The sequence below is a fragment of the Pelophylax lessonae genome, assembly GCF_965119305.1.
Source record: "Pelophylax lessonae genome assembly, chromosome: 9".
Classification (NCBI taxonomy): Eukaryota; Metazoa; Chordata; class Amphibia; order Anura; family Ranidae; genus Pelophylax; species Pelophylax lessonae.
In genome coordinates, this window is record NC_138776.1 from 15,634,146 (window position 1) to 15,922,503 (window position 288,358).

General features: G+C 46.5%; 1 protein-coding gene across 2 annotated transcripts; it reads left to right on the top strand.

Moving 5' to 3' along the window:
* The first annotated feature begins 13,168 nt into the window (after positions 1–13,168).
* HOGA1 (4-hydroxy-2-oxoglutarate aldolase 1) lies at positions 13,169–190,298 on the top strand. 2 transcript variants are annotated; one of them, XM_082267993.1, is made up of 7 exons: positions 13,169–13,389; positions 38,097–38,225; positions 40,798–40,925; positions 49,174–49,308; positions 70,140–70,236; positions 147,848–147,981; positions 190,050–190,293. In XM_082267993.1, the coding sequence occupies exons 1-7, from the start codon at positions 13,212–13,214 to the stop codon at positions 190,197–190,199; spliced, it is 951 nt and encodes a 316-aa protein (XP_082124119.1). In that variant the 5' UTR covers positions 13,169–13,211; the 3' UTR covers positions 190,200–190,293. The 2 variants fall into 2 exon arrangements, with proteins under 2 accessions (XP_082124119.1, XP_082124120.1); XM_082267994.1 differs by lacking the exon at positions 147,848–147,981 and having other exon boundaries at positions 190,050–190,298.
* The last annotated feature ends 98,060 nt before the right edge of the window (positions 190,299–288,358 follow it).

Here is a 288,358-nt window from a genome sequence, read left to right on the forward strand (position 1 = left end):
ACCCTCACATTACCCTAAGCAAAGTATACTGATGGTACACACCTTGGCCCCATCATTGCCCCCGTTGCCCTAAGCACAGCCTAACAATAGTGCCTTCCTTGGCTCCTCTATTGCCCCCAAGCACAGCCAAACAATGGTTCCCCCCTTGGCCCAACCATTGCCCTAAGCACAGCTCAACAATGGTTCACCCTTGGCTCCTCCATTGCCCTAGGCATAGACCAACAATGATGACCCCCCCCTCCCTCTCCCAGGCTCCTTGATTTTTTACAGCACAGCACAACAATGCTTATCCCTTGCCCCTTCCATTGCCTCAGGCACAATCCCAGCAATCGTAATCCATTTGGACCCTCAAATTTCGGTAAGCACAGTCTAATGATGGTACACATCTTGGCCCCATCATTGCCCCCATTGCCCTAAGCACAACCTAACAATAGTGCCTTCCTTGGCTCCTCTTTTGCCCCCAAGCACAGCCAAACAATGGTTCCCCCCTTGGCTCCCCCATTGCCCTAAGCATAGATCAATAATGATGCCCCCCCCCCCCCAGGCTCCTTGATTTTCCTAAGCACAGCACAACAATGCTTATCCCTTGGCCCTTCCTTTGCCCCAGGCACAATCCCAGCAATTGTAATCCCTTCGGACCCTCAAATTTTCCTAAGCACAGTCTAATGATGGTACTCACCTTGGCCCCATCATTGCCATAAGTACAGTCCAACAACAGTTCCCCTCCTGGCCCCTCTATTGCCTTAAGCACAGACCAACAATAGTCCCCCCCCCGCCCTTTCCTCTTCATTGCCCTAAGCACAGCCTAACAATGGTTCTCCCTTGGCCCCTTCATTGTCCTCTATAGACCAACAATGGTGCCCCCCTTGGCCCCTTAATTTCCCTAAGCACAGCACAAACATGGTTCTCCCTTGGCCCCTTTATTGCTCTAAGCACACACAAACAATTGCGCCCCTCTTAGCCCCTTCATTGCCCTAAGCACAGACAAATAATGGTGCCCCTCTGTTGTCATAAGCACAGCCTAACAATAGTGCCTTCCTTGGCTCCTTCATTGCCCCAAGCACAGCCAAACAATGGTTCCCCCCTTGGCCCATCGATTGCCCCAAGCACAGCTCAACAATGGTTCTCCCTTGGCTCCTCTATTGCCCTAAGCATAGACCAACAATGATGCCCCCCCCCCCCCCAGGCCCCTAGATTTTCCTAAGCACAGCACAACAATGCTTCTCCCTTGGCCGCTCTATTGCCCCAGGCACATCCTCCTGGCCCCTCTATTGCCTTAAGCACAGATCAACAATGGTGCCCTCCTTTACCCCGCCATTGTCCATTGGCCAAGCACAGCTTAATGGTGGTTCTCGCTTGGCCCCTTCATTGCCCTATGTATAGACCAACAATGGTGCCCCCCTTGGCCCCTTAATTTCCCTAAGCACAGCACAAAAATGGTTCTCCCTTGGCCCCTCCATTGCCCTAAGCACAGACAAATAATGGTGCATTCTTAGCCTCTCCATTGCCCTAAGCACAGCCTAACAATAGTGCCTTCCTTGGGTCTTCCATTGCCCCAAGCACAGCCCAACAATGGTACACCCTTCTTTGCCCCTCCATTGCCCTAAGCACAGTCAAACAATGGTGCCCACCTAACCCCTTCATTGAAGAAAGAAAATGGCCTCTGCCCCCACCTATAACTGGCCTTCATAGCAAAGAACACATGGAAGGGCAACGCACATGAAACAAAAAAAGATAAAATTCCCAGTTCAATTTGCCAACCAGTCTGCTTACCAACCAAATTGTCCTGTCTAACAGTTTGCGTCAATACAGGGGTTTAGTTAGCACACATTTGCAAACGCATGTGAAAGCTGCAGGGCCACGTCAAGGCTCCCTGTTACCTGCAGTCCTAACTCTAATGAATTTTAAAGAGTCTCCACAGTGGGAGCACATGCAAGCTAATGGATAGATAGGGGGCAGGTGAGCCTGGAGGTGGCCCATCCCTCCTGAAAGGTAATTGGGGGCATAATGGAAGCCCAGCTGATAGTATTACAGCAAAGGCACCCAGTATGTCCACTCACCAGTACACATATACAACAAAGAAAATGGCCTCTGCCCCCACCTATAACTGGCCTTCATAGCAAAGAAGGCCAGTTATAGGTGGGGGCAGAGGCCATTTTCTTTGTTGTATATGTGTACTGGTGAGTGGACATACTGGGTGCCTTTGCTGTAATACTATCAGCTGGGCTTCCATTATGCCCCCAATTACCTTTCAGGAGGGATGGGCCACCTCCAGGCTCACCTGCCCCCTATCTATCCATTAGCTTGCATGTGCTCCCACTGTGGAGACTCTTTAAAATTCATTAGAGTTAGGACTGCAGGTAACAGGGAGCCTTGACGTGGCCCTGCAGCTTTCACATGCGTTTGCAAATGTGTGCTAACTAAACCCCTGTATTGACGCAAACTGTTAGACAGGACAATTTGGTTGGTAAGCAGACTGGTTGGCAAATTGAACTGGGAATTTTATCTTTTTTTGTTTCATAACCCCTTCATTGCCCTAAGCACTGCCAAACAATGGTTCCCTCTTGGCTCATCTATGCCCTAAACACAGCCCAATAATGGTCCCCCCAGACCCTCAACTGTTGTAAGCACAGCCCAACAATGGTGGTCCAGTTGGCCCTTTCAGTGCTCTAAACAAAGCCCAACAATGGTTCCCCCATTGGCCCCTCAATTGCCCTAAGCACAGCTCAACAATGGGCATCCTTGGCCTCTTCATTCCTCAATTGAAAAGAAATTAAGACTCAGTAAGTGCAGAGGGATGAAAGGAGTGTGTGGAGCTGTAATGTACCAAGTGAGAGAAGACCTTATGACGTAAAATGTAAAAAAAACAGGGGTGGCAGCAGTTTGATCAGTTGGTAAATTTAGATCAGTAGATGGGAGGGTGGGACCAGTTTGCTCAGGACAAAATAGAAAAGTGCACTTTATTAAAGGGCATGATAGCTACGAGAAAAATCCATGTGGTACCCTCTCCCCTTGGTACCCTTAGGCACCTGCTTGTTTCCACCCACCGCTTATCCCTGAAAGTTTTTGTACAGTCTCAACAATCCAATGATTTATTCTGCTACGTTTCGATAAACAGAATACAGTGCCCTGAAAAAGTATTCACACTCCTTGAAATTTTCCACATTTTGTCATGTTACAACCAAAAACGTAAATGTATTTTTTGGGATTTTATGTGATAGACCGACACAAAGTGGTACATAATTGTGAAGTGGAAGGAAAATGATAAACGGTTTTCATCATTTTTTTTGCAAATAAATCTGTAAAAAGTGTGGCTGCATTTGTATTCACCCCCCCCCCCCCGAGTTAATACTTTGAAGAACCCCCCTTCCCTGCAATTACAGCTGCAAGTCTTTTTGGGGATGTCTCTACCAGCTTTGCACATCTAGAGAGGACATTTTTGCCCATTCTCCATTGAAAAATATCTCAAGCTCTGTCAGATTGGATGGAGAGCGTCTGTGAACAGCAATTTTCAAGTCTTGCCACAGATTCTCAATTTGATTTAGGTCTCGACTTTGACTGGGCCATTCTAACACATGAATATGCTTTGATGTAAACCATTCCATTGTAGCTCTGGCTGGATGTTTCGGGTCGTTGTCCTGCTGGAAGAAGAACCTCTGCCCCATTCTCAAGTCTTTTGCAGACTCTAACAGGTTTTCTTTTAAGATTGCCCTGTATTTGGCTCCATTCTTCTTCCCATCAACTCTGACCAGCTTTCCTGTCTCTGCTGAAGAAAAGCATCCCCACAACATGATGCTGCCACCACCATGTTTCACGGTGGGGATGGTGTGTTCAGGGTGATGTGCAGTGTTAGTTTTCTGCACACATAGCATTTTGCTTTTAGACCAAAAAGTTCAATTTTGGTCTCATCTGAGCAGAGCTCCTTCTTCCACAGGTTTGCTGTGTCCCCCACATGGCTTCTCCTAAACTGCAAACAGGACTTCTTATGGCTTTCTTTCACCAATGGCTTTCTTCTTCTCACTCTTCCATAAAGGGCAGATTTGTGGAGCGCACGACTAATAGTTGTCCTGTGGACAGATTCTCCCACCTGAGCTGTGGATCTCTGCAGCTCCTCCAGTTACTGTACCATGGACCTCTTGGCTGCTTCTCAGAATAATGCTCTCCTTGCCCGGCCTGATGGGCAGCCATGTCTGTTTGCAGTTGTTGCATACTCTTTCCATTTTCCGATGATTGATTGAACAGCGCTCCGTGAGATGTTTAAACCTTGGGATATTTTTTTATAACCTAACCCTTCTTTAAACGTCTTCACAACTTTATCCCTGACCTGTCTGGTGTGTTCCTTGGCCTTCATGATGCCGTTTGTTCACTAAGGTTCTCTAACAAACCTCTGAGGGCTTCACAGAACAGCTGTATTTATACTGAGATCACATTACACACAGGTGGACTCTATTTACTAATTAGGTGACTTCTGAAGGCAATTTGTTCTACTAAATTTTAGTTAGGGGTAAAGAGGGCTGAATACAAATGCACACCCCACTTTTCACGGATTTATTTGTAAAAAAAAATTTCTAACAATTTATCATTTTCCTCCCTCTTCACAATTATGTGCCACTTTGTGTCGGTCTATCACATAAAAATCCCAATAAAAAATATTTAAGTTTTTGGTTGTAACATGGAAACGGACATATGTGGACTCTCATGGTACCATATAGGGCAGGGGTCTTCAAACTATGGCCCCCCAGTTGTTCAGGAACTACAATTCTCATCATGCCTAGTCATGTCTGGACATGTCAGAGTTTTACAATGCCTCATGGGATGTGTAGTTCCGCAACAGCTGGAGGGCCGTAGTTTGAGGACCCCTGATTATAGAAGCTTAACAAAGTTTTGGTTGTAACAATGTGGACAATTTCAAGGGATATGAATACTTTTTCAAGGCGCTGTAGATTTTTCCCTTCTTCTTATGTCTTCTATAGGAGCTTTTTGAAGCTATCGGTTTGTTTTCTGGTTCAACTTACATAGTTACATAGTACATAGCATGGGCATCCGCAGGTAGGGGCAAGGGGGGGGGGGGCAAATGCCCCCCCTTGGAATCTCAACTTCCCCTTTTAAGTGGTTGTTAAGCCACTTTATACCATCCTGTCTGTTCTGTTTAATAATAATGTGTGCCTGTGTGTCTGTGTTTTAAAAAAATAAGCTGTTCTTTACCAGTATTCAGAGGGCCGAGTGCCGCTCACGTGACCCGTTGGCTCTCTCCTCTCTCCGGCTGACAGCTGCGGGCAGGGCCAAGGATTCCTCACTGATGTCAGTGGGGAGGGGGGGGAGGAGGAGGGGAAGAGGAGAGGAGGAGAGAGGGGGCGGGTCACGTGAGCGGCGAGTGACACTCTATACTTGTAAAGAATGGCTTATTTTTATAAAAAACAGATACACAGGATTATTAAACAGACTGTAGACAGGACATGAAACTTTAAATGAAACTACAGCAGCAGGAGAGTAGGGGAGGTGGGCACTGACACAGGAGCAGACAGGCAGGGAGGGGGGGAGAGAGGATAGAGGAGGACAGGAGGGCTGCGGATGATGGAGGCACGTAAACTGACCACGGTGTCAGGGCTCAGCAGCCATGGTATACCGTGGTCAGTTTACAGAGGGGAGGACATAGCCAGGCAGGATCAGCCAGGTATTTTAGGTGATAGAAGGGGCCAAATTACACAGCAAAGCACTGTACTGTATAACATGCTTTAAGGGAATATACTCAAAATAAGTATAATGACTAAGCCCCTCCCCTTCATGACATTGTTGAAAAGGGGTGGAGCATGGGTGACCTTAAAATTATGCCCCCCCCCCTGAAAAAAGTCCTGCAGACGCCCATGGTACATAGTTAGTGAGGTTGAAAACCTCACTAACTATGTACTATGTAACTATGTAACTTATCTTTTTTTCTGTAGTACTGTTTGGTTGATACGAGCAGCACCTGCGCCTGGCCCCTTCTTCTGGCTGTAATAAATGAGTCTTATTACATTTTCTACTTGGGTCATCTCTTTACATTCCTGCTCCTCTGTTTTTTAATTTGTCGGATAGAAAAGGCTAATTGGATCTGAACTGTTTATTCATCCCGACCCGCAGCTGAGATCGGCAGTGTGATACCTCTATGATCATTAATACCGATCAACAGCTCCTAATATGACTTGCATTAGTAGAGGATTCGTCGATGACGTACAATGTTTGTGCTCACCTAGCACTCCTTCGGGAAACCTCTCCACCTGACCTCCCGCCCAGCTGGCTGTATCTGCGGTACGCAGGTCTCCAGCAGCTGCTATTTTGTATGGGTTTGCATTAAAAGTATTTTTACTGTTCAGATGTTGTTTCTGTCTGTACCGGTTTATTCTCAGTTATCCTGCTCACAATTTTCGAAAAACTGGAAGGTAACATATCTGGGCAGACATTATCTTAACCACTTAAGCCCCGGAAGATTTGACCCCCTTCCTGACCAGGGCCTATTTTGCGATTCTTGCGTGACTTTAACGGACAATTGCGCAGTCGTGCGACGCTGTACCTAAACAAATTTGATGTCCTTTTTTTCCCACAAACAGAGCTTTCTTTTGGTGGTATTTGATCACCTGTGCGATTTTTTGATCATGCGCTATAAACAAAAAAAGAGCGTCAATTTTGCAAAAATAACAATATTTTTCACATTTTTTTATATGAAATTTCCCCCCCAAAAAAATGTAAAAATCTAAATTTTTTAACATTTTCGGCCAATTTGTTTTATGCTACATATGTTTGGTAAAAAAAAATCACAATAGGCGTATTTTGTTTGGTTTGCGCAAAAGTTATTGCGTTTACTAACAAAGGGAAAGATTTTTGTCATTTTTGTTGCTTTTTTTTTTTAACGCGTAATGGCGGCGATCTGCGATTTTTTTTGCGGGACTGCGACATTGCGGCGGACAGATCGGACCCTTGACTGACATTTTTGACACTTTTGGGGTTACAGTGACATTTCTACAGTAATCAGTGCTATACATATGCACTGTTACTGTAAAAATGACACTGGCGGTGAAGGAGTAAACTTTATTGGAGAGGGAGGGGTTAAGTGTGTCCCTAGGGGCGTGATTCTAACTGTGATTGGCTGTGGCTTGAGGTGTAAGAACAATGATCAATGGTCCTACATTGCAGAACCGTATGATCTCCATTCTTACACAGGGAAGAATGACAGGCGGCTTTGTTCACATTAGCCGCCTGCCTTTCTCCCAGTGTAACGGACGATCACGAGTGACCGGCGGACATCGGGTCCGCCGGTCACACGCGGGGGGGGGGGGTCTGTGACCGCGCGGGAGCGCGCCTCCGGCGGCGCGCGCTCGCTCCCTAGAGCCTTTACAGGCTAGTGACGTAGTCCTACGTCGCTTTGCCTGTGAGGGGCTGACTGCCGACGTAAATAGTCGTGCGGCGGTCGGCAAGTGGTTAAAGCGGAACTCCTAAATAGACAGATGACAATGATGTACTTACTTGCCGAAGAATTTGTGTTCTGTCCATCCAGTCCTGAGATTTACACAGCACAGCCCTTGTGCTTAAAGCATGGCAGTGGTGCAGTCTGGCTCTTGTCACAGTCGGTTATGGACACCATGGCTGGGATCAGGCCGGGTAGAGTTGTTTTTTACGGTGTTTACAGTCCGCATTCCTCTTCTGCACTTCCTCTCCCACATGATGGCTCATCAGAGCGCTCTGCCAGGGTTGAGGAAGGCGTTGTAGGATTGTGAAGGCCAGAGCCAAAAAACTCTACCCTGCCTGGTCCCAGTCCTCCTCTTGTCACAGCCAACCTACCATTATTGACATTGATCGCTTATTCTCTGCATTTTCCTGGCTTCCTATTGGTTGTCAGTGTGGTGAATAGATAACAATAGATCAATGACTCTCCAAACTTTCCTTGGCTGTGTGAGAGAGGTGGAGGAGTTACAACGTATCAATCGTTTGCTACACACTTTCCTGGCTTCCTATTGGCTGTTGGTGAGGAGTTATAATGTATCAATGACCCCTCCCCCTTTCTTATCTCCCTGTTGGTTATCAGTCAGATGGATGAGTTACAATGTATCAATGGCTCTCCACACATTTTCCTGGACTCCTATTGGCTAGTGGTGAGGTGGAGGAGTTGTATCAATGATATATAGGGGCACTGTAATGTAAAGGGGCACTGTAATGGGGGGGCTTTGATTGCTAGGGGCACTGTAATGGGGGGGGCTGTGATTGCTAGGGACACTGTAATGGGAGGGGGGGCTGTGATTGCTAGGGGCACTGTAATGTAAAGGGGCACTGTAATGTAAAGGGGCACTGTAATGAGGGGGGCTGTGATTACTAGGGGCACTGTAATGTAAAGGGGCACTGTAATGGGGGGGGCTGTGATTTCTAGGGGCACTGTGATGGTGGAGGGGCCTGTGATTGCTAGGGGCACTGTAATGTAAAGGGGCACTAGAATGGGGGGGGGGGGCTGTGATTGCTAGGGGCACTGTAATGTAAAGGGGCACTGTAATGGGGGGGGAGGCTGTGATTGCTAGGGGCACTGTGATGGAGGAGGGGCCTGTGATTGCAAGGGGCACTGTAATGTAAAAGTGTCCCCTTTACAGTGCAGTCCCCATAGATCACAGAGCCCCTTTTCATTGCAGTGCAGAGGACCGAATTCGGGAATATCCCATCACCAACCACCCCCATGAATGCAAGCCCCCCCCCCCCCCCCCGTCCTTGGAAAAATTGGCTTTTCTGTCCAAAATGGTTGGGCCTATTTTTCATCCCAGTCCAGGCCTGATCCAATCAGTGTCTTCCAGTACCAATCCGGGCCCGGCTGAGGACTGCCCCACGCAGATATACTGCGGCAGGGCGGCCCTCCTGCGTGAAATCACGTACCTGTATGTGATTTAGTGCAGTGGGTCTGGGGCGCGCGCACGCACCGCAGGCGACCCGACCCCCGCTATGATTGGACACAGCGGAAGCCAATCAGCAGGTGCCCCTCGATCGTTCTCAGGGGAGGCAGAATGGTGGTCTGCCTGTATACTGAACAATTGGTGGGTACCGGTGGACATCGGGTCTGCAGTACGTGCCACCGGGCTCCGGCAGTGTGTGATGACGTATATGTATACGTGATTCGGCGCACAGATGCCACCCTGTAGCAGTAAAAGTGGTTATAAACCCTTCTATCTGCCCAGTGAAGGGACCGGCCTCAGGTGATACACAGAGACAAAATCCTCCTACATAAGTTGTACCTGTTTATCTGTAGCTATCTTTCCCCTACAGCCATTCAAAGTGCAGAATTTATACAGCTTGTTTGAGCTGTCAGAAAGCAGGGGGCGGGGAGCTGAAGTTACACATTTCAGAGTTCAGTGAGTACCAATTGGAGGGAAGGGACACCCCCTTCACACAGCACACAAAACAGCTGAGGCTATCAATCACAAGCTGTGTGCTGGAGCTCCCTCCCCTGTCACCTTTTTATCTTTGGTGTCAGGAAAACTGTGGCCTGTAGCAGATGAAGGAGGCAGCAGACAGAAATGACACTTAGTGCTCTGGATTGAGACAAGTACACACTATAGAGGGATAGACTTTGTTCAGATTTCATGTCTGAGGTTTACAACCACTTTAAAGGGCCGATGCGTGGTGTTGCAATGCATCCATATGATATAAAGCCAGACTCCCCTCCCCCCATCCTTTTCCCTAGAGTCTTGTCTCTGTGACCTTCATTTCCAAGTCTCCGTCCAGCCTGTACCAGCCGTGTGTCTCAGCCGATGACCCCCAACCTGCTCCACCCATCCTCATCCTCCCCAGTCCAGCCCCTCACATCCTCACCCCCCCAGTCTGGCTTCTCCCATTCCCATCCCCCCCAGTCTGGCTCCTTCAATCTTCATCCTCCCTGGTTCAAATCCTCCCATCCTCATCCTCTCCAGACCGGCTCCTCCCATCCTCACCCTCCACAGTCCAGATCCTCCCATCCTCATCAGTTCGGCTCCTCCCATGCTCATCCTCCCCAGTTTGGCCCCTCCCATCCTCATCCTCCCTAGTTCAGCTCCTCCCATCCTCCCCAGCCAGGCTTCTCCCATTCTCATCCTCCCCAGATCGGCTCCTCTCATCCTCATCCTTATCCTCATCAGTCCGGCTCCTCCCATCCTGATCCTCCCCAGTTCGGCTCCTCCCATCCTCGTCTTCCCCAGCCAGACTCCTCCCATCCTCATCCTTCCCAGTCCAGCTCCTCCCATCCTCATCCTCCCTAGCCAGGCTCCTCCTATCCTCATCCTCCCCAGCCAGGCTCCTCCCATCCTCATCCTCCCCAGCCAGGCTTCTCCCATCCTCATTCCCCTGTCCGAATCCTCCCATTCTCATCCTCCCCAGACCGACTCCTATCATCCTCATCCTCATCAGTCCGATTCCTCCCATCCTGATCCTCCCCAGTCCAGCTCCTCTCATCCTCATCCTCCCCAGTCAGGCTCCTCCCATCCTCATCCTCCTATTCTCATCCTCCCCAGATGGGCTCCTCTCATCCTCATCCTCCCCAGTCCGGCTCCTCCCCAGTTTGGCTCCTCCCATCCTCATCCTTCCCAGCCAGACTCCTCCCATCATCATCCTCCCCAGTCTGGCTCCTCCCATTCTCATCCTCCCCAGATCGGCTCCTCTCATCCTCATCCTTATCCTCATCAGTCCGGCTCCTCCCATCCTGATCCTCCCCAGTTCGGCTCCTCCCATCCTCGTCTTCCCCAGCCAGACTCCTCCCATCCTCATCCTTCCCAGTCCGGCTCCTCCCATCCTCATCCTCCCTAGCCAGGCTCCTCCTATCCTCATCCTCCCCAGTCCGGCTCCTCCCATGCTCATCCTCCCCAGTCTGGCTCCTCCCATGCTCATCCTCATCAGTCCAATTCCTCCCATCCTGATCCTCCCCAGTTCGGCTCCTCCCATCCTTGTCCTCCCCAGCCAGACTCCTCCCATCCTCATCCTTCCCAGTCCGGCTCCTCCCATCCTCATCCTCCCTAGCCAGGCTCCTCCTATCCTCATCCTCCCCAGTCCGGCTCCTCCCATGCTCATCCTCCCCAGTCTGGCTCCTCCCATGCTCATCCTCATCAGTCCAATTCCTCCCATCCTGATCCTCCCCAGTTCGGCTCCTCCCATCCTTGTCCTCCCCAGCCAGACTCCTCCCATCCTCATCCTTCCCAGTCCGGCTCCTCCCATCCTCATCCTCCCTAGCCAGGCTCCTCCCATCCTCATCCTCCCCAGTCCAGCTCCTCTCATCCTCATCCTCCCCAGTCAGGCTCCTCCCATCCTCATCCTCCAATTCTCATCCTCCCCAGATGGGCTCCTCTCATCCTCATCCTCCCCAGTCCGGCTCCTCCCCAGTTTGGCTCCTCCCATCCTCATCCTTCCCAGCCAGACTCCTCCCATCGTCATCCTCCCCAGTCTGGCTCCTCCCATCCTCATCCTCCCTAGCCAGGTTCCTCCCATCCTCCCCAGTGCAGATCCTCCCATCCTCATCCTCCTCAGTCTGGCTCTTCCCATCCTCCCCTGTCTGGCTCCTCCCATCCTCCTCCTCCCCAGTCCAGCTCCTCCTATCCTCATTCTCCCCAGTCTGGCTCTTCCCATCCTCCCCAGTCCGGCTCCTCCCATGCTCATCCTCCCCAGTCCGGCTCCTCCCATGCTCATCCTCCCCAGTCCGGCTCCTCTCATGCTCATCCTCCCCAGTCTGGCTCCTCCCATCCTCATCCTCCCCAGCCAGGCTCCTCCCATCCTCATCCTCCCCAGCCAGGCTTCTCCCATCCTCATTCCCCTGTCCGAATCCTCCCATCCTCATCCTCCCCAGACCGACTCCTATCATCCTCATCCTCATCAGTCCGATTCCTCCCATCCTGATCCTCCCCAGTTCGGCTCCTCCCATCCTTGTCCTCCCCAGCCAGACTCCTCCCATCCTCATCCTTCCCAGTCTGGCTCCTCCCATCCTCATCCTCCCTAGCCAGGCTCCTCCCATCCTCATCCTCCCCAGTCCAGCTCCTCTCATCCTCATCCTCCCCAGTCAGGCTCCTCCCATCCTCATCCTCCTATTCTCATCCTCCCCAGATGGGCTCCTCTCATCCTCATCCTCCCCAGTCCGGCTCCTCCCCAGTTTGGCTCCTCCCATCCTCATCCTTCCCAGCCAGACTCCTCCCATCCTCATCCTCCCCAGTCTGGCTCCTCCCATCCTCATCCTCCCTAGCCAGGCTCCTCCCATCCTCCCCAGTGCAGATCCTCCCATCCTCATCCTCCTCAGTCTGGCTCTTCCCATCCTCCCCTGTCTGGCTCCTCCCATCCTCCTCCTCCCCAGTCCAGCTCCTCCCATCCTCATTCTCCCCAGTCTGGCTCTTCCCATCCTCCCCAGTCCGGCTCCTCCCATCCTCCTCAGTCCAGCTCCTCCCATCCTCATCCTCCCCAGTCCGGCTCCTCCCATGCTCATCCTCCCCAGTCTGGTTCCTTCAATCCTCATCCTCCCTGGTCTGGATCCTCCCATCCTCATCCTCCTCAGTCCAGCTCCTCCCATGGTCATCCTCCCCAGTCCTCCTCTGGTCACAGCCAATTTACCATTATTGACATTGATCGCTCATTCTCCGCACTTTCCTGGCTTCCTATTGGTTGTCAGGGAGGTGAATAGATTACAATAGATCAATGACTCTCCAAACTTTCCCTGGTTCTGTGAGAGGTGGAGGAGTTACAATGTATCAATAGTTTGCCACACACTCTCCTGGCTTCCTATTGGCTGTTGGTGAGAAGGAGTTATAATGTATCAATGACCCCTCAGCCTTTCTTATCTCCCTATTGGTTATCAGTAAGGTGGATGGGTTACAATGTATCAATGGCTCTCCACACATTTTCCTGGCCTCCTATTGGCTAGTGGTGAGGCGGAGGAGTTGTATCAATGATATTCCACAAACTCTGGTTTCTGATTGGCTGTCGGTGAGATGGAGGTGCAACAATGTATCAATGATTATCTGCACACTTTCCTGGCTTCCTATTGGCTTTGGAGTTACAATGTATCAATAATTTATTCTCACACACACTTTCCTGGCTTTCTATTGGCTGAGGAGTTACAATGTAGTAATAATTTACCCCCACACACTTTCCTGGCCTCCTATTGGCTGGTGGTGAGGTGGATGGGTGATAGTCGTGTCCTGAGATCAATAATTAACCCCTCCGTCCCCGGACACCTCACACCGGTCACCACCATGCTGCTCCGAGCTCTCCTCCCCCGCTGTGTCCGCTCCTATGTCACCGCAATCCGGCCTGTACCGGACATCTCCGGGATCTTCCCGCCCATCTCCACCCCCTTCACTGACCGGGAACGGGTGGACTATGAGCGGCTTACCGACAACCTCCGGAAATTCTCCGCCACCCCCCTCCGAGGTACCGACACTGAGCATGCGCACTACCGACTCACCGACTGCACGCTGCACTTCACCCCTATATACAGGACACTATATACTTCTATCTATATATAGGACACTATATACTCCTCTATCTATACACAGGACACTATATACTCCTATCTATATACTGTATACAGGACCTATACACTCCTCTCTGTATACAGGACCTATACACTCCTCTCTATATACAGGACACTATATACACTCCTCTCTATATACAGGACACTATATACTCCTATCTATATACAGGACACTATATACTCTCCTCTCTATATACAGGACACTATATACACTCCTCTCTATATACAGGACACTATATACACTCCTCTCTATATAAAGGACACTATATACACTCCTCTCTATATACAGGACACTATATACTCCTATCTATATACAGGACACTATATACTCTCCTATCTATATACAGGACACTATATACTCCTATCTATATACAGGACACTATATACTCTCCTCTCTATATACAGGACACTATATACTCCTATCTATATACAGGAGACTATATACTCTTCTATCTATATACAGGACACTATATACTCCTATCTATATAAAGGACACTATATACTCCTATCTATATACTGGGCACTATATACTTCTATCTATATACAGGACACTATATACTCTCCTCTCTATATACAGGACACTATATACTCTCCTCTCTATATACAGGACACTATATACTCTCCTCTCTATATACAGGACACTATATACTCCTATCTATATACAGGACACTATATACTCTCCTATCTATATACAGGACACTATATACTCTTCTATCTATATACAGGACACTATATACTCTCCTCTCTATATACAGGACACTATATACTCTTCTATCTATATACAGGACACTATATACTCTCCTCTCTATATACAGGACACTATATACTCTTCTATCTATATACAGGACACTATATACTCTCCTCTCTATATACAGGACACTATATACTCTCCTCTCTATATACAGCACACTATATACTCTCCTATCTATATACAGGACAATATATACTCCTATCTATATACAGGACACTATATACTCTCCTATCTATATACAGGACACTATATACTCCTCTCTATATACAGGACACTATATACTCTCCTCTCTATATACAGGACACTATATACTCCTATCTATATACAGGACACTATATTCTCTCCTATCTATATACAGGACACTATATACTCCTCTCTATATACAGGACACTATATACTCCTATCTATATACAGGACACTATATACTCTCCTCTCTATATACAGGACACTATATACTCCTATCTATATACAGGACACTATATACTCTCCTCTCTATATACAGGACACTATATACTCTCCTCTCTATATACAGGGCACTATATACTCTCCTCTCTATATACAGGACACTATATACTCCTCTCTATATACAGGACACTATATACTCATCTCTATATACAGGACACTATATACTCTCCTATCTATATACAGGACACTATATACTCCTCTCTATATACAGAACACTATATACTCTCCTATCTATATACAGGACACTATATACTCCTCTCTATATACAGGACACTATATACTCTACTATCTATATACAGGACACTGTATACTCTCCTCTCTATATACAGGACACCATATACTCCTATCTATATACAGGACACTATATACTCTCCTATCTATATACAGGACACTATATACTCCTCTCTATATACAGGACACTATATACTCTACTATCTATATACAGGACACTGTATACTCTCCTCTCTATATACAGGACACCATATACTCCTATCTATATACAGGACACTATATACTCCTATCTATATACAGGACACTATATACTCCTCTCTATATACAGGACACTATATACTCTCCTATCTATATACAGGACACTATATACTCCTCTCTATATACAGGACACTATATACTCTACTATCTATATACAGGACACTGTATACTCTCCTCTCTATATACAGGACACCATATACTCCTATCTATATACAGGACACTACATACTCTCCTCTCTGTATACAGGACACTATATACTCTACTATCTATATACAGGATACTGTATACTCTCCTCTCTATATAAAGGACACTATATACTCTCCTCTCTGTATACAGGACACTATATACTCTCCTCTCTATATACAGGACACTATATACTCTCCTCTCTATATACAGGATACTGTATATTCTCCTCTCTATATAAAGGACACTATATACTCTCCTCTCTGTATACAGGACACTATATACTCCTATCTATATACAGGACACTATATACTCTCCTATCTATATACAGGACACTATATACTATCTATATACAGGACACTATATACTCCTATCTATATACAGGACACTATATACTCCTCTCTATATACAGGACACTATATACTCTCCTCTCTATATACAGGACACTATATACTCTCATCTATCTATATACAGGGCACTATATACTCTACTATCTATATACTGTATACAGGACACTATATACTCTCATCTCTATACAGGACACTATATACTCTCCTCTCTATATACAGGACACTATATACTCTCCTCTCTATATACAGGACACTATATACTCTTATCTATATACAGGACACTATATACTCCTCTATCTGTATACAGGACACTATATACTCCTATCTATATACAGGACACTATATACTCCTCTATCTATATACAGGACACAATATACTCCTCTATCTATATATAGGACACTATATACTCTCCTCTCTATATACAGGACACTATATACTCCTATCTATATACAGGACACTATATACTCTCCTCTCTATATACAGGACACTATATACTCTCCTCTCTGTATACAGGACACTATATACTCCTCTCTATATACAGGACACTATATACACTCTCCTCTCTGTATACAGGACACTATCTACTCCTATCTATATACAGGACACTATATACTCTCCTATCTATATACAGGACACTATATACTCTCCTCTCTATATACAGGACACTATATGCTCTCCTCTCTGTATACAGGACACTATATACTCCTATCTATATACCGGACACTATATACTCTCCTATCTATATACAGGACACTATATACTCCTCTCTATATACTGTATACAGGACACTATATACTCCTCTCTATAAACTGTATATATTGCACTATATACTCTCATCTTTATATACTGTATACAGGACACTATACACTCCTCTCTATATATACTGTATACAGGACACTATACACTCCTCTCTCTATATACTGTATACAGGACACTATATACTACTCTCTCTATACTGTATACAGGACACTATATACTCTCCTATCTATATACTGTATACAGGACCCTATACACTCCTCTCTATATACTATATACAGGACACTATATACTCCTCTCTATGTACTGTATACAGGACACTATAAACTCCTCTCAATATACTGTATATATTACACTATATATTCCTCTCTATATACTGTATACAGGACACTATATACTCCTCTCTATTTACTGTATACATTGCACTAGATGCTCCTCTCTATATACTGTATACAGGACATTATATACTCCTCTCTGTATACTGTATATATGACACTATATACTCCTCTCTCTATATACTGTATACAGGACACTATATACCCTCTCTATATATGGTATACATGGCACTATATGCTCCTCTCTATATACTGTATACAGGAAACTATATACTCCTCTCTATATATACTGTATACAGGACACTATATACTCCTCTCTATATACTGTATACATTGAACGATATACTCCTCTCTATATATACTGTATACAGGACACTATATACTCCTCTCTATATATACTGTATACAGGACACTATATACTCCTCTCTATATATACTGTATACAGGACACTATATACTCCTCTCTATAAACTGAATATATTACAATATACACTCCTCTCTATATTCTGCATACAGGACACTATATACTCCTCTCTATATACGGTATACATTGCACTATATGCTTCTCTTTATATACTGTATACAGGACACTATATACTTCTCTCTATATACTGTATATATTACACTATATACTCCTCTCTATTTACTGTATACAGGGCACTATATACTCCTCTCTATATATACTGTATACAGGACACTATATACTCTTATGTATACACCGGACACACTACACCCCTATATATATATATATATATATATTGCATCTTACAGGACACTATATACCCCCCTCTCTCTCTATAATTATTATATGTTTTTGTTTTTTTGTCTTAAACTGACCAAAAATTCCTCAAGCAGGATTGTTTACACCCCAATGAAAGCACAGCGGACCCGTGTGAAGACATAGATAGAATCTAAAGGGATGCATTTTTCTTCAGCTTTTCTTCTGCTTCAAAATCTGCTCAGTGTGACGCAGCTTAAGAGTGCTTTTCTTTCTAACTTTTATTTTATAAATTAGATATCAGGAAGTGATTGTTGGTCAGTATAGAGGCCTGTCTTCCCTGCCCCCCCCCATATTCAGTGAGGGGAAAAAGTATTGGATCCCCCTGCTGATTTTGTACATCTGCCCACTGACAAAGAAATAATCAGTCTATAATTTTATTGGTCAGTTTATTTTATCAGCAAGAGACAGAATAACAACAAAAATATCCAGAAAAACGAATTTCAGAAAAGTTATAAATTGATTTGCATTTTAACCACTTGCCGACCGCCGCCCGACTATATACGGCGGCGGTCAGCCCCTCCCAGGCAAAGTGACGTACCGGTACGTCACTAGCCTGGGAGCGAATAGGGGGCGAGCGAGTGCCGCCGGAGGCGCGCTCCCGCCCGTAACCGAAGAACCCGAAGTACTCGTGTCACTCTCCCCTGTGTAAAAGCACAGATCACTGGGTCCTGCTATGTAGGACCGTAGATCTGTGCTGTTACACACACACAGCCACATCCAATGACAGTAAGAAACACACCCCTAGGGACACACTTAACCCCTCCCTTTCCAATAAAGTTAACCCTTTCCCTCCCAGTGTCATTTTTACAGTAACAGTGCATATTTATAGCACTGATTACTGTAGAAATGTCACTGGTACCCCCAAAAGTGTTAAAAATGTCAGTCAAGGGTCCGATCTGTCCGCCCCAATGTCGCAGTCCCGCAAAAAAAATCCCAGATCGCCGCCATTACGCGTTAAAAAAAAACAACAAAAATGACAAAAATCTTTCCCTTAGTTAGTAAATGCAATAACTTTTGCGCAAACCAATCAAAATACGCTTATTGCGATTTTTTTTACCAAACATATATATCAGAAAACAAATTTGCCAAAAATGTAAAAAAAATTTGATTTTTACATTTCTTTTTGGGGGAATTTCATATAAAAAAATGTGAAAAATATTGTTATTTTTGCAAAATTGTCACTCTTTTTTTGTTTATAGCGCATGATCAAAAAATCGCACAGGTGATCAAATACCACCAAAAGAAATCTCTGTTTGTAGGAAAAAAAGGACATCAAATTCGTTTGGGTACAGCATCGCACGACCGCGCAATTGTCCGTTAAAGTCACGCAGTGCCGAATCGCAAAATACCCCCTGGTCAGGAAGGGGGGTAAAATCTTCCGGGGCTTAAGTGGTTAATGAGTGAAATAAGTATGTGACCCCCTTATCACCCTCTCACCAAGCTGCTTAGCGATGGTCTTGTAGCCCATTCCAGCCTTGTGTAGGTCTACAATCTTGTCCCCAACATCCTTAGAAAGCTCTTTGGTCTTGGCCATGGTGGAGAGATTGGAATCTGATTGGTTGATTGCTTCTCTGGACAGATGTTTTTTATTCCGGTGAAAACAAAAGAACAAAAAGGAAAATGGCCCAAGGGACTTTAAAGAAAGAAACTGCAGACCACAGGGTATATATAAATACAAAAGAATTTTATTAATCCAATACAGTCATATTAACATACATTAAAAGCACAAACATCATTATGAAAAATTCAAACAGGTGCAATAATAAAATAATGGAGCAACCGAAAAGACTCAGGTACTGCGATATGTGTGCTGAAATCCTCTACGCGTTTCGTGATAAATACTCGCTTCATCAGGAGGTGCACAGGAACAAATCTATAGATAACAAATGTATTAATACAAAGAGGGAAAAAAAAGCTTAATTCTGGATTTACATCAGGAAGGAAGATATCTCTGATTATCCTAGGTGTGAGTTGAACTTTAAACAGATCCCGACTTCAAGTCATATAGAGTGTAAATAGCTGGAATGCCGGAGAAGGAGAGCCATAGGTCACTTCATTTCCCTCCCAGGAGTTGAGGAGGGGAGAGGGAAACCTTCGGACTCCACTTAGCAAGTAGAAAATAGTCCTCACTACAGAGCAGTGGAAATTGTTATCACTCCTGGAGATAAAAGTGAATATATGTGACATACAGTATCTCATAAAAGTAAGTACACCCCTCACATTTTTGCAAATATTTTATTCTATCTTTTCATGAAACAGCACTGAAGAAATTACACTTTGCTACAATGTAAAGTAGTGAGTGTACAGCTTGTATGAGAGCCGGTTCACACAGGCGCGACCCGACTTGCGGGGGCGACCTGTGAATTCGCGGTGTGCAGCTCGCACCGTGACCTCGGAGCGGCCGGCACGGACTTCATATCATTGAAGTCAATGCAGGTCTCTCCCTGTCGCCCCAAAGAAGCTCAGGACCCTTTTTCTAAGTCGGAGCGACTTGTGTCGCTCCTATTAGAACGGGGCCTGTGTTACTCTATGGCAGGCGACCCACGGCGACTTGTCAGGCGACCAGGTCGCCTGACAAGTCGCCCCAGTGTGAACGGGGTCTAACAGTGTAAATTTGCTGTCCCCTCAAAATAACTCAACACACAGCCATTAATGTCTAAACCGCTGGCAACAAAAGTGAGTACACCCCTAAGTGACAATGTCCAAATTGGGCCAAATTGGCCATTTTCGCTCCCCGGTGTCATGTGACTCATTAGTGTTACAAGGTCTCAGGTGTGAATGGGGAGCAGGTGTGTTAAATTTGGTGTTATCGCTCTCACTCTCTCATACTGGTCACTGGAAGTTCAACATGGCACCTCATGGCAAAGAACTCTCTGAGGATCTAAAATAAAGAATTGTTGCTCTACATAAAGATGGCCTAGGCTATAGGAAGACTGCCAAGACCGTGAAACTGAGCTGCAGCACGGTGGCCAAGAGCGTACAGCAGTTTAACAGGACAGGTTCCACTCAGAACAGGCCTCACCATGGTTGACCAAAGAAGTTGAGTTCACGTGCTCAGCGTCATATCCAGAGGTTGTCTTTGGGAAATAGACATATGAGTGCTGCCAGCATTGCTGCAGAGGTTGAAGGGGTGGGGGGTCAGCCTGTCAGTGCTCAGACCATACGCCGCACACTGCATCAAATTGGTCTGCATGGCTGTCATCCCAGAAGGAAGCCTCTTCTAAAGATGATGCACAAGAAAGCCCACAAACGGTTTGCTGAAGACAAGCAGACTAAGGACATGGATTACTGGAACCATCTCCTGTGGTCTGATGAGACCAAGATAAACTTATTTGGTTCAGATGTGTCAAGCGTGTGTGGCGGCAACCAGGTGAGGAGTAGAAAGACAAGTGTGTCTTACCTACAGTCAAGAATGGTGCTGGGAGTGTAATGGTCTAGAGCTACATGAGTGCTGCCGTCACTGGGGAGCTACAGTTCATTGAGGGAACCATGAATGCCAACATGTACTGTGACATACTGAAGCAGAGCATGATCCCCTCCCTTTGGAGACTGGGCCACAGGGCAGTATTCCAACATAACGACCCCAAACACACCTCCAAGACGACCACTGCCTTGCTAAAGAAGCTGAGGGTAAAGGTGATGGACTGGCCAAGCATGTCTCCAGACCTAAACCCTGTTGAGCATCTGTGGGGCATCCTCAAATGGAAGGTGGAGGAGCGCAAGGTCTCTAACATCCACCAGCTCCGTGATGTCGTCATGGAGGAGTGGAAGAGGACTCCAGTGACAACCTGTGAAGCTCTGGTGAACTCCATGCCCAAGAGGGTTAAGGCAGTGCTGGAAAATAATGGTGGCCACACAAAATATTGACACTTTGGGCCCAGTTTGGACATTTTCCCTTAGGGGTGTACTCACTTTTGTTGCCAGCGGTTTAGACATTAATGGCTGTGTGTTGAGTTATTTTGAGGGGACAGCAAATTTACACTGTTATACAAGCTGTACACTCACTACTTTACATTGTAGCAAAGTGTCATTTCTTCAGTGTTGTCACATGAAAAGATAGAATAAAATATTTACAAAAATGTGCGGGGTGTACTTACTTTAGTGAGATCCTGTATATGTGACATATGGGGAGGTGACTGAATAAGTATATGACCATTAGCAAAATAGGGAAAAGTAAGTGCAACCAGAAAGTAAGAAATCCCGTGCAATGTGAAGCAGTGAGGAAGGAAAGTCCAAGAAGGGGTGCGATGGTGAACTAGTAAGCCAAAGGGCTATATGAGTAAAAAAGAAAGTAACAAGCTGAGATTTGGAGCACTCCCTTTAACCACTTCAGCTCCTTAAGGTTTTACCCCCTTAATGACCAGGCCATTTTTTTGTGATTCAGCACTGCGTTATTTTAACTGACGATTGCGCGGTCTTGCGACGCTGTACCCAAATAAAATTGAAGTCCCTTTTTTCCCACAAACAGAGCTTTCTTTTGGCGGTATTTGATCACCTGTGCGATTTTTATTTTTTGCGCTATAAACAAAAAAAGAGCGACAATTTTGAAAAAACACCAATTTTTTTTACTTTCTGCTATAAAACATTCCCAATAAAAAAAAATCAATTTTTTTTTATCAGTTTAGGCCAATTTGTATTCTGCTACATATTTTTGGTAAACAAAAAATCCCAAAAAGCGTATATTAACTTCTTCCCGACCGCCTGCCGCAGGTATACTGCGGCAGGCTGGCCCTCCTGCCCGCCTGCTGCTAAGGGGCTACCACGCCGGCGGCGGGACTCTGATGCACCGGGCCGGCGGCTCCGATTACTGCCGGCCACCCGCGATCGCTCGCCGCTGAAAGAGACCGGTCAGCTGTCGTAAACACAGCTGACCGTTCTTCTCTCTGGAATGACCACAGAGCGCCTGTGATCCTTCTATATAGGAACACAGGTCTCTATGATCATTTCAAAAGCCACGCCCCCCCACAGTTAGAAACACTCCCTTAGGCTTACATTTAACCCCTGGATCACCCACTGTGTTAACCCCTTCCCTGCAAGTGTCATTATTACAGTAACAGTGCATATTTTTAGCACTGATTACTGTAGTAATGTCACTGGTCCCCCCAAAAGTGTCAAAAATATCAGTTAGGGGTCCGATCTGTCTGCCGCAATGTTGCAGTCCCGCTAAAAATCGCAGATTACTAGTAAAAAAAAAACAAAAAAAAGCAACAAAAATGACATAAATCTTTCCCGTAGTTAGTAGAGGTGATAACTTTTGCGCAAACCAATCAAAATACGCTCATTGCGATTTTAATTTTTTTTTATTTTTATCAAAAATATGTAGCAGAATACAAATTGGCCTAAAATGTTAAAAAAAAATGATTTTTACATTTTTTTTTTTTGGGAATGTTATATAGCAGAATGTGTAAAATATTGTTTTTTTTTTTCAGAACTGTCGCTTTTTTTTTGTTTATAGCGCAAAAAATAAAAATCACACAGGTGATCAAATACCACCAAGAGAAAGCTCTATGTGTGAAGAAAAAAGGACATCAATTTTATTTGGGTACAGCGTTGCAAAACTGCGCAGTTGTCAGTTAAAGTAACACAGTGCCGAATCGCGAAAAATGGCCTGGTCATTAAGGGGGCAAATCCTTCCTGTCCGTAAGTGTTTAATTGGTTTGCACAAAAGTTATAGCGTTTACAAACTACGGGATAGGTTTATGGACTTTTTTTTTTTATTAGTAATGGCGGCGATCAGCGATTATTATCCGGACTGCGACATTGCGGCGGGCAGATCTGACACTAAGTGACACTTTTTGAGGACCAGTGACACCAATACATTGAGCAGTGCTAAAAAAAATATGCACTGTCACTGTACTAATGACATTACTTTCTGCTATAAAACATTTCCAATAAAAAAAAAAAAAAAAAAAGTTAAAAAAATCGAATTTCTTTATCAATTTAGGCCAAAGTGTATTCTGGTACGTTTTTGGTAAAAAAAAAAAAAAAACCCAATAAGCGTACATTGATTGGTTTACGCAAAAGTTTTAGGGTCTACAAACTAAAGTGTGTGTGTGTGTATATATATATATATATATATATATATATATATAATATAAATTATTATTATTATTATCCTTATTTTTATTTTATTTTTTTTACTAGTAATGGCGGCGATCATCGACTTATAGCGGGACTGCGATATCGCGGTGGACAGATCTGACACTAATGCCTCGTTTCCACTGAGCGGATCGGTTCGGGTCGGTTCAGTATGGTACGCTAATTTGAGTGTTTCCATTATGAAAGTGGCCCATACAACCGAACCAAACCGCACCATTCCTGGTCCTGCTTCAGATGTAGGGCCATAGGAAATGGTACGGTACGGTTAGGGCGGAGCTACTGGCGTCACACGATAGAGTCCACTGATTGGCGGACAGGAAACCTTCAGTGCTGGTTCACACTGCCGCTACCACTAAAGTAGCGTCGCTTCCAGCGCGACTTTGACGCGATTTTGACGCGACTTTGGCGCGACTTTGACGCGACTTTGGCGCGACTTAGCGCGACTTTGACGCGACCTAATCGCGAGGCAACTTTTTATTTGGCCAATCACAATCTGATGTCTTGTGACCTAATTTCCTTTTCCTGTGTTTTTTTTTTTACATATTTCCTTTTTCCCATGTGTGCAGTGTTGTGTGTCTCACATAGCTTTGTTTGTCTGTCCAGAAACATAAAAAAAAAAAAAGAGCTTTTTTCCTATAATTTTTAAGAAGCACATGCCTCCAAAGACACCCAAAAAATGCCCGTAAAATGTCTGCAAGAAAAAAAGCCAGCCGCAGAGAAGCCGTATTCCTGAAAATATAGTAAAAATGCTGTTTTTTAGGGGTTCTGGACATGCTACAGAGCTGAAAATTGACAGGTACACTTTTTAGACCCCCCAGACACTAAATAAAAAAAATGACATGCCTGCCTAAAAAAATGCCCGCTAAATGCCTGCAAGAAAAAAAGACAGCTGGTAAGACACTACAAAAAATTATAAGAAAAATGATTTTTTTTAGGGGTTCTGGACATGCTACATAGCTGAAACTTGACAGGGACACTTTTTTGACCCCCCAGACACTAAATCCAGAAAATGACATGCCTGCCTAAAAAAATGCCCGCTAAATGCCTGCAAGAAAAAAAGCCAGCCGCAGAGAAGCCGTATTCCTGAAAATATAGTAAAAATGCTGTTTTTTAGGGGTTCTGGACATGCTACAGAGCTGAAAATTGACAGGTACACTTTTTAGACCCCCCAGACACTAAATAAAAAAAATGACATGCCTGCCTAAAAAAATGCCCGCTAAATGCCTGCAAGAAAAAAAGACAGCTGGTAAGACACTACAAAAAATTAAAAGAAAAATGATTTTTTTTAGGGGTTCTGGACATGCTACATAGCTGAAACTTGACAGGGACACTTTTTTGACCCCCCAGACACTAAATCCAGAAAATGACATGCCTGCCTAAAAAAATGCCCGCTAAATGCCTGCAAGAAAAAAAGCCAGCCGCAGAGAAGCCGTATTCCTGAAAATATAGTAAAAATGCTGTTTTTTAGGGGTTCTGGACATGCTACAGAGCTGAAACTTGACAGGGACACTTTGTAGACCCCCCAGAAACGAAATCCAAAAAATGACATGCCTGCCTAAAAAAATGACCGCTGATGAATGCCTGCAAGTATAAAAGACAGCTGGTAAAGACACTACAAAAAATTAAAAGAAAAATGTTTTTTTTTTAGGGGTTCTGGACATGCTACAGAGCTGAAACTTGACAGGGACACTTTTTAGACCCCCCAGAAACGAAATCCAAAAAATGACATGCCTGCCTAAAAAAATGCCCGCTAAATGCCTGCAAGAAAAAAAGCCAGCCGCAGAGAAGCCGTATTCCTGAAAATATAGTAAAAATGCTGTTTTTTAGGGGTTCTGGACATGCTACAGAGCTGAAACTTGACAGGGACACTTTGTAGACCCCCCAGAAACGAAATCCAAAAAATGACATGCCTGCCTAAAAAAATGACCGCTGATGAATGCCTGCAAGTATAAAAGACAGCTGGTAAAGACACTACAAAAAATTAAAAGAAAAATGTTTTTTTTTTAGGGGTTCTGGACATGCTACAGAGCTGAAACTTGACAGGGACACTTTTTAGACCCCCCAGAAACGAAATCCAAAAAATGACATGCCTGCCTGAAAAAATGACCGCTAATGCCTGCAAGAAAATTATGCTCTTTTCTTGTTCACTGCCATTTTTTAGCAAAGTCGGATGACAAGTCGGATTACAGGTCGCTTCAATTAAGATAAGGAGGCGACTCCCATTGAAGTATATGGGACAGGTCGGATCACTGGTCGCCTGAAAGTAGTACAGGACCCTTTTCTGAAGTCGGAGCGACCTTAATAGCGGCAATTAAGACGGCACTGATTCATTTACATTGGTTTGGTCATGTCAAGCGACCTGGGGCGACCTGGGGCGACACAAGTCGCCTCGTGAGTCGCCCTAGTGTGAATGGGGGCTTAATGCTCACGTCAAATGAAAGAGCAAAACAAACACCTCATTTGGTGTAAACACTGCATGGTCCCCGGTGGCCCGACTTGCAGTGGAAATGCTCACCTGAATAGACCGGACCATTCTAACCCTTCCAAACTGTACCGACCCGAACCGTTCCGCTCAGTGGAAACGAGGCATAAGTGACACTTTTTGGGGACCAGTGACACCAATACAGTGATCAGTGCTAACAATTTGCACTGTCACTGGATTGGATAAAACATACCCAATAAAAAAATCGAATTTCTTCATCAATTTAGGCCAAGGTGTATTCTGCTACATATTTATGGTAAAAAAAAAATCACAGTAAGTATATGTTGATTGGTCTACGTGAATGTTATAGAGTCTATAAACTATGGTATATATTTATGGATGTTTTATATATATATATATATAATTATTATTATTATTATTCAGGATTTATATAGCGCCAGCAGTTTACGCAGCGCTTTATAATATAACAGGGAAACAATACAGTAAAATACAAGAGGATTAAGAGGGCCCTGCTCAGGAGAGCTTACAATCTAATGGGGGTGTATATATATATATATATATATATATATATATATATATATATATACAGGGCTTTTTTTCTCAGAGAATAGGTGCAGGAACTCCTCCCTTCTGAGTCACTCCTTGACTCCGTCCCCTACCCACCCCCGAGCACTGTTCCTTGGTTTCACCTCCTACCCACCTCCCAGTACCACCCCTTTTAGAGAATTAACGATAATAAGAAAGGCAATATAATAGATCTAGAAACAATGGACACCCCAGCAACAATAGATCCACCCCTGCAACAATGGACTTCCAACATCAAGCATCAATAGACTCTCCAGCAGCCAGCAGCATTAGACCCCTCCATCTAAAGTAGATCCCTCCCAGCAATGATTGATTCCCTGCAACATGATACCCCACCAGCAACAACAGACTTCCCCAGCAACAATAGACCATCTGCACAAATAGATCCCCTCCAGCAGCAAATAGATCCCCTCCAGCAACAAATAGATCCCCTCCAGCAACTCTAGATTTCCCAGTAGCCAGCATCAATAGACCCTCCAGCAGCCAGCAACAAAAATCCCTCCCTCAACAATAAATCCCTCCCAGCAACAACTGACCCACCAGCAACAAAGACCCACCCCAGCAACAATAAATCCCCATGAGCAACAGAAGACCTCCCCAGAAACAATAGACCCCCATGCTCTGCAATAATAGCAGCAATAGATTTCCTATTAGCCAGCATCAATAGACCCTCCAGCACCCCTTGCCATTACATACATTCAGTTCTGGAGGTGAGGTGCCGGAACTGTGTTCCCCTGCGTTCCCGCTGAAAAAAAGCCCTGTATATATATATATATATTAGTAATGGCGGTGATCAGCAATCTAGCCCCCGTCCAAAATATGCACTGTTACTGTATAAATGACACTGGCAGGGAAGGGGTTAACACTGGGGGTGATCAAAGGGGTTAAATGCGTTCCATATATGTGCTTTCTAACTGTGTGGGGGGATGGGTTGGACAGAGGCACAGAGAGATCGGGGATTCAGCTTAGCTTAGATCTTTCCCTGCCTCTCTGACAGAAGAGCCGTCTTGCTTTGTTTACATTCCAGATGGCTCTCCTGTCAGTTTCCCTGAAGATTGCGGGAGGCCGGCTGTGATTGAGCCCGCTCCTCCCGCGGTCTGGCTCCCTCTGTGTGATCACAGCATGAGCGCGGCTCCGGCGACGTGTGTGCACCGCCGAAACCGCGTGCACATAATCACGTAGATCTACGTGATTGTGTGTCGCCCTACCGCAGCAAATCTGCATGGGGCGGTCGGCAAGTGGTTAACCACAAGTACAGCAATGAAAGCACCGAGAGAGAGATATTTTTTTTTTTATACAGGTAACAAGCTGAGATTCGGAGCACTCCCTTTAAGAGAGTCCTCCTAATCTCAGCTTGTTACCTGTATAGAAGACACCTGGGAGGCAGAAATCTTGCTGATTGATTGGGGATCAAATACTTATTTCACTCATTTAAAATGCAAATCAATTTATAACATTTTTTGAAACGTGTTTCTCTAGATATTTTTGTTTATCTTCTGTCTCTCACTGGTAAACTAAACCGACCAATAAAATTATAGACTGATCATTTCTTTGTCAGTGGGCAAAAATACAAAATCAGCAGGGGATCAAATACTTTCTCTGTTCTCTGGGCAGTGAACTATTCGCAGTATCTGCAGACTATTACACCTGGAAGTCAGCGGCTAATTGCGATCTGTCTGGGTGAGTTTCATGTATCGATGGCCGGCCGCTCTGCCGTCTCCTCTGTTTCACCTCCGATGACGGTAATGACACGGGGAATTAGCAGGCCGGTATTATCACATTATCACTGTGCACCGATATCATTCAGATTCCCTCTCATTGCCAGATATCAGATGACTCTTCTCATCTCTGTCATCACCTCTCTTAGTAAATACGCTCAATGTTCAGACTTCCTATGGTGGGGGATGTAGTGTCCTCCTACCCACTTGACCTCCGGAAGATGACTAGGCCATTTTTTACGATTCGACACTGTGATACTTAACCACTTTAAGGACTGTGCCTATTTCTGACACTTGTTGTTTTACAAGCTAAAATATATATATTTTTTTAAGTTTTTTTTTGCTAGAAAACTATTTAGAACCCCCAAACATTATATATATATATATATATATATATATATATATATATATATATATATATATATATATATATATATATATATATATATATATATATATATATATATATATATATATAATTTATTTATATATAATTTTTTTTAGCAGAGACCCTAGAGAATAAAATGGAGATCGTTGCAATATTTTTTATCACACCATATTTGCGCAGCAATCTTCCAAATGCAATTTTTTTGGGGGAAAAAAAAATTTTTGAATAAAAAAAAAAGATACCCGTAAATTTAGTCCAATTTTTTTCTATAATGTGATAGACGCTGTTACGCCGAGTAAATAGATACCCAACATGTCATGCTTCAAAATTGCGCACGCTTGTGGAATGGTAACAAACATTGGTACTTAAAAATCCCCATAGGCGACATTTTAACCACTTTACCACTGGAGGATTTTGCTGTCTTACGTCCAGGCCACTTTTTGCGATTTGGCGCTGTGCGACTTTAACTGACAATTGCGCAGTCGTGCGACGCCGTACCAAAACAAAATTTACGTCCTTTTTTCCCACAAACAGAGCTTTCTTTTGGTGGTATTTGATCACCTGTGCGATTTTTACTTTTTGCGCTATAAACAAAAAAAGAGCGACAATTTTGAAAAAAATAACAATATTTTTCAAATTTTTTTTATATGAAATTCCTCCGAAAAAATATGTAAAAATCAAATTTTTTTAAAATTTTTGGCCAATTTGTTTTCTGCTTTTGGTAAAAAAAAAATCACAATAAGCGTATTTTGATTGGTTTGCGCAAAAGTTATTGCGTTTACTAACTAAGGGAAAGATTTTTGTCATTTTTGGTGTTTTTTTTTACGAGTAATGGCGGCGATCTGCGTTTTTTTTTTTTTGCGGGACTGCGACATTGCGGCGGACAGATCGGACCCTTGACTGACATTTTTGACACTTTTGGGGGTACCAGTGACATTACTGCAGTAATCAGTGCTATAAATATGCACTGTTACTGTAAAAATGACACTGGCAGGGAAGGGGTTAATTTTATTGGAGAGGGAGGGGTTAATGTATGCCTGGTGCCGCAGTAGAGGCACAGTAAGCGGTCGTTAAGTGGTTAAAATTTTTTACAGGTTACCAGTTTAGAGTTACAGAGGAGGTCATGTGCTAGAATTATTGCTCTCGCTCTAATGATCGCGGTAATACCTCACATGTGTGATTTGAACACCGTTTACATATGTGGGCGGGACTTACGTATGCGTTCGCTTCTGCGCGCGAGCTAACGGGGACGGGGCGCTTTAATTTTATTTTTCCTATTTATTTTATTTATTATTTCTATTTTTACACAGTTGTTAACCACTTGCCTTCTGTGCACTTAAACCCCCTTCCCATCCAGGCCAATTTTCAGCTTTCAGCGCTGTCACACTTTGAATGACAATTGCGCGGTCATGCTACACTGTACCCATATGAAATTTTTATCATTTTTTTCACACAAATAGAGCTTTCTTTTGGTGGTATGTAATCACCTCTGCGATTTTTATTTTTTACAAAAAAAAAAGAATAAAGACAGAAAATTTTGAAAAAAAAAAAAAGTTTTTCTTATTTTCTGCGAGTAAATTTTGAAAATAAATGTTTCTCCTTCACTGATGTGCGCTGATGAGGCGGCACTGATGGGCACTGATAGGCGGCACTGATGGGCACTGATGAGGTGGCACTTATGGGCACTGATGAGGTGGCACTTATGGGCACTGATGAGGAGGTACTAATATGCCGCACTGATGAGCACTGATTGGCGGCACTGAGAGGCGGCACTGATAGGCGGCACTGAGAGGTGGCACTGCTGGGCACTGACAGGTGGCACTGCTGGGCACTGACAGGTGGCACTGCTGGGCACTGAGAGGCGGCACTGAGAGGCGGCACTGACGGGCGGCACTGATGGGCACTGATGGGCACTGGCGGATGGCACTGGACACTGACGGGTGGCACTGATGAGCGGCACTGATGGGCAGCACCATCAGTGCCCACACTCAGTCCCCATAGTGCTGCCAGTCAGTGCTCATCAGTGCCTAGATGAGCAGGCACTGATGGGCACTGACTAGCAGCACTATGGGCACTGATTGTGGGCATTGATGGGGGGCACTGATGGCGGGCACTGTGGGCACTGTTGGGGGCAATTTGTGTATGTATTTTTACCTTTAGTAATCAGGGCACTGGTGATCAGTGCCCTGATTACATGTCTCTGTGTCCCCGGCGCTGTGAGGCTCCCCCTCCTTCCTCACACTGCAGGCTCCGTGTGAGGAAGGAGCGCCGGCGATGAGAGATGATCTCATATGTTTACATATGAGATCATCGCTCATTGGACGGCCCGATCACGTGGTGAATGGCCGCTGTGATTGGCCATTCACCACGATCTGTGATCGGCCGTGTCCAAGGGACACGGCCGACACAGATTTTCCCCGCGGCGCGCTCGCGGGAGCGCGCTGGGGGCGTGTCACTGGGAGGCCGTTTAAAAACGGCCTCCCGAAAATTCAAGTTTCGCGCTGCAGCCGTACATAGGCTGTAGCGCGGATGGGGGGTGGTTAAAAAAAAAAAAACAACTTTTGATAATTTTTATTCCTATTACAAGGAATGTAACCTTCCCTTGTAATAGAAATAAGCAGGACAGGTCCTCTTTATTGTGAGATCTGGGGTCAAAAACACCTCAGACCTCACATCTACACTAAAAAAAGCAAAAAAAAAAAAAAATTGGCTCTTTAAACCGGTTTGCCATCGCTCCGGTCCTCCAAGACCATAGTTGAGTGAGGGCCATCTTGCCCTCACTCGACTTCCTGTCTGTGAGGAGTGGGGACCGGATTGTTTTTTTTTCTTTTTTTTTTTGCGCTATAAACAAAAAAGAGCGAAAATTCCGGGAAAAAAAAAATATATATTTTTCACGTTCTGCTATATAACATTCCCAAGAAAAAAAAATCTAAAAATCTAAATTTTTTTGGCCAATTTGTATTCGGCTACATATTTTTGGTAAAAAAAAAAAATTTGCAATAAGCGTATTTTGATTGATTTGCGCAAAAGTTGTTGCGTCTACAAACTAGGGGAAAGATTTATGTCATTTTTATTTTTATTTAACCACTTAAGCCCCGGAAGATTTTACCCCCATTCCGACCAGGGGGTTATTTGCGATTTTTTTTACTGCGTGAATTTAACGGACAATTGCGCGGTCGTGCGACGCTGTACCTAAACGAATTTGAAGTCTTTTTTTTTCCACAAACAGAGCTTTCTTTTGGTGGTATTTGATCACCTGTGCGATTTTTACTTTTTGCGCTATAAACAAAAAAAGAGCGTAAATTTTGCAAAAATAACAATATTTTTCACATTTTTTTATATGAAATTCCCCCCAAAAAAATGTAAAAATCAAAATTTTTTAACATTTTTGGCCAATTTGTTTTCTGTTACATATGTTTGGTAAAAAAAATCGCAAAAAGTGTATTTTGATTGGTTTGCGCAAAAGTTATTGCGTTTACTAACAAAGGGAAAGATTATTGTCATTTTTGGTGTTTTTTTTTTTTTTTACGCGTAATGGCGGCGATCTGCGTTTTTTTTTTTTTGCGGTACTGCGACATTGCAGCGGACAGATCGGACCCTTGACTGACATTTTTGACACTTTTGGGGGTACCAGTGACATTACTACAGTAATGAGTGCTATACATATGCACTGTTACTGTAAAAATGACACTGGCAGGGAAGGGGTTAACTTTATTGGGGAGGGAGGGGTTAAGTATGTCCCTAGGGGCGTGCTTTCTACTGTGATTGGCTGTGGCTTGAGGTGTAGGAACAGTGATCAACGGTCCTACATAGTAGAACCGTATGATCACCATTCCTACACAGGGGAGAATGACAGGCGGCTTGTTTACATCAGCCGCCTGACTTTCTCCCTCTGTACCGACGATCGGCGAGTGACCGGCGGACATCGGGTCCGCCGGTCACACGCACTAACTTCCCTGTGAACGAGCCGCGGCTATTGGCTCACAAGGAAGTGACAGGCAAGTGACGTACCGATACGTCACTCTGCCTGGCCGGGGCTGACCGCCGCAGTGTATAGTCGTGCAGCGGTCGGCAACCGGTTAAGATTTTTTACTAGTAATGGCGGCGATCTGCGATTTTTAGCGGGACTGCAACATTGCGGCGGAGAGATCGGACCCCTAACTGACATTTTTGACACTTTTGGGGGGACCAGTGACATTACTACAGTAATCAGTGCTAAAAAATATGCACTGTTACTGTAATAATGACAAGGGGTTAAATGTGAGCCTAGGGGCTGTTTTCTAACTGTATGGGGGATTGGCTTTTGAAATGATCATAGAGACCTCTGACCCTATATAGAAGGATCACAGGCACTCCGTGATTATTTCAGAGAGAAGAACGGTCAGATGTGTTTACAACAGCCAACCATTCTTCTCTCCTAGCGGGGAACGATCGCAGGTGTCATACGGCAATCGTGGCCTCTGTTCTGTGGATCGGCATCCCCGCTGCTATGTGGGGGCGGAAGTGGCGTGCGCTCGCCCCCCAGCACCTCTCCTGCGAACTGACATACCCATACGTCGATCCGCGCCGCTGAGCCAGCCTGCCGCAATATATATGCGGCGGGCAGCCGGCAAGCGGTTAAAAGGTGCCTGGACTGAAAAAAAAGTTGAGAAACCCTGATCTAGAAGAATTCCGGTTGAGACCGGCTGCTCCAGATCTTCTAGTATTGGTATCTGACCGTGCAAAGATCATGTTTATGATCAAGCTACATAGTTACATAGTTATATTGTTACATAGTTACATAGTTACATAGTTATATAGTTACATAGTTACATAGTTACATAGTTATATAGTTACATAGTTACATAGTTACATAGTTACATAGTTATATAGTTACATAGTTACATAGTTACATAGTTACATAGTTACATAGTTACATAGTTACATAGTTATATAGTTACATAGTTACATAGTTACATAGTTACATAGTTACATAGTTATATAGTTACATAGTTACATAGTTACATAGTTACATAGTTACATAGTTACATAGTTACATAGTTAGTCTGGTTAAAAAAAGACACAAAGTCCATCCAGCTCAACTAATAAAAAGATGCAAACTAACTAACTGAAGCTAACTTGCTTTAGTGAGGCTGATCACAAATACCAGAAAGCACCCCCAAAAGTAGGGGGGGTCTTCAGACAAGTTCAACTCTACAAGAAAAGAAAGAAACAGAAGAAGTGTTACGCCAAAGGTCCAAGAGCCAACTTTTGAATTAAGTTCAAGTTTTGAATTAACCAACTTTTCAAAAGTGGAAGTTCTGCTTTAAAGACTCCTCACCCCCTTACATGCCACATTTGGCCTGTCATTCTTTTTTTTGGGGGGGGGGAGCGGGTACCTATTTTTGGCAGGCATCTGTTCCCACTTCTGCGCGGAGCACCCAAGTGGAAGTTCTCCTCTCCCTCTCTGCAATCATCTGGGACACAACACAGATCCCAGAACATTGCCCGGCCATTGAGGAGGAACAGCGTGACTCGCGCATGCGCAGTACGCACCCGGCTATGGAGCTGCAAGCTGTCACAGCCGGGTGCCCAAACTTGTAATGCCAGGGAGAGGCGGGGGAAGAGAACCAAGGGTTCGGGCAGCCACGTCGCTGGATTGTGGGACAGGTGAGTGTATGTTTATTAAAAGTAGATACACCTTTTTGTAGCTGCTGACTAGGGATAGACCGATGTGTTTTTTTCAGGGCCGATACCGATATTTTGTTCACAGCGTATTGGCCGATATGGGCCGATATTTTGTACATTTAAAGTTTTGAAAAATAACGACAATTTTTGTCACAAATCTGGTACTGAACATGTTAATTTTTGTTTAATGCTTAATGGCTTGCTGGCACTCTGTTGTGGGTGGCTGACTGGCTGGCACCCTATAGTGGGTGGCTGGCACCCTGTGGTAGGTGGGTGGCTGGCACAGGGCCTGTGGGCGGCTGGCTGGTAGAGGGCCTGTGGGTTACTGGCTGTCTGGCACCCTGTGGTGGTGGATGGCTGGCTGGCTGGCACCCTGTGGTGAGTGGGTGGCTGGCACAGGGGCTGTGGGCGGCTGGCTGGTACAGGGCCTGTGGGCGGCTAGCTGGTACAGTGCCTGTGGGTGGCTGGCTGTCTGGCACCCTGCCTGTGGGTGGCTGGCTGTCTGGCACCCTGCCTGTGGGTGGGTGGCTGGCTGTCTGGCACCCTGGGGTGGATGGCTGGCTGGCTGGCACCCTGTGTTGGGTGGGTGGCTGGCTGGTACAGTGCCTGTGGCTGGCTTGTACAGGGCGTGTGGGTGGCTGGCTGTCTGGCACCCTGTGGTGGGTGGCTGGCTGTCTGGCACCCTGTGGTGGGTGGGCGGGTGGGTGGCTGGCTGGCACCCTGTGGTGGGTGGGTGGCTGTCACAGGGGCTGTGGGTGGCTGGCTGGTACAGGGCCTGTGGGTGGCTGGCTGGCTGGTACAGTGCCTGTGGCTGGCAGGTACAGGGGCTGTGGGTGGCTGGCTGACTGGCTGGTACAGGGCCTGTGGATGTGGGTGGCTGGCTGGCACCCGGCTGCTGTGGGTGGGTGTACGGCTGTGATACACTCCCGCGAGACTAGTCCTGACTCCAGACGAGGCTGTCCAAGGCGAGGGAGGCGGCAGAAGAAGAAGGCAGAATGATGTCACAAAAATATCGGCAATATCGGCCAGTTCCGGGGCCGATACCGATATATCAGGGAAAGTGCATATCGGCCTTGCCGATAATCGGTCTATCCCTATTGCTGACTTTTTTAATCTACACAAAAACTACTGCAACTCCGCTTTAATGATCAGTAGAAAGGAAGTTCGCCCACGTTTCGGGGTATTCAGACACTTCATCAGGGCTCTTGTGTTGTATAATGTGGATGGGCTTGATTGAAAAGCCAGATTCTGCTACTTGAAGTGTGCAGTTTATTGAGGCATGATGCAACAAATACCAAAAGTTAAAGCGTAACTCCACTTTTGTTAAGAAAAAACATTCCCCTCTGGGTGATCTCTGTACATTGCAGGGATTATAACAAACTTTGTTGCAGATTCCTACCTTTTGTTATTCTTAAGAAATCACTATTGGCTCCTCTGTGCCCCTATGCCAAGTTAGGCTAATGGGAGTGGTTTCATAGTTATCAATCAGCTGCTGCACCTGCAGGGCTCTAAATAGGAAAATTGCAGGCTCTGCATCCCTTTAGATTGGGATTATCTCACCAAAAATTACATTTTTGTTGCAGGGGATGCCAAAAGTCTGACTTGTGTCTTAGTGCAGACTTCTGGGAAAATCAGTGAGCCAATCACACAAGCAGGAAATTACATTTCTGGTTGGGGGTCTGTATACCAACTGTGTACACAGCGCCTCCAGGGGGCCATATTGCATTTTACAGAAAATTACAGAGCTACCGATTGAAAAGGAAAGGTAATTTTTAATAACATTCAATTACAATATGACTTGTGTCGCAATTGTATATACTATATTCTTCTTTTTTTATTCACAATTTTTTCCCCCATGAAAGTGGAGTTACCCTTTAAATTTGGGGCTTACAGTACAATACTTTTTTTTTTTGGTTTATCAACCAGTGTCCATCAACTCAATAACAGGATTACTTTGATTTTGGATGGGTTAAATACTAGGGATCGACCGATTATCGGCAAAGCCGATATATCGAGGGCCGATCTGCGCTTTCCCCAATATATCAGGATCGGCCCCTGAGGTTACCGATATTGCCGATATTTCGGGAAAGTACTTGTACTGGAATGATTCCTGCAGCCAGAGGCATCACCCCGGTACCGGCGTCCATAGCCGGCGGTCGGCTGTCTTGTAATGACAACAGATAGCTGAGAAGCAACTCGGCTGTCATTACAAGGAGCGGGAGGGGACGTCCCCCTCCCGCCCCCTTCCGCGGCTTGCCCGGGTCTCCCGTCCCACAAGGAGACCCGGGCAACCAGCCTGCACGGCTGCCGAAGACTTGGCTCTGATCGGGTCTCCATTAAGCCTCGGAAGATTTTACCCCCTTCCTGACCAGGGGGTTTTTTGCGATTTTTTTTACTGCGTGACTTTAACGGACAATTGCGCGGTCGTGCGACACTGTACCTAAACTAATTTCACGTCCTTTTTTTCCCACAAACAGAGCTTTCTTTTGGTGGTATTTGATCACCTGTGCGATTTTTTGATCATGCGCTATAAACAAAAAAAGAGCGTAAATTTTGCAAAAATAACAATATTTTTCACTTTTTTTTATATGAAATTCCCCCCCAAAAAAAATGTAAAAATCAAAATTTTTTAACATTTTCGGCCAATTTGTTTTATGCTACCTATGTTTGGTAAAAAAAATCGCAAAAAGCGTATTTTGATTGGTTTGCGCAAAAGTTATCGCATTTACTAACAAAGGGAAAGATTTTTGTCATTTTCTGTGTTTTTTTTTTTAACGAGTAATGGCGGCGATCTGCGTTTTTTTTTTTTGCGGTACTGCGACATTGCGGCGAACAGATCGGACCCTTGACTGACATTTTTGACACTTTTGGGGGTAGTGACATTACTACAGTAATCAGTGCTATACATATGCACTGTTACTGCAAAAATGACACTTGCAGGGAAGGGGTTAACTGTATTGGAGAGGGAGGGGTTAAGTGTGTCTTAGGGGCGTGCTTTCTACTGTTATGGGACATGTCTCCTATTGTAAAAACAGAGATCAACGGTCCTACATAGTAGAACCGTCTGATCTCCATTTTTACACAGGGGAGAATGACAGGCGGCTTGTTTACATAAGCCACTCCGCCTTTCTCCCGCTGTATCGACGATCGTAGTGTGACGGGCGGACATTGGGTCCGCCGGTCACACGCCCACACTCCTCTGTGAACGAGCCGAGGCGGGCGCTATTGGCTCAAAACCCGGTGACAGGCGAGCGACGTAGATCTACGTCACTCTGCTTGGCCGGGGCTGACTGCCGCAGTAAATATACTGTGCGCAGTCGGCAAGTGGTTAAAAACGCGGAAGTGATGTCATGACATCACTTCCGGGTACTTTTGGGGTCTTTTAGAGCCCCAGATCCCTTCATAATAGTACCTGTCAAGTAAAAAAAAATAAAAATGTTTTAAATGTACGAAAATATCGGCTCCTACCTATATGCATTGGCCAAAATATCGGTATCGGCAACGAAAAACCGATATCGGTCAATCACTAAAAAGTACATTTTATATAGTAGGGATCATGGTATTAACAATGTATCCTGTTTTTTTTTTTTTATAGGTATTGTCGTTCAAGGCTCCAATGGGGAATATGCTTACCTGAGCCGAGAGGAGAGACTGGAGGTGGTGCGGAAAGTGCGGGAGGTGGTACCCAAAGAGAAGCTTCTTATTGCCGGATCGGGATGTGAATGTATGGCAATTTGTAGGCAGAAACTGCACACCTCGGCACCTAACTTTATTTATCAGGATGTTCAGACAAAAAATCAGATTCTTATCTAAAGAAACTTTAAGGCTGGGATCACACTATTGCAAATTGGATGTGGGTTTTCCCCGCATCCAATTCGCATGACAGGAGAATGTGCCTGGCTCACAATGGAGCCGATTCACACAGCTCTGTGTCAGCTGTGGAGCGGCGTGCAGAAAAGTCCTGTGCATCTTCTCCTCTGGTCCACTTCAGGTCCAAATTCAGTCAAAAATTCGGACCTGAAACTCGGCATGGGGATGCACCAGATACCCTGTGGCCTGTGATGTGAAAGGGTAAAAGACTGAGGACTCTGATGTGAAAGGGGAGAAGACCGAGGACTCTGTTGTGAAAGGGTAGAAGACTGAGGACTCTGATGTGAAAGGGTAGAAGACTGAGGACTCTGATGTAAAAGGGGAGAAGACTGAGAACTCTGATGTAAAAGGGGGGAGACTGAGGACTCCGATGTGAAAGGGTAGAAGACTGAGGACACTGATGTGAAAGGGTAGAAGACTGAGGACTCTGATGTGAAAGGGTAGAAGACTGAGGACTCTGATGTAAAAGGGGAGAAGACTGAGAACTCTGATGTAAAAGGGGGGAAGACTGAGGACTCTGATGTGAAAGTGTGGAAGACTAAGGACTCTGATGTGAAAAGCTGGAAGACTGAGGACTCTGATGTGAAAGGGTAGAAGCCTGAGGACTCTGATGTGAAAGGGTAAAATACTGAGGACTCTGATGTGAAAGGGTAAAATACTGAGGACTCTGATGTTGACTAAGTTTGGCAGAACACTCTGACCTAAAAAGGGAGGGGGGAGGGCTTAGCACTCTGATGTTAAATGTGGGGAATGGGAATTCTGATGTAGAAAGAGGGGGGTGGGGGGACTGAGAACTCCGAAATTAAAGTGGGACTGAGGACTTTGATGAGAAAGGGTGAAAGAATGAGGATTCTGATGTGAAAGGGGGGGGGGTTGTTACTATTATTATCATTATTCTTATTATTATACGGGATTTATATATTGAGGTTGAGGACTCTGATGTTGAAGGAGTGGGGCAGAGCAATCCTCTGTGAAAAAGGAGGGACTGAGGACTCTAATGTGGAAAGAAGGGGGGCTGAGGACTCTAATGTGGAAAGAAGGGGGGCTGAGGACTCTAATGTGGAAAGAAGGGGGGCTGAGGACTCTAATATGAAAAAGAAGGGGGACTGAGGACTCTAATGTGAAAAGAAGGGGGATTGAGGACTCTAATGTGGAAAGAAGGGGGACTGAGGACTCTAATGTGGTAAGAAGGGGGGCTGAGGACTCTAATGTGGAAAGGAGGGAGAACTGAGGACTCTAATGTGGAAAGAAGGGGGAACTGAGGACTCTAATGTGGAAAGAAGGGCCAACTGAGGACTCCAATGTGGAAAGAAGGGGGGCTGAGGACTCTAATGTGGAAAGAAGGGGGACTGAGGACTCTAATGTGGAAAGAAGGGGGGCTGAGGACTCTAATGTGGAAAGGAGGGAGACTAAGGACTCTAATGTGTAAAAAAGGGGGACTGAGGACTCTAATGTGGAAAGAAGGGGGAACTGAGGACTCTAATGTGAAAAGAAGGGGGGCTGAGGACTCTAATGTGGAAAGAAGGGGGAACTGAGGACTCTAATGTGGAAAGAAGGGGGAACTGAGGACTCTAATGTAGAAAGAAAGGGGGAACTGAGGACTCTAATGTGGAAAGAATGGGGACTGAGGACTCTAATGTGTAAAAAAGGGGGGCTGAGGACTCTAATGTGGAAAGAAGGGGGACTGAGGACTCTAATGTGGAAAGAAGGGGGACTGAGGACTCTAATGTGGAAAGTAGGGGGACTGAGGACTCTAATGTGGAAAGAAGGGGGACTGAGGACTCTAATGTGGAAAGAAGGGGGACTGAGGACTCTAATGTGGAAAGAAAGGGGACTGAGGACTCTAATGTGGAAAGAAGGGGAACTGAAGACTCGAATGTGGAAAGTAGGGGGGCTGAGGACTTGAATGGGGAAAGTAGGGGGGTTGAGGACTCTAATGTGGAAAGAAGGGGGGGTGAGGACTCTAATGTGGAAAGAAGGTGGACTGAGGACTCTAATGTGGTAAGAAGGGGGGCTGAGGACTCTAATGTGGAAAGAAGGGGGACTGAGGACTCTAATGTGGAAAGAAGGTGGACTGAGGACTCTAATGTGGTAAGAAGGGGGACTGAGGACTCTAATGTGGTAAGAAGGGGGACTGAGGACTCTAATGTGGAAAGAAGGAGGACTGAGGACTCTAATGTGGAAAGAAGGGGGACTGAGGACTCTGATGTGGAAAGAAAGGGGACTGAGGACTCTGAAATGAAGGGTTTGGAGACTAAGGACTCTATGGGGGGAGGGTCTCTGATGTTAAAGAGGGGGCTTCTAATGTGGTGGGGAGGCACCTCTTTTATAATGGGATTACATGATTTTACCAATGCTTTGGGAATGTATGGACCTGTATGAGAGGATTCCCTTATTATTAGATTGTATGCTCTTGTGGTCCCCAGCTACACAAGCCACGGTGGAGATGACTCTGGAGATGGCGGAGGCGGGAGCGGAGGCGGTCCTTGTGGTGACTCCGTGTTATTATAAAGGCAGAATGAACAGCTCGGCTCTGGTCCATCATTACACCAAGGTAATCCTACAGAATGTCCTCCAAGCCAAGAAATAATCCAACCAATGAAATCCAAGGAAGCCAACATATGGACTATGGAGCCCCTGAGGTTCTGTGCTCTCTAGGCACACTGACCGAGTTGCCCTGGTCACTAATTGCGACCAGAAGCCAACAGAGCGAGCTCCAGAGGTGTAACTATCGGGGGCGCAGGGGTGGCAATGGCGGCCCACCTTCAGGCACCCTTGTCATATTTTATTCTACACCTGGATAGGAGGGGGGACAAGTGGCATATAGAGGAACCAATGCCCTCCATTTTCCTCCTGCAGCAGCTAAAAGCCTGCTTATCCTCCTCCTCCCTCCCCTGCCTGCATTCAGCAGCTGCAGAAGGAAAATGGAAGGCATTGGTTCCTCTAAATGCCGCCCCTCCTATCCAACTTACTTATTTCCTGCTGCTCCTGAGCCCCTGTGTTCTCCCCCCGCAGCGCTGTCGCCTTCCCCCTTCCCTCTCCTGGCTGCTGCAGGAGATGGAGAGTGGGGGAAGGGGCCAGTAAATATGTATATACTGGCCCTTTCCTTTTCTGAATGGACACAGTGAGTGATCGGTACCTATCGCTCCTGTGCCCATTTATAACTGAAGCATTTGGTTTGTGAATGAACAGGAAACCTTTGTACAGAGCTCTTCCTGTCCATTCATTCTTTGCAGCTCAGGCTGCGGAGATGGAGAGTGAGGGCTGTGTCCTCAATCTCCTTTCTCTGTCTCAAAGGTGAAATATCAGCGGTCTGCTTAGATCCCTGATATTTCATCAAAGCCTCCCAACGGGGCTCATAAAAAACTGTAAAAAAAAGTATAATTGTAAAAAAATAAAATAATAAAATTCAATAGTAAAAAAAAATAATTAAAAAAACAATAAAAATTACAAAAAGCAAAAACTATTGCCCTATTGACACCATCCACTGCTCTACTGACACCACCCACTGCCCTACTGACACCATCCACTGCCCTACTGACACCATCCACTGCCCTACTGACACCATCCTCTGACCTACTGACACCATCCACTGCCCTACTGACACCATCCACTGCTCTACTTACACCATCCACTGCCCTACTGACACCATCCACTGCCCTACTGACACCTTCCACTGCGCTTCTGACACCATCCACTGCCCTACTGACACCATCCACTGCCCTACTGACACCATCCACTGCCCTACTGACACCGTCCACTGCTTTACTGACACCATCCACTGCCCTACTGACACCGTCAAATGCCCTACTGACACCATCCACTGCCCTACTGACACCGTCCACTGCCCTACTGACACCGTCCACTGCTCTACTGACACCGTCCACTGCCTTATTAACCCTATCCACTGCTCTACTGACACCGTCCACTGCCTTATTAACCCCATCCACTGCTCTACTGACACCATCCACTGCTCTACTGACACCATCCACTGCCCTACTGACACCGTCCACTGCCCTACTGACACCGTCCTCTGCTTTACTGACACCACCCACTGCCCTACTGACACCGTCCACTGCCCTACTGACACCGTCCACTGCTCTACTGACACCGTCCACTGCTCTACTGACACCGTCCACTGCCTTATTAACCCCATCCACTGCTCTACTGACACCGTCCACTGCCTTATTAACCCCATCCACTGCTCTACTGACACCATCCACTGCTCTACTGACACCGTCCACTGCTCTACTGACACCGTCCACTGCCTTATGAACCCCATCCACTGCTCTACTGACACCATCCACTGCTCTACTGACACCATCCACTGCTCTACTGACACCATCCACTGCTCTACTGACACTGTCCTCTGCTCTACTGACACCGTCCACTGCCTTATTAACCCCATCCACTGCCCTACTGACTCCATCCACTGCCCTACTAACCCTGTCCACTGCATTGCTGACCCCATCCACTGCCCTACTGACACCATCCACTGCCTTATTAACCCCATCCACTGCCCTACTGACCCCATCCACTGCCTTATTAACCCCAATCCACTGCCCTACTGACCCCATCCACTGCATTACTGACCCCGTTCATTGCCCTGTTAACCCCATCCACTGCCTTACTGACCCCATCCACTGCCCTACTGACCACATCCATTGCCCCGTTGACCCCATCCACTGCCCTACTGACCAAGTCCACTGCATTGCTTAACCCGTCCACGGCATTGCTGACCCTGTCCACTGCCATGTTGACCCCATCCACTGCCCTACTGACCCCATCCACTGCTCTACTGACCAAGTCCACTGCATTGCTTAACCCATTCACTGCCCTACTGACCCCATCCACTGCCTTGTTAACGCCATCCACTGCCTTACTGACCCCATCCACTGCCCTACTGACCACATCCATTGCCCTGTTGACCCCATCCACTGCCCTACTGACCAAGTCCACTGCATTGCTTAACCCGTCCACTGCATTGCTGACCCTGCCCACTGCCCCGTTGACCCCATCCACTGCCCTACTGATTATATTCACTGCCTTACTGACCCTGTCCACTGCCCTACTGACCAGGTCCACTGCATTGCTTACCCCATCCACTGCCCTGTTGACCCTATCCACTGCCCTACTGACCCCATCCACTGCCCTACTGACCAAGTCCACTGCATTGCTTAACCCATCCACTGCCCTACTGACCCTGTCCACTGCCACACTGACACCATCCACTGCTTTACTGACTGACATAATTTACAGGCCTACTGACACCAGTGGTGGAACTACCAGGGTTACAAAGGTTGCACTTGGGACCAGGCCCTGGCATTCTGTTACAGTGGGGGGGGGGGGGGGGGCAAGACGGCAGAAAGGGAGCTCGCTGCAGAACACGTTAAAGAGTTTAGCTGGGGTATCGCAATAAAGGGCCCTGAGATCAGAGGTAAGGCCTTCATGGTTTCTTGCACCGAGGCCCTGAAGTTTCGCCTCTGATGGCCTCCCAATCACGTGACCAACGTGACAGTCTATCACAGTGATCATGTGATCAGCAATCTGCCTCTGCTTCTACCTAAGGAGTGCAAACTCCTTATCCTCGTGGGTCTGCAAATCAAAGTTTTCTGTCACCATAACCAGGCAACCAGCATTTTTAGAAGAGAGCTTGGCAATGGCAGCTTTCACATTTTGCTCAATAGAATAAATAAAAACTCTATTAATTAGGCTACACAGGTAATTAATAAAAAAGAGACCCTGTGCTATTCATCCATTTCCCTTGAAATAAAAACTGCAGCATGCTGAATTCATAAAATAGAAACAAAAAGGAAAGGAAGTGCGATGTAACGTCCACAAGGACGCACCGTTTTTGTAACCCCTTGGCGCCGAGCGTAGGCAAATATGCAGCCCCACTGGATTGGGCTTTTTTTCCGTGGGGCAGCATAGTTGCCTCGCTCCCTTTGTGCTGGGGAGGTGCCACACTTCCGATTCCAGGTCACCTGATGGCTGTGATAGCCTCTGATTGGCTCACTGGGAGGCCAGCCCCCATGTTTTCTCTCTGTGAATGGAGAAGAGAGATACATTGTATCTCTCTCTGTCCTTGCAGAGAGAGAAAAAAGTGTATATAAAAAAAATAATAATAATAATTAAAAAAGGTTTGATCTAGGTCAGTGCCTGGGTTATTGTTTGGGTCAAGGTCAGGTTCAAAGGTCAGGGTCAGTATTTTTTTTGGACAGGATTTTATTTTTTCGTCAGTGTGTTTTAGGTACGATAAAAAAAAGCAAAATCTTGTCTTTGGTGGTAGGGTATGGTAATAACAAGAAATATATACAAAGAGAAATATAAAAGCAAAGGGTAGTGCGCTATTCAGATGTGTGATGAAGCTAAAATAATAATATGATAAAACAAGAAGTGTAATAGATAAAAAACAATATTATAAATCTTTACTATATATATATATATATATATATATATATATATATATATATATATATATATATATATATATAAAATACATCTATATATAGATAGATAGATAGAGATATGTATATATATAGATAGGTGTGTGTATGTATGTATGTATATATATATATATATATATATATACATACATACATATCTACCTATCTATCTCTATCTGTATACATCTATCTATCTCTATCTATATACATCTATCTATATGTATATGTATATATATATATATATATATATATATATATATATATAAATAACAAGCATGTAAAAACCAAATGCTGAATAAATATAAAGCACAAATATATATAAAAAAATCTTCCCAATTGCAGTGAATTTCTAAGCGTGCAAAACGATGCCAAAAAAGTGCAAAAAAAAATGAATTGAAAAAAGTAAGTCCAAAAATAAAAAATATATATAATATTGAAAGTCCAAAAAGGAGAGTTCAAGAAAAAAGTCTGTGAAAAGTTCATCCACTCATCGATTGAATAATCTGGTGCACTCACCATCTCACATTCGATGAGTGGGTGAACTTTTCACAGACTTTTTGCTTGAACTTTCCTTTTTGCACTTTCAATATTATATATATTTTTTATTTTTGGACTTACTTTTTTCAATTCATTTTTTTGCACTCTTTAGCATCGTTTTGCAAGTTTAGAAATTCACTGCAATTGGGAAGATTTTTTTATATATTTGTGCTTTATATTTATTCAGCAGTTGATTTTTACTTGCTTGTTATTTATATATACAGTGGGTACGGAAAGTATTCAGACCCCCTTAAATTTTTCACTCTTTGTTATATTGCAGCCATTTGCTAAAATCATTTAAGTTCATTCTTCTTCCTCATGAATGTACACATAGCACCCCATACTGACAGAAAAACACAGAATTGTTGACATTGTTGCAGATTTATTAAAAAAGAAAAACTGAAATATCACATGGTCCTAAGTATTCAGACCCTTTGCTCAGTATTTAGTAGAAGCCCCCTTTTGATCTAATACAGCCAGGAGTCTTTTTGGGAAAGATGCAACAAGTCTTTCACACCTGGGTTTGGGGATCCTCTGCCATTCCTCCTTGCAGATCCTCTCCAGTTCTGTCAGGTTGGATGGTAAACGTTGGTGGACAGCCATTTTTAGGTCTCTCCAGAGATGCTCAATTGGGTTTAAGTCAGGGCTCTGGCTGGGCCATTCAAGAACAGTCACGGAGTTGTTGTGAAGCCACTCCTTCGTTATTTTAGCTGTGTGCTTAGGGTCATTGTCTTGTTGGAAGGTAAATTATCGGCCCAGTCTGAGGTCCAGAGCACTCTGGAGAAGGTTTTTGTCCAGGATATCCCTGTACTTGGCCGCATTCATCTTTCCCTCGATTGCAACCAGTCGTCCTGTCCCTGCAGCTGAAAAACACCCCCACAGCATGATGCTGCCACCACCATGCTTCACTGTTGGGACTGTATTGGACAGGTGATGAGCAGTGCCTGGTTTTCTCCACACATATCGCTTAGAATTAAGGCCAAAAAGTTATATTTTGGTCTCATCAGACCAGAGAATCTTATTTCTCACCATCTTGGAGTCCTTCAGGTGTTTTTTAGCAAACTCCATGCGGGCTTTCATGTGTCTTACACTGAGGAGAGGCTTCCGTCGGGCCACTCTGCCATAAAGCCCCGACTGGTGGAGGGCTGCAGTGATGGTTGACTTTCTACAACTTTCTCCCATCTCCTGACTGCATCTCTGGAGCTCAGCCACAGTGATCTTTGGGTTCTTCTTTACCTCTCTCACCAAGGCTCTTCTTCCCCGATAGCTCAGTTTCGCCGGACTGCCAGCTCTAGGAAGGGTTCTGGTCGTCCCAAACGTCTTCCATTTGAGGATTATGGAGGCCACTGTGCTCTTAGGAACCTTAAGTGCAGCAGAAATCTTTTTGTAACCTTGGCCAGATCTGTGCCTTGCCGCAATTCTGTCTCTGAGCTCTTCAGGCAGTTCCTTTGACCTCATGATTCTCATTTGCTCTGACATGCATTGTGATCTGGAAGGTCTTATATAGACAGGTGTGTGGCCTTCCTAATCAAGTCCAATCAGTATAATCAAACACAGCTGGACTCAAATGAAGGTGTAGAACCATCTCAAGGATGATCAGAAGAAATGGAAAGCACCTGAGTTAAATATATGAGTGTCACAGCAAAGGGTCTGAATACTTAGGACCATGTGATATTTCAGTTTTTCTTTTTTAATAAATCTGCAACAATATCAACAATTCTGTGTTTTTCTGTCAGTATGGGGTGCTATGTGTACATTCATGAGGAAGAAGAATGAACTTAAATGATTTTAGCAAATGGCTGCAATATAACAGAGTGAAAAATTTAAGGGGGTCTGAATACTTTCCGTACCCACTGTATATATAGAGGGTTTATTATATTGTTTTTAATCTATTACACTTCTTGGTTTATCATATTATTATTTGAGCTTCATCACACAGCTGAATAGCGCACTACCCTTTGCTTTTATATTTCTCTTTGCAAGCTCTTGAGTACTTGTGTTGGTGAGTGCTGCAGTTCATTTATAGGTGTGGATAGTAGCCATCCCAGCAGCGCACCTGTTCTCACACTTTAATATACAGTAAAACCTTGGATTGCGAGCATAATTCGTTCTGGAAACATGCTTGTAATCCAAAGCACTCTTATATCAAAGCAAATCTTCCCATAAGAAATAATGGAAACTCAGACGATTCGTTCCACAAGTCCTTCGGTTTATAGTCTATGTACAAAGATTATAGCAATGTGATAGGTTGTGTAACCATAAAATGTCCATCCACAATATGCAGCCTTCCCAAGGGGATTAGCAAAATCTAGCAGAGCTACAGAATATAAGAGAGATGAGAGGCGCCTCTAAGTGTAGCAATATTGTTACATTTAATGAAGGTTCAACATTTAGCAACTCACATGATTGATGATTAAAACAGGCACATCTAAGTATGCAGGCATCCGGGGTAAAGCTGTCCACATAGACCATTTTCTGAACCACCGGCTCTCACCACTGTCAGTCTGCAATCCTGACCGAGAAGAATAGCCTGCAGTAGAGTGATCTGAAAATAAGGCTTTGAATCACTCGTGGAGTGCAGCGGGGGAGGGATGATGAAGATGGCGGTTAGGAGGACGGTCTATGTGGACAGCTTTACCCCAGATGCCTGCATACTTAGGTGTGCCTGTTTTAATCATCAACCATGTGAGTTGCTAAATATTGAACCTTCATTAAATGTAACCATATTGCTACACTTTAGAGGCTCTTCTCTTCTTTTTTATACATGACGCTACTTGTATATCAAGACATCGCTTGTATATCAAGTCAAAATTTATTCAAAAAATTTGCTTGTCTTGCAAAGCGCTCTCAAACCAAGTTACTCTCAAACAAAGGTTTTACTGTATACAGCTGCATTAAACAATTTTTTTTTTTTTTACTATTTTGGGCAAGTTTTCCTTTGATAGTAAAAAAAAAAAATAATCAGAAGATATTTATCATCGAATGAAAGCCCAATTTGTCCTGAAAAAAATGCGGTATAATCCACCTGGATGCACAAAGTAGTTGTGATGATATGTACGGTTTTACTAACATGTCAAAGTTGCAAAATTGTGCTTAGGCATTCACATTTGTTTTACCCTTAGGTGGGAAGGGGTTAGCCACTTCAGCCCCGGAAGAAATGACCAGGCCATTTTTTGCAATTCGGCACTGCGTAAATGTAACTGACAATTGCGCGGTTGTGCAACGCTCTACCCTAATATAATTGTTGTCCTTTTTTTTTTTTCCCACAAATACAGCTTTTTTTTTTTGTGGTATTTGATCACCTGTGCGATTTTTATTTTTTGCGCTATAAATAAAAAAAAGAGCAACAATTTTGAAAAAAAAAAAAAACAATATATTTACATTCTGCTATATTCCCAATACACTTATTGTGATTTTTTTTTTTTTTTTTTTACCAAAAATATGTGGCAGAATACAAATTGGCCTAAAATGATGAAAAAATTAGATTTTTTTCATTTTTTTTATTGGGAATGTTATATAGCAGGAAGTAAAAAATATGTTTTTTTTTTTTCAGAATTGTCGGTATTTTTTTGTTTATAGCGCAAAAAATTTAAATCGCAGAGGTGATCAAATACCACCAAAAGAAAGCTCTGTTTGTAGGAAAAAAAGGATGTCAATTTTTTTTGGGTACAGCGTCGCACAACCGCCATGTTGCAAAAAATGACCTGGTAATTAAGGGGGGTAAAACCTTCTGGGGCTGAAGTGGTTAAAGGAAAAAAAAAAAGGGGGAATTGCAGTAAAGGCTGTCTGTGTTCCTGCTGACACATTGTCATCCTCCAGGTTGCTGATGCTTCCCCAGTCCCCGTCATCTTGTACAGCGTGCCTGCCAATACTGGGTTGGACATACCTGTGGATGCCGTCGTTACTTTGGCGCAGCACCCAAACATCATAGGGATCAAGGACAGCGGAGGAGACGTAAGTCCCTGATTTCACAACCTTACACTTAGTTCTGCTTTCAAGCATTCATGTAAAGAGAAAAGTGGCCACTTTGTAACAGGTTCTCTTTATAGCCGATATGCAATACATGTAACAAGCGAGCGCTATGCGGCAGGAGCCGTGAGCACAAAAAAGGTGAATATACTGTATACCTTCTAAACAAGTGCAGTGCTAATATGCAAATTACATATCAGAAATGGCAAAATAATAATGACAAAATAATAGTGATAAGGATAAATGTGCTCATAAAACAAAAACAAATTTAGAAAATGAAAAATGAATGAATGTCCAATCCTCTATAGCAGGGTTGGCAAACTCCATTTCAGCATTACGGTTGTCCTCAAAGGGCCGGTTGTATTTGTAAGACTATATAAATGTATATAATGTATATAAATGTATATAATGTATATAATGTGTATATAAATGTTTATAATGTATATAATGTATATTAATGTATATAAATGTATCCCAGGCTTTTTTTTCTTAGAATAGGTGCAGGAAATCAACCACACCCCCCCTCTAACAGCATCAATGGGTGGGTGTGGCCAAATTGCAGTACTAGTGGGAGGGTCTTAAAGGAGCAATAAATACTAGAAATGCGTAACATAGTTACATAGTTAGTCGGGTTGAAAAAAGACACAAGTCCATCTGGTTCAACCAAAAAAAAAAAACAGTATTGAAAACCCAACCATACAATCTGTATACACAATCCTTTACCCACAGTTGATCCAGAGGAAGGCAAAAAAAACCCCCCAGCAAAGCATGATCCAATTTGCTACAGAAAAAAAATCTGATCCCCGAGAGGCAATCGGATATTCCCTGGATCAACTTTACCTAAAAAAAATGTTAGTACCCATTTATATTATGTACACCTAGGAAAGAATCCAGGCCTTTTTTAAAACAATTTGCGTTATGTGCAGGGTTCCGGGGTGCGCTATGTACAGAGTGCAGGTTTCCGGGGTGCGCTATGTACAGAGTGCAGTGTTCAGGGGTATGCTATGTACAGAGTGCAGGATTCCGGGGTGTGCCATGCACAGAGTGCAGGGTTCCGGGGTGTGCCATGCACAGAGTGCAGGGTTCCGGGGTGTGCCATGCACAGAGTGCAGGGTTCCGGGGTGTGCCATGCACAGAGTGCAGGGTTCCGGTGTGCGCTATGTACAGAGTGCAGTGTTCAGGGGTATGCTATGTACAGAGTGCAGGGTTCCGGGGTATGCTATGCACAGAGTGCAGGGTTCCGGTGTGCGCTATGTACAGAGTGCAGGGTTCAGGGGTATGCTATGTACAGAGTGCAGGTTTCCGGGGTATGCTATGCACAGAGTGCAGGGTTCCGGGGTGTGCCATGCACAGAGTGCAGGGTTCCGGGGTGTGCCATGCACAGAGTGCAGGGTTCCGGGGTGTGCCATGCACAGAGTGCAGGGTTCCGGTGTGCGCTATGTACAGAGTGCAGGGTTCAGGGGTATGCTATGTACAGAGTGCAGCATTCAGGGGTGCGCTATGTACAGAGTGCAGGGTTCCGGGGTGCACCATGCACAGAGTGCAGGGTTCCGGAGTGCACTATGTATAGAGTGCAGGGTTCCGGGGTGCGCTATGTACAGAGTGCAGGGTTCAGGGGTACGCTATGTACAGAGTGCAGGGTTCAGGGGTGCGCTATGTACAGAGTGCAGGGTTTAAGGGGTTCGCTAAGTACAGAGCGCAGGGTTCAGGGGTGCGCTATTTACAGAGTGCAGGGTTTAAGTGGTGCGCTATGTACAGAGTGCAGGGTTCAGGGGTGCGCTATGTACAGAGTGCAGAGTTCAGGGGTGCGCTATGTACAGAGTGCAGGGTTCAGGGGTGCGTTATGTACAGAGTGCAGGGTTCAGCGGTGCACTATGTACAGAGTGCAGGGTTCAGCGGTGCACTATGTACAGAGTGCAGGGTTCAGCGGTGCACTATGTACAGAGTGCAGGGTTCAGCGGTGCGCTATGTACAGAGTGCAGGGTTCAGTGGGTGTGTTATGTACAGAGTGCAGGGTTCTGGCTTTAAAAAACCCAAAAAACTCCCTGGGTGTGCGGGCCACATGAAATGGCCTGGCGGGCCGGATTCGGCCTGCGGGCCTTGTGTTTGACACATGTGCTCTAGAGCAGTGGTCCTCAACTCCGGTCCTCAGGGCCCACTAACAGGCCAGATTTTAAGTATTACCTTAGGGAGATGCAGACTGGAGTACTGCAATCACTGAGCAGCAAATTATATCACCTGGAATGTATTTCAGTTATCTTGAAAACCTGGCCTGTTAGTGGGCCCTGAGGACCAGGGTTGAGGACCACTGCTATAGAGTATTCCGTGATCCAAAGTGAAGAATAAACTGATATATAGGTGTCAATCCACACACCAAAAATGCAGCATAAACAAGAAGTTAAAAAAAAAAACGGTGAATCCGCCTCCAGTGACGAATGCAATAGGTGACAGCGCTCCTCCTCCAGCATTTATATGCGTTCACCAGATATCCTAAGAACATAGACCTTGATTACAATCCCATCAGGGACTGGAAAACCCTTCTGTGGTGCAGGGACGTCCTCTCAATCATGGAGTAGTGGATGTACTAAATAAATGCTCATCAAGTAGAGCCAAAAATCGCTTGTATAGTGTAGCATTTATTAAAAATTGAGGTAAAAAACAAGTACATGTTACAGCAAAAATGGCCAATAACTCGCATCAGAAAGGCCGCCGTTCCACAGCAGGGATGCGGCATTCGGACGCCAGCGCGTAGGCCTCCGCCCGATACGTTTCGTGTCAAGACACGTTGTCACAGGGTTCCTTTTCCCAACTCAGTGATTCTGTTTTTGCATTTATTTTTTTTTTTTTCTGACATGTTGGTGTTATATCTTTCACTTGGATGTTTTAAGCTGCACTGAGTAAATACAGCTGGATAAAACAGAATCTGTGCCTGTCTTCATTTCAGGCTGCAAAAACAACAAAATGTGATTATTTTAAAGGGGGGTGATGCTTTTTTTATACCTACTGTATATACAATATACCATACTTTGTAGATGCTTTAAATTTTGCACAGACCAATATAAACTTATTAGGATTTTTTGTACCAAAGACATGTAGGAGAATACGTTTATGAAGAAATTGGGTTTTATTGGATATATTTTATAACCGAAAGTAAAAAATATCGGGGTTTTTTTTTTCAAAATGTTTGGTCTTTTTTCACTTATATACTGAAAAAAAAAAAAAAAAAAAAAAAACAGTGGTGATCAAATACCACCTAAAGAAAGCTCTATTTGTGTGAAAAATGTATTCAAACTTCAGTTGGGTACAGCGTTGCATGACCGCGCAATCGCCAGTTAACCACTTTCAGACCGGAGGATTTGGTTGCTCAAAGACCAGGCCCTATTTTGTGATTTGGCACTGCATGAATTTAATGGACAATTGCGCGGACGTGTGACGCTGTACCCAAATTAAATTGACGTCCTTTTTTTCCCCACAAACAGAGCTTTCTTTTGGTGGTATTTGATCACCTGTGCGATTTTTACTTTTTGCGCTATAAACAAAAAAAGAGTGAAAATTTTGAAAAAATAACAATATTTTTCCTATTTTTTTTTATATGAAATTCCCCCCCCCCCCAAAAAAAATGTAAAAATCAACATTTTTTAACATTTTAGGCCAATTTGTTTTCTGCTACATATTTTGATTGGTTTGCGCAAAAGTTATTGCGTTTACTAACTACAGGAAAGATTTATGTCATTTTTATTGTTTTTTTTTGTTTTTAACTAGTAATGGCGGCGATCTGCAATTTTTTTTTGCGGGACTGCGACATTGCGGCGGACAGATCGGACCCCTGACTGACATTTTTGACACTTTTGGGGGTACCAGTGACATTACTACAGTAATCAGTGCTAAAAATATGCACTGTTACTGTAAAAATGACACTGGCGGGGAAGGGGTTAACTTTATTAGTGATCAAGGGGTTAAGTGTGTCCCTAGGGGTGTGTTTCTAACTGTAAAGGGGCGTGGCTTGTGATGTAACCACAGAGATATACGATCCTACATAGCAGGATTGTATAGTCTCTGCAGTTACACCAGGGAGAATGACAGGCGGTTGTGTTTACATCAGCCGTCTGCCTTTCTCCCTCTCCAGCGGGAGATCGCGAGTGGCCGGCGGACATCGGAGCCGCCGGTCACTCGTGCGGGGATGTCAGGGAACGAGCGGGGGCGGTAGTGCGCCTCTGGCGGTGCGCGCTCGCCCCCTATTGGCTCGTGGGCGAGTGACGTACCGGTTCGTCACTTTGCCCAGGAGGGGCTGACCGTATTTACTTGCGGTGGTCGGCAAGTAGTTAAAGTAACGCAGTGCCGAATCGCGAAAAATGGCCTGGTCATGAAGGGGATAAAACCTTCCAGGGCTGAAGTGGATAATATTAATCCTTCCTTCCCACTTTTGATTGAAGGTATCATGACTTTATGGCACAGCAATGAAACTATAAAGGTAAAGGATCTTGTAAAAAATTATTTTAGGCAAACTTTACAACCGTCGCTAAAGACGAGCGAGTGCTCTAAATTCCTGATCCTAAGTTTCTTTTTAACAAGGTGTCAGGTAAATAAAAGCTCTTCCACTCCATTCATAAAAATAAAAACCCATTGGACTTATCCCTGGGATCTTTTATGAAGTCGGCCGTGAAGGTTTAGTGTGAAGTTTATGAGATAGAAATTCTTCCCGGTCTATAAACAGAAAAGCATTAAATGACAACCTGAGCTTAAATAGAACGTACTCCTCAGGTTTAGAACCTATTAACACGCTCTTTAAAAAAGCCTTTGGCGTGCCCCCGTCCTACACGGCACAGGAGAACCTCTAGTAAAGAACAAAGAGAACTTGATGTCTGCTAAGCCATCCATATACACTATATTACCAAAAGTATTGGGACGCCTGCCTTTACACGCACATGACCTTTAATGGCATCCTAGTCTTAGCCCGTAGGATCCAATATTGAGTTGGCCCACCCTTTGAAGCTATAACAGCTTCAACTCTTCTGGGAAGGCTGTCCACAAGGTTTAGGAGTGTGTCTATGGGAATGTTTGACCAAGCGCATTTGTGAGGTCAGGCACTGATGTTGGACAAATAGGCCTGGATCGCAGTCTCCGCTCTAATTCATCCTTAAGATGTTCTATCAGGTTGAAGTTGGTCAAGTTCCTCCACCCCAAACTCACTCATCCATGTCTTTATGGACCTTGCTTTGTGCACTGGTGTGCAGTCATGTTGGAACAGGAAGGGGCCATCCCCAAACTCTTCCCACAAAGTTGGGAGCATGAAATTGTCCAGAATGTCTTGGTATACAGAGGCCTTGAGGCCCCGTTCACACTGGGGCGACGCTACTTGCCGGGGCGACCTCATAGGTCGCGGCGCGCTGCTCGCACCGCGACCTCGGAGCGGCCGGCACGGACTTCATAACATTGAAGTCTATGCAGGTCGCTCCGGGTCGCCCCAAAGAAGCTCCGGACCCCTTTTTCTAAGTCGGAGCGACTTGTGTCGCTCCTATTAGAACGGGTCAGCAGCTTCTCTATGGAAGGCGACCTACGGCGACCTGTCAGGCGACCAGGTATTGATTTCAATACTTCTACTCCGATATTTTTTTTTTGTGCTGCATAGTTACTCGTTACAATTATAAAAATTACCACTGCCAGAACAGTAGATGGCAGGTTTCATGAAGCTCAAAACATGTGTATTATCAGCGCATACGAAAATAAAAGCTACTGTATGTATAAATAAAAGCTGCATTTGAAATAATAAAAAACAATATGATGTTCAAACTTTTGACTTCTTTCTTTAATTACTACATAACACAGTACTTGTAATTTTACTTTCAGTACTTGAGTAGCAATTTTTTTTTCAAAACTACTGGTACTTTTACTTTCAGTACTTGCGTAGCAAAATTTTTAAAGAAAACTACTTGCAATACTTAAGTACAAAAAATGTTGAATACTTTAGTACTTCTACTCAAGTCACTTTTTGATCGAGCACTTCCACTTCTACTCAAGTCACTTTTTGATCGAGCACTTGTACTTTTACTCAAGTATGGGTTTCGAGTACTTTATACAACTCTGCCCGGATCGCAGTCTCCGCTCTAATTCGTCCTTAAGGTGTTCTATCAGGTTGAAGTCGGTCAAGTTCCTCCACCCCAAACTCGCTCATCCATGTCTTTATGGACCTTGCTTTGTGCTCTGGTGAGCAGTCATGTTGGAACAAGAAAGGGCTATCCCCAAACTGTTCCCACAAAATTGGGAGCATGAAATTGTCCAAAATGTCTTGGTATGCTGACGCCTTAACAGTTTCCTTCACTGGAACTAAGGGACCAAGCCCAACCCCTGAAAAACAGGGTTCAATATTGAGTTGTCCCACCCTTTGCAGCTATAACAGCTTCAACTCTTCTGGGAAGGCTGTCCCCAAGGTTTAGGAGTGTGTCTATGGGAATGTTTGACCATTCTTCCAGAAACGCATTTGTAGGGTCAGGCACTGATGTTGAACAAGAATGCCTGGCTAGCAGTCTCCGCTCTAATTCATCCCAAAGATGTTCTATCAGTTTGAGGTCGGTGAAGTTCCTCCACCCCAAACTCGCTCATCCATGTCTTTATCAACCTTGCTTTGTGCACTGGTCCAAATCATTTGGTGGAGGGGGGATTATTGTGCCGGGTTGATTTTCAGGGGTTGGCCTTGGCCCCTTAATTCCAGTGAAGGGAACTCTTAAGGTGTCAGCATACCAAGATGTTTTAGACAATTTCATGCTCCCAACTTTGTGGGAAGAGTTTGGGGATGGTCCCTTCCTGTTCCAACATGACTGTGCACCCAGTGCACAAAGCAAGGTCCCTAAAGACATGGATGAGCGACTTTGGGGTGGGGGAACTTGACTGGCCTGAACAGCGTCCTGACCTCAACCAGCCAGGCATTCTTGTTCAAAATCAGTGCCTGACCCTACAAATGCACTTCTGGAAGAATGGTCAAACATTCCCATAGACACACTCCTTGTGGACAGCCTTCCCAGAAGAGTTGAAGCTGTTATAGCTGCAAAGGGTGGGCCAACTCAATATTGAATTCTATGGACTAAGCCTGGGATGCTATTAAAGTTAATGTGCGTGTAAAGGCAGGTGTCCCAATACTTTTGACAATATAGTGTATTTAGTGCACTCGTTGACTTCTCTCAGTTCTTCTTTGTTCTAATGAAGAATGTCATTACAAGCTGGTTAACTTGTGTTACAATACTGTAGTTTGTATTGAGTTTTTCCCAATACAAAGAACGAAAATGATATACCCTTGAATTGTGAAGTGACTACATTCTGCAGAAAATACATTATATTCATGAGACATGTAACACAACTGGATGGAGGGATGTCTTTTTTCAACCTCACTAACTATGTAACAATTGGGGTCATAGGATTGTGGTTGTTTCAATGATTGTACTGTGTAACCGTACTTCAATGCAAGATGGTGAAGTTCTTGGATGGGACATCATAGTTATATATAGTCACGTACCTGGTAGTGCCTGAGTGACAGGAATGACCTCTCTTACACATTTGGCTCAGGGCCCCTGTCAGAGCAAACAAGTGGCATGGGAGCATGGAGTGGCATGAATGCCTGATAGCTCCTGTTCACAGGTGGGATAGGTAGATCGTCTGGATGACAGTAGAGTCAGGCCGAACAGTGGGCAGTAGTTGGTGAAGACAGGCTGGGCAGCAAGCAGATGGTCAGCAGAGACTGGTTGGTTAGCGGGCAGATGGTCAGTGGAGACTTGGTCAGTGGGTAGATGGTCAGAAGGCAATCAGTCAGCAAAGACTGGTTGGTCAACAGACAGAAGATTAGCAGAAAGTGGGTGGCCAGCAGGCAGACGGTCAGCAGAGACTGATTGGTCAGCCTGCAGATGATCTGCGGAAACTGGTTGGTCAGCAGGCAGACAGTCAGTGGAGACTGGTTGTTCGCCAGGCAAACGGTCAATGGAAATTGGTTGGTCACAAGGCAGATGGTCAGCGGAGACTTGTTGGTCATCGTGGCCGACAGTCAGCAGAAACTGGTTGGTAAGCAGGCAGAAGGCCAATTGAGATTGGTTGGTCATCGGGCAGACGGTCACTGGAGACTGGTCTGTCACTGGCAGATGGCCAGTGGAGACTGGTTGGTCACTGGTAGATGGCCAGCGGAGACTGGTGTGTCACTGGTAGCTGGCCAGCGGAGACTGGTTGGTCACTGGTAGATGGCCAGCGGAGAATGGTTGGTCACTGGTAGATGGCCAGCGGAGACTGGTTGGTCACTGGTAGATGGCCAGCGGAGACTGGTTGGTCACTGGTAGATGGCCAGCGGAGACTGGTTGGTCACTGGCAGATGCACTCGCATGGGGGGGAGCATCCCTGCCGGGCCTGTTTGTGCTGTTAATCTTCTGTTTCAATACATTGTGCTATGCAAATTGGGACTCTGAGTGCTCACTGCCTACCACACCACACTGCACCTACCCAACGCGCTGCTCTCATCAATGCCTCGTTTCCACTGAGCGGAACGGTTCGGGTCGGTACAGTTTGGGAGGGTTAGAATGGTCCGGTCTATTCAGGTGAGCGTTTCCACTGCAAGTCGGGCCACCAGGGACCATGCAGTGTTTACACCAAATGAGGTGTTTGCTTTGCTCTTTCATTTGACGTGAGCATTGAAGTTTTCCTGTCCGCCAATCAGTGGAATCTATCGTGTGACGCCAGTAGCTCCGCCCTAACCGTACCGTACCATTTCCTATGGCCCTACATCTGAAGCAGGACCAGGAATGGTGCGGTTTGGTTCGGTTGTATGGGCCACTTTCATAATGGAAACACCCAAAATAGCGTACCGTACCGATCCGAACCGATCCGCTCAGTGGAAACGAGGCACAAGTGTCCTACACATGCACTGATGTCTTCCAAGGAGTGCAAAATGGACATCTTCAGTGTATCCCATGTGTCATTAATTTCCATGGCAGATGTTGAAGCATGCACAAGACAGCTGGGGAGAAAGAGTGGAACGTTCTTAAGATGTGGAGCCATTATTGCAACTTATATGGACAGCTATAGATATAGGAAATGTTCTCCTTTACCAAAGAAGGATCCCTTTTGAAAGTCTTAAATGAATAACAATGTGATGTGGATATAATAATTATCTCACAGCCTGTCTGTACATATTAGCTCACTTAACTCTGATGTTAGCTTTCTGATCACCCTAGAATTTGTTCCAGGCAGAGAGTCAGCAGCTTGACATTTTCAGCCATGGCATGGATCCAAAGCACACTCCACCGCACCCAGACGGCTCCAAGCCTCGTCTCATTAGAGGGATGTAGGACAATAATATGCAGCACTGGTGCTAATATTCAGACTATTACATTTATAATGCACATTAACCTACATTTCTATGGGACTTTACCAAGTTCAGTGATGCATCACCAATGACCCTCTACAATCATATAGACCAATGGTCTCCAAACTGCAGCCTGGGAGCCAGATGTTGGGGCACTATTTCATCTACTGATACCAAAAATGGGGCATAATTTCCCCCTCACCTAACATCAGTGAACCGGCACAGATCTTCCCAATGACACCCACGACAGGCCTCAATTCCTCCCAATGACACCAACAATTGGGCCCAATGACACCAATGATGGGGCATGAATCCTCCCAGTTACACCAACCATGGGACACATGTATGTATGCTCACCACGCAAGACTCCATTGCTGAAGAAAAAGCATGTTGAAACTCCTTTAAAGTTTGTTGCACAACATTTAGACAAGCCTGTAAAATACTGGGAGAATAATGTTTGCCCACTTACAAAGAAATGAAGGGTCTATAATTTTTTTCATAGGTGTATTTTAAATGACAGGGACAGCATATCAACCAAAATTTACAAAAACACATAATACAAATGTTATAAATTGAGTTGCAGTTCAGTGAGTAAAATAAGTATTTGATCCTCCAGCAAAGCATGACTAATGCCTCGTACACACGTGCAGATTGTCGGCCGAAAAGATTCGGCCGACGACCGATCGGCCGATTGTAGGCTTGTTAGTATGATGCTTCCGACAGCCGACAGCGCACTTTCGGCCGAACAGAATCTGTCGTGCAAGCATTAAAATTTTTGTATGCCGACACCAGAACGGCCGATTGTTCGCCAGTCAGTACAGATTTCGGCCGACAGACAGCAGATTTGCAAGACTGGGCATGCTCAGAAAAGAAAAAACACAGGGAAAGTTAACCATCACATGACATCACTTCTGCAGTCGGCTGTTGTTGGCCGACAATATTCGAGTGCAGTTTTTTGCAGTTTTCAACAGACACGACAGACCTTGGACAAAAGACGGCCGATCGTTCGGCCGACAATCTGCACGTGTGTACGAGGCATTAGTACTTGGTGGAGAAACCCTTGTTGGCAAGCACAGAGGTCAGACGTTTCTTGTATTTGGTTACCAAGTTTGCACACATCTCGGGAGGAATTTTGGTCCACTCTTCTTTACAGATCTTCTCTAAATCCTTACGTTTATTTGGCTGTCGCTTGGCAATTCGAAGTTTCAGCTCCCGCCATAAATTTTTTATAGGATTAAGGTCTGGAGACTGGCTAATTAGTTATGACTAAACGAATCTAATTTCGTGAAACGCGTCAACTATGTTTGTCCCCTGTCTCTGATTTTTTGTCTTCATCCTTTTTGGAATTTTTCAATAAACGGATTTTAATCTTGTTCACTTTCAAATTGGAGTGTGGTTACCTCATTTTCATTTACTCTGGAGACTGGCTAGCCCACTCCATGACCTTAATGTGCTTCTTTTTGAGCCACTCCTTTGTTGCCTTGATAGTATGTTTTGGGTCATTGTCATGCTGGAAGACCCATCCACAACCTATCTTCAGTGTTCTGGCTGAGGGAAGAAGGTTCTCATCCAAGATTTTATAATACATGGCCCCGTCCATTGGCCCCTCAATGCGGCAAAGTCGGTCTGTACCTTTAGCAGAGAAACAGCCCCAAAGCATCATGTTTCCACTTTCGTGCTTGACTGTAGGGATGGTGTTCTTAGGGTTGTAGTGGTGTGCCCCTTTATCCAGATGCAGGTGCAAGTCCCTTTAACTCGATTCCCCACAATCCTCTGGGCTCCCAGCATTCCCTGAGTTCCAGGACATGCCCAGGGAGTATAAATGCCAGCTCCTCCCAGCTTCCTGTGCTCAGAGAGATCCTGCCTGATGGGACAGCAATGACTGGGCAAGTGAGCTGTCCCCAGGTGCTGGGTCCTCATTCGATCAGTCTGGTGTGTGGGCCACCAGCAGTGAGCACAAGAGCACGCAGCATCTATCCAAGCCCCAGTCACTGGAGAGGACTCTGTTACAGTCCATGTGGAGAAGTTGTCCAAGCTGTCGGTTGGTCCTATCTACGGCCCCCAGAGCCTCCTGACCAAAGTTAGCATCAGCAGTGCCTGTGTGAAGTCTGTGCCAGCTGGAAATCCCCTCAGCTCACAGTCTGCTAAATGAACGATCAATCTCTGGGAACACGTGAGAATCTTCAGATCTTTATCCTATCTGTAAACTGAACTCAGAACACTCTGCTGCCATCTAGTGGCCATTACTAGAACTGCAATAGAATTGTTTTCACGTGTTTTATGAATGTTTCTCCCTTCCCAATATTGCTGTTTTGTACTGCAAACCCCTGTTCACATGATCTCCTGTGTAATCTACGTTCCACATTGTTAAGTAAAGTAGAAATTGCACATCACCACTGGTCTGATCATTTGGCTGATACCGTTACATAACACTTGGCGTCACGAACAGGATCAGCCATGTCAGTCAGTGGTGAGGGAAGCAGCACTGAGGGTGTCAAACAGTCTGCCATAGCTTCCCTATTGCTGGCAGGATTGCTACCACAACAACTGCCTAAGTACACAGGGCCAGATCAGGACTTGGATGATTGGATTAGGAGGTTGCGGGGCTTGATCCGGTCATATGGGGTCCCACCCGCACAGCAGGCAGACCTGGCTATTAATGCCCTTCAAGGGGAAGCAAGAAAGTTAATTCTACACCTTCCAGCAGAGGACCAGGATTCCCTAGACAAGATAATCAGCCGCTTGGAAGCAGTGTACACCCAACCGGTTGCATTAGGGGATCTTAGGGCTCGCTTTATCAGTAGAAGGCAGAGAGTGGGAGAATCCATTCTGCAGTACGCTCTGGAACTGCAGGATATAGCAGCCGAGAGCCGACACAATGAGAGGAGGCGAGCAGGACGTGCTGGCTGGAGTGACACAGACGGGTGGCTGAAGGATCAGTTTTTGGATGGGCTTCTGTCTGACAAAGTCAGGGAAAAGCTACAAGAAAAGGACATAAGTAACCCAAACTTAAAATTCCACGAAATTTTAGAAGCAGCCATCCTGTATTCAGAGCCCAGATGTGCCAGTGCGGACGTTTTTATGGCCAGCACAGGGGATAAACCATGTAAACCGCCACAAACAGAACAAATAGCTCCATGGGAGGTGGCCATCCACAAGCTGACAGAAGGAATAGCCCAGCTCCAGACAGAACTTGCCACGCTGAGGCATGAGCAAGAAAATCCAAGGGGGCCAAGGGAGAACATCCCTTCATGGAGAAACCGATCACTGCCCCGCCGGCGACCAAGAAGGGAGAGGTCACCCTCCCCATGTTGGGGCTGTCAACAAAAGGGACATTGCTTGAGGGACTGTCCTGATCAAATACCAAGGGGGCCATTAAACCCAGAGCTCCCCACCGCTAGGAGTCAAGCAGTGGGGCCGTCCAGCAAAATGACTCCCCAGTCACACACGGAGGACGTGGGGGTCGATTGCCCTGTGGTACATGGGTACTTCGATGGCCAAGAGATCGAGTGTCTCTTCGACACTGGCTCCCAAGTCACTATTCTACCAGAACCTCTGTTCCAGCGATACTTCCCAAAGAAGAAAATGAGCCGGGATACCCCATGGTCCTCACTGACAGCTGCCAACGAACTTCCTATAGAAGTGGTTGGGATTACCTGGATGAAGGTAAAACTGTGGGGACAGGACCTTGGCCAAAAAGGTGTGGTGGTTACACGTGTTTCTGGAAAAGGACAGCCGCAGGTGATATTGGGCATGAATATCATCCAGGGGCTGAAGCCCGAGCTGTTGAAACAATGTCCTACCCACCTGGGACCACCTAAAGAAGTTAGAAATCTGCTTCTTACCTTGGCAGCACTAAAGGACAAACACGTGGCCAATGCCCTATCACGGTACCCTTCAGTACAACCACAGCAAGATGTGGATGAAGAGGCTGAAGAAGAAGAAATTCCACCCCTAATGAGGGCTAGACCTAAGAGTCAACCACGGGTGGACCTCATCCATGTATTGGAAGAGTATAACTGGGTGGAAATACAGAAGAATGATCCTGTGATTGCCCCAGTAAGAGAGGCGATGCAGTTACGGCGGTGGCCCAGTAGAGGAGAAAGATCGCGACTGCTGCCAGAGACACAAAAACTGTTGGGTGAATGGTCACGTTTCCTCTTGAGAGATGGCATATTGTATCGCAGAATAATGTTCCCCCATGACTCTTCGGTAACCTGGCAGGTCGTTCTGTCACGGGCCAGAGCTAGACAAGTGGCAGAAAGAATCCATGTGGAAGGAGGACATTGGGGTGTCCACAAGACATTCGCCTGGTTCAAAAGGCAAGCCATGTGTGTGGGGCTGTTCCAGTTGATCAATCAGATATCTCAGCACTGCGCGGTATGTTCCGTGACAAAAGGGGCTGAGGCCCAGGTGCCTCCCATGACGTGGAACACGTCTGCCCCATTGGAAGTACTGACAGTTGATTTTCTCACCCTTGACATGTCAGAAGATGGACATCGCTATGTCCTTGTTATGGTGGATCACTTTACTAAGTTTGCAGTAACCGTGCCAACTCATGACCAGACTGCAAAGACTGCAGCCCAAGCAGTGTGGAAGCACTTCTGTCTCCCTTATGGCTGCCCTCAGAAGATACATTCAGACCAAGGGCCCTGCTTTGAAAGTGAGTTCTTCCAGGAATGGTGTCGCTCCTTAGGTGTCAAAAAGACGCATATGACCCCATACCACCCACAGGGTAATGGAGCATGTGAGAGGTTTAATCGTACCCTGATACAACTTTTGAGAGGACTGGCCCATGAGAAACAAACCAGATGGACCCATTACTTGGCTGAAGTGGTTTGGAAGTATAACCATACTGTGCACTCATCGACCGGTCGCTCTCCTTACCATGTAATGTTCGGCCGTACTCTTGGGGGACCCACAGATCTATGGGGTGTTGTCCCCACTGAATAACTGGAGTATACTCCAGCATCCTGGATTCAAGAGTGGAGGCGACACCTGTCAGAAGTCCAACAGTTCGTAAAGGATCGAACCTGGGTGGGACAAGAAGAGTCAGGGACGGAGGTCTATGACCCGAAACCTGGAGACAGGGTCCTGACCTGGCGCAAAGGTGCACATCAGCAGGGTAAGCAAACAACTCCATGGGAGGAAGTGCCTGGAGTTGTGTTACAGCAACCCATCCCAGGAGTGCCAGTCTATGACATCAAGAAGGAAAGTACTCAAGACAGGCCGAAATGGCTACACCGCAGGCTCCTTAAACCTTTTAGAAGCCACAGGGAGATTCCTGGGAGTTCAACTAGAGAGCCAGAAGAACAGAGTTCAGAGCCACCAGTAGCAGCCCCAAGAGAGAATCAGTGTTGGCTACTCCCTGTTCCCCCACTGCTAAATTCAAGTCTCTCAGGAGAGATTACGGGTACAGACGATGCCGTACAGCCCAATGATTGCCCAGCTCAGGTTACTACTCCTGCTGTGGAGCCCTCTGACCCCCTGTCTACTGAGAAGCCTGAAAGTGAGGATGCACCTTTGCCTGCTCCTGGAGAAGAGCCTGAACCTCAACCCTTGAGATGTTCTCAGAGGCACAACTTTGGGAAACCACCTGAACGCTTTGCACAAGAGGACTTTGTATGGTCTGTGAACTTGCCTGGGATCGCAAGTTCAAGTGGGGCGGAGTGTAGTGGTGTGCCCCTTTATCCAGATGCAGGTGCAAGTCCCTTTTAACTCGATTCCCCACAATCCTCTGGGCTCCCAGCATCCCCTGAGTTCCAGGACACGCCCAGGGAGTATAAATGCCAGCTCCGCCCAGCTTCCTGTGCTCAGAGAGATCCAGCCTGATGGGACAGCAGTGACTGGGCAAGTGAGCTGTCCCCAGGTGCTGGGTCCTCCATTTGATCGGTCTGGTGTGTGGGCCACCAGCAGTGAGCACAAGAGCACGCAGCATCTATCCAAGCCCCAGTCACTGGAGAGGACTCTGTTACAGTCCATGTGGAGAAGTTGTCCAAGCAGTCGGTTGGTCCTATCTACAGCCCCCAGAGCCTCCTGACCAAAGTCAGCATCAGCAGTGCCTGTGTGAAGTCTGTGCCAGCTGGAAATCCCCTCAGCTCACAGTCTGCTAAATGAACGATCAATCTCTGGGAACACGTGAGAATCTTCAGATCTTTATCCTATCTGTAAACTGAACTCAGAACACTCTGCTGCCATCTAGTGGCCATTACTAGAACTGCAATAGAATTGTTTTCACATGTTTTATGAATGTTTCTCCCTTCCCAATATTGCTGTTTTGTACTGCAAACCCCTGTTCACATGATCTCCTGTGTAATCTACGTTCCACATTGTTAAGTAAAGTAGAAATTGCACATCACCACTGGTCTGATCATTTGGCTGATACCGTTACATAACACTGTCATTGTCAGCATTTCTTCCTCCTAACATTGTGAGTCCCCCTCTTTAAGAAGACACATGTACAGTCATGCCAATGAACATCTAAATGATTCAGAGAATGATTGGGAGAAAGTGCTGTAGTCAGATGAGAACAAAATTGAGCTCTTTGGCATTAACTCGGCTCGCTGTGTTTGGAGGAAGAAAAATGCTGACCATGACCCTACGACTACCATCCCATTTCTTCCTCCAAACATGGTAAGTTGAGTTAATGCCAAAGAGCTCAATTTTGGTCTCATTGAACCACAGCACTTTCTCCAAATCCTTCTCTGAATCATTTAGATGTTCATTGGCATTACTGTGCATGTGACTTCTTGAGGAGGGGACTTGCTGTGTTTGTAGGAAAAAAAATGCTGACTATGACCCTAAGAACACCATCCCTACAGTCAAACACGGAGGTGGAAACATGATTCTTTGCGGCTGTTTCTCTGTTAAAGGTACAGGCCGACTTTGTCGCATTGAGGGGGCCAATGGATGTATTGTAAAATCTTGGATGAGAACCTTCTTCCCTCAGCCAGAACACTGAAGATGGGTCGTGGATGAGTCTTCCAGCATGACAATGACCCAAAACATACTGCCAGAAAGATCTGTAAAAAAAAGTGGACCAAAATCCCTGCCTAGTCAGTAGTAAGGACCTTGTTCCTTGCTGGGATCTTTGGTCCTGGCATGGGAGTACTTTTTTTATGTAGTTTATTTTTAGCTAGTCTTTTTTTCTCCGGAACGTTTTTCCTGTGAGATCTTCAAGCAGTTATGCCGTGCTGGGCGCCAGACTGGACCCCCCATCCAGTGGTCACCCCAGTCTGGCCATCGAGCGCGTGCAGGCCTTAGCTCCACGCTTGGTCGGCCTCAACATAGTCCCAGTGGACGGGGACTGGCCCCGCGAGTTAAACGTCTCGCCAGGACGCACACGACAGGGCCTAGGCTTATGTCGCAGCATTCCTATTTGGCCGACAGCCCCCCTACTCCGGTGGTGTGGGGTCCTGTCAGGAGATGGTGCCCGTGTTCCCTGTATGGTGAGTAAACTTCCCCCCCCCTTCCCTGGCAGATTTTGGGGTGGACGCAGGCCCTCTCTGGGATGGTCGGACCCTCACACTCCTGGGTGTCCCTCTATCCTGTTGTGACCCCCCCCCCCCCTCCTTGCCAATCTCCCAGTCTCCAGACTTAACAAGGCTACCGTGATTCTGGTGGAAGATTCCCCATCCTTTAAGGACCCAGAGGATAGGAAGGTAGAGGCTGTGGCCTGCAACATGTACGCTATTTTGGGGACTGCGCTACGGCCTGCCTTTGCTTCGGCCCTTGTCACCCAAATGGTGACTGAATGGGCGAAGTTGCTACGCCGTGACGTGGAGGGCCAGCCTATCCCCCCTGAATTTGGGGCAGGCGCTGCAGTATGCTTGCGAAGCTGCGCTGGACATTGCTTCCCTTTTGGGTTGTCTGTCGTTTTCGGTGGTGGTCATGGGGCGTATGCTCTAGCTGAAGTGTTGGTCTGCGGATCAGGCTTCTAAGAAGGCCTTGACGGATTTTGGACCTAAAGGCGCTGAATGTGTTTGTGCTTGCTTAAAAGTTCAAGATGGAAACTATTTGCACTGTGGTGGCCTCCCTACATCAGGGAGACTTCCTGGCCTCAATAGACATCAAGGATGCCTACCTTCACATTCCAATCTGTGCTGCTCACCAACGTTTTCTCCATTTTGCCGTGGGAGAAGATCACTATCAGTTTGTGGCGTTACCCTTTGGTCTCGCCTCCGCTCCTCGGGTCTTCACAAAGGTGTTGGCCCCGGTCCTGGCACTGTTGCGACAGCGGGGGATACCGGTCCTGGGCTACCTGAATGATCTGATTCTGCCAGGGTGTTTCTTCCTCCGGAAAAACTCCAGAAGATCCAGTCAGCGGTTTGTTTGTTGATGTCCCAACGACCGGTCGTCCCTTTGGACCTGCATGAGAGTACTGGGACTGATGGTGTCCTCCTTCGAGGCGGTCCCCTTTGCTCAGTTCCACACGAGGGTTCTTCAAAGAGAAATTCTTCTCAAGTGGAACAAACACCTGAATTCTCTGGATTCTCGGATTCGGTTAAGCCACAGGACCAGAGAGTCCCTGGTCTGGTGGCTTCGGTCCCCGATGCTTCAGTCGGGGAAATCCTTTCTCCCTATATACTGGACAGTTGTCACCACGGATGCGAGTCTGTCCGGGTGAGGGGGAGTCCTCAATCGGGACTCGGCTCAGGGAGTCTGGTCTCGATTGCCGATCAATGTCTTGGAGCTGAGAGCGATCTGGCTTTGCCTGACGCACTGGACCGACCGCCTGGAGGATTGTCCCGTGCGCATTCAATCGGACAATGCCACGGCCGTGGCTTACGTCAATCACCAAGGGGGCACCAAGAGTGTCCTTGCGGCCCTCGAAGTGGAGGACTTTCTACGTTGGGCGGAGCGCCATGTTTCCGGCTCTCTCCGCAGTCCACATTCTGGGAGTGGAAAATTGGCAGGTGGATTACCTCAGCGGCCAGGTCTTGGAGGCAGGGGAGTGGTCCCTTCATCCGGAGGTGTTTCAACAGTTATGCCTTTGCTGGGGCACTCCGGACGTGGATCTGTTGGCATCTCGAATCAACAGGAAGGTACGGAGGTTTGTGGCTCACTCTCGGGACCCTCTGGCAGATGCCGCAGACGCGCTGGTGGCCCCCTGGGGCCAGTACCGGCTGATATATGCCTTTCCTCCTCTCAATTTGCTGCCAAGACTTCTTCGCAGGATCGAGGCAGAAGGGATTCCGGTCATTCTTGTGGCTCCGGACTGGCCTCGTCATGCCTGGTAAGCCGACCTGGTCAGACTTGTGGCAGACGTCCCATTGAGACTTCCTCTCAGGGTGGATCTGCTGTCTCAGGGGCCAATCTTCCATCCTGCTTTACTGTCACTGGCTTTGACGGCTTGGCTGTTGAAAGCTTGGGGCTGAAGGACAGGAGTTTATCTGCTTCAGTGATTCCCACTCTGCTAAAAGCGAGGAAGGTGACTTCCAGGAAGATTTATCATCATACGTGGAAGTCGTACATTGCGTGGTGTGAGTCCCTTGGGACCCACCCTCGCACCTATTCGGTGGCTCAGATCTTGGCTTTCCTTCAACGGGGAGTTGATCAAAAGTTGGCCTTGAGTACTATCAAGGGTCAGGTCTTGGCCTTGGCTATTTTCTTCCAGAGGCCATTGGCCGTCCATTCCCTGGTGAGTAGTTTCATCCAGGGGTTGCAACACTTGGTACGACCTCCACTACCACAATGGGATCTTAATTTGGTGCTGTCGGTTCTCCAGAGGCCTCCCTTTGAGAATATTTGGGAGGTCCCCCTGCTTACCTTGTCTCAGAAGGTGGCCTTCTTGGTGGCTATCACCTCTGCGCGCAGGGTGTCGGTACTGGCGGAGCTGTCCTGTCATTCTCCCTATCTGGTGGTTCACAGGGACAAGGTGGTACTTCAGCCGGATCCGTCCTTCCCGTTTCCAGTTTTCACTTAAATGAAGACATCGTGTTACCTTTCTTATGTCCTAAGCCAAAACCAACAAAGGAATTTGCCCTGCATACCCTTGATGTTGCGCTCAAGGTGTATTGGGCATCTACTGAGTCTTTTCGCAAGTCTGACCCGCTCTGTGTGCTCACGGATGGCCCATAGAAGGGGCTCCCTGTGTCTACTGCAACTATTTCCAGATGGATCAGACAGACCGTGGTGCAGGCTTATTCCATTAGGGGTCAGGTTCCACCCTTCCCTGTCAAGATGCACTCTACTCGGGCGCTTTGTGCTTCCTGGGCTTTTCGTCATCAGGCGTCTGTGCTTCAGTTGTGCAAGGCGGCAACCTGGTCGTCTGTTCACACCTTTACCAAATGTTATAAGGTTGAGGGGATGGCATCAGCGGATGCCTCCTTTGGCCGCAAGATTTTGCAGGCTGCGGTTTAGGGGGCCTCCTGGCCTTCCTTGAGGGTGTTTTTTCTGTTTATTTTCAGGTGGACCTCATCTGGTTGTTCTGAGGTGTCCTGTGTTGCCTGGTTGGCCATGTTGGCCTTGGGGACTGTTTTCTCTTTGTTCTGCTGTTCCCACCCCTCATTTTGGTACTGCTTTGGGATGTCCCTACTGATATGCATCAGAGGACTGCGTCCGTCAATGAACGATAGAGAAAACTGGATTTTTGACTTACCGTAAAATCCTTTTCTCTTAGGTTCATTGACGGACGCAGTACCCGCCCCTCTAATTTTTTGAGTGGGTTGGTGTGTTTTTTCTCTGACACTGCTTTGATACAAAACTGACATCCTATGCAGGAAGATAGAGGGTATACCCCCCATAGGCGTAGCCAGAAATTCTTTCTGCCTAGTGTCCTACTCCTCCTGTAGGGGGCGATATTACCCTACTGATATGCATCAGAGGACTGCGTCCGTCAATGAACCTAAGTCAAAAAATCCAGTTTTACGGTAAGTCAAAAATCCAGTTTTTCCTCACTGTATGGATTGCATGGGTTGTTACCGACTTGTGGTGAAAAGTTCACGTCAATTGCACCTTTAGAAATATATTTAATGAGAAAAATGGTGACGTGTTCAATACTTATTTTACCCACTGTATATATTATATAATATTTAAGAGCAAAGATATATTAACAAAGACCAGGGAAAAACCTTTTAAATAGATTGATTTCATATGAATATAATTTATTGGTAGTCTTGCAATGAGGAAGTTTTTGGTATAATAAAGTTTAAATATTGAGCAAATATATTTTAATGATGGGACGTAAGTTTCTTTGCAAATAATCATAGTTTAAAAAAATAAACCAAAGGAAGGAAAAATAGAAAAAAAAAATGTAATAAAATACATTTATAAAAGAAAAGGAGAGAGGCATCATAACCTTATGATTACAGAATGTGTTAAATAGAAATGAATCAAGGTTAAGGGTATTATTATATAATATCAATGACGTCCAGATTTCAAGGAATTTTGGGTGCAATGAAAATCTTTGCATTCTATAGGCTCCTCTGAGGGGATTGTGAGTTTTACTTTAAATATTTATAATTTCTTTTAATTTTAGGTCACACGTATAGGCCTTATAATCCACAAAACCCGTCACCTTGGCTTCCAAGTGCTGTCTGGATCTGCAGGCTTTTTGCTGGCCGGGTATTCAGTAGGTGAGTAAATTAAAGTAATATTAAAACTTTTTTTTTACATTTTCCTGCAGCAGACCTAAATTAGCTGCTGACTTTTCTTTCTTTGAAAACTTTGCCTTCCTTCTATTTTCAATGCCCCCTCTTTTCTCTTGTCGGGTGTCACCTTGCCCTAGCATGGTCCAATGGTGACACATCTGTGTGCACAAGAAGAAAGTGTATTGGGTGGTGGGGATTTTAAGGGCACCATATCAAAATAAACTCTTTAACCACTTCAATACCGGGCCCTTTCACCCCCTTCCTGCCCAGGCCAATTTTCAGCTTTCAGCACTGTCATGCTTTGAATGACGATTGCGCGGTCATGCTACACTGTACCCATATGACATTTTTATAATTTCTTTCATACAAATAGAGATTTCTTTTGGTGGTATTTAATCACCACTGGGGATTTTTATTTCTTACAAAAAAAAAAGAAAAAAGACAGAAAATTAAAACAAAAAAACGTTTTTATTATTTTCTGTCAGTAAATTTTGAAAATAAGTAATTTTTCTCCTTCATTGATGTGCATTGATAGGCTGCACTGATGAGGTGGCACTTATGGGCACTGATGAGATGGCACTTATGGGCACTGATGAGGTGGTACTAATATGCCACACTGATAGGTGGCACTGATAGGCGGCACTGATGAGCACTGATAGGCGGCACTGATGGGCACTGAAAGGCGGCACTGAGGTGGCACTGATGGACAGCACTGATGGGCACCGATGGGCAGCACTGATGGGCAGCACAGATGAGCATGCACTGATGGGCACTGACTGGCATTACTATGGGCACTGATGGGCACTGTTTTTTTACATTACTGTAATCAGGGCACTGATGATCAGTGCCCTGATTACCTGTCCTAGACTCTCCTTTGTCTTTTCTTTGTCAGATTGTGCTTGATTAGCTGCATTATCAGCTTCTGTGGCCAAGCAATGAGCGTTGTGAACCTGGAAGTGCAAGCGCAATGCATGTCATCTCCGGTGTTATTATTAGCAGGAGAGATTGGGAGGTGGGGTGGGGTGCACCTCCAGCTCTCACTGTAGAAGCCATTTACCTTGGTTGTGGACTCCCCAGAAGAACGGGAGAGCCTTGGAACCTTCACGGGCACTGCTGGGGTTTTGGAGTGCATATTCAGAGCCCTATTAATGTGATTGGGTGGTTCTAGATCACGTTTATCTGAAAGCCCTTTGTCGGGTCTAAAAAGCCACACTGCAGCTGTGATCTTGCTTTAACTCCTTGTATACCCAGCCACTTATAAACATACCATGGTAGACAAGAGGTTAAAGTCAGAGAATGGAGTTGATTAGTCTTAATGAGCCATTTTTATGTTTACAACTGCAGACTCATCCCAAAGAGTATAGTGGCGATAGGCTTCCCATAGAAGGGTAGATAGACCCCCTGTGCTAAAATTAGTGTTTGGACTTAAGGAAGCTGACTTGGAAGTTTGGCGTTTGGGAAGCTGATTTGGAAGTTTGGACTTTGGAAAGATGACTTGGAAGTGTGACCTTTGGGAAGCTGGCTTGGAAGTTTGGACTTTGGAAAGCTGACTTGGAAGTGTGGACGTTGGAAAGCTGACTTGGAAGTGTGGACATTGGGAAGCTGACTTGGAAGTTTAGACTTTGAGAATCTGACTTGGAAGTTTGGACTTTGGGAAGATGACTCGGAAGTGTGACCTTTGGGAAGATGACTTGGAAGTTTGGACTTTGGGAAGATGACTTGGAAGTTTGGACTTTGGGAAGTTGACTTGGAAGTTTGGACTTTGGGAAGATGACTCGGAAGTGTGACCTTTGGGAAGATGACTTGGAAGTTTGGACTTTGGGAAGCTGACTTGGAAGTGTGACTTTTGGGAAGATGACTTGGAAGTTTGTACTTTGGAAAGCTGACTTGGAAGTGTGGACGTTGGAAAGCTGACTTGGAAGTGTGGACGTTGGAAAGCTGACTTGGAAGTGTGGACATTGGGAAGCTGACTTGGAAGTTTAGACTTTGAGAATCTGACTTGGAAGTTTGGACTTTGGGAAGATGACTCGGAAGTGTGACCTTTGGGAAGATGACTTGGAAGTTTGGACTTTGGGAAGATGACTTGGAAGTTTGGACTTTGGGAAGCTGACTTGGAAGTGTGACCTTTGGGAAGATGACTTGGAAGTTTGTACTTTGGAAAGCTGACTTGGAAGTGTGGACGTTGGAAAGCTGACTTGGAAGTGTGGACGTTGGGAAACTGACTTGGAAGTTTGGAGTTTGGGAACCTGACTTGGAATGTTGGACTTTGGGAAGATGACTTGGAAGTTTGGACTTTGGGAAGATGACTTGGAAGTGTGGACTTTGGGAAGATGACTTGGAAGTGTGGACTTTGGGAAGCTGACTTGGAAGTTTGGACTTTGCGAAACTGACTTGAAAGTTTGGACTATAGGAAGATGACTTGGAATATCTCCAACCTCAGAAGTACTCATTATTATGGTCTAGGGGGCTCATACATGGTGACATTCAATATCCTTGCCCTATTAAGGCTGTTTTTTGTCTGTAGGTGGTCTAGCCTTTTTATTGATTTATTCTTATTGTTGCAGACATTAGTCATTAAACATCTTTTTATTACCTAAAATGTTACAATTGATGTTCTTCATATTTTTGTGTAATTTTAAGAAATAAAAGGCTTGTATATAGCCAGTATTAGTTTCTACTCTTTCGATATTGTGAACAACTTAAAAAACTTCAAAGATGTCAATGAACCTTGGTAATTGATTTATTCTCCTGTGGGAACAAATCTATGTACATCAGCTGCTCATTTCCTGTACATGACACCATATGGTGGTTTTCTCACAGGGGATCATCTCTTTATTTCTATTAGTCACACAGTGACTTGGCACAACTAAATTTACGTAAACTGTTTCTGTATCTCAGGTCAGAGGTTTAGTTGCAAACTTTTCCAAATAAATGTGAAGCTGCGCTGCACTGCCGAGTCACCTCTGCAATGTGTGGTCCCTAATTCAAAACTATCTGAATTCCCTGAATCCCTCATACCAGTATTTCTCATTTTCACATGGAGGGACCCCTGCTAATAGCTACAGTATAACTTACAGTATACCCCTTATATGGGGGATCTGTGAGAGAAGGGCTTTATTACATTGGTGATCAGTTAGAAGAATGCTCCTTACATTGGTGATCAGTGGGAAGAATGCTCCTTACATTGGTGGCCAGTGGGAAGAATGCTCCTTACATTGGTGGCCAGTGGGAAGAATGCTCATTGCATTGGTGATCATTGGGAAGAATGCTCCTTACATTGGTGGTCAGTGGGAAGAATGCTCCTTACATTGATGGTCAGTGGGAAGAATTCTTCTTACATTGGTGGTCAGTGGGAAAATGCTCCTTACATTGGTGGTCAGTGGGAAAATGCTCCTTACATTGGTGGTCAGTGGGAAGAATGTCCCTTACATCGGTGGTCAGTGGAAAAATGCTCCTTACATTGGTGGTCAGTGGGAAGAATGTCTCTTACATTGATGGTCAGTGGGAAGAATTCTTCTTACATTGGTGGTCAGTGGGAAAATGCTCCTTACATTGGTGGTCAGTGGGAAGAATGTCCCTTACATCGGTGGTCAGTGGAAAAATGCTCCTTACATTGAAGGTCAGTGGGAAGAATGCTCCTTACATTGGTGATCAATGGGAAGAATGCTCCTTACATTGGTGGTCAGTGGGAAAATGCTCCTTACATTGGTGGTCAGTGAGAAGAATGCTCCTTACATTGGTGGTCAGTAGGAAAATGCTCCTTACATTGGTGGTCAGTGGGAAAATGCTCCTTACATTGTTGGTCAGTGGGAAGAATGCTCCTTACATTGGTGGTCAGTGAGAAGAATGCTCCTTACATTGGTGGTCAGTAGGAAAATGCTCCTTACATTGGTGGTCAGTAGGAAAATGCTCCTTACATTGGTGGTCAGTGAGAAGAATGCTCCTTACATTGGTGGTCAGTGGGAAGAATGTCTCTTACATTGATGGTCAGTGGGAAGAATTCTTCTTACATTGGTGGTCAGTGGGAAAATGCTCCTTACATTGAAGGTCAGTGGGAAGAATGCTCCTTACATTGGTGATCAATGGGAAGAATGCTCCTTACATTGGTGATCAGTGGGAAGAATGCTCCTTACATTGGTGGTCAGTGAGAAGAATGCTCCTTACATTGGTGGTCAGTGGTAATGTATAAATTGTAAGCAGGCTGGTTTACACATGTGGATTCCTTTTGAGAGGGTGTTTAACAAGCACCCGGGAGGTGATCTCTTTTAACCCACTAAGCCCTCACCACTGCGCCGCAACCACATGCACAGCACACAGCTGCAGGGCAGTTGCGGCACGGCCTCATTTACTTAAATGGGTCACATTCAGCAGCAGTACTGCTCATCAAATGGAACGGGTTCGAATTTTTGTTTGTACAACACTGCCTTTGCAGCCTAGGGGGGGGGGGGGGGGCGAAAGGGAAAAAAAAATCTTATCCCAACCACCTTGTTTGCAGACCACAAGTGTTCACTAGCCTTAGAGTCAGTTTTATTGGAGTGCTCTAGGTCCAACTAAAAAAAATCCCAAAATGTATTTCTTTTCAATGATTTTTATTGAAAGTTTTCACAAAAATAGTGCAAAATATACACACATAATAAAAAATCAGTGCATAATAAACGTAAACAGTGGTATAACCATAGCAAACATTAGGTAATACTTCTATAAAAGGTCGAAACTATAACGTGGCAAGGGCTAGCACCTCAAAACACAATAAACAGGAGCCTCAAGGTATCTAGAGGGACCTTCACCGAGGGTAAACAGGGCCAACCACCCCGAGCATTTAATCACACTGTGCGTACTACACAGGATAAGTGGCTAGATCGTGATCCCACAGAACTTTGCCCCAGCCTGGGCTGGGGACATGGGGTACTAAGCCCTTAGAATACAGTACCACTGTTAACCCCATATCGTAAACTGAGACAAATCTTAGAAAGAGAGAAAGAGAAAGGACAATAGAGCCACAAGAAAAGAAGAGAAAAGGGAAAAGAGAAAAGAGGAAAGATTTGTAAGATTGGACCCGACCCCGCCCCCGCACCCCACCCCCAGACCTTCCCGAGTCCATCAGGCACCCCCAGTGAGGTAGTTAATCCATGATCCCCATACCTTGTCAAACACACGCAATTTGTCCTCCAGTTGAGCCGTCAGGCGCTCATTAACCATAATCCAATTCAGTTTGTGCCTAAGCAGCTCAAATGGTATCGTAGGAGACTTCCAGGATCTCGCTATTGTTATTTTTGCTGCAGTAAATATGAACGTTATGAGCCGCCTCTGCGCTCTATTGGCTGTATCCACCTTTTTGCCCAATAGTGCCTGCTGAGGGGACTTGAGTAGGTTTATTTGCGTGAGGGTGTAGATGAAATTGTACACTCTAATCCAAAAGCGTCGGGCCTTCGGGCATTGCCACCAAACATGAAACATCGTACCCTCTCGGCCACACCCCCGGAAACACCGCGAGGATGCTCCTGGCACAAAGGATGCTATCCTGACTGGTACCATGTACCAGCGCAGGAGCACTTTGTAGTTGGCCTCGATGATTGAAGTGTTAAGTAGAGACCTGGAAGCCTCTCGAGCCATGTCGTGCCAGTCCGCCAACTCCACAACCTCCCCGACATCCGCCTCCCATTGTTCCATGTATGGAAGTTTCAGGGGCGAGTCCATAAGCATATTATAAATCATGGAAATATACCCCCGTAATTTATCGTATTTGCGGCACAAAAATTCCATGGAGGTCATGGTAGTCAGATCGGACAGGCGAGACAGGGATCGCAGGTAATGATCAATCTGTGCATACCTATAATACTCAGTGTCAGGCAGGGCATGTTTTTCTATCAGCTGCTGACGTTTGAGGATACCCCTATGATCACAAAAGTCCGCTATGCGAAGCAGCCCCTTGTTCGTCCACCACTGAAAAGATCTGGGGGAGAGACCCGGAGGGAACCCGCTGTTGTTAAGAATAGTGGCCAATGGGGTATGTGGGGACCTAAAGCCATGCGTTCTGGTCAAACGATCCCAAATGGCCATAGAATGAGACAAGGCTGGGCACAGGATGGGGGGACGATCCCTAGGTGATAACCACATTGCATGGGAGACTGCCAGGCCCGGAACCGAGCTAGCCTCCAATTCCATCCAGGGCATCCGGGCCCCCTCAGAGTGGAATCTCACCAACTGGGATAACTGTGCAGCATAATAATAGTTCAGCAGATCCGGTACCCCCAGACCACCCCTGACTTTAGGGGTGTACAGCGTCCTCTTGTTTACCCTAGGCCTCTTGTTCCCCCAGATAAAGGAAAGGACGTGACCCTGAAACTTGAGCAGGTCAGACCGCCTTAGCGCGACTGGCAGAGTGCGGAACAGATATAACACCCTCGGAAGGACATTCATCTTGATGGAGTATAGTCTGCCAAACCACGAAGGGGGCTGAATCAACCATTTATCCATGTCACCCTTCAGGCGTGTAAACAGAGGAGGATAATTCTTTGTGTAGAGTGTAGACAAGGATGGGGTTAAATTAATGCCTAAGTAGGGCATAGAGTCCGTGCACCATGCAAATTTGAAAGATTTCCTAAGTGTGTCCACAGTGCGACCCTCCAGGGAGATGTTTAGTGCCTGGGATTTCGTTTGGCTTACATGCAATCCTGATACAAGCGCAAACGCATCCAATAGCGCAAATAAGTTGGGTAAAGTCGTGACGGGCGAGGAGACAATGGCTAAAATATCGTCCGCAAAAAGGGCGCACTTGTGTTCGACGCCCCCGCACACCACCCCCCGCACGTCCGGTGAAGCACGAATTTTAATGGCTAAAGGTTCCAGTGCTAGGACAAAAAGGAGAGGGGACAAGGGGCAGCCCTGTCGGGTACCTCTACAGATAGGTATAGAGTCCGAGGAGAAGCCCTTCAGCCTAAGAACCGCCCTGGGTGTACTATATAGGGTCCGCAGCAACGTGAGAAAGGGAGCGCCGAATCCAAATCTGGTCAACACGTCGAAAAGGTATTCCCACGACAGGGAGTCAAAAGCTTTATGAATATCTAGGGAGAGGAGCATGCCTCTACGATTACCCCCTCCGTCCCAATCTGATTGAATAGCCGTGATGATGTCTACAACCCGTCTAGTCTGATCCGAAGTCTGTCGACCAGGGACAAACCCAGCTTGATCGGGATGTATATATTGAGCCAAAAAGGAGCCAAGCCTAGTGGCCATAATTTTCGCCAAAATTTTTAAATCAGAGTTAATCAATGAGATCGGACGATAATTGTCGCATATGCTATGATCCTTGTCCGGTTTGGGCAAGACATGAATATAAGCCGTGTTCTCATGGGGCGGGAGGGATACCCCATTGCGTAGAGCATTAAAAAAGGCGCAAAGATGCGGCGTCAGAACTTCCTGAAATTTGCGATAATACACCCCGGAATATCCGTCCGGCCCGGGGGCCTTGGAGGGATGTAATCCCTTGATCGCCTGGAGAACCTCCGCCTCTGTAATCCGACCGTTCATAAGGTCGACATGAGACTGCGTCAGCATGGGCAGTCGCAGGTCGGCAAAAAAAGAATCGGCCAAACCCCAGTTATACGACGGTGGTGCCCTGTAGAGTTTAGTGTAAAACCTAGTAAATTCGGATGCGATCAGGGTTGGATTGCGAGAGAGCGCCCCCGTCCGCAGCCGCAATCTAGGCAGGGCCGCTGAGAAGGGGGGAGGGGCCAGCCTCCTAGCCAACAGAGTGGTAGGTTTGTCACCCATAGTGTAGTATCTATGTCGGGACCATCTAATGTATTTTTCCGCCTGGGTCGTGAGTGTCAAATTAAGCTCCAATCTAGCCGCATCAATTTTATGACGGATATCAACGAGGGGGCGCGTCCGTTGTTCAAGGAGTAGTGCGCGTAGAGCCTGCTCCTGTTCCCTTATTGTACTCTCCCTGTTACGTTTTAGTTTGGCTGCCAATTGAATCAGTTTACCGCGTATGGTAGCTTTATGGGCCGCCCACACGACGGTAGAGGAAGTATCACCCGGTCTATTTTCTAGGAAAAATTGTTTAATATCCCTTTCGATCTCCCCCAGGACCCCAGGATCGTTTAGTAAAGCTGCATTGAGTCGCCAAGGAGAGGGGCCCGGGGAAGACCACAGGGCTGAAAACTGTACTAAAACCGGGGAATGATCGGACCAGGAGGATGCCAAAATCTGCGCTGAGCATACACATGAGGCCAGAGCGGAGCTGGCGAACACGTGGTCTATGCGAGAATAGGTGCCGTGGACATGGGAAAAATGCGTGTAGTCTCTCTGAGTCGGATTATGTTCCCTCCACAAGTCTAGGAGATCCCAGTCATGAAGAAGTCGGGCCAACCTTGAGCCGTTCTTCGGTACATGCTTATATCTGGGCATGCCTTGGACGGATTTGTCCAGCGTGTTCTCGAGCGGGAGGTTACTATCTCCCCCTAGGATCACCCTGCCCTGCGCTTTGGGAAGCAATGTCCTCAGCATATCCTGAAAAAACCCTACCTGACCCGTGTTAGGGGTATAATATGAGACCAAGGAGACCAACTGATCCTGAACAAGGCCCACAACCATGAGGTACCTGCCCTCCTTGTCTCGGACCACTGTAACCGGAGTAAAGTGGACCCTTCTCGAAAAACATATAGCCACACCCCGCTTCTTTTCCTGGCCCGAGGATAGATAAAATTGAGGATAATGTGTCGAAAGATATCTGGGTGCTGACGTTTTGGAAAAGTGCGTTTCCTGCAATAGTAAGATATCCGCCTTCTGGCGCTTATATTGGAGGAAAGCCTTGGTGCGCTTCAGTGGAGAGTTAAAGCCCTGCACATTATGTGTTATCAGTGTAAATCTAGAGGAACCTGAGGGTGACATGGTGGTTTGGCAGTGCACTCTTACCTGATCGCTGTGGACAACGGCCCGACTCAGCTAGGCTATAAATCCCTCCGCCCGGGGAGCCCGGGGGCAGCAGTACGGGGTAAGCTCGCAGAGCCTGGGTCCAAGAGGAGAGAAAGGAAAAAGAAAAGTTAGAGAGAAAGCAAAAGAGGACAGGAGGAATCATCCCCCATGCCGTAAAGGCACTAATGTAATACATATACAAAAACCTTTGGGAATTACTTTCCCCCAGTTCCCAAACCTGGGGTACGTGTCGTGAGATTGCCCCCATCGGGAGAGGGGGGCAAGTTCACAGGAGTGGCACACGGTAACATCCCGGGTAACAATCCGAGACGCCAATGAGGGCGGGGAAGACCCGAGGTGTACTTCCTCCCGGCCACCCCAGGCCCCCATCCTGAGAACTAGGGTAGGTGAACCGGTCGCCTCCGCTACAGGATCCTGGAACGTCGGATCCGCGACCAGCCACCATACTTTAAAAAGCAATAGAAAATAAAAAATAAAAACAAACGTAACAAAAGAAATTTGGAGGAGGATGGGGGAAAACTAGTCAAACTTGCAATAAAAGAACTATCCGCATTAAATGAACCGTTCCCAACCTCACCCAACCGACACAGCAACAGCTGCGCCGGCCAGGATTGACAGGGAGGGAACAACAGGTAAACAAGTACTTGGCTGGAAAAAATGGAGAGCCTGAGCGAGCAAAAATAGGTTTATCGACAGTTCAGGTCTTGCGTCCCCTCTTGCCCCCTCGCTGTCCAGCGGCAGGAGGGCCCCGATGTGACCACACCGGGGACAGCGGACGATCCGGTCCGGCCGCTGTTGATGAACGTGGAGAGCGCGGCTCCCTGGTCAAGATGCCCAGCTTTAGCAATAGATCTTCTCCTGCATGGAAGTTGGTGAAGAAGTGATTCTTGCCATTATAGGTGAAAGACAGCCGAAAGGGGAAGGACCACCGATATTTGATGTTATTGTCCAGTAAACATTGGAGCAGGGGCTTGAGCGTGCGGCGCTTCTGCACCGTCGATGGGGCCAAATCCGTATACAATTGTATAGGGGACCCAAGCAGTGTGAGGTCTCGGCGGTTCCTGGCCGCTGACATCATTCTCTCTTTGATGTTATAATAGTGCGGTTTCAAAATGATGTCCCGGGGGAGACCATCTTGCCGTGGCGCAGTTAGAGCCCTATGTACCCTGTCCACTTCCATTTGATGTGGAGAAATGTCTGGAATCAGATCTTTCATGAGGTCCCGAACTGCCGCTTCCAGGTCCTGGTGTGATTCAGGAAGGCCCCGTATGCGCACATTGTAACGACGCGACCGGTTTTCCAAGTCCTCAATCTTGGAGTAAGCTTCCTCCAACCGGTCATGAAGCTCTGACACTAATTTAGTATTCTGATTAACTTTGAGCAGTGAGCCATCCACCTTTTTCTCAACAGTGTCCAGTCTCATCCCAAATCCCTGGAGATCCTTCTTAATGTCATTTGTAATAATGGAGCATGCCTTAGACAGTTCCTGCTGGAGCATTGTGGAAAATCTTGCTAACAGCACCGCATCACCCGAATAGGGGGCCGGGGGGGGCGCCTGAGCATCGCCCGTGGGGCTAGGCTGGCTAAATAGAGAGTCCGCCATTTCAGCCATATTCCGGTCCATCGAGGAGGCCGGGGAGCCGGACATATCAGGCCTACAGTATGAAGGGGTGGGGGAGGGCTGCTGATAACTCACCCCGGCACTCGGAGACCCCCCGGACACTCCTGAAGTCTGGGAAGAGAAGGGATCCCTCATATCATCCCTGGAAGGGGAATCTGCAGGCAGATGCGGAGAAGCCGGAGTAGGAGGCCGAGGTTGCTCCGGGGCCGCGTCCCGACCGCTCTGAGCTTTCTGCTTGCCCGGCGCCATTTTGGGGGATTGCCGCGCTTGTATGGCCTTTTTCTGGGCAATCCAGCCAATCCCCGCCGCATGACCACCACACGATCCTCCGGGGAGAGAACCGAGCCGCCACCTGGACTCCCGCCGCTGAAGTTAGCTGGATTTCCTCGGAGATGTGCGGAGCACAACTAGAACATGTCCGTGCTCGTGCCCGCGCGCATGCGCACTCCCCCAAAATGTATTTGAATGCTAACTGGTTTGTATGACTACAATACAATACTGTAGTACTAAAATATATTGTAATACAATACTGTAAGATTTCAGTGCAATTTGCCATAGTCCCAATATTGATTTTTTTTTTTTCACCCGGCGATCCTCTAACCAGCCCAACCCCCCTCTTCCGGTTGCTTCCCGGTGGTTCCAAGGCTTACCTGGGCGATCAGTAGCTCCAGGAACCCATCCAGCAGTTGCAGCGGCTGGTAACAGGGATGAGCGGAGGAAAGAGGGCCTCCGCTCATCTCTATGGTCTAGGAGGACCAGAGTGATGTCATGATGTCACTTCCGGTTCCAGCCTAATGTAAACAAGGCCATTTTTTTTTAAAGCACTAGATCAATGTTTTGTTTTGTTTTTTAATTCCAATTCTTTTCATTGTAGAGGAGAGTTGTGGGGTCTTATTGACCCCAGATCTCTCCATTAAGAGGACCTGCAACTATGTATTTATATCACAAGGGGTGTTTACATTCCTTGTGATAGGAATAATAGTGAGCAAAAAAAAAATTTCTTAAAGGGAAAATGTAAAAAAAAAAAAAGTATTAAAATAATTAATAATAAAAAAATAGTTTCAATTAAAATTGAAAGCTCTCCCATCACCATGCAGTGTTGAATGCATACGTAGGTGACACCCACCTATGTAAATAGTGTTCCAACCACACATGTGAGATATCGCCGTGACCGTCAGAGCGAGTACAATAATTCTAGCTCTAGATCTCTTTTGTAATTCTAAACTGGCAACCTGTAGACATTTTTAAAGCATCCCCCATGGAGATTATTCCACAAGTGCGCACAATTTTAAAGCATGACATTATCTTTCATATTTTACTAAAAAAATTGGGTTATATATTTTATTCCTTTTTATAATTCATTAAAGTGTATTTTTCTCTTTCGTTCATTGACGGAGCTACTGATCTTCATTATAGTCTCGGCCCGAGTCGCAGCATTTCTTCTGGCCCGATGGAGTGGAGGTTCTGTCTGCCCGCCTGGTTCCTGGTATGGTGAATAGCTGTCCCCCTCTCCCCCTGGAGGGTTTTGGGGTGGACGTGGGCCCCTCCTTAGGACGGTCGGACCCCCGGGTTCCCCTTCTTTCCGTCAGGCACCCCCTTCATCTGCCCCCCCATCCTGCCCCCCCTCGCCACTTATACCTGGTGAGGGCTCTTGCCAGGGCCCTCCGTCCTGCCTGGGCTTGTCCTTGAGGCCTAGGAATCCCCCTTGGGTCCCTGGGAGCCTCGTGGTGCTGTGCAGGGCCGCCATTTTGCTGTAGCCTGTGTGTTTCTATGAACGACAGCCATGTTTGTGTAGTCCGGGGGCCATTTTGAGGTAGTTTGCTAGTGAAAATATCAGCAGTCATGTCAGTGGAGCCCTTTGGGTGGCGATTTCAGCGGTGGGAGCCCCTCCTCATCCCCTGGTGCTGACTCCTGGATCTTTTCACTTCCCGATCGCCGCACATGGAGCACAGATTATCCTGGTGGCTGCAGGTGCCTGTTTCTGCTGGGTGATGAGTCTGGTGGGGTTCTCTCTCTCTCTGCTGAGCATCGCTTGGTGCTTTGTGTCTGGCGACCGGGTGGTGCTGCCAACACGATGGGGGTTTTCCCTTTGCAGTGTTTTACACTTTTTGTGGGGTCCCCCTGGTGACTCAGGAGTCTTTGGAGTACATCTCCCCAACTGATCCCCTCTCTGAGGCTGCAGGGCCCTAGAAGTCCCAACCATCCATCGTTGCACTGACGGCGGTCCTGGAGTCCTTTGTGTCCCGGGTGAAGGTGGCTTTCAGGCGACGGGCTAGCAAAAAGCGCCACGGATGTGGGCCACCCTGCTGGGTCTGCAACCACGCACCCAGAGTCCTCAGATAGTGAGGATCATTCCTCCACATCTGCAACCACGCACGAAAAGGCGCTGGTGGAAGACTGATTGTATCTGTGCGTGAGACCTTGAAGATGGAGGATGCAGCTGCGACGGAGGCGCAGGTTCCCTTTGGCACTCACAAGCCATATAGAGCGATCTAAAGGTGTTTACTTTCCCCACCTATTTTGACATAATTGTCGCTAAAGAGTGGGGGCGACCAAAGCGTCCCCTTGGGGTCCTTAAGCGGTTTACTAGGCGCTACCCCTATGTGGAGTCCCATATTAAGAAGTAGACTGTTCCACTGGTGGTGGACCCTCCGGTTTACAGATTGAAGAAGGCAACCATGATTCCATTTGAAGAGTCCCCGGCCTGTGACGTCAGGAATACGCCCACACAGCCCACACTGCCCGTGACGTCAGACGCTGCCGGCCGCAGCCACAGCTCTCTGCAGTTCCTCCGCTGATCTGACCCGGAAGTCGCCTGAGTCTACCCCCGGACCTCTCCCGGATGATCGAACCGCACCGGATCCAGAGCAGGCACCCAGCTACCTGACTACACCACGGAGAGCACCACAATGAATGTTCAGATGTGAGTCACCATACCTTGCTTGTCCTAATAAAACTTTTTTAATTGCACTCAAGTGGCGCTTCTTCCCCCTTCTTTTAGGTTTACACTCTTGCTGGTTGGGCACTGAGGCCGGTATTAACTATTGCCCTGGTGTCGCAAACTCTGACCGAGTGGGCTAAGCTTTTACGCCGTGAACTGGAGGGAGAACAACTCCCCTCTGCCTTTGGTGAGCTGTCGGAGCAGCTGGTCCAGGGGCTGCAGTTTATCTGTGATGCCTCTTTGGATGCGGCTCCCCTAGTGGCTCGGCTCTCTGTTTCGGGAGTGGTCCTTCAGCGTGTCTTTTGGCTTAAATGCTGGTCTGCGGACCAGACTTCTAAAGAGGCCTTGACTGATCCCCCCTTTCAAGGGGATCGCCTGTTTGTGGCTACCCTGAATGACATCATTAAAGGTCTCACAGGGGGAAAGAGTACTTTTCTTCCGCAAGCTACTAAGGGCAAGGAACCTCCTCATAGACGTGGGCCCTCCTTCTCGGCTAATAAGAAGTTCTTTCGTCGCTCAGGGTTGACTGACAAGGACTGGAAGCCTTTCAGGGCCTCCTCTGGAGGATCCAAACATAACTGGTCTGGCAAGCCTTCCCCGCAGACCACCGGAGTGATCCTGAGCCTATGATTACTTACCCTATGTGAGTTATGATTGTTGTGTGCAAGCCAAGAGCGGACTTCTCCAGACCCGCGGACAAGGCTCCTTCAGCATGAAGGTGTTCCCATTTCCCGTATCGGGGGTGGGGGGATGTCTTCACTGGTTTCTGGACCCGTGGACTTTCCTGGTACAAGACAAGTGGGTCCAGGAAGTAATTCGGTCCGGCTACAAGACCTGTTACTTCAAGGGGTAATTGTCCCAGTTCTTCTTCTGAACATTTCAAGGGTTTTTACTCAATCCTGTTTACAGTTCCCAGGAAGGAAGGCAAGGTGCGTCCAATCCTGGACCTCAAGGTGCTGAACTGCTTTGTGCGAGTGGAGAAGTTCAGGATGGAGTCCATTCGCACGGTGGTGGCATGCCTGCATCAGGGGTATTTTCTTGCCTCTATTGGCATCAAGGATGCTTAACTTCACATTGCAATATGTGCTGGTCACCAGCGCTTCCTCCACTTTGCCGTGGGAGAGGAGCATTATCAGTTTGTGGTGTTACCCTTTGATCTCGCCTCTGTTCCTCGGGTCTTCACAAAAGAGTTAGCCCCGGTGTTAGCATTGTTATGCCAACAGGGGATTGTGGTACTGGGCTACTTGGACGACTTCCATCTGCGAGCAGAGTCTCCTACTGCTCTGGTGGAAAACCTGGAAATCACCATAGGAACTCTGAGGGAGTTCGGCTGGATTCTGAATTTTCAGAAGTCTGCTCTGGTTCTGTCCACAAAGCTGGACTATCTGGGTCTGACTCTGGACTCGGTCTTAGCCAGAGTGCTCCTTAATCTGGACAAACTCCAGAAATTGCAGGCTGCAATTCATCTCCTGCTGTCCAGCAGATGGTCATCCCTCTAGACTTGAATGCGGGTGCTGGGCCTGATGGTGTCTACCTTTGAGGCGGTTCTGTTGGCACAGTTCCATACGAGGTCCCTGCAAAGAGAGATTCTGCCCAAATGGGACAAGACACCGCAATCTCTGGACAATCAGATCCGGCTAAGCCAGGGATTGAAGGAGTCCCCCATATGGTGGCTTCACTCTCCAGCGCTTTGGCTGGGCAAATCCTTCCTCCCCTTGTATTGGACAGTGGTCACCACGGATGCCAGCATGTCCGGCTGGGGAGGCGTCCTCGGCAAAAATTCTGCTCAGGGGATCTGGACACTGGAAGAGCCCAGACTACCGATCAATGTCTTGGAACTCCGAGCCTTTAGACTGCCTGGACCATTGGACGGATCGACTTCAGGAATGTCCAGTGAGCAATCAATCGGACAATTCCACGGCTGTGGCTTATGTCAATCACCAAGGGGGCACAAAAAGTCCTGGAGGCTCTGGAGGTACCTGGCATTCTAAGGTGGGGAGAACGGTTTGTTCCAGCCCTCTCTGCCATACACATTCACGGGGTGGAAAACTGGCAGGCGGAGGTGGATCTGTTGGCGTCTTGGCTCAACAGAATGGTGCAGAGATTTGTGCACCACAGAGGCGCTGGTGGCCCCGTGGGGTCAGTATCGTCTGGTTTACGCTTTCCCTCTTCTCAAGCTTTTAGGCAGGATCGAAACAGAAGGAATACCGGTCATCTTAGTGGCTCCGGACTGTCCTCGCCAGGCTTGGTACGCCGATCTGATGCGGCTGGTCGCCGACATTCCTTTACGTTCCTCCTCTCAGGAAGAATCTGCTGTCCCAAGGACCAATCTTCCATCCTGCTTTACGGTCGCTGGCTTTTACAGCTTGGCTGTTGAACACCAGGTGCTGATGGATAGAGGTTTATCTGAGTCTGTGATTCCTGTTAAAAACTAGGAAACCTACTTCTAGGAAGATCTATCATCGAACATGGAAGACGTACATTGCGTGGTGTGAGTCTCTTGAAGTTCATCCTCGCTCCTTCTCGGTGGCTCGGATATTGACCTTCCTTCAATGGGGTGTTGAACAGAAATTGGCCTTGAGTATCATCAAGGGTCAGGTGCCGGCTTTGGCGGTCTTTTTCCAATGACCCTTGGCCACACACTCCCTGGTGCTTACTTTTCTTCAGGGGGTCTGACATTTTGGTTCCTCCAGTGCGGTCTCCTTTGCCGCCTTGGGACCTCAATTTGGTGCTTTCGGTCCTCCAGAAGCCTCCCTTTGAGAATCTATGGGAGATTTGCTTGCTTACACTGTCTCAGAAGGTGGCATTTTTGGTGGCTATCACCTTTGCATGCAGGGTGTCAGGACGGGCGACGTTATCATGTCGTTCACTTACTTGGTGATTCACAGAGATAAGGTGGTTCTTCGCCCCTGTCCGTCCTTCCTCCCAAAGGTTGTCTCTGATTTTCATTTGAATGAAGACATTGTGTTGCCTTCCCTGAGTCCCAGGCCAAAACATCCAAAGGAAATTGCCTTGCATGCCTTGGATGTGGTCTGGGCAATTAGGGTGTACCTGGCAGCTACGGAGTCTTTTAGGAAGTCAGTCTCCCTATTTGTGCTCACGGATGGAAATCGGAAAGGGTTGTCCGTTTCCTCTGCGACCATTTCCAGATGGATCAGACAGACCTATTCAGGCCTATTCCATCAGGGGTCAGGTTCCTTCTTTCCCTGTCAAGGCGCACTCTACTTGGGCACTTAGTGCCTCCTGGGCTTTCCATCATCAGGCGTCAGTGATGCAGGTTTGGAAGGCGGTCATCCGATCGTCGGTGCACACTTTAACAAAGTTTGAGTGGATGTGTTGGCATCTGTGGATGCTTCTTTTGGCTGCAATGTTTTGCAGGCTGCTGTTTAGGGGACCTGATCCTCTCCGAGGGTGTTTTTTTCAGGTGGGCTCCAGATGTTTTTGGTTGAGCTTCTGTTGCCTTGTTGGCTACGGTTTAGGCTTGGAAATTTTTTTGCTGTTCCCACCCCTCATGTTTAACACTGCTTTGGGACATCTCAATGGTCATGAAGATCAGGTGCTGTGTCCGTCAATGAACGAAAGAGAAAATGGGATTTTTGACTTACCGTAAAATCCATTTCTCTGATGTTCATGGACGGACACAGCTCCCACCCCTCTGTGGAGTTGTAATTCTTCTGACACTGCTTGTAACAAAACCATGTAACTATAGCAGAAAGAGGGAGTATACCCCCTGGGACTGCCCATAGGCGTAGCCAGATTTTTCTTCTGCCTAGTGTCCTCCTGGAAGGGGGCAGTATAACCCAATGGTCATGAAGATCGGGAGCTGTGTTTGTCAATGAACATCAGTGAAATGGATTTTACGGTAAGTCAAAAATCCAATTTTTCCCCAATAAAATGCATTTGAAAAACTACTGCGCTGTGTGGCATAAAAAATTGCAGTGACCATTTTATGCTCTACGGTTTCGGCTAAAAAAAAAAAAAAAATATATATATATATATATATATATATATATATATATATATATATATAATGTTTGGGGTTCTAAGTCATTTTTCTAGCAACCACTGAGTTTTACATATATGAAAAATGTGTCAGAGTTGGCCCAGGTGGCAAGTTGCCCCGAAAGATTGGTACTGAGTCAACATTTTATTTATCAAGAAGATGCAGAACCTGGATTCTGATCGCAGAGGATTTTCAAAGTGACCCAGAATATTGGGTTTGGGCTGGACGATGAGCTGCGATGAGCTTTTGCTCACAGTCTCTGCAGCAGTGGTGATGCGTTTTGCACTTGATATGATTTAGTGCAGGAACCACGACTCCGGCATATTATTGAAATGTCAGTTGACATTCCACGTCTGATCAGGCGTCTGGTTCCAAAGGGCACCAACGTGTTATATGTGGGTTCTATTCCTTCTCAGCATAACTGTTAACGTCAGGGGTGTGCACAGACATAGCATGGAACCCCCTAAGTCTCATTGACCTTAAAGAGACCCTGTCAACATCTTAAAAATTGCAGGTAAAAGCACAAAAAACAACTATTTTAGTTTAATTTCTCTTTTATTAACTTTTCACATTTTAACTACTTCTGGACCGGAAGATTTTCCCCCTTAATGACCAGGCCATATTTTGCGATTCGGCACTGCGTTACTTTAACGGACAATTGCGTGGTCATGCAACGCTGTACCTAAATAAAATTGATGTCCTTTTTTTCCCACAAATAGAGCTTTCTTTTGGTGGTATTTGATCACCTGTGCAATTTTTTTATTTTTTTGCGCTATAAACAAAAAAAGAGCGACAATTCTGAAAAAAAAATATCAATTTTTTTCACATTCTGCTATATAACATTCCCAAAAAAAATGTAAGAATCAACATTTTTTAACATTTTAGGCCAATTTGTTTTCTACTACATATTTTTGGTAACAAAAATCGCAATAAGCGTATTTTGATTGGTTTGCGCAAAAGTAATTGCATCTACAAACTACGGGAAAGATTTATGTCATTTTTATTGTTTTTTTTTTTTTACTAGTAATGGTGGCGATCTGCGATTTTTTGCGGGATTGCGACATTGCGGCGGACAGATCGGACCCCTGACTGACATTTTTGACACTTTTGGGGGGACCAGTGACATTACTACATAGAAACATAGAAACATAGAATGTGTCGGCAGATAAGAACCATTTGGCCCATCTAGTCTGCCCAATATATCTGAATCCTATGAATAGTCCCTGGCCCTATCTTATATGAAGGATAGCCTTATGCCTATCCCATGCATGCTTAAACTCCTTCACTGTATTTGCAGCTACCACTTCTGCAGGAAGGTTATTCCATGCATCCACTACTCTCTCAGTAAAGTAATACTTCCTCATATTACTTTTAAACCTTTGCCCCTCTAGTTTAAAACTGTGTCCTCTTGTGGTAGTTTTTCTTCTTTTAAATATGCTCTCCTCCTTTACCGAGTTGATTCCCTTTATGTATTTAAAAGTTTCTATCATATCCCCTCTGTCTCTTCTTTCTTCCAAGCTATACATGTTAAGGTCCTTTAACCTTTCCTGGTAAGTTTTTTCCTGCAATCCATGTACTAGTTTAGTAGCTCTTCTCTGAACTCTCTCTAGAGTATCTATATCCTTCTGGAGATATGGCTTCCAGTACTGCGCACAATACTCCAAGTGAGGTCTCACCAGTGTTCTGTACAGCGGCATAAGCACTTCTCTCTTTCTACTGCTTATACCTCTCCCTATACATCCAAGCATACAGTAATCAGTGCTAAAAATATGCACTGTTACTATAATAATGACACTGACAGGGAAGGGGTTAACACTGTGGGTGATCAAAGGGTTAAATGTGAGCCTAGGGGCGTGTTTCTAACTTGTGGGGGTTGGCGTGGCTTGTGGAATGACCATAGAGACCTGTGTTCCTATATAGAAGGATCACAGGGGATCTGTGATCATTCCAGGGAGAAGGATGGTTAGATGTGTTTACAACAGCCGACCGTTCTTCTCTCAGCGGGGAACGATTGTGGGTGTGAGGCGGCGATCGGAGACCCCTTCCCGCTGCATCGGCTTCCCCACTGGCAAGCGGAGGCGGGGGTGCACCGCCGGTGGCGCGCGCTCGCCCTCTAAGCTGCAGGCGCGTGACCGACGTAGCCCTACCTCGGTTTCCCTGGGAGAGGCACACTGCCGCAGTAAATTCACGGCGTGTGGTCGGCAACCGGTTAGACAACATACAAAAAGTTTAAAAAAAAAATTCAGAATTTGATATTTCATAAAATAAAAACATGTTTTATTGGAGACGCATACATTTCTTATTAACATTGTATATGACCCATCTAAATATGGGATTTGGTATTTTATAAAATGATGTTCAAGACCCAGGGATCCTATATTTCTTTATTCCAACAGTCCACCCTATCTACAGTATATGGATACGAACAGGGCTTTTTTTTCAGTGAGAATATGGGGGGGGGGGGGGGGCAGTAGTGGTAAATCCAGCACTGAATATACAGTAAATTATGTCATTATGCCATGTGATGCTGGGGAGATCTACAGTGGGGGAAATACGTATTTGATCCCCTGCAGATTTTGTAAGTTTGTCCACTTACTAAGAACTGAAGGGTCTATAATTGTTATCATAGGTGTATTTTACAGGTCCCTCTCAAAAAATTAGCATATTGTGATAAAGTTCATTATTTTCTGTAATGTACTGATAAACATTAGACTTTTATATATTTTAGATTCATTACACACAACTGAAGTAGTGCAAGCCTTTTATTGTTTTAATATTGATGATTTTGGCATACAGCTCATGAAAAACCAAAATTCCTATCTCAAAAATTAGCATATCATGAAAAGGTTCTCTAAACGAGCTATTAACCTAATCATCTGAATCAACTAATTAACTCTAAACACCTGCAAAAGATTCCTGAGGCTTTTAAAATCTCCCAGCCTGGTTCATTACTCAAAACCGCAATCATGGGTAAGACTGCCGACCTGACTGCTGTCCAGAAGGCCATCATTGACACCCTCAAGCAAGAGGGTAAGACACAGAAAGAAATTTCTGAACGAATAGGCTGTTCCCAGAGTGCTGTATCAAGGCACCTCAGTGGGAAGTCTGTGGGAAGGAAAAAGTGTGGCAGAAAACGCTGCACAACGAGAAGAGGTGACCGGACCCTGAGGAAGACTGGGGAGAGGGAAATGCCAAAATGCCTGAAGTCCAGTGTCAAGTACCCACAGTCAGTGATGTTCTGGGCTGCCATGTCAGCTGCTGGTGTTGGTCCACTGTGTTTTATCAAGGGCAGGGTCAATGCAGCTAGCTATCAGGAGATTTTGGAGCACTTCATGCTTCCATTTGCTGAAAAGCTTTATGGAGATGAAGATTTCATTTTTCAGCACGACCTGGCACCTGCTCACAGTGCCAAAACCACTGGTAAATGGTTTACTGACCATGGTATTACTGTGCTCAATTGGCCTGCCAACTCTCCTGACCTGAACCCCATAGAGAATCTGTGGGATGTTGTGAAGAGAAAGTTGAGAGACGCAAGACACAACACCCTGGATGAGCTCAAGGCCGCTATCGAAGCATCCTGGGCCTCCATAACACCTCAGCAGTGCCACAGGCTGATTGCCTCCATGCCACGCCGCATTGAAGCAGTCATTTCTGAAAAAGAATTCCCGACCAAGTATTGAGTGCATAACTGAACATAATTATTTGAAGGTTGACTTTTTTTGTATTAAAAACACTTTTCTTTTATTGGTCAGATGAAATATGCTAATTTTTTGTGATAGGAATTTTGGGTTTTCATGAGCTGTATGCCAAAATCATCAATATTAAAACAATAAAAGGCTTGCACTACTTCAGTTGTGTGTAATGAATCTAAAATATATGAAAGTCTGTTTATCAGTACATTACAGAAAATAATGAACTTTATCACAATATGCAAATTTTTTGAGAGGGACCTGTAAATGATAGAGACAGAATATCAACCAAAAATCCATAAAAAAAAAAAAAACATAAAACAAATGCTATAAATTGAGTTGCAGTTCAGTGAGTAAAATAAGTATTTAAACCCCAAGCAAAACATGACTTAGTAGTTGGTGGAGAAACCCTTGTTGGCAAGCACAGAGGGAAGACGTTTCTTGTAGTTGGTGACCAGGTTTGCACACATCTCAGGAGGGATTTTGGTCCACTCTTTTTTACAGATCTTTCTTTGCTGTCACTTGGCAACTCGAAGTTTCAGCTCCCTCCATAAATTTTCAATAGGATTAAGGTAATGTTTCCACTTCCGTACTTGACTGTAGGGATGGTGTTCATAGGGTCAAAGTCAGCATTTTTCTTCCTCCAAACACGTTGAGTCCCCTCCTCAAGAAGGCACATGTACAGTCATGCCAATGAACATCTAAATGATTCAGAGAAGGATTGGAAGAAAGTGCTGTGGTCAGATAAAACCAAAATTGAGGTCTTTGGCATTACCTCGACTGGCATAACTCTCCGTGTTTGGAGGAAGAAAAAGGCTGACTATGACCCTATGAACACCATATCTACCGCCAAGCACGGAGGTGGAAAAATTATGCTTTGGGGCTGTTTCTCTGCTAAAGGTACAGACCGATTCTGCCGCATTGAGGGGCCATTGTATAGGGCCGTGTATTGTAAAATATTGGATGAGAACCTTCTTCCCTCAGACAGAACACTGAAGATGGGTCGTGGATGGGTCTTCCAGCATGACAATGACCCAAAACATACCACCAAGGCAACAAAGGAGTGGCTCAAGAAGAAGCACATTAGGGTCATGGAGTGGCCTAGCCAGTCTCCAGACCTTAATCCTATAGAAAATGCATGGAGGGAGCTGAAACTTCGAGTTGCCAAGAGACAGCCAAGAAGCCTTAAGGATTTAGAGAAGATCTGTAAAGAAGAGTGGACCAAAATCCCTCCTGAGATGTGTGCAAACCTGGTCACCAACTACAACAAACGTCTTACCTCTGATTGCCAACAAAGGGGTTTCTCCACCAACTACAAAGTCATGTTTTACTTGGGGAGCAAATACTTATTTCACTCACTGAACTGCAACTTAATTTATAGCATTTGTTGTATGTGTTTTTTTCTGGATTTTTGGCTAATATTCTGTCTCCATCATTCAAAATACACCTATGATAAAAATTACAGACCCTTCATTTCTTTGTAAGTGGACAAGCTTACAAAATCTTCAGGGGATCAAATACTTATTTCCCCCACTGTATTGATGCTGAAGGGATCCTTGTTGTTGACTGCTGGAGAGTCTATTGGTGCTGGATACTGGGAGATCTAATGTTGCTGGAGGTATTTTGCTGTGGGAGATCTATTGTTGCTGTGGAAATCTATTGTTACTGAGTGGATCTATTGTTGCTAGGAAGATATAATGTTACTGAGAGGATCTATTGTTAATTGGGGGATCTATAGTTCCTGTGGGGGGATCTATAGTTCCTGTGGGGGGTCTATAGTTCCTGTGGGGGATCTATTGTTGGGGTACATCTATTGTTGCTGGGGGGTCTACTGTTGCTGGCTGCAGGGGACCTATTTTACTGCCTTTCATTAGCTAATTCCATACAAACTACTTAGCACCAAAAATTATACTTTATTCACTATTCTCTAAGTAGGGGGGTGGAACCAAGGGATGGTGCTCAGGGGTGGGTAGGGGGCGGAGACAAGAGATTACTCGAAAAGGGGGAGTTCCTGCACCTATTGTCTAAGCAAGGGAAAAAAGCCCTGTATACAGATAAATACCCCATCTTTAGACAAATTTCCTACTCCAAAAAAAAAGTATTTATTTAACCACTTTACGACCAGCCACCGCAGATGTACTGCGGCAGTCTGGCTCGTACAGGCAAAGCGCCGTACATGTATGGCGCTCGCATAGGAGGAGCTAGGGGGCGATCGCGCTGCACCGGAGGCGCGCTCCTGCCCTCGCTCGTCAGCGGGGGAGCCAGTACGGGTGTCAGGGGGCTCCGATGGCCACCCGCGATCTCCCGCCGCTGACAGAATGTAAACACAGCGGTCCGTACTTCTCCCTGAAGTGATCACAGATGTCATGTGATCCTGATATGTAGGATCGCATGTCTCTGTGATGATTTCACAAGCCACGCCCCCCCACAGTTAGAATCACACCCATAGGGTCACATTTACCCCTTCATCACCAACAGGGTTAACCCCTTCCCTGCCAGTGTCATTTTTACAGTAACAGTGCATATTTATAGCACTGATTACTGTAGTGTCACTGGTACCCCCAAAAGTGTAAAAAATGTCAGTTGGGGGTCCGATCTATCAATGTCGCAGTCCCGCAAAGAATCGCAGATCGCCGCCATTACTAGTAAAAAAAAATAAAATAAAAATGACATAAATCTTTCCCGTAGTTAGTAAACGCAATAACTTTTGCGCAAACCAATCAAAATACGCTAATTGTGATTTTTTTTTTACCAAAAATATGTAGCAGAAAACAAAGTGGCCTAAAATGTTAAAAGATTTTGATTTATACTTTTTTTTTTTTTTTTTTTGAGAATTCCATATAAAAGTATGTGAAAAATATATATATATATTTTTTTTCAAAATTGTCGCTATTTTTTTGTTTATAGCGCAAAAAATAAAAATCGCACAGGTGATCAACAACCACCAAAAGAAAGCTCTATTTGTGGGAAAAAAAGGACGTCAATTTTATTTGGGTACAGCGTCGCGCAATTGTCCGTTAAAGTCACGCAGTGCCGAATCGCAAAATAGGGCCTTGTCATTGAGCAGCCAAATCCTCCGGTCTGAAAGTGGTTAAAAAAATAATAAAAAATTCTACCCTTTAGAGTTTAGATGAAAGGGAACACACCCCCTATACTAGGCTATAACTACATAAATAACATATCAATTCTAATAACAGAAGTATATTTTCAAGATACTTCTAAAGCAAGATGTTCTCCACAGTAACCTCCCGCTACCCGTATCCGAATCCTGAGAATGGTAAAAAACAATACATAAATATACAAGAAGGAAAAAATGGGGAGGAAAATAAAAGGGGGGGGGGGAGAAAGGGGAAGGAAAGGGGTAAGGAAAGAATAATAAGGGGAGGGTTAATGTTAATATCAGCTCATAAATATTGTGATAATGTGGCCGTAGTTGGAAAACTCTCCCATTGCAGCCATGTCCTCCGGGCCTGTTCCACTATGTTTCCTTCTGCCCAAATCACCCAAACAACAGGTATTTTAAATACTTGCTTGCATGTTTTCCTTTCTATTATGTTTTTTACTTTCAATGCGCCTACCAAATTTCTAGCAAATTCGACTTCTTCAGGAAGGGTCAATCCCATAACACTGACCCCTCCCTCCTTGCATGTCATTGTCATCTCCTCCTCTGGGAGTGTCTATTTAATGTCTGTGTTGGGTCAGCTCCTCTACAACTCCTATCATCTCCTTGCATTGCCTTTTATAGCGACCAATGAAGGAGTGACAGGTAATACTAAAGAGCAGACATTCTCAACCAGGGTTCCATGGAAATCTTTGGTTCCTCATAAACTTGCTAAGGGGTTCTTTGAGCTGTGGCTGATTGACCTCACATATGATGGTGCCTGCATAGTTCCAAAGAAAACCCACATGGTATAGCCAGCAGCATGACATAAGAGATCTTTTCTAGCCATCTGTAAAGGTGACATTCTTCCAACTGATCACCAGTATAAAGGACATTTTTCCACTCACCCCCAATGGTTCCACAAGACCTGGAAATTATTTTAAAGGTTCCTTTGGGGTAAATTGCTTAAAAAAGGATGCTATAGAGCAGTGGCCTTCAAATTTCGGCCCTTTGCTTGCTTTTATCCAGCCTTTGGGGCAATATGTCCCCCACAGTCAGCAACAGTGGGGCATAGTTCTTACCACTGATATTGACAATGGGGTACCAGTCTTCTGACTGAAACCAATGATGGGGCACTATTCCTTCCATTGATACCAATGATGGGGCACTATTCCTCCCACTGATACCAATGATAGGGCACTATTCTTCCCATTAATAGCAATGATGGGGCACTGTTCCTTCCATTGATACCAATGATGGGGCACTATTCCTCCCACTGATACCAATGATAGGGCACTATTCTTCCTATTAATACCAATGATGGAGCACTATTCTTCCTATTGATACCAATGTTGGGGCACTATTCCTCCCACTGTCATGAATGATGGGGCACTATTCCTCCTATTGACACTAATGATGGGGCACTATTCCTCCTATTGACGCTAATGATGGGGCACCAATCCTCCCACCAATACCAATGATTGTGTACTATTCCTCCCAATGAAAATAATGATGGGGCACTATTATTTCCAGTGACACCGATGGTTGGGCACTATTCCTCCCACTGACACCAATGATGGGGCACTATTCCTCCCACTGACACCAATGATGGGCCACTATTTCTCCCACTGACACCAATGATGGGCCACTATTCCTCCCACTGACACCAATGATGGGCCACTATTCTTCCCACTGACACCAATGATGGGCCACTATTCTTCCCACTGACACCAAAGATGGGGCAGTGTTTTCTCCTACTGATGCCAGGACAATTTCTTCTCTCACTAGCCACAGTCTGCCCCCCCCCCCCCTCTGGTCTGAAGGACAGTAAACTGGCCCTTTGTTTAGCTAGTTTGAAGACCCCTGCTATAGATTGTCAGTTGAGCAACAGCCTTGAGTCTGCGGGGGTTGCTGACATCACATTAAAAATGGCAGAATCTAAAAACAGTCTCAGGGCTTTTGGGTGTCTACACGTAGAGGGATTTTACAGGCAAACCACATTCATTAAATGCGCATCTAGTCTTAGGTAGCCCCATTGTCTTAAACAGGGGCTACTATGTCAATGTCGTTTTTAGCTGGGCTGTAGTTCGCTCAGACTGATTGTAAAGCTTTTCACCTGATTTTTCCCTAAGCTTAGGTTGTGATTTCTCACTGTCGCCAGTAGATTCCACTGGTCATAGTATGAGATTTCACAAAAAAACTAAGATAAGAATATTTATATTTTCTTCAGCCAGTCCAGTAAGAGATTGATGCCACTGGTGTATGCTGGGGGAGGATATAAATATCTGGGACAGGCCATGTGCTCGCTCTCTTTCCCTGGAAAGATGCCTAGGAAGGTGCTCCTGGATGGAGCTCTGCTTTTAGGCCCAATAACCTGTTTTGGGGCCTAATGTGTGCCGAAGTGGTCCTAAAGCTGTCTTGCCTGGTCTGGAGGAAGTTGTGCCAAGGAGAAGACACAAGGGAGGCCCCTTGCTAGAGAGAGCCAGAAGGAAGGCTGGTCTCTCAGAAGGGCCTTGTGACTCACTTGGAGGACGCACTGAAAATTGGGAACTTGCTTACAGTATTCCCAGGTCGGCTTAAAGGTTCTGACACTGTTAAGCTGGACAGTGATCTAGATCTGTAAGTGATCTGCTACGGCAGGGGTGTCAAACCTAATTTCATCATGGGCTGCATCAGCATTATGGTTGACTTAAAAGGGCTGGTTGTATCTGTGTAAAACTAGATGTCCAGAGCATCCCAACCCCCTTTTCTTAAGATGTCAACAGCCCTCCCCCCCATCAGAAGGCAAGAGCCCCCCACCCTCCCTTACATCTCAGTGCACCCCACTTACCTTGAGCTGCTGCCGGGACGAAGCTTGGGGCAGAGCTGGGAATTAGAAAGTTCAGGGTCTGGATTAGGACCAGAGGACAGCTGGAGTCTGCTCAATGCTGAGACCAGGGGAGGCAGGATTAGGAGGGAGGAGTTTTGTCCTCCTCTCTGCTGCCAACTGCTAAGATGGTGGGGGCAGATACAAGGGGGTTGCTGTAGCTGCAGGAGAGATTTAAGGGCCACATGAAAGGGCATGGAAGGCCAGATTTGCCCTGCGAGCCTTGTGTTTGACACATGTGTGCTACAATATCCGGGGCTTGGCTGGGACAAGAGGTGGGCAGGAGGGGAAGTTGCCCTGTTTGCAGTGAAGCAAAGGGGGAAAAATGGATGCAGGGTGGAACACCTTACATAGTTACATAGTAGGTTACATAGTAGGTGAGGTTGAGTAAACACAATTGTCCATCCAGTTCAACCTGTGTAGGTGTGTGTGGCTGTAATTATCTAACATAGCCCTTAATGTCCTGATCCTTGAGATGTAAGTCTAAGAGTCTTTTGAAAGCCACCATACTTCCCGCAGAAACCACCTCTTGTGGTAGACAATTCCACAATCTTGTAGCCCTAACAGTAAAGAACCCTTCTCGTTGCCTGAGGTTTAAAACGCTTCTCCTCTAATCGCATTGTATGCCCTCGAGTCCTCATGCAATTCCTTCGAATGAACAGCTTTTTCTCTAAGCTGAGATCCCCATTAAGATATTTATAAATTGCTATCATGTCCCCCCTCAGACGTCTCTTCTCCAGGGAGAATAAATCTATTGCTATAAACCTATTCTATAGCATGTATTAATAGAGGGGAGGGGGGACAATTCTGGATTTTTCCCTGGGAGCTGGACAGCCCTGTCCCGGTACTGTCTGAGACACCTAATACTCATCTCCTTAACCATTCTGCAATAGAACTTTAAAAAGATCAAAAGTGGCTGGCGTCCAATATCCTTTTTCAGTCCCCCCATTTTAGCTATGGACTGGGGGTGAAATCCTGCCTTTGGGGTGTCAGAGGGGTGCTACACTTACAAAAAGATTGCTGTTGAAATGAATGGCTCAAAATACTGTTTAGTGGCTGTGCTGAAAAGCAATGAAGTTTACAGATCAGCAAGTACGACGTTTTTGTTAAGGCCAGAAATCTTTTTTTCCAAAACCAATGACAACCTCAAAACCACAACCCGGAAATAAAGGCGTTGGTGACCGGCGGGATACAAAGAGAGGAAAGTCACTTTCCATAAATCTAGAAGCAAAGATGTGAATCTCCGAGGGGGGATAAGGTAGATCTCGGCTGGAAAAGCTTTTAAAGCATCTCATTTGAAAATCCCCGAACACCTAAACCATGTTACTCTGACACTGCTGAAAATAGCAGGACTCGATGTTCTCCGAAGGGCCTCGGGGGACATTGTGACCATTATGAAAATGGCATTGTATACCGGGATCCTACATCTCTCTCCAACTCAAGCCAACTGATCTGCGTGGATTCCAGGAGGCACAATATCAGGCAGGAGCATGTTGGCACGCTATGTGTGGAATGGAATCTGTGCAGTCATCCCCTTTGAAATCCAGGGTCACCTCTGCAATGTCAGGAGCGCCATGAACAGCTTGCTAAGAGCTGGCCTTGTGTAGCTTGGTAGTATATCCACCATAAGAGTGAAATCTCAGAGCTGTAGATGTTGTTATAATAAATATTAGAAGGGGTTCTCTGAGCCCAGAAACTTCTAGAGTTCCTTTATGGTAAAAAAAAAGGTTGAGAGAGGCTGGGTTAGCCCATGTGTTACCCATTTGGCGTGCATTGTATTGCAGAAACAACTGTACACCAAGAACAGGCTTTCCTTTAAAAGGTACACGTAGACTATCTTGGTTTTGCACACAGATATTTCTGTACTGTACCGGTCCACAGGGCCGGTGCTAGACTATTTTACGCCCTAGGCAAGACCAGCTACTTGCGCCCCCCCAAAAAAAAATAAAAAGGGAAGGGGTTAAAAACTTCTCTATGTTGTACCCAGTGACCCTGATCTGATGGTTCCTCCATGTTATGCTGTCATACCCAGTAACTCCCATATTCCTCCATGTCACACCTGGGGACCCTGATGTCTCTCTATGTCACACCCAGGGACCCTGATGTTTTTCCATGTCACATTCTGGGACCCCAATATTCCTCCATGTCTTGCTCTCATACCCACTGACCCCGATGTTCCTCCATGTGGCACCCAGGGACCCCCGTGTTCCTCCATGTCATGCTGTCATACCCAGTGACCCCAATATTCCTATATGTCACCCCCGGGGCCCCTGATGTTCCTCCATGTCATACCCGGAGAGACCCTGATGTTTTTCCATGTCACGCCTGGGGACCTCAATCCCCCATGGCACACCTAGGGACCCCAATTCCTCATGGCACACCTGGTGACCCCGAACCCCTGTTACACCCGGTGACCCCTATCCCCCATGTCACACTTGGGGACTCTGATTCCCCATGGCACATCTGGTGACCCCAATTCCCTTTCACACCAGGGATCCTCCATGTCACACCAAGGGACACGGATCCCCTGTTCTGGGGACACTCACTGGGCAGAATGAAGAGAGTGGCCCGCACTCTCCCCTTCTTCACTGTGATTCCTTTTCCCAGGACGCTCCTCTTCTGGACCACAGTGCTCACCACAGCTCCAACAGGCTCCTGGTGGAGGAAGAAGCAGCAGTCAGAGAGCTCCGCACATCCTTCATCACCAACCTCCTCAGACCATTCCGGTGCCTCGTCGGCCGTCGCTTCTGCTCCAGTAAAGGTGTTGCCCTCCAGTGCTGAGCTCCAGCTCAGGTTCAGCTCTCCTCCGCTCCCTGCTTAGTACCGACCCAGGGAAATGACGGCTGCCCACCAGCTCAGTGCAGAGAGTCACTTCCTGCCCAGGGTTTAGGCCGCTCAGCTCCAGCAGGACTCTGGTGGGCTCTCTTCCTGCCTTCTGGGGCCCCCCCAAAGCCAAGGCTTGGTAGTTCCGCCACTGCCCCAGACACCTGGCATCTTCCTCTGTCCCTTCTTCTTCCCCCACTGCCGCCCCTCCCCTCAGCTCACAAGGATCATTAATAAAGGAGAGAGAGTGCCGACTCTTGGCTGCACCCCTAGGTGGCAATGCGCCCTAGGCAGCTGCCTAGTTTGCCTAGTGGAAGCACCGGCCCTGCCGGTCCACCATACCCCCTTTTCCTGTAATCTGGAGATCCTGGAACCCCCTGCTGGTGATGCTGTAATGCACCCCTTTTTTGCTTCTCATACAAGGCCAGTTGCCATCCCTTGAGTCTGTAAGCCAGGGGTGTCCAACCTTCTGACTCTCCTGGGCCACATTGGAAGAAGAGAAATTGTCTTGGGCTGCACAAAAGGCCCTATTTACACTTTGTGATTCCCAATCGCACCGCAAGCAAGGCAAAACACGACTTGCTTGTTTAGGTGCCATTTCATTCTCAATGGCACCTCTAACGCGGTGTGATTGTGCCGCGATTGTTGCATGCCAATTGTGGCAAAATGCATTGGGTGAAGCTGTTGCCCAAAGGAAGCTCCTTCTCCTTTTTAGAATGAAATCTGTGGAGTCATCCCCATGAAATTCGGGGTCACCGTTGCACTGTTAGGAGTGGCATGAGCAGCTTGCGAAGAGCTGGCCATGTGTAGGTTGGTAGTATATACACCATGAAGCTGTTGCTCAAAGGATGCTCTTGCTCCTTTTTGGAATGAAATCTGTGCAGTAATCCCCTATGAAATCCGGGGTCACCTCTGCACTGTTAGGAGTGCCATGAACAGCTTGCAAAGAGCTGGCCTTGTGTAGCTTGGTGGTATATCCACCATGAAACTGTTGCCCAAAGGAAGCTCCTGCTCCTTTTTGGAGCGACTAGCTTTGCATTAAGGGTAATGCCGCAACTGTCATGTGATTTTACCGTGTGGCATTCGCAGCACAATCGCACCGCGTTTGAGGTGCCATTAAGAATGAATGGCATCCAAACAGGCGTGGTGCGTTTTGCGACTATTGCAGTACGATTTGTAATCAAGTGCAGAATCGAAAAGTGTGATGAGCAGAAAAAGTTGGGCAGATGATTAGATTTCAACTATGTGTTCTCAGGCTGTGTGTATACAGTACAGGGATGGGGGGCTGCCTAGCCACAGTGTCAGGGGTAGAGAGGGAGTTGAGGGCAGGGGTGTAATGGAACAGGACACCCCATACTGGGTACCTCCGTTGACAGATGCTCCTAGTGCTTCCCGAGGGCTCCAAGCACTCCACCAGACACCATAACCACTTCAGACCCCACAAACCGCCGCGGCTTGGTTAGAGTCTCGCCATCTCCTACCCACCCTGGACCTACGACAAGGCTCCAGGTTCCTGTGGGTGAACCTCTCTTTCCCCAGAGAGAGCAGCAGAACAAGAGCTTAGTGATTCTCTAAGGGAGTATGGAAGACCATAGCAATCCCTTGTAGCAGATTCCCCCAATAAGAGACAGGACTCTAGATTGAGGGTGAAGTAACTCTAGAACCACTTTATTGAACAAGAAACAAACTTATATACAGTTTTCACCCACAAGGTTACCGCCTTGTTGAAGACTGGACAAGACATTCACAATCCAATAGGAACAGAGTTTTACACTCTGATACAGTGTACACAAAAATATACAATGTGGGACAATCCCCCCTCCCCCTTAGCATCCAATCCACATACCTATATACATCCCATAATAAGTTTCTCTTAAGGCAGACAGACAGAACAATGTGAGGTCATTAACATTTAACAATGAGACAGGGCAATCCACATTCCCTCCCAATACACAATCCACATTCCCTCCCAATACACAAACCACATTACCTCCTGATACACAATCCACATTCCCTACCAATACACAAACCACATTCCCTCCCAATACACAATCCACATTCCCTCCCAATACACAATCCACATTCCCTCCCAATACACAAACAAAAGTAAAACCTGTCTGACATTGAAAGATATGTAATATACACAGCATTTAGGAATTACAGATTTCATGGCAAATGGGAATAAATCTTAATATTTCTATATGGAGACATTGCTGGCAAATATGACCGTCCCATCTGAAGCAATTCAAACCATTAATTATCTGTTTTTAACTTCCAGTGACGGTGAACACTGTCACAAGGGGGCTTTGGGGGAGGGGGTGCAACCGAAATCTTGGGGGCACAGCCCACCCCATCACGCCCCTTGGATCTGGCCATGCGGCACTTGGCACGGACTGGCACTAGCTAGCTGGAGTCCCTGCATCTGGTGCTACTGCAAACACTGCATCCCTGGCATCCCTTCAGATCTTCCTGGGCCATGCTAGTCTGTGAGCAGTGGTCAGCTTTATGATTTGGATTCCCAAAGCCTGAGCGTCACTTGCAATGTAGGGTTTGGGGTCACAGAGGTGTACACATGCCAGGGGTGCGATGCTCTGCTCTGCGCCTGCAGGATTCAAACCCCCCGTTGTGTTCTGCGCTACCGCCCGGGCAAACACAACCCGTTCAAGCAGGGCTGGCCCTACTATGGGTCCCACTGAGTCCATTGGACCCAGGCAGAACTTCGGGAGGGGCCGCAAATTGATGCCCAAGATTTTTTTTTTCCAGCAGGTTTGTATGTCAGTTTGCGGTGCGTTACGGGCAGCATTTTCCCATCGAATACTGCCGCCTGTAGTGCAAACTGATGAGTATGAGGAGGCGGAGGGTCTCCTCCGGGGAATGATTGTGGTGTGCGCAATGATGTCAGCAGTGCTTTAAGTGGGCCGGTATGCACTGGTACTCAGTACCACCACTTCCAAATATGGCTCTTGAGCATACCGCCACCTCTCCGTGCGCCTTAGCGTACCAGTATGCTCATTTTGGACATCTGCACCCTCATTTGCCCCCCCCCAAGAATTTTTCCCACTCCAGAGCCAGACCAGTCACCACCAGTGAGTCCCCCCTGCTCCAGAGTCCCAGCCCAGGCCAGGGGGGCTGCTCTGTGGGGACCCTGATGTAGGGTGGGGTGCGAAAAAATTTATAGGCAATAATAGAGTACCGGCACCTCTTTTGGACCACTTAAAGTACTGGACGTCAGGCATTCAAACTAAATAATACTGGAGTTTGTGGTTTGGAATTGAACATAATGGGATGTCATATAATTGTAGACAAGGTGCTGTTGCATGTAAATCTGACTTCCTGATGCATTTCATTTTAGTTTTAATTATCATGATATAAAATAAAACTGTGTGGGCCTTTTTGGTGGGCGAGATTTTTTTTTTTGTTGGGGGGGGGGGCAGCGTTTAACCACTTCTGGACCAGAAGGATTTCCCCCCTTAATGACCAGGCCACTATTTTGCGATTCGGCACTGCATTATTTTAACTGACAATTGCGCGGTCGTGCGATGCTGTACCCAAATAAAATTGATGTCCTTTTTTTCCCACAAATAAAGCTTTCTTTTGCTGGTATTTGATCACCTGTGTGATTTTTTTTTTTTTGCGCTATAAACAAAAAAAGAGCGACAATTCTGGAAAAAAAAACAATATTTTTCACATTCTGCTATATAACATTCCCAAAAAAAATATTTTAAAATCAACATTTTTAAAACATTTTTGGCCAATTTGTTTTCTGCTACATATTTTTGGTAAAAAAAAATTGCAATAAGCGTATTTTGATTGGTTTGCACAAAAGTTATCGTGTTTACTAACTACGGGAAAGATTTATGTAATTTCTATTGTTTTTTTTTTACTAGTAATGGCGGCGATCTGCGTTTTATTTTTTTTTTTTTTAGAGGGACTGCGACATTGAGGCGGACAGATCGGACCCCTAACTGACATTTTTGACATTTTTGGGGGTACCAGTGACATTACTACAGTAATCAGTGCTAAAAATATGCAATATGTAATAATGACACTGGCAGGGAAGGGGTTAGCACTGTGGAGGATCAAGGGGTTAAATGTGAGCCTAGGGGAGTGATTCTAACTGTATGGGGGTGTGGCTTGTGAAATGATCATAGAGACCTGTTAGCTATGACTAAGCACCAGCTTGGGTGCGAAACGCGTTCGCTGCCAGTGTCGTCATCTCCGCTGTGGTATGATCATCCTTCATTTTTGTTTTTTCAATAAAAGGACACATTTTTTGGAGTGCTGCCATCCAGTCCATTTCTTCCATAGACCTGTGTTCCTATATAGAAAATGGTTAGAGAACCTAATATAGAGACCAATGTGGCCAATTGATGTATTCAAGTGGTCACCTACCATCCAGAAACCAAATGGGTATTCCCTATTGGTCGTCTATTAATGCAGGGAGCCACCACAACCTGGAATAAGTGCATGATATACGGAGGGTCAGGAGCTAAAGGGCAGTTCCTTAGGAATGGTTGCATGAAGGGTTCCTCAAAACTGCTTTATTCAAAAATTCTAAAAACTTTATTGAAAAACAAGACATATCATATAAAAAACCCCTGGTGGGGGGATGCAATACATGAGCTGGGATCAATTGCGATGATAAATAACATGAGCGACATAAAAACAATACAATGAGGCCCCGTTCACATTGCCGCGTTCCGACTTGGGGGGTCGACCTCCGAGGTCGTGGTGCGAGCAGCGTGCCGCGACCTCGGAGCGGCCGCCACGGACTTCATAACATTGAAGTCTATGGCGGTCGCCTCCGGGTCGCCCCAAAGAAGCTCTGGACCCTTTTTCTAAGTCGGAGCGACTTGTGTCGCTCCTATTAGAACGGGTCCGCAGCTTCCCTATGGAAGGCGACCTACGGCGACCAGGTCGCCTCAGTGTGAAAGGGGACTGACTCACACAAACATGGCTGGCCACACACCCACTTGAACTGTAAGATACACTATAGCAGTGACCTGCAGTATAAGGCTCAAATCGAGCTAATTAATACTGCCAAGCCCACTGTCTGTGTATCGGCATGCCACATTCCCACTGATGAAAAGTAGTACCCAGAGAAAAAATGTTGTTATATACCATAAAGCAAACGATGGTTATTTACTTCAAGTTCATCCACCGTCACATGGAAAAAATTGATGAGTATACAAAAGCAATTGCACATGACATTGACTCCGGTCTATTATCAAAACAGGTCAAGAGGTTTCCCATCAATTGTAATGATATCCAAAAGTGTGACTGGTGAGCAATCAGAGCTTCCTCTTAAATATAGACTACTTGAGTCTTATCACATACAGTGGGTACGGAAAGTATTCAGACCCCCTTAAATTTTTCACTCTTTGTTATTTTGCAGCCATTTGCTAAAATCATTTAAGTTCATTCTTCTTCCTCATGAATGTACACATAGCACCCCATACTGACAGAAAAACACAGAATTGTTGTCATTGTTGCAGATTTATTAAAAAAGAAAAACTGAAATATCACATGGTCCTAAGTATTCAGACCCTTTGCTGTGACACTCATATATTTAACTCAGGTGCTTTCCATTTCTTCTGATCATCCTTGAGATGGTTCTACACCTTCATTTGAGTCCAGCTGTGTTTGATTATACTGATTGGACTTGATTAGGAAAGCCACACACCTGTCTATATAAGACCTTCCAGATCACAATGCATGTCAGAGCAAATGAGAATCATGAGGTCAAAGGAACTGCCTGAAGAGCTCAGAGACAGAATTGTGGCAAGGCACAGATCTGGCCAAGGTTACAAAAAGATTTCTGCTGCACTTAAGGTTCCTAAGAGCACAGTGGCCTCCATAATCCTCAAATGGAAGACGTTTGGGACGACCAGAACCCTTCCTAGTGCTGGCCGTTCGGCCAAACTGAGCTATCGGGGGAGAAGAGCCTTGGTGAGAGAGGTAAAGAAGAACCCAAAGATCACTGTGGCTGAGCTCCAGAGATGCAGTCAGGAGATGGGAGAAAGTTGTAGAAAGTCAACCATCACTGCAGCCCTCCACCAGTCGGGGCTTTATGGCAGAGTGGCCCGACGGAAGCCTCTCCTCAGTGTAAGACACATGAAAGCCCGCATGGAGTTTGCTAAAAAACACCTGAAGGACTCCAAGATGGTGAGAAATAAGATTCTCTGGTCTGATGAGACCAAAATAGAACTTTTTGGCCTTAATTCTAAGCGGTATGTGTGGAGAAAACCAGGCACTGCTCATCACCTGTCCAATACAGTCCCAACAGTGAAGCATGGTGGTGGCAGCATCATGCTGTGAGGGCATTTTTCAGCTCTCCTGGCTTTATGACCTTCAACTGCAGTCGGCCCCTCCGAGACACCTCCATTCAGTGGCGTCCGCCGCACATGGCGGTTCGTATGCCTAAACGGCTGGATCAACGACCCGTGACTCCTCCAATGGGTGTGTGGCCAGCGTGTGACGCCAGGAGACAGTCTGATACATCTAAAATGTCTGGATCCAGCCATCCATGGTCGGCTATATGGTGAGCAATAGGAGACTTATGGGGATTGAGAAAAGGCGGTGAACACCAGGTATATCAAGTTACAGTACGGGATTCTGGTATAGCGGAAGGCACATAAGCTTAAATTCACTGCTGTGATATAACCCGAATAATGCTTCAAATCATTGCCCACTGTTAACTTATACCGGTGCGAGCCTGCGCAGTTCAACACAAACCCTGCGTCTCTCCCTTTCTCCTCCAACACACCAGATAACATCTGAAAGAACTCTCCCCTCTGTCCATGCATGGCCATCGTGGTCGGCTGTTATTTTGCAAAATTGGCCTTGATTTCAGCCAGGCCATTATTATATTCACCTGTTATACCATATTGAGACTGGCTAATCATTTATTTAAATCAAGGATGGAATTCCTCCTTTCACCTAAGATTACCCTCTGATTTGAAGCGTTTATCCAGTAGTCAATGTCATCATACATATGTGATAAGACTCAAGTAGTCTATATTTAAGAGGAAGCTCTGATTGCTCACCAGTCACACTTTTGGATGTCATTACAATTGATGGGAAACCTCTTGACCTGTTTTGATAATAGATCGGAGTCAATGTCATGTGCAATTGCTTTTGTATACTCATCAATTTTTTCCATGTGACGGTGGATGAACTTGAAGTAAATAACCATCGTTTGCTTTATGGTACATAACAAAATTTTTTCTCTGGGTACTACTTTTCATCAGTGGGAATGTGGCATGCCGATACACAGACAGTGGGCTTGGCAGTATTAACCACTTAAGCCCCGGAAGATTTTACCCCCTTCCTGACCAGGGGGTTTTTTGCGATTTTTTACTGCGTGACTTTAACGGACAATTGCGCGGTCGTGCGACGCTGTACCTAAACAAATTTGACGTCGTTTTTTTCCCACAAACAGAGCTTTCTTTTGGTGGTATTTGATCACCTGTGCGATTTTTTGATCATGCGCTATAGACAAAAAAAGAGCGTAAATTTTGCAAAAATAACAATATTTTTCACATTTTTTTATATGAAATTCCCCCCAAAAAATTGTAAAAATCAAAATTTTTTAACATTTTCGGCCAATTTGTTTTATGCTACATATGTTTGATAAAAAAAATCGCAAAAAGCATATTTTGATTGGTTTGCGCAAAAATTATCGCGTTTACTAACAAAGGGTAAGATTTTTGTCATTTTTGGTGGGTTTTTTTTTAACGAGTAATGGCGGCGATCTGCGATTTTTTTTTTTGCGGGACTGCGACATTGCGGCGGACAGATCGGACCCTTGACTGACATTTTTGACACTTTTGGGGTTACCAGTGACATTACTGCAGTAATCAGTGCTATACATATGCACTGTTACTGTAAAAATGACACTGGCAGTGAAGGGGTTAACTGTATTGGAGAGGGAGGGGTTAGGTGTGTCCTAGGGGCGTGCTTCTAACTGTAGGGGGACAGGTCTACTATTGTAAAAACAGAGATCAATGGTTCTACATAGTAGAACCGTCTGATCTCCATTTTTACACAGGGGAGAATGACAGGCGGCTTGTTTACATTAGCCGCCTGCCTTTCTCCCTCTCTACCGACGATCGCAGTGTGACCGGCGGACATCGGGTCCACCGGTCACACGCACGGACTCTTCAGTGAACGAGCCGGGGCGGGTGCACGCCTAAGCGGGCGCGCGCTCGCCCGCTATTGGCTCACAAACAGGTGACAGGCTAGTGCCGTATATATACGTCACTTTGCCTGGCCGGTGCTGACCGCCGCAAGTGATCGGCAAGTGGTTAATTAGCTCGATTTGAGCCTTATACTGCAGGTCACTGCTATAGTGTATCTTACAGTTCAAGTGGGTGTGTGGCCAGCCATGTTTGTGTGAGTCATTGTATTGTTTTTATGTCACTCATGTTGTTTATCATCGCAATTGATCCCAGCTCATGTATTGACCCACCAGGGGTTTTTTTATATGATATGTCTTGTTTTTCAATAAAGTTTTTAGAATTTTTGAATAAAGCAGTTGTGAGCATGCCTTCATGCAACCATTCCTAAGGAACTGCCCTTTAACTCCTGACCCTCCGTATATCATCCTATATAGAAGGATCACAGGAGCTTTGTGATCATTTCAGGGAGAAGAACGGTCAGCTGTGTTTACAACAGCTGACCGTTCTTCTTTCTCAGCGGGGAACGATTGCAGGTGTCAGGTGGCGATCAGAGCCACCTGCCCAGTGCATCAAAGTCCCCGCTGCTGAGTGGGGGCGGGAGCGTGCAGCCGGCGGCGCCCGCTCGCCCCCTAGATGCAGGCGCGCGACCGATGTATACCTACGTTGGTTCGCGCAGGAGGGCCAGTTGTACTGCGGCAGGCGGCGGTCCTTAACCACTTGCCGACCGCCGCACGACTATCTACGTCGACGGTCAGCCCCTCCCAGGCAAAGTGACGTAGGGCTACGTCACTAGCTTGTGAGGGTCTAGGGAGCGAGCGCGCGCCGCGATCGGCGGGGGAGAGGGAGAAAGTCAGGCGGCTTGTGTAAACAAGCTGCCTGTCATTCTCCCCTGTGTATGAAGGATGATCATACGGTTCTACTATGTAGAACCGTTGATCACTCTTCATACATCTGAAGCCACAGCCAATCACAGTAGAAAGCACGCCCCTAGGGACACACATAGCCCCTCCCTTTCAAAAAAAAAGTTAACCCCTTCACTGCCAGTGTATTTTTACAGTAACAGTGCATATGTATAGCACTGATTACTGTAGAAATGTCACTGGTAACCCCAAAAGTGTCAAAAATTTCAGTCAAGGGTCCGATCTGTCCGCCGCAATGTCGCAGTACCGCAAAAAAAATCGCAGATCGCCGCCATTACGCGTTAAAAAAAAACAACAAAAATGACATAAATCTTTCCCTTTGTTAGTAAACGCGATAACTTTTGCGCAAACCAATAAAAATACGCTTTTTGCGATTTTTTTTTTTTACCAAACATATGTAGCATAAAACAAATTGGGCGAAAATGTTAAAAAATTTTGATTTTTACATTTTTTTTGGGGGGGGAATTTCATATAAAAATATGTGAAAAATATTGCTATTTTTGCAAAATTGACACTCTTTTTTTGTTTATAGCGCGTGATCAAAAAATCGCACAGGTGATCAAATACCATCAAAAGAAAGCTCTGTTTGTGGGAAAAAAAGGACGTCAAATTCGTTTAGGTACAGCGTCGCGCGACCGCGCAATTGTCCGTTAAACTCACGCATTTCCCGAATCGCAAAATACCCCCTGGTCGTTTAGCAGCCAAATCCTCCGGGGCTTAAGTGGTTAAGTGGTTAATTTTTGTACCCAGGCAGCACAATGTCTTGGGCCAGCCCTGCATTTAAGTGAATAAGTCCCACACTGCAGCTGCCACGCACGCGGTTGTGGCGCAGCAGTTCAGCATTTAGGGGGTTAAAACGGATGGTGAGGATTCCTGGATAATAGGAGCACGATTTCCTTCTGGGATTTAAATTTGATGGCGTAGGTTTGGCTGCGTTGTGCTCATGCTCAGTTTTCCTGCGCGATTTCCTCTCTGTATGCGCAATGACTTCACCACCAGGCTGCCCCCTTCAGCCCAGCAATTATGTCTATTGAAGCATAGCTAATGGCTTGGCTCGTCTTCCGAAGTATCATTGCCGCTGCGCTCTGTGATGATCAGAGAAGAGCTAATAATACCGGTCATAATGCAGAGCCCATTAACTGCGCAGTCAGTTTCTAAAAGCGTTGTGTAGGTTTAGGCAATACGCAGGATGCCGGTTCACCGATAATGCATTTAGTGCGTTGTTATAGAACATTGCAGCTTCCTGAGTCAGAACCCTTATTCCGGTTCAGTGACTTCCACAATGTCTGTACACACAGCCCCCATCTATGTACTGACACCATATACATTCTGCTGGAAGGACCACGAGCCAGTGGCTAATTATTATTATTATTGTACAGGATATACAGTGCCTTGAAAAAGTATTCATACCCCCCTTGAAATTTTCCACATTTTGTCATGTTACAACCAAAAACGTAAATGTTTTATATTGGGATTTTATGTGATCGACTGACACAAAGTGGCACATACAGTATCTCACAAAAGTAAGTACACCCCTCACATTTTTGTAAATATTTCATTCTATCTTTTCATGCGACAACACTGAAGAAATGACACTTTGCTACAATGTAAAGTAGTGAGTGTACAGCTTGTATAACAGTGTAAATTTGCTGTCCCCTCAAAATAACTCAACACACAGCCATTAATGTCTAAACCGCTTGCAACAAAAGTGAGTACACCCCTATGTGAAAATATCCAGATTGGGCCCAATTAGCCATTTTCCCTCCCCCGGTTTCATGTGACTCATTAGTGTTACAAGGTCTCAGGTGTGAATGGGGAGCAGGTGTGTTAGATTTGGTGTTATCGCTCTCACTCTCTCATACTGGTCACTGGAAGTTCAACATGGCACCTCATGGCAAAGAACTCTCTGATGATCTGAAAAAAAGAATTGTTGCTCTACATAAAGATGACCTAGGCTATAAGAAGATTGCCAAGACCCTGAAACTGAGCTGCAGCACGGTGGCCAAGACTATAAAGCAGTTTACCAGGACAGGTTCCACTCAGAACAGGCCTCGCCATGGTCGACTAAAGAAGTTGAGTGCACGTGCTCAGCGTCCTAATCAGAGGTTGTCTTTTGGAAATAGACGTATGAGTGCTGCCAGCATTGCTGCAGAGGTTGAAGGGGTGGGGGGGTCAGCCTGTCAGTGCTCAGACCATACGCCGCACACTGCATCAAATTGGTCTGCATGGATGTCATCCCAGAAGGAAGCCTCTTCTAAAGATGATGCACAAGAAAACCCACAAACAGTTTGCTGAAGACAAGCAGACTAAGGACATGGATTACTGAAACCATGTCCTGTGGTCTGATGAGACCAAGATAAACTTATTTGGTTCAGATGGTGTCAAGCGTGTGTCGGCAGCAACCAGGTGAGGAGTACAAAGACAAGTGTGTCTTGCCCACAGTCAAGCATGGTGGTGGGAGTGTCATGGTCTGGGGCTGCATGAGTGCTGCCGGCACTGGGGAGCTACAGTTCATTGAGGGAACCATGAATGCCAACATGTACTGTGACATACTGAAGCACAGCATGATTCCCCCCCCCCCCCCTTCAGAGACTGGGCCGCAGGGCAGTATTCCAACATGATAACGACCCCAAACACCTCCAAGACGACCACTGCCTTGCTAAAGAAGCTGAGGGTAAAGGTGATGGACTGGCCAAGCATGTCTCCAGATATAAACCCTATTGAGCATCTTTGGGGAATCCTCAAATGGAAGGTGGAGGATTGCAAGGTAACATAGAAACATAGAAACATAGAATGTGTCGGCAGATAAGAACCATTTGGCCCATCTAGTCTGCCCAATATATCTGAATCCTATGAATAGTCCCTGGCCCTATCTTATATGAAGGATAGCCTTATGCCTATCCCATGCATGCTTAAACTCCTTCACTGTATTTGCAGCTACCACTTCTGCAGGAAGGTTATTCCATGCATCCACTACTCTCTCAGTAAAGTAATACTTCCTCATATTACTTTTAAACCTTTGCCCCTCTAATTTAAAACTGTGTCCTCTTGTGGTAGTTTTTCTTCTTTTAAATATGCTCTCCTCCTTTACCGAGTTGATTCCCTTTATGTATTTAAAAGTTTCTATCATATCCCCTCTGTCTCTTCTTTCTTCCAAGCTATACATGTTAAGGTCCTTTCCTGGTAAGTTTTTTCCTGCAATCCATGTACTAGTTTAGTAGCTCTTCTCTGAACTCTCTCTAGAGTATCTATATCCTTCTGGAGATATGGCCTCCAGTACTGCGCACAATACTCCAAGTGAGGTCTCACCAGTGTTCTGTACAGCGGCATAAGCACTTCTCTCTTTCTACTGCTTATACCTCTCCCTATACATCCAAGCATTCTGCTGGCATTTCGTGCTGCTCTATTACATTGTCTTCCCACCTTTAAGTCTTCTGAAATAATTACTCCTAAATCCCTTTCCTCAGATACTGAGGTCAGGACTGTGTCAAATATTCTATATTCTGCCCTTGGGTTTTTACGTCCCAGGTGCATTATCTTGCACTTATCCACATTAAATTTCAGTTGCCAGAGTTCTGACATCCACCAGCTCCGTGATGTCATGGAGGAGTGGGAGATCTCCTGTGTAACCTGTGAAGCTCTGGTGAACTCCATGCCCAAGAGGGTTAAGGCAGTGCTGGAAAATAATGGTGGCCACACAAAATATTGGCACTTTGGACCCTATTTGGACATTGTCACTTTTCAGGGTGTACTCACTTTTGTTGCCAGCGGTTTAGACATTAATGGCTGTGTGTTGAGTTATTTTGAGGGGACAGCAAATTTACACTGTTATACAAGCTGTACACTCACTACTTTACATTGTAGCAAAGTGTCATTTCTTCAGTGTTGTCACATGAAAAGATAGAATAAAATATTTATAAAAATGGGAGGGGTGTACTCACTTTTTTCAACATTTTTTACAAATGAATATGTGAAAAGTGTGGCGTGCATTTGTATTCACCCTCTTTTTACTCTGATACCCCTAACTAAAATCTAGTGGAACCGATTGCCTTCATATGTCACCTAAAAAAGCAAATAAAGCCCACCGGTGTGTAATTTAATCTCAGTATAAATACAGCTGTTCTGTGAAGCCCTCATAGGTTGAACAATCAGCATCATAAAGGCCAAGGAACACATCAGACAGGTCAGGGATGAAGTTGTGGAGAAGGTTAAAGCAGGGTTGGGTTATAAAAAAATATCCCAAGCTTTGAACATCTCACGGAGAGCTGTTCAATCCATCATCGGAAGATGGAAAGAGTATGGCACAACTGCAACCCTACCAAGACATGGCCGTCCACCTAAACTGACCGGCCGGGCAAGGAGAGCATTCATCAGAGAAGCAGCCAAGAGGTCCATGGGAACTCTGGAGGAGCTGCAGAGATCCACAGCTCAGGTGGGAGAATCTGTCCACAGGACAACTATTAGTCGTGCGCCCCACAAATCTGTCCTTTATGGAAGAGTGAGAAGAAGAAAGCCATTGGTGAAAGAAAGCCATAAGAAGTTTGCAGTTTGTGAGAAGCCATGTGGGGGACACAGCAAACATGTGGAAGAAGGAGCTCTGCTCAGATGTGACCAAAATTGAACTTTTTGGCCTAAAAGCAAAATGCTATGTGTGGCGGAAAACTAACACTTCACATCACCCTGAACACACCATCCCCACTGTGAAACATGGTGGTGGCAGCATCATGTGGGGATGCTTTTCTTCAGCAGGGACAGGGAAGCTGGTCAGAGTTGATGGGAAGATGGATGGAGACAAATACAGGGCAATCTTAGAAGAAAACCTGTTATAGCAGGGATCTTCAAACAACGGCCTTTCAGCTGTTGCAGAACTACACGTCCCATGAGGCATTGTAAAACTCTCACATTCACAGACATGACTAGATATGATAGGAATTTTTGTTCCTCAATAACTGGAGGGACATAGTTTGAAGACCCCTGTGTTAGAGTCTGCAAAAGACCTGAGACTGGAGCGGAGGTTCACCTTCCAGCAGGACAACGACCCGAAACATCCAGCCAGAGCTACAATGGAATGGTTTACATCAAAGCATATTCATGTGTTAGAATGGTCCAGTCACAGTCCAGACCTAAATCACATTGAGAATCTGTGGCAAGACTTGAAAATTGCTGTTCACAGACGCTCTCCATCCAATCTGACAGAGCTTGAGATATTCTGCAAAGAAGAATGGGCAAAAATCTCCCTCTCTAGATGTGCAAAGCTGGTAGAGACATCCCCAAAAAGACTTGCAGCTGTAATTGCAGGGAAAGGCGGTTCTACAAAGTATTGACTCCGGGGGGTGAATACAAATGCAGCCACACTTTTTACAGATTTATTTGTAAAAAAAAATTTGAAAACCATTTATCATTTTCCTTCCACTTCACAATTATGTGCCACTTTGTGTCGGTCTATCACATAAAATCCCAATAAAATACATTTACGTTTTTGGTTTTCACATGACAAAATTTGGAAAGTTTCAAGGAGTGTGAATACTTTTTCAAGGCACTTTTTCCCCAGCGCTTTACAACATGAGGGCAGACAGTACAGTTACAATACAATTCAATACAGGAGGAATCAGAGGGCCAATTCACAATTACACACAAAAATAATAATAATAATATTAATTAGGGGATCGTGTGAAAAGGACATGTTACAGTACGACTTTTTAAAATTTCCTTGCTTTGAGAAGGACAGAAAGTTTTTAACCACTTTACCACCGGAGGATTTTGCTGTCTTACGTCCAGGCCACTTTTTGCGATTCGGCACTGTGCGCATTTAACTGACAATTGCGCGGTCGTGCGACGCCATACCCAAATAAAATTTACGTCCTTTTTTTCCCACAAACAGAGATTTCTTTTGGTGGTATTTGATCACCTGTGCGATTTTTACTTTTTGTGCTATAAACAAAAAAAGAGCGACAAGTTGGAAAAAATAACAATATTTTTCACATTTTTTTATATGAAATTCCCCCCAAAAAAATGTAAAAATCAAAATTTTTTATCATTTTAGGCCAATTTGTTTTCTGCTACATATTTTTGGTAAAAAAAATCACAATAAGCGTATTTTGATTGGTTTGCGCAAAAGTTATTGCGTTTACTAACTAAGGGAAAGATTTCTGTCGTTTTTGGTGTTTTTTTTTTTAAAGAGTAATGGCGGCGATCTGCGATTTTTCTTTTTGCGGGACTGCGACATTGCGGCGGACAGATCGGATCCTTGACTGACATTTTTTACACTTTTGGGGTTACCAGTGACATTACTACAGTAATCAGTGCTATAAATATGCACTGTTACTGCAAAAATGACACTGGCAGGGAAGGGGTTAATTTTATTGGAGAGGGAGGGGTTAATGTATGCCTGGTGCTTACTGACATGTGGGGGGAGGGGGGGAGATATGGTTGACCTGAAAATTTGCGATCTGATAGGGAAATGGTCATTGCGCTTAAACACTACTTTACAATATCCACTTCAAGCCCGGGCCTTTTCTGGCACTTTTTGTCTACATGTATTAATTAGCAATTTCGTTTTTGCTTGAAAATTACTTTAGAAACCCCAAATATTATTATTTATACATATATATATATATATATATATATATATATATATATATATATATAATATGTATGTGTATATGTATGTATATATATATATATTTTTTTTTTTTTTCCGGTTTTAAAGCAGGGGCCCTAGAGAATAAATTGGTGTTTTTTTGCAATTTTTTTGGTAATTTAATTTTAATGCAAAAAAACACAATACAGAACCCATTTTTTTTTTTTACAAGATATAAAAGATATGCAGAGTAAATAGATACCAAACATGTCACGCTTTAAAATTGCGCACACCTGTGTGACAGACGGCGTAAATTTTATTATTTATAGGCAATGCTTTAAAAGCCTTTACAGGTTACCACTTTAGATTTACAGAGGAGGTCTGGTGCGAGAATTACTGCCCATGACCTGACGTTCGTGGAGATACCTCACATGTATGGGACGATTGCTGTTTGCGTACGTGCGGGACCAACGCGCGCATTCGCATTTGCGCGTGACCAAGGGGGGGACGGATGCACTTGAAATTTATTTTTATTTTTTTAATTATTAATTCTTTTTTTTTTTTTTTGATCACTTTGATTGCTGTCACAAGGAATGTAAACAGTTAGCCACTAGGATTGCTTTTACAAAAGAGCCGACCGTCGGCTCTAAAAAACTATCCTGGGGCGGTGCATCATCCCGGTATAACCACTTGAATTTCAGCGACATACAAGCACGTCACTGGTCCAGAAGGGCATAGCCGCCTTTTTTATTAAATTCCAACTGAAACATAGGGGACACTTCCTTTGCCTAGGCACCCTTGTACCTTAATCATAACTGTACACCGATCAACCATAAATATATAACCACCCACCTTATATTGAGTAGGTCCCCTTTTGCCACCAAATCAGCCCTGAAAAGCCGTGGACTCCACTAGAACTCTGAAGGTATGCTGTGGTATCTGGCACCAAGCTATCAGTAGCAGATTATTTAAGTCCTGTAAGGTGGGGGTCTCCATTGGATTGGACTTGTTTTTTTTTAGCACATCCCATATGCAGGCAGGTGCAGTCTACTTTTTCCACTGCAGGCGCTCTTCTGTAGTGGCACTGCAGATGGAGTGGAAGTAGAGGAACATGGTTCCTCCATTGTTTCGTGGGTCATTAGGGAAGGTATCTAATTGGATGCTGCCCCCCATGTGACTCTGGAAGCCATCTTGGGTCAGGCAGAGCCTATCTAAAACCCTGGCTCCCAGGCTTGGTGCACATTTTGCAAGTGGATAGAGAAGGGACAAGTACCCTGTCTGTTAGGGGCAGAACAAGCAGCAGGGAAAGGTTCCTGACGAGGAGGGAAAGCGTAGGGCTCCAAACTTCTCTGGACATCTTCCCACTTGGGCATGAGACGGCCAGGCCAAACTCTGCCCCTCCTAACCGGTGCTGTCAGCTTGACTGGAACCTGCTCTCTACATGCTGTGAGTGTTCCCATTTGGGTTGCCTTCCCACTGGGTTTATTGTGAACTGTCGCTGAATTATTTCAATACAAATTCTTTCATCGCACATGGTCTGTGTGTGTTTTTGCTGCCACACTGTGCTGCACCCCACCTACACATGGATGTTCGTTTGGATTAAAATCTGGAAAATTTGGAGGCCAAATCAATACTTCCAATTTTTGTTGTGTTCCTCAAACTATTCTTGAACCATTTTTGCAGTGTGGCAGAGAGCCTTATCGTGCTGAAAGAGGCCACTGCCATCAGGGAATACCGTTTCCATGAAGGGGTGTACTGGGTCACCAACAATGTTTAGGTAGGTGGTACGTGTCAAGACACATCCACATGGATGCCAGGAGCCAAGGTTTCCCAGCAGAACATTGCCCAAAGCATCACACTGCCTCTGCCAGCCTGTCTTCTTCCCATACTGCATCCTGATGTCATCTCTTCCCCAGGTAAGTGACGCACCCAGCCATCCACGTGATGGAAAAGAAAATTTGGTTCATCAGACCAGGCCACCTTCCTCCATTACTTCCATCCGTTGGTGGTCGGTGGGAAGAATGCTCCTTACATTGGTGGTCAGTGGGAAGAATGTCCCTTACATTGGTGGTCAGTGGGAAGAATGCTCCTTACATTGGTGATCAGTGGGAAGAATGTTCCTTACATTGGTGGTCAGTGGGAAGAATGCTCCTTACATTGGTGGTCAGTGGGAAGAATGCTCCTTACATTGGAGGTCAGTGGGAAGAAGGAGGAGGACACACCCAAAGAGCTCTCTCAGAGAACCAGCCCTTTTCAAGCCTGGGCCTTGCTTGCTAGCTTGGCCCAGGAACAATGCCTGATCCTGGGGGAGGCCCTGGGAGGGATCCCCCTGATGACACGGGGCCTAGTGAGGAGGAGGTGGAGGACCTGTCTGTGGGTCCAGGCCCTGGTGAGAATGCGGATGTCTTCAGCCAGAAGGTTATCAATCGTTTTAGGGCGATTGGGAGAGCGGAAGAAAAACTTAAAGTTTTGAAGGCTGAACACAAATCCTTCAAAACTAAGTATTTCCAGGCCTGGAGTAAAAATCGCACAGCCATGAAGCCTGAGTTACAGGAATTGGAAGAAAAGGTAAAGGAACAATCTTTATTACTGGAAAGGCTGAAAGACCGAAGTGGAGCATTTAAAGAAAAGTTTGACAATGAGAGGCGTTTTACCAGCCAAGCATCAGCAAGTTCTGTGGATCAGCAGGCTCAGTTAATGGATGACCAGGCTCCATCTGCCTCTGCACCTCTCCCCCCATGCCAGAACTGGGAATCACCAGCGGCAACCAGCCAGGGGGTTGAGAGTGGACATGGATCCCTGACATTTATCCAGGAGATGGAGTCACCCCTGAAAGCAGACAAGTTTGTCTTTTCTGATGATCCATCAGAAATCCCTGAGGATGGGCAGAGGAGATTCAAACCAGCAAATCCAGTACTGGTGGAGAAATCCCAGTATACCATGTTGCCTTCCAGCATGTCTGCCCCACCTGCTGTAGTGGATGGTGTCCCAGGTGAGAAGGAACTGCATATTGCAGTTATTGCTGAGGAGAAATCCGGTGCAGACATGCAGGGTAAATCCCTGACAGAATCACCAGATTGTGAAAAAAAGGTGGATGGACCTGCATCTAACACCCCAGGCATGGATTTTTCTGCTCCTGCTGAGACCAGTAGTCCCTCTGCAAGCAAAATGGCTGCAAACTCCATAGAGTTTGCTTCAGCTGAGTTTCCCAGTGTTCCAGGGCTGATTGACCAGCTGAGTGCTGATGGGGGAGGGGATCAACATGGTGCTGCGAGAGGAATGGAAGTAGCAATGGAAATATCCTGCAATGCTTTACCTGCTGCTGTGTTAAAACAGGATTCTGTTTCTACAACTGAAAACTCTGTCCCAGTGGAAGAGAGGATGACCGCTGAAACTCTTACCAGTGCAGCAGCAGCTATGGATTCTGCTGTGAAAACAACAGGAATAATAAACATCCCAGCAAGTATAAAAAATGACATTAATGTTAAAGCAATGAATGTGGTGGGTGGTGGTGAAGGGGTTAGTAATGCTGGGAAAAATAAAAATGAAATTTCTCCTCCTGCTCAGCAGAGGAAAGATTCGATTGCACAGATCAATCCCGAATCTGTGCAATCGTTATCTGCTAAGTGTGTGTCAGATAATTTAAAAAAAACTGATGGATTTTCTGCTGGGAGGAATGTTGGAAGCTATGCTTCAGCTTTGGGGAGTCGCACCAGGGTGGGTGGTGGGGATTCTGTTATTAGTCAAAATTCAGGGAGGTTTGGTGGGTATAGGAGGAGGAATGTGGTACAGTTGAGGTGGGTGGGGGATGGAACTCCACCAGTAAGGGGGAGGGTGGCTGAGTTGATTTTGGAAATGGGGTTTAAAGCTTGTGATATTTTTGCTTTAATTTGCCTGGTGGGGAGTTATGAATTTGATTTGTCGTTTGTAAAACCTGAAAGTTTGGATCTCTTCTGGGAGAGATATAGGAGGTGCAAGGGCCTTCAGCAGTGGAGTGGTTTGGTGCCAAAAGTGATCTCAAGGCAGCCTCTGATAAAGTCGGTGACCATTTTGGTGCGTAACGAATCCATACCAGAGGCTGATTTATTAGTATGGCTACGCCGATATGGCGAGGTCCTCACTCCACTGCGGAAGGTCCTTGATGAGCATGGGATATGGACAGGGGCCTGGACAGTGTCACTAAAATTGGGGGTGCTGGGCGATGTAGTTCAGCACCTTCCCTGCTCAGCCTTTCTGGGTAGGGATAGGCTGACCATTTTCTACCAAGGTCAGCCTAAGGTGTGTAATAAATGTGGTGATAAAGGCCACTTTGCATCGTCCTGCACCCACAAGAAGTGCTCACTGTGCCAGGATTTAGGCCATTTGGCCAGAGAATGCACCCAGATTCGGTGCAATTTGTGCCAGCAGCTGGGTCATCCATATAGCCAGTGCCCAGAGGCACTGCATAACTTGCCAGGATTGGAGACTGAGCTGCAGAGGCTTGATAAAGAAGATGAAGCAGCTGAAGTTAGAGAGGAAATTGTTGCTGCCCCTCCTGTGTCTGTTGTGTCAGATTCTGTTTCCCCTAGTGAGGTGGTCCCTGAGTCTGTCCTTCCTGTGTCTGTTGTGTCAGATTTTGTTTCCCCCGGTGATGTGGTCCCTGAGTCTGTCCCTCCTGTGGTTGTTCCTACATCTACTGTGCGTAGATCCTCCAGACTAGCGGAAGCTGCTGGGGGGGCGGGTATAGTGGATCTTCCCCCTCGGCCTACTCCACCTCCAGTCCCTGTCTCTCGACACCGCAAACGCGGCCAAGAGGGTGCAGGGGTGCTGGATGGTGGTGGGGTTGATGGGGTTGAGGGAGGGGTGTCCATGTCCCATGTCTCACCCTCTGTTGTGGAGGATTCGGATGAGGAGGGGTGGGAGAGGACAAGGAGGAAGAAAAAGAAAAAGAGGAAAACCAGTAAAGCGGTCGTTTCCTCCTTACAGTTAGAGCCAGGAGGGGTTCCTCTTGGCAACTCATTTTCTGTGTTATCAGGGGAGGAGTTAGTATTCGATTTATCCATTTCATCTATGGATGAGGGGGAGTCACATAGTGTAAAGAGAGCTGTTTCGGGTGATGAGAGTGTGGTGGAGGTTAAGAAACGACTACCCCAATCATCCTGATGGCAGTGCCCGCTCTGATAAAGGTGGCGACCATTAATGTCGCCAGCGTGAAATCTGCAAGAGCTCGTGATATTGCCTTATTTTTGCTCAGTGAGTTTGATGCTGAGATTTTATTTTTGCAAGAGACCTGGCTCAATACTTTGGCCGATGTCCATCTAGCAAAAAGGGAGTGGAGATGCGGTCCCTCCTTTTGGTCTCTTGCGGCTGAGCCTTGCAGCGGAGTTGCGGTTCTTTTTAAAACCGATATGGTAACGTGCCGGCGGATAATTGAGGTAGAAATGGGGAGATGCATGGTCTTAGACGTCTCTGTTAGGGGGCAGGACCTGCGCCTGATCAATATCTATGGACCGCAGTCAAAATGGGACAGGAAATGCCTCTTCACAAAGATCAAGCCCTTCCTTTTTACATCCCAGCAGGTTGTCTTTGGAGGTGACTTTAACACCATAATTAGGCCTGAAGACAGGAGGGTCTCCATAGACAGGCTGGGTTATGATAGCGTTTTTCTTAGAGATATGGTTAGACAAGCAGGCCTGGTAGATGTGCACATTAAGCACTGCCCTGGCAGCACGGGATTCACGTTTCAGAGAGGGAATAGTCAGAGTAGGATAGATAGGTTTTTTTTTAAAGGAGAACTCTGCTTTCTCGGCTCCTGAGTTGAGGGCGGTGGAGTTCTCTGACCACTGTATGCTGTCTGTGACTCTGAATGCCTCGGACACTCCACCCAGGGGAAGGGGTACCTGGAAACTGAATTCGGCTCTCCTGGAAGATGTAGAGGTAAGACAATCCTTTGAGGATTTTTTTCAGGCACAGGTTTCTATTCTGGACTTTTGCAGCAGTAAGTCAGAGTGGTGGGAGCTTGTGAAACAAAGGGCGATTGGACTTTTCAAGGCCATAAGTAAGAAGAAGCAGCTTGGTATGTATATTGCCTACCAGCATTTGCGGAGGAAGCTTGATCGTCTTGTCTCGTATGGAGGAGATCCAGGGGAGATCTCGGAGGTAAAGCTTCTTCTTAGGAAGTGTCAATACGACCGGCATGCCTCCTTGGTTCTGGAGAGAGATTACGGGAAATATCACTCGCCTGATCCTTACCAGAACTGTAAGCAAGGCATAGCAGTTAAGACGGTCATAGGTCTGAGGGATAGTACGGGTTCCCTGGTTAAGTCCAGATCAGGGATCCTGGAGATCTTCAGGTCATATTACGCAGACCTTCTGGGAAGAAAGGACCTTAGTCGGGACAGGATGGAAAGCTTTCTGGATTCTACTCCAGGATTGGGAAATCATACATTGCCTTTGATGGATTTGACAGAACCAATTTCAGTGGATGAGGTAGTTCGTGCTATAGAGAAGCTGGCTACCAAAAAGTCGCCTGGGCCAGATGGGTTGACAGCTGAATTTTACAAGTGTTTTAAGTTCATTCTGGCTCCCTTTTTAGCGGAGGTTTATAACAGCTGTTTAGAAGAGGGTTCTCTCCCTCCCACCATGAGGCAATCCGCTGTGATTCTTCTGTCAAAAGGTAAAGACCCCTCAATAATTGAGAACTGGCGCCCCATCAGTCTTCTCAATGTTGATAGAAAGATCTTGGCGAAGATTCTTTTTTGGCGCTTGTCGTCAGTAGCAGGCGATTTGTTGTCCAATCATCAGCACTGCTCGGTCCAGGGCAGAAGTACCTTTTCAGCAATTTTAGCTGTCCGGGAGGCTTTGGAGCGATGCAGGGCTGCTGGATGGAGAAAGTACTTGCTGGCATTGGATCAGGCGAAGGCTTTTGATCGAGTCAATCATGAGTACCTGTATTTGCTACTTGGTAGATACGGCCTGCAGGGGAGGTTTATTGATTGGCTGAAAACATTATATAAAGGGGCTGAGAGCTTCCCACTTGTTAATGGTTGGGTTGGACGGCCTTTTGAGGTTGGCTCTGGTGTGCGCCAGGGGTGTCCTTTGAGCCCCCTGCTATATGTATTCGCAATCGACCCCTTCATAAGAAGGTTAGAGAGTGGATCGTTGTGTGGGGTGCCTTTGGGCATTGCTGGTGTGCCGCCTTTGAAGGTCATGGCCTATGCCGATGATGTGTCTGTTATTATCTCTGGGATGGAGGAGGCGCAGGAGGTGGTCTCTGTGATAGAGCAGTACACTGAGGCTTCTGGCTCTAAAATCAATCATGAAAAGAGTGAAGTTTTCTGGATGGGTGAGGAGGGTGAAAGCTTCGAACTTCCGGATGCCTTCCCAGAGCCCCAGCAGGAGATTAAAGTGTTGGGCATTAAATCTGGTGACTATGGTCATCGAAATTGGGAAAGCAGGTTGTTGAATGCCAATGCCAAGGTGGCAAGCTGGAAGAAATGGAAACTTTCCTTGAGGGAAAGGGTTGACTTGATTAAAACTTACCTGATCCCAATCTTTTTATATGTCAGCTTTTTCTGTATCTTGCCAGAATCTCTCTATGCAAGGGTGTACAGCTGCTTTTTCCAACTGTTATGGGGAAATAGGCTGAACCTGATCAAACGCAATGTAACTTACCTGTCCAGGCGGGAGGGTGGTCTAGGAATGGTCAACCCTATAGTTTTCTTTTCTCTGCTTTTTTTAAAGTATAATCTTGGTAATATGTTAGCAGAGACCCCGCCGGGATGGGTGGGTATTTTTCAATCTTGGTTTAGGCCTTTTCTGCGATGCTGGGAAGATGGCGGGCCAGTGAAAAGTCTGAGAGTCCGACATGGCAAGCTTCCGGCTTATGTTGCCCTGTGTCTGAAAATACTTAGGCAGTGGCAGGTGACAGTGGGGGATATCAAGTCCCTCCCCAGAAAGCTTCTGGAGAAGAGGATTTTGGGCTCTGCTTTCAGTGTGTCGCTGACCTTAAGGGATTGCCCAGGCCCCGTAATGAGGGAGGGGTTGCGTTTAATTAACTTAGGAAGAATCCCTTTGAAGTTTAGGGATCAAGCCTGGCTCGCTTTCCATGGAAGGCTCTATGTGAGAGGGAACCTGAAGCATCGCCCTGTGGATGATCGGGATTGTCCTAGAGCGGAGTGTGTTGGTAAAGTGGAGTCTATGGACCACTTTTTGCTCCAGTGTCCCTTTAACATAGAGGTGTATAAAAGGGTGGGGAGGGCTCTAGGCATCCCCTTTCTCTATCGCATGAGTTATGCGGAGTGGGTGTACGGGGCATTCCCGACTCGCTGGGATTTTGATTTGGATACACTTTTTCTAGTTAGTATAGTTGTCCGTTACTTCACGTGGAATGCACGGTGCCAGATTACCCTGCGGAAGAAAGTCCTCCCTGTCGAGGTGGTGGTGTACGATATTCTGGGTGAGGTTGGGAAGATTCGGGGTCTTGAGAAGGGCAGGGAGCCTCGAGCGGTCTGGATAAGGGCGTGGAGGAATATCAGACCTGCTTTTGGTGAACTGTCCATCTCTGGGTGAAAAGCTTTTTTCCTATGCTATTTCTTTCACGCCCTTAGCTTTTGTTAGTTAATATCTTCATTTTTGAAGAAGGGCTGCATGCATAATGGGAGTGGTTTTGTTTCTTGACCTCGCAGGTTTGATGTCTGGTGTGGTGGTGTGAGTCTTATTAAGATTATTTTTCCCGGTAATGATGTGTTTCATGATGTGAGTTTTGTTTTTGCTGTAAAGGCAGTCTTTATTTGAGAGCAGAATTTGCTATGTATTTTTTTTCCCCCTTTTCATGTAAATATGTTGTACAGCAGTGGTTCCCAAAGTGGGGGTCGCGACCCCCCGGGGGGTCGCGGAGTGGGGAGCGGGGGGTCGCGAGATGCGTGTTATACGCCGATATTAAAAAAAAAAACGGCCAGGAAGCATCGCCGAGAGCAGAAGGGGCGGGCCGGGCCGAGGAGAAGGAAGGACTAGCTGTCATTAGAGCAGAAGGGGCGGGCCGAGCCGAGGAGAAGAGAGAACGAGCGAGCGCAGTCATCGGTAGTCCCGCCTATGACAGACGTCACACGTCTCGGCAGAGGAGACGGGACTTCCGATGACTGCGCTCGCTTGTTCTCCCTTCTCCTCGGCTCGGCCCACCCCCTTCTGCTCTTACGGTATGACAGCTCGTCCTTCCTTCTCGGCCCGGCCCGCCCCTTCTGCTCTCGGCGCTGCTTCCCGGTCTTTTTTGAAACAAAATGAGGTTAGTTCCAATGGCGCTTGCGATGCTGCATATTTGGACATTGCGCTTGCTAGGCTGCATGTATGGACACTTGGTGGGCTGCTTATATGGACACTTGGTGGGCTGCTTATATGGACACTTGGTGGGCTGCTTATATGGACACTTGGTGGGCTGCTTATATGGACACTTGGTGGGCTGCTTATATGGACACTTGGTGGGCTGCTTATATGGACACTTGGTGGGCTGCTTATATGGACACTTGGTGGGCTGCTTATATGGACACTTGGTGGGCTGCTTATATGGACACTTGGTGGGCTGCATGTATGGACACTTGGTGGGCTGCATTCATTGACACTGCTGGTGGGCTGCATTCATTGACACTGCTGGTGGGCTGCATGTATGGACACTGCTGGTGGGCTGCATGTATGGACACTGCTGGTGGGCTGCATGTATGGACACTGCTGGTGGGCTGCATGTATGGACACTGCTGGTGGGCTGCATGTATGGACACTGCTGGTGGGCTGCATGTATGGACACTGCTGGTGGGCTGCATGTATGGACACTGCTGGTGGGCTGCATGTATGGACACTGCTGGTGGGCTGTAATTTGTTAATAAAATAGCCTGGCTTAGAGATTGTGTTCCTTTTTGTTTTAGCTCTGTCAGTATGTAACCAAATCGCAAATCTTACATACGAGGGGGAGGGGGAGGGGTCGCGGGTCGTCAGCAATCTAATATTGGGGGTCGCGGTCTGAAAAGTTTGGGAACCCCTGTTGTACAGGACGCCAAGGTTGGGTCCTGGACAATCGCTATATATCTCCTGTGTTTGGGTTGTGGTCTCTTTAAGGGAAGTTGGGAAATGTTCAGGGGGTCACCCAAGACGGGTGAGAAATTCCTGGAAATAGCTAAAATCAGGAGGACTGAATCGCAGTGCTCTCTGTGTTGAATAGAGCGATATTTGGGACCCGGAATTTGGGGGGCTCTGTAGTGATATTCGGGTGGGAAAGAGCCCCCACCCCTGACCATAAGGGATTCCAGCACATACAGGGTTAAGACCCATGAGAAGCAGTCCTTAAGAGACAGGAAGCAGCAATAGGTGAGTGTGGGGGAGGAGTAGTTTGGTGGTTGCACCTGTCTGAAGGAGCTGCAAGTTTGCTGGAAGCTGCTGAGAGGTCTATTAAGGACTGTTTCAAACCTTGGGGTGAAGACCCATCCACAAAACCGTATGTGCCTTTTTTCTTGCTTTATTCCTTTGTGCTGAAGAAAAGCGGACTTTATTTTGTGTTTGATTTATGCACTGCTGGAAGCCTGTTTAAGTTTGCTGAAATAAAGCCTTTTTGTTTATGTTTTAAACGGTTGTGCACTCAATCCGGTGGAGCTAGAACCCCCAAACTTTACAACTGGTGTCTCGGATGCGGGCAGAGTGCATTTTGCAGCCGCAAAAGCCGTTTAAAACCAAAAACTGACATTTAAAGAGACAGTATACCTATGGCATGTCTTGGGTGAAAACAGCTCAGACACTGCAAACAGCAGGCATGGAGGAAGTTATTAAAGCACTGGTGCAAGCCACTGTGACCCAGCAGCAAGCCTCAGTAGAGGCAAACCGTCGCCATGAGGAAGCAATGGCTCAGCAGCAGCAAGCCCTGGCACAGGCTGTAAAGGCACAACAGGAAAGCACACGGTTGCTAGCTGCTCAGTTTACTGCCCAGCAGGAGTCCACTCAAGCACAGGTGGCTGCCTTGCAGGAGGCAGTACAGCGTTTGGCTCAGGGACGAGAGCAAGCAGTCATTGCCGATGGCAACCCAGTATCTGTGAGAGCCAGTCATTACTTGCAAAAACTGACCCCCAGTGATGATGTGGAGGCTTTTCTCACAACTTTTGAGAGGATAGCGGAGAGAGAGGGGTGGCCCCGTGACCAATGGGCTGGCATTATCTCCCCTTTCCTTACTGGTGACCCGCAAAAAGCCTACTTTGACCTTCCAACTGAGCACATCAGCGACTATGAGCGTCTGAAGGCAGAGATCTTGGCCCGCCTGGGGGTGACCACAGCTGTCCGGGCTCAGAGGGTGCACCGCTGGAGGTACAAACCTAATCGGCCACCCAGGTCCCAGATGCACGAACTGGTACAGCCGGTGAAAGAATGGCTGCAACCAGAGAAGCTGACAGGCCCGCAAATGGTGGAACGGGTAGTGATGGACTGGTACCTGCGGTCCCTACCAGATGACCTACAGCGCTGGGTAAGCCATGGTGACCCTGCAACCGCTGACCAGCTGGTAGAGTTGGTCGAAAGATACACTGTGGTGGAAGACCTGCTCGGGCCTGCCAAGCATCGGGAACCCACACATAGGGCAACCAGGCCAGCCACAGCACCTAGGAGAGAAGCTCCGCCAGACGTTGTCACCCACAAACCGGTATCTTCTTCAGCAGAACCACGGAGGTTGGTTCCTGTCCCAAGGATGGGAGACATACAGTGCTGGCGATGTCGGTCCTGGGGGCATACCCGGGCACAATGCCCACTTCAGGAGGAGCCTATGGAGTGTGGGACTGTTCGGAGAAGCTCTTTTTATGTGCAAAGAGCATGTGCCACCCATCTTGATATAGCGACCGGACAGTTTGAATGTGAACTATGGGTGAACCACCTTCCTGCCAAGGCTCTGCTGGACTCTGGTAGCATGGTAACGCTGGTACATACCAGGGTGATCGGAAGACTCGGCCCAGTAAGTAAGACTCTACGGGTAGTATGTATCCATGGGGACACCAGAGAGTACCCCCTGGTGCCAGTGACTGTTGCCTATGGTGGTACCTCTGTGACACAAGAAGTCGGGGTGGTAAGAAATTTGATACATGATGTCATAGTGGGGCGGGACTGCCCACTGTTTTTTGAACTATGGAACCAGGTACAGTGTGAACAGCCTGGACAACCAAGGGGACTGGGGACCCTCGGCCTCGAAGGAACAGAGTCTGAGGGGTCCGGGCCTGAAATCCCCACAACACAACCCCCTGATGGGGAGGTACCTGTCACTAACAATGACATTGCAGAAAATGTTAAAGTGGACGATATTGTTTCTGTTTCAGGTCGCAAGACCGAGCTGACCTCTGAGGGGGGGGAAGTCTCCCCGTTACAGGTTATGCTGGGAGAGGATGATGAGGAACTCTCCCCACCACAGTCCCAGGTTGAGGAGAGTGAAGGGGAAACCTCCTCAAGGCCAGTGCATCCAGACCTGGACGTATCCAGGGGTGCGTTTGGCACCGCTCAATTGCAGGATCTTACCTTGGTCAATGCTAGAGAGCAGGTTTCTGTTATTGATGGGATCCCACAAATACCAGGTGCAGACCAGAGGTTTCCTCATTTTGCATTGAAAGATAACTTGGTTTATCGAGTGGCTGAAAGCCGAGGGGAAACTGTCGAGCAGTTGCTGGTTCCCCAGCCTTATAGGCGGATGCTTCTCGATCTAGCCCACAATGATGCACTGGGAGGACACCTGGGGGCAGAAAAAACAGAGGCCAGGGTAACTGACCGGTTTTACTGGCCAGGGGTAAAGGCCGAGGTTAAAAAGTATTGTGCGTCCTGTCCGACTTGCCAGTTAACTGCCCCGGTGTCCCATTACAGAAACCCCCTGGTACCCTTGCCAATTATCGAGGTACCATTTGAACGAATTGCAATGGATCTCGTAGGACCCCTGGTGAAGTCAGCAAGGGGGTACCAATATATACTAGTCATCCTAGACTATGCCACTAGATATCCAGAAGCAGTCCCTTTAAGGAAAACTTCCTCTAAGGCCATTGCCAGGGAACTGTTTCAAATGTTTTCCCGAACGGGGTTCCCCAAAGAAATATTGACGGACCAGGGCACCCCTTTTATGTCCAAAGTGATGGCGGACTTGTGCAAACTGTTCCAGATTAAGCAGTTGCGGACGTCCGTCTATCACCCGCAGACTGATGGCCTAGTCGAGAGGTTCAATAAAACTTTAAAATGCATGTTAAAAAGAGTGGTCCAGAAAGATGGGAAGGATTGGGATATGTTACTCCCTGCCCTGTTGTTTGCCATCCGGGAGGTTCCACAAGCATCAACGGGTTTCTCACCGTTTGAGTTAGTGTATGGGCGAAGGCCCTGGGGGTTGCTAGATCTAGTAAAGGAGACATGGGAAAGTGAGTCTTCCCCACACAAAACTGTGGTAGAGCATATCTCCCAAATGCGAGAGAGAGTGGCTAAGGTAATGCCGTTGGTGAGGGAGCATCTGCAGAAGGCTCAAGATGCCCAAAGAAGGGTGTACAACCGGTCGGCTAAAATCAAACAATTTCAAATAGGAGACCGGGTGGCCGTCCTAATACCAACGGTGGAGAGCAAGTTCTTGGCCAAGTGGCAAGGTCCGTTTGAGATAGTGGAAAAAATGGGGGAAGTGAACTACAAGGTACACCAGCCTGGGAGAAGAAAGCCATACCAGATCTACCACATAAATTTGTTGAAACCCTGGAGAGATAGAGAACAGGTGTCTGCAGTTATAGGTGTCCAGTCAGGGGACCCTGCAGGGATTGACCTAGTGCAGGTTGCTGCTACCCTGTCTAGGCCCCAGACCCAACAGGCAAAAGAATTTCTGCAAAGAAATAGGGACATGTTTTCAGGGTTACCTGGTCTCACCAATGTCATCGAGCATGACATTGTAACCGAGCCCAATGAAAAAATCCGGTTAAAGCCGTATCGTATCCCAGAAGCTCATAGGGTGGCAGTGTCTGAGGAGGTAAAAAGAATGCTTGAGCTTGATGTCATTGAAGAGTCGCAGAGCGAGTGGTCGAGTCCAATTGTGTTGGTGCCTAAACCCAACGGCACTCTTCGCTTCTGCAATGACTTCAGAAAGCTTAATGAAATCTCCAAGTTCGATGCATATCCTATGCCCCGGATAGACGAGTTAATTGAGAGGTTGGGTCCAGCCAGGTATATCACCACGCTTGACCTCACAAAAGGGTACTGGCAGATTCCCCTAACCAAGGAGGCCAGGGAGAAAACAGCCTTCTCCACCCCGGAAGGCCACTTCCAGTACAAAAGGATGCCATTTGGTCTGCACTCTGCCCCTGCCACATTCCAACGGGCCATGGATAAAACTTTACGTCCACATCAAAGATATGCTTCCGTCTACCTGGATGACATAGTCGTCTTCAGCACTGATTGGGAGTCCCATCTTCCCCGGGTTCAGGCAGTCGTAGACTCCTTGAGAAGAGCAGGGTTCACCATCAATCCAGAGAAATGTGCAATCGGGATGGAGGAAGCCAAGTACCTAGGGTACATTGTGGGTAGAGGGCTGGTTAAACCCCAAATGAATAAGGTAGAAGCCATACAGGGCTGGCCCCATCCCCTAACCAAAAAGCAGGTCAGAGCATTTTTGGGCATAGTTGGCTACTACCGGAGGTTTGTCCCCAACTTTGCCACCATTGCTGCACCATTGACTGACTTGACCAAAGGTAGAAAGTCAGTGATGATAAAGTGGAGCGTGAATGCCGAAGAAGCTTTTCAGAAGCTTAAGGCGGCATTATGCCAACATCCGGTGCTCGTAGCTCCCGATTTCTCCAAGGATTTTGTAGTGCAGACAGATGCTTCAAGTGAAGGATAGGAGCGGTCCTCTCTCAAGTGGTCAATGGGGAAGAACACCCCGTGGTTTTTCTGAGTAGGAAGCTAACGACAGCAGAGAGAAACTACGCTGTGGTGGAGCGGGAGTGTCTTGCCATCAAGTGGGCTTTGGACTCCCTACGGTATTTTCTCCTAGGTAGGAGGTTTCGCCTGGTGTCAGACCATGCCCCATTGACCTGGATGAGACAGAACAAGTACACCAATGCCAGGGTGACAAGGTGGTTCCTTTCTCTCCAGGAGTTCAATTTTGTGGTAGAACACAGACCCGGGAGACAGCATCAGAATGCCGATGCCCTCTCCCGAGTCCACTGTATGCTGTCGTGTGGTGCCTCCAACACCTCCGCGTTGAGGCAGAGGGGGGGGATATGTACAGGACGCCAAGGTTGGGTCCTGGACAATCGCTATATATCTCCTGTGTTTGGGTTGTGGTCTCTTTAAGGGAAGTTGGGAAATGTTCAGGGGGTCACCCAAGACGGGTGAGAAATTCCTGGAAATAGCTAAAATCAGGAGGACTGAATCGCAGTGCTCTCTGTGTTGAATAGAGCGATATTTGGGACCCGGAATTTGGGGGGCTCTGTAGTGATATTCGGGTGGGAAAGAGCCCCCACCCCTGACCATAAGGGATTCCAGCACATACAGGGTTAAGACCCATGAGAAGCAGTCCTTAAGAGACAGGAAGCAGCAATAGGTGAGTGCGGGGGAGGAGTAGTTTGGTGGTTGCACCTGTCTGAAGGAGCTGCAAGTTTGCTGGAAGCTGCTGAGAGGTCTATTAAGGACTGTTTCAAACCTTGGGGTGAAGACCCATCCACAAAACCGTATGTGCCTTTTTTCTTGCTTTATTCCTTTGTGCTGAAGAAAAGCGGACTTTATTTTGTGTTTGATTTATGCACTGCTGGAAGCCTGTTTAAGTTTGCTGAAATAAAGCCTTTTTGTTTATGTTTTAAACGGTTGTGCACTCAATCCGGTGGAGCTAGAACCCCCAAACTTTACAATGTATATATTTATTTATGTATATTGATTTTATGCTTATTGATTGCAAGACTTTTAATAAACAAAATTGGGAAGAATGCTCCTTACATTGGTGGTCAGTGGGAAGAATGCTCCTTACATTGGAGGTCAGTGGGAAGAATGCTCCTTACATTGGGGGTCAGTGGGAAGAATGTCCCTTACATTGGAGGTCAGTGAGAAGAATGCTCCTTACATTGGTGGTCAGGGAAGAATGTTCCTTACATTGGTGGTCAGGGAAGAATTTCCCTTACATTGGTGGTCAGGGAAGAATGCTCCTTACATTGGTGGTCAGTGGGAAGAATGCTCCTTACATTGGTGATCAGTGGGAAGAATGCTCCTTACATTGGTGGTCAGTGGGAAGAATGTCCCTTACATTGGTGGTCAGTGGGAAGAATGCTCCTTACATTGGTAGTCAGTGGGAAGAATGCTCCTTACATTGGTGGTCAGTGGGAAGAATGTTCCTTACATTGGTGGTCAGGGAAGAATGTCCCTTACATTGGTGGTCAGGGAAGAATGTCCCTTACATTGGTGGTCAGTGGGAAGAATGTTCCTTACATTGGTGGTCAGTGGGAAGAATGTTCCTTACATTGGTGGTCAGTGGGAAGAATGTCCCTTACATTGGTGGTCAGGGAAGAATGTCCCTTACATTGGTGGTCAGTGGGAAGAATGTTCCTTACATTGGTGGTCAGTGGGAAGAATGTTCCTTACATTGGTGGTCAGTGGGAAGAATGCTCCTTACATTGGTGATCAGTGGGAAGAATGCTCCTTACATTGGTAGTCAGTGGGAAGAATGTCCCTTACATTGGTGGTCAGTGAGAAGAATGCTCCTTACATTGTGGTCAGTGAGAAGAATGCCCCCTTAGACAGCTAAAAGTATATTTGGTGTAATCACGTTGGCTCTCCTAAATGATGTTTGACCCAGATCCATGTGGACACTATCAGATGGGAGGACAATCAGTCACAGCTCAAGGAACCCCTTGCAACTTTTGGTGGAACCTTGTTTGGGAATGGCTGCTCCAGAGACAGACAGCAAAAACCCCTTCAACCTTTTTTCCCTTAGGTAAAGAGGGAGGATAAAAAACTTCTATCTTGTTTTTATCATCCACATTGGGAAGGTTTCTTCTCACTGTCTGTACCAAACGAGGGCACAGCTCCCAGTTGGGACCCTTCCCCGCTTCATACAAAACAAAAACATTTTGGAGTTACACTTTGATGACCACAGTTTCTGGAGGGCGTCTCTTTTCTGAATAACTCTCCCCCTTCCGAGAACAGTACCCAGCATGGGCGTCCGCAAGGGGGGGCAAGTGCCCCCTCCTGGAAATTTTCTGGCCTGCTTTAAGAGTGGGATCTTTGGGGCCCCTGGCCTGGCCTGCTCTAAAGGGGGATCTATGGGGACCCTGCTCTAAAGGGGATCTATGGGGGACCCTGACCTGGCCTGCTATATAGGGGGATCTATGGGGAACCTGCTCTAAAAGGGATCTATTGGGGACCCTGGCCTGACCTGTGCTAAAGGGGGATCTACGGGGACCCTGCTCTAAATGGGATCTATGGGGGACCCTTGCATGCTCTAAAGGGGGATTTCTTGGGACCCTGGCCTGCCCTAAAGGGGATCTATGGGCATCCTGGCCTGCTCTAAATGGGGTCATATTGGCTATATCTATCTATATATATATATATATATATATATATATATATATATATATATATATATATATATATATATATATATATATATACATATATACATGTATATTCTTAGCAAGGAGTGCCTGGAGAACCTGGTGGTGCAGGAAAACCTGGGAGCACGGGGAATATAGGTGAAAAGGTAAGACTAAAGAGGGATCTATGGAGACCCTGGCCTGCTCTAAAGGGGGATTTATGGGGACCTTGCTCTAAAGGGGATCTATGGGGGACCCTAACCTGGCCTGCTCTAAAGGGGAATCTATGGGGGCAAAAAGGGGCGGAGCATGGGTGACCTTAAAATGATGCCCCCCCCCCTAAAAAATGTTTTGCGGATGCCCATGGTCCCGAGGGATCAGTGGTAACTTCTCGCTGGTCTGTGATGTCAGCCAATCAAGCGGATGAAGACCCTGGAGCCAGCACCTTTAAACGAGCGATGGAAGCTCCATTTTGTGTTTATCATTAAACATTCCCTTTAAGCATCCAACAGAAGAAAATACATAAGCGGCAGTCTTTGGGTTGAAAGTTGAGAGCCAATAAATCTTAGATTGGTATGAATTCGATGTTGGGTCTGTACACTGTAGATGCTCTTTGGGTAACTCTACCTGAGGACGGGGTCATACGATAAACTGCTAACAGCTGAGGGCCAATGTGCTTTATTGTGTTTAAATTGCTGAAGGCTGAAATGAATACTGAAGAGCCTTGTCCTGGATGAACTTTGCTCAGAACTTATGTGACACGGCCGGGTTGTGTATCATGGGAGAGGTTGTGAAGCTCGGTAGAGAAGTGGAGGGGCGGGGGAATGGAGGTACAGCTGACTAGCACTTGTCACCACATAGTTACATAGTTACATAGTTTGTGAGGTTGAAAAAAGACATCAGTCCATCCAGTTCAACCTATGATGTGTGTGTGTGTGTTTGCTGTTAACCGTACATTGTATACCCCTGTATGTTGTACATTGTATACCCCTCTATGTTGTACATTTTATACCCCTGTATGTTGTACATTGTATACCCCTGTATGTTGTACATTGTATACCCCTCTATGTTGTACATTTTATACCCCTGTATGTTGTACATTTTATACCCCTGTATGTTGTACATTGTATACCCCTGTATGTTGTACATTGTATACCCCTGTATGTTGTACATTGTATACCCCTGTATGTTGTACATTGTATACCCCTCTATGTTGTACATTGTATACCCCTCTATGTTGTACATTGTATACCCCTCTATGTTGTACATTGTATACCCCTCTATGTTGTACATTGTATACCCCTCTATGTTGTACATTGTATACCCCTGTATGTTGTACATTGTATACCCCTCTATGTTGTACATTGTATACCCCTGTACGTTGTGGTCTTTAAGGTGACCATCTAATAGTTTTTTGAAACTATCGATGCTCCCTTCTCTGTAATGTAAAGGCTTAAATGAATTTACATACTGGCTTCTGAATTCTGCGGTCGTCTTATTTTTGGAGCCCAATCAAACATACAAATATTTGCCTTCTGTTATTTCCTATTATGCTGTGCATGTGTTTTTAAAATGGGACTCCAGCTAAATCTTTGGATAGGTTTAAATTCCTCAAAAAAAGCCAAAAAGAGTGCCAAACTGAGTCCAAAGTCCTTAGTTGGTATCACAGATGACAACGGAGAACCAAAGGCATCCAATCCGTTTCAGGGGCAAAAATATCCCCCATTCATCAAGGCTTAAACAAATGTAGAAATGGATGCTTGCACCTGCATTGGCAGTGGGACCAGATGTGACGTCACCACGCCACCCTGGCCGGCTTTACAAGTGAACGCTGCAGCTTTCTTTCGTCTTTTTGGATTTTTCGTTATGCCTGATTTTAACTTTGTCATGTGAGTGCACTATTTTTTAATAAATGGAATCTGTTTTAGACGGTATTATGCTATGTACCCTCGTGTTATTTTTATGCACATTTGGTTCTTACGTGCCTACCTGGAAGTTCACCTGAATGGATGCTTAAAGTAGAGTTCTGGCCTATTTTGCAACTTCAGTGATTAATGGAGTGCTCGCTATGCTGATCAACAATTGGGCATTTTCAGTTTTTTTCGGGGGTCCCTTGCCTTTTTTTTTTTTAGGGCATTTTTGATTGTACTTCCTCCTTCTCCCCCCTCTGTGGCCACGGCCACCGACATCACTTCCACCTTTGCATTGCATCCTGGGAGCTGTTTGTCATCACTCCCAGGAGGCTGGACTCAGGAAGAACGCCCAGAACACTCCCTGGAATCAGGGAAAAGGCCCAGAACACTCCCTGGAATCAGGAAGAACTCCCAGAACACTCCCTGGAATCAGGAAGAAGGACACAGCAGATTATACTGCGGCTTCAGATGCCCACATCCAAGATGGCCGCACTCAGACAGCATTTTTAAAAGTAAGATTTTGACTAAAATCCAATACTGCACACCTTGTAAGTATGAGAATAGCGGTTCTGTAAAGGGCGATGGATTAGTATTATTGGGGTATTTTTAGTTAAAAAAGGTATTTGAGGCTGGAACTCCGCTTTAAGATGATCTGCACCTGGTGGGTATTTACCCCCCTCAAGTGTTACTGGCTTTTTCATTCGTTTGGAGGCCATCATATTTTGGTAAGCGGCCAATCGTTTTTCTATCTTCACTGGTGGCCTTTCCCTATTTTGCTGTGAGAGGATTGTGGCCCTTATCTGCATGCTTGGAATTGTGGTTCTTTCTCAACACAAGCGTTTATCTCATCATTGGATATAACTTTTTTTCACCAATCTTTTATGGACTTTTTGTATGGACTTTATGCACATTTTTTTATTATGTCATTATGTATTTATTTATTTTCACTTTGGGCGCACATTTTCATGTATTGATCATGTTTTATTCATATGTTATCCACTTCAATTATTAGCGCTACACGTGTTACTGGTATCATTTGGCTACCGACTTGCCATCTCACCACAGTACTTTTGCTGTGGCGGAGGGGGGATGTGGAGCTACAGGCACTGCTTACTGGTTTGGGGTGTGCCTACTCCCCTGTGATTTGACACAGTGGGAGTTCATCAACAGATCCCGGCCAATGATTCATGGCCAGGGTCCCTGCCGATCGGCTGTCAGGGCATTGTCCACGGCAGAGGTGTCTGAAGACCTGGCATACCTGGCAGTACTTTGCATGGCCACAGGAATGCGCACACCGGGTGCACAAGGGCGCGCACGGAGGCACTGGCGCATAGTTACACATGCTCTCAGCACAGTTTGGTGCCAAACAACCTTTATAGGGAAGTCAGTCATTCTCTGCAATTGCTGGTTGATCTTTGGCTCCTCCAGTGCGTTTGTTCCTGTGATCCCGTTGCTTCTGTGAATTCCTGTTACCCACTAGGCTTGCCCTGAACCATGGTGTTTTTTTTTTTTTTTAATCCTTTTAGATAATATAGATACATTGTTTAAAGCAGAGTTCCACCCAAAAGTGGAACTTCCACTTATATGCTCCCCCCCCCCCCCCTCCGTGCCACATTTTACACCTTTCAGGGGGGAGGGGGGAACGGGTCCCTGTTTTTGACTGGTACCCTTCCCCACTCCCGGGAGACAGCGACTCGCGCTGTCCCTCAGAAGTTCGGCCCCCCTCCTTTTTCCTCCAACGCCAGGCCAATTAGAAAGTGCAGCGCATGCGCAGTAGGGATCCAGCTGTAAAGCCGAAAGGTTCCCCTACCCTTAATGGCTCTGGCGGCACCCGAGAGCTAGTACGGAAATTGGCTTCGGGTGCCGACATTGCGGGAACCCTGGATAGCTAAGTTCTAATATTTTAAAGTCAGCAGCTACAGTATTTTATATTCTCCTCTTTAAGCTCTGATGAAGGGTGATCTTTGGCCCTTGAAACGTATGGGATTGCCTTTTTCTGTTGTTACTTGTGATATTATTAAAGAATTTTTTGCTCCTGAGATTGGCAGTTGGAAGCACTTGGAGGAAGCATTAGGTGGCCGTTTAATACAGAATGGTTCCTGCACAATGAACTCCTGTTTTGGTGGATGGGCGATGTTTGAAGTATATTTTCCTATTTATTATTTATGCCATTTAAAAAGGATACGTAAAGGGCGTATCTTGAATCTTCAGGGCTCCAGTGCAAGAAACCATTAAGGGCCCCCCTGACCTCCGACCAGGATCCTTCTCTTCAAGCCTGTTGGCAGAATGTGAGGGCCCGGGTCCTTCTCTTCAAGCCTGGTGGAAGAACGTGAGGGCCCAGGTCCTTCTCTTTAAGCCTGGTGGCAGAACGTAAGGGCCCAGGTCCTTCTCTTCAAGCCTGGTGGCAGAACGTGAGGGCCCAGGTCCTTCTCTTTAAGCCTGGTGGCAGAACGTGGGGGCCCAGGTCCTTCTTTTCAAGCCTGGTGGCAGAATGCGAGGGCCCGGGTCCTTCTCTTCAGGCCTGGTGGCAGAACGCGAGGGCCCGGGTCCTTCTCTTCAAGCCTGGTGGCAGAACGCGAGGGCCCGGGTCCTTCTCTTCAAGCCTGGTGGCAGAACACGAGGGCCCGGGTCCTTCTCTTCAGGCCTGGTGGCATAACGCGAGGGCCCAGGTCCTTCTCTTCAAGCCTGGTGGCAGAACTTGAGGGCCCAGGTCCTTCTCTTCAAGCCTGGTGGAAGAACGTGAGGGCCCGGGTCCTTCTCTTCAAGCCTAATGGCAGAACGTGAGGGCCCGGGTCCTTCTCTTCAAGCCTGGTGGCAGAACGTGAGGGCCCTGGTCCTTCTCTTCAAGCCTGGTGGCAGAAAGCGAGGGTCACAAGTGCAACCTTTACGACCCTGGTAGTTCCACCATTGGTGCCAGTAGTTATTTTTTTTTTTGTTATTTTTTTTATTATTTTTTACCATTTTTCAAATATTTTATTTTATTAGAGAAGGAGAAACGGTAGGCAAGACAACCATAATATACATATGCCATAACGTATAACAAGGGACATTACAGCCAAGAAAGCAGGGCGTCATAATATCACAACCAGACAGTTAACATTCCAGTACTCCGCAGAACTAGCTCGCCCTCCCCTACAACCAGGGGAGGGACCACCTCTTGTCCCTATACCCTGCAATGACTAAGCTTAGTGTGGTATATAGGGCAACCTGTGACTAGAGATGAGAGCCCACCTGACCGTTACACCCCAATTTTAGATAGAGGTGAGACAGGAAGGACACCGAGAAGATACATATAGGAGCAAAATAGAGAAGTGGTATAGAGAGGGACAGACACGACAATAAAAAAAAAAAAAAAAAAAAAGGGGGGAGGGGGGGAGGGAAGGAGAAAAGTCCCCCCGCACGGAGCAGCCCCGCGGTGGTGCCCGTTCCGGGGTTAGTCACACATCAGCGATTTCCCCTTGTCAGAAAGCACAAAGGAGTTCCAAAATCCCCAAATCTTCTCATATCGGTCCCTGCGATGCTGCTTCGTAAGGGTGAGATCCTCCATACGATTTATATCTTCCATCTTGCGCATACAGTCTTTAATCGTTGGCGCCCTAGTGGACTTCCATAACATCGGGATACAAGCTTTCGCCGCACACAGCACGTGAGGAATAATCGATTTCTTGCTTTTGGAAATCGGCATAGGAGATATCTGAAGAAGGAAGAACTCCGGAGTGTCCGGAATAACCCGGTCCGAAAGTTCCCCCAAAAGAGCCCGCACATCGGTCCAAAAGGTCCGAAGCCGGGGACAAGACCAGAAGACGTGAAGCATCGTGCCCTCCTCCTCCCGACACCTCCAGCAGACGTCCGACGCATCTGGGAAAATTTTATGTAACGTGGAGGGTACCCGATACCAACGGGTCAGGATCTTGTAATTTAGTTCCTGCAATTTTGTGCACGTCGGCGTTTTCAGTGCCAATGTGCAAACCTTCAATCTCTGTGCCAGGGTGAGGTCCAGCCGCAGGTCCCGTTCCCATTTCCCTAGACCTGGTAGTACAAAATCCTCAGCCGGGGTGACCAGTAAGCTGTACGACTTGGACAGGGAGCCCGGTAGCCTCCCACTCCCTACAAAGTACTCTTCAAAAGGGGTGAGGTCCCGAACAAACGAAGGGTCCGGCAGTGAGTGGAGAAAGTGGTGTACCCGAGCCGCACGCCAGAAGTCCAGCTGAAAAGGGCCTTCACCGGCCATCAGTTCCGACATCGATGGCCAACGAGACCCTCGGAGGAAGTGCCGGGCCTGAGAGACCCCCCGGTCCACCAGCCCCCGAAATCCCACATCTTCCACACCAGGGGTAAATCCCGGGTTCCCCAAAATAGGGTACAAGGGGGACGTCAGTGAAGAGATGGAGGGGTGCGACAAGATTCGACGGACGACCGCAATCGTCTCTCCAATCGTGGGGTGTGCCCGAACCTCCGGGGGGGTGCCCCCGGCAATCCACGGCAACCCCTCCAACGATGTCGACGTCTGACCCTTCTCCATCAGCACCCACAGCTTGTCGGCCCCGTGTCGCTGCCAATCAAGGAGCCTGCCCAGATGGACAGCCCGGTGATATTTCGCCACATCTGGTAGGGCAAGTCCGCCATAATGCTTAGGCAACGTTAAATGAGCCCGCGCAAGCCTAGCTCTCCCATGAGCCCAAACAAACTTCAAAAACACACTGTGTGTTCGGGCGAAGAAGGCAGGCGGAATCTTCACCGGCAAGGTCTGCAAGAGGTACAGGAATTTGGGAAGGATCGACATCTTAAGCAAGTTGCACCTCCCAAACCAGGAGTGCAACCCCGAGTGCCAAGACTCCAGGATGCGGCGAACTTTCGTTAATAGGGGAGGGAAATTCAGATCATAAAGCCGGTTCAGGTCCGCTGGTATCTGGGTGCCCAGGTAAGTTAAGGCCCGCGTAGTCCACTTAAAAGGCAGTATGGACGACAGGTGCGTCAAAAGGGGGGCCGGTATCTCCACCCCCAATGCCTCAGATTTGTGGAAGTTAATCTTGAGGTTGGAGCAGCGACCGTAGCGCTCCAACTCCTTCATCAAATTTGGGGCAGAGATCATAGGGTTGGTAAGAGAGAAAAGCATATCATCGGCATACGCCGAGACCTTGCATTCCACTGAGCCGACCTTAACACCCGAGACATCGGGGTTAGCCCTCACTCTGCTCAAGAACGGCTCTAAGGAGAGAGCGTAGAGCAAGGGCGACAGAGGACACCCCTGACGGGTACCGTTCGAGATGCTAAACGGATCTGAGAGCACTCCATTACACTTCACCTGGGCGGACGGATGGGAGTAGATTTGGCCTATCCAGGAGAGTAGAGTGTCTCCAAAGCCCATCATGCGGAGCGTCGAGAGCATAAAGCGCCAATTGACACGGTCGAACGCTTTTTCCGCGTCCGTATTTAGCAGCACACAAGGCGTTCGGGTAGACCGAGCTACATGTATAATATTAAGGGCCTTCAGGGTATTATCCCTTGCTTCCCTGGAGGGAATGAATCCCACTTGATCCAGATGTATTAAACGTGGCATGTGTAGGCTCAAGCGGGTGGCCAGCACCTTCGTAAAAATCTTGAGGTCCATATTCAGCAAGGAGATGGGCCTATAACTCCCGCAGCTGGATGGGTCCTTGCCCTCCTTGGGGAGCACGGATACGTGGGCCCGCAGCGTGTCCGGCGGGAAAGACGATTCCCCCTTACCCAGCATGTTAAACCACTCCACCAAACGAGGGCCAAGCACCCCCATGTAGGTCGAGTAGTACGGGAGAGTAAAGCCGTCGGGGCCTGGCGCCTTACCTGCCTGAAAAGCGCCCACCGCCGCCTGAATCTCCAACAACGTAATGGGGGCTTCCAGTTCCTCCCGGACCGTGTCATCCAGTGAAGGCAACGTCACTGAATTTAGATAATCGTCAATGGCAGATTGCGATATTCCAGAGTCTGGTAGATTGTATAGGGACTCGTAAAAAACCCGAAACGCGCTAGCAATCTGTTTGGGCAATGATACAAGGCCCCCTGTCGGGGCTGTGACGCGAGGAACATAATTGGCAAGTCGTTGGGCTTTAACCGCGGCCGCCAGTAGCCTCCCACACTTGTCCCCTTCCATATAGAAGGCATGTTGGGCCCGCTGTAGATCCGACTTAGCCTTCGCGAACAAGAGTTCCCGAGCTTGTCTGCGCAGAACAAAAAGTTCTTGCTCCTCCAGTCTATCGAGATGTTGCTTGTGAGAGGTCTCCAGCCTGTGAATGTCCTCCAGGAGTTTCTCCAAATGCTGGGACCTCAGTTTCTTGAGCCGGGCGCCGTGCTTTAAAAAAACCCCCCGGATGACGGCTTTATGAGCCTCCCAGATCATCCCCGGATCGCAGTCGTCAGTGGTATTGACTCTGAAGTATTCCGTGAGTTCCCGCATCACATCTGTCTGCACTTCCCCGTTGGAAAGAAGGGCGTCACTCAAACGCCAGAAACGCATCTTCCCCTGCAATCCTTCAGACAGTTTATACACCAACAAGATCGGCGCATGGTCCGAAAAAGTCGCCACGTCAATTGAGGCATCCAAGATCGCATGCAACTGGTTGTGTGGGACCAAGAAGTAGTCGATGCGAGAGTACACTTTATGGGGAGGGGAGAAAAAGGTATAGTCCCGTTCATTGTCGTGTAGCAATCGCCAAACATCGACAAGTTGAGCGTCGTGGAGAGCCTGAAGGATCCTCCTCCGTGAGCCGAGGGGCACCGACGAGCTGCCGGAGGAAGTGTCTACCGTCGGGGACAGGGGCACATTAAAATCCCCCCCCAAGATCAATTGGCCCGCCTGGAAGGACGCCAATTTTCTAAGAACCCTGATCAGGAACGCATCCTGCCCTTCATTGGGGGCATATATGCTCGCCAACGTCACCACGTTCGTACCTATGACGCCTTTCACAAACACAAAGCGGCCGTTGGGGTCTATCAGAGAGCCCTGGCAGGACCAGGGCACCCGCGCAGCTATAAGGATGGAGACTCCCCTAGACTTGGCAGCAGCATTCGTAGAATGAAAGGAAGTGGGGTAGAACCTGTTTGTCAATCTCTGCAAGCGGTCCGTCCGGAAGTGTGTCTCCTGAACGAACGCCACATCCGCCCGTTTGCGGCGTAAGTCATTGAGAAGAACTTTGCGCTTCTCTGGGACATTAAGCCCCTTGGCATTGAGGGAGACCACCGTAAGCTCATCCATGTTTGGGGGGGGGGGGGGGTAGGGAGGAGAAAAAAAAAAAAAAGGGGGGGGGAGGGGAGAGGAAAAACAAGAAGGTAGAAAAAAGGGGGGAAGAAATAGAAGTAGGCACAGGAACCGCCCTGTACCAACTAAAGGGCAGTACTGCCACCAGGCACCCGAAGACCCCTAAGGGTAAGCTAGTGCAGGCCTAAATGGGGACGCGGGCAGAACAGGCACAGCCAAAACCGCAGGTCCCGGCCACCCACCCAACCCAACCATGTAGAAACTAGAAATGGGAAGGAGATAGAGATAGAAAAACCCTACGTGAGGAATCCCCGACATCCCTGAAAGAACCACTTGCAACGGAATGCCCCCAGTAGAACCCGAGCAATCCGGAATCAAGTGTAAACAGCAAACATTAAACAGTAAGCCGAGTAGGACCCGGCCCCCACCAAGTCCCAGACCCGCGCCAAGGGAGAGAGATCCCACCGGCAAGGACGCCCCCAGAGGGGGGGAGCGCCGGACATCCCAACAGGCGACCGCCGTCTGTCCAGAGTGCGCAGTGGACCATAAACCAAGAGCGGGGTCAGCGGGGGTCACCCCCCACAGCGCGGGGGACGAGATAGCCACCAGTACCTCCCGTCCCCGCACCAGTTCCACTGCCCCACCGCGCACCCTCATTGGCCATAGGGACCCCCCCCCCCGCAGCAGTAAGGCACATATCCCCACACAGGACCACAGAACATGTGAGCTCGCCTAAGCTAGTGGAGCGCCCATTCCCACCCACAGACCCGCCCCTTATAACCAACAAAGAAATACAAAAACCGTCCCTCCTGAACAGTCCCAGCCCGCCTCCATCACATGTACCATGTATATATTGCCGCTCCTGAACCCCCCACCCCCCAATCCCCCCCCCGTAGGGGCACTTGTACCCGAGAAGTATAGATGATGGTCTCATCTGGCACATACCTCCCTGCATTGTTACAAAGTCACAACACAACCACAGCCGTCCATCGCCCCCACCAGCTCCCCGAGACCCCCCCACCTCCCCCAGCAAAGTCTCAATGCTTCCGTCACGGGGAGGGGGACCCCCAGAAGTCCGACGCCCCCCCCCACCGCCCCCCAGAAGGGATTCTCCGCACTGGAGGGAAATGGGCAGGGGAGGGGACGAAGGACCCTCCATCAGAGCACGGGATCCCTAGGGTATAGAGTCTTCGCTGAGGCAGGGCACTGCCATGTCCCAGAAAGGATCCCCAATTCACAGCAGAGTCTGGAGCTCACAGCATGGGCAGTCCCGAAGAGCAGGGGGAAACCGACGAACATGCCGATCAGGGGGGGCCGAGACAGGGGGGGGCCGCCAACATCCATCCATCTGTGGCGAGCAGCTGGAACAGTCAGTGAAAAGACTAACCACGGGGGGTCTGCGCATAGGGCACCCCAATACTCACGGGTCCACACAGTCTCCGATTAGTCCTCTCTCGCAGCCTCCGGCACCCCAGAGCGGGAACGCCTGCGTGCGAGTTGCGGACGAGGGGCTAGAGGAGCGCCTCCCCCGTTCCTGCCGATGCCGGTATTCCTGCGGTCCCCGGGGCGGGGAAGAAGCACCAACCAGTCCGGAACCTGTATGGGTTGAACCCCCAGGAAGGCGAAGAGGGCCGGTAAGTCCGTTTTAGAGCGCAGGGTGAAGGAGGAGTTGGGTTTTCGAATGGTCAAGGCTAGAGGGTAGCCCCACCGATAGGTCGCACCCTCCCTGCGTACCATGTCCAGGACCGGGCGTAGCAACGCCCGACGATACAGTGTGGCCCGGGAAAGGTCCGGCAGGATCCGTAAGTGTGCACCATCAAAGTCAATTGTATTGGCCTCCCACGCCTTCCGAATCACCAGCTCCCGGTGGGAGTAACGATGGAAGCGGCACACCACATCTCGTGGGCGGGAAGGGTCCGGGGAGCGGGGACCCAGGGCCCGATGGATCCGATCAAATTCCAGGTTGGGTGGCATGGAGTCCCCCAGCAGGTCATTCAGGATCGCAGTCACAGACGCGGCTAAATCCTCCGTGCCCGTAGCTTCCGGCAGGCCTTTAATGCGGACATTATTGCGCCGGCTGCGATCCTCCATGTCCTCCATGTGTAATTGCATTGCCAGGGCCGCATCCCTATTGGCTGATTGTTCCCGCTCTAGAGCCACCAGGCGGACATCCATTGCAGCCAGAGTCTCCTCTCCCGTGGCCACTCTGTCAGCCACCTGCTGTATTTCCCCACGCACCTGTTGAACTTCACGCCGGTGGGTTGCCTCCAGGCGGCTCACTATGGCTTCAATGTCACTCGTGCTGGGCAGAGCCCGCAGGATACTCCGCAACTCCTCGTCCATCCCCACTGAGGGGGTCACACTGGCCGATACAGGGCGGAAGGCAGCCGGAGTATGAATAACAGTGTCCGTAGAAGATGCCGGAGAGTTCCCGCCCGAAGGCCCCGGCTGCTCCATCTCCGCCATATTGCCCGCCGGGGACGAGGTCTGCGATGTGGGGAAAAAGCGCTGGATTTCTCCCGAGGATCGCGGTTTGCTCGTCACCCCAGGTCCCCCGGATGGTCCCCTTGTCTTTCGCTTCTTAAATGTCCTCATATCTCGCCGTCACTGAGCAGGTAAGTCGGGTTGGGTGATAGTGGGCACGGAGCTCCGCAAAAAGACGACCTCAGCCGGCCATGACCAGACCACGCCCCCATTTTTTACCATTTTTATTTTGATTGTTTTTTTTTTTTTTGGAAATTTTATTTTTAATTATTTTTTACAATTTAATTTATTATTATTTTTTAAGGCTTTTATATAAAAAATATAATAATAAATAATAATAATAAATAATACAATAAAAATGTAAAAATAAAAAATAAATACAAATACCGTCTTTGTCGTTTTGTGCGACCCAAGTGGTCGAGCCTTTCATCCCCTTCTTTTTTACAATATCGGCACTTGCCGGGTAAAAAAGTCATGCGGGGTACAGAGACTTCCTAGCACCCGGTACCCTGGGTCAATTCTTCATGCATATATCTGCCTCTCCTGTATGTTCTGGTTGATATTGTTTCAAATTTTCTGTGGAATTGTTCCATTTTCGTTTTGGCACAATTATTTCTGGCAGAATTGTTTCTGAACTTACCGTATGCTGCTTTGAAAAAAATGTATGTGAAAAAAAAATGATACAAAAAAAAAATGTAAAGGGGCAGCGTGAAAATAAAAAGTAAAATAAATAAGAAAAAAAAAGTTTAAAGCCTCCGAGCTCTCGCGCAGAAGCAAACACATATGTAAGTCGCACCCACATATGTTATTGGTGTTCAAACCACACATGTGAGTTATCGCTCCGATCATTAGAGGGAGAGCAACAATTCTAGCACAGGACCTCTGTGACTCTAAACAGGTAACCTTAAAGCGTCGCCTATGGATATTTTTATGTATGTTGCCATTCCACGAATGTGCGCAATTTTGAAGCATGACATGTTAGGTATTTATTTGGTGTAACATCATCTTTCACATTATACAAAAAAAATTGGGCTAACTTTACTGTTTTTTTTTTTTTTTTTTAATTAAAAGAAATGTATTTATTTATTTTTTTAAATTGCGTTTGTAAGACCGCTGGGCAAATATGGTATGACATATAATATTGCAACGGCCGCCATTTTATTCTCTAGGGTCTCTGTTTAAAAAAATATATATATATATATATATATATATATATATATATATATATATATAGATATAGATATAGATATATATATATATATATATATATATATATATATATATATATATAAAATATTATATATATATATATATATATATATATATAAAATATTATATATATATATATATATAAAAAATATATATATATAGTGTGTGTGTTTTTGTATGTATTTATGTATATATATTTATACATAGATTAAAAAAAAAATATATATATATATATACTGTGTGTGTTTTTATATATTTATATATATATATATATATATATATATATATATATATATATATATATATATATATATATATATATATATATATATATATATATATATATAAAAAAATATATATATATATATTGTTTGGGTGTTCTAAGTAATTTTCTAACAAAAAATACAGATTTTTACTTATAAACAACAAATGTCAGAAATAAGCTTTGTCTTGAATTGGGGAAACAGGAAGCACTGAGCACACATCACTTCCAGTTTCCGCGGGATGTAAACGGCGCCATTTTTTTTCAAAAATCAAAAGCATTCAAATACACAAATCTGGGTGTTTTAAATACTTTTAAGGGCAGGAGAGGGGTCTGGGGTCACATGCCTATTGCTTTAACATTTTTTAAAAATGTAATTATTTTATTTTTTTTACACTGTCACTTCAACTTTTTTTTTTTTTAATCCTTTTATCGCTGTCACAAGGAATGTTTAGGATTAAAAAAAAAAAAAAAAGTTGAAGTGACAGTGTAAAAAAAATAAAAAAATACATTTTTAAAAAATGTTAACGTATCCCCGTCCTCCCATGCTCGTGCACAAAGGCAAACGCATGTGTTGGTCCCACACGCATGCAAATAACGATCGTCCCATGCATGTGAGGTATCACCACGAACGTCAGATCATGGGCAGTAATTCTAACACCTGACCTCCTCTGTAAATCTAAAGTGATAACCTGTGAAAGCTTTTAAAGCGTCACCTATGGATAGTAAAATGTACGTTGTTTGTTGCCAATGCACCAGTGTACGCAATTTTAAAAAGCATGACCTGTAACAATCCTCTTTTATACTTTTACCAAAAAATTTGGTTATACAGTATATTGTGATTTTTGCAATAAATTTCACTAAAAAGTGTGTTTTTTCCCCCCAAAAAAATTGTGTTTCAAAAACTGCTGTGTAAATATCGTGTGAATAAATACAAATTTTTAAAATAAAATTGCAACACCCACAAATTTATTCTCTAGGGCCTCTGCTTTAAAAAAATAAAAATAAGATAAACAATAATGTTTGGGGGTTCTATGATATTTTCTACCGAAAAATAAAAAACATTAAAAGTTTAAGTCGCCATAAAGCCCCTCTCGTTTTTCCTAAACGCACCTCTGCCTAATAAAAAAAATCATTACCCTACATATTCTCCATCCTGGGAATTTTTTTTTTTTTTTTTATCAGTTTGGGACCCCGAATTAGTCCCTTGGACTAGTAGTTTTTAAACAATTTCCACTCCCTTGTACATATAGTAATATGCAACCTTATAATGACCCAATGTCTTTCCATGTTTTTGGCATAGGTGCCGTTGGAGGAATTTGTGCTCTTGCTAATGTCCTTGGTCCCCAGCTGTGTGAACTGGAAAGTCTGTGTGTTAACGGCCGCTGGCAGGAAGCAAGAGAGCTCCAGTACCGGCTGATTGAGCCAAATGCTGCGGTAAGTGTGGCCTACAGGACTTTTATCTCTTGCAGCATTTACACCACAAGGGGGCGTCTGCTTCCAGGTCATATATAAGAGGCAACTTTGGTTTTGGAAGATTCCCCGTTCAAGTGAACCGTAAGTCTCATTCACATGGGAGTCCTACAGTGCACACCTGTGTGAGGGCAGTCACCAGGGCTGGGACAAGGGGTGGGCAAAAGGGACAAGTGCCCTGGGCGCAGAAATGCTGTGGGACTGGATCTCCTCCCCCTTACATTTCAATGCCACTAACCACCAATATGGAGGAGGGGTTAATAATACTGACAATTGCGCTGGGAGTTATTATATCCACTGACATCAATGTTGGGGGTTATTATTGCATCCACTGACACCTGTGCTGGGGTTTGTTATGGCGCCCACTCACACCAATGATGGGGGTTATTATTGCATGTACCAACATCTGTGCTGGGGGTTATTATTGCATCCACTGACCCACTGACACCAATGCTGGGGTTTAGTATTGTGCCCACTGACACCAGTGATGGGGGTTATTATTGTGCCCACTGACACCAGTGATGAGGCTTAGTATTATGCCCACTGACACCAGTGATGAGGGTTAGTATTGTGCCCACTGACACCAGTGATGGGGGTTAGTATTGTGCCCACTGACACCAGTGATGGGGGTTATTATTGTGCCCACTGACACCAGTGATGAGGGTTAGTATTGTACCCACTGACACCAGTGATGAGGGTTAGTATTGTACCCACTGACACCAGTGATGAGGCTTAGTATTATGCCCACTGACACCAGTGATGAGGGTTAGTATTGTGCCCACTGACACCAGTGATGAGGGTTAGTATTATGCCCACTGACACCAGTGATGAGGGTTAGTATTGTGCCCACTGACACCAGTGATGAGGGTTAGTATTGTGCCCACTGACACCAGTGATGAGGGTTAGTATTGTGCCCACTGACACCAGTGATGAGGGTTAGTATTATGCCCACTGACACCAGTGATGAGGGTTAGTATTGTACCCACTGACACCAGTGATGAGGCTTAGTATTATGCCCACTGACACCAGTGATGAGGGTTAGTATTGTGCCCACTGACACCAGTGATGAGGGTTAGTATTATGCCCACTGACACCAGTGATGGGGGTTATTATTGTGCCCACTGACACCAGTGATGAGGGTTAGTATTGTGCCCACTGACACCAGTGCTGAAGGTTATTGTTGTGTCCACTGACCTATGTTAAGGGGTTATTACTGTGTCCACTGACCCCAGTGCTGGGAGTTATTTTTGTGTCCACTTATTCTGGTGTCAATCACACAAATACTAGTAGCCCATATCCCATCCTGGGACCCAGTCCCTGCTGCAGCCTCCCACGATCACCCTATCAAATGACTGGTTGCTAGGACTGCCTGGTGTCTAGCAACCAGTGACTTGTATGCAGAGGCCCCAGAATTCAGAGTGGAGGAGGTTGTACTTTCCTTTTCCAAACCTGCTCCGTCCTCCTCCAGCTTCCATTCTGCTGAAAGTGACTATGAAAGAACTGAAAGTCTGAGGTAAGGGGTCCCGTGGGGCTGTGAGAAGGAGAGCCGGGAAGAGACAGAGGATGGCAGCCAGTGCTGGAGGACAGAGAGCCGGAGGTAGAGATAAATAGGAGAGGAAGAGGCAGCCTTAGCAGGGGGGGGGGAAGAGGGGCAGCTGGAGGGAGCAGGTGAGGAGGTGGAGGAGGACACAGCTGGGGCCGAGCAGGAGGGACTGGAACATCTCACAGCCGCACTGACAGACCAACTATCGATCAGTCCCCAGTGGCAAGACAATGAAAGATGGTGGTGTAATCAAAGACAGGAACGTGCTTCAATTTGGATGTCACCTGACTACTAAGCAGCAAAAATAATGCAACTTAGTCACCATGGGTTCCAGTGCTTAGAACATCTCTATTTGCCTTATTAACCATTTCTTGACCGGAAGGATTTGCCCCCTTAATGACCAGGCCATTTTTTGCAATTCGACACTGCCTTACTTTAACGGACAATTGCGTGTCCTGCCCAAATAAAATTGATGTCCTTTTTTTCCCCCACAAATAGAGTTTACAACAGCAGACCACCGTTCTCTCTTCACGAGGAGCAATCACAGGTGCCCGGCCCCGTGAATCAGTTTTCCTGCTGGCGAATGGGGGCGCGCACCCCCCCAGGATTGCTTCCACGGAATGCCGCACATATATAGTATACAGTATATATGCGGAGGGCGGTCGGCAAGCGGTTAAAGCTAAATTCCCGGACTTCAGCTCCCTTGTAAAAAAATGAAGGTACACTATGAGTTAAGTCCAGCAAGGTGTATGACACCTCCTAGGCTTAGCCCCACTATTTATACACTATATTTCCAAAAGTATTGGGACGCCTGCCTTTACACCCACATGAACTTTATTGGCATCCCAGTGTTAGTCCGTAGGGTTAAATAATGAGTTGGCCCACCCTTTGCAGCTATAACAGCTTCAACTCTTCTGGGAAGGCTGTCCACAAGGTTTAGGAGTGTGTCTATGGTAGGGGTGGGGAACCTACGGCCCGTGGGCCGAAGTCACCTGGTCCGGCCCCCCGTGCAGCTGACTCTGTGTCTCTCAGCTGATCTGTCAGAACGGAGCCGATGCTTCCTGTATAGTTGCGGCTCCGTTCTGATAGTCTGAATGAGTCACAGGCGGAGTGATATCAAATGCACTCTGCCTGTGACCAATACAGGAAACATCACCTCTTCATCGCCAGAACCAGCAGTACCAGCAGTACCAGCCAGAACCAGCAATACTCACAGCAGTACCAGCCAAAGCCAGCAGTACCAGCCAGAACCAACAGTACCAGCCAGAGTCAGCAGTACCAGCCAGAACCAGCAGTACTCGCAGCAGTACCAGCCAGAACCAGCAGTATCAGCCAGAGCCAGCAGTACCAGCAGTACTCACAGTAGTACCAGCCAGAACCAACAGTACCCACAGCAGTACCAGCCAGAACCAGCAGTACCAGCCAGAGCCAGCAGTACTCACAGCAGTACCAGCCAGAGCCAGCAGTACCCACAGCAGAACCAGCAGTACCCACAATGGTACCAGCCAGAGCCAGCAGTACTCACAACATTACCAGCCAGAACCAGCAGTACCAGCCAGAGCCAGCAGTACTCACAGCCGTACCAGCCAGAGACAGCAGTACCCACAGCAGAACCAACAGTAACCACAGCAGTACCAGCCAGAGTCAGCAGTACCCACAACAGTACTAGCCAGCAGTACCCACAGCAGTACCTACAGCACAGTACCAGCCGGCAGTACCAGCCTGAGTCAGCAGTACCCACAGCAATACCAGCCAGCAGTACCAGCCAACAGTATCAGCCTGAGCCAGCAGTACCCACAGCAGTACCCGCCTGAGCCAGCAGTACCCACAGCAGTACCAGTCTGAGCCAGCAGTAGCAGCCAGCAGTACCCACAGCACAGTACAAGCCAGCAGTACCAGCCTGAGCCAGCAGTACCCACAGCAGTACCAGCCAGCTGTACCCACCAGCAGTACCAGCCATCTATACCCACCAGCAGTTCTTTTCAAAATTCATCCCAAAGGTGTTCTATCGGTTGAGGTCAGGACTCTGTGCAGGACAGTAAAGTTCCTCCACCCCAAACTTGCTCATCCATGTCATTATGGAGCTTGCTTTGTGCACTGGTCCAAATCATTTGGTGGAGGGGGGGATTACGGGGTGGGGTTGTTTTTCAGCAGTTGGACTTGGCCCCTTACTTCGAGTGAAGGGATCTCTGAAGATGTCAGCATGCCAAGACATTTTGGACAATTTCATGCTCCCAGATTTGTGGGAACAGTTTGGGGATGGCCCCTTCCTGTTCCAACATGACTGCGCACCAGTGCACAAAGCAAGGTCCATAAAGACCATGGGCTAAGCCTAGAAGGTGTCATACATCTCTCTGGACTTATCTCATAGTGTGCCTTAATTTTTGTGCCTTTCTCTCCTCACAGATCCCCCAAAGAAGGCAGAACAAGAAACCTGACAAATATAAATAACAGAGATAAGCCCAGGAGATGTCATGCAGCTCCATGGACTTAACTCATAGAGTGCCTTCACTTTTTACGGAGTGGCTGAATTCCTGGAATTCAGCTTTAAATAATTACAAGTAAATAATTTTATACCTTCTAAGTTCTACCCCTTTAACTTTTCTAATGAATGTCTTCTACAACCTTAGACGTTTTCTAATCTTATATCCCTCTTACGCTGGGTAAGAAAACACCAGACGGGCCCTCTCCCAGAAGCAGCGTGGTGCCCAGTTGGCATCGCAGCTGGCATTTTGTTAAGTAATAGGATGTGCAGCTGTCCCGCTGGCAGCCTTCCAGGTAACATAATGTAGCTGGTGTGTTTTGCTTGCGCTAGGAAGGCATGACAAACCTTCCAGGGTCATTCTGTCCGTCCGCAGCCGAAGAAGGAGCCATAATAGGGATTAATGGCCACACGAAGGGATGAATGTGTCACTGATTGACTGAATTATATGTGGTTCCTGTCACTCGGAATTTCCACTTACATTGATAACCTCATCCATGTCCTTCTACCAGTTGCATTCATATAGTTTGCTTTTTTTTATAGTGTTACTTTTTTTGTTTTTACATTTTTTTTTAACCACTTTACCACCGGAGGATTTTGCTGTCTTACGTCTGGGCCACTTTTTGCGATTCGGCACTGTGTGATTTTAACTGACAATTGCGCGGTCATGCAATGCCGTATCCAAACAAAATTTATGTCCTTTTTTTTCCCCACAAACAGAGCTTTCTTTTGGTGGTATTTGATCACCTGTGCGATTTTTACTTTTTGCGCTATAAACAAGAAAAGAGCGACAATTTTGAAAAAATAACAATATTTTTCACATTTTTTTATATGAAATTCCCCCCCCAAAAAATGTAAAAATCTAAATTTTTTATCATTTTAGGCCAATTTGTTTTCTGCTACATATTTTTGGTAAAAAAAATCACAATAAGCGTTTCTCTATCGCTCATTGACAGACGTAGTCTTCTTGATTCTCAAGAGCTGGGTTATGTTGTCTCCGCAGGAGTAGGACTAGGCAGAATGACAAAACGTTCTGGCTCCACCTTAGGGGCAGTCCCTGAGGGTATATCCTCCCTCTCTCTGCTACAGGGAATCAGTTTTTTTCTGTCTAGTCAGGAGTAAGGACCTAAGTTCCTTGCTGGGATCTTTTGGTCCTGGCAAGACTTTTTTTCTTTAAGAAAAAGACATTTTTTAGGTAGTTTTCTCCAGTGTTTTTTTCCTGTGAGATCTTCAAGCAAAAATGCCGGACTGGGCGACACTTGTGGTCACCCCAGCCGGCCTACGAGCGCGCGCAGACCATGGCATTGCGCTTGGTCGGCCGCGACATATTCAAGTAAGTATGCGGGGCCGGGCGACGGGCTGGATGTTGAGATCCAGTGGTCACCCCGGTTTCTGCCTACGAGCGCGTGCAGACCAGTGCGCTGGGTCGGCCGCGACAGAGTCCCAGTAAAGGGACTGACTTTGCGAGTTAAAAGTCTCGCTTGGACGCCAGGTACCAGAGAGTCGAGGCGTCCACAAACCCCCACCCCGGTGGAGAGGGTATTGTGAAGAGAGGGTGCCTGTCGGTTCGGTATGGTGAGTAAAACGTTCCCTTTTTTCCTCATTTATGAGGCAGTATATATTATGGGCCCCTCCATATATGGTCAGTATATATCTGATACTTACAAGTCCCCCTTGTAATACAGCATGTGTTTGTGGGAAGTGGACTTGGTTCAAGAGCTAACACTCTACCCAGCAGACTGTAACATTACAGCAGACATAGGAGGTATAATCCTACCTTATGTGCAGTGTATCTCTGTAGATCCATATGTCACCTCTTAGCAGAGTGCAGGTGAATGTGCTGGGAAGACGATATCGGCGGTCCGCCGCCATTTTGCCGTAGACCGAATGCATGTATGTCCTCAGGTCACGCCGGCCGCCATGTTTTTGGAGTCTTATGTCTCTTCTATGGGGGCGGCCATGTTTTGTGAGCCCAGCTACCTCGTGGAGGGCTGGGAACGCCGGAAGGCGTACACAGGGGGCGGAGCCACGCCTTCTGCCCGGGAAAAAGCAAACAGCTCCTTCCAGTCTGTGTAAGACAGACGCTGACTGCAGTTTGTTGGAAACTGCACTGCATCGGTTGGTGAGCCTTGGGGGTCCCTCTCTCTCTCTCTGGGATCGAGAAGCAGGTACTCTGAGGGGCGCTATTGCGCTAGGGGGAGACACAAAAAAAAAAAAAAAAAAGTTTTTTGTTTTGCTGGCAAAGGTGTCCTGTATTAACATGGACCCTGCCACTCATGTATCTCCTCCGGATCCCCTCGAGGGGTCTGCGGGATCCTCCAGCACCCCATTGACAATTGAATCTTTGTCAGCTATTATGGAAACTTTTGTGTCCCGGGTGGAAGTGGCTTGTCAGGGACAGGGCGCAAGAAAGCGACCCCCGCCTAACCCCTTATTATCTGAAACCTCGGATTCAGACTCTGAGCCTATTTCTGCAGTTGCAGGTACTTCATCTGGTATTGGTGTCTCGGGTCCTGTCTCTTCAGACAGTGAGGAGGATGTTTCGGCATCCGCCATAGCCCGAGAGGAAGCGTTGGTAAACGCACTCATTGTATCTGTTCAAGAGACTTTAAGGTTACAGGGTATTCCATCAGAAATAGCTGAAACTGAGATCCCTTTTGGGACTAAAAAACGCATCAAAGTGGCGAAGGTTTTTCCATTGCCCAAATGTTTTGGCAATCCAATCGAAGAAGAATGGCGTCTGCCAAAACGCACTTTTAATATTTCTAAACGCATTGACAGGCGTTATCCGTTTGAGGAAACCCTTATTAAGAAATGGACAGAACCACCTGTGGTGGATTCACCTATTGCTAGATTGAATAAAGCCACGGTTATTCCTTTAGAAGACGCTCCGTCTTTTAAAGATCCAGTGGATCGCAAGATAGAAGCTATGTCTCGCACCATGTTTTCCTTGATTGGATCAGCTTTCAGACCAATAATTGCTATTGGTCTGGTTTCGCAGGCTGTAACTGAATGGACCAAGTGGTTACGCCGGGACTTAGAAGAAGTCCCTCAGGCGGTATCAGATTTGTTGGAACAAATGATACAGGGGTTACAGTTTGTATGTGATGCGGCGTTAGACGCCACTCCATTAATGGCGCGAGCATCAGTCTCAGCAGTGGTTCTCAGGCGTACACTGTGGCTAAAAGGTTGGTTAGCCGACCAAGGTTCCAAAAAAGCATTGGCTAATTTCCCCTTTTTAGGAGAGCGTCCATTTGGAGCCAACTTAGATGAGATCATTAAGGATCTCACCGGTGGAAAAAGCACCTTTTTACCGCAAAATTTTAAAGGTAGAGGAACTCGTCAAAGACGAGGGCCTTCTTTTTCTGCTCACAAGAGGTTTTTTCGTCCAGCGGGTGAAAAAACTAAGTCCTCCAAAGCTCCTGCAGGAGGCGTCAGGGGTCGTTGGTCGGGTAAGCAAAAGCCCGCCCCCTCCAGACCTGAAGATAAACCATCCAAAGCCTGAAGGTGCGCCCCCACCCATAACTGGGGTGGGGGGACGTCTTCGCCGGTTCCCGGATCCATGGCTTTCCAGAATCCCGGACAAATGGGTTTGCGAAGTCATAAGGTCAGGGTACAAGATCGAGTTTCGATCTCTCCCACCGGCACGATTCTTCCCTTCCAATATCCGACTATCCGCAGATCGTTTAGAAGATCTGCGGAGAGCAGTCACAGATTTACTACAACAAGGAGTGGTAGTCCACGTTCCTTGGACAGAACGGTTTCAAGGGTTTTATTCAAACCTGTTTACAATACCCAGGAAAGAGGGCAAAGTGCGTCCAATTCTGGACTTAAGAGCACTCAATTCTTTCGTCAACATAAGAAGATTCAGAATGGAGTCCATTTGCACGGTAGCAGCCTTCCTGCATCCAGGGGATGTCCTAGCGTCCATAGACATCAAGGACGCCTATCTTCACATTCCCATTTTCGCAGGACATCAGCGTTTTCTACGCTTTTCCGTAGAGGAGAACCACTATCAGTTTGTGGCGTTACCTTTCGGTCTCGCCACGGCTCCGCGGGTCTTCACAAAGGTGTTGGCCCCAATGTTGGCACTTCTGCGCCAAAGAGGTATATCGATTCTAGGTTACCTAGACGATCTTCTGCTTCATGCAGAGTCTCCTCAGACCTTGCTACAAAACATAGAAATTACTATGATTTCTTTACAGGAATTCGGGTGGCTGGTGAACCAGCAAAAGTCATTTCTGGTTCCCACCCAGAGGCTCGAATATCTGGGTCTAATTCTAGACACAGTCAGGACAAGAGTTTTTCTTCCGGTATGGAAACTCCGAAAGATTCAATCAGCAGTCCAGTTGTTACTGTCCAACAGCTGGTCTTCCCTTCGGACTTGCATGAGGGTTCTGGGGTTGATGGTGGCTTCGTTCGAAGCAGTCCCATTTGCCCAGTCCCATACCCGAATTCTTCAGCAAGAGATTCTTCTCAGATGGAATCGGAATCCGGAATCCCTGGACAATCAGATACGATTGAGCAAACAGACCAGAGAGTCTCTGGTTTGGTGGCTTCGGTCTCCTATGCTCAGCCAGGGAAAGTCATTTCTGCCAATATATTGGACGATAGTGACCACGGATGCCAGTCTATCCGGATGGGGAGGAATTCTTGGTCAGTTATCTGTCCAGGGACTTTGGTCCCCGGAAGAATCCAGGTTACCGATAAATGTATTGGAACTGAGAGCGATCAGACTTTGTCTGATTCACTGGACCGAGCAGCTCCAGGGCAGCCCGGTTCGGATCCAGTCGGACAATGCCACGGCCGTGGCTTATGTCAATCACCAGGGGGGCACCAAGAGTGTCCGAGCGGCCAAAGAAGTGGCTTGCATTCTTCGCTGGGCGGAACGATTTGTTCCAGCAATCTCTGCGGTGTTCATTCCGGGGGTAGAGAATTGGCAGGCAGATTATCTCAGCCGTCAGACCCTGGATCAGGGGGAATGGTCCCTCCATCCAGACGTTTTCCACCAGTTGTGCCTACGGTGGGGCACCCCGGATGTGGATCTGTTGGCATCACGATTCAACAGGAAAGTTCAGAGATTCGTGGCTCGCTCCCGCGATCCTCTAGCAGAAACCGCAGACGCACTGATCGCCCCGTGGGGGCAATACCAGCTAATATATGCCTTCCCTCCTCTCGCGTTACTGCCAAGACTTCTTCGCAGAATAGAGGAGGAAGGAATCCCAGTAATCCTGGTAGCTCCGGACTGGCCTCGTCGAGCTTGGTACGCCGACATGGTCAGACTGGTGGCGGACGTCCCGTGGAGACTTCCTCTCAGGGAGGATCTACTGTCTCAGGGACCGATCTTCCATCCTGCTTTACGATCGCTGGCTTTAACGGCCTGGCTATTGAGACCCAGGTGCTGAAGGACAAAGGTTTGTCAGCTTCAGTTATTCCTACTCTAGTTGAAGCAAGGAAAGCGACTTCCAGAAAGATTTATCATCGCACATGGAAGTCCTACATTGCATGGTGTGAACCTTTGGGGTTCCGTCCTCGGTCTTATTCGATTAGTCGAATATTGGCTTTTCTGCAACAAGGGGTTGAGCAGAGACTGGCCTTGAGTACTATCAAGGGTCAGGTCTCAGCATTAGCCATCTTCTTTCAGAAGCCTTTGGCTACTCATTCCTTGGTGCGGAATTTCATCCAGGGGGTGCGACATCTGGCTCCGCCAGTGCACGCGCCGTTACCCCCCTGGGATCTTAATTTAGTATTGTCGGTTCTTCAGAAACCTCCCTTTGAAGATATTAGGGAGATTCCTCTACCCACGTTGTCCCAGAAGGTGGCCTTCTTGGTGGCTATTACTTCTGCACGCAGGGTGTCAGAACTGGCCGCATTATCTTGTCGTTCACCATATCTGGTGGTTCATAGAGATAAGGTGGTTCTTCGTCCGAATCCATCCTTCCTACCAAAAGTGGTTTCAGAATTTCATCTGAATGAAGAAATTGTATTACCTTCCCTGTGTCCTAAGCCCAGTCATCCTCGGGAGTTTGCTTTACACTCCTTGGATGTGGTCCGGGCGATCAGGGTATACTTGAAAACGACAGACTCGTTTCGCAAGACGGATTCACTTTTTGTGATCCCAGATGGACCCAAAAAGGGGTTGCCTGCATCTGCCGCGACCATCTCCAGATGGATCAGACAGACGGTAGTACAGGCTTATTCTATTAAGGGTCGGGAGCCCCCGTTCCCTGTTAAGGCGCACTCCACTCGGGCACTTAGTGCGTCATGGGCCTTTCGCCATCAGGCGTCAGTGGTCCAGGTGTGCAAGGCGGCTACCTGGTCGTCGGTGCATACCTTTACTAAACATTATAAAGTTGATGTAATGGCATCGTCTGATGCCTCGTTTGGCCGCAAGGTTTTGCAGGCCGCAATTTGAGGAGACCAGTGGTCTACCTCGAGGGTTTTTTCCGTTGGAAAATTTTTTCTTTAGTCTCATTCTTTGTTTATAATGAGCCTTTAAAACTTCTAGTTTGGCACCGGTTGGGCCTTCTAGATTGGATTTGATTTTGTCAATCCCACCCCTCATTTGTGGCACTGCTTCTGGATGTCCCAGCTCTTGAGAATCAAGAAGACTACGTCTGTCAATGAGCGATAGAGAAAAATGGATTTTTGTAAGAACTTACCGTAAAATCCTTTTCTCTTAAGCTCATTGACAGACGTAGTACCCGCCCCTCTATCATTGAGTTGGGTTGGGTTAAATTCTCTGTACTGCTTTAAACAGAACTGATTCCCTGTAGCAGAGAGAGGGAGGATATACCCTCAGGGACTGCCCCTAAGGTGGAGCCAGAACGTTTTGTCATTCTGCCTAGTCCTACTCCTGCGGAGACAACATAACCCAGCTCTTGAGAATCAAGAAGACTACGTCTGTCAATGAGCTTAAGAGAAAAGGATTTTACGGTAAGTTCTTACAAAAATCCATTTATTTTGATTGGTTTGCGCAAAAGTTATTGCGTTTACTAACTAAGGGAAAGATTTCTGTCGTTTTTGGTGTTTTTTTTTTTTTTTAACGAGTAATGGCGGCGATCTGCGATTTTTTTTTGCGGGACTGCGACATTGCGGCGCACAGATCGGACCCTTGACTGACATTTTTGACACTTTTGGGGCTACCAGTGACATTACTACAGTAATCAGTGCTATAAATATGCACTGTTACTGTAAAAATGACACTGGCGGGAAGGGGTTAGTTTTATTGGAGAGGGAGGGGTTAATGTATGCCTGGTGCTTACTGACGTGTGTGGGGGGAGGTGACTGAGTGACACAGGGACAGATCGCAGGTTCAGCTATGCTGAACCCTGCAATCTGACCCTGCCTGTCACTTCGGAGATCCGCCCGCTCTGTTTACACAAGCAGGCGGATCTCCACACTCGATTCCCCGACGATCGGGGAAGAGCAGCGGCGATCACCGCCGCTCCTCTTCTGGGCCGACTCCCGCTGTGACTGAAAACGCCAAGAAGGGGGAGTGTCTGCCGACGTAGGTCTACGTCGTCAGACCTACAAGAGCCACTTTGCCGCAGTAGAGCTCTAGTGAGCAGCGGCAAAGTGGTTAATCATGCAACTTGATTATTAAAGCCCAATTCAGCTTTTGGTATAATTCTACGAAATACATTCTAGGCGGCAAGTGCATCAAAATGATACAATTTCCCACAATTGCCAGGCCAAGTTTCAGCTTTCAGCGCTGTCACACTTTGAATGACAATTTCACAGTCATGCAACGCTGTACCCATATGACATTTTCTTCACACAAATAATGCTTTCTTTTGGTGGTATTTAATCACCACTGTTTTTTTTTGCTACGGAGCTGGTGGATGTTAGAGACCTTGCGCTCCTCCACCTTCTGTTTGAGGATGCCCCACAGATGCTCAATAGGGTTTAGGTCTGGAGACATGCTTGGCCAGTCCATCACCTTTACCCTCCACCAGCTCTGTGATGTCCTCACGGAGGAGTGGAAGAGGACTCCAGTGGCAACCTATGAAGCTCTGGTGAACTCCATGCCCCAGAGGGTTAAGGCAGTGCTGAAAAATAATGGGGGCCACCCAAAATATTGACACTTTGGGCCCAATTTGGACATTTTCACTTAGGGGTGTACTCACTTTTGTTGCCAGCGGTTTAGACATTAACCACTTTACGACCACCCGCCGCAGATATACTGCGGCAGGCAGCCGCTCCTGCGCATACGTCGGCCGCACACCTGCAGCTCGTCAGTGGGGACTCCGATGCACGGGGCAGGTGGCTCCGTTTGCCGCCTGACACCTGCGATCGCACCCCACTGAGAGAGAAGAACGATCAGCTGTTGTAAGCACATCTGACCGTTCTTCTCCCTGGAATGACCACAGAATTGCTGTGATCCTTCTATATAGGAACACAGGTCTCTGTGATCATTTCACAAGCCACGCCCCCCCACAGTTAGAAACACTCCCCTAGGTACTCATTTAACCTCTTGATCACCCACAGGATTAACCCCTTCCCTGCCAGTGTCATTATCACAGTGACAATGCATATTTTTAGCACTGATTACTGTAGTAATGTCACTGGTCCCCCCAAAAGTGTAAAAAATGTCAGTCAGGGGTCCGATCTGTCCGCCGCAATGTCGCAGTCCCGCAAAAAAATCGCAGATTGCCGCCATTACTAGTAAAAAAAAAAAAAAAACAATAAAAATGACATAAATCTAAAAAAAAAAATGGCGTAAATCTTTCCCGAAGTTAGTAGACGCGATAACTTTTGCACAAACCAATCAAAATAAGCTTATAGCAATTTTTTTTTTTTTTTTTACCAAAAATATGTAGCAGAAAGCAAATTGGCCTAAAATGTTAAAAAAAAATTCGATTTTTACAATTTTTTTGGGGAATGTTATATAGCAGAATGTGAAAAATATAGGTTTTTTTTTTTTTTCAGAATTGTCGCTCTTTTTTTGTTTATAGCGCAAAAAATAAAAAACGCAGAGGTAATCAAATACCACCAAAAGAAAGTTCTATTTGTGGGAAAAAAAGGACATCAATTTTATTTAGGTACAGCTTGGCACGACCGCGCAATTGTCCGTTAAAGTAACGCAGTGCCGAATCCCAAAATATGGCCTGGTCATTAAGGGGGCAAATCCTTCCGGTCCAGAAGTGGTTAATGGCTGTGTGTTGAGTTATTTTGAGGGGACAGCAAATTTACACTGTTATACAAGCTGTACACTCACTACTTTACATTGTAGCAAAGTGTCATTTCTTCAGTCACATGAAAATATAGAATAAAATATTTACAAAAATGTGAGGGATGTACTTACTTTTGTGAGATACTGTATGTGCTTAGTTACATTAAACTGTATACATAAATGCATGAACAGCAAGAATACTTATATACCTGCATATTGGCATACCTAGGTGCCTACCAGTGGCGGCCGGTGCGTTGGGGGCGCAGGGGCACCGCCCCCCTATCTATGCGTCCGGCCCACTAATCTACATGCGGGGCGCCCGACGCATGGAGTTCAATGGGGCTTTTTTTCCTTTTTGAATCACCTGATTAGAGCCAGAGACTCTAATAGGCTTCAGCAAACGGTGGGCCCGGGGCGCAGAGTAGGGCGCCCCGAGCCCGCCCATTGTGTGACAATAGCGAATGAAAATTCGCTATTGTCACACGGATCCTCCTCCTGGCCAATCAGGAAGCGGGTCCTCCCACTCCCCGATTGGCCAAAAGGCAAACCCCATGCCATTGGCCGAGAAGGAGACGGGAGGACTCGAGGAGACGCCGGGGGACTGAGGAGAAGCCGCCGCTGCCTGAGGTAAGTGCACTGGTCTCGCGGGGGGGGGAGCACGCTTACGCTGCTCTCTCTGCATTGAAAGGGGGCACAATGATCTCTGCATTGAAAGGGGGCACGCTGGTAGATCTGCATTGAAAGGAGGCACCCTGGTATCTCTGCATTGAATGGGGGCATGCTGGCATCTCTGCATTGAATGGGGGAACGCTGGCATCTCTGCATTGAAAGGGGGCATGATCTCTGCATTGAAGGGGGCACACTGGTATCTCTGCATTGAAAGGGGGCACACTGGCATCTCTGCATTAAAGGGGGCACGCTGGTCTCTCTCCATTGAAAGGGGGCACGCTGATCTCTGTGCATTGAAAGGGGGCACGCTGATCTCTGTGCATTGAAAGGGGGCACGCTATACCTTAATTACTGAAGGCCCCTTTCACACTTTTGTGACCTCAAAGTCACGCAATTTTTTACAGTGTTTTTTGCCGCAAATCAATGCCTATTACATTTTTCTGTTTGCGCCCCCCCAAAATTTTTGAGCACCAGCCGCCACTGAGTACCTGCATACTTACTTACCTACGGGGTTGCATAGTGGTGGACCAACGTTGTTTTGGGCCTGCATCCTTGGGGGACTGCGTATTAGGTGTTGGCTAACATAGTTGCTACATTTTTTACTTGTTATACCAGCTAAAATGGCTCCAGAAGGGGGAGGCAGGTGCACCGCTCTCAGGCTCAGTGTTTTGGCGGTGTCCACATCTCCCGATGTCCAGTGGTTTCAGGTACACCTGAGCCACTGTGTTGTTTGGCATTGCAGTGTTTCCTGATTCATTCATTTTTCGCCAGATGGAGTACGGTCGCATCACCCTGAACATGTCTGATCGACATTGCTCAGAGCTTAAGCGGGATCAAGAATGGAATTGCCTGGTGTAAGCTTTCCCCTCCCGAGTTAGGGAGGTATCTGAGGCTGCTGTGGTTTGAGTGTATCTCGAACCAGTGGATCAGACTCTGTGGTGCGTCGTTCCTTCTTTAGCCAGAAGAAACCCGCCAGGTTAAGTACACCTCTTGGGACCTTCTGGGTCTGCCACAGAGTCGTCAGTCTGTTGCCTTGCATTGGCTCTTAGAGCAGAAGCTATGAGCTCATTAATGTACAACACTTGAACGGCAGTGGTTCCAAAACTGAATGGGAACATGAGTTCTATCTTAAGATCTCAAGCCACTGGGCATCGTTCTGTTTCAGATAGGCACGGTCTGTTCAGTGATGACCTCTCTGCAAGAGGTAGATTTCGGGGTCCAAACAATAATTCACCCTAGCTCCACCGCACTGTGGGAAGATAAAGAGCTAAGTGTCGGTGCTCAGGCTGAACGTCCAAACCAAATGTTATATGAATAAATCCGGCACACGAAAAGGCTTCTTCCAAGTAAAATTCTTTATTCCAACATGGATAGCGGTGACAACATGACCATCTGACGCGTTTCGGCTTTACGCCTTCCTCAAAGCAAAAAGATAGATTTCGGGGGCCATAGTCATCAACAACGCATATCTTCATGTGCTGGTTTTGGTTTTTTTTTTTAGGCTCTTCAAAGGTTTCTGAAATTGCAGTAGAAAGTCGTCTTTTTTAATTTGTGACTCGGTCCTTCGAGCTAGCCACAGCTCCCAAGGGTTTGCAAAGCTCCAAGCCTGATGCCGGACTTGCTGATGTCGCAGGGGGTGCCAATCTCCGTATACCCTAATAATCTTTGCTCAGGAAGCAGTCGGTTTTAGGGTTTCTTTCGATACAATTTTCTCCTGCAGAAATGTATCTAGGTTAAAGCAGGTTCCCTAAGGACAGTTCTACTCCAAGTTTTTTTTTGCAGAGAATTATTCCCTCTGTCTAGAACATGAAGATCCAAGCAATAGATTGCCAAAGGGCTCTGTTCCCAGGGTGGTGGAGAGCTTTGTGGTTGATGGTTCATAATCTGGAGAGGGCGAAATTCTTCCTTTCAGGGGTTTGGAAGATAATAACCACTAAGGCAAGTCGCTCCAGTTGGTTTGAAGTTGGCTACAATTCTTTGGACTTGGTTTCCACAGAACAGAATACTGCCTATCGATATCTTGAAACTTTTTGCCAGTACACCTTGCTCTAGATTACTGGACGCACCAGTTGTAGGTTCAATCCGACAATGCCTCTACAGTGGCATATAATCAAACACCAGGGCGGCACCAGGAGTCGTGCAACTCTGGAAGGGAACCTCATTCCGTCTGGAGCAGAACAGGTGCTGTCTCTGGTGCCAGTACATATTCAAGGTAAAGAAAAATGACGGGGGTTTTCCAGTCATCAGCAACTAATGCGGGGACCACGCGGCCCTTGCTTCCTGAGAAATTTTTTGGCAATCTGCCAACGTTGGGTAACTCTGCAGGTGGATGTGGTGGATTCCAAGTTCTACAACAAGTTGGACAGGTTGTGTCTGGGACGAGAGTACCACTGGAAATAGGGGTAGATGCACTGGTAACACCTTAAGAACCAGTTCTCCCTAATTGACTCCTTCCCTCTGTTTCGACCGCTATATATATATATATATATATATATATTGTGAGGGGATTCACCTGGTGGCGGGCGTGGATGACCCCTTGAGGGGGTTTGTTACACAGGGAGATAGCCGAGAAGTGGTTGCAAACAGTTTGGTTTATTCATGCAATTTTCTTCACACAAGTGCAAGCGTTAAAAACATCAAAATAAAAATAAAACACAAAATAAATCCTTGCCACTGTGGGCAGCTACCTTCTCACATACAGGAACCTACCTACGGAGTCTGTCTCCAACCTACTGTTTGGCAAACTTTGCTGATCCTACAGCAGACACTTAATAGTCCATGTTTTTCTCTTCACACAACAAATGTCCATTGAACATGTCCCTTTACTCTTCACATAGAACACATTCCTTTGTTTGTCTCTTCACATAGCAACCATTCCTTTGCTTGTCTCTTCACATAGCAAACAGTTCATTTATTTCTTTTCACATAGAAATAGTCCAGACCTCACCTTGAGTAGTCTTCACACTTTTTACCCTCCTCAGCGCACATCGCTCCAGGAGGTCTTCCCCATGCTCACACAGCTTCAGGGGGCACACATCTGACTGTCCTCCTCTCCCCAGCTCACACAGCGTCAGGAGGCAGCAATCCTTCTCCCATGCTTCACACAGCGTCGGGAGGCACACATCTGACTGTCCTTCTCTCCCCAGCTCACACAGCGTCAGGAGGCAGCATTCAATAGACTTCCTTTGGACAAATTATAGAGGCTTTAACTTCCTCATTCCGAACAGCTGAAGGCCTTTCAACTTCTTTAAGCCGTTCTGGCTATCTCTGCAGCCGACACCCTATAGTAATTGGTGAATTTTCTAAACCAGGTGGAAATGTATCTCCTGTCTGTGACTACATCCACAGATTTACCTGACTTCCTGTCACAATATGTATGTATATACAGTATGTGCACAGTATATTACGAAAAGTAAAGTATTGGGATGCCTGCCTTTACACGCATATGAACTTTAACCACTTTACCACCGGAGGATTTTGCTGTCTTCCGTCCAGGCCACTTTTTGCGATTCGGCGCTGTGCGAATTCAACTGACAATTGCGCGGTCGTGCGACGCCGTACCCAAACGAAATTTACGTCCTTTTTTTCCCACAAACAGAGCTTTCTTTTGGTGGTATTTGATCACCTGTGCGATTTTTACTTTTTGCGCTATAAACAAAAAAAGAGTGTTTATTTTGAAAAAATAACAATATTTTTAACATTTTTTTATATGAAATTCCCCCCAAAAAAGATGTAAAAACCAATTTTTTTTAAAATTTTTGGCCAATTTGTTTTATGCTACATATGTTTGGTAAAAAAAATCGCAATAAGCGTATTTTGATTGGTTTGCGCAAAAGTTATTGCGTTTACTAACAAAGGGAAAGATTTCTGTCATTTTTGGTGTTTTTTTTTTAACGCGTAATGGCGGCGATCTGCGATTTTTTTTGCGGGACTGCGACATTGCGGCGGACAGACCGGACCCCTGACTGACATTTTTGACACTTTTGGGGGTACCAGTGACATTACTGCAGTAATCAGTGCTATAAATATGCACTGTTACTGTAAAAATGACACTGGCAGGGAAGGGGTTAATTTTATTGGAGAGGGAGGGGTTAATGTATGCCTGGTGCTTACTGACGTGTAGGGGGGGAGGTGACTGTGTGAGTCATGGACAGATCGGATGTCCAGCTATGCTGAACAGTCCGATCTGTCACTCCCTGTCACTATGGAGATCCGCCCGCTGTGTTTACACACAGCGGGCGGATCTCCAGACTCGATCCCCGACGATCGGGTAAGAGCAGCGGCGATCGCCGCTGCTCCTCCCCTGGCCCGACTCCCGCTGTGAATGAAAACAGCGGGAGCGAGCCTCCGGTGGCGCGCAAGCGCCGCCCAGAAGGGGGAGTGTCCAATCACGTTAATACTACGTGGCTGGACGATAACGAACCACTCTGCCGCAGTAGTATTACTGTGAGCGGTTGTAGAGTGGTTAAGGACATCCCAGTCTTAGTCCGTAGGGTTCAATATTGAGTTGGCCCACCCTTTGCAGTTATAACAGCTTCAACTCTTCTGGGAAGGCTGTCCACAAGGTTTAGGAGTGTGTCTATGGGAATGTTTGACCATTCTTTCAGAAGTGCATTTTGTGAGGTCAGTAACTGATGTTGGAGAGAAGGCCTGGCTCGCAGTCTCCGCTCTAATTCACCCCAAAGGTGTTCTATCAGGTTGAGGTCGGTCAAGCTCCTCCACCCAAAACTCGCTCATCCATGTCTTTATGAACCTTGCTTTGTGCACTGGTCCAAATCATTTGGTGGAGGGGGGATTATGGTGTGGGGTTGTTTTTCAGGAGTTTTGCACTTGGACCCTTATTACTAGTGAAGGAAACTCTGAAGGCATCAGCATACCAAGACGTTTTAGATTATTTTATGTTCTCAACTTTTAAGGGAACAGTTTGGGGATGACCCCTTCCTGTTCCAACATGACTGCGCACCAGTGTACAAAGCAAGGTCCATAAAGACATGGATGAGTGAGTGTGGGGCAGGGGAACTTGACTGGCTCGCAGTCTCTGCTTCAATTCATCCCAGAGGTGTTCTATCGGGTTGAGGTCAGGACTCTGTGCAGGGTCAGTAAAGTTCCTCCACCTCAAACTTGTTCATCCATGTCTTTATGGACCTTGCTTTGTGCACTGGCGCAAATCATTTGGTGGAGGGGGGATTATGGTGTGGGGTTGTTTTTCAGGGGTTGGGCTTGGTCCCTTAGTTCCAATGAAGGGAAATCTTAGAGTGTCAGAATACCAAGACATTTAGGACAATTTCATGCTCCCAACTTTGTTGAACAGTTTGGGGATGGCCCCTTCCTGTTCCAACATGACTGCGCACCAGTGCACAAAGCAAGGTCCATAAAGACATGGGTGAGCGAGTTTAGGGTGGAGGAACTTGACTGGCCTGCACAGAGTCCTGACCTCAACCCAATAGAACAAATTTGGGATGAATTAGAGTAGAGACTGTGAACCAGGCCTTTTTGTCCACATCAGTGCCTAACCTCACATATGAGCTTCTGGAAGAATGGTCAAACATTCCCATAGACACACTCCTAAACCTTGTGGACAGCCTTCCCAGAAGAGTTGAAACTGTTATAGCTGCAAAGGGTGGGCCAACTCAATATTGAACCCTATGGACTAAGACTGGGGTGCCATTAAAGTTTATGTGTGTGTAAAGGCAGGCGTCCCAATACTTTTGACAATGTAGTGTATTTTTCCCCAGGTGTATTCATCTTTAAACCCATATATCCCATTGCACGCATCTCCTAAAATATCCATGTAAGCAATCAATGTATCCCGCCATACATGGATCTGTTGGTATGTGCGAGCAGCTGCTGGCATGGCAGGAGCTGTTGTTGTAGAAGGAGTTATGTCACGGCCAACATAATGACATTGACGTGATGAGAGGATTGACATAATGTACTCTGCTGAACCTTCAACCACATTTCTCAATCATAAGACACCCTCATCAATGTTTCCGGGGTATTTTTAGGGTATGACTGACCGTTATTAATTGACGGAACATGGCAGTGCGGCTGCTCAGATGGATGATGAGCATGACCCCTCTGCAAATGATACCACCCAACAGGAATTCTTCAGACATTATTAATCTACACTATATATATTGCCATAGATAAGGGGTCTTCAACATTTCTAGTCCAGTTTACTGCCCTTCAGACTTAGGTGGGTGGATTGTGCACAGTGGGAGTAGATATTTCCCCAATGTCAGTCAGGGTGGTCAAGATCTAGCTTGGTGGTCAGTGGAAGTTAAAAAAAAAAAAAATACATTGTCCTTGTAGCTTACAGGAGGAATAGTGCCTCGTCATAGGTGTCAGTAGGAGTAATGCCCCATCATTGGTGTCAGTGGGAAGAGTAGTGCCCCATCATTGGTGTTAGTCGGAGGAATAGTGCCCCATCATTGGTGTTAGTTGGAGGAATAGTGCCCCATCATTGGTGTTAGTCGGAGGAATAGTGCCCCATTATTGGTGTCAGTGGGAGGCATAGTGCCCCCATCATTGGTGTCAGTGGGAAGAATAATGCCCCATCATTGGTGTCAGTGGGAGGAATAGTGCCCCATCATTGGTGTCAGTGGGAGGAATAGTGCCCCATCATTGGTGTCAGTGGGAGGAATAGTGCCCCATCATTGGTGTTAGTCGGAGGAATAGTGCCCCATTATTGGTGTCAGTGGGAGGCATAGTGCCCCCATCATTGGTGTCAGTGGGAAGAATAGTGCCCCATCATTGGTGTCAGTGGGAGGAATAGTGCCCCATCATTGGTGTCAGTGGGAGGAATAGTGCCCCATCATTGGTGTTAGTCGGAGGAATAGTGCCCCATTATTGGTATCAGTGGGAGGAATAGTGCCCCCATCATTGGTGTCAGTGGGAAGAATAGTGCCCCATCATTGGTGTCAGTGGGAGGAATAGTGCCCTATCATTGGTGTCAGTAGAAGGAATAGTGCCCCATCATTGGTGTCAGTGGGAGGAATAGTGCCCCATCATTGGTATCAGTGGGAGGAATAGTGCACCATCATTGGTGTCAGTGGGAGGAATAGTGCCCCATCATTGGTATCAGTGGGAGGAATAGTGCCCCATCATTGGTGTCAGTGGGAGGAATAGTGCCCCATCATTGGTATCAGTGGGAGGAATAGTGCCCCGTCATCGGTGTCAGTGGAAGGAATAGTGTCCCATTATTGGTGTCAGTGGAAATAGTGCCCCATCATTGGTGTCAGTGGGAGGAATAGTGTCCCATCATTGGTGTCAATGGAAGGAATAGCATCCCATCATTGCTGTCAGTGGGAGGAATAGTGCCCCATCATTGGTATCAGTGGGAGGAATAGTGTTCCATCATTGGTGTCATTGGGAGGACTAGTGCTCCATTATTGGTGTCAGTAGGAGGAATAGTGCCTCATCATTGGTGTCAGTGGGAGGAATAGTGCCCCATTATTGGTGTCAGTGGGAGGACTAGTGCCCCATCATTGGTGTCAATGGGAGGAATAGTGCCCCATCATTGGTGTCAGTGGGAGGAATAGTGCCCCATCATTGGTGTCAGTGGGAGGAATAGTGCCTCATCATTGGTGTCAGTGGGAGGAATAGTGCCCCATCATTGGTGTCAGTGGGAGGAATAGTGCCCCATCATTGGTGTCAGTGGGAGGAATAGTGCCCCATCATTGGTGTCAGTGGGAAGAATAGTGCCCCATCATTGGTGTCAGTGGGAGGAATAGTGCCCTATCATTGGTGTCAGTGGGAGAAATAGTACCCCATCATTGGTGTCAGTGGGAGGAATAGTGCCCCATCATTGGTGTCAGTGGGAGGAATAGTGCCCCATCATTGGTGTCAGGGGGAGGAATAGTTTTCCATCATTGGTGTCAGTGAGGGGTAATAGTGCCCCATCATTGGTGTCAGGGGTAGGAATAGTTTTCCATCATTGGTATCAGTGGGAGGAATAGTGCCCCATCATTGGTGTCAGTGGGAGGAATAGTTTTCCATCATTGGTGTCAGTGGGGTAATAGTGCCTCGTCATTGGTATCAGTGGGAGGAGTAGTGCCCATCATTGGTGTCAGTGGGAGGAATAGTGTCCCATCATTAGTGTCAGTGGGAGGAATAGTGCTCCATCATTGGTGTCAGTGGGAGGAATAGTGCCCCATCATTGGTGTCAGTGGGAAGAATAGTGCCCCATCATTGGTGTCAGTGGGAGGAATAGTGCCCTATCATTGGTGTCAGTGGGAGAAATAGTACCCCATCATTGGTGTCAGTGGGAGGAATAGTGCCCCATCATTGGTGTCAGTGGGAGGAATAGTGCCCCATCATTGGTGTCAGGGGGAGGAATAGTTTTCCATCATTGGTGTCAGTGAGGGGTAATAGTGCCCCATCATTGGTGTCAGGGGGAGGAATAGTTTTCCATCATTGGTATCAGTGGGAGGAATAGTGCCCCATCATTGGTGTCAGTGGGAGGAATAGTTTTCCATCATTGGTGTCAGTGGGGTAATAGTGCCTCGTCATTGGTATCAGTGGGAGGAGTAGTGCCCATCATTGGTGTCAGTGGGAGGAATAGTGTCCCATCATTAGTGTCAGTGGGAGGAATAGTGCTCCATCATTGGTGTCAGTGGGAGGAATAGTGCCCCATCATTGGTGTCAGTGGGAAGAATAGTGCCCCATCATTGGTGTCAGTGGGAGGAATAGTGCCCTATCATTGGTGTCAGTGGGAGAAATAGTACCCCATCATTGGTGTCAGTGGGAGGAATAGTGCCCCATCATTGGTGTCAGTGGGAGGAATAGTGCCCCATCATTGGTGTCAGGGGGAGGAATAGTTTTCCATCATTGGTGTCAGTGAGGGGTAATAGTGCCCCATCATTGGTGTCAGGGGGAGGAATAGTTTTCCATCATTGGTATCAGTGGGAGGAATAGTGCCCCATCATTGGTGTCAGTGGGAGGAATAGTTTTCCATCATTGGTGTCAGTGGGGTAATAGTGCCTCGTCATTGGTGTCAGTGGGAGGAGTAGTGCCCATCATTGGTGTCAGTGGGAGGAATAGTGTCCCATCATTGGTATCAGTGGAAGGAATAGTGCCCCATTATTGGTGTCAGTGGGAGGAGTAGTGCCCATCATTGGTGTCAGTGGGAGGAATAGTTTTCCATCATTGGTGTCAGTGGGGGTAATAGTGCCTCGTCATTGGTGTCAGTGGAAGGAATAGTGCCCCATCATTGGTGTCAGTGGGAGGAGTCGTTTCCCATCATTCAGCTTCGGGTGTGGCTGCAGGAAGGTTCTCTGGCTGTGTGTCTGGAGCTGCTCCAGGTGATCTGTTTGAGAGGGGAGTCTGGTAAAATCTCTCCCAGCTCTGCTGGCCCCTATCTGGGGAGGCCATGCAGGCCAGCAGGGCCTCTCCTGCTGGAAGCTCTCAGCCATCCCCTGGGCAGATGGATGACATACCTGCTCCTGGACAAGCCATGGCTGGGGATCTCTCTGCCCCTGGTGAGGATGAGGATACCGAGTCCATTCGGGAGCGAGTGGTGGCCGGGATCAAGGTCCTGAATAGGGAGAGAGACCAGCTCTACAAACTGAGAGCGGAGTTGAAGCGTCTGCGGAAGCAACGTGAAGGTTTGTACAGCCGCAACCGTGGATCTATGGATCCGGAAATCCAGTTGGCAAAGGTCCGGGTTCAACACCAGGAAACCATTGTGGCCATGATGGAAGGTAAAGAGGGGCCCTTTAAGGAAAAGTTTTGCAATGACCGCAGATTTGCAAGGATGGCAAAGATGGAGGTGGACGAGGAGACCCCCAGTTCTGACCCCCTGACCCCCCAAGGTGAGGTAAGCAACCTGTTGCCTTCTCAGGGCTCAGGAGGCATGCTGACAGTGATCCAGGCAGTGGAGTCTCCATTACGGGCGGATCAGCTGGTGTTTGGTGAGGAGAACTTTCCTGATAATGTGCCTGATAAGGTAAAACCTAGCAAGTCACAAGTGACTGATAAAACTATTTTTGTGCCATTTAACACCTTGGCTAATACTGATGTTTTGCCCAATGACACCCAGGCTGGTAATATTATATCCAGCAATACTTCAGCTGCTGATGTTTCCACTGAGGAAAAATTGCATTTAAAAAATGACATTGCAGCAAAGGAACTACAAGAGCCAGAACAACCAGTTAACCCCCCTTTTGCTGAGTCAAAGGCTGTTTGTCCAGTCACAGCTGCTGTCTCTATACTGCAGCATCAGGACACCTGTGGTACTACAGCAGAAACTGTGATAGTGAATACTGATTGTTCTGACATTACTTCCAACACAGGTGTTCTGAATAATCCTACTAATGTTTGTGTAATAGACAATCCTGCTGGCTCAGTACAAGCAGTTAATAATAAGGATAATAATAATAATGTACCAGCTAAAGTTACACCAGTGTGGGGTCTTGGCCCTGATAAGCCTTCTTTTGCTCAGGTGGTACGCTCTGCTCCTGGTAATATTATTAAGCCAGGGCTGCAGCCAATGAGGAACCCTGCTTCCAGGCAGAGATTTACACCACAAACTGCCACTTTGAGCACCCCTGGTTCTGGTCTTGGGTCTCTGGCTTCTGCTGGGGGTCCAAGACGTAATGTCGTTATACTTAAATGGGAAGGTGGTGCAGTCTCTCCAGCACGGCGTGTGGTGGTGGATATGATTTTGGAGATGGGCTTTGGGGCGAATGACCTTTATGCCCTAATACATGTAGCTGGGAGCCGGGAGTACACAATCAGCTTCACCAGGCCGGAGGGTCTTGACCTGTTCTGGGAACGATATGAAGCTCGGTGCAGGTCAAGACCCGAATGGGAAGATCTGGCACCAGTTGCTGTTTCGCAGAGATCAACGGTTAAAAAAATAACCATCATCCTCAATAATGAGAGTGTTCCTGCTCGGGACCTAGAGGTCTGGTTAAGGAACTATGGTGAGGTTTTGACAAGGCTAGAAAAAATCCTTGATGAACGTGACATCTGGACCGGGGGTTGGTCAGTAACGGTTAGGTTGGCCAGGGATGGGAATGTTGTCCGTCACCTGCCCTCCTCGGCTTTCATAGGGAGGGATAGGATGACTATTTTTTATCCTGGTCAGCCAAAGCTATGTCACCGCTGTGGAGAAAAGGGGCATTTTAGCTCCTCCTGTTCAGCCTTAATATGTTCAGTATGTCGGGGACAGGGTCATGTGGCCAGGGACTGTACCCAGGCGATAAGGTGCAACCTGTGCCTGCGCCTTGGCCACCCCTACAGCCGATGTCCGGAGGCCTGGCACAACATGGAGAAGGAGGTAGTAGATGAACTGTTGAGGCTGGACGGGATGGAGGATGAGGCCCCTGGTGTACCATCCTCCTCAGCGGTGACTGACCCCCCAGGTCCTGTTCAGGATCCCTCCCCAGTTTCTGTGGCCAACCCTCCTGTGTCTGTAGGTATTCCTTCTGTGACTGTCACTGTGTCCCCCCAGCCTACTGTACCCGCTCCTCTTGTGTCAGAACCTTCTAAGTCTGTCCCCCCCGAGTCAGTCTTGCCCCATGAGTCATCCCCTCCTAGGTCTGACTTAAGGGAAGGTCCCCCCCCACCAGGAGTGGTAGAGGGTACCAAAAAGGGTGCTGCGGTTTCCTCTGTAAAGAATTCTTCTGTGAAGACTTCAAAAAAGAAGAAAACAAGAGATAACATCTCTGAATCTGACCTGCAGTACCTGGAGGAGAGAAGGAAGGTTGTGAGGCGGAAGAGACAGGCGGTGAGGACGGAACAGGGACAGGATGCCCCAGTGTCTGTCCCCAACCGTTCTAGGGCTTCTGCATGGGATATCTCCACATCTGGAGCTTCTTCTGAGCAAAATTCTGATTCAGAAATGGAATTGGAGGAGGCCTCAAGAAAGAGAGAGGCTTCTGGTGATGAGCAGCAGAGGGGAGCTAAGAAGCAATCCACCCAATAACCCAAATGGCGGTTCCCCCTCCGTTAAAAGTGGTGACAATAAATGTTGCCAGCATTAAGTCGGTAAGAGCTCGTTCTATGGCCTTCTTTTTGTTCAGCCAATTAGATGCTGAAATTTTATTTTTGCAGGAGACTAGGCTCACCTCCTTGGCAGATATTCATATGGCCAAGAGAGAGTGGAGGTATGGTCCATCTTACTGGTCTCTTGCGGCCGAGCCTTACGGCGGGGTGGCGGTGTTGTTTAAAACCGGCATGGTAACTGTCCGGCGGGTTATTGAGGTGGAGATTGGGAGATGTATGGTCTTAGACGTTCTTGTGGGAGGGCAGGACCTGCGCCTAATTAATATTTATGGGCCACACACAAAGTGGGACAGGAAATGCCTTTTTACAAGGATCAAGCCATTTCTTTTTACATCCCGGCAAGTGGTTTTTGGAGGTGACTTTAATACTGTGACTAGGCCCAAGGACAGGAAGGACTTCAATGACCGGCTGGGATATGATAGCGTTTTTTTTAAATAGTATGGTTAGGGATGCTGGTCTTGTGGATGTGCACATTAAGCACCTTCCGGATGACACAGGGTTCACATTTCATCGAGGTAATAGTCAGAGTAGAATAGATAGGTTTTTTTTGAAGGAGGCCTCTGCTTTCTCACCCCCAGTGGTGCAGGCAGTGGAGTTCTCTGATCACTGTATGCTATCTGTGGTCTTGAATGCTTCAGACTTCCCTCAGAGGGGCAAAGGCATCTGGAGATTAAATTTGACTCTCCTTGAGGAAGAACATGTTAGACAATCCTTTGAGGAATTCTTTCAGGCACAGGTGACCATCCTGGACTTTTGTAGCAGCAAGGCTGAGTGGTGGGAGCTGACCAAAAAGAGGATTGCTGGATTCTTCAGGGGCCTAGCCAATAAAAAACAGTTTAATAGATACATGACCTACCAACGTTTGCGGAGGAAGCTGGATATTCTTGTCTCGAGAGGAGGAGATCCTGGGGCAATCTCTGAAGTGAAAATCCTCCTCAGGAAGTGTCAATATGACCGGCATACCTCTTTGGTTCTGGAGCGGGACTATGGGAAATACCACTCGCCTGACCCTTACCAGAACTGCAAACAGGGTGTAGCTGTTAAGATGGTCGTTGGCCTTAAGGATAGTACAGGTTCCTTGACAAAGTCCAGGTCAGGGATCCTGGAGGTCGTGAGGTCTTTTTATGCTGAACTTCTTGGGAGGAAGGAGCTTGACCGAGACAAGATGGAAAGCTTTTTGGACTCTATTCCAGGTCTAAATGGTGGAGATGTCCCTTTGATGAATTTGACAGAAGAGATCACAGTTGAAGAGGTGACGAGGGCAATTGAACAGCTTGCCATCAAGAAGTCACCTGGACCGGATGGTCTGACGGCTGAGTTTTACAAAGCCTTTAAGTCTATTCTGGCCCCACATTTGGTAGAGATTTTTAACAGTTGTCTTGCTGAGGGGGTGCTTCCCCCTTCCATGAGACACTCAGCTGTGATTCTTCTTTCAAAAGGTAAAGATCCTTCGATGATTGAGAATTGGCGCCCCATCAGCCTTCTCAATGTCGATAGAAAGGTGCTGGCGAAGATACTTTTCTGGCGCCTATCGGCAGTAGCAGAGTCTTTGCTTTCTCGCCATCAGCACTGTTCGATCCAGGGTAGGAGCACCTTCACAGCGGTTTTAGCTGTCCGGGAGGCCTTGGAGCAGTGCAGGGCTGCAGGCTGGGGAAAGTATCTACTGGCATTGGATCAGGCAAAGGCTTTCGATCGTGTCAACCATGAGTACCTGTGGTTGCTCTTTAGTAAGTACGGTCTGCCGGGTGGTTTTGTCGATTGGTTAAAAGTTTTGTATAAGGGGGCAGAAAGCTTCCCTCTTGTTAATGGTTGGGTTGGACAGTCCTTTGAGGTTGGTTCTGGGGTGCGCCAGGGTTGTCCGCTGAGTCCCCTGCTCTATGTGTTTGCAATCGACCCCTTCATCAGGAGGCTAGAGAGCAGCATGTTGTGTGGGGTACCAGTGGGAATCCCGGGTGAGCCGCCTTTGAGGGTTGTTGCCTATGCGGATGATGTGTCAGTGATTGTCACTGGGACAGATGAAGCGGAGGAGGTGGTCTCTCTGACATCACGGTACTCTGAAGCATCAGGCTCCAAGATCAATCAGGAAAAGAGTGAAGTTTTTTGGATGGGAAAGGAAGGTGAGGGGTTTGATCTCCCGGACACTTTTCCAGTGCCCCAGGAAAAAATTAAGATATTAGGCATTGAATTTGGACCTGGCGATTATGGCCTCAAAAACTGGGAAGGCAGGCTGGAAGTTGCCAATACTAAGGTGGTCAGCTGGAAGAGATGGAAGTTATCTCTGAGGGAAAGGGTTGATCTGATTAAGACTTACCTGATACCGATCTTCTTGTATGTCAGCCCTGTCTGCATCTTGCCAGTGTCTCTCTATGCTAGGATCTATAGTGTGTTCTTCCAGATGCTGTGGGGGAACAGACTGAACCCCATCAAGAGGAATGTCACCTATCTATCCAGGAGGGAGGGTGGCTTAGGTATGGTCAACCCCGTTCTTTTCTTTTCACTGCTATTTCTCAAGTTTAACATTGGTAGTATGCTTGCAGTGGAACCTCCTGGATGGGCAGGCATGTTTAGATCTTGGTTTAGGCCTTTTCTGCGACTTTGGGAAGAAGGTGGCCAAGTGAAGAATCTCAGGGGTCATCGTGGTCAGCTCCCAGCCTATGTCGCTCCGTGTCTGAAGTTGCTGCGGCAGTGGCGACTGTCGGCTGAAGATCTCAGATCCGCTCCGAGGAAAGTCCTTATGAGCCGAGTCTTGAGTGAAGTCTTTCATGACCCACTGGCCTTAAGGGATTGCCCAGGCCCAATTTTGAGGGAAGGGTTAAGATTGATTAATTTGGCTAGAGTCCCCCTTAAATTCAGGGATCTGGCCTGGTTGTGCTTCCACGGGAGGCTCTATGTTCGGGGCAATTTGAAATTCCGCAGTGGGATGGATCGTGGTTGTCCTCGGGAGGAATGTGCAGGTGAGGAGGAGACTATGGACCATTTTCTGCTTCGTTGCCCTTTTAACATAGAGGTATACAAACAGGTTGGGCGGGCCCTCGGTGTTCCTTTCCTCTCCAGGCTGGGTTATGCTGAGTGGGTGTACGGAGCATTCAATACTGGTGGGGGCTTTTGTTTGGATACACTTTTTTTAGTTAGTTTAGTAGTCCGTTATTACACATGGAACGCACGGTGTCAGGTCACCCTTCGGCGTAAAATCCTTCCTGTTCAGGTGGTGGTGTGTGACATTCTGCATGAGGTGGGGAAGATTCGGGCGCTTGAGAGAGACAAGTGGGGTCAGAGGGCTTGGCTGAAGGCGTGGAGGGGTTTCAAGCCTCCCTGACTGCCAGGAGTCTCTTTCCCGGGTGTGGCTTTCTGTCTCTTATCACCCTAGATTTTTTCTTAATGCTCAGTTTTTGATAAATGGCTGCATACATAGGTGATGGGTTGTGCCTCTTAGGCCCTCTCTGCTGCTTTATGTAAATAGTTTTCTAAGAATGTTGGAAGTGGATTATGTATATATTGTATATATTCTGCACATGGATGTGAATTCCTTTGTTTTTTTTTGTTGGAATATTGTACTATAGTTCTGTTTTTTACTTTTGTATAAAATATGTTGCTTGATTCTTTTCAATAAAAGATCAATAGTGCCCCATCATTGGTGTCAGTGGGAGGAATAGTGCCCCATCATTGGTGTCAGTGGGAGGAATAGTGCCCCATCATTGGTGTCAGTGGGAGGAATAGTGCCCCATCATTGGTGTCAATGGGAGGACTAGTTTTCCATCATTGGTGTCAGTGGGAGGAATAGTGCCCTATCATTGGTGTCAGTGGGAGGAGTAGTGCTGTATCATTGAGAAGAATAGTGGCTCATTTTTGGGTGTCAATGGGAGGAATAATGACTGAAGGGCCAGATAAAGACAAAAAAAAGAAATCGCAAGAGCCGGCTGTTAGCCGACAGTTTGGGGACCACTGCTATAGATTCAACATAACAGCTTTTTCTGGCTTTGGAAGTTCTAATTGCTAAAAATCAGACTCTGTACATAGACTACAATTTATCCGACACATGGACTGTACAGCGGTCACCATAGGGCCCCTACATTTACCATCTCTATGATCTCAAGTTTCCCTGATCCCCATCCAAAGCCCAGTTCTCATACAGTGCATCCGGAAAGTATTCACAGTGCTTCACTTTTTACACCTTTTGTTATGTTACAGCTTTATTCCACAATAAATTAGATTCATTATTTTCCTCAAAATTCTACAAACAATCATGACAACGTGAAAGAAGTTTGTTTAAAATCTTTAAAAATTTAATAAAAATAAAAAAAATCCCATGTACATAAGTATTCACACCCTTTGCCCAATACTTTGGTGAAGCTCCTTTGGCACCAATTACAGCCTCAAGTCTTTGAGTATGATGCTACAAGTTTGGCACACCTATTTTTGGGGAGTTTCTCCCATACTTCTTTGCAGGACCTCTCAAGCTCCATCAGGTTGGATGGGGAGCGTTGGTGCAGAGCTATTTTCAGATCTCTCCAGAGATGCTCAATCGGGTTCAAGTCTGGGCTCTGGCTGGGCCACTCAAGGACATTCACAGAGTTGTCCCATAGCCACTCCTTTGTTATCTTGGCTGTGTGCTTAGGGTCGTTGTCCTGTTGGTAGATAAACCTTAGTCTCAGTCTGAGGTCCAGAGCGCTGTGGAGCAGATTTTTACCAAGGATGTCTCTGCACATTGCTGCATTCATTTTTTCCCTCGATCCTGACTAGTCTCCCAGTTCCTACTGCTGAAAAACATCCCCACAGAATCATGCTATCACCACCATGCTTCACTGTAGGGATGGTATTGGCCAGGTGATGAGCGGTGCCTGGTTTCCTCCAAACATGACACTTGCTATTCAGGCCAAAAAGTTAAATCTTTGTTTCGTCAGACCAGAGAATTTTGTTTCTCATGGTCTGAGTGTCCTTCAGGTGCCTTTTGGCAAACTCCAGGCGGGCTGTCATGTGCCTTTTACTAAGGAGTGGCACCCTTCTAGCCACTCTACCATACAGGCCTGATTGGTGGAGTGCCGCAGAGATGGTTGTTCTTCTGGAAGGCTCTCCACAGAGAAATGCTGAAGCTCTGTCAGAGAGTCAAGGTTCTTGGTCACCTCCCTTACTAAGGCCCTTCTCCCCCGATCGCTCAGTTTGGCCGGGTTGCCCGCTCTAGAAAGAGTCCTGGTGGTTCCAAACTTCTTCCAATTATGGAAGATGGAGGCCACTGTGCTCATTGGGGCCTTCAATGCTGCAGACATTTTTCTGTACCCTTCCCCAGATCTGTGCTTCCATACAATCCTGTCTCAGAGGTCTACAGTCAATTCCTTGGCCTTCATGGCTTGGTTTGTGCTCTGACATGCACTGTTAACTGTGGGGCTTTATATAGACAGGTTTGTGCCTTTCCAAATCCTGTCCAATCAACCTAATTTACCACAGGTGGACTCCAATCAAGTTGTAGAGACATCTCAAGGATGATCAGTGGAAACAGGATGCACCTGAGCTCAATTTTGAGTGTCATGGCAAAGGCTGTGATAGTTATGTACATGGGGTTTTTTCCTTTTTTATTTTTAATAAATTTGCAAAGATTTAAAAACCAACTTCTTTCATGTTGTCATTATGGGGGATTGTTTGTAGAATTTTTAGGAAAACAATGAATTTAATCCATTTTGGAATAAGGCTGTAACCTAAAATGTAGAAAAAGTGAAGTGCTGTGAATACTTTCTGGATGCACTGTATGCAGAGACATAACTAGAAGCTTCAGGGCCCCGGTTCAAGAAACCATGAAGGGCCCCCCGGACCCCTGGCCGGTGCCCTTCCCTTCAAGTCTGGGGCTCTTCCTACTGGTCCTGGGGCCCTCTACTCTTATTTCAGGGCCCTTTATTAAGGTCCCGCAGTGAGACCCTTTCACAAGTTCTGCAGTGGGCCCCCTTCCTGCCATCTTGGGACCTCCCAACGGTGGTGGAATGCCAGGGCCCGGTCGCAAGTGTGACCTTTGCGATCCTGGAAGTTCACCCACTGGTGTCAGTAGTTTTTATTTTTTGGTATTTTAATTGTATTTTTTTTTTATCATTTTATTTTATTTTTTACAATGTCACTGACTATGACTCTGTCCATTCAGAAAAGGAAGGAGCCGGTAAATTACATATTTACCGACCCCTTCCTGGTTCTCTATTGTGACACATCCCCTGAAGCAGCCAGCAGGAGAGGGAAGGGTGCCCAGTGGGGGGGGGGACCCCAGGGCAGCACACAGGGGCCCAGAGACAGCAGAACACAAGTGAACTGGGTAGGAGGAGTGGCGGGGGCAGCATACAGAGGAACCAATTTCCTCCATTTTCCTCCTGCAGCTACAGGAGGAGAACGGAGGACAAAGATTTCTCTACATGCTGCCCCCACCCCCCCCTCCTATCAAAGTGTACAGGGGAGCCGCACAGGCCCCCTGGAGCATGGGGCCCGGTTGCAATTGCAACCCCTGTAGTTACGCCCCTGGCTGTATGTATGCTCCTGTGACACCACCCTTTGCCATCCACATTTCATTGCTGGATGCCAGAGGAACCGATTGCCAGGCCCAATTGCTGCCACTTGAAGGGGGGTCACAATAGAAAGTCTCTCCTTACATAGGATTTCCATGCAGTGCAGTACCAGAAAGAGGGGCCTATTTAGACCCCCAGAAAGGGGAATTCCACCCACCGAGAGCCTCCATTTGTGAGGAAAAAAGGACATACATTTTATTTGGGTACGGCGTCGTACGGCGTCGCACGACCGGGCAATTGTCAGTTAAAATGAGGCAGTGCAGTGTCACAGAAAATGGCCTGCTCATTAACCACTTAAGCCCTGGAAGATTTTACCCCCTTCCTGACCAGGGCCTATTTTGCGATTTGGCACTGCGTGACTTTAACGGACAATTGCGCGCTCGTGCGATGCTGTACCCAAACGAAAATGACGTCCTTTTTTTCCCCACAAACAGGGCTTTCTTTTGGTGGTATTTGATCACCTGTGCGATTTTTATTTTTTGCGCTGTAAACAAAAAAAGAGCGACAATTTTGAAAAAATATTTTTTACACTTTTTTTATATGAAATTCTCAAAAAAAAATGTAAAAATCTAATTTTTTTAACATTTTAGGCCAATTTGTTTTCTGCTACATATTTTTGGTAAAAAAATCGCAATAAGCGTATTTTGATTGGTTTGCGCAAAAGTTATTGCGTTTACTAACTAAGGGAAAGATTTTTGTCATTTTTATTGTTTTTCTTTTTAACGAGTAATGGCGATCTGCGATTTTTTTTTTTTGCGGGACTGCGACATTGCGGCGGACAGATCGGACCCCTGACTGACATTTTTGACACTTTTGGGGGTACCAGTGACATTACTACAGTAATCAGTGCTATACATATGCACTGTTACTGTAAAACTGACACTGGCAGGGAAGGGGTTAACTTTATTGGTGATCAAGGGGTTAAGTGTGTCCCTAGGGGCGTGATTCTAACTGTAAAGGGGCGTGGCTTGTGATGTAACCACAGAGACATACGATCCTACATAGCAGGATCGTATGATCTCTGCAGTTACACCAGGGAGAATGACAGATGGCTTTGTTTACATCAGCCGCCTGCCTTTCTCCCTCTCCATCGGGAGATCGCGAGTGACCGGCGGACATTGGAGCCGTCGGTCATTCGCGCGGGGATGCCTGTGAACGAGTGGGGGGCGGGAGCTCGCCTCCGGCGGCGCGCGCTCGCCCCCTGCAGACTCCTGGGCGAGTGACGTAGTACTTTGCCCAGGAGGGGCTGACCGCCGCAGTAAATGTACTTGCGGCGGTCGGCAAGTGGTTAATGGGGTAAAACCTTCCGGGACACGTGCAATAAATTACTGCATAAGAAAATCTAGCAGTTGCCGAACAATCAAAAAAATAACACATTCGTTATTTAACTCTAAATTCTTAGTGAATTGAACTTTCACAACTGATTTACAGCTTGCGTTTTTTTTTTTTTACTGTGTTTTATTTGGCAATATTTAACTCTTAGTGAATTGACCCCTAAGTACCCTATAGATCCTGCTCAGCTATTACAAACCACTCCTATATAACTCTTCCAAGCCTGTAGGACTTACAGCCATGGGGTTCCTATAAACAGCATTTTTTTCACACAATTGGGTATCTTTCCAAAAAAAAAAAAAAAAAAAAACAACACATTGGGGTTATGTTGTGTGTTTAGTTTAGATTTGGATAATTCTTTTGTAGCAATTCCTCTTTAAATTTCAATAGGAAAAGAGGAAGGAGAATTGAGAATTCAATGGTGCCATCTACTGGCCAATTTAGTAAATTTAGTAAATTACAACTAACGCTTTCAAGCTAGCTTAACCACTTGCTGACCAGGCTTTTTCTGGCACTTTTTGTTTACAAGTTTAACCACTTTACCACCGGAGGATTTTGCTGTCTTCCGTCCAGGCCACTTTTTGCGATTCGGCGCTGTGCGACTTCAACTGACAATTGCGCGGTCGTGCGACGCCGTAACCAAACGAAATTTACATCCTTTTTTTCCCACAAACAGAGCTTTCTTTTGGTGGTATTTGATCACCTGTGCGATTTTTACTTTTTGCGCTATAAACAAAAAAAGAGCGTTTATTTTGAAAAAATAACAATATTTTTAACATTTTTTTTATATGAAATTCCCCCCAAAAAAGATGTAAAAACCAATTTTTTAAAAAATTTTTGGCCAATTTGTTTTCTGCTACCTATGTTTGGTAAAAAAAATCGCAATAAGCGTATTTTGATTAGTTTGCGCAAAAGTTATTGCGTTTACTAACAAAGGGAAAGATTTCTGTCATTTTTGGTGTTTTTTTTTAACGCGTAATGGCGGCGATCTGCAATTTTTTTTGTGGGACTGCGACATTGCGGCGGACAGACCGGACCCTTGACTGACATTTTTGACACTTTTGGGGGTACCAGTGACATTACTGCAGTAATCAGTGCTATATATATGCACTGTTACTGCAAAATGACACTGGCAGGGAAGGGGTTAATTTTATTGGAGAGGGAGGGGTTAATGTATGCCTGGTGCTTACTAACGTGTGGGGGGGGGGAGGTGACTGAGTGAGTCATGGACAGATCGGATGTCCAGCTATGCTGAACAGTCCGATCTGTCACTCCCTGTCATTATGGAGATCCGTCCGCTTGTGTTTACACAAGCGGGCGGATCTCCACACTAGATCCCCGGCGATCGGGGCAGAGCAGCGGCGATCGCCGCTGCTCCTCCCCTGGCCCGACTCCCGCTGTGAATGAAAACAGCGGGAGCGAGCCTCCGGCGGCGCGCAAGCGCCGCCCAGAAGGGGGAGTGTCTGACGACGTTAATACTACGTCGTCAGACGATAACGAAACACTTACCGCGAGCAGACGTAAAGTGGTTAAATTAGTATTTTTTGCTAAAAAAAATACTTCTAAGAGCCGGTTCACACTATTACGACTTGCCAGGCGACTTGGGCAGCCTGGCAAGTCGCGCACCGTCGGGTCCATTGAGTAGTACAGGACCGGTTCTAATAGGAGCGACACAAGACGCTCCGACTTAGAAAAAGGGTCCTGTACTACTTCGGGGCGACCTGGAGCGACTTGCATAGACATTCATTATGTGAAGTCCGTGCAAGTCGCGCCAAAGTCGCGGTGCACGCGACTTCACAGGTCGCCCCCAAAGTCGGAGCGACCTAATGTGAACGGGGACTAACTCCCAAATAATTTATCTCTCTCTCTCTCTCTCACTCTCTCTCTCTCTCTCTCTATATATATATATATATATAGAGAGAGAGAGAGAGAGAGAGTAATACAGTAGGAATCAGAAGGCCCTGCTCATTAGAGCTTAATATATCTATAAAAAAAAAATATATATATATATATATATATATATATATATCTATATAGATATATACAGTGCCTTGCGAAAGTATTCGGCCCCCTTGAACTTTTCAACCCTTTGCCACATTTCAGGCTTCAAACATAAAGATATAAAACTGTAATTTTTTGTGAAGAATCAACAACAAGTGGGACACAATCATGAAGTGGAACAAAATTTATTGGATATTTCAAACTTTTTTAACATATAAAAAACTGAAAAATTGGGCGTGCAAAATTATTCAGCCCCCTTAAGTTAATACTTTGTAGCGCCACCATTTGCTGTGATTACAGCTGTAAGTCGCTTGGGGTATGTCTCTATCAGTTTTGCACATCGAGAGACTGAAATTTTTGCCCATTCCTCCTTGCAAAACAGCTCGAGCTCAGTGAGGTTGGATGGAGAGCGTTTGTGAACAGCAGTTTTCAGCCGCAAGCTGTCACCGCCGGGTGTCGACACTAGAGATGCCGGCACCACGGTGAGAAGATGGAGAGAACCGAGGCCCCCGCCCCCGGCCGCACCTCTGGATCATGGGACAGGCGAGTGCGTGTTTATTAATAAACTGACTTTTAATAAACACACTAGCCAGTGGAACTCCACTTTAACATCAGAGGTGATCAAAGGGTTAAATGTGTAACTAGGGAGTGCTTTCTAACTGTGTGGGGGGGGGGAGGGGGTGGTCTAACTGGGGGAAGACAGACATCCGTGTTCCTGCTTAGCAGAAACACGAGATCTCCATCTTCTCCCCTGTCAGAACGGCGATCTGCCTCTCTCAGGAACCGATCGCAGGTGGCCGGTAGGCATCTTGACCACCGGACACGCTGTCCAATCAGCATGCAATTGGGTCTAAGATGGCACGCGTGTGCCCCCTAGAGGCTATTGCACGAAGTGACGTACAGGTAGGTGATTTCACGCAATAGAGCCGACCTGTATGTTATGCGGTTGGCAAGTGATTAAAAAACTTTTTTTTTTTTTATTTATTGGTCTTATGTAATAGTCTAATTTTCTGAGATACTGAATTTTGGGATGTCACTCACTGTAAGCCATAATCATCGAAATTAAAAGAAAGAAATGCTTGAAATATATCACTCTGTTTGTAACGCATCTACTGTATATAAAATATAGGAGTTTCACTTTTTGAATTTAATTACTGAAATAAATAAACTTTTTGATGATATTCTAATTTTTTGAGATGCACCTGTAAGTAAGTAGGACGTGTTCGGATTGAGCCCGCCAGGATACTGATACTGCACACCGCCAATCATAGGCCAGCGTGTGTATGTGCAGCTGCTGGTCGGGAAATGCCTCACTGCCTATGATTGGCTGGGTTAGGGTTGCCACCTTTTCTTCAAGTCAAACCGGAACACTTTAGCCACGCACAGGCCAAGTATTATTTTTAACCTCTTTCCGACCGCCCGCCGCCTATTTACTGCGGCAGTGTGCCCCCCCCCTGCGCAAACCGCCGTAGACCTACGTCGGTCACGCGCCTGCAGCTAGGGGGCGAGCGAGCGCCGCCAGCGGCGCGCTCCCGCCCCCACTCGGCAGCGGGGACTCCAATGCACGGGGCAGGCAGCTCCGATTGCCACCTCACACGTGCGATCGCTCCCTGCTGAGAGAGAAGGACGGTCAGCTGTTGTAAACACATCCGACCGTTCTTCTCCCTGGAATGATCACAGAGCGCCTGTGATCCATCTATATAGGAACACAGGTCTCTATGATCATTTCACAAGCCACGCCCCCCCCCCCACAGTTAGTATCACTCCCCTAGGCTCACATTTAACCCCTTGATCACCCACTGTGTTAACCCCTTCCCTGCCAGTGTCATTATTACAGTAACAGAGAATATTTTTAGCACTGATTACTGTAGTAATGTCACTGGTCCCCCCAAAAGTGTCAAAAATGTCAGTCAGGGGTCCGATCTGTCCGCCGCAATGTTGCAGTCCTGCTAAAAATCGCAGCTCACCGCCATTACTAATATATAAAAAAAAAAAACAATAAAAATGACATAAATCTTTCCCGTAGTTAGTAAACGCGATAACTTTTGCGCAAACCACAAAATACGCTTATTGTGATTTTTTTTTATTTTTACCAAAAATTTGTAGCAGAAAACAAATTGGCCTAAAATGTTAAAAAATTTTGATTTTAAATTTTTTTTTTTTGGGAATGTTATATAGCAGACTGTGGAAAAAATTTGTTTTTTTTTCAGAATGGTCGCTTTTTTTTTTGTTTAAAGCGCAAAAAATTAAAAATACACAGGTGATCAAATACCACCAAAAGAAAGCTCTATTTGTAGGGAAAAAAAGGACATCAATTTTATTTGGGTACAGCGTCGCACGACCGCGCAATTGTCCATTAAACTAACACAGTGCCGAATCGCAAAATATGGCCTGGTCATTAAAGCGGAGTTCCACCCAAAAGTGGAACTTCCGCTTTAGGGAGTCCTGACCCCCCGACATGCCACATTTGGCATGTCATTTTTTTTGGGGGGGGGGGGGCGGGTACCTAGTTTTTACAGGTACCCGCTCCCACTTCCGCTCGAAGCGCCGCGGCGCCCTGAGCGGAAGTTCTCCTCTCCCCCTCCCTGCAATCTTCTAGGACACGTCAGAGGTCCCAGAAGATTGCCGGCCAATCACGGCGCGCAGCGCGACTCGCGCATGCGCAGTGGGTACCCGGCTGTGAAGCCGCAAACTGTAACAGCCGGGTGCCCACAGCAGTGATGCCGAGGGAGAGGATCGAGGCTTCGGGCGGCCGCATCGCTGGACCGTTGGACAGGTGAGTGAATGGCTGGAACTCCGCTTTAAGGGGGAAAATCTTCCAGTCCAGAAGTGGTTAAGGGGGAACGCTGTGGACTCTAATGTAAAAGAGAACTTTGATGTAAGGGGGTTACTGCTCACCAAAACTCCCACTTACATCAGAAACCCTGTGACGGGAGTCACTTTGGTTGGTTGGTGGGGGGGCTCGTGGAACACAGATTACCTTTGAGAGCTCTGGAAACCCATTTTCCTGCTCCCCCGGCCCCTCTTATGTGTAAGTCACCCTGTGTCTATTAGGGGCACAGGGTGAGCAAGAAAATGATGGACAACTACTTAATGGACACTGAGAATATAGTTACATAGTTAGGTTAAAAAAATGCACAAGTCCATCTGGCTCAACAAATAAAATAAAAAAAAAAAACAGTAAAGAAAACCCAACCATACAATCCCATATACACAATCCTATACCCACAATTGTTCCAGAGGAAGGCGAAAAAACCCAGCAAAGCATGATCCAATTTACTACAACAGGGGAGAAAAATTCCTTCCTGATCCCCCGAGAAGCAATCGGATATTCCCTGGATGAACTTTACCTATAAATATTAGTACCCAGTTATATTCTGTACACCCAGGAAATAATCCAGGCCTTTTTTTAAAGCAATCTAGTGAGCTGGCCAGAACCACCTCTGGAGGGAGTCTACTCCACATTTTCACAGCTCTTACTGTGAAGAAACCTTTCAGTATTTGGAAACGAAATCTGTTTTCCTGTAGATGTAAAGAGCGCCCCCTTGTCCTCTGTGATGACCTTAAAGTGAATAACTCAACACCAAGTTCACTATATGGACCCCTTATGTATTTATACATGGTGATCATATCCCCCCTTATGTATTTATACATGGTGATCATATCCCCCCTTATGTGTTTATACATGGAGATCATATCCCCCCTTATGTATTTATACATGGTGATCATATCCCCCCTTATGTATTTATACATGGTGATCATATCCCCCCCCTTATGTATTTATACATGGTGATCATATCCCCCCCCTTATGTATTTATACATGGTGACCATATCCCCCCTTATGTATTTGTACAAGGAGATCATATCCCCCCTTATGTATTTATACATGGTGATCATATCCCCCCTTATGTATTTATACATGGTGATCATATCCCCCCCTTATGTATTTATACATGGTGATCATATCCCCCTTATGTATTTATACATGGCGATCATATCCCCCCTTTTGTATTTATACACGGTGATCATATCCCCCCTTTTGTATTTATACACGGTGATCATATCCCCCCCTTATGTATTTATACATATTGATCATATCCCCCCTTATGTATTTATACATGGAGATCATATCCCCCCTTATGTATTTATACATGGTGATCATATCCCCCCTTTTGTATTTATACATGGTGATCGTATCCCCCCTTATGTATTTATACATGGTGATCATATCCCCCCTTATGTATTTATACATGGAGATCATATCCCCCCTTATGTATTTATACATGGTGATCATATCCCCCCCTTATGTATTTATACATGGTGATCATACCCCCCTTAATCTCATCTTCTCAAGAGAGAATACATTCAGTTCCTCTAATCTCTCCTCATAGCTGAGCTCCTCCATGCCTCTTATCAGTTTTGTTGCCCTTCTCTGCACTTTCTCCAGTTCCCTTTGGATATGCTTTGGATTACTTCAAATGGGACAGTAATATTTATCAACAATATCTCTCAAGAAATATGAAGACTCTGGGACTCTAGGCCTAGGATCCATGTTAAAGGCCTAGCTGCCTATTGCCAATAAGCGACCGCTTCATACGTCAGACTTATAATAATGTGTTTTGTACTTCAGGAGCTCGATGATGGCGAGTCTGCTAGTTAATTGGCTCAGGTTGATTGAATCACTTTAATCTGTTAGTTGCTGGTGGAAAAGTAGAATACTGTTTGTGTTGGTTGTTCCTTAGATGTGTTAATTATATTTCTGTACACAATTTCATCTGCATATGATAATGTAATCAGGCACCTGACCTGGTGAGGTATATATTCGGTGTGAGTTTGTTCAATAAAGGTTTCAGATCTATACAAGATAAGTTCCGGCTAGTTTTGTATGTTGGGCGGCTGTAATATCTGATACTTATGTTCAGACTGGAGGAAGTGGTATTCTGATGGAAGCATACAAGCACAGTGTGAGTCGCGATTCCATTACAAACCCTAGCATACATCAGAGTCCACAGGGCACCCCTTACATCTGAGCCCCCCTTACCTCAGTGTACCGACTTGCTTGGAGGCAAGAGAGAGAAAGGAGGGAGACTTCAGTCACAGACAGTGGATGGTGAGCTCCAGTGGCGGCCCATCCATTAGAGGCGCATGGGCTCCACCCCCCCTAGCCATGCATCTGGCCCCCTAATCTGCATACAGGGCGCCAGATGCATGGATCCCAATGGGGGATTTTTTTTATTGACGCACGTGATTAGAGCCAGAGGCTCTAAAAGGCTTCAAAAAGGGTAGGTTCGGGGTGCAGAGCACTGCGCCCTGAGCCCACCCAGTTGTGTGACAATAGCAAATAAATATTCGCTATTGCCACACTGATTCTCCTCCTGGCCAATAAGGAAGCGGGTCCTGAGACCTGTTTCCTGAGTGGCCGAAAGGAGAAGGCATCCTATTGGCCAAGAAGGAGGGAGGAGACGGCCGCCGAGAGGGAACATGGAGACTGAGGGGGAAGCCGTCGCCGCTGCCTGTTAGTCACACGGAGCAAGGTAAGTAAACTGGCAGGGTGGGGGGACATGGTGGTGCGGGCTGGAGTGATTGGAGGGGGTCCATCTGACGCCCTCCCTGACTGATGGAGCACCAGCCGCCACTGGGGAGCTCACTCACCCGAGGGTGGAGGCTCAGGCATCGACACCTCTCATCCACAATGTAGCTGCCAGTTGCTGAGCTTCAAAAATTCTAACCCACACTTCCCTTTCATGAGACACAGAACGATGGGGATTGGAATGTGGATAGGCAGACAGAGGGGAAGGGGCGGAAGGGCAGACAGAGGGGAAGGGGCGGAAGGGCAGACAGAGGGGAAGGGGCGGAAGGAGGAGGAGCAGATCAAGCCCTCTCTCCTCTGCTGCCCATGTATGGGGATGGGGCCCATGTGCACACCTATGCACTCGACGGCTGAGGTACCTGGATACTGGGGGGAGCCACAGTCTATCCTGAATAATGTGTCAGGTGGTCTGAAATCAGGACACATGATTCAAAACCCGGACTGTCCGAGTGAATCCTGGACAGGTGGGAACCCTAGGCGGTGTGCAGTGACGCCTTCCTGGCGCGCTGGATCCGAATACGCCCAAGCCCATCGCTACCAATGAGTATCCACACTACCACCCAGTGGTCTCTATCTGTAAATGCACCCTGATACACCCTTATACCCGGAAGCATGTTTCCTGTATATATTTTTTTGCACTGATGGAGGCAATCTCATTTCTTTGTTGAAGCTGAATGCTCTTCCTTTGTTTCAGGTGACCCGCAGGTTCGGCATCCCAGGTGTGAAGCAAGCGATGGAGTGGTTTGGGTACCATGGAGGTCACTGCCGTTCCCCTCTTCTCCCGCTCACAGAACAGGAGCAGAAGGACTTACGGACGGTGTTTTCTGACAATGGCTGGCTTTGATTCTGGAAGAACATTTAACTGTTCTCCTCCCTTCCACTTACTTCAGATTATTTCATTTTTATGTGGCGGGGTGCAAACCCTAGAATGAAATATATGCACCAAAAAATAAATTTGTAACGTGCAAAAAATGTGTTTTATTAAAAAGAAAAAAAAAAAAAAAAAAATGTGATCTCATGCAATGCTGGCTCAGCTGTCACCCTCATTTCCACCCATTGGGGAGCGATCTGCAGGGCTGCTGCAAAACGATTGGTTGGGAGGAGCAGAGAGGAGGTTATATTGTTTTTTTTTTTACCATCTGTGTTTCCCCCAGGTCAGGTTTCTAATGTTATCTGAGTCCTTGTGGACCCCCCCCCCCCCCCCGTCCTAGCGGGTTTACAAGTGGGAGGAATATTCCCAACAAGGCCACAAATCGCTACTTGCCCTCCTTCAAAAGTAGGGACCTTCAAACTGCGGCCCCCACGGGCCAAATTCCACCCACCTTGATGAGAATTCTGATATAGACTCTGATGGGGACTCTGATGGAAGGAGGGCTCTGATGGGGACTCTCATGTAAGGGGGGGTGCTCTGAGGGGAAGACTGTTGAGGATTCTGACAAAGGATAGGATTCTGAAGAGGACTCAGACATAAGGGAGGACCTTGAAGGGGACTCAGATGTAAAGGGGGACTGAAGGCGACTTGCATGTATAGAAGGACTCCAAAAGAGTCTTTGATTTACTGTATGGAAGGACCCTGAAGGGGGCTCAGATACATACAAAGACTCCAAAGGGGACTCGGATATATAGAAGGACTCTGAAGGGGACTCAGACGTAAGGAAGGACTCTAGAAGGTGTAGTGAGAACTCTACTGAGAGTGCTGATGTAATGGGGGCCCTGATGGGGACCCTGATGTAAAGGGGGACTCAAATAGGGACCCTGATGTAAAGGAGGACTCAAATGGGGACCTGGATGTAAAGGGGGCTTTGATGGGGATCCTGAAAAAAAAGGGGGGCTCTGATAGCGACCCTAATGTAAAAGGGAGACTCTGATGGGGACCCTGATGTGAAGGGGGAGACTCAAATGGGAACCCTGATGTAAAGGGGGACTCTGATGGGAGCCCTGATGTAAAGTGGGACTCTGATGGGAACCCTGATGTAAAAGGGGCTCTGATGGGGACCCTGATGTAAAGGGGGCTCTGATGGGAACCCTGATGTAAAGGGGACTCAAATGGGGACCGTGATGGAGGCCTGAATGTAAAGGGGGCTGTGATGGGGACCCTAAAAAAGGGGGGCTCTGATAGGGACCCTAATGTAAAAGGGAGACTCAAATCAGGACCCTGGTGTAAAGGGGGACTCAAATGGGGACCCTGATGTAAAGGGGGACTCAAATGGGGATCCTGATGTAAAGGGAGACTCAAATGGGGGGACCCTGATGTAAAGGGCGACTCTTATGGGGGCTCTGATGGGAACCCTGATGTAAACTGGACTCTGATGGGAACCCTGATGGAAAGGGGGACTCAAATGGGGACCCTGATGTAAAGGGGGACTCAAATGGGGACCCTGATGTAAAGGGGGAAACTCAAATGGGGACCCTGATGGAAAGGGGACTCTGATGTGGACCTGAGAGTAAAGAGGGGCTCTGATGGGGACCTGGATGGAAAGGGCACTCAGATGGGGACCTGGATGATAAGGGGACTCTGATGGGGAACCTGATGTGAAAAGGGGCTCTGATGGGGACCCTGATGTAAAGGGGACTCTGATGGGGACGCTGATGCAAAAGGGTCTGATGGGGATCCTGATGTAAAGGGGGCTCTGATGTGGATCCTCGCTTTGTTTTACTGAAATTCCTGTGATGCTGATTACAACCTCCAAGTCACAATTTATTAATTTAAACCTGATTGCGTATAAAACGTAATTTTTTTTGACCCACTAAAATGTGTAAAATATACAATGTGTCTCTTATGTGGAGTTATAAGGACTCTTTATCACCTGGAGCCCCTTTAATATAAAGTACAACCCAAATCCAAATTACTTAAGTCTCATCTAGGTATTACCATGTCACCCTCTAGATGGCGCCATAACACTTAAATGTGGTGGCAAACGAGGGTGGACTTTGGTGCCCAGCCGCTGCACATAGGTGCCCATGGGGGAGGGGGGGGGGTCCTGTGGCGCGTTCCCAGCTATGAGAGCCAATCACTGCGATTAGATGATCACAACTCCACCTCCGCACATTAAGTACAACCTAAATTAGGATGACCACAAGCCCCCAATTTCCAGGGACAGCCCCCAGTTTTAGGCTGCCCTTAGATAAAATGGCCCCCCTCGATGTGTCCCTATTTTTAGTGATGGAATCGCTGGCTTGGGTGCCACCACATTCTTCTTTTTGATACCCTCCTCCTTGTGGGTTGGTAACTGGGGGCTTGATTTTATGGGTGTGATTTATGAGTGGGCGTGGTCGGTCACCTTAACCAGTTGATGAAGATCCGGATTTTTCTTCCACTTTTTGTTTACAGGTTTAAATCAGTATTTTTTTTTTTTTGCTAGAAAATGACTTATAAGACCCAAACATTGTACATAGACCCTATAGCAGTCATCACTAAATGGCAGCCCGTGGTCCGCTTCCGGCCTGAGTCACTTTTTTTCATTCGGACTGGCTCCGCATGGGCGGATGAGGCTGATATCGGAGGCAGTACGGCTCCAGAGGGAGGGCGGGACTTCAAGTTAACTAGCAGATGATTGGTTGCTAACAACCAATCACAAGCTGATTTTCTGGAAAAGTTGTGCAGATCCCGCCCTCCTTCCAGAGCTGTCCTGCCCTTCTCTTCTCTTCTGTATACTTCCTGGGGTCCTTCTACAAGTGTCCTCATCACTGCCTTCTCTCCGCTTCTGTTTTTTTTTTTTCCTGTGGTCCTCTCTCGGGTATCATCATCAATGCCTGTGCTCCCATGACCACCCTGTCCTCTTCGATATCATTTCTGGGGTCCTTTCTTTAGGGTGACCAGACGTCCCCGGTTTTCTAGAGACAGTCCAGGGACTGAGGACACTGTCCCCGGATTCAGGGCCGGTGTTCTATCAGATTCTGCAACCGGAAGTGACGTTTGGATGAGAACAACTTACTGCGCATGCGCCATGCCTTCCAACATGGGCGCTATGCGTTCCAATAGGTTTCCTAAAAGGATAGAAAGTATTCTCATGCTCGGTGCCCAGTGCCAGCGGCCATCATCCCTGATCAGTGTATACAAAAGAGTTCCCCTTGAGGTATGGGACTATAAATGCCGCTAGACACTGTATACTATATAAAAAAAAATACTTTATTGGTACAGAAAAACATATAATGAAAACACAATATGGGAAGAAACACAAACACACATACAGGGCATTAAAATTGCATGCATTTGACAGACCGAATACCGAACCAAGATGTGGACACCTAGGTACATAGGGCAATCGTGGAACCGGAACCGACCCTACGCGTTTCGGGCGTGAAAGCCCTTCCTCAGGGGTCACCCAGAGTTACCATATAGAGCACCTAGTGTATCTAGAAAAATAAAGCAGTTTAGTAAATTGTAAAGCAAGTATCTGTGTAGTTGCATATCTCCTAGTGTATCCAGGAAAACAAAATTGCTTTGATATACTTTCAAACAGACATTTGTACAACTATATATACACAGGTCGACAGTTGTAAAATCTGTCTTTCAATATCAGCTCTATGAGGATCGACCTACCCTTTGTGTCCAACCAATGGATTGGATCGATCTGTCGGATAAAAACGGTATTGCTACCGTGTGGAGGGATGCCCAAATTTTCCCGAAGCCCGGACAGGGCATGGAGCTCCGTACGAGTATGAAGAGTATAGTAGCAGTAGCTGCCTGGAGGAATCGACAGGGCACCACGATGACCAGTCAGTGGCTCAACATGGACCGCTCACATGTAGAGGAGTATAAACATTTGTGATACCTAATGCAAAGAATACAAGAGTACAACACCAAGGGTTGGAGATAACTAGGAACAGTGATTCCCTATGAGTTTGACTTAGGCCCATGATGGGGACCATGGAAGTATTTACCTTGAGTATATAAGGTGAATATGACCGAAAGGTCAAATAAAGTAGATATAATATAAATCTTATGTTGGCGTGGTCAACATTGTGAAGGTGGTCTGAAAAATATAAAGGAGGGGTATAGAGGCTATTAGGGCCCCAATGGATTACAAAAAGTAAAAAAAAAAAAAAAAGAAAATGGGGGAGACGTGATGAAATCAACATGCCAGATCCGTGTAGAGAGACCAGGAGAACCATGCACAACACATAATAGTGCAACAAAAATTAGAATTACCAACAAATGTGCATAGGATACAAAGTGCATATGACATGCGCATAGTGGAGGGCATGGGCGTGCAAGTGCCTGAATTCGTTCATAATGTGCAGCATAACAGTGTGCTATATCTTCACACTGACATGACTTCAAATAGTCAAAAAGGAAATTAACTCAAGCTGTCCACATTGATGTATGCTATAAACATATGGTCAAATATACATAAGCAATATAAGTTTAAATCCCAGGCAGTGCACATACATGGCCCCCCACACCAACCGGTAAAACATGCCCCATAGCAGAGTGATGATATAAGGAAAAAAGGGGGTGATGAGTTTTAAATCTTGGAGAAGAAATGAATGTGAGGAAAATACTAGAGGAAAGGGGGGATGGTGTGGTGAGTGAGGAATTGTATACTGAATAGTAGTACAGACCATTAGACCAATGGTACAGGTCGGGAGCATGCAAAAGTACAATAAGAATCAAAGTAATAAAAAACCAGATTAGTGAGCCGATGACATATGGAAAAGAGAGTTTTCGTACTTACTGTCCTTAGGTGTAAATGGGCTTGGCATCCTCTGCGGATAGTCATACGCCCAGGCTATTTAAGGATCCTCGCATGACGCCAGCGCCTGCGCAGTGGCGACGCATGACGTCGGTGCGAGCGGTTCTGAGAGCCTATCTGGTCATCCGCCCGGAGAGCGCGGGCCCCGCCCATCCCGGAAGGAGAGGCCAGGTCCGCGTTCCACGGGCACCGACGCGGGAAACCAGCTACTCAGGAAGAGAGCTGGAATAGGCGGGGAGCCAGAAGGACTAGCGCCCCCTACCCGCGCCGGGGGAGCCTGCAGTCAACAAGGCAGCCAGAGTAAAGCCAGCAGGACGCTGGTGAACATAAGGGGATAAACAAGAAGGAATATGGTAGAAGAGAAATGAGATGGAGCGGAAGGGGGAAAAAAGAAGAAAGAAGAAAGAAAGGGGAAGGAGGAGAGAAAAAAGAAGGAGAAAAAGAACAGATAAAGGGAGCAGGGCATTGATGAGCAGGAAGGAAAAAATCTCAGACGAAAAAATGTGAAAAATAATATACTTGTCCATCGCGGTGGCACAGTATTGGTCTCTCAATTGCATGTTACAGACAATATACAGAAACCATACAAAGTTTATATACATAACCGAAGGCATGTTTTACATCATATATTAGCCAGAAGGGACCACAAGACCATCATATAGGGTGGTATTAAACCCTGCATATTATTAAGTCAAACCGTGTCAGTTGTTGCGCAGAAACTACATAGCATATTGTATGAGTATATGATATTGCAGTACATATAAAATATATGATACCCTGCATATAATTAGGTCAGATCATGTCAGTTGTAAAACAGGAACTCCTAGCATATTGTATGAATATATTACATGATAGTACATATAAAGTATATGATAGAAATTTTGAACAAACCACCATCACATAGGATAAGATGTACAATGTAAATATCACAATAATGTTGTCAGGTTATCTTAAAAAGGGGCTCTAACCATAGATATTGTGTCATAGAACCAACCTATAACCCCATCGAGTTGTATAGTGATGTTAAACTAAACCCCAGAGCATCTACGTGGGCAATCTAGTGGGCAGTACAGTCTATTTTAAAAAGGATGTAAAGGGGGAAAAAAAAAAAGGAGAGAGGAAAGATTTTATTAGGGAATTTATTTGTTATATGTGTACTTACTCTTAGTTGGAAATATAAGCATGATCATTGTTCCCAGCCCCCCGAAGAAAAGCCCTCCAAAAATGGCCTAAAACTTAGTTTTAAGAGTAAGTACACATATAACAAATAAATTCCCTAATAAAATCTTTCCTCTCTCCTTTTTTTTTTTCCCCCTTTACATCCTTTTTAAAATAGACTGTACTGCCCACTAGATTGCCCACGTAGATGCTCTGGGGTTTAGTTTAACATCACTATACAACTCGATGGGGTTATAGGTTGGTTCTATGACACAATATCTATGGTTAGAGCCCCTTTTCAAGATAACCTGACAACATTATTGTGATATTTACATTGTACATCTTATCCTATGTGATGGTGGTTTGTTCAAAATTTCTATCATATACTTTATATGTACTATCATGTAATATATTCATACAATATGCTAGGAGTTCCTGTGCTACAACTGACATGATCTGACCTAATTATATGCAGGGTATCATATATTTTATATGTACTGCAATATCATATACTCATACAATATGCTATGTAGTTTCTGCGCAACAACTGACACGGTTTGACTTAATAATATGCAGGGTTTAATACCACCCTATATGATGGTCTTGTGGTCCCTTCTGGCTAATATATGATGTAAAACATGCCTTCGGTTATGTATATAAACTTTGTATGGTTTCTGTATATTGTCTGTAACATGCAATTGAGAGACCAATACTGTGCCACCGCGATGGACAAGTATATTATTTTTCACATTTTTTCGTCTGAGATTTTTTCCTTCCTGCTCATCAATGCCCTGCTCCCTTTATCTGTTCTTTTTCTCCTTCTTTTTTCTCTCCTCCTTCCCCTTTCTTTCTTCTTTCTTCTTTTTTCCCCCTTCCGCTCCATCTCATTTCTCTTCTACCATATTCCTTCTTGTTTATCCCCTTATGTTCACCAGCGTCCTGCTGGCTTTACTCTGGCTGCCTTGTTGACTGCAGGCTCCCCCGGCGCGGGTAGGGGGCGCTAGTCCTTCTGGCTCCCCGCCTATTCCAGCTCTCTTCCTGAGTAGCTGGTTTCCCGCGTCGGTGCCCGTGGAACGCGGACCTGGCCTCTCCTTCCGGGATGGGCGGGGCCCGCGCTCTCCGGGCGGATGACCAGATAGGCTCTCAGAACCGCTCGCACCGACGTCATGCGTCGCCACTGCGCAGGCGCTGGCGTCATGCGAGGATCCTTAAATAGCCTGGGCGTATGACTATCCGCAGAGGATGCCAAGCCCATTTACACCTAAGGACAGTAAGTACGAAAACTCTCTTTTCCATATGTCATCGGCTCACTAATCTGGTTTTTTATTACTTTGATTCTTATTGTACTTTTGCATGCTCCCGACCTGTACCATTGGTCTAATGGTCTGTACTACTATTCAGTATACAATTCCTCACTCACCACACCATCCCCCCTTTCCTCTAGTATTTTCCTCACATTCATTTCTTCTCCAAGATTTAAAACTCATCACCCCCTTTTTTCCTTATATCATCACTCTGCTATGGGGCATGTTTTACCGGTTGGTGTGGGGGGCCATGTATGTGCACTGCCTGGGATTTAAACTTATATTGCTTATGTATATTTGACCATATGTTTATGGCATACATCAATGTGGACAGCTTGAGTTAATTTCCTTTTTGACTATTTGAAGTCATGTCAGTGTGAAGATATAGCACACTGTTATGCTGCACATTATGAACGAATTCAGGCACTTGCACGCCCATGCCCTCCACTATGCGCATGTCATATGCACTTTGTATCCTATGCACATTTGTTGGTAATTCTAATTTTTGTTGCACTATTATGTGTTGTGCATGGTTCTCCTGGTCTCTCTACACGGATCTGGCATGTTGATTTCATCACGTCTCCCCCATTTTCTTTTTTTTTTTTTTTTTTACTTTTTGTAATCCATTGGGGCCCTAATAGCCTCTATACCCCTCCTTTATATTTTTCAGACCACCTTCACAATGTTGACCACGCCAACATAAGATTTATATTATATCTACTTTATTTGACCTTTCGGTCATATTCACCTTATATACTCAAGGTAAATACTTCCATGGTCCCCATCATGGGCCTAAGTCAAACTCATAGGGAATCACTGTTCCTAGTTATCTCCAACCCTTGGTGTTGTACTCTTGTATTCTTTGCATTAGGTATCACAAATGTTTATACTCCTCTACATGTGAGCGGTCCATGTTGAGCCACTGACTGGTCATCGTGGTGCCCTGTCGATTCCTCCAGGCAGCTACTGCTACTATACTCTTCATACTCGTACGGAGCTCCATGCCCTGTCCGGGCTTCGGGAAAATTTGGGCATCCCTCCACACGGTAGCAATACCGTTTTTATCCGACAGATCGATCCAATCCATTGGTTGGACACAAAGGGTAGGTCGATCCTCATAGAGCTGATATTGAAAGACAGATTTTACAACTGTCGACCTGTGTATATATAGTTGTACAAATGTCTGTTTGAAAGTATATCAAAGCAATTTTGTTTTCCTGGATACACTAGGAGATATGCAACTACACAGATACTTGCTTTACAATTTACTAAACTGCTTTATTTTTCTAGATACACTAGGTGCTCTATATGGTAACTCTGGGTGACCCCTGAGGAAGGGCTTTCACGCCCGAAACGCGTAGGGTCGGTTCCGGTTCCACGATTGCCCTATGTACCTAGGTGTCCACATCTTGGTTCGGTATTCGGTCTGTCAAATGCATGCAATTTTAATGCCCTGTATGTGTGTTTGTGTTTCTTCCCATATTGTGTTTTCATTATATGTTTTTCTGTACCAATAAAGTATTTTTTTATATAGTATACAGTGTCTAGCGGCATTTATAGTCCCATACCTCAAGGGGAACTCTTTTGTATACAATAGGTTTCCTAATGTGACAGAACACGAAGCAGCGGTGGACATCTTCTTACACCCGTGCAAGTCTTGAATTTTACATTTATTTTAGCAGTAAAATTGAGATTGAGCTATGGTTGTGGGGGCAGAAGTGTCCTCTTTGCATAGCAAACATCTGAAGCCTGTACTCAATGCCTAACACCCTTCTGTATATTATGTAGTCTAGTGCCCAGTGCTCTGTGTATTATGTACTCCCATGCCCAGCGTTCTGTGTATTATGTCGTTTTGTGCCCAGAGCTCTGTGCATTATGCAGTCCTATGCCCAGCACTCTGTGTATTATGCAGTCCTGTGCTCAGCGCTCTGTGTATTATGCAGTCCTGTGCTCAGCGCTCTGTGTATTATGTAGTCCTGTGCTCAGCGCTCTGTGTATTATGCAGTCCTGTGCTCAGCGCTCTGTGTATTATGCAGTCCTGTGCCCAGCGCTCTGTGCATTATGCAGTCCTGTGCCCAGCGCTCTGTGCATTATGCAGTCCTGTGCCCAGTGCTTTGTGCATTATGCAGTCCTGTGCCCAGCGCTCTGTGCATTATGCAGTCCTCTGCCCAGTGCTCTGTGTATTATGCAGTCCTGTGCCCAGCGCGTTGTGCATTATGCAGTCCTGTGCCCAGTGCTCTGTGCATTATGCAGTCCTCTGCCCAGTGCTCTGTGTATTATGCAGTCCTGTGCCCAGCGCTTTGTGCATTATGCAGTCCTGTGCCCAGCGCTCTGTGCATTATGCAGTCCTCTGCCCAGTGCTCTGTGTATTATGCAGTCCTGTGCCCAGCGCTCTGTGCATTATGCAGTCCTGTGCCCAGCGCTCTGTATTATGCAGTCCTGTGCCCAGCGCTCTGTGCATTATTCAGTCCTGTGCCCAGTGCTCTGTGTATTATGCAGTCCTGTGCCCAGCGCTTTGTGCATTATGCAGTCCTGTGCCCAGCGCTCTGTGCATTATGCAGTCCTGTGCCCAGCGCTCTGTATTATGCAGTCCTGTGCCCAGCGCTCTGTGCATTATTCAGTCCTGTGCCCAGTGCTCTGTGTATTATGCAGTCCTGTGCCTAGCGCTCTGTGCATTATGCAGTTCTGTGCCCAGCGCTCTGTATTATGCAGTCCTGTGCCCAGCGCTCTGTGCATTATGCAGTCCTGTGCCCAGTACTCTGTGTATTATGCAGTCCTGTGCCCAGCGCTCTGTGCATTATGAGCGGTTTTCCTTGTGTGTGTATTCAAAGAAAAAGATTGCCAAGACCCTGAAACTGAGCTGCAGCACGGTGGCCAAAACCATACAGCGGTTTAACAGGAAAGGATCCACTCAGAACAGGCCTCGCCATGGTCGACCAAAGAAGTTGAGTGCACGTGCTCAGCGTCATATCTAGAGGTTGTCTTTGGGAAATAGACGTATGAGTGCTGCCAGCACTGCTGCAGAGGTTGAAGGGGTGGGGGGGTCAGCCTGTCAGTGCTCAGACCATACGCTGCACACTGCATCAAATTGGTCTGCATGGCTGTCATCCCAGAAGGAATCCTCTTCTAAAGATGATTCACAAGAAAGCCTGCAAACAGTTTGCTGAAGACAAGCAGACTAATGCCCCGTACACACGTGCAGATTATCTGAAGACTTTTGTCTGTAGACTTACCAAAACCATATAATATGAGGTCAAACCTAAACACTTTCAATTTGTATGCAATCCGGCAGGCCCTTGCACTACATAGAAAAGGTAAATCTGAAGACAAAAGTCTTCAGATAATCTGCACGTGTGTACGGGGCATAAGGAAATGGATTACTGGAACCATGTCCTGTGGTCTGATGAGACCAAGATAAACTTATTTGGTTCAGATGGTGTCAAGCGTGTGTGGGGGCAACCAGGTGAGGAGTACAAAGACAAGTGTGTCTTGCCTACAGTCAAGCATGGTGGTGGGAGTGTCATGGTCTGGGGCTGCATGAGTGCTGCCGGCACTGGGGAGTTACAGTTCATTGAGGGAACCATGAATGCCAACATGTACTGTGACATACTGAAGCAGAGCATGATCCCCTCCCTTCAGAGACTGGGCTGCATGGCAGTATTCCAACATGATAACGACCCCAAACACACCTCCAAGATGACCACTGCCTTGCTAAAGAAGCTGAGGGTAAAGGTGATGGACTGGCCAAGCATGTCTCCAGACCTAAACCCTATTGAGCCTCTGTGGGGCATCCTCAAATGGAAGGTGGAGGAGCGCAAGGTCTCTAACATCCACCAGCTCTGTGATGTCATCATGGAGGAGTGGAAGAGGACTCCAGTGGCAACCTGTGAAGCTCTGGTGAACTCCATGCCCAAGAGGGTTAAGGCAGTGCTGGAAAATAATGGTGGTCACACAAAATATTGATATTTTGGGCCCAATTTGGACATTGTCACTTAGAGGTGTACTCACTTTTGTTGCCAGTGGTTTAAACATTAATGGCTGTGTGTTGAGTTATTTTGAGGGGACAGCAAATTTACACTGTTATACAAGCTGTACACTCACTACTTTACATTGTAGCAAAGTGTAATTTCTTCAGTGTTGTCACATGAAAAGATAGAATAAATTATTTGCAAAAATGTGAGGGGTGTACTCACTTTTGTGAAATACTGTGTGTGTATAATATATCTATCTATCTATATATATATATATATATATATATATATACAAACCTGATTCCAAAAAAGTCAGGACATTGTACAAATTGTGAATAAAAACAGAATGCAATGATGTGGAAGTTTCAAATTTCAATATTTTATTCAGAATACAACATAGATGACATATCAAATGTTTAAACTGAGAAAATGTATAATTTTAAGGGAAAAATAAGTTGATTTAAAATTTTATGGCATCAACACATCTCAAAAAAGTTGGGACAAGGCCATGTTTACCACTGTGTGGGATCCCCTCTTCTTTTTATAACAGTCTGCAAACGTCTGGGGACTGAGGAGAAGTTGCCCAAGTTTAGGAATAGGAATGTTGTCCCATTCTTGTCTAATACAGGCTTCTAGTTGCTCAACCGTCTTAAGTCTTCTTTGTCACATCTTCCTCTTTATGATGCGCCAAATGTTTTCTATGGGTGAAAGGTCTGGACTGCAGGCTGGCCATTTCAGTACCCGGATCCTCTCTGTACAGAGGGAACAAGTTCTCTGTTTCTTATCCCCGAGATGAGAAACAAAGAGCTCTATTAGTAAAAGCAGCACACACTACACATTGTTAGGCACACATTTAACCCCTTGATTGCCCAAGATGTTACAGCAGAAATACAGGGAATCCTTGCTTGGCTGTACTTCTCCTATGGATCACAGGAGTGCAGTACGTTTTGCACTCCTGTAACCCATTTTCAACAGAGAGCAGTCTGAAGCCTGCTCTCTGCTGATGTCACAGAGCCGGCCCAGGCTCGGGCATCATGATGACCACAGAGTCGGAATCCGAAACCCGGCTCACCAGACCTGCCGCTGAGAGCCTGAGCCGGCCGCTCCTGTTCGCTCCACAGCCCGGCGCCCCAGGGAGCGAGAGGGGGCAGAGCAGAGAGCTGCTGACTGGCAGTCGCCAGCACTCTGCTCAGGGAGCTGTGAGAACCCAGCGATTGGTGACGTTTGATCGCTCAGTTCTCAGTGTTAGAGGCGCCAGGGGACAGATACTACGTCCACCTAGGTAAGTAAGAATAAAAAAAACCCATACATCTCTTTTAATCTTTTCCCAGCCAGTGTCATTAGTACTGTGTCAGTGTAAAGTATTATCACTGATCACCGTTTTAGTATCACTAGTGATGTCAATGGCAGTTAGTTAATCCCACCCAGCGTCAGTTAGTGTCAGATTGCCCCCCACACTATCACAGTCCCATTATAAGTGGCTGATCACTGCCATTAGTATAAAAAAATAAAATTCCACTATATATCTCATAGTTTGTAGACGCCATAACTTTCATGCAAACCAATCAATATACACTTAATGGGATTTTTTTTTTTTTACCAAAGACATTTAGCAGAATACATTTTTAAAACAATTTATGAGGAAATTTGATTGCATATGTTTTATAGCAGAAAGTAAAAACTATTTTTTTTTTCAAAATGTTCTATCTTTTTTCGTTTATATTGCAAAAAATAAAGAACCCAGTGATCAAATACCACCAAAAGGAAGCTTTATTTAAGTGGGAAAAAAAATGATATCAATTTTATTTTGGTACATTGTTGCAATTATCAGTTAAAGTAGCGCAGTGCTGTACAGTAAGAAATGGCCTGGTCATTAAGGGGGGTGGAAAAACCTCCTGGGGCTGAAGCAGTGGCGGCCCGTGCATAGGGGGCGCCAGGGCGCGCCCCCCCTAAAAAAAAGAAGAAAAAAAAAAGACAAAAAGAACAATAAAGTTCTGAAAAAAAAAATCGGTTTGCCGGCCAATGTGGTGGCTAAAGGGGGGGTGGGGGTTACGACCCAGAAGAGGCGCCGATTGGCTGCCTTCTGGGGGCGTAACCTGGGCGCAGGAAACAGCGCTTGGCCACCCCCACCTTCGTGATATCCTGGCTGTGATTGGTCCAGTCTCCAGCCTGGACCAATCATCATCCAGGATATCGCTGACGTCGAATGGGGGTGGTGCCGGTGCGTGCGTTAGTCACTCACCGTCACCGCCGCTCAGAGAAGAGGAGAGGCCACCCGCCGGTTCCCGCCGCCGAGACGAGGGAGAAGGACCCGCCGCAGAAGAGGAGGAAGAAGCTGAGCCGCGCCGCCGCCAGGTGAGTTTGAAGGGAGCACGCACGCTGGTCTCTGCATCGATTGGGGTACACTGCTGGCACTCTGCAATAATTGGGGTACAATGCTGGCACTCTGCAATCATTGGGGTACAATGCTGGCACTCTGCAATCATTGGGGTACACTGCTGGCGCTCTGCAATCATTGGGGTACAATGCTGTGGCACTCTGCAATAATTGGGGGACAATGCTGTGGTGCTCTGCAATCATTGGGGTACAATGCTGGCACTCTGCAATCATTGGGGGACAATTCTGGCACTCTGCAATCATTGGGGGACAATGCTGACACTCTGCAATCATTGGGGGACAATTCTGGCACTCTGCAATAATTGGGGGACAATGCTGTGGCACTCTGCAATAATTGGGGGACAATGCTGTGGCGCTCTGCAATCATTGGGGGACAATGCTGTGGCACTCTGCAATAATTGGGGGACAATGCTGTGGCACTCTGCAATAATTGGGGGACAATGCTGTGGCGCTCTGCAATCATTGGGGGACAATGCTGTGGCGCTCTGCAATAATTTGGGGACAATGCTGTGGGCACTCTGCAATCATTGGGGGACAATGCTGTGGCGCTCTGCAATAATTGGGGGACAATGCTGTGGCGCTCTGCAATAATTTGGGGACAATGCTGTTAGCACTCTGCAATCATTGGGGGACAATTCTGTGGCGCTCTGCAATCATTGGGGGACAATGCTGTGGCGCTCTGCAATCATTGGGGGACAATGCTGTGGCACTCTGCAATAATTGGGGTACAATGCTGGCACTCTGCAATAATTGGGGTACAATGCTGGCACTCTGCAATAATTGGGGGACAATGCTGTGGCGCTCTGCAATCATTGGGGGACAATGCTGTGGCGCTCTGCAATAATTGGGGGACAATGCTGTGGCACTCTGCAATAATTGGGGGACAATGCTGTGGCGCTCTGCAATCATTGGGGTACAATGCTGTGACGCTCTGCAATCATTGGGGGACAATGCTGTGGCACTCTGCAATAATTGGGGTACAATGCTGGCACTCTGCAATAATTGGGGTACAATGCTGGCACTCTGCAATAATTGGGGGACAATGCTGTGGCACTCTGCAATAATTGGGGGACAATGCTGTGGCACTCTGCAATAATTGGGGGACAATGCTGTGGCGCTCTGCAATCATTGGGGTACAATGCTGTGGCGCTCTGCAATCATTGGGGGACAATGCTGTGGCGCTCTGCAATCATTGGGGGACAATGCTGTGGCACTCTGCAATCATTGGGGTACAATGTTGTGGCCACTCTGCAATCATTGGGGGACAATGCTGTGGCGCTCTGCAATCATTGGGGTACAATGCTGTGGGCACTCTGCAATCATTGGGGGACAATGCTGTGGCGCTCTGCAATCATTGGGGGACAATGCTGTGGCGCTCTGCAATCATTGGGGGACAATGTTGTGGCGCTCTGCAATCATTGGGGGACAATGCTGTGGCGCTCTGCAACCATTGGGGTACAACGCTGTGGCGCTCTGCAATCATTGGGGTACAATGCTGTGGGCACTCTGCAATCATTGGGGGACAATGCTGTGGCGCTCTGCAATAATTGGGGGACAATGCTGTGGCGCTCTGCAATCATTGGGGTACAATGCTGTGGCGCTCTGCAATCATTGGGGGACAATGCTGTGGCGCTCTGCAATCATTGGGGGACAATGCTGTGGCACTCTGCAATCATTGGGGGACAATGCTGTGGCACTCTGCAATAATTGGGGTACAATGCTGGCACTCTGCAATAATTGGGGTACAATGCTGGCACTCTGCAATAATTGGGGGACAATGCTGTGGTGCTCTGCAATAATTGGGGGACAATGCTGTGGCACTCTGCAATAATTGGGGGACAATGCTGTGGCACTCTGCAATAATTGGGGGACAATGCTGTGGCGCTCTGCAATCATTGGGGTACAATGCTGTGGCGCTCTGCAATCATTGGGGGACAATGCTGTGGCGCTCTGCAATCATTGGGGGACAATGCTGTGGCACTCTGCAATCATTGGGGTACAATGTTGTGGCCACTCTGCAATCATTGGGGGACAATGCTGTGGCGCTCTGCAATCATTGGGGTACAATGCTGTGGGCACTCTGCAATCATTGGGGGACAATGCTGTGGCGCTCTGCAATCATTGGGGGACAATGCTGTGGCGCTCTGCAATCATTGGGGGACAATGTTGTGGCGCTCTGCAATCATTGGGGGACAATGCTGTGGCGCTCTGCAACCATTGGGGTACAACGCTGTGGGCACTCTGCAATCATTGGGGGACAATGCTGTGGCGCTCTGCAATCATTGGGGGACAATGCTGTGGCACTCTGCAATCATTGGGGGACAATGCTGTGGGCACTCTGCAATCATTGGGGGACAATGCTGTGGCGCTCTGCAATAATTTGGGGACAATGCTGTGGGCACTCTGCAATCATTGGGGGACAATGCTGTGGCGCTCTGCAATCATTGGGGGACAATGCTGTGGCGCTCTGCAATCATTGGGGGACAATGCTGTGGCGCTCTGCAATCATTGGGGGACAATGCTGTGGCACTCTGCAATAATTGGGGTACAATGCTGGCACTCTGCAATAATTTGGGTACAATGCTGGCACTCTGCAATAATTGGGGGACAATGCTGTGGCGCTCTGCAATCATTGGGGGACAATGCTGTGGGCACTCTGCAATCATTGGGGGACAATGCTGTGGCGCTCTGCAATCATTGGGGGACAATGCTGTGGCGCTCTGCAATCATTGGGGGACAATGCTGTGGCGCTCTGCAATCATTGGGGGACAATGCTGTGGCACTCTGCAATAATTGGGGTACAATGCTGGCATTCTGCAATAATTGGGGTACAATGCTGGCACTCTGCAATAATTGGGGGACAATGCTGTGGCGCTCTGCAATCATTGGGGGACAATGCTGTGGGCACTATGCAATCATTGGGGGACAATGCTGTGGCGCTCTGCAATCATTGGGGGACAATGCTGTGGCGCTCTGCAATCATTGGGGGACAATGCTTTGGCACTTTGCAGTGATTGGGGTACAATGCTGTGGCGCTCTGCAATCATTGGGGGACAATGCTGTGGCGCTCTGCAGTGATTGGGGTACAATGCTGTGGCGCACTCTGCAATCATTGGGGTACAATGCTGTGGCGCACTCTGCAATCATTGGGGACAATGCTGTGGCGCTCTGCAATTATTGGGGGACAATGCTGTGGCGCTCTGCAATCATTGGGGGACAATGCTGTGGCACTCTGCAGTGATTGGGGTACAATGCTGTGGCGCTCTGCAATTATTGGGGTACAATGCTGTGGCGCACTCTGCAATCATTGGGGACAATGCTGTGGCGCTCTGCAGTGATTGGGGACAATGCTGTGGCGCTCTGCAGTGATTGGGGACAATGCTGTAGCGCTCTGCATTCAAAGGGGCTCGCACGCTGAACTCTGCATTGATGGGGGCACGGAACAGTTGCATTGAAGGGGGCACGCACGCTGAACTCTGCATTGTGGGGGCACAGCACAGTGTTCATTGCATTGAAGGGGGCACAGCACAGTTGCATTGAAGGGGGCATGCACGCTGAACTCTGCATTGTTTGGGCACAGCACAGAGTTCATTGCATTGAAGGGGGCACAGCACAGTGTTTATTGCATTAAAGGGGGCACAGCACAGTGTTTATTGCATTGAAGGGGGCACAGCACAGTTGCATTGAAGGGGGCATGCACGCTGAACTCTGCATTGTTGGGGCACAGCACAGAGTTCATTGCATTGAAGGGGGCACAGCACAGTGTTTATTGCATTGAAGGGGGCACAGCACAGTGTTTATTGCATTGAAGGGGGCATAGCACAGTGTTCATTGCATTGTGGGGGCACAGCACAGTGTTCATTGCATTGAAGGGGGCACAGCACAGTTGCATTGAAGGGGGCATGCACGCTAAACTCTGCATTGTTGGGGCACAGCACAGAGTTCATTGCATTGAAGGGGGCACAGCACAGTGTTTACTGCATTGAAGGGGGCACAGCACAGTGTTTATTGCATTGAAGGGGGCACAGCACAGTGTTTATTGCATTGAAGGGAGCACAGCACTGTGTTTATTGCATTGTGGGGGCACAGCACAGTGTTCATTGCATTGAAGGGGGCACAGCACAGTGTTTATTGCATTGAAGGGGGCACAGCACAGTGTTTATTGCATTGAAGGGGGCATAGCACAGTGTTCATTGCATTGAAGGGGGCACAGCACAGTGTTTATTGCATTGAAGGGGGCACAGCACAGTGTTTATTGCATTGAAGGGGGCATAGCACAGTGTTGAGTGCATTGAAGGGGGCACAGAACAGTGTTTATTGCATTGAAGGGGGCACAGCACAGTGTTCATTGCATTGAAGGGGGCACAGAACAGTGTTTATTGCATTGAAGGGGGCACAGCACAGTGTTTATTGCATTGAAGGGGGCACAGAACAGTGTTTATTGCATTGAAGGGGGCATAGCACAGTGTTTATTGCATTGTGGGGGCACAGCACAGTGTTTATTGCATTGAAGGGGGCATAGCACAGTGTTCGTTGCATTGAAGGGGGCATAGCACAGTGTTCGTTGCATTGAAGGGGGCACACACGCTGATCTCTGCATTGAAGGGGGCATGTACGCTGGTCACTGCATTGAAAGGGGGCATATACCATCTCCTGTACCATCACCTGTGCCATGCCTATACCATCACCTGTGCCATGCCTGTACCATGACTTCAAAGTCACGCAATTTTTTACTGCGTTTTTTGACGCGAAGCAATACCTATTACATTTTTCTTTTTGCGCCCCCCCCAAAAATTTTGAGCACCAGCCGCCACTGGGCTGAAGTGGATACAATCTGAATGTTGTCTATGGTAGGATATCTCATGTCTGTGTGGGGGTAACTGGGCCACCTGACGCCACCAGGTTGCACCTTAGTCTGTTCAGGAGCTCAGTGATGCCCTGGTCCAGATGTGGGAGGAAAAACCCCAGGACACCATCTGTCGTCCCATTAGGAGAATGCCTAATGTCAGACATACATACAAGCACGTGGGGACCATATAAACTACTGAGGACCATTCTGAGTAAAATGGACTAGCCTGCTGCATCATTTTTTCCACTTTGATTTTAGGGGTGTCTTTGAATTCAGCCCTCTGTAGGGTGATCATTTTAATTTCCATCAAACAATGTGGCATCCTTCCTTCCTAACACATTACCCAGTCCATACCAGTATAGATCCTATCACATTACCCAGTCCATACCAGTACAGATCCTAACACATTACCCAGTCCATACCAGTATAGATCCTAACACATTACCCAGTCCATACCAGTATAGATCCTAACACATTACCCAGTCCATACCAGTATAGATCCTAACACATTACCCAGTCCATACCAGTATAGATCCTATCACATTACCCAGTCCATACCAGTATAAATCCTAACACATTACCCAGTCCATACCAGTATAGATCCTAACACATTACCCAGTTCATACCAGTATAGATCCTATCACATTACCCAGTCCATACCAGTATAAATCCTAACACATTACCCAGTCCATACCAGTATAGATCCTAACACATTACCCAGTCCATACCAGTATAGATCCTAACACATTACCCAGTCCATAACAGTATAGATCCTAAAACATTACCCAGTTCATACCAGTATAGATCCTAACACATTACCCAGTCCATACCAGTATGGATCCTAATACATTACCCAGTCCATACCAGTACAGATCCTAACACACATGTGTCAAACACAAGGCCCATGGGCCGAATCCGACCCTCCAGGCCATTTCATGTGGCCCTCGCACTTATCCTGCAGCTGCATGAAAGCTCCAGCCCCCCATCTGGTCCTCCTCCAGACCCTGTACTTTCTGCTTTCCAGCAATGCCTCCAGCTTCTTCCCAGCAGCAGAACAAGGTTAGGCAGGTGCACTGTGATGTAAGGGAGGGTGGGGGACTCAACTTCTGATGGTAGGGAGGCTCTTGACGTCTTATGTAAGGGTAGGGGATGCTCTGGACATCTAGTCTTAGAGATACAACTGGTCCTTTTGAGGGCAATCATATTGCTGATGCAGCCCGTGAGTAAATTGAGTTTGACACCCCTGTCCTAACACATTACTCAGTCCATACCAGTACAAATCCTAACACATTACCTAGTCCATACCAGTATAGATCCTAACACATTACCCAGTCCATACCAGTATAGACCCTAACACATTACCCAGTCTATACCAGTATCAGTGGTGTATTTAGGTTTTGTGCTGCCCTAGGCCTGACTAAACTTGTGCACCCCCTAATTTACATATGACCCACCCCTTCCTGTAAAGGCCATGACCCTTACTTTTTATGACCCCCCCCCCCCCTGTCATCTGTGAACCACAGACCAAAAGTCTATCAGTGCCCATTAGCGAAGCCTCATCAGTTCCCATATGTTCAGCCTCATCAGTGCCCATCTGTGCAGCCTTTTCAGTGCCGCCTCATTACTGCTCATCATTGCAGCCTCATCACTGACCACCTGGACTCTTCCCTCTGGCCCAATTTACCCCATAAGACTGGCACTGTACTAAAAGTGTAGCGCAAGCCGGCGGGGACCCTTTTCATGCAGGACCCAGGAGGAGGCTGTTTTTTTTTTCGTGCAGGGTGCAGCTTTTTTGCTGCCCCCCTGCAAAGTGCCGCCCTAGGCCTGGGCCTTGTTGGCCTAGGCCAAGATACAGCTCTGACCAGTATGGATCCTAACACATTACCCAGTCCATACCAGTATAAAGCCTAACACATTACCCAGTCCATACCACTATAGATCCTAACACATTACCCAGTCCATACCAATACAGATCCTAACACATTACCCAGTCCATACCAGTATGGATCCTAACACATTACCCAGTCCATACCAGTATAAATCCTAACACATTACCCAGTCCATACCAGTATAAATCCTAACACATTACCCAGTCCATACCAGTATAGATCCTAACACATTACCCAGTCCATACCAGTATGGATCCTAACACATTACCCAGTCCATACCAGTATAAATCCTAACACATTACGCAGTCCATACCAGTATAGACCCTAACACATTACCCAGTCCATACCAGTATAGATCCTAATACATTACCCAGTCCATACCAGTATAGAGCCTGACTAATTACCCAGTCCATACCGGTATAGATCCTAATACATTACCCAGTCCATACCAGTACAAATCCTAACACATTACCCAGTCCATACCAGTATAGATCCTAACACAATACCCAGACCATATCAGTATAGATCATAACACATTACCCAGTCCATACCAGTATAGATCCTAACACATTACCCAGTCCTAACCAGTATAGATCCTAACACATTACCCAGTCCATACCAGTATAGATCCTAACACATTACCCAGTCAATATCAGTATAGATCCTAACACATTACCCAGTCCATACCAGTATAGATCCTAACACATTACCCAGTCCATACCAGTATAGATCCTAACACATTACCCAGTCCTTACCAGTATAGATCCTAACACATTACCTAGTCCATACCAGTATAGATCCTAACACATTACCCAGTCCATACCAGTATAGATATCCAGCATGATATTTTTCCACATTGATATCTGATGTGTCCCATAGCATAACGGGTCCATAGATGAAGGTACGCTGGACTATTTCTAAATATGTCTTTTATATATACGCTTTAGAACCCCCAAGTTATAATTCATCCCATTGATGCTTCTCTTCAATATGGACTTGCATTCAGGATAATATGCGCTACCTCCAAGGCGGGACAGAAAGGCTGAGTTTTTCAGACTCTGTTTTTTAACATAACATGGAACTTTTACCATTCCACCATGTGAATATTTGTAAGTTTGAGACTTAGTAATTGATATATGTATGCACTGTGAATCCATGCATGTTTCTGACTTACATTATAGAAAAATTATACCTCCTATACCCCTGATGAAGGAGTTGCACAGCCTCTGAAACGCGTCGGGTGGAGGACATCAGTCTGTAGTATCATCGTACATTCTAGTTGGTGTAATTTCAGGTATTGATTCCATGTATATTTTGAAATTCTTGCTTTTTATTGATGATTTATTTATAAAACCATTTTTTTTAAATATATTCATAAAAACTTATATTTTCTAATAATATTTAATAATAATATTATGAATATATTTGCTATATAATTCAAGTGCCTACAAAGTCCCACAATAGGGGAATTTCCATTTCTATACCATAATATAAATAGTCCATTGACCTATACAATTATATGTTAATTGGGCAGATCTCTTTTAATTAATTTGTGAGATTAAAATGTGTGTTTTTATCTTATTAATTATTTAGTTATTTTTGCATTTTTTTTTTCATTGCCTTGGCACCTCTAAAAGTCCCAAATGTTTAGAATTTTTCTTACTTTATACACAGATAGGGATCAGTGAGTCTCTGTGAGATGGAGGAGCCGTCCGGTCTCACTTCACACCTAAAGCTCCCAATTAAGGGTGAATCAAAGATATGAAATCTGAACAAAGCATATCCCTCTATAGTGTGTACTTGTTTTAATCTAGAGCACTAAGTCATTGTCAATTCTGTCTGCTGCCTCCTTCCTCTGCTATCAGCATGATTCACTTCTGACACGTTTTCCTGACACCAGAAAAATGGTGACAGGGGAAGGAGCTCTAGCACACAGCCTGTGATTGACAGCCTCGACTCTGTTACTGTGTGCTGTGTGAAGGGGTGTGTGTCCCTTCCCTCCAATCAGCTCTCTCACTAGTCCTTCTACTGTCATCAAAGATAGGGCATTGATTGGTTCTAGTCTGGCCCCCCTAAAGTCTGAAAGACAGAAAACTGGCCCTTTGTTTTCATAGTTTGGGGGGGGGTTTTGCCCTAGAAAATACCTGAAAAGGAGCCGAGTGCTCCACCTATTGGCTGAAAAGGAGAACACAAAACAATCAGATACACCTGAAAGAAATCTGTTATTCAAAAGTGTGCAAATAAAATCTTTACAAAGATACAACACATTCACTTTGTTTTGGTTTGAATTTTTATTCCATCAATAATTAACTGGCTGAAAAGGAGAACACAAAATGTGTCAGATGTTGGAGACTGCGTTGGCCAGGAATCGAACCCGGGTCATCTGCTAGAAAAGCAGCTATGCTTTCCACTGCACCACCAACGTAGCATGTTTTTGGAGTGTGGGAGGAAACCGGAGTACCCGGAGGAAACCCACGCAAGCACAGGGAGAACATGCAAACTCCATGCAGATAGCGGCCTGGTCAGGATTTGATCCAAGGACCCCTGTACTGCAAGGCTAACCACTAAGCCTCTCTGCTGCCCATATGCGGCCTCTGTTCTATAAGGCCCGCCCCCGCTGAGCAGGGTAAATCAATGATGTCCAATAGAGATCAGAGCTGATGCCTTCAGTTCTACATTATTAGGTGGACGGGTTGTCCATCCTATTTCCTGCAGAAGTGTCTGAAAAGTTGGTCTGTGGAGCAGCAATATGAAAAACGCCTCCTGCTTACCACTGCACCACCAACGCAAAAGTAGCATGTCTTTGGAGTGTGGGAGGAAACCGGAGTACCCGGAGGAAACCCACGCAAGCACAGGGAGAACATGCAAACTCCATGCAGATAGCGACCTGGTTTGGGATTAAACCAAGGACCCTAGTACTGCAGGGCTAATAACTAAGCCTCTGTGCTGCCCATGTGTGGCCTCTGTTCAATAAGGCCCGCCCCCGCTGAGCAGGATAAATCAATGATGTCCAATAGAGATCAGAGCTGATGCCTTCAGTTCTACAATATTAGGTGGACGGGCTGTCCATCCTATTTCCTGCAGAAGTGTCTGAAAAGTTGGTCTGTGGAGCAGCAATATGAAAATGGCCTCCTGCTTACCACTAGACCACCAACGCAAAAGTAGCATGTCTTTGGAGTGTGGGAGGAAACCGGAGTACCCGGAGGAAACCCACGCAAGCACAGGGAGAACATGCAAACTCCATCCAGATAGCATCCTGGTCTGGATTTGAACCAAGGACCCTAGTACTGCAAGGCTAATAACTAGGCCTCTGTGCTGCCCTTATTCGGCCTCTGTTCAATAAGGCCCGCCCCCGCTGAGCAGGGTAAATCAGTGATGTCCAATAGAGATCAGAGCTGATACCTTCAGTTCTACATTATTAGGTGGACGGGTTGTCCATCCTATTTCCTGCAGAAGTGTCTGAAAAGTTGGTCTGTGGAGCAGCAATCTAAAAAAAGGCCTCCTGCTTACCACTGCACCACCAACGCAAAAGTAGCATGTCTTTGGAGTGTGGGAGGAAACCGGAGTACCCGGAGGAAACCCACGCAAGCACAGGGAGAACATGCAAACTCCATGCAGATAGCGTCCTGGTCTGGATTTGAACCAAGGACCCTAGTACTGCAAGGCTAATAACTAAGCCTCTTTGCTGCCCATATGCGGCCTCTGTTCAATAAGGGCGGCCCCCGCTGAGCAGGGTAATTCAGTGATGTCCAATAGAGATCAGAGCTGATGCCTTCAGTTCTACATTATTAGGTGGACGGGTTGTCCATCCTATTTCCTGCAGAAGTGTCTGAAAAGTTGGTCTGTGGAGCAGCAATCTAAAAAATGCCTCCTGCTTACCACTGCACCACCAAGAGCAAAAGTAGCATGTCTTTGGAGTGTGGGAGGAAACCGGAGTACCCAGAGGAAACCCACGCAAGCACAGGGAGAACATGCAAACTACATGCAGATAGCGTCCTGGTCAGGATTTGATCCAAGGACCCCAGTATTGCAAGGCTAACTACTAAGCCTCTGTGCTGCCCATATGTGGCCTCTGTTCAATAAGGCCCGCCCCCGCTGAGCAGGGTAAATCAGTGATGTCCAATAGAGATCAGAGATGATACCTTCAGTTCTACATTATTAGGTGGACGGGTTGTCCATCCTCTTTCCTGCAGAAGTGTCTGAAAAGTTGGTCTGTGGTGCAGCAATCTAAAAAAAGGCCTCCTGCTTACCACTGCACCACCAACGCAAAAGTAGCATGTCTTTGGAGTGTGGGAGGAAACCGGAGTACCCGGAGGAAACCCACGCAAGCACAGGGAGAACATGCAAACTCCATGCAGATAGCGTCCTGGTTTGGGATTAAACCAAGGACCCTAGTACTGCAGGGCTAATAACTAAGCCTCTGTGCTGCCCATATGTGGCCTCTGTTCAATAAGGCCAGCCCCCGCTGAGCAGGGTAAATCAATGATGTCCAATAGAGATCAGAGCTGATGCCTTCAGTTCTACATTATTAGGTGGACGGGTTGTCCATCCTATTTCCTGCAGAAGTGTCTGAAAAGTTGGTCTGTGGAGCAGCAATATGAAAAACGCCTCCTGCTTACCAGTGCACCACCAACGCAAAAGTAGCATGTCTTTGGAGTGTGGGAGGAAACCGGAGTACCTGGAGGAAACCCACGCAAGCACAGGGAGAACATGCAAACTCCATGCAGATAGCGTCCTGGTCTGGATTTAAACCAAGGACCCTAGTACTGCAGGGCTAATAACTAAGCCTCTGTGCTGCCCATATGCGGCCTCTGTTCAATAAGGGCGGCCCCCGCTGAGCAGGGTAAATCAGTGATGTCCAATAGAGATCAGAGCTGATGCCTTCAGTTCTTCATTATTAGGTGGACGGGTTGTCCATCCTATTTCCTGCAGAAGTGTCTGAAAAGTTGGTCTGTGGAGCAGCAATCTAAAAAAAGGCCTCCTGCTTACCACTGCACCACCAACGCAAAAGTAGCATGTCTTTGGAGTGTGGGAGGAAACCGGAGTACCCGGAGGAAACCCACGCAAGCACAGGGAGAACATGCAAACTCCATGCAGATAGCGTCCTGGTTTGGGATTAAACCAAGGACCCTAGTACTGCAGGGCTAATAACTAAGCCTCTGTGCTGCCCATATGTGGCCTCTGTTCAATAAGGCCAGCCCCCGCTGAGCAGGGTAAATCAATGATGTCCAATAGAGATCAGAGCTGATGCCTTCAGTTCTACATTATTAGGTGGACGGGTTGTCCATCCTATTTCCTGCAGAAGTGTCTGAAAAGTTGGTCTGTGGAGCAGCAATATGAAAAACGCCTCCTGCTTACCACTGCACCACCAACGCAAAAGTAGCATGTCTTTGGAGTGTGGGAGGAAACCGGAGTACCTGGAGGAAACCCACGCAAGCACAGGGAGAACATGCAAACTCCATGCAGATAGCGTCCTGGTCTGGATTTAAACCAAGGACCCTAGTACTGCAGGGCTAATAACTAAGCCTCTGTGCTGCCCATATGCGGCCTCTGTTCAATAAGGGCGGCCCCCGCTGAGCAGGGTAAATCAGTGATGTCCAATAGAGATCAGAGCTGATGCCTTCAGTTCTTCATTATTAGGTGGACGGGTTGTCCATCCTATTTCCTGCAGAAGTGTCTGAAAAGTTGGTCTGTGGAGCAGCAATCTAAAAAATGCCTCCTGCTTACCACTGCACCACCAAGAGCAAAAGTAGCATGTCTTTGGAGTGTGGGAGGAAACCGGAGTACCCGGAGGAAACCCACGCAAGCACAGGGAGAACATGCAAACTCCATGCAGATAGCGTCCTGGTCAGGATTTGATCCAAGGACCCCCAGTACTGCAAGGCTAACCACTAAGCCTCTGTGCTGCCCATATGCGGCCTCTGTTCTATAAGGCCCGCCCCCGCTGAGCAGGGTAAATCAATGATGTCCAATAGAGATCAGAGCTGATGCCTTCAGTTCTACATTATTAGGTGGACGGGTTGTCCATCCTATTTCCTGCAGAAGTGTCTGAAAAGTTGGTCTGTGGAGCAGCATTATGAAAAACGCCTCCTGCTTACCCCTGCACCACCAACGCAAAAGTAGCATGTCTTTGGAGTGTGGGAGGAATCCGGAGTACCCGGAGGAAACCCACGCAAGCACAGGGAGAAAATGCAAACTCCATGCAGATAGCGACCTGGTTTGGGATTAAACCAAGGACCCTAGTACTGCAGGGCTTATAACTAAGCCTCTGTGCTGCCCATATGCGGCCTCTGTTCTATAAGGCCCGCCCCTGCTGAGCAGGGTAAATCAATGATGTCCAATAGAGATCAGAGCTGATGCCTTCAGTTCTACATTATTAGGTGGACGGGTTGTCCATCCTATTTTCTAATCTCCCGAACCTTAAGACAGGTCCTATCAAACGTTCTGAAGGATCGTCCCCACTTTCCAAAGGTCACCTGGTCAGCAAGTTGCTCAGATGCGTGGTGTCCAGGGGCTAAAAGCTAGGGTTCCGCTCTCTGCCCCACCCCCCCACCCTGCTTCGTGTTGTCTAACCTATGTCTTCGCACAGACTAGCAGTTATCCATGCTGCTGCTGTAGATCTGCAGCATGGAGGAAACACCGGCAGGTTGGACAACATGAAGCGGAGTGGGGGCAGAGAGCGGAACTCTAGCTTGGACACCACGACACTTACCTGAGTGTCCAAGAAACTTGGTGACCAGGTGTCCACAAAGGTCAACAGACGTTCCCCCAGTGCTGTATTTTGGCCTAGGCCAACAAGGCCCAGGCCTAGGGCGGCACTTTTCAGGGGGCAGAAAAATAGCGGCTTCCACCTCCACATGAGACTCTATTGGCCACTGGTTGATAGAGCCGCCTGGCATCTGGCAACCAGTGGAGTCACGGCTGTGACTCTCTGGCCTTGCCCATAATTCAAAGTGGAGGAGGATTTAACTTCCTCCTCCTCCACGCTTAGAGCTCCCCCTCTCTCCCATCCCCCTCTCCCTCTCTCTCCCACCCTACCTCTCTCTCTCCCACCCCCCTCTCTCTACCACCACCCCCTTCTCTCTCCTACCCCGCTCTCTCTCCTACTCCCCCTCTCTTTCTCTCACCCCCTCTCTCCATTCCCCCCCTCTCTCTCATCCCCCTTTCTCTCTCTCATTCCCCCTTTCTCTCTCTCATCCCCTCTCTCTCTCATCCCCCCTTTCTCTTTCTCATCCCCCCTCTCTCTCTCCCTCTCCCACCACCCTCTTTCTCTCTCCCATCACCCCCTCTCTCTCACCACCTTCCCTCTCTCTCTTTCTCCCACCCTCTTTCTCTCATCTCCCCCTCACCCTCCCTTACCCCCCCCCCCCTCTCGTGAGATCTCAGGGGTCCTTGCTGGGACTTGGAATCCTTCATCTGGAGGGAGTCAAATCCGTTAAACAGGAAGGGGTGGGGCAAATTTACATAGGAGGAGGAGGGGGGGGGGGGGCGCCCAATTTTAGTCTTGCCTAGGGCAGCACAAAACCAAAATACACCACTGCGTTCCCCCACTTTGGAAAGTAGGGTCATTCCTTCAGGATGTTAAAGAGGATCTGTCTGTAGGTTAGGGGCATTGGGCCCCCAAGGCTTGTGACTGTGCCCCTGGCTTAAGTCTTGCAGGTTGAAGCCTGGGAGAAAATCCTGAATGGAAGCCCAGACTCGGTGTGAGTTTGGTGTAATTGGTGCATGAGAATTGCAGTAAAATGCGTGTAAAATCACGTCTGGCTGAGGGCCAAAATTTGATACCCGAGCTTCTTTGATGCAGGCCATTCAAGTGAATGGGTTGATCTGTGCGCAACACGCGGAAACGCGTGTATATCGCGGTTTTAAAATCCTTAGAACGGGGCTTAAGAGAAGAGCAGGTGACGTCTCTGGTCGTAAATCCATAAACAATTAACTGCGCCAAAGTGATAAATCTCTGGCCAGTCCCAACTCCACTCCATTTTCTTTATCTGAGTTTAACTAACTAACTTAAGTTTTATTAATGTTTTGCCTTACTATAACTAACTAACTAAACAAAGTAACTTAACTAACTACGTAACGGTTCTTTACATTTTTTGTCTCTAAGTATAACTAACTAAATGAACTAACTAACTAAATAACTACCTTAACTTTTTTTTTAACATTTTGTCTTAGTATAACTATTAATATATAATAAATCTACAATATAACTAACTGCGCCCACGCAGTTTAATACACAACTTCGGCAATGCCGGGATTTACATCACCTTGGCCTTGTCGTCACCTGCCAATTTATATGGCTGGAGATTGGTACCTGGAAGCCACCTGGCCAAAGATGGCAGTTGCTCTAGGACACCATAGCGCTGGAGCGCTATGAAAAGTATAGTTCCGGTTTAAGACTCCTGGCAGTCCTCCTTGGTTGGCCTGCGCTTCTTAACTAGCCGGAATAATTCCCGTAGGTTAAAACGGGTTCCATTACTAGGACTTTCAGTGCTGGGATCAGCAGCCAGTGTTGCCCTTAATGCCGGAACTCAAAAGGGTATTGATGTCATCACTCATTGGTGACATAATGTCACTCGGTAATGAGAGGATATCATTATTCGGCCTCAACATAGCCCCACTGCACGGGGGCCGGCCGGCGAGTTAAATATCATGGGAGGACTCACAGACCTAGTCATGGCCTGAGTCACAGCGTGCCTCTGGCCCACCGCACTCCCATTCCGATGGTGTGGTGGTTTGCATGGAGTGGTGCCCACCCAGTTTCCATGGTGTGGTAAGTAGTTTCCCCTCTTCCCCTGGTGGCCTTTTGGGGTGGACGTGGGCCCCTCCCTTGGGATGGTCGGACCCCTGGGTTCCCCTCCTTCCTGCATAGTGTCCCCCCTCATTTATCAGGGTCCCCTTTTCGACCACCCCCCATTTACCAACACCTAGTTCCCCCCAGGGGTGACCATACATGTAATGTCTGTTTGGGGGTGTCAAGGGGGCGATGGGGGCCGGGGGGGGGGGCGCGATTGCTAAACACGCATTTTTTTGGGGGGGGATCCTAAACAGAACATCCCATGAGACATCCCATGTGTCAGTTTTTTTACTTTTTGTCTAAGTATAACTAACTACCTATCTGTGCCCATGCAGTTTATCACACATTTTCGGCAATGCTGAGATATCTGAACTCCCATGCCTGTGCGGGAGTGATGTCACCTTGGCCCAGCCAATTAAATCAGCCGGAGATTTGCATCCCGAAGCCACCTGGCCAAGGATGTCAATGGCCGATGGGGAGCTCAGGGACACGATAGCACTGGAGCGCTATGAAAAGTATAATTCAGCTTTAAGACTTCTTGAAGGTCTTGGTTTTCTTGGTTGGCCTGCGCCTCTTCACCACTCGGAGCAATTTCTGTATGTGAAAACGGGTGTGACCTCCAAGACGTTTTATACTGGGATCAACAGGTAGTGTTGCCTTTTGTTGACTAATGTTGGAACCCGAGGGTGGGATCTTGCCCTTTGTTGGTAGGATGCCATCAGTCCATGATGACCTAGTGTTATTCATTGGCGGAATGCTGTTATCACTTATTGAAGAACTGACTCTGGAAGGGAAAGTCATTGTGGTCCAATGACGGAAGCTGCCAGACCCTGGTGGTGTAATGTTGTCATCACTTGATGATGGGGTACTGTCATTCCTTGGTAGGGTGATGTTATCATTCGTTGGTCGACATAAATCATCCCATAGGTGAGCACTGATGTGATCCATTTGGGGTGCGATGCTAGGATTGAAAAAGTCAGTACTGTCCATAGTGCTTTCTGCATATTTAATTGTTGGTGGAATGGTGACATCACTCGGTGGGATGTCACTCTTTGGTGGGAAGATTTTTTTGCGCCTGACCAACATTTTTGGTATACGTATCTTCATTCGCCGGTTTTGATCACGGATGTGATCCAAAGAAGGTTTATCTTTGAAAATGGGAACATCAGTCTCCTCCATAGTTCCTCTTGTTGGTGAAATGATGACAGCAAATGCTGGTAGGATGACGTCACTTGTTGGTGGAATGGTGTCAATTATTTCTGGTAGAATGACATCACTCGTTTGTGGGATGATGTTGTTACTTGTTGATCGGAAGAATCTGTAGAATATAAAATCTATTAGGAGCAGTACCAGCATCATGGTGACAAGCCCCAGATAGCATTGTGACCAGTGCTCATTAACAATTTTTATAAGCATGGGTGGGACTGTGTTCTGTAGGACCACCCACCCATTGTATCTGACTGACCACAACCCAGCGGCCATCCATTGGTACAAATTACCAGCATGTATAAGCCGGGGTAGGACTGTGATGTCAAAGGTTGCCCCTGTAATGTGCCAGATATCGAGCATTTCATGAATTACTCCAGTCATCTCCAGGAACGTCATAAAATTTTCTATTATTGTGGCCAGGTCATTTTGGTGCAGGATGTACTTCAGAATGGGAATACTTATGAAGAGTGTACCCCTAAAATAGAATGTATCGCTGACATTGGCCAGGAATGAAAACCAGCTGATGGGTTCTGGAGGATCATTATCAATTCCTTTTACTGTTTCCTTCACTGGCTTCTCCGTCCTCTTCATCTTCTCCTCCTCCTCCATGGGGGTCTCTGGGGACTGTTTGATGACCTCTTTGGGCACAGCCCATGGGTACAAAATTTTAAAAATCAGCGGAATCTCCGCTGGCTGCTGTGTTGTTTCCACAATCCCCTCATTCTGATCCATGTGGACCTCTGGGGATTGTATGATGGTATTTCTGTCTACTCCCCAAGGGAGCAACAGCATAAGAATCACGGTAAGGATTTCACTCCTCATTTTCGTTTGAATAGAATAACTCACAAGAAATTCTAATCGCTATTAATGAAAGGTTAGTATCTGACGATAATGCCAATCAATAAATTGACTCTCAATTCCAATCACTGGAAATAATGTGACAGAATACAATTCAATCACTCAGGAGCTCTGCAAGAGAGATGCTTCTTCTTTGCAGTCCAAGAGCCAACTGCCAAATTCTCCCTGTGCTCCTCTATTTATAGACTGCAGACAGGTCATGTGACCACCGCTGTGTAACCATGGAGTCTGTGCATGTAAACAACCAACTGCCTCTCTTTGGTTTCCTTTGCAGCTGCTTCAATCTGATTGGCTGATCCGGGTTCTAAGTGGCTGACTAAAGTGGAATGTTTCCTATTGGGTACGATTGATATTATAAGAGACTTTAGAAACAGACTGGGGGGGAGGGGTGGTTTACAGTCCAGTCATATAATTAAATGGCCACATCAGACAGAAAACAAAAAATATATATATATATATATATACTGTTATTATAAAGACAAATCATAATGTATACAAATTTTTTTTTTTTAATATTGCATATTGGATGTATTTCACTGTAATTAAACTATTAAAATACATGGCTATATTTATTATTAAAATGTATTCTATATTATTTTAATGTATACTCCATTATTATAAATATTAACAGACATAATAAAAATAATCCTAAAAAAAAAAAAAATAATAATAATCCTAATAATATTAACAATAATAATGATACAATAAAATGGTTCTCTGTGATTGGATACTCTAATGCAGTGGTCCTCAACCCTGGCCTACAGGGCACACTAACAGGCCTGAAATACATCCCAGGTGATATCATTTGCTGCTCAGTGATTGCAGTACTCTAGTCTGCATCTCCCCAAGGTAATACCTAAAATCTGGCCTGTTAGTGGGCCCTGTAGGCCAGGGTTAAGGACCACTGCTCTAATTACGGTCCTCTGTATGTTCTCTGTTGAGATTTCAGGGATGTAATGCACACAGGTGCCATAGAGGGCAGCAGCGCTCTCCTCCTCCTGTAGGGTCTGATCACCATAGATTTCCTCCGGTAACACCGATCACCATAGAGCCATAGAGATCGGTGTGTTCCGGTGGTGATGATGGGGAATTAGGGGAAGCTGCGCCCCGGGGTGGTCGGGAAGGGGAAGCTCTGGAAAAACGGACACAGCAGTGACCGCCACCCCCGAAGAGCGGAGAGGATTCTTCACCCCCGAGCTCCAGTGAGAGAGAGGGGGGAGGGGAGAGATCACCTCTCACCAATATTATTCTTAGTAATATTATCTAATAATAATATTCATGGTAATATAGTTACTTAATTGTTAAAAATATTTTTAATGATTGTCAGTAATATATTTATTTATTTTTATTATTATTTTTATTATCAATTATATGTCTCATGATTTAAATTAGTAATATTATTACTTTTTTAATTGTAGATTAATAATATATTATGATTATTGCTGTTATTTTATAAATATTATTATTATTTCCTATTTTTATTAATGAACCATTTGCAATCATTATTTCATAGAAATAATATTAATAAGATTAAAATTCAAAATAAATATTTATCATTTTTTGTAATATTATTATTATCATTTTCATTATTTATTTAATATTATTATCTTTTTGCCATTATTTATCATTTTAATGTATTATAATTGTTGATGTTATTTTTTATAAATATTATTATTAATTATGGTTAATAATAAAACATTTACAGTCAATATTACTGAAATAATATAAATACCAATAATTACTGTCACACTTTGAGTGACAATTGCGCGGTCATACAACGCTGTACCCAAATGAAATTTGTATCTTTTTTTTTTTCACACAAATAGAGATTTCTTCTGGTGGTATTTAATCACCGCTGAGTTTTTTTTATTCTTTTCTAAAGAAACAGAAAAAAGACCCAAAATGTAAAAAAATAAATAAAAATGTCATAGTTATAAAATTTTGCAAACAGGTAATTTTTCTCCTTCACTGATGTGTGCTGATGAAGCGGCACTGATAGGCACTGGATAGTGGGCACTGATAGATGACACTGATGATGAGGAACTGATTGGCAGCACTGATGAGGCGGCACTGGTGGGGACTGATGGGTAGGCACTGATGGGGTTGCAAAAAAAAAAAAGACAAGTAAATATCTCCTGCGCTCAAATGTTGCGTGAAATCCAAAGAGGTAGTGGCTACATAATTGGCGTCTAGGGTCATGCTGCCCCCTCAGGATGATGGGTATCCACACAAACTGAAAGCATAAAAACAATGGCTCTCAGGAAGAGGGTTCTCCCTCAAAACGCGTTAGCCCTTTCTATAGGGACAGTTTCATGTTCGCTTGTCATCATTATTAAGGAATTTGGTCCTGAGGTCTTTGGATAGCGGAAATGTTTGGTTCTATGCTTATATACAGCATACTTTTGTGAGTATAATGTATGTTGTGACTTTTAACCATTTCCAATCAGGGCCGATCCTGGGCGGGTGCGGGGGGTGCACAGCACCCAGGCGCTTCACACTGTTAAAAAGGGGTAGGGGGGCGGCCGAAGCTGCCAGTGACTCAACTCAGTGTCTCCGGACTGTTACTACCTGCCAGAGTTACTACTAGTAATCTGCTTCGGCGCTTCCCAACACAGTCCGGCTTGGCCGCTTACTGACCAGCCTGGGCGGCAGCCTCTCTGCTTTCTTCCTCCATCCTCCTGCTGTATCACTGGTTGCTAGAACTGCTTAGCGTCTAGCAACCAGTGACATCATATGCCCGGTGCCGGCCGCTGCCCCAGCATTCACAACGGAGGAGGAACCTATTCCTTCGCGTCCGCCACCGCAAGTGAACAGTGTTGGGGGCGGGCTGGCGCTCCACCCCCACCCCCTCCAGCGGTGCGCTGTGCGTTGGAGCCTGCCCTGCTCAGCCCAGTGCCCTGAAGACTGTGAAGAGGAAACAAAAGAACAGAAGTGCCCTGAAGAGAAGAGGAACAAAGAAGTGCCCTGCCCCTGAAGAAACTGGCGTCTGGTCTGCTGCTAGTTCTCGGCCTCGCAAGGTAAGACATTGTTGACAACAATTTTATTGAAGCTCACTCAGCCTGGCTCAGCCTCACTGCCTCAGCCGCCCTCATCCCTCAGGCCTCAGCGACACCTGACAGACCCCACAGTGCCCTCTGCCCGCCCAGCCACCACAGTGCCTGCCTGCCTTCCACCACAGCGCCTGCCCACCTGCCACCACAGGGCCTTCCCGCCTGCAGCCTGCCACTACAGCGCCTGCGGCCTGCCACCACAGTGCCTACCTGCCTGCCACCCAGCTGCGCACAGGCACAGCACATTATAGGAGAGTGGCAGCCAGTGGCGGCTGGTGTGTTGGGGGCGCAGGGGCGCTGCCCCCCCCAATCCATGCATCCGGCCCCCTAATCTACATGTGGGGTGCCGGACGCATGGGGTTCAATGGGGTTTTTTTTATGAAGCACCTGATTAGAGCCAGAGGCTCTAATAGGCTTTAGAAAAGGGTGGACCCGGGGCGCAGAGCACTGCGCCCTAGCCCACCCATTTGTGTGACAATTGTGTGAATATTCGCCATTGTCACACGGATCCTCCTCCTAGCCAATCCGGACGTGGGTCCGAGACCTGTTTCCTGATTGTCCAAAAGGCAAACCCATGCCATTGGCCAAGGAGGAGGCGGGAGGACTCGAGAAAATGCGGGGGACTGAGGAGAAGCCGCCGCTGCAAATTAGGTAAGTGCACTGGTCACTCTGCATTGAAGGGGGCACGCTGTGGTCACTCTGCATTGAAGGGGGCATGCTGGTCACTCTGCATTGAAGGGAGCACGCTGGTCACTCTGCATTGAAGGGGGCATGCTGGTCACTCTACATTTATGGGGGCACGCTGGTCACTCTGCATTGAAGGGGGCACGCTGGTCACTCTACATTTATGGGGGCACGCTGGTCACTCTGCATTGAAGGGGGCAAGCTGGTCACTCTACATTTATGGGGGCATGCTGGTCACTCTGCATTGAAGGGGGCGCGCTGGTCACTCTACATTTATGGGGGCACGCTGGTCACTCTGCATTGAAGGGGGCACGCTGGTCACTCTGCATTGATGTGGGCACGCTGGTCACTCTGCATTGAAGGGGGCACGCTGGTCACTCTGCATTGAAGGGGGCACACTGGTCACTCTGCATTTTTGGGGGCACGCTGGTCACTCTACATTGAAGGGGGCACGCTGGTCACTCTGCATTGATGTGGGCACGCTGGTCACTCTGCATTGAAGGGGGCACGCTGGTCACTCTGCATTTATGGGGGCACACTGGTCACTCTGCATTTATGGGGGCACGCTGGTCACTCTGCATTGAAGGGGGCACACTGGTCACTCTGCATTTATGGGGGCACGCTGCCTGATCACTCTGTATTTATTGGGGCCGGGCCAGTACCACCTTAAAAAAATAAATAAAATGTATGTATGCCTAGCTACCTATGATATGACCAAATACATATGGCTACCTTAGACTCAGCTAGAAGCACACAATGTGTTGTGCAGCTGTGGCAGGCAGGCAGGGCACTGTGTTGGCGCTGAGGCCCCCCCCCTACTTTTAGTTAATCTGTGTATCGCTCTTGGTGTAGTATTATATAGCATTAAGGGAGATACTACTTTTTTTTTTTTTCAAAATTGACGTTCTTTTTTTCGTTTGTAGCGCATAATCTAAAAATCGCATCGGTTTCTCCTGAAGGGAGAAAGTGGCACCTCGGCCTCCAGTTCAAGCTCAGTCGCCCTCAGCGCCAACACAGTGCCCTGCCTGCCTGCCACAGCTGCACAGCACATTGTGTGCTTCTAGCTGAGTCTAAGCTAGCCATATGTATTTGGTCATAGGTAGCTAGGCATACATACTTTTTTTTATTTTTTATGTGGTACTGGTAAAATGGTGCCTGCCTTTTTAGTGAATAGAAATCTCTCCCGGTTACAGTTACATTTCATCTTTCTCTTTCTGTTTTACTTTCTCTCTCTCTCTCTTTCTCTCTTTCTTTTTCTCTCTCTCCTTTTTCTCTCTCTCTCTTTCTTGACAATACCCCACAGGTTCTCCATGGGGTTTAGGTCAGGCGAGTTTGCTGGCCAATCAAGTACAGTGATAACATGATCATGTGACCAGGTATTGGTAGTTTTGGCAGTGTGGGCGGTGCCAAGTCCTGCTGGAAAATGAAATCAGCATCTCCATAAAGCTGGTCTGCAGATGGGAAGGCACTTATGTGGTTGCACTGAATGGGTGGCACTAGATAGGTGGCACTGATGATGAGGAACTGATTGGAAGCACTGATAGGTGGCACTGGTGAGGCGGCACCCATGGTCTGCACTGATGGTCAGGCACTTATGGGGTTGCACTGATAGGCGGCACTGATGGGCACTGGATAGGTGGCACTGAGGGGCACTGGATAGGTGGCACTGATGATAGTGATGATGAGGAACTGATTGGCAGCACTGATAGGTGGGACTGGTGAGGAGGCACTGATGGGCAGGTACTTATAGGGTTGCACTGATAGGCACTGGATATGTGGCACTGATAGGCACTGGCCAGGTGGCACTGATGGGCACTGGATGGGTAGCACTGATGAGGAACTGATTGGCAGCACTGATAGGTGGCACTTATGATGAGGAACTGATTGGCAGCACTGATAGGTGGCACTGATGAGGCAGCACTCATGGTCTGCACTGATGCATTTATAGGGTTGCACTGATAGGCAGCACTGGATAGGTGGCACTGAGGGGCACTGATAGGTGGCGCTGATGACAGTGATGACGAGGAACTGATTGGAAGCACTGATAGGTGGCACTGGTGAGGAGGCACTGATGGGCAGGCACTTATGTGGTTGCACTGATAGGCACTGGATACTAATGGTAAAATTGTTTCCCCTGAATATTGGGACTTTTTAGGCACTTTTATGTTTGATCATAAAAAATGTTTATAAAATATTATATATTTTATTTTTACGTGTTGAAAAAATTGCTTATTACATATAAAAAAATACATGACAACGTTCACACGACACAATGTATACATATTACGATGGACTGCGAATACACCAACTGTTAATGGAAGCGATGATGAAGTTGTAACTTCCTCCACCCGACGCGTTTCAGAAAGCAAAAACTCTACTTCATCAGGGGTATGGGGAGGTGTCACTTAAAGTCAATCACAAGGCATTGCACGTAGACATTACATGTATCCTCTTAAACTACAAAAACTGAAGCTTCTGCTTGTCCACCCAACTTTTGACACCCTATATGAGGCTTGTTCATAGGAAAACAATGGCGGGGAGTTGTAATTTTAGAATTTTTTTTGTGGTAAAACAGCCACAGGTGTGGAAAACCGGTGTCACCGACACCTGGAAGACTCCGTCCCTGAAACTCCAAGACTATAATTGGATGTGCTCAGGTTGGGTTCAAGTATAGAATTCCCTGGAAACAGAATGGTGTCACCGGTTGGAAGCACACAGCCCAAGCTTTCAGGTCTCAGCGACACCCGTTTTTCCACACTTGTGGCTGTTTTACAACAAAAAAATTCTAAAATCTACAATTTATGTCATATTTATTTATTAATTTTTTACTAGTAAGGGCGGCGATCTGCGATTTTTAGCGGGACTGCGACATTGCTGCGGACAGATCGGACCCCTAACTGACATTTTTTACACTTTTGGGGGGACCAGTGACATTTCTACAGTAATCAGTGCTAAAAATATGCACTGTTACTGTACAGATGACACTGGCAGGGAAGGGGTTAACCCCAGGGGCAATCAAAGGGTTAAGTGTGAGCCTAGGGGGGTGTTTACTAACTGTATGGGGGAGGGATTTGTGCAATCAATACAGAGACCTGGGATCCTAAATAGGAGGATCACAGGCTCTCTGTGTTAATTCCAGAGAGGACAATGGTCTGCTGTGTTTACAACAGCAGACCGTCGTTCTCTCTCAGCGGCCGCCGGCCCCGTGGATCGGCTTCCCCGCTGCCTAATGGGGGCGGGGGTGCGTGCCTATGCAGTAGGTATCGACCGATTATCGGCAAAGCCGAAATATCGAGGGCCAATATGCACTTTCCTCGATATATCGGAATCGGCCTCTGAGGTTACCAATATTGCCGATATTTCGGGAAAGTGCCGTACCGGAGTGATGCCTGCAGCTAGAGACATCACCCCGGTACCATCGCCGACGGTCGGCTGTCTTGCAATGACAACCGAGGCGGCTGAGAAGCAGCTTGGTTGTCATTACAAGGAACGGGAGGGGACGTCCCTCCCGCCACCTTCTGTGGCTCGTCTGGGTCTCCCGTCCCCACGGGCAACCAGCCTGCACGGCCGTCGAAGACCCGATCAAAGCCACATTCATCTCTAATCGGGTCTCCATGCAAAAACCCGGAAGTGATGTCATGACGTAACTTCCGGGTACTGTCTGGCACCAGATTCAAAAAATGACAGCATTCAAAACAGCCAAACTTGGCGTTTGAATGCTTTTAAGTGCAGAGGAGGGGTTTTGGGTCTTTTAGACCCCCAGATCCCTCCACAATAGTACCTGTAAAAGAAAATATATATATTTTTTTAATGTACGAAAATATCGGCGCATATCGGCCGATACCGATATGCATTGGCCAAAATATCGGTATCAGCAACGAAAAACCGATATCGGTCGATCACTACTCTGCAGCAGGCGGTCGGCAAGAGGTTAAGTGACACCTCCCCATACCCCTGATGAAGGAGAGTTTTTGCTCTCTGAAACGCGTCGGGTGGAAGAAGTTACAACTTCATCATCGCTTCCTTCACAGTTGGTGTATTCGCAGTCCATCGTAATATGTATACATTGTGTCGTGTGAACGTTGTCATGTATTTTTTTTGTATAGGTAATAACCTATTTTTTTTAACATATAATAATAAAATATATAATTTTTTTTATAAACATTTTTTCCTTTGTATGATCAAATATAAAAGTGCCTAAAAAGTCCCAATATTCAGGGGAAACTATTCTTGTTGGGACCGATGTCCCTGGAACAGAAGCTGGCTCCCGGCTTTCTTCTATTCTCCTGACGCTGACCGTGAGGAGGGGGGGGAAAAAAAGCCGATAACCGGCTTCTATTTACTTCTGTGATCAGCTATCATTGGCTGACAGCTAATCACATGGTAAAAGGGCCCCACAGTGATTGGCCCTTTACCCTGTTCTGTGATCAGGGAAGGACTCAGCGTTTACAGAGCGCGCTGCTTGCAGGGGTTGCACGAGCAGCGCAATCACTGGAGGATGTCTATTGACTGGAAGGCCGTGCTGTCGCTGTCTTTGGGTTATGGCGCGGGCGGAAAGGGGTTAATTTTTTAATAGCCGGGTGCCGGCAATTGCAATCGGGAGTCAATTTAACCACTTCTGGACCGGAAGGTTTTACCCCCTTAATGACCAGGACATTTTTTGCAATTTGGCACTGCGTTATTTTAACGAACAATTGCGCGATCGTGCGGCGCTGTACCCAAATATAGATTGTCGCTGTCACTGTAGTTGCGTTGATTAACCACTTCTGTACCGGAAGGATTTGCCCCCTTAATGACCAGTCCATTTTTTGTGATTCTGCACTGCGTATTTTTAACGGGCAATTGCGCGGTCGTGCGACGCTGTACCCAAATAAAATTGAGGTCCTTTTTTACCCACAAATAGAGCTTTCTTATGGTGGTATTTGATCACCTGTGCGATTTTATTTTTTGCGCTATAAACCAAAAAAAAAAAACAATTCTGGAAATAAAAAACTTTATTCACTTTCTGCTATATAACATTCCCCCCAAAAAATTTAAAAAATCAAAATTTTATAACATTTTAGGCCAATTTGTTTTCTGCTACATATTTTTGGTAAAAAAAAAAAATCGCAATAAGCGTATTTTGATTGGTTTGCAAAAGTTATCGCGTCTACAAACTACGGGAAAGATTTATGTCATTTTTATTGTTTTTTTTTTTTAACTAGAAATAGCGGCAATCTGCAATTTTTAGCAGGACTGCGACGTTGCGGTGGACAGATTGGACCCCTAACTGACATTTTTGACACTTTTTGGGGGGACCAGTGACATTACTACAGTAATCAGTGCTAAAAATATGCACTGTCACTGTACTAATGACAATAGGGAAGGGGTTAACACAGTGGGTGATCAAGGGTTTAAATGTGAGCCTAGGGGAGTGATTCTAACTGTATGGGGGCGGGGCTTGTGAAATGACCATAGAGACATGTGATCCTAGATAGAAGGATCACAGGAGCTCTGTGATCATTCCAGAGAGAAGAACGGTCAGCTGTGTTTACAACAGCTAACCGTCCTTCTCTCTCAGCGGGGAACGATCGCGGGGTGTCAGGCGGCAATTGGAGCCGCCTGCCCCGAGCATCGGAGTCTCCGCTGCCGAGTGAGGGGCGGGAGCGCTCTGCTGGTGGCGCACGCTCTCCCCCTAGCTGCAGGCGCGTGGCCGACGTATACCTATGTTGGTTGGCGCAGGAGGGGCTGCGGCGGGGGGTCCTTTAAGTCAGTGGTCCTCAACTCCGGTCCTCAGGGCACACTAACCGGCCAGATTTTAATAATTACCATAGGGAGATGCAGACTAGAATACTGCAATCACTGAGCAGCAAATTATATCACCTGGGATGTATTTCAGTTATCTTGAAAACCTGGCCAGTTAGTGTGCCCTGAGGACCAGGGTTGAGGACCACTGCTTTAAGTGGTTGAATGTGATTTTATCGATCATTTTTTTTTAAATTTTGCATTGATACATGTCCCCCAGGGCAGTACCCGGACCCCCCATACCCCTTTTATGGCCAATTACCTGCATATAAACCTTCCAAATGGGCACTTTGGATTTTTCCTGTTCGGCTCCCATAGACTTCAATGGGGTTTGCCGTTCGGGTTAGAATTTTTTTTGGGGTGTTGGGCCCATCTCTACCTGTTATCGGCCTTCCATCAAACCTCCCCCAGTCTTCACTGCCCGACCCGCGCCAGCTTCCCCCCTCCAGTTATAGGTGGATTCACCCTGCTGTAGAGCCCTGATCACATCGATCGGAGGGGGATGGGGTGAGCATAGAGCACCACAGAGCCTACTCTCTCTCCCCCCCTCCCCCCCAGCTGGAGAAGCTGAAAAGTGAGTTCCTGTGATATAAATGTCAGTGGAGGTTCCCCTGCAGACATGAATTGTTTAGCATAGTCCAGCTTGGAGCGGTGGAAGTACGGACATCGCAGGGCCTCTGTTACACGCTGTCAGTCACCGGATTAACCACATGCCGACTGCCCTGCCACAGATATACTGCTCGGCTGCGCGCGCGCCCTCATTAGCCAGCGGGGATGCCCATTCACTGGACCAGCGGCCGCGATTGCCGCTGGGCACCCGCAATAGCTCTCCATGGAGAGAGAATGGTGGCCTGCTGTTGTAAACACAGCAGACTGTTGTTCTCTCTGGAATGAAGACAGAGAGCCTGTGATCCTGCTATATAGGAACACAGGTCTCTGTGTTAATTCCACAAGTCCCTCCCCCATACAGTTAGAAAACACCCCCTAGGCTCACACTTAACCCTTTGATCACCCCTGGGTTACCCCCCTTCCCTGCCAGTGTCAGTAATAGTTGCATAGTTTTAGCTTTGATTACTGTAGTAATGTCACTGGTCGCCCCAAAAGTTGTTATAAATGTCAGTTAGGGGTCCGATCTGTCTGCCGCAATGTCGCAGTCCCGCTAAAAATCGCAGGTCGCCGCCATTACTAGTAAAAAAATGTCATAAATCTTTCCCCTAGTTAGAGACGCGCTAACTTTTGTGCAAACCAATCAAAATACGCTTATTGGGATTTTTTTTGATCAAAAATATGTAGCAGAATACAAATTGGCCTAAAATGATGAAAACGTGATGAATGAAAATGATGAAAAAAACAGCAATACACAGGCTACAACAAAATGGCAGCGCCGTGTGGCGCCATGAGGTATACAGGGACCCAGAAATGGGAGCCAGACCTCAAGGACAGATCCAGGCAGGACAGGGGCCTTGGCAGGAGCCCCCACCAGGTACAAAACCCCCCTCCCCCCGGTACAGTCGATTGTCCGGTTGCCGGCGGCACACCCCCCCCCGGCCCCCATCGCCAGATAGCGCCCTGCTCCCATCTCAGGCTAGGATTGGACCACCCAAACAGCCCCAGTGTATGTGGAGGGGGGGGCAGACTGAGGGACTCGGCAAAAAAAAAGGGGGGTTGCCTGTGGGAAGGAGGGGACCCTGGGGGTCTGACCGTCCCAAGGAGGGGCCTACATCCACCCCAAAACCCTTCGGGGTCAGAGGAGGGACAGCTACTCACCATACCAGGAACCAGGTGGGAACCGCTCCAGACAGATCCTCCTCTCTATTGAAGCACCGCATGACCGCGCAATCGTCAGATAAAGTAATGCAGTGCCATATCGCAAAAAATGGCCTGGTCAGGAAGGGGGGGGGGAGGGGTAAATCTTCCGGAGGTCAAGTGGTTATTGGGGTCAGATATAAGGACTTATGACTGACCTCTGCCCTGCATGGCTGGTCCTGAGTCGTAATACTTCATACATTCACCCGCTTTGGATCAGAAATTGCCTCCCGACTCCTTCACAGAACAGCTGATAAAAACTTAAAACCAATTGGGTTTTTTTTTTCTTTTAAGTTTGGATAAAGTGGGTAAGAAGGAAATTTTCTGCCACTTTTTTATTTCGGTTTATGACCCCATTCGGGGAAAATTCCCCACTTCATACCCCGGTGACACCAGAAAAACAGGGGAGCCATTGTCACTGGGACAAGAAGACACAGAAGTCCCATTCTTTTCCACCATCTTCTAAATGTGTATTTTTGTTTGTGGAAAGAATTTCCATCACTTCTTGCCCAAGAGGAACACACAGCAATAAAACCCCAAAATGTTACATAGTTACATAGTTAGTGAGGTTGAAAAAAGACATCAATCCATCCAGTTCAACCTATGATGTGTGTGTGTTTGCTGTTAACCGTACATTGTATACCCCTGTATGTTGTACATTGTATACCCCTGTATGTTGTACATTGTATACCCCTGTATGTTGTACATTGTATACCCCTGTATGTTGTGGTCTTTAAGGTGCCCATCTAATAGTTTTTTGAAACTATCGATGCTTCTTGCTGATACGACTGCTTGTGGAAGAGAATTCCACATCCTTACTGCTCTGATAGTGAAGATCCCCTTACGTATTTTAAGGTTAAACTGCCTTTCCTCTAGTTTTAGTGAGTGGCCACGTGTCTTATTGTATTTCCTTTCTCTGAAAAGTTTGTTCCTTATGCTAGGGTCACCAGTACAGTATTTGTACATTGATATCATATCCCCCCTCAATCGTCTCTTCTCCAGAGAGAATAAGTTCAGTGCTTGTAGTCTTTCCTCATATCTGATGTCCTCCATTCCCCTAATTATTTTTGTTGCCCTTCTCTGGACTTTCTCCAGTTCCAGCACATCCTTCCTGAGGACCGGTGCCCAGAACTGGACAGAATACTCCAGATGTGGCCGGACCAGAGTCTTGTAGAGTGGGAGAATAATCTCATTATTTCTGGAGTGAATCCCCTTTTTTATACATCCCAGTATCCTGTTGGCTTTGCTTGCAGCGGGTTGGCATTGCATGCCACTGCCAAGTCTGTTGTCCACCAGTACCCCCAGGTCCTTTTCCATCTTAGATTCACCCAGAGGTTCCCCCCCCTAGTGAGTAGCTTGCTTTCGTGTTTCTGACGCCCAAGTGCATTACTTTACATTTTTCAACATTAAACCTCATCTGCCATGTAGTTGCCCACCCCGTTATTTTGTTCAGGTCCGCTTGTAAGGTTTCCACATCCTGCATAGAAGATATTGGCATGCCTAGTTTAGTATAATCCGCAAATACTGAGATTGTACTGATTATCCCCTCCTCTAGATCATTTATGAATAAATTAAACAGGATTGGTCCCAGGACAGAACCTTGGGGGACCCCACTTTCCACACCCGCCCAATCTGAGTACTCCCCATTAATCACCACCTTCTGGACTCCCCCTGGAGCCAGTTCTTTATCCAGGTACTCACCCTATGGTCCATACCTACCTTCTTTAGTTTGAACAGTAAGCATTTGTGGGGAACGATGTCAAAAACCTTTGCAAAGTCCAGATACACCACATCCACAGGCTTACCTTTATGTAGATGGGAGCTCACTTCATCATAGAAGGTTAATAGATTGGTTTGGCAATTACGATTTTTCATGAATCCATGATGATTACTACTAATAATACCGTTTTCATTAATAAAGTCTTGCATGTGGTCCCTTAACATCCCCTCCAAAATCTTGCAGACTACTGATGTTAGGCTGACCGGCCTATAGTTACCTGGGATATATCTCGGCCCTTTTTTAAATATTGGTACCACGTTGGCTTTTTCCAATCAGCTGCCACCATACCCGTCTGTAGACTATCCTTAAAGATCAAGAATAATGGTCTGGCAGTCACCTGGCTGAGCTCTTTAAGAACCCTCGGGTGCAAGCCATCCGGTCCAGTTGATATATTTATGTTAAGTTTCTCTAGTTTAGTTCTAAGTCTATCTTCTGTTAGCCATGGCGGTACCTCCTGAGGTGTATTATTTAGTTTAGCATTACAAGCTGGGTTAGTGTAGCCCCCCAATTCTTTTGTGAAGACTGAAGAGAAGAAATTATTTAACACTCGCCTTCTCTCTGTCCTCTGTGGCCAGATTTCCTTCGTCGTCTTTTATGGGGCCAATGTGTTCTGGCCTCGCTTTTTTTACTGGTTATATACTTAAAGAATTTTTGGGGTTCTTTTTACTCTCTTCCGCTATATGTCTCTCGTGTTCTATTTTAGCCGCCTTGAATTGCCTTTACATTTCTTATTACACTCTTTGTAATGCTTGAATGCTGCCAATAACCTCTCAGCCTTGTATTTTTTTGAAGGCCTTTTCTTTAGTATTAATATGCATTTTTATGTTGGTGTTTAGCCACCCAAGGTTTAATTTTGCTCTTTTAAATGTATTTCCCTTTGGAATGCACTGGCCAATCCCTTTGTTTAGTATGCTTTTGAAGCACTCCCATTTTTCCTCCGTGTTCTTTGTTCCCAGGGTTCTATCCCATTTGATATTTTCTAGCAAAGAGCGCAGTTTTGGGAAATTGGCTCTTTTGAAATTCAGTGTCCTTATATTACCCTTATTTTTCCTATTACTATGATTAATACTGAAACTAATTGAGCTATGGTCACTGTTTCCTAAATTATCCCGTATTTCTATATCAGAGCAGGTCTGTATTGTTGGTAATCAGTAGGTCAAGTACCGCATTGTTTCTTGTCGGTGCGTTCACCATCTGACCCATGAAATTGTCCTGCAAAACATTTAGGAACTGCCAAGCCTTGGCTGAATGCGCGGATCCTTCTGCCCAGTCTATATCTGGATAATTAAAGTCCCTCATTATAATGACATTTCCCATCCTTGCTGCCAATCCTATCTGTAAAAGGAGGTCCGCCTCCCCCTCCTCCCTCTGGTTGGGGGGCCTATAGCATACGCCCAATATTACTTTCCCCACCGTGCCTTCCCTTTGAAGCTCTACCCATAGGGATTCTGCCTCGTCCATAGCTCCATTATTAATATCCTCCTTCATATTTACCTGTACACTGTTCTTAATATACAGACATACCCCTCCCCCTTTTTTACCTTCTTTATCTCTGCGATAAAGGGAAAACCCCTGAATGGTCGCCATCCAATCATGAGAGTTGTCGAACCAAGTCTCTGTTATCCCCACAAAATCTAAGTCCTCCTCAATCATCAGCAGCTCCAGCTCTCCCATCTTGTTGGCCAGGCTTATGGCCTTGGTATACAAACCTCGTAATTTTGACCGGTTGCATACCATATCCTTATTTGATGTTTTTAGGCTGCTCTTATGATTTTTCCCCATACCCACCTTGGATTTAGGAATTCTGAACACCCTACCGCTAATGTCCCTATTTGTGCCCTCTGAATCTTGCTCCCCACTTGCTAATTCTACATCTGTACCCTCCCCCCATCACCTAATTTAAAAGCCCCTCTAACTTTTTGGCCATCCTCTCACACAGTAAGGTTGCACCCTCCCCATTTAGGTGCAATCCATCCCTACCAAAGAGCCGGTACAGGAGACAGGAGAGCTGAAGATCACACAGCTAAAATTCAGTGTGACCACTGCCCATAGATAGGATGCTTGGTGCCAATGGTGATTGCGTGCGCATGCGCGTTTCTGCGAACGGGAGGTTGCCTTGAACTAGTCTATGGTAGCCTTTAACTATTGAAAGTGCCTTTACGTACGCGCATGCACATAGGCGTTCGGCAGTTTGCGGCGCCAGTGCGCCTGCGCATAATAGTGAAGCCCTGACACTTGCCTTAAGAGGTGGGAGGAGTCTTTCCAGCTTAAGGCCTAAGCTTGTTCTGTTGGGCCAATGAGGGTACTTACCGCCAGTGACGTCCTTTATGAAGTTGTCCATTTAAATAGACCATACCAGTATAGATTCTAACACATTACCCAGTCCATACCAGTATAGATCCTAACACAATACCCAGTCCATACCAGTATAGATCCTAACACATTACGCAGTCCATACCACTCTAGATCCTAACACATTACCCAGTCCATACCAGTATAGATCCTAACACATTACCCAGTCTATACCAGTATAGATCCTAACACATTACCCAGTTCAGTTGGATCCAAACGGACGTTTGTGCGCATGCCCAGGCACACAGGAAGGAATGTGCGAATGCGCATGCGCCAATGCGCGAACGCGCGAACTTGAGTACGCAACGTGCACACGCAATTGGCGCCAAACGGCCTATTTATACTGAGCGGTGACAGGAGCACATTGCTGAGTGGTCTTTCAGCTTGTTCCTGTTTACCTGTGCCCTGACCTACTTCTGGATTTCCTGTTATACCGACCCAGCTTGCCCTTGACTCTCCTTTGGATTCCTGCCTGCCTACCTGTGACCTCAGCTTGTGTTTGACCCGGCCTTTGCCTTATGCCTTTGTACCTTGCTGCCAGACTGTGTACCGACTTCGGCTTGTATCCTGACTCCGCTCCTGTCTCCCGTTCGTGTACCCGTGCTGTCCGGCTGTTGACAACTCCTTGGCTTGTGTTCCGAATTCGCTCCTGCCTTCTCATCCAGCATCACCGAGTTCCAGTTCCAGGTGTTCATCCGGTGATCCACAGCCATCTGTCTTCTGCCAAGACATCACCTGCTATATCGGCCCTCGTGCCACTCTGTGTCCTACACCGCCTGTCATCTTTATCAGGGGTGTTGGACAGGAGGTGCAAGAGAAGCCCTCTCTACAGCTTGGTCTCCACCAGGTACGTGATAGTTTGACACCCCTGTCCTAACACATTACCCAGTCCGTACCAGTATGGATCCTAACACATTACACAGTCCATGCAAGTATAGATCCTAACACATTACCCAGTCCATACCAGTATAGATCCTAACACATTACCCAGTCCGTACCAGTATGGATCCTAACACATTACACAGTCCATGCAAGTATAGATCCTAACACATTACCCAGTCCATACCAGTATAGATCCTAACACATTACCCATTCCATACCAGTATGGATCCTAACACATTACCCAGTCCATACCAGTATAAATCCTAACACATTACCCAGTCCATACCAGTATAAATCCTAACACATTACCCAGTCCATATCAGTATAGATCCTAACACATTACCCAGTCCATATCAGTACAGATCCTAACACATTACCCAGTCCATATCAGTATAGATCCTAACACATTACCCATTCCATACCAGTATAGATCCTAACACATTACCCAGTCCATACCAGTATAGATCCTTACAATACCCAGTCCATATTAGTATAGATCCTAACACATTACCCAGTCCATACCAGTATAGATCCTAACACATTACCCAGTCCATACCAGTATAGATCCTAACACATTACCCAGTCCATACCAGTATAGATCCTAACACATTACCCAGTCCATACCAGTATAGATCCTAACACATTACCTAGTCCATACCAATATAGATCCTAACACATTACCAAGCCCATACCAGTATAGATATCCAGCATGATATTTTTCCACATTGATATCTGATGTGTCCCATATCATAACGGGTCCATAGATGAAGGTACGCTGGACTATTTCTAAATATGTCTTTTATATATACGCTTTAGAACCCCCAAGTTATAATTACTACTTAATATCTCTTTGAATTCTAGGGCCTTGTCTGCCAGGCCTCAGCGTTTCCTTGTTTTTCCGAGTGAATTCCTCCCATTGATTCTTCTCTTCAATATGGACTTGCATTCAGGATAATATGCGCTACCTCCAAGGCGGGGCAGAAAGGCGGAGTTTTTCAGACTCTATTTTTTAACAAAACATGGAATTTTTACCATTCCAACATGGGAATATTTGTAAGTTTGAGACTTAGTAATTGATATATGTATGCACTGTGAATCCATGCATGTTTCTGACTTACATTATAGAAAAATAATACCTCCTGTACCCCTGATGAAGGAGTTGCACAGCCTCTGAAACGCGTCGGATGGAGAACATCAGTCTGTAGTATCATTGTACATTCTAGTTGGTGTAATTTCAGGTATTGATTCCATGTGAATTTTGCAATTCTTGCTTTTTTATTGATGGTTTATTTATAAAAACCTGTTTTTTTTTTAATATATTCATAAAAACATATCTTTTTTTAATAATATTTAATAATAATATTATGAATATATTTGCTATATAATTCAAGTGCCTACAAAGTCCCACAATAGGGGAATTTCCATTTCTATACCATAATATAAATAGTGCATTGACCTATACAATTACTGTGTATGTTAATTGGGCAGATCTCTTTTAATTAATTTGTGAGATCACAATGTGCGTTTTTATCTTATTAATTATTTAGTTATTTTTTCATTTTTTTTTTCATTGCCTTGGCACCTCTAAAGTCCCAAATGTTTTGAATTGTTACTTTATACACAGATAGGGATCAGTGAGTCTCTCCGGTCTCACTTCACACCTAAAGCTCCCATTAAGGGTGAGTTAAAGTGGTTGTAAACCTCAGATATGAAATCTGAACAAAACATATCCCTCTATAGTGTGTACTTGTCTTAATCCAGAGCACTAAGTGTCATTTCTGTCTGCTGCCTCCTTCCTCTGCTATCAGCATGACTCACTTCTGACACGTTTTTCTGACACCAAAAGAAAAATGGTGACAGGGGAAGGAGCTCTAGCACACAGCCTGTGATTGACAGCCTCCACTCTGTTGCTGTGTGCTGTGTGAAGGGGTGTGTGTCACTTCCCTCCAATCAGCTTTCTCACTAGTCCTTCTACTGTCATCAAAGATAGGGCATTGATTGGTTCTAGTCTGGCCCCCCTAAAGTCTGAAAGACAGAAAACTGGCCCTTTGTTTTCATAGTTTGGGGACCCTTGCCCTAGAAAATACCTGAAAAGGAGCTGAGTGCTCCACCTACTGGCTGAAAAGGAGAACACAAAACAATCAGATCCACCTGAAAGAAATCTGTTATTCAAAAGTATGCAAATAAAATCTTTACAAAGATACAACACATTCACTTTGTTTTGGTTTGAATTTTTATTCCATCAATAATTAACTGGCTGAAAAGGAGAACACAAAATGTGTCAGATGTTGGAGACTACGTTGGCCGGGAATCGAACCCGGGTCATCTGCTAGAAAAGCAGCTATGCTTTCCACTGCACCACCAACGTAGCATGTTTTTGGAGTGTAGGAGGAAACCGGAGTACCCGGAGGAAACCCACGCAAGCACAGGGAGAACATGCAAACTCCATGCAGATAGCGTCCTGGTCAGGATTTGATCCAAGGACCCCAGTACTGCAAGGCTAACCACTAAGCCTCTGTGCTGCCCATATGCGGCCTCTGTTCTATAAGGCCCGCCCCCGCTGAGCAGGGTAAATCAATGATGTCCAATAGAGATCAGAGCTGATGCCTTCAGTTCTACATTATTAGGTGGACGGGTTGTCCATCCTATTTCCTGCAGAAGTGTCTGAAAAGTTGGTCTGTGGAGCAGCAATCTAAAAAAAGGCCTCCTGCTTACCACTGCACCACCAACGCAAAAGTAGCATGTCTTTGGAGTGTGGGAGGAAACCGGAGTACCCAGAGGAAACCCACGCAAGCACAGGGAGAACATGCAAACTCCATGCAGATAGCGTCCTGGTCTGGATTTGAGCCAAGGACCCTAGTACTGCAAGGCTAATAACTAGGCCTCTGTGCTGCCCATATGCGGCCTCTGTTCTATAAGGCCCGCCCCCGCTGAGCAGGGTAAATCAATGATGTCCAATAGAGATCAGAGCTGATGCCTTCAGTTCTACATTATTAGGTGGACGGGTTGTCCATCCTATTTCCTGCAGAAGTGTCTGAAAAGTTGGTCTGTGGAGCAGCAATATGAAAAACGCCTCCTGCTTACCACTGCACCACCAACGCAAAAGTAGCATGTCTTTGGAGTGTGGGAGGAAACCGGAGGACCCGGAGGAAACCCACGCAAGCACAGGGAGAACATGCAAACTCCATGCAGATAGCGTCCTGGTTTGGGATTAAACCAAGGACCCTAGTACTGAAGGGTTAATAACTAAGCCTCTGTGCTGCCCATATGTGGCCTCTGTTCAATAAGGCCCGCCCCCGCTGAGCAGGGTAAATCAATGATGTCCAATAGAGATCAGAGCTGATGCCTTCAGTTCTACATTATTAGGTGGACGGGTTGTCCCTCCTATTTCCTGCAGAAGTGTCTGAAAAGTTGGTCTGTGGAGCAGCAATCTAAAAAACGCCTCCTGCTTACCACTGCACCACCAACGCAAAAGTAGCATGTCTTTGGAGTGTGGGAGGAAACCGGAGTACCCGGAGGAAACCCACGCAAGCACAGGGAGAACATGCAAACTCCATGCAGATAGCGTCTTGGTCTGGATTTAAACCAATGACCCTAGTACTGCAGGGCTAATAACTAAGCCTCTGTGCTGCCCATATGCGGCCTCTGTTCAATAAGGCCGGCCCCCGCTGAGTAGGGTTAATCAGTGATGTCCAATAGAGAACAGAGCTGATGCCTTCAGTTCTACATTATTAGGTGGACGGGTTGTCCCTCCTATTTCCTGCAGAAGTGTCTGAAAAGTTGGTCTGTGGAGCAGCAATATGAAAAACGCCTCCTGCTTACCACTGCACCACCAACGCAAAAGTAGCATGTCTTTGGAGTGTGGGAGGAAACCGGAGTACCCGGAGGAAACCCACGCAAGCACAGGGAGAACATGCAAACTCCATGCAGATAGCGTCTTGGTCTGGATTTAAACCAAGGACCCTAGTACTGCAGGGCTAATAACTAAGCCTCTGTGCTGCCCATATGCGGCCTCTGTGCAATAAGGCCGGCCCCCGCTGAGCAGGGTTAATCAGTGATGTCCAATAGAGATCAGAGCTGATGCCTTCAGTTCTACATTATTAGGTGCACGGGTTGTCCATCCTATTTTCTGCAGAAGTGTCTGAAAAGTTGGTCTGTGGAGCAGCAATCTAAAAAATGCCTCCTGGTTACCACTGCACCACCAACGCAAAAGTAGCATGTCTTTGGAGTGTGGGAGGAAACCGGAGTACCCGGAGGAAACCCACGCAAGCACAGGGAGAACATGCAAACTACATGCAGATAGCGTCCTGGTCTGGATTTGAGCCAAGGACCCTAGTACTGCAAGGCTAATAACTAGGCCTCTGTGCTGCCCATATGCGGCCTCTGTTCTATAAGGCCCGCCCCCGCTGAGCAGGGTAAATCAATGATGTCCAATAGAGATCAGAGCTGATGCCTTCAGTTCTACATTATTAGGTGGACGGGATGTCCCTCCTATTTCCTGCAGAAGTGTCTGAAAAGTTGGTCTGTGGAGCAGCAATATGAAAAACGCCTCCTGCTTACCACTGCACCACCAACGCAAAAGTAGCATGTCTTTGGAGTGTGGGAGGAAACCGGAGCACCCGGAGGAAACCCACGCAAGCACAGGGAGAACATGCAAACTCCATGCAGATAGCGTCCTGGTCTGCATTTAAACCAAGGACCCTAGTACTGCAGGGCTAATAACTAAGCTTCTGTGCTACCCATATGCGGCCTCTGTTCTATAAGGCCCGCCCCCGCTGAGCAGGGTAAATCAATGATGTTCAATAGAGATCAGAGCTGATGCCTTCAGTTCTACAATATTAGGTGGACGGGTTGTCCATCCTATTTCCTGCAGAAGTGTCTGAAAAGTTGGTCTGTGGAGGAGCAATATGAAAAACGCCTCCTGGTTACCACTGCACCACCAACGCAAAAGTAGCATGTCTTTGGAGTGTGGGAAGAAACCGGAGTACCCGGAGGAAACCCACGCAAGCACAGGGAGAACATGCAAACTCCATGCAGATAGCGTCCTGGTCTGGATTTAACCCAAGGACCCTAGTACTGCAGGGCTAATAACTAAGCCTCTGTGCTGCCCATATGCGGCCTCTGTTCAATAAGGCCCGCCCCCGCTGAGCAGGGTAAATCAGTGATGTCCAATAGAGATCAGAGCTGATGCCTTCAGTTCTACATTATTAGGTGGACGGGTTGTCCATCCTATTTCCTGCAGAAGTGTCTGGAAAGTTGGTCTGTGGAGCAGCAATCTAAAAAATGCCTCCTGCTTACCACTGCACCACCAACGCAAAAGTAGCATGTCTTTGGAGTGTGGGAGGAAACCGGAATACCCGGAGGAAACCCACGCAAGCACAGGGAGAACATGCAAACTCCATGCAGATAGCGTCCTGGTCTGGATTTAAACCAAGGACCCTAGTACTGCAGGGCTAATAACTAAGCCTCTGTGCTGCCCATATGCGGCCTCTGTTCAATAAGGCCGGCCCTCGCTGAGCAGGGTAAATCAGTGATGTCCAATAGAGATCAGAGCTGATGCCTTCAGTTCTACATTATTAGGTGGACGGGTTGTCCATCCTATTTCCTGCAGAAGTGTCTGAAAAGTTGGTCTGTGGAGCAGCAATCTAAAAAATGCCTCCTGCTTAACACTGCACCACCAACGCAAAAGTAGCATGTCTTTGGAGTGTGGGAGGAAACCGGAGTACCCGGAGGAAACCCACGCAAGCACAGGGAGAACATGCAAACTCCATGTAGATAGCGTCCTGGTCTGGATTTAAACCAAGGACCCTAGTACTGCAGGGCTAATAACTAAGCCTCTGTGCTGCCCATATGCGGCCTCTGTTCTATAAGGCCCACCCCCGCTGAGCAGGGTAAATCAGTGATGTCCAATAGAGATCAGAGCTGATGCCTTCAGTTTTACATTATTAGGTGGACGGGTTGTCCATCCTATTTCCTGCAGAAGTGTCTGAAAAGTTGGTCTGTGGAGCAGCAATATGAAAAACGCCTCCTGCTTACCACTGCACCACCAACGCAAAAGTAGCATGTCTTTGGAGTGTGGGAGTAAACCGGAGTACCCGGAGGAAACCCACGCAAGCACAGGGAGAACATGCAAACTCCATGCAGATAGCGTCCTGGTCTGGATTTAAACCAAGGACCCTAGTACTGCAGGGCTAATAACTAAGCCTCTGTGCTGCCCATATGCAGACTCTGTTCAATAAGGCCTGCCCCCGCTGAGCAGGGTAAATCAATGATGTCCAATAGAGATCAGAGCTGATGCCTTCAGTTCTACATTATTAGGTGGACGGGTTGTCCATCCTATTTCCTGCAGAAGTGTCTGAAAAGTTGGTCTGTGGAGGAGCAATATGAAAAACGCCTCCTGGTTACCACTGCACCACCAACGCAAAAGTAGCATGTCTTTGGAGTGTGGGAGGAAACCGGAGTACCCGGAGGAAACCCACGCAAGCACAGGGAGAACATGCAAACTCCATGCAGATAGCGTCCTGGTCTGGATTTAACCCAAGGACCCTAGTACTGCAGGGCTAATAACTAAGCCTCTGTGCTGCCCATATGCGGCCTCTGTTCAATAAGGCCGGCCCCCGCTGAGCAGGGTAAATCAGTGATGTCCAATAGAGATCAGAGCTGATGCCTTCAGTTCTACATTATTAGGTGGACGGGTTGTCCATCCTATTTCCTGCAGAAGTGTCTGAAAAGTTGGTCTGTGGAGCAGCAATATGAAAAACGCCTCCTGCTTACCACTGCACCACCAACGCAAAAGTAGCATGTCTTTGGAGTGTGGGAGTAAACCGGAGTACCCGGAGGAAACCCACGCAAGCACAGGGAGAACATGCAAACTCCATGCAGATAGCGTCCTGGTCTGGATTTAAACCAAGGACCCTAGTACTGCAGGGCTAATAACTAAGCCTCTGTGCTGCCCATATGCAGACTCTGTTCAATAAGGCCCGCCCCCGCTGAGCAGGGTAAATCAATGATGTCCAATAGAGATCAGAGCTGATGCCTTCAGTTCTACATTATTAGGTGGACGGGTTGTCCATCCTATTTCCTGCAGAAGTGTCTGAAAAGTTGGTCTGTGGAGGAGCAATATGAAAAACGCCTCCTGGTTACCACTGCACCACCAACGCAAAAGTAGCATGTCTTTGGAGTGTGGGAGGAAACCGGAGTACCCGGAGGAAACCCACGCAAGCACAGGGAGAACATGCAAACTCCATGCAGATAGCGTCCTGGTCTGGATTTAACCCAAGGACCCTAGTACTGCAGGGCTAATAACTAAGCCTCTGTGCTGCCCATATGCGGCCTCTGTTCAATAAGGCCGGCCCCCGCTGAGCAGGGTAAATCAGTGATGTCCAATAGAGATCAGAGCTGATGCCTTCAGTTCTACATTATTAGGTGGACGGGTTGTCCATCCTATTTCCTGCAGAAGTGTCTGAAAAGTTGGTCTGTGGAGCAGCAATCTAAAAAATGCCTCCTGCTTACCACTGCACCACCAACGCAAAAGTAGCATGTCTTTGGAGTGTGGGAGGAAACCGGAATACCCGGAGGAAACCCACGCAAGCACAGGGAGAACATGCAAACTACATGCAGATAGCGTCCTGGTCTGGATTTAAACCAAGGACCCTAGTACTGCAGGGCTAATAACTAAGCCTCTGTGCTGCCCATATGCGGCCTCTGTTCTATTAGGCCCGCCCCTGCTGAGCAGGGTAAATCAATGATGTTCAATTAGGAGCAGAGATGATGCCTTCAGCTCTACATTATTAGGTGGACGGGTTGTCTATCCTATTTTCTAATCTCCCGAACCTTAAGACAGGTCCTATCAAACGTCCTGAAGGATCGTCCCCACTTTCCAAAGGTCTAGTGACCTTTGTGGACACCTGGTCAGCAAGTTGCTCAGATGCGTGGTGTCCAGGGGCTAAAAGCTAGGGTTCCGCTCTCTGCCCCACCCCCCCACCCTGCTTCGTGTTGTCTAACCTATGTCTCCGCACAGACTAGCAGTTATCCATGCTGCTCCTGTAGATCTGCAGCATGGAGGAAACACCGGCAGGTTGGACAACATGAAGCAGAGTGGGGGCAGAGAGCGGAACTCTAGCTTGAAGCCCTTGGACACCACGACACTTACCTGAGTGTCCAAGAAACTTGGTGACCAGGTGTCCACAAAGGTCAACAGACATTCCCCCAGTGCTGTATTTTGGCCTAGGCCAACAAGGCCCAGGCCTAGGGCGGCACTTTGCAGGGGGCAGAAAAATAGCGGCTTCCACCTCCACATGAGACTCTATTGGCCACTGGTTGATAGAGCCGCCTGGCATCTGGCAACCAGTGGAGTCACGACTGTGACTCTCTGGCCCTGCCCATAATTCAAAGTGGAGGAGGATTTAACTTCCTCCTCCTCCACGCCTAGAGCTTCCCCTCTCTCCCACCCCTCTCTCCCTCTCTCTCCCACCCTACCTCTCTCTCTCCCACCCCCCTCTCTCTACCACCACCCCCTTCTCTCTCCTACCCCGCTCTCTCTCCTACTCCCCCTCTCTTTCTCTCACCCCCTCTCTCCATTCCCCCCTCTCTCTCATCCCCCTTTCTCTCTCTCATTCCCCCTTTCTCTCTCTCATCCCCTCTCTCTCTCATCCCCCCTTTCTCTCTCTCATCCCCCCTCTCGCTCTCCCTCTCCCACCACCCTCTTTCTCTCTCTTTCCCACCATGCTCTCTCTCTCTCTCATGCCCTCTCTCTCATCCCCCATCTCTCTCTCTCATCCCCCTCTCTCTCTTTCCCACCACCCTCTTTCTCTCTCCCACCACCCTCTCTCTCCCCCACCACCCTCTCTCTCTCCCATCACCCCCTCTCTCTCACCACCCCCTCTCTCTCACCACCTTCCCTCTCTCTCTTTCTCCCACCCTCTTTCTCTCATCTCCCCCTCACCCTCCCTTACCCCCCCCTCCCCTTCAATTCTGGGGGGAGTCAAATCCGTTAAACAGGAAGGGGTGGGGCAAATTTCCATAGGAGGAGGGGGGGGGCGCCCAATTTTAGTCTTGCCTAGGGCAGCACAAAACCAAAATACACCACTGCGTTCCCCCACTTTGGAAAGTAGGGTCATTCCTTCAGGATGTTAAAGAGGATCTGCCTGCAGGTTAGGGGCATTGGGCCCCCAAGGCTTGTGACTGTGCCCCTGGCTTAAGTCTTGCAGGTTGAAGCCTGGGAGAAAATCCTGAATGGAAGCCCAGACTCGGTGTGAGTTTGGTGTAATTGGTGCATGAGAATTGCAGTAAAATGCGTGTAAAATCGCGTCTGGCTGAGGGCCAAAATTTGATACCCCGAGCTTCTTTGATGCGGGCCATTCAAGTGAATGGGTTGATCTGTGCGCAACACTCGGAAACGCGTGTATATCGCGGTCTTAAAATCCTTAGAACGGGGCTTAAGAGACCATCAGGTGACGTCTCTGGTCGTAAATCCATAAACAATTAACCCACGCCAAAGTGATAAATCTCTGGCCAGTCCCAACTCCACTCCACTTTCTTTATCTGAGTTTAACTAACTAACTTAAGTTTTATTAATGTTTTGCCTTACTATAACTAACTAACTAAACAAAGTAACTTAACTAACTACGTATCAGTTCTTTACATTTTTTGTCTCTAAGTATAAGTAACTAAATTAACTAACTAACTAAATAACTACCTTAACTTTTTTTTTAACATTTTGTCTTAGTATAACTATTAATATATAATAAATCTACAATATAACTAACTGCGCCCACGCAGTTTAATACACAACTTTGGCAATGCCGGGATTTACATCACCTTGGCCTTGTCGTCACCAGCCAATTTATATGGCTGGAGATTGGTACCTGGAAGCCACCTGGCCAAAGATGGCGGTTGCTCTAGGACACCATAGCGCTGGAGCGCTATGAAAAGTATAGTTCCGGTTTAAGACTCCTGGCAGTCCTCCTTGGTTGGCCTGCGCTTCTTCACTAGCCGGAATAATTCCCGTAGGTGAAAACGGGATCCATTACTAGGACTTTCAGTGCTGGGATCAGCAGCCAGTGTTGCCCTTAATGCCGGAACTCAAAAGGGTATTGATGTCATCACTCATTGGTGACATAATGTCACTCGGTAATGAGAGGATATCATTATTCGGCCTCAACATAGCCCCACTGCACGGGGGCCGGCCGGCGAGTTAAATATCATGGGAGGACTCACAGACCTAGTCATGGCCTGAGTCGTAGCGTGCCACTGTCTCGCCGCACTCCCATTCCGATGGTGTGTTGGTCTGCATGGAGTGGTGCCCACCCAGTTTCCATGGTGTGGTAAGTAGTTTCCCCTCTTCCCCTGGTGGCCTTTTGGGGTGGACGTGGGCCCCTCCCTTGGGACAGTCAGACCCCTGGGTTCCCCTCCTTCCTGCATAGTGTCCCCCCTCATTTATCAGGGTCCCCTTTTCTACCACCCCCCATTTACCAACACCTAGTTCCCCCCAGGGGTGACCATACATGTAATGTCTGTTTGGGGGTGTCAAGGGGGCGATGGGGGCCGGGGGGGGGGGGCGCGATTGCTAAACACGCATTTTTTTGGGGGGGATCCTAAACAGAACATCCCATGAGACATCCTATGTGTCAGTTTTTTTTACTTTTTGTCTAAGTATAACTAACTACCTATCTGTGCCCATGCAGTTTATCACACATTTTCGGCAATGCTGAGATATTTGAACTCCCATGCCTGTGCGGGAGTGATGTCACCTTGGCCCAGCCAATTAAATCAGCCAGAGATTTGCACCCCGAAGCCACCTGGCCAAGGATGTCAATGGCTGATGGGGAGCTCAGGGACACGATAGCACTGGAGCGCTATGAAAAGTATAATTCAGCTTTAAGACTTCTTGAAGGTCTTGGTTTTCTTGGTTGGCCTGCGCCTCTTCACCACTCGGAGCAATTTCTGTATGTGAAAACGGGTGCGACCTCCAAGACGTTTTACACTGGGATCAATAGGCAGTGTTGCCTTTTGTTGACTAATGTTGGAACCCGAGGGTGGGATCTTGTCCTTTGTTGGTAGGATGCCATCAGTCCATGATGACCTAGTGTTATTCATTGGCGGAATGCTGTTTTCACTTATTGAAGAACTGACTCTGGAAGGGAAAGTCATTGTGGTCCAATGACGGAAGCTGCCAGACCCTGGTGGTGTAATGTTGTCATCACTTGATGATGGGATACTGTCATTCCTTGGTAGGGTGATGTTATCATTCGTTGGTCGACATAAATCATCCCATAGGTGAGCACTGATGTGATCCATTTGGGGTGCGATGCTGGGATTGAAAAAGTCAGTACTGTCCATAGTGCTTTCTGCATATTTACTTGTTGGTGGAATGGTGACATCACTCGGTGGGATGTCACTCTTTGGTGGGAAGATTTTTTTGCGCCTGACCAACATTTTTGGTATACGTATCTTCATTTGCCGGTTTTGATCACGGATGTGATCCAAAGAAGGTTTATCTTTGAAAATGGGAACATCAGTCTCCTCCATAGTTCCTCTTGTTGGTGAAATGATGACAGCAGTTGCTGGTAGGATGATGTCACTTGTTGGTGGAATGGTGTCAATTATTTCTGGTAGAATGACATCACTCGTTTGTGGGATGATGTTGTTACTTGTTGATCGGAAGAATCTGTAGAATATAAAATCTATTAGGAGCAGTACCAGCATCATGGTGACAAGCCCCAGATAGCATTGTGACCAGTGCTCATTAACAATATTTATAAGCATGGGTGGGACTGTGTTCTGTAGGACCACCCACCCATTGTATCTGACTGACCACAACCCAGCGGCCATCCTTTGGTACAAATTACCAGCATGTATAAGCCGGGGTAGGACTGTGATGTCAAAGGTTGCCCCTGTAATGTGCCAGATATCGAGCAGTTCATGAATTAGTCCAGTCATCTCCAGGAACGTCATAAAATTTTCTATTATTGTGGCCAGGTCATTTTGGTGCAGGATGTACTTCAGAATGGGAATACTTATAAAGAGTGTACCCCTAAAATAGAATGTATCGCTGACATTGGCCAGGAATGAAAACCAGCTGATGGGTTCTGGAGGATCATTATCAATTCCTTTTACTGTTTCCTTCACTGGCTGCTCGGTCCTCTTCATCTTCTTCTCCTCCTCCATGGGGGTCTCTGGGGACTGTTTGATGACCTCTCTGGGCACAGCCCATGGGTACAAAATTTTAAAAATCAGCGGAATCTCCGCTGGCTGCTGTGTTGTTTCCACAATCCCCTCATTCTGATCCATGTGGACCTCTGGGGATTGTATGACGGTATTTCTGTCTACTCCCAAAGGGAGCAACAGCATAAGAATCACGGTAAGGATTTCACTCCTCATTTTTGTTTGAATAGAATAACTCACAAGAAATTCTAATCGCTATTAATGAAAGGTTAGTATCTGACGATAATACCAATCAATAAATTGACTCTCAATTCCAATCACTGGAAATAATGTGACAGAATACAATTCAATCACTCAGGAGCTCTGCAAGAGAGATGCTTCTTCTTTGCAGTCCAAGAGCCAACTGCCAAATCTCTCCCTGTGCTCCTCTATTTATAGACTGCAGACAGGTCATGTGACCACCGCTGTGTAACCATGGAGTCTGTGCATGTAAACAACCAACTGCCTCTCTTTGGTTTCCTTTGCAGCTGCTTCAATCTGATTGGCTGATCCGGGTTCTAAGTGGCTGACTAAAGGGGAATGTTTCCTATTGGGTACAATAGATATTATAAGAGACTTTAGAAACAGACTGGGGGGGAGGGGTGGTTTACAGTCCAGTCATAGAATTAAATGGCCACATCAGACAGAAAAAAAAAATATATATATATATATATATACTGTTATTATAAAGACAAATCATAATGTATACAAATTTTTTTTTTTAATATTGCATATTGGATGTATTTCACTGTAATTAAACTATTAAAATACATGGCTATATTTATTATTAAAATGTATTCTATATTATTTTAATGTATACTCCATTATTATAAATATTAACAGACATAATAAAAATAATCCTAAAAAAAAAAAATAATAATAATCCTAATAATATTAACAATAATAATGATACAATAAAATGGTTCTCTGTGATTGGATACTCTAATGCAGTGGTCCTCAACCCTGGCCTACAGGGCACACTAACAGGCCTGAAATACATCCCAGGTGATATCATTTGCTGCTCAGTGATTGCAGTACTCTAGTCTGCATCTCCCCAAGGTAATACCTAAAATCTGGCCTGTTAGTGGGCCCTGTAGGCCAGGGTTGAGGACCACTGCTCTAATTACGGTCCTCTGTATGTTCTCTGCTGAGATTTCAGGGATGTAATGCACACAGGTGCCATAGAGGGCAGCAGCGCTCTCCTCCTCCTGTAGGGTCTGATCACCATAGATTTCCTCCGGTAACACCGATCACCATAGAGCCATAGAGATCGGTGTGTTCCGGTGGTGATGATGGGGAATTAGGGGAAGCTGCGCCCCGGGGTGGTCGGGAAGGGGAAGCTCTGGAAAAACGGACACAGCAGTGACCGCCACCCCCGAAGAGCGGAGAGGATTCTTCACCCCCGAGCTCCAGTGAGAGAGAGGGGGGAGGGGAGAGATCACCTCTCATCAATATTATTCTTAGTAATATTATCTAATAATAATATTCATGGTAATATAGTTACTTAATTGTTAAAAATATTTTTAATGATTGTCAGTAATATATTTATTTATTTTTATTATTATTTTTATTATCAATTATATGTCTCATGATTTAAATTAGTAATATTATTACTTTTTTAATTGTAGATTAATAATATATTATGATTATTGCTGTTATTTTATAAATATTATTATTATTATTTCCTATTTTTATTAATGAACCATTTGCAATCATTATTTCATAGAAATAATATTAATAAGATTAAAATTCAAAATAAATATTTATCATTTTTTGTAATATTATTATTATCATTTTCATTATTTATTTAATATTATTATCTTTTTGCCATTATTTATCATTTTAATGTATTATAATTGTTGATGTTATTTTTTATAAATATTATTATTAATTAGGGTTAATAATAAAACATTTACAGTCAATATTACTGAAATAATATAAATACCAATAATTACTGTCACACTTTGAGTGACAATTGTGCGGTCATGCAACACTGTACCCAAATGAAATTTGTATCTTTTTTTTTTCACACAAATAGAGATTTCTTCTGGTGGTATTTAATCACCGCTGAGTTTTTTTATTCTTTTCTAAAGAAACAGAAAAAAGACCCAAAATGTAAAAAAATAAATAAAAATGTCATAGTTATAAAATTTTGCAAACAGGTAATTTTTCTCCTTCACTGATGTGTGCTGATGAAGCGGCACTGATAGGCACTGGATAGCGGGCACTGATAGATGACACTGATGATGAGGAACTGATTGGCAGCACTGATGAGGCGGCACTGGTGGGGACTGATGGGTAGGCACTGATGGGGTTGCAAAAAAAAAAAAAGACAAGTAAATATCTCCTGCGCTCAAATGTTGCGTGAAATCCAAAGAGGTAGTGGCTACATAATTGGCGTCTAGGGTCATGCTGCCCCCTCAGGATGATGGGTATCCACACAAACTGAAAGCATAAAAACAATGGCTCTCAGGAAGAGGGTTCTCCCTCAAAACGCGTTAGCCCTTTCTATAGGGACAGTTTCATGTTCGCTTGTCATCATTATTAAGGAATTTGGTCCTGAGGTCTTTGGATAGCGGAAATGTTTGGTTCTATGCTTATATACAGCATACTTTTGTGAGTATAATGTATGTTGTGACTTTTAACCATTTCCAATCAGGGCCGATCCTGGGCGGGTGCGGGGGGTGCACAGCACCCAGGCGCTTCACACTGTTAAAAAGGGGTAGGGGGGCGGCCGAAGCTGCCAGTGACTCAACTCAGTGTCTCCGGACTGTTACTACCTGCCAGAGTTACTACTAGTAATCTGCTTCGGCGCTTCCCAACACAGTCCGGCTTGGCCGCTTACTGACCAGCCTGGGCGGCAGCCTCTCTGCTTTCTTCCTCCATCCTCCTGCTGTATCACTGGTTGCTAGAACTGCTTAGCGTCTAGCAACCAGTGACGTCATATGCCCGGTGCCGGCCCGCTGCCCCAGCATTCACAGCGGAGGAGGAACCTATTCCTTCGCGTCCACCACCGCAAGTGAACAGTGTTGGGGGCGGGCTGGCGCTCCACCCCCACCCCCTCCAGCGGTGCGCTGTGCGTTGGAGCCTGCCCTGCTCAGCCCAGTGCCCTGAAGACTGTGAAGAGGAAACAAAAGAACAGAAGTGCCCTGAAGAGAAGAGGAACAAAGAAGTGCCCTGCCCCTGAAGAAACTGGCGTCTGGTCTGCTGCTAGTTCTCGGCCTCGCAAGGTAAGACATTGTTGACAACAATTTTATTGAAGCTCACTCAGCCTGGCTCAGCCTCACTGCCTCAGCCGCCCTCACCCCTCAGGCCTCAGCGACACCTGACAGACCCCACAGTGCCCTCTGCCCGCCACAGTGCCTGCCCGCCCAGCCACCACAGTGCCTGCCTGCCTTCCACCACAGCGCCTGCCCACCTGCCACCACAGGGCCTTCCCGCCTGCGGCCTGCCACTACAGCGCCTGCGGCCTGCCACCACAGTGCCTACCTGCCTGCCACCCAGCTGCACACAGGCACAGCACATTATAGGAGAGTGGCAGCCAGTGGCGGCTGGTGTGTTGGGGGCGCAGGGGCGCTGCCCCCCCCAATCCATGCATCCGGCCCCCTAATCTACATGTGGGGTGCCGGACGCATGGGGTTCAATGGGGTTTTTTCTATGAAGCACCTGATTAGAGCCAGAGGCTCTAATAGGCTTTAGAAAAGGGTGGACCCGGGGCGCAGAGCACTGCGCCCTAGTACACCCATTTGTGTGACAATTGTGTGAATATTCGCCATTGTCACACGGATCCTCCTCCTAGCCAATCCGGACGTGGGTCCGAGACCTGTTTCCTGATTGTCCAAAAGGCAAACCCATGCCATTGGCCAAGGAGGAGGCGGGAGGACTCGAGAAAATGCGGGGGACTGAGGAGAAGCCGCCGCTGCAAATTAGGTAAGTGCACTGGTCACTCTGCATTGAAGGGGGCACGCTGTGGTCACTCTGCATTGAAGGGGGCACGCTGGTCACTCTGCATTGAAGGGAGCACGCTGGTCACTCTGCATTGAAGGGGGCATGCTGGTCACTCTGCATTTATGGGGGCACGCTGGTCACTCTGCATTGAAGGGGGCACGCTGGTCACTCTACATTTATGGGGGCACGCTGGTCACGCTGCATTGAAGGGGGCAAGCTGGTCACTCTACATTTATGGGGGCATGCTGGTCACTCTGCATTGAAGGGGGCGCGCTGGTCACTCTACATTTATGGGGGCACGCTGGTCACTCTGCATTGAAGGGGGCACACTGGTCACTCTGCATTGATGTGGGCACGCTGGTCACTCTGCATTGAAGGGGGCACGCTGGTCACTCTGCATTGAAGGGGGCACACTGGTCACTCTGCATTTATGGGGGCACGCTGGTCACTCTACATTGAAGGGGGCACGCTGGTCACTCTGCATTGATGTGGGCACGCTGGTCACTCTGCATTGAAGGGGGCACGCTGGTCACTCTGCATTTATGGGGGCACACTGGTCACTCTGCATTGAAGGGGGCACGCTGGTCACTCTGCATTTATGGGGGCACGCTGGTCACTCTGCATTGAAGGGGGCACACTGGTCACTCTGCATTTATGGGGGCACACTGCCTGATCACTCTGTATTTATTGGGGCCGGGCCAGTACCACCTTAAAAAAATAAATAAAATGTATGTATGCCTAGCTACCTATGATATGACCAAATACATATGGCTACCTTAGACTCAGCTAGAAGCACACAATGTGTTGTGCAGCTGTGGCAGGCAGGCAGGGCACTGTGTTGGCGCTGAGGGCCCCCTTACTTTTAGTTAATCTGTGTATCGCTCTTGGTGTAATATTATATAGCATAAAGTGAGATACTACTTTTTTTTTTTTTTTCAAAATTGACGTTCTTTTTTTCGTTTATAGCGCATAATCTAAAAATCGCATTGTTTTCTCCTGAAGGGAGAAAGTGGCACCTCGGCCTCCAGTTCAAGCTCAGTCGCCCTCAGCGCCAACACAGTGCCCTGCCTGCCTGCCACAGCTGCACAGCACATTGTGTGCTTCTAGCTGAGTCTAAGCTAGCCATATGTATTTGGTCATAGGAAGCTAGGCATACATACGTTTTTTTTATTTTTTATGTGGTACTGGTAAAATGGTGCCTGCCTTTTTAGTGAATAGAAATCTCTCCCGGTTACATTTCATCTTTCTCTTTCTGTTTTACTTTCTCTCTCTCTCTCTCTTTCTCTCTTTCTTTTTCTCTCTCTCCTTTTTCTCTCTCTCTCTCTTTCTTGACAATACCCCACAGGTTCTCCATGGGGTTTAGGTCAGGCGAGTTTGCTGGCCAATCAAGCACAGTACCATGATCATGTGACCAGGTATTGGTAGTTTTGGCAGTGTGGTCAGGTGCCAAGTCCTGCTGGAAAATGAAATCAGCATCTCCATAGAGCCGGTCAGCAGAGGGAAGCATGAAGTGCTCTAGAATTTCCTAGTAGAGAGCTGCAATGGCTCCCCAAATAATCACAGAATGTGGAAACTTCACTGGACCTCATGTAACTTTGATTCTGTGCCTCTCCACTCTTCCCTAGATGCTGGGGCCTTGATTTCAAAATGAAACGCAACATTTTCCACAGTCAGTGATGATTTGAGGAGCCGTGTCATCTGCTGGTGTTGGTCCACTGAGTTTTACCCAAAGTCCAAAGTCAGCGCAGCCCTCTAGCAGGAAATTCTAGAGCACTTCATGCTTCCCTCTGCTGACCAACTTTATGGAGATGCTGATTTCATTTTCCAGCAGGACTTGGCACTGCCAAACCTACCAATACCTGGTCACATGATCATGGGATCACTGTGCTTGATTGGTCAGCAAACTCACCTGACCTAAACCCCATAGAGAATCTGTGGGGTATTGTCAAGAGGAAGATGAGACACACCAGACCCTACAATGTAGATGAGCTGAAGGTCGCTATCAATGCAACCTGGGCTTCCATAACACCTCATCAGTGCCACAGGCTGATCGCCTCCATGCCACGCCGCATTGATGCCGTAATTCATGCAAAAGGAGCCCCGACCAAGTATTGAGTGCATCCTATACTGTACATGGACAGACTTTTCAGTAAGACAACATTTCTGTATTAATAATCCTTTTTTTTTTTTATTGGCTTTATGTAATCTAATTTTCTGAGATACTGAATTTGGGGGTTTCTCTAGCTGTAAGCTATAATTATCAAAATGTAAAGAAAGAAATGCTTGAGATATATAATTTTGTGTGTAATGTGACAATATAAAATATGAGTTTCACATTTTGAACTGAATTACTGAAATTACCTTTTTAATTAAAATTAATTCTAATTTTATGAGAATCACCTGTAGATGCCCAATTAGTAGTGCATTGGGGTGGACTTTTAAGTTGAAGACATTCTGCAAGGATGTTATTTCACTGCAAGAACTGCTCAAGTTTAGTTAAATTTAATGCTGACCATTTCTGGACTGCAGTCTTTAATTCTTTACACAGATTTTCAATGCGGTTTAAGTCTGGGCTCTGACTAGGCCGCCCAAGGACATTCACTTTTTTCTCCTTCAACCACTGTGTGGTCAATTTTGCTGTGTGCTGTGGCTCATTGCCATGTTGGAAGGTAAACTTCCTACCAATTGACAACTTTCTGGCAGAGGGCAGTATATTTTCCTCAAGAATTTGACAGCATTTCGCCTCATCTATTTTTCCTTCTTCCCCCGACAAGTGCTCGAATCTGTGCTGCAGGATATTACCACCTTCATAACAGGCTATTTTCACCTCCATGGTTTACTATAGGAATATTGGAGAGGTGGAGTTGTTGCCATAGAAACATTTTAAAGGGGAGGAGTTAGTAAGATGACCACGCCCACGTGGGGCGCCAAAAATATTTCTCCACCCAGTCGCCTGTGACCCCGGGATCGGCCTTGTTTCCAATAAACGATTTATGGTATTGCACTAGGTCAGTGCGCACTTATGGGGTTGCACTGATAGGTGGCACTGATAGGCACTGGATAGGTTGCACTGATGGGCACTGGATAGGTGGCACTGATGATGAGCAACTGATTGGCAGCACTGATGAAGTGGCACTCATGGTCTGCACTGATGGTCAGGCACCTATGGGGTTGCACTGATAGGTGGCACTGATGGGCACTGGATAGGTGGCACTGATAGGCCCTGGATAGGTGGCACTGATAGTGATGAGGAATTGATTGGCAGCACTGATAGGTGGCACTGGTGAGGGGGCACTGATGGGAAGGCACTTATGTGGTTGCACTGAATGGGTGGCACTAGATAGGTGGCACTGATGATGAGGAACTGATTGGAAGCACTGATAGGTGGCACTGGTGAGGCGGCACCCATGGTCTGCACTGATGGTCAGGCACTTATGGGGTTGCACTGATAGGCGGCACTGGATAGGTGGCACTGATGGGCACTGGATAGGTGGCACTGAGGGGCACTGGATAGGTGGCACTGATGATAGTGATGATGAGGAACTGATTGGCAGCACTGATAGGTGGGACTGGTGAGGAGGCACTGATGGGCAGGCACTTATAGGGTTGCACTGATAGGCACTGGATATGTGGCACTGATAGGCACTGGCCAGGTGGCACTGATGGGCACTGAATGGGTAGCACTGATGAGGAACTGATTGGCAGCACTGATAGGTGGCACTTATGATGAGGAACTGATTGGCAGCACTGATAGGTGGCACTGATGAGGCAGCACTCATGGTCTGCACTGATGCATTTATAGGGTTGTACTGATAGGCAGCACTGGATAGGTGGCACTGAGGGGCACTGATAGGCGGCGCTGATGACAGTGATGACGAGGAACTGATTGGAAGCACTGATAGGTGGCACTGGTGAGGAGGCACTGATGGGCAGGCACTTATGTGGTTGCACTGATAGGCACTGGATACTAATGGTTAGACTCTGCCTGTGCCCCATCCCTCATCAACTATACAAAAATTGTTTCCCCTGAATATTGGGACTTTTTAGGCACTTTTATGTTTGATCATACAAAGGAAAAAATGTTTATAAAACATTATATATTTTATTTTTACGTGTTGAAAAAATTGCTTATTACATACACAAAAAATACATGACAACATTCACACGACACAATGTATACATATTACGATGGACTGCGAATACACCAACTGTTAATGGAAGCGATGATGAAGTTGTAACTTCCTCCACCCGACGCATTTCAGAAAGCAAAAACTCTCCTTCATCAGGGGTATGGGGAGGTGTCACTTAAAGTCAATCACAAGGCATTGCACATAGACATTACATGTATCCTCTTAAACTACAAAAACTGAAGCTTCTGCTTGTCCACCCAACTTTTGACACCCTATATGAGGCTTGGTTATAGGAAAACAATGGCGGGGAGTTGTAATTTTAGAATTTTTTTTGTGGTAAAACAGCCACAGGTGTGGAAAACCGGTGTCACCGAGACCTGGAAGACTCCGTCCCTGAAACTCCAAGACCATAATTGGATGTGTTTAGGTTGGATTCAAGTATAGAATTCCCTGGAAACAGAATGTTGGATTGGTAGGACCTTTCACTCAATACCCAGTGTGGGTGGCCATCATCCCGATAATTAGAGAAAGGAAGAGTACCCCCATTGGTGTGGGATTTTAAATGCCACTCACACACTGAATAAGAATACGATTGGTATGCGTATAAAATCAAATTTATTGAAAACAAAACAAGAAAAATTAATTACACAAACATGTATGTCTAGAATGAACTGGACACGACAAATTTAAAAGACTTGCAAGTGTTGACAGACCAGTATCCGTACAGAAGACCCTTGGGTAACATTGGTAGGAAGAACCGGAACAGACCCTACGCGTTTCGGGTTTAGAAACCCTTCATCAGGGGTCACCCAAAGTTCAATACACAATATTTACCTATATATGGGCATAAATTGTATCTTAGTATTTCAAAATTCATAGACTGTACAGAACATAGACCAAACAGTTCATTGTGAAAAATATATATGAAAATCAATTAGTATTTTTCATCTTTAGAGGTCAATACCTACCCAAGACAGTTTTCTTAGTAGGGGCAACTGGACTGTCAGTTAAAATCGGTGTCAACCGAGAGAAGGATGTCTGGTATCGAGGAGAACATTACTCATTGGAAAAGAAGAGAGTAGAACAAAGTGGGCAGAAGCCGACCAAAACGTGGGCACCACAATGACTCATCATTGGTCCAAATTTTCCATGAGTGGTTGAGGTCACTCAAATGATTCAAAGATCACTAGAATAGTAAAGCAAGGAGATGTATATATAAAAAACTTTTCAAGGACATATTGTGTGAAAGTGGCACAATGGTTGGGTAAAAGGAAGGTTTTTCTTGGCATACCTCATATAAGTACGCTTTGTTCGTGGCAAGAGGTAGATAAAGTGTGTGAGTAGGACGTTTGTCAGACGTGGATATTATCCTGAAAGGAAATACATGTGATTGTATATAAACCGTTAAGGGGAATTGAAATGGGGGTAAGTCGTCCGAAAGGGGACAAGAGCCATCCGAGTGAAGGAGTAGAAAGATAAAGTGATGTGAATATACCAAGAAGAGATGAAATGGTATCATGCAAACGTGTGGGTACAGGCAAGATGTAAAGACCATTATGAAATCCCCACTAATATGAAAAAGGCAGGAAATAAAATTTCCTTGTATAAGGGTAAGCTAGACATGGTATAAAGGCTTGTCTTAATGATGTCTCCAATATAAATAGTGATATGGAGAGTGCTGAAATGCACATTGCATATCTTTATGTATCATATAGATGTATATAGCCCAAAAGAGCTTAATGTAAGTAAAAATCCAAATCAAATAGAGTGCGGATCCAAAATAGTTTGTATAAGGCATAGACAAGCACAAGAAACCACATAGCAAAGAAGATGATTATAGTGCCATATTCAAACCGTGTCTAGGGAAAGATAACTTGGTGGTTAAGAGACAAGGAAAGAAGTGCTTGCTGAGAAGGAGCATAGAGCATGCATATGGACCAAGGACTAAGGACATGAGCCCGTGGTGAGTAATGAAATGTATGCCCACAGGTGTGTCAAGGTGCCACATTAGTACAGAGTATATAGGAGAAGGATACCATAGAGCATATTGTAATATGACCTAATAGCATGCTAGTGTGTACCGTAATCGTGCCGAATACACAGGGCATAGAGGGAAGAAAATCGTAGCGGTGTACTTACCTTCATCCTGTTTACCTCGGCGTGGACATCCTCTGCAAATGTGTCCACTGAGCCGTCCGCTATAAGCCGACCCGGAGGACGCCAGCCGCTGCGCAGTGGAGTCGCGCCCTTCGACCTATTGGAAAGAGACCAATCAGAGTCATCTGCCGTCGGAGCGCGGCACCCGCCCCCAACCGGAAGGAGGGTAAGTGGGGCATGCCGCGCTACCACGGCAACCGACGCAGGAAGGGAAGTACATCACTGCTCTGTGAAGAGAGTGAGTTTCCCAGAACAGGGGACGTCCTGGGAGAGACTTTCATCTATTTGCGAGAAAAATATTATTGCAATCGCAATATACTCAGGGCAAAAAAATAGAAAACACTCCATTACCCCCTGCATGTAAAACCGCACAGGAGGAGGCCCTTGACAGTTTACTTACCCTGTTGGAGGAACAAGATAGTGGCGACCTGATAGACAACATCGACCTTGATTCCTTGCTGAATTTTGTAGATACAACAACTAAACCCTCTATCCCTAATCAGAGTAGAAGCTTTCATAAAAAATCTGACAAGTTTCCCTCCTTGAATCTGAATGCTAACTTGGCAGCTTTTGTCACTCTGACAACCCAATAAATTCAAAAATTGAAATTATCTCCGGTTACATCTAACCTATCATCTTCGGAAGAACTTGCACTAAAATCCCTTACTAAACAATATGACCTTACTGTGAAAGCATCAGATAAAGGAGGGAATATTGTCATCCTCTCCAATATACAATATAGGGAAATGTACTATAACATTCTGCGCAATAGGGAATGGTATAAACCAATACCCAAAGAATACATAAACAAATTTAACTTGGAATTCTATACAATGGTCGATCATGCCTATCTACAAAATGTTCTAGATAAACCCACCTGGAACTTTCTACGTACTCAACATCCTATGGTCCCCACTTTCTATAGCCTACCGAAAATCCATAAAAATCCAAAAAAAACCCCAGGCCGTCCTATAGTGTCAGGGTGTGGTAGCATTTCAGAAAACCTAAGCAGACTGATAGACTCGAAGTTAAGACCATATGTGGAAAATTTACCATCTTACGTTAAAGATACGATCCATCTTCTTACCATTTTGGAGTCACTATCTGTTCCCCCGGATGCCCTGTTGGTGGCTATCGATGTAGAGGCCCTCTACAGTTCGATACCACACCAACAGGGCATCCGGATCATTGACCACATATTATCACAATCTGATCGTTCCCATGATGATATGAATGACTTCGTCATCCGTGGTTTGGAATTCATTCTGACCCACAACATTTTTTCTTTTGACCGTTCCCACTACCTCCAGGTACAGGGAGTAGCGATGGGGACCTCTTGTGCCCCATCCTACGCTAACCTGTACCTGGGGGAGTGGGAACGCCACATTTTTTCTGAAGATTCTTTAAGTTCCTGGACCAGACACATCATGTCTTGGTACCGCTACATTGATGATGTGTTTACAGTATGGAGTGGTTCGGAAGATCAACTACTAGAATTCATGACACATCTCAATCATAATACCTTCAACTTAAAGTTCACAATGACACATGATGTACATGCCATCAATTTCTTAGACATAACCATTAGGAAGGACTCTCTGGGCAGTTTCCAGACCTCTCTCTACCGAAAACCAACAGCAGCCAACACGATTCTCCATGCCACCAGTTCCCACCCCCAACCACTCATCCGTTCAATACCCTACAGTCAATACCTCCGTATCCGGAGGAATTGCTCGGAAGATTCCCAATTTAAGTTAGAAGCTGACAACCTCAGACAACGGCTTCTTCTTCGAGGCTATACAAAAACTTGCCTCAGAAAAGCCTATAACCGTGCTATTTCTCATACCAGACAAAATCAAATTTTTGGTAACAAAGCCATCATGAATAAATCTAAAAAATAATTCTCCACACCTAGAATAATTCTCCAATACACAGAACAACACCAGTTGATTCGCAAGACAATTGAAAAATATTGGCATCTCTTACTTATTGATCCCAACATCAGTCCCTTTGTTTCGGAAAAATACGATAACATAACATATAGAAAATCAAAATCCCTGAGGGACTATTTAACACAGAGCCAATTTGTCGGCAAATTTAGAAACGACCCCTGCAAAAGGTTTGGCACATTCTCCTGTGGCGGGTGTAACCACTGCCAACATTTAAACACCTCTAAAAACATTAAACTCCCAAACGGCAAACCATTTAAACCCACCCATTTTGCAAATTGCAAAACTGTGGGTGTAGTATATTTTCTCTCTTGCCCTTGTGGCAGTTATTATATCGGAAAAACTAAACTACCGTTCCACAAACGCATCTCAAGACATATTACAAGTATGCGCAAATGCGACCCAGATCTTCCTCTGGGAAGACATGTGCGTGATACACATGCAGGCCACTTTCCCGGTCCAAAATTCTTTGTCTTGGACAGAGTACATCCCAATCCCCATGGTGGGGATTGGAATAAGGTCCTACTACAAAGAGAAACAAGATGGATACTATACCTGGAGGCAACCAAACCCCCAGGTTTAAATGACATGGTGAGCTTTAAACCCTTTTTCGAAGGGTTTTCCTCAGGAGGGTGGGAACAATGATCGAGATTATTAGATCTATTCCAACTTGTACCCCTTTCCTAGTTTAGATATGGTTGTGCACCTGACAACATCATACGTGAGCACCCATACATAACTAATTACAACGTGAAGACTCCTCTTTTCAATAAAACTCTGTCTAAACTAATTGATAAGGCTATATGGGGGTGAGGTTGGCAATTAAAATTTAGACCTTCTAATGTTACATAAGGCAAACTGCTAATACTACATATTTACTGTAACAGTGATGTTTTTGCTGTAGCACAGCTTTACACTTCTTATATAGTGTGGGGCCCTTCAATCTCCCTACAGAGGGCCAATACAATGTTGACAGTGATATGTCGGTCAACAGACTCCTATATAAGACCACACCATCACGCACAGCCTATCATTATCCCCTGCGGTATAATAGCAGCCTCTCAATATGTCAGCCCTCACCTCCACATACTCACCACAATAGAGTTTCCTCTGTTTCAAACTCGGTGGGTGTTCTATACATACTCCTGCGTTGTTCACATCCTCCAGGAATAACCATACAATTGATTAACTATATCAATCATCAACATCTTACAACTGAAGAGGTGTTGTCCGCTATGTTTTATGTTGGGATTTTACTGTTGCCTGCGGCTACTCAGTATTGAGATATAAATTCTTCATGAGTGATCTAAACTATCTCTACAATTGTATAAACTGTTAGCACTTCGGAATTTAAGAGGTGATATCCAATATGATGTATACTGTGTCTATATTATTGTCACTGTTATTCAACTTCCTTACAACTGAAGAGGTTTTGTCTGCTATGTTTTATTGTTTTATGCTGGGTTTTATTGCTATCAGTGTTGATACATAGATTCTTGATGAGTTATCTAAACTATCTCTACAATTGTGGAAATTGTCAGCATGTTGTAATCCAAAGGGTTATGTCCAATATGATATATACTATGTCCACATTGTTGTTGCTGTTATCCAGCTTTGTTACAATATTTCCCCTTTTGCTGTATGCATTTTGTTTTTCCATTTGTAATACATCAGACTCTTGGGACATTGCTGGAACACCTCCCCAAAATAATGCAAACTACTGAGACAATATTTGAACTTTATGTGTCCCCTCTTTTCAAGCCCCTTTCCCTATAGTTGCTTCTGTTCTCAATTCTTTCCATCCTTCTTCTATCTGCTCTCTATTTCTTTATGTGGCGGTTGCTGGTTTGGCCCTGATCACCCCCGGCGCAGGTAGGGGGCGCTCCTCTCCCAGGACGTCCCCTGTTCTGGGAAACTCACTCTCTTCACAGAGCAGTGATGTACTTCCCTTCCTGCGTCGGTTGCCGTGGTAGCGCGGCATCCCCCACTTCCCCTCCTTCCGGTTGGGGGCGGGTGCCGCACTCCGACGGCAGATGACTCTGATTGGTCTCTTTCCAATAGGTCGAAGGGCGTGACTCCACTGCGCAGCCGCTGGCGTCCTCCGGGTCGCCTTATAGCGGACAGCTCAGTGGACACATTTGCAGAGGATGTCCACGCCGAGGTAAACAGGACGAAGGTAAGTACACCGCTACGATTTTCTTCCCTCTATGCCCTGTGTATTTGGCACGATTACGGTACACACTAGCATGCTATTAGGTCATATTACAATATGCTCTATGGTATCCTTCTCCTATATACTCTGTACTAATGTGGCACCTTGACACACCTGTGGGGCATACATTTCATTACTCACCACGGGCTCATGTCCTTAGTCCTTGGTCCATATGCATGCTCTATGCTCCTTCTCAGCAAGCACTTCTTTCCTTGTCTCTTAACCACCACGTTATCTTTCCCTAGACACGGTTTGAATATGGCACTATAATCATCTTCTTTGCTATGTGGTTTCTTGTGCTTGTCTATGCCTTATACAAACTATTTTGGATCCACACTCTATTTGATTTGGATTGTTACTTACATTAAGCTCTTTTGGGCTATATACATCTATATGATACATAAAGATATGCAATGTGCATTTCAGCACTCTCCATATCACTATTTATATTGGAGACATCATTAAGACAAGCCTTTATACCATGTCTAGCTTACCCTTATACAAGGAAATTTTATTTCCTGCCTTTTTCATATTAGTGGGGATTTCATAATGGTCTTTACATCTTGCCTGTACCCACACGTTTGCATGATACCATTTCATCTCTTCTTGGTATATTCACATCACTTTATCTTTCAACTCCTTCACTCGGATGGCTCTTGTCCCCTTTCGGACGACTTACCCCCATTTCAATTCCCCTTAACGGTTTATATACAATCACATGTATTTCCTTTCAGGATAATATCCACGTCTGACAAACGTCCTACTCACACACTTTATCTACCTCTTGCCACGAACAAAGCGTACTTATATGAGGTATGCCAAGAAAAACCTTCCTTTTACCCAACCATTGTGCCCCTTTCACACAATATGTCCTTGAAAAGTTTTTTATATATACATCTCCTTGCTTTACTATTCTAGTGATCTTTGAATCATTTGAGTGACCTCAACCACTCATGGAAAATTTGGACCAATGATGAGTCATTGTGGTGCCCACGTTTTGGTCGGCTTCTGCCCACTTTGTTCTACTCTCTTCTTTTCCAATGAGTAATGTTCTCCTCGATACCAGACATCCTTCTCTCGGTTGACACCGATTTTAACTGACAGTCCAGTTGCCCCTACTAAGAAAACTGTCTTGGGTAGGTATTGACCGCTAAAGATGAAAAATACTAATTGATTTTCATATATATTTTTCACAATGAACTGTTTGGTCTATGTTCTGTACAGTCTATGAATTTTTAAATACTAATATACAATTTATGCCCATATATAGGTAAATATTGTGTATTGAACTTTGGGTGACCCCTGATGAAGGGTTTCTAAACCCGAAACGCGTAGGGTCTGTTCCATTTCTTCCTACCAATGTTACCCAAGGGTCTTCTGTACGGATACTGGTCTGTCAACACTTGCAAGTCTTTTAAATTTGTCGTGTCCAGTTCATTCTAGACATACATGTTTGTGTAATTAATTTTTCTTGTTTTGTTTTCAATAAATTTGATTTTATACACATACCAATCGTATTCTTATTCAGTGTGTGAGTGGCATTTAAAATCCCACACCAATGGGGGTACTCTTCCTTTCTCTGGAAACAGAATGGTGTCACCGGTTGGAAGCACACAGCCCAAGCTTTCAGGTCTCAGCGACACCCGTTTTTCCACACTTGTGGCTGTTTTACAACAAAAAATTCTAAAATCTACAATTTATGTAATATTTATTTATTAATTTTTTACTAGTAATGGCGGCGATCTGCGATTTTTAGCAGGACTGCGACATTGCGGTGGATAGATCGGACCCCTAACTGACATTTTTGGGGGGACCAGTGACATTACTACAGTAAATCAGTGCTAAAAATATGCACTGTTACTGTACAGATGACACTGGCAGGGAAGGGGTTAACCCCAGGGGCAATCAAAGGGTTAAGTGTGAGCCTAGGGGGGTGTTTACTAACTGTATGGGGGAGGGATTTGTGCAATCAATACAGAGACCTGGGATCCGAAATAGGAGAATCACAGGTTCCCTGTGTTCATTCCAGAGAGGACAACGGTCTGCTGTGTTTACAACAGCAGAGCGTCATTCTCTCTCCGTAGTTCGGCTTCCCTGCTGCCTAACGGGGGCGGGGGTGCATGCCTATGCAGTAGGGATCGACCAATTATCGGCAAAGCCGAAATATCGAGGGCCGATCTGCACTTTCCCTGATATATATCGGAATCGGCCTCTGAGGTTACCGATATTACCGATATTTCGGGAAAGTGCTGTACCGGAGTGATGCCTGCAGCTAGAGACATCACCCCGGTACCGGCGTCCATAGCCGACGTCTTGTAATGACAACCGAGGCGGCTGAGAAGCAGCTTGGTTGTCATTACAAGGAGCGGGAGGGGACGTCCCCCCCCCTCCCGCCACCTTCTGTGGCTCGCCTGGGTCTCCCGTCCCCCCGGGCAAAAAGCCTGCACTGCCGTCGAAGACCCGATCAAAGCCACATTCATCTCTAATCGGGTCTCCATGCAAAAACCCGGAAGTGATGTCATGACGTCACTTCCGGGTACTGTCTGGCGCCAGATTCAAAAAATGACAGCATTCAAAACAGCCAAACTTGGCGTTTGAATGCTTTTAAGTGCAGAGGAGGGGTTTGGGGTCTTTTAGACCCCCAGATCCCTCCACAATAGTACCTGTAAAAGAAAAAATTTATATTTTTTTAATTTACGAAAATATCGGCGCATATCGGCCGATACCGATATGCATTGGCCAAAATATCGGTATCAGCAACGAAAAACCGATATCGGTCGATCACTACTCTGCAGCAGGCGGTCGGCAAGAGGTTAAGTGACACCTCCCCATACCCCTGATGAAGGAGAGTTTTTGCTTTCTGAAACGCGTCGGGTGGAGGAAGTTACAACTTCATCATTGCTTCCTTCACAGTTGGTGTATTCGCAGTCCATCGTAATATGTATACATTGTGTCGTGTGAACGTTGTCATGTATTTTTTTTTGTATATGTAATAACCTATTTTTTTTAACATATAATAATAAAATATATAATTTTTTTTATAAACATTTTTTCCTTTGTATGATCAAATATAAAAGTGCCTAAAAAGTCCCAATATTCAGGGGAAACTATTCTTGTCCCTGTAACAGAAGCTGGCTCCCGGCTTTCTTCTATTCTCCTGACGCTGACCGTGAGGAGGGGGGAAAAAAAAAGCCGATAACCGGCTTCTATTTACTTCTGTGATCAGCTGTCATTGGCTGACAGCTAATCACATGGTAAAAGGGCCCCACTGTGATTGGCCCTTTACCCTGTTCTGTGATCAGGGAAGGACTCAGCGTTTACAGAGCGCGCTGCTTGCAGGGGTTGCACGAGCAGCGCAATCACTGGAGGATTTCTATTGACTGGAAGGCCGTGCTGTCGCTGTCTTTGGGTTATGGCGCGGGCGGAAAGGGGTTAACTTTTTAATAGCCGGGTGCCGGTAATTGCAATCGCAAGTCAATTTAACCACTTCTGGACCGGAAGGTTTTACCCCCTTAATGACCAGGCCATTTTTTGCAATTTGGCACTGCGTTATTTTAACGAACAATTGCGCGGTCGTGCGGCGCTGTACCCAAATATAGATTGTCGCTATCACTGTAGTTGCGTTCATTAACCACTTCTGTACCAGAAGGATTTGCCCCCTTAATGACCAGTCCATTTTTTGTGATTCTGCACTGCGTATTTTTAACGGGCAATTGCGCGGTCGTGCGGCGCTTTACCCAAATAAAATTGAGGTCCTTTTTTACCCACAAATAGAGCTTTCTTTTGGTGGTATTTGATCACCTGTGCGATTTTATTTTTTGCGCTATAAACCAAAAAAAAAAACAATTCTGGAAAAAAAAACCTTTATTCACTTTCTGCTATATAACATTCCCCCCCAAAAATTTAAAAAATCAAAATTTTATAACATTTTAGGCCAATTTCCTGCTACATATTTCTGGTAAAAAAGAAAACGCAATAAGCGTATTTTGATTGGTTAGCGCAAAAATTATCGCGTCTACAAACTACAGGAAAGATTTATGTCATTTTTATTGTTTTTTTTTTTCTAGAAATGGCGGCGATCAGCGATTTTTAGCAGGACTGCGACTTTGCGGCGGACCGATCGGACCCCTGACTGACATTTTTGACACTTTTGGGGGGACCAGTGACATTACTACAGTAATCAGTGCTAAAAATATGCACTGTTACTGTAATAAATACAGTAACAAAAGGGGTAATAAAAAAGGGGTAAATACAGTGGGTGATCAAGGGGTTAAATGTGAGCCTAGGGGAGTGATTCTAACTGTATGGGGGCGGGGCTTGTGAAATGACCATAGAGACATGTGTTCCTATATAGAAGGATCACAGGTGCTCTATGATCATTCCAGAGAGAAGAACGGTCAGCTGTGTTTATAACAGATATACTGCTCGGCTGCGCCGCGCCCTCAGTAGCCAGCGGGGATGCCCATTCACTGGACCGGCGGCCGCGATTGCCGCTGGGCACCCGCAATAGCTCCCTGCTGAGAGAGAATGGCAGTCTGCTGTTGTAAACACAGCAGACCGTTGTTCTCTCTGGAATGAACACAGAGGGCCAGTGATCCTGCTATTTAGGAACACAGGTCTCTGTGTTGATTCCACAAGTCCCTCCCCCATACAGTTAGAAAACACCCCCTAGGCTCACACTTAACCCTTTGATCACCCCTGGGTTACCCCCCTTCCCTGCCAGTGTCAGTGACAGTGGATATTTTTAGCACTGATCACTGTAGTAATGTCACTAGTCGCCCCAAAAGTGTAAAAAATGTCAGTTAGGGGTCCGATCTGTCTGCCGCAATTTCGCAGTCCAAATAAAAATCGTAGGTCGCCGCCATTACTAGTAAAAAAAATGTCATAAATCTTTCCCCTAGTTAGAGACGCGCTAACTTTTGCGCAAACCAATCAAAATACGCTTATTGGGATTTTTTTTACCAAAAATATGTAGCAAAATACAAATTGGCCTAAAATGATGAAAACATGATGAATGAAAATGATGAAAAAGTGGCAATACACAGGCTACAACAAAATGGCAGCGCCGTGTGGCGCCATGAGGTATACAGGGACCCAGAAATGGGAGCCAGGCCTCAAGGACAGATCCAGGCAGGACAAGGGGCCTTGGCAGGAGCCCCCACCAGGTATAAAACCCCCCTCTACAGTCGATTGTTCGGTCGCCAGCGGCACACCCCCCCCCCCCGGCCCCCATCGCCAGATAGCGCCCTGCTCCCATCTCAAGCTTGGATGGGACCACCCAAACAGCCCCAGTGTATGTGGAAGAGGGGGGGGGGCAGACTGAGGGACTTGGCAAAAAAAAAGGGGGGGGGTGCCTGCAGGAAGGAGGGGACCCCGGGGGTCTGACCATCCCAAGGAGGGGCCCACGTCCACCCCAAAACCCTCCGGGGTCAGAGGAGGGACAGCTACTCACCATACCAGGAACCAGGTGGGAACCGCTCCAGACAGATCCTCCTCTCTATTGAAGCACCGCATGACCGCGCAATTGTCAGATAAAGTAATGCAGTGCCATATCGCAAAAAATGGCCTGGTCAGGAAGGGGGGGGAGGGGTAAATCTTCCGGAGGTCAAGTGGTTATTGGGGTCAGATATAAGGACTTATGACTGACCTCTATCCTGCATGGCTGGTCCTGAGTCATAACACTTCATACATTCACTCGCTTTGGATCAGAAATTGCCTCCCGACTCCTTCACAGAACAGCTGATAAAAACTTAAAACCAATTGGGGTTTTTTTTTCTTTTAGGTTTGGATAAAGTGGGTAAGAAGGAAATTTTCTGCCACTTTTTTATTTCGGTTTATGACCCCATTCGGGGAAAATTCCCCACTTCATACCCCGGTGACACCAGAAAAACAGGGGAGCAATTGTCACTGGGACAAGAAGACACAGAAGTTCCATTCTTTTCCGCCATCTTCTAAATGTGTATTTTTGTTTGTGGAGAGAATTTCCATCACTTCTTGCCCAAGAGGAACACACAGCAATAAAACCCCAAAATGTTACATAGTTACATAGTTAGTGAGGTTGAAAAAAGACATAAATCCATCCAGTTCAACCTATGATGTGTGTGTGTTTGCTGTTAACCGTACAGTGTATACCCCTGTATGTTGTACATTGTATACCCCTGTATGTTGTACATTGTATACCCCTGTATGTTGTACATTGTATACCCCTGTATGTTGTGGTCTTTAAGGTGCCCATCTAATAGTTTTTTGAAACTATCGAAGCTTCTTGCTGATACGACTGCTTGTGGAAGAGAATTCCACATCCTTACTGCTCTGATAGTGAAGAACCCCTTACGTATTTTAAGGTTAAACTGCCTTTCCTCTAGTTTTAGTGAATGGCCTCGTGTCTTATTGTATTTCCTTTCTCTGAAAAGTTTGTTCCTTATGCTAGGGTCACCAGTACAGTATTTGTACATTGATATCATATCCCCCCTCAATCGTCTCTTCTCCAGAGAGAATAAGTTCAGTGCTTGTAGTCTTTCCTCATAGCTGATGTCCTCCATTCCCCTAATTATTTTTGTTGCCCTTCTCTGGACTTTCTCCAGTTCCAGCACATCCTTCCTGAGGACCGGTGCCCAGAACTGGACAGAATACTCAAGATGTGGCCGGACCAGAGTCTTGTAGAGTGGGAGAATAATCTCTTTATTTCTGGAGTGAATCCTCTTTTTTATACATGCCAGTATTCTGTTGGCTTTGCTTGCAGCGGCTTGGCATTGCATGCCACTGCCAAGTCTGTTGTCCACCAGTACCCCCAGGTCCTTTTCCATCTTAGATTCACCCAGAGGTTCCCCCCCTAGTGAGTATCTTGCTTTCGTGTTTCTGACGCCCAAGTGCATTACTTTACATTTTTCAACATTAAACCTCATCTGCCATGTAGTTTCCCACCCCGTTATTTTGTTCAGGTCCGCTTGTAAGGTTTCCACATCCTGCATAGAAGATATTGGCATGCCTAGTTTAGTATCATCCGCAAATACTGAGATTGTACTGATTATCCCCTCCTCTAGATCATTTATGAATAAATTAAACAGGATTGGTCCCAGGACAGAACCTTGGGGGACCCCACTTTCCACACCCGCCCAATCTGAGTACTCCCCATTAATCACCACCTTCTGGACTCCCCCTGGAGCCAGTTCTTTATCCAGATACTCACCCTATGGTCCATACCTACCTTCTTTAGTTTGAACAGTAAGCATTTGTGGGGAACGATGTCAAAAACCTTTGCAAAGTCCAGATACACCACATCCACAGGCTTACCTTTATGTAGATGGGAGCTCACTTCATCATAGAAGGTTAATAGATTGGTTTGGCAATTACGATTTTTCATGAATCCATGATGATTACTACTAATAATACCGTTTTCATTAATAAAGTCTTGCATGTGGTCCCTTAACATCCCCTCCAAAATCTTGCAGACTACTGATGTTAGGCTGACCGGCCTATAGTTACCTGTGATATATCTCGGCCCTTTTTTAAATATTGGTACCACGTTGGCTTTTTCCAATCAGCTGCCACCATACCCGTCTGTAGACTATCCTTAAAGATCAAGAATAATGGTCTGGCAGTCACCTGGCTGAGCTCTTTAAGAACCCTCGGGTGCAAGCCATCCGGTCCAGTTGATATATTTATGTTAAGTTTCTCTAGTTTAGTTCTAAGTCTATCTTCTGTTAGCCATGGCGGTACCTCCTGAGGTGTATTATTTAGTTTAGCATTACAAGCTGGGTTAGTGTAGCCCCCCAATTCTTTTGTGAAGACTGAAGAGAAGAAATTATTTAACACTCGCCTTCTCTCTGTCCTCTGTGGCCAGATTTCCTTCGTCGTCTTTTATGGGGCCAATGTGTTCTGGCCTCGCTTTTTTTACTGGTTATATACTTAAAGAATTTTTGGGGTTCTTTTTACTCTCTTCCGCTATATGTCTCTCGTGTTCTATTTTAGCCGCCTTGAATTGCCTTTACATTTCTTATTACACTCTTTGTAATGCTTGAATGCTGCCAATAACCTCTCAGCCTTGTATTTTTTTGAAGGCCTTTTCTTTAGTATTAATATGCATTTTTATGTTGGTGTTTAGCCACCCAAGGTTTAATTTTGCTCTTTTAAATGTATTTCCCTTTGGAATGCACTGGCCAATCCCTTTGTTTAGTATGCTTTTGAAGCACTCCCATTTTTCCTCCGTGTTCTTTGTTCCCAGGGTTCTATCCCATTTGATATTTTCTAGCAAAGAGAGCAGTTTTAGGAAATTGGCTCTTTTGAAATTCAGTGTCCTTATATTACCCTTATTTTTCCTATTACTATGATTAATACTGAAACTAATTGACCTATGGTCACTGTTTCCTAAATTATCCCGTATTTCTATATCAGAGCAGGTCTGTATTGTTGGTAATCAGTAGGTCAAGTACCGCATTGTTTCTTGTCGGTGCGTTCACCATCTGACCCATGAAATTGTCCTGCAAAACATTTAGGAACTGCCAAGCCTTGGCTGAATGCGCGGTTCCTTCTGCCCAGTCTATATCTGGATAATTAAAGTCCCTCATTATAATGACATTTCCCATCCTTGCTGCCAATCCTATCTGTAAAAGGAGGTCCGCCTCCCCCTCCTCCCTCTGGTTGGGGGGCCTATAGCATACGCCCAATATTACTTTCCCCACCGTGCCTTCCCTTTGAAGCTCTACCCATAGGGATTCTGCCTCGTCCATAGCTCCATTATTAATATCATCCCTCATATTTACCTGTACACTGTTCTTAATATACAGACATACCCCTCCCCCTTTTTTACCTTCTTTATCTCTGCGATAAAGGGAATACCCCTGAATGGTCGCCATCCAATCATGAGAGTTGTCGAACCAAGTGTCTGTTATCCCCACAAAATCTAAGTCCTCCTCAATCATCAGCAGCTCCAGCTCTCCCATCTTGTTGGCCAGGCTTCTGGCCTTGGTATACAAACCTCGTAATTTTGACCGGTTGCATACCATATCCTTATTTGATGTTTTTAGGCTGCTCTTATGATTTTTCCCCATACCCACCTTGGATTTAGGAATTCTGAACACCCTACCGCTAATGTCCCTATTTGTGCCCTCTGAATCTTGCTCCCCACTTGCTAATTCTACATCTGTACCCTCCCCCCATCACCTAATTTAAAAGCCCCTCTAACTTTTTGGCCATCCTCTCACACAGTAAGGTTGCACCCTCCCCATTTAGGTGCAATCCATCCCTACCAAAGAGCCGGTACAGGAGACAGGAGAGCTGAAGATCACACAGCTAAAATTCAGTGTGACCACTGCCCATAGATAGGATGCTTGGTGCCAATGGTGATTGCGTGCGCATGCGCGTTCCTGCGAACGGGAGGTTGCCTTGAACTAGTCTATGGTAGCCTTTAACTATTGAAAGTGCCTTTGCGTACGCGCATGCACATAGGCGTTCGGCAGTCTGCGGCGCCAGTGCGCCTGCGCATAATAGTGAAGCCCTGACACTTGCCTTAAGAGGTGGGAGGAGTCTTTCCAGCTTAAGGCCTAAGCTTGTTCTGTTGGGCCAATGAGGGTACTTACCGCCAGTGACTAGAGATGTATAGAACTGTTCGCCGGCGAACAGTTCCCGGCGAACTTCGCATGTTCGCGTTCGCCGCTGCGGGCGAACATATGCGATGTTCGGTCCGCCCCCCATAATACATCATTGAGGCAAACTTTGACCCTGAACCTCACAGTCAGCAGACACATTCCAGGCCAATCAGCATACCTCCCTCCCACACCCTCCCACCTCCTATAAATAAGCAAGGGCAGCATCCATCTTAGATCATTCTGAAGCAGTGTGTGTAGTGAGAGTAGGGAGAGAGCTGCTGCTGCTGCTGCTGCTGCTGCTGTTAAGCTAGGGACAGTTAGTCAGTGTTCCTGGTCTTGCAGTGTTCTTGGTCCACTACTGCTGTAATATCAGCACCCCAAAAAGCCCTTCTAAGGGCTGGTATTTGTGTGTTTTTTTTTTTTAATATATATATATATTTCTAGCGTCCCCAAAAGCCCTTTTAAGGGCTGGTAATTGAGTTGTTTCTTCTTATATATATATATATATATATATATATATATCTATATCTATCTATCTAGCGTCCCCAAAAGCCCTTTTAAGGGCTGGTAATTGAGGTTTTTTTTTTTTTATTTATATATATACATATATATATATTTAGCGTCCCCAAAAGCCCTTTTAAGGTCTGGTAACTGGTAATAGAGTTTTTCCTATATATATATATATATATATATATATCTATTGTACACTGCAGTTGCCTGCCCGCTGTGTGTGAGAGGCCAAAGACCTACCACAGACTGTACTGTGTGCACACCACACTCATTTCGGGTGGCACAGGCACAGTACCTGGCATTTTAAAAAATATTTTTTTTTTTCCTCTGTCATAATTGCAGTGAGTGCTGTGTCAGGTCCACAGAGTGTACTGTACCCACTGCAGTGCACTGCCCACCACTGATATATATACGGTGGCACAGCATCTTGTTGCAATAAATTGAAAAAAATATATATTTTTTATTATTGCAGTTGCCTGGGCTGCCAGTGACTGTCAGGTCCACAGAGTGTACTGTGCCCACTGCAGTGCCACTGTGTGCCCATCCACCACTGATATATAAGGTGGCACAGCAGCTTGCAAAGTAAAAAAAAATATATATTTTTTTTAAATTGCAGTTGCCTGGGTGCCAGTGACTGCTGTCAGGTCCACAGAGAGTGTACTGTGCCACTGCCCACCCACCACTGATATATAAGGTGGCACAGCAGCTTGCAAAGTAAAAAAAAATATATATTTTTTTAAATTGCAGTTGCCTGGGTGCCAGTGACTGCTGTCAGGTCCACAGAGAGTGTACTGTGCCACTGCCCACCCACCACTGATATATAAGGTGGCACAGCAGCTTGCACTCATAGTACAACAGTAACAACACATTAAAAAAAATGACAGGCAGAGGCAGGCCACCCCGCAAGGGCCGTCGTGGTCGTGGTGCTGTGATTTCCTTAGGCCCTAGAATAATGCCCAGTGTTCAGAGGCCACCACAGACCCTGAACTCAAAAAATTCTGAGGCCATAGTTGACTGGCTTACACAGGACACCCAATCATCTACAGCTTCCGCTCGGAACCTTAATGTACCATCCTCCTCCAGCTCAGCTTCAGGCACCTCTCAATTTACCACTCGCCAGCCCGCCGGCACCACCACCAACACTAGCACCACAGCCGCTTCACTTGATCCATCAGAGGAGTTATTTTCACATCAGTTTGAAGAAATAAGTGATGCGCAACTATTAGTGCCAGAGGATGTAGATAACGGGGATATGTCTCAGTCAGGCAGCATTATACACATGGACGTACATTGTGATGATGATGATGATGATGTTGTACCTGCTGCTGCTGCCTTTGCTGAGTTGTCAAGTGAAGCGGCTGATGATGACGATGTGTCTGTGGATGTCACCTGGGTGCCTGCTCGAAGAGCAGAAGAAGAGGGGGAAAGTTCAGATGGGGAGACAGAGAGGAGGAGGAGACGAGTTGGAAGCAGGGGGAGGAGGTCATCGCAAGGAGCTAGTGGCGCAGTCAGACAGCATGTAGATTCGGCACCCGGGGTCAGCCAGACAGCACGCCAATCAACGCAAGCTGTTGCCACCACCAGAATGCCGTCCTTGCAAAGCTTAGCAGTGTGGCATTTTTTTTGTGTGTCTGCCTCTGATATCAGCGATGCCATTTGTAACCTGTGCCAAAAGAAACTGAGTCGTGGGAAGTCCAACACCCACCTAGGTACAACTGCTTTGCGAAGGCACATGATCTCACATCACAAACGCCTATGGGATCAACACATGAGTAAAAGCAGCACACAAACTGAAAGCCACCATCCTCCTCCTGGTCCAGCATCTTCAGCCACGTCAACCACTGCTGTCCTCCATGCCCCCTATCAACAACCCGCCCCTCCGCCTCTCACCTTCAGCAGTTCCTGCTCGTCACCTGCCCACAGTCAGGTGTCTGTGAAGGAAATGTTTGAGCGTAAGAAGCCAATCTCACAGAGTCACCCCCTTGCCCGGCGTCTGACAGCTGGCTTGTCGGAACTCTTAGCCCGCCAGCTTTTACCATACAAGCTGGTGGAGTCTGAGGCCTTCAAAAAATTTGTCGCTATTGGGACACCGCAGTGGAAGGTACCCGGCCGAAATTATTTTTCACAAAAGGCAATCCCCAACCTGTACTCTATTGTGGAAAAGGAAATCATGTCCCGTCTGGCACACAGTGTTGGGGCAAGGGTCCATCTGACCACTGATAGCTGGTCTGCAAAGCACGGTCAGGGCAGGTATATAACTTACACTGCGCATTGGGTAAACCTGCTGGCGGCTGCCAAGCATGGAATGCGTGGCTCTGCTGCAGACGAGTTGGTGACACCGCCACGACTTGCAGGCAGGCCTGCTGCCACCTCCTCTACTCCTCCTACTCCATCCTCTTTGCTAACCTCCTCGGCTGAGTCCTCTTCTGCTGTTGCGTCTTGCTCCACACCAACTGCACCCCCCCAGCTCCCCAGGGGCTATTCCACATGCCGGATACGACAGTGTCACGCTGTCTTGGGGTTGACTTGCCTGAAAGCAGAGAGTCACACCGGACCAGCACTACTGTCCGCCCTGAACGCACAGGTGGATCAGTGGCTGACCCCGCACCAACTGGAGATCGGCAAAGTGGTGTGTGACAACGGCAGCAATTTGTTGGCGGCATTGAATTTGGGCAAGTTGACACATGTGCCGTGCATGGCACATGTGTTGAATCTGATTGTGCAACGTTTTGTGCAGAAGTACCCAGGCTTACAGGACGTCCTCAAGCAGGCCAGGAAGGTGTGTGGCCATTTCAGGCGTTCCTACACGGCCATGGCGCACTTTGCAGATATTCAGCGGCGAAACAACATGCCAGTGAGGCGCTTGATTTGCGACAGCCCGACACGTTGGAATTCAACACTGCTAATGTTCGACCGCCTGCTCCAACAAGAAAAAGCGGTCAACGAGTATTTGTATGACCGGGGTGCTAGGACAGCCTCTGCGGAGCTGGGTATTTTTTTGCCACGTTACTGGACGCTCATGCGCAATGCCTGTAGGCTCATGCGTCCTTTTGAGGAGGTGACAAACCTAGTGAGTCGCACCGAAGGCACCATCAGCGACATCATCCCATATGTTTTTTTCCTGGAGCGTGCCCTGCGAAGAGTGCTGGATCAGGCCGTAGATGAGCGTGAAGAGGAAGAGGAAGAGTTGTGGTCACCATCACCACCACCAGAAACAGCCTTACCATCGATTGCTGGACCTGCGGCAACACTGGAAGAGGAGTGTGAGGAAGAGGAGTCAGAGGAGGAATGTGGCTTTGAGGAGGAGGAACACCAACCACAGCAGGCATCCCAGGGTGCTCGTTGTCACCTATCTGGTACCCGTGGTGTTGTACGTGGCTGGGGGGAAGAACACACCTTCAATGACATCAGTGAGGACGAGGAATTGGACATGAGTAGCTCGGCATCCAACCTTGTGCAAATGGGGTCTTTCATGCTGTCATGCCTGTTGAGGGACCCTCATATAAAAAGGCTGAAGGAGAACGACCTGTACTGGGTGGCCACGCTACTAGACCCCCGGTATAAGCAGAAAGTCTGTGATATGTTACCCAATTACCGGCAGTCGCAAAGGATGCAGCAGCTACAAAATAAGTTAAAAAGTATGCTTTACACAGCATATAAGGGTGATGTCACAGCACAACGGGAATCCAACAGGGGAAGAGGTGAAAGTAATCCTCCTCCTACCACCACAACCACGCCGGCAAGGACAGGACGCTTTACAGACGTCTTGTTGATGGAGGACATGCAGAGCTTTTTTAGTCCTATGCATCGCCACAGCCCTTCGGGGTCCACCCTCAGAGAACGACTCGACCGACAGGTAGCAGACTACCTTGCCTTAACTGCAGATATCGACACTCTGAGGAGCGATGAACCCCTTGACTACTGGGTGTGCAGGCTTGACCTGTGGCCTGAGCTATCCCAATTTGCCATTGAACTTCTGGCCTGCCCCGCTTCAAGTGTGCTGTCAGAAAGGACCTTCAGCGCAGCAGGAGGTATTGTCACTGAGAAGAGAAGTCGCCTAGGTCAAAAAAGTCTTGATTACCTCACGTTTATTAAGAGGAATGAGGCATGGATCCCTGAAGGGACTGACAGTGGGGGATGCATTAGACTAAAAAAGGCCTGATGACTCTGAGATGCCTTGGGCTAAAAATGGTCCACACGCTGCTGTATTTAATCTCTGCATGCCAGATGACTTACGTGACGTCTCCGCCACCAACTACGGTTCAAGCCGCAATGTTTTAGTGCACTTTCTGCCTTGAAAACCTCAATTTTTCCGGCCGCTGCTACAGCAGCGGCTGCAACAATACCTATTTTTTCATGCATGTGTACATGCCTAATTTTTCTGGCCTCTGGTGCTACACTGTGGCTGCAAAAAAAAAAAAAAAAAGGCACATACATGTGTCAATTCCCCTTCGTGATCGTTACCTTGTTGTGGTGAAGGGGCTTACGTATCACAATTAAGCAATCACCTCTAGGAGTGTGTTGGCACTGTTGGCACACCCCAGATGATAAGGTCGTTGCTTCATTGTGAACAGACCAAAAGCGATCAGCATGATAATTTTTCATAGAAAAAACATTCATTTTCTTTAATTAAAAAAAAAAAGAGGACAGCCTCTGCGGAGCTGGGTATTTTTTGGCCGCGTTACTGAATTCTCATGCACAATGGCTGTAGGCTCATGCGTCCTTTTGCGGAGGTGACAAACCTGGTCGGTCGAACCCAAGGCAACATCATCGACCTCATCCCATATGCATTTTTTCTGGAGCGTGCCCTGCGAAGAGTACTGGATCAGGCCGTAGATGAGCATGAAGAGGAAGAGTTGTGGTCCCCATCACCACCAGAAGCAGCCTTGTCGTTGTCGATTGCTGGACCTGTGGCAACGCAGTGAGAGGAGTCTGAAGAAGAGAAGTCAGAGGAGGAAGGTGGCTTTGAGGAGGTGGAAGACCAACCACAGCAGGCGTCCCAGGGGGCTTGTTGTCACCTTTCGGGGACCCTTGGTGTTGTACATGGCTGGGTGGAGGAAGAGACCTTCAATGACGTCAGTGAGGACAAGGAACGGGACATGGCTAGCTTGGTATCCAACCTTGTGCAAATGGGGAGTTTGTGCAAATGGACTGACTGACTGTTGGCCAATGGCCAGGTGACAACTGCACCCTGTTGGAGGCAGGGGCGCAGCGCAAGGTAGTGAACCCGATAGCAGACTGCTGCGGATGGACCGGAACATGAGCCCAAGATTCCCCAGGGCGCGGAGTCTAAGACCCAGCAGGTGTTCACCATAGCCTCTAGTGGTGAGGATGGACTTGGCTGCAGCTGGGCCCAGGTCGCGGCCCCTGGGGTCCCCCAGGTCACGCTCCGTAGGGAGAGAAGGGAAGCAGCCACTCAGGACACACGGAATGGTGATGGGTAAGCCGAGGTCGGGGTAACAGCCAAACAGGAACAGTCAGCGACAGAGCCAAGCCAAAGTCGGTACACAGTAGATCAAGCACACAGGAAACAGGAAACTAGCAACAGGGAACAGCAAAGCTAGCTGGCCAGCAGTGCACTGGTTAATATAGACTTCCTGTAATGGCCTGGGGTGGAGCCAAACAGGGAGGAGAGATAATAAAAACAGCCAGAAGGAATGGTCTTGCCCTTAATACAGACATGAGGAATGAGGAAGGATAAGGAGGGACAGTTAAACTACCAGACATTTATTGCATGTCCATGACAATGGGGAGTTTTGTATGTCAGAGTTTGGTCAGACTGTCACTGTGAAGCGGGCGTAACCCTTACACTATAAATATAATAAATAAGAGTAAAAATCTGCCTAGTTGCTATTTCAACGATATTGGTGACCAATCCAGATTGTACTGTGTATGGTGTGCTATCCAAAAATGTAAAATAAAATAAACCTGTGTGATATAAATTGTTGAAAACAGCACTTTATATTTGGTAACACTGTATGATTATTGAAGCGGATAACACATTTATTGATATACTCAGCAGCATTGGAATCACATGAAAACATTGACTTTTCACAAAACAATTTATATCACACAGGTTTATTTTATTTTATTTTATATTTTTGGATAGCACACCATACACAGTACAATCTGGATTGGTCACCAATATCGTTGAAATAGCAACTAGGCAGATTTTTACTGTTGCGCAACACTATTTATTGTATTTATATAGCACAGAGCACTTTCTGAGGAGTGAGGTGTTTGCGGCAGTTGTAAAATCTAGATTAGGGGGGTAGCTCACAGGATTCCAATCTGATTTTGAGTAACCCTTACACTACCTGATTGATACAATATACCTGATCGTATACACACACTGGATGTTTTAAAGCACGTTATTCCAAACAATTTAGGAATGTTAGGTGATTTATGCCCTTTATGGAATAAAACACAACTCTGCGTCAACTAGATAATTTTCCATGGGAGTTTTGCCATGGATACCCCCTCCGGCATGCCACAGTCCAGGTGTTAGTCCCCTTGAAACAACTTTTCCATCACTATTGTGGCCAGAAAGAGTCCCTGTGTGTTTTAAAATTCGCCTGCCTATTGAAGTCTATGGCGGTTCGCCCGGTTCGCCGGTTCGCGAACATTTGCCGATGTTCGCGTTCGCTGTTCGCGAACGGCGAATTTTAGGTTCGCGACATCACTACCAGTGACGTCCTTTATGAAGTTGTCCATTTAAATAGACCATACCAGTATAGATTCTAACACATTACGGATGGGATGAGCATGGATTTAGAATCTGTGTGGGTTGAACTCCATAGGGAAGGAGAAAAGGGGAAAGTAAGGGCTCTTTCACACGGGCGGTCCGATCAGATCCGCCTGTCAGTTTTTTAGGCGGATCTGATCGGATCCTCCATGCAGCTCTATGGGGCAGCGGGTGTCAGCGGAGGTCACCTCCGCTGACATCCGCTGCCATCCGCATCCGATCCTGTGCTGAAATCTGGACGGATGGAAACCCTATTTTTCCATCCGTTCAGTAATCGGAGCGGAGCAGATCTGAGGAGAGCGGACAGGCGGTCCGCTCTCATCCGATCCCCCATAGAGGGCAGCGGGGGCTGAGACACCTCCCTCTCCGCTCTGCAAGCGGAGACGGAGCTGTCATCCGCCCGGCTCAGCGGGGATCGCGGATCGATCCCCGCTGAGCAACACGGATCCGCCTGCGGAGGCGGACCGTGTGAAAGAAGCCTAATTGTGGGGGTTTGCTATAGGCCACCTAACCAAGGGGAGGAGGTAGAGCTGGAATTCTTAGCACTAATGAGTAAAGTGGCAAAATTGGGATCAGTCGTCATATTGGGGGACTTCAATTATCCCGACATTGACTGGGACGAGGGGACTGCACACTCACAGAAGGCCCGCCTATTCACGGAAACCTTACTGGATAATTACATGTCACAGTTGGTGGATTCCCCTACCAGAGAAAATGCAGTCCTGGATCTATTGATCACTAATGACCCAGACCTAATCTCGCAGGTAGGAGTCCAGGACCATCTGGGCTCTAGCGATCACAGGATGATCACATTTAGTATAAATAACAATATAACAAGGCAAGTGGGGAACATAAGAACCCTAAACTTCAGAAGGGCAAACTTTCCAAAATTGTACTCATTGATGGAAAGGGTAAACTGGGACCAAACCCTGGGATCACTGACCACAGAGGAAAAATGGGAATGCTTTAGGAACATATTAGGCAAAGGCATCTTGCAGTGCATTCCTATGGGAAATAAATTTAGAAGAGACAAAACCAAACCTGGCTGGCTAAACCGTAGCGTCAAAAAACTTATTAGGGGAAAAAAATTGGCCTTCAAGAAGTATAAATCAGAGGGCACAGTATCGACTTTCGAGCAATACAAGGAGGCAAATAAGAAAAGTAAACAAGAAATCAAGATGGCTAAAATCAACTTTGAGAGACAAATAGCGGAGGATAGTAAAAAAAACCCAAAGAAATTCTTTAAATATATCAACAGCAAAAAAACTAGGGCAGAGCATATTGCACACATAACTAACAATGATGGGAGGATGGTTACAGAGGACACTGAAAAAGCAACCGTGCTGAATGCTTTTTTCTCGTCAGTCTTTACACAGGAAACGGAGGGGTACACTGACCATGACTGTTTGGTTAGTAGTAATACACAGGACTTGCCACTATGGCTAACAGAGGGTGAAATCAGGGAAAGGCTGGATAAACTCAACACAAACAAATCACCAGGCCCGGATGGCGTACATCCGAGAGTACTCAAGGAACTCAGTAAGGTTATATCTAGACCACTGTTCCTGATCTTTGCTGACAGTATTAGGACAGGAGATGTACCAGGGGATTGGAAGAAAGCTAACGTGATTCCGATATTCAAAAAAGGCCAGAGGCATATCCCGGGAAATTATAGGCCTGTCAGTTTGACATCAATAGTATGTAAACTTCTGGAGGGGATGATAAGGGACTATATCGTAGAGTTTGCTAAAGACAACAACATCATCAGCAGTAATCAGCACGGGTTCACAAATGGGCGTTCTTGTCAAACCAATCTATTAACCACTTACCGCATACTAACGTAGGTCTACGTCAGTAAACTTTGCGGTAGTGTACCGGGATGATGCCTCTAGCTAGAGGCACCATCCCGGTACCGTGGTTTAGAGCCGACGGTTGGCTTTCCGTCGGTACCGACCGATGCGGCTCGGGAGCCGCTCGATCGGTACCCGGGGGGGCGGGAGGGGACGTCCCCCCCCCTCCCGCCGCCTTCCGTGGCTTTGCCCGGGGCTCCCGTTCCACCGGGAGCCCCGAGCACCCAGCCGGCACGTCCGCCGGCTGGATGGAGTCCCGATGAATGCCGGAAACGGCATCGATCGGGTCTCCGATGACGTAACCCGGAGGCGGCGTCCATGACGACACTTCCGGGTTACTGTGCTGCAAAAGGCGGCAAATTTGAAAAACGGCTGTATGCAAAAATGCCGTTTTCGGCGTTTTGCATACAGGGAAGTGTAGTGGAGGGGTCTAGGGTCTTTTAGACCCTCGATCCCTCCATAAAGTGTACCTGTCACTACATATTGGTGTCACAAGGGATGTTTACATTGCTTGTGACAGCAATAAAAGTGATCAGATTTTTTTTTTTTTTTTAAAACTTTAATAAAGTTAAAAAAATAAATAAAATAAATGGGAAAATAAAAAAAAAAAAAAATTTAGCCGCCCCCGTCACCGTTAGCTCGCGCACAAAAAAAAACGTATACGGAAGTCGAGCCGCAAATGAAATCGCTGTTCAAACCACACATGTGAGGTATCGCCGCGATCGCCAGAGCGTGAGCAATAATTTAAAAAAAAGAGCTACACTCTAACTCTAAACTGGTAACCGTTACATAAATTTAAAGCGTCGCAGATTGAGATCTCTTTTGACCGTAGTTTGTCGCGATCCCACGGGGGGGCGCAATTTTAAACCGTAACATGTTGGGTATCTATTTACTCGGCGTGACATGTTCTTTCACAATATACAAAAAAAATGGGCTAACTTTACTGTTTAGTATTTTTTAAAATTAGTGAAATGTGATTTTTCAAAAATTTTCCAAAAAAATGGCGCTTTAAAGACCGCTGCGCAAATACCGCGTGATAAAAAATATTACAATGACCGACATTTTATTCTCCAGAGTCTTTGCTAAAAAAATATATATAATGTTTGGGGGTTCTAAGTAGTTTTCTAGGAAAAAATACTGATTTAAACTTGTAAACAAAAAGTGTCCGAAATAGGGCTGGGGCTTAAGTGGTTAACATTCTACGAGGAGGTGAGCTGTGAGCTAGATAGGGGGAGACCAGTGGATGTGGTGTACTTGGATTTCGCTAAGGCGTTTGATACAGTTCCCCACAAGCGCTTAATTTATAAAATAAGATCTGCAGGTATCGACAGCAGGGTTTGCTCTTGGATACGGAATTGGCTTAAAGGGCGTGTCCAAAGAGTGGTAATAAACAGCGCATACTCAGACTGGTCTGAGGTAGTAAGCGGGGTGCCCCAGGGCTCAGTCCTGGGACCAACCTTGTTCAATTTATTCATAAACAACATTGAGGTCGGGATCAGTAGTTCGATATCAGTTTTTGCAGATGACACAAAATTGGCCAGGGCAATAACTGCACAGCATGAAGCAGATATCCTACAGAACGACCTGGACAAAATAACAGAGTGGGCAACGACATGGCAAATGAGGTTTAACGTGGAGAAGTGTAAGGTTTTGCACTTGGGGACTAAAAACATAAACGCACAATACACGTTAGGAGGGGAACCCTTGGGGGAATCAAAAATGGAGAAGGACCTGGGAGTCTTGGTTGATGATAGATTAGGCAACAGCATGCAATGTCAAGCGGCAGCTGCCAAAGCCAGCAGAATATTAGCATGCATAAAGAAAGGGATGTATTCCAGAGATAAGACTATAATCCTTCCACTTTATAAAACTCTGGTCCGACAGCATCTGGAGTATTCTGTCCAGTTCTGGTCGCCAGTCCTCAGGAGGGATGTGTTGGAGCTGGAGAGAGTCCAGAGAAGGGCAACTAAACTAATTAGGGGATTGGAGGACCTTGACTATGAAGAGCGTCTACAATCGCTCGATTTATTCTCCCTGGAGAAGAGACGTCTGAGGGGGGACATGATAGCAATTTATAAATATCTTAATGGGGATCCCAGCTTAGAAAAAAAGCTGTTCATTCGAAGGGATTGCATGAGGACTCGAGGGCATACAATGCGATTAGAGGAGAAGCGTTTTAACCTCAGGCAACGTGGGGGGTTCTTTACTGTTAGGGCTACAAGATTGTGGAATTCTCTACCACAAGAGGTGGTTTCTGCGGGTAGTATGGTGGCTTTCAAAAGACTCTTAGACTTACATCTCAAGGATCAGAACATTCAGGGGTATGTGAGATGATTACAGCCACACACACCTACACAGGTTGAACTGGATGGACTATTGTCTTTATTCAACCTCACCTACTATGTAACTATGTAACATTACCCAGTCCATACCAGTATAGATCCTAACACAATACCCAGTCCATACTAGTATAGATCCTAACACATTACGCAGTCCATACCACTATAGATCCTAACATATTACCCAGTCCATACCAGTATAGATCCTAACACATTACCCAGTCCATACCAGTATAGATCCTAACACATTACCCAGTCTACACCAGTATAGATCCTAACACCTTACCCAGCCCATACCAGTATAGATCCTAACACATTACCCAGTCCATACCAGTATAGATCCTAACACATTACCCAGTCCATACCAGTATAGATCCTAACACATTACCCAGTTCAGTTGGATCCAAACGGACGTTTGTGCGCATGCCCAGGCACACAGGAAGGAATGTGCGAATGTGCATGCGCCAATGCGCAAACGCGCGAACTTGCGTACGCAACGTGCGCACGCAATTGGCGCCAAACGGCATATTTATACTGAGCGGTGACAGGAGCACATTGCTGAGTGGTCTTTCAGCTTGTTCCTGTTTACCTGTGCCCTGACCTGCTTCTGGATTTCCTGTTATACCGACCCAGCTTGCCCTTGACTCTCCTTTGGATTCCTGCCTGCCTACCTGTGACCTCAGCTTGTGTTTGACCCTGCCTTTGCCTTATGCCTTTGTACCTTGCTGCCAGACTGTGTACCAACTTCGGCTTGTATCCTGACTCCGCTCCTGTCTCCCGTTCGTGTACCCGTGCTGTCCGGCTGTTGACAACTCCTTGGCTTGTGTTCCGAATTCGCTCCTGCCTTCTCATCCAGCATCACCGAGTTCCAGTTCCAGGTGTTCATCCGGTGATCCACAGCCATCTGTCTTCTGCCAAGACATCACCTGCTATATCAGCCCTCGTGCCACTCTGTGTCCTACACCGCCTGTCATCTTTATCAGGGGTGTTGGACAGGAGGTGCAAGAGAAGCCCTCTCTACAGCTTGGTCTCCACCAGGTACGTGATAGTTTGACACCCCTGTCCTAACACATTACCCAGTCCGTACCAGTATAGATCCTAACACATTACCCAGTCCATACCAGTATAGATCCTAACACATTACCCATTCCATACCAGTATAGATCCTAACACATTACCCAGTCCATACCAGTATAAATCCTAACACATTACCCAGTCCATATCAGTATAGATCCTAACACATTACCCAGTCCCTATCAGTACAGATCCTAACACATTACCCAGTCCATACCAGTATAGAGCCTGACACATTACCCAGTCCATATCAGTATAGATCCTAACACATTACCCATTCCATACCAGTATAGATCCTTACAATACCCAGTCCATATTAGTATAGATCCTAACACATTACCCAGTCCATACCAGTATAGATCCTAACACATTACCCAGTCCATACCAGTATAGATCCTAACACATTACCCAGTCCATACCAGTATAGATCCTAACACATTACCCAGTCCATACCAGTATAGATCCTAACACATTACCCAGTCCATACCAGTATAGATCCTAACACATTACCCAGTCCATACCAGTATAGATCCTAACACATTACCCAGTCCATACCAGTATAGATCCTAACACATTACCCAGTCCATACCAGTATAGATCCTAACACATTACCCAGTCCATACCAGTATAGATCCTAACACATTACCAAGCCCATACCAGTATAGATATCCAGCATGATATTTTTCCACATTGATATCTGATGTGCGCCATAGCATAACGGGTCCATAGATGAAGGTACGCTGGACTATTTCTAAATATGTCTTTTATATATACGCTTTAGAACCCCCAAGTTATAATTACTACTTAATATCTCTTTGAATTCTAGGACCTTGTCTGCCAGGCCTCTGTGTTTCCTTGTTTTTCCGAGTGCATTCCTCCCATTGATGCCTCTCTTCAATATGGACTTGCATTCAGGATAATATGCGCTACCTCCAAGGCGGGGCAGAAAGGCGGAGTTTTTCAGACTCTATTTTTTAACAAAACATGGAATTTTTACCATTCCAACATGTGAATATTTGTAAGTTTGAGACTTAGTAATTGATATATGTATGCACTGTGAATCCATGCATGTTTCTGACTTACATTATAGAAAAATAATACCTCCTATACCCCTGATGAAGGAGTTGCACAGCCTCTGAAACGCGTCGGATGGAGAACATCAGTCTGTAGTATCATTGTACATTCTAGTTGGTGTAATTTCAGATATTGATTCCATGTGAATTTTGCAATTCTTGCTTTTTTATTGATGATTTATTTATAAAAAACTGTTTTTTTTTATATATTCATAAAAACATATCTTTTTTTAATAATATTTAATAATAATATTTTGAATATATTTGCTATATAATTCAAGTGCCTACAAAGTCCCACAATAGGGGAATTTCCATTTCTATACCATAATATAAATAGTGCATTGACCTATACAATTACTGTGTATGTTAATTGGGCAGATCTCTTTTAATTAATTTGTGAGATCACAATGTGCGTTTTTATCTTATTAATTATTTAGTTATTTTTTCATTTTTTTTCATTGCCTTGGCACCTATAAAGTCCCAAATGTTTTGAATTGTTACTTTATACACAGATAGGGATCAGTGAGTCTCTGTGAGATGGAGGAGCCGTCCGGTCTCACTTCACACCTAAAGCTCCCATTAAGGGTGAGTTAAAGTGGTTGTAAACCTCAGATGTGAAAGATGTGAAATCTGAACAAAACATATCCCTCTATAGTGTGTACTTGTCTTAATCCAGAGCACTAAGTGTCATTTCTGTCTGCTGCCTCCTTCCTCTGCTATCAGCATGACTCACTTCTGACACGTTTTTCTGACACCAAA

Excerpts from the sequence above, each read along its gene's own strand:
- HOGA1 (XM_082267993.1), top strand. The coding sequence starts at position 13,212 with ATGCTGCTCCGAGCTCTCCTCCCCCGCTGTGTCCGCTCCTATGTCACC. Across the intron at positions 70,237-147,847 it reads GCTGGCCGGGTATTCAGTAG|GTGCCGTTGGAGGAATTTGT; the intron begins GTGAGTAAATTA and ends TTTTTGGCATAG. Across the intron at positions 147,982-190,049 it reads TGATTGAGCCAAATGCTGCG|GTGACCCGCAGGTTCGGCAT; the intron begins GTAAGTGTGGCC and ends CCTTTGTTTCAG.